The sequence below is a fragment of the Salmo salar genome, chromosome 03 (assembly GCF_965601325.2).
Source record: "Salmo salar chromosome 03, fSalSal1, whole genome shotgun sequence".
Lineage (NCBI taxonomy): Eukaryota > Metazoa > Chordata > Actinopteri > Salmoniformes > Salmonidae > Salmo > Salmo salar.
Window position 1 is genome coordinate 32932864 of NC_138293.1, and position 273673 is coordinate 33206536.

General features: G+C 42.1%; 3 protein-coding genes across 3 annotated transcripts; all 3 read right to left on the reverse strand.

Moving 5' to 3' along the window:
• Nucleotides 1–32814: 32814 nt before the first annotated feature.
• Nucleotides 32815–36670, reverse strand: LOC106599774 (RING finger protein 11). Its single transcript, XM_014191087.3, has 3 exons — nt 36058–36670; nt 34724–34893; nt 32815–34497 (listed from the first exon to the last, which is right to left on the reverse strand). Exons 1-3 carry the CDS (start codon nt 36169–36171, stop codon nt 34326–34328), a joined length of 456 nt encoding a protein of 151 aa, XP_014046562.1. The 5' UTR covers nt 36172–36670; the 3' UTR covers nt 32815–34325.
• Nucleotides 36671–39330: 2660 nt separating this feature from the next.
• Nucleotides 39331–128003, reverse strand: LOC106599779 (voltage-dependent R-type calcium channel subunit alpha-1E). The gene is made up of 44 exons (XM_082973088.1): nt 127887–128003; nt 126794–126933; nt 88336–88439; nt 88026–88184; nt 76267–76457; nt 75879–75982; nt 75637–75752; nt 74560–74613; nt 72579–72691; nt 72184–72296; nt 71573–71704; nt 71123–71192; nt 69271–69388; nt 68900–68967; nt 68661–68728; nt 67879–67958; nt 66076–67084; nt 65589–65932; nt 65280–65427; nt 61311–61440; nt 61157–61216; nt 60822–60928; nt 60351–60362; nt 59899–59995; nt 59559–59719; nt 59190–59327; nt 58592–58793; nt 56631–56795; nt 55988–56098; nt 55761–55841; nt 55358–55477; nt 51275–51340; nt 50591–50682; nt 50229–50403; nt 49726–49853; nt 49405–49501; nt 48903–49020; nt 48534–48641; nt 48340–48440; nt 48089–48198; nt 47015–47114; nt 42483–42618; nt 41992–42161; nt 39331–41675 (listed from the first exon to the last, which is right to left on the reverse strand). Exons 1-44 carry the CDS (start codon nt 128001–128003, stop codon nt 41127–41129), a joined length of 6582 nt encoding a protein of 2193 aa, XP_082829214.1. The 3' UTR covers nt 39331–41126.
• Nucleotides 128004–156865: 28862 nt separating this feature from the next.
• klhl14 (kelch-like family member 14) lies at nt 156866–213994 on the reverse strand. The gene is made up of 9 exons (XM_014191101.3): nt 213419–213994; nt 211627–212530; nt 203164–203285; nt 170757–170846; nt 170517–170595; nt 163324–163514; nt 162834–162992; nt 159225–159382; nt 156866–158251 (listed from the first exon to the last, which is right to left on the reverse strand). The coding sequence occupies exons 2-9, from the start codon at nt 212505–212507 to the stop codon at nt 158111–158113; spliced, it is 1821 nt and encodes a 606-aa protein (XP_014046576.1). The 5' UTR covers nt 212508–212530; nt 213419–213994; the 3' UTR covers nt 156866–158110.
• Between the last annotated feature and the right edge of the window lie 59679 nt (nt 213995–273673).

A 273673-nucleotide genomic window follows, 5' to 3' on the forward strand; every position in this document is an offset into this window, starting at 1 on the left:
AGCAACCTCGACCTCTTCTATTACGGTTTTGCAACTACTTATAAAATTACCGTTTAAAAAGAATCATGGGCAGAGAATATATTTTACATATGATCATTTTTGTTTATCAACAATCCCACCTAGGTCTGTGGTTATTTCTGTAAAAAAATAGTACAAACTAGAGTGAAGAATTCTGGGAATATGCAAATCAAGAAGCAAAGATCAGTCATTAAAGGGATAGTTCGGGATTTTGGGTAGAGTAGTCTAATAATAACTGAAATTTGAATAATAAAAGTATTTTTTATTTAGTTGAAAGAGTAAACGTGAGAGAAAGGGGTACAGTAGTTTGAGAACAAAACAGTGGGCAGAGAGTAGTCTGAATTGGGTTCTGGAGGTATACTCCAACTCACACATTGCACTCATATGCCAGCCATGAGTGATTCCAAACCAGTGGGTTCACATCCACCAGTAGTGCTGGAGAGCTACACTGGCTGGTTTCTCCTGTGAAGACAGCTCACAACAGCCAATATTCTCTGTGCACTCATTCACCCAGAGAGGGTGATGCCCTGCTAGGGCAGTCATTGGCTCCTGTCTCAGACCTTCCCCAAGGTGATTGGTTAAGTGACTAGCACCCTGCATGTGACCTCTACGATGAGCTTCCACCCACAGGAACAGCATTAGAGTAGATCTTGTAATATAGTGACACAGCAACCTCGACCTCTTCTATTACGGTTTTGCAACTACTTATAAAATTACCGTTTAAAAAGAATCATGGGCAGAGAATATATTTTACATATGATCATTTTTGTTTATCAACAATCCCACCTAGGTCTGTGGTTATTTCTGTAAAAAAATAGTACAAACTAGAGTGAAGAATTCTGGGAATATGCAAATCAAGAAGCAAAGATCAGACATTAAAGTGATAGTTCGGGATTTGGGTAGAGTAGTCTAATAGTAATTTAATTTTGAATAATAAAAGTAGTTGTTTATTTATTTGAAAGAGTAAACGTAGTTTGAGAACAAAACTGTGGGCAGAGTTCTGGAGGTATACTCCAACATTTCACTCAAATGCCGGCCATGAGTGATTCCAAACCAGTGTGATCACATCCACCAGAAGTGCTGGAGAGATACACTGGCTGGTTTCTCCTGTGAAGACAGCTCACAATAGCCAATATTCTCTGTGCACTCATTCACCCAGAGAGGGTAATGCCCTGCTAGGGCAGTCATTGACTCCTGTCTCAAACCTTCCCCAAGGTGATTGGTTATGAGACTAGCACTCTGCATGTGACCTCTATGATGAGCTTCCATCCACAGGAACAGCATTAGAGTACATCTTGTTATATAGTGCCACAGCAACCTCGACCTCTTCTATTACGGTTTTGCAACTACTTATAAAATTACCGTTTAAAAAGAATCATGGGCAGAGAATATATTTTACATATGATCATTTTTGTTTATCAACAATCCCACCTAGGTACAGTTGTATGTGGTTGTTTCTGTAACAAAATAGTACAAACTAGAGTGAAGAATTCTGGGAATATGCAAATCAAGAAGCAAAGATCAGACATTAAAGTGATAGTTCGGGATTTGGGTAGAGTAGTCTAATAGTAATTTAATTTTGAATAATAAAAGTAGTTGTTTATTTATTTGAAAGAGTAAACGTAGTTTGAGAACAAAACTGTGGGCAGAGTTCTGGAGGTATACTCCAACATTTCACTCATATGCCGGCCATGAGTGATTCCAAACCAGTGGGATCACATCCACCAGAAGTGCTGGAGAGATACACTGGCTGGTTTCTCCTGTGAAGACAGCTCACAATAGCCAATATTCTCTGTGCACTCATTCACCCAGAGAGGGTAATGCCCTGCTAGGGCAGTCATTGACTCCTGTCTCAAACCTTCCCCAAGGTGATTGGTTATGAGACTAGCACTCTGCATGTGACCTCTATGATGAGCTTCCATCCACAGGAACAGCATTAGAGTACATCTTGTTATATAGTGCCACAGCAACCTCGACCTCTTCTATTACGGTTTTGCAACTACTTATAAAATTACCGTTTAAAAAGAATCATGGGCAGAGAATATATTTTACATATGATCATTTTTGTTTATCAACAATCCCACCTAGGTCTGTGGTTGTTTCTGTAACAAAATAGTACAAACTAGAGTGAAGAATTCTGGGAATATGCAAATCAAGAAGCAAAGATCAGTCATTAGTTCGGGATTTTGGGTAGAGTAGTGTAAAAATAACTGAAATTTGAATAATAAAAGTATTTTTTATTTAGTTGAAAGAGTAAACGTGAGAGAAAGGGTTTGAGAACAAAACTGTGGGCAAGAGAGTAGTCTGAATTGGGTTCTGGAGGTATACTCCAACTCACACATTGCACTCATATGCCAGCCATGAGTGATTCCAAACCAGTGGGTTCACATCCACCAGAAGTGCTGGAGAGCTACACTGGCTGGTTTCTCCTGTGAATACAGCTCACAACAGCCAATATTCTCTGTGCACTCACTCACCCAGAGAGGGTGATGCCCTGCTAGGGCAGTCATTGCATCCTGTCTCAGACCTTCCCCAAGGTGATTGGTTAAGTGACTAGCACTCTGCATGTGACCTCTACGATGAGCTTCCACCCAGAGGAACAGCATTGGAGTAGATCTTGTTATATAGTGCAACCTCGACCTCTTCTATTACGGTTTTGCAACTACTTATAAAATTACCGTTTAAAAAGAATCATGGGCAGAGAATATATTTTACATATGATCATTTTTGTTTATCAACAATCCCACCTAGGTCTGTGGTTATTTCTGTAAAAAAATAGTACAAACTAGAGTGAAGAATTCTGGGAATATGCAAATCAAGAAGCAAAGATCAGTCATTAAAGGGATAGTTCGGGATTTTGGGTAGAGTAGTCTAATAATAACTGAAATTTGAATAATAAAAGTATTTTTTATTTAGTTGAAAGAGTAAACGTGAGAGAAAGGGTTTGAGAACAAAACAGTGGGCAGAGAGTAGTCTGAATTGGGTTCTGGAGGTATACTCCAACTCACACATTGCACTCAATATGCCAGCCATGAGTGATTCCAAACCAGTGGGTTCACATCCACCAGTAGTGCTGGAGAGCTACACTGGCTGGTTTCTCCTGTGAAGACAGCTCACAACAGCCAATATTCTCTGTGCACTCATTCACCCAGAGAGGGTGATGCCCTGCTAGGGCAGTCATTGGCTCCTGTCTCAGACCTTCCCCAAGGTGATTGGTTAAGTGACTAGCACCCTGCATGTGACCTCTACGATGAGCTTCCACCCACAGGAACAGCATTAGAGTAGATCTTGTAATATAGTGACACAGCAACCTCGACCTCTTCTATTACGGTTTTGCAACTACTTATAAAATTACCGTTTAAAAAGAATCATGGGCAGAGAATATATTTTACATATGATCATTTTTGTTTATCAACAATCCCACCTAGGTCTGTGGTTATTTCTGTAAAAAAATAGTACAAACTAGAGTGAAGAATTCTGGGAATATGCAAATCAAGAAGCAAAGATCAGACATTAAAGTGATAGTTCGGGATTTGGGTAGAGTAGTCTAATAGTAATTTAATTTTGAATAATAAAAGTAGTTGTTTATTTATTTGAAAGAGTAAACGTAGTTTGAGAACAAAACTGTGGGCAGAGTTCTGGAGGTATACTCCAACATTTCACTCATATGCCGGCCATGAGTGATTCCAAACCAGTGGGATCACATCCACCAGAAGTGCTGGAGAGATACACTGGCTGGTTTCTCCTGTGAAGACAGCTCACAATAGCCAATATTCTCTGTGCACTCATTCACCCAGAGAGGGTAATGCCCTGCTAGGGCAGTCATTGACTCCTGTCTCAAACCTTCCCCAAGGTGATTGGTTATGAGACTAGCACTCTGCATGTGACCTCTATGATGAGCTTCCATCCACAGGAACAGCAATAGAGTACATCTTGTTATATAGTGCCACAGCAACCTCGACCTCTTCTATTACGGTTTTGCAACTACTTATAAAATTACCGTTTAAAAAGAATCATGGGCAGAGAATATATTTTACATATGATCATTTTTGTTTATCAACAATCCCACCTAGGTCTGTGGTTATTTCTGTAAAAAAATAGTACAAACTAGAGTGAAGAATTCTGGGAATATGCAAATCAAGAAGCAAAGATCAGTCATTAAAGGGATAGTTCGGGATTTTGGGTAGAGTAGTCTAATAATAACTGAAATTTGAATAATAAAAGTATTTTTTATTTAGTTGAAAGAGTAAACGTGAGAGAAAGGGGTACAGTAGTTTGAGAACAAAACAGTGGGCAGAGAGTAGTCTGAATTGGGTTCTGGAGGTATACTCCAACTCACACATTGCACTCAATATGCCAGCCATGAGTGATTCCAAACCAGTGGGTTCACATCCACCAGTAGTGCTGGAGAGCTACACTGGCTGGTTTCTCCTGTGAAGACAGCTCACAACAGCCAATATTCTCTGTGCACTCATTCACCCAGAGAGGGTGATGCCCTGCTAGGGCAGTCATTGGCTCCTGTCTCAGACCTTCCCCAAGGTGATTGGTTAAGTGACTAGCACCCTGCATGTGACCTCTACGATGAGCTTCCACCCACAGGAACAGCATTAGAGTAGATCTTGTAATATAGTGACACAGCAACCTCGACCTCTTCTATTACGGTTTTGCAACTACTTATAAAATTACCGTTTAAAAAGAATCATGGGCAGAGAATATATTTTACATATGATCATTTTTGTTTATCAACAATCCCACCTAGGTCTGTGGTTATTTCTGTAAAAAAAATAGTACAAACTAGAGTGAAGAATTCTGGGAATATGCAAATCAAGAAGCAAAGATCAGACATTAAAGTGATAGTTCGGGATTTGGGTAGAGTAGTCTAATAGTAATTTGATTTTGAATAATAAAAGTAGTTGTTTATTTATTTGAAAGAGTAAACGTAGTTTGAGAACAAAACTGTGGGCAGAGTTCTGGAGGTATACTCCAACATTTCACTCATATGCCAGCCATGAGTGATTCCAAACCAGTGTGATCACATCCACCAGAAGTGCTGGAGAGATACACTGGCTGGTTTCTCCTGTGAAGACAGCTCACAATAGCCAATATTCTCTGTGCACTCATTCACCCAGAGAGGGTAATGCCCTGCTAGGGCAGTCATTGACTCCTGTCTCAAACCTTCCCCAAGGTGATTGGTTATGAGACTAGCACTCTGCATGTGACCTCTATGATGAGCTTCCATCCACAGGAACAGCATTAGAGTACATCTTGTTATATAGTGCCACAGCAACCTCGACCTCTTCTATTACGGTTTTGCAACTACTTATAAAATTACCGTTTAAAAAGAATCATGGGCAGAGAATATATTTTACATATGATCATTTTTGTTTATCAACAATCCCACCTAGGTCTGTGGTTATTTCTGTAAAAAAATAGTACAAACTAGAGTGAAGAATTCTGGGAATATGCAAATCAAGAAGCAAAGATCAGTCATTAAAGGGATAGTTCGGGATTTTGGGTAGAGTAGTCTAATAATAACTGAAATTTGAATAATAAAAGTATTTTTTATTTAGTTGAAAGAGTAAACGTGAGAGAAAGGGGTACAGTAGTTTGAGAACAAAACAGTGGGCAGAGAGTAGTCTGAATTGGGTTCTGGAGGTATACTCCAACTCACACATTGCACTCAATATGCCAGCCATGAGTGATTCCAAACCAGTGGGTTCACATCCACCAGTAGTGCTGGAGAGCTACACTGGCTGGTTTCTCCTGTGAAGACAGCTCACAACAGCCAATATTCTCTGTGCACTCATTCACCCAGAGAGGGTGATGCCCTGCTAGGGCAGTCATTGGCTCCTGTCTCAGACCTTCCCCAAGGTGATTGGTTAAGTGACTAGCACCCTGCATGTGACCTCTACGATGAGCTTCCACCCACAGGAACAGCATTAGAGTAGATCTTGTAATATAGTGACACAGCAACCTCGACCTCTTCTATTACGGTTTTGCAACTACTTATAAAATTACCGTTTAAAAAGAATCATGGGCAGAGAATATATTTTACATATGATCATTTTTGTTTATCAACAATCCCACCTAGGTCTGTGGTTATTTCTGTAAAAAAAATAGTACAAACTAGAGTGAAGAATTCTGGGAATATGCAAATCAAGAAGCAAAGATCAGACATTAAAGTGATAGTTCGGGATTTGGGTAGAGTAGTCTAATAGTAATTTAATTTTGAATAATAAAAGTAGTTGTTTATTTATTTGAAAGAGTAAACGTAGTTTGAGAACAAAACTGTGGGCAGAGTTCTGGAGGTATACTCCAACATTGCACTCATATGCCGGCCATGAGTGATTCCAAACCAGTGGGATCACATCCACCAGAAGTGCTGGAGAGATACACTGGCTGGTTTCTCCTGTGAAGACAGCTCACAATAGCCAATATTCTCTGTGCACTCATTCACCCAGAGAGGGTAATGCCCTGCTAGGGCAGTCATTGACTCCTGTCTCAAACCTTCCCCAAGGTGATTGGTTATGAGACTAGCACTCTGCATGTGACCTCTATGATGAGCTTCCATCCACAGGAACAGCATTAGAGTACATCTTGTTATATAGTGCCACAGCAACCTCGACCTTTTCTATTACGGTTTTGCAACTACTTATAAAATTACCGTTTAAAAATAATCATGGGCAGAGAATATATTTTACATATGATCATTTTTGTTTATCAACAATCCCACCTAGGTCTGTGGTTGTTTCTGTAACAAAATAGTAAAAACTAGAGTGAAGAATTCTGGGAATATGCAAATCAAGAAGCAAAGATCAGTCATTAGTTCGGGATTTTGGGTAGAGTAGTGTAAAAATAACTGAAATTTGAATAATAAAAGTATTTTTTATTTAGTTGAAAGAGTAAACGTGAGCGAAAGGGTTTGAGAACAAAACTGTGGGCAAGAGAGTAGTCTGAATTGGGTTCTGGAGGTATACTCCAACTCACACATTGCACTCATATGCCAGCCATGAGTGATTCCAAACCAGTGGGTTCACATCCACCAGAAGTGCTGGAGAGCTACACTGGCTGGTTTCTCCTGTGAATACAGCTCACAACAGCCAATATTCTCTGTGCACTCACTCACCCAGAGAGGGTGATGCCCTGCTATGGCAGTCATTGCATCCTGTCTCAGACCTTCCCCAAGGTGATTGGTTAAGTGACTAGCACTCTGCATGTGACCTCTACGATGAGCTTCCACCCAGAGGAACAGCATTGGAGTAGATCTTGTTATATAGTGCCACAGCAACCTCGACCTCTTCTATTACGGTTTTGCAACTACTTATAAAATTACCGTTTAAAAAGAATCATGGGCAGAGAATATATTTTACATATGATCATTTTTGTTTATCAACAATCCCACCTAGGTCTGTGGTTATTTCTGTAAAAAAATAGTACAAACTAGAGTGAAGAATTCTGGGAATATGCAAATCAAGAAGCAAAGATCAGTCATTAAAGGGATAGTTCGGGATTTTGGGTAGAGTAGTCTAATAATAACTGAAATTTGAATAATAAAAGTATTTTTTATTTAGTTGAAAGAGTAAACGTGAGAGAAAGGGGTACAGTAGTTTGAGAACAAAACAGTGGGCAGAGAGTAGTCTGAATTGGGTTCTGGAGGTATACTCCAACTCACACATTGCACTCATATGCCAACCATGAGTGATTCCAAACCAGTGGGTTCACATCCACCGGTAGTGCTGGAGAGCTACACTGGCTGGTTTCTCCTGTGAAGACAGCTCACAACAGCCAATATTCTCTGTGCACTCATTCACCCAGAGAGGGTGATGCCCTGCTAGGGCAGTCATTGGCTCCTGTCTCAGACCTTCCCCAAGGTGATTGGTTAAGTGACTAGCACCCTGCATGTGACCTCTACGATGAGCTTCCACCCACAGGAACAGCATTAGAGTAGATCTTGTAATATAGTGACACAGCAACCTCGACCTCTTCTATTACGGTTTTGCAACTACTTATAAAATTACCGTTTAAAAAGAATCATGGGCAGAGAATATATTTTACATATGATCATTTTTGTTTATCAACAATCCCACCTAGGTCTGTGGTTATTTCTGTAAAAAAATAGTACAAACTAGAGTGAAGAATTCTGGGAATATGCAAATCAAGAAGCAAAGATCAGACATTAAAGTGATAGTTCGGGATTTGGGTAGAGTAGTCTAATAGTAATTTAATTTTGAATAATAAAAGTAGTTGTTTATTTATTTGAAAGAGTAAACGTAGTTTGAGAACAAAACTGTGGGCAGAGTTCTGGAGGTATACTCCAACATTTCACTCAAATGCCGGCCATGAGTGATTCCAAACCAGTGTGATCACATCCACCAGAAGTGCTGGAGAGATACACTGGCTGGTTTCTCCTGTGAAGACAGCTCACAATAGCCAATATTCTCTGTGCACTCATTCACCCAGAGAGGGTAATGCCCTGCTAGGGCAGTCATTGACTCCTGTCTCAAACCTTCCCCAAGGTGATTGGTTATGAGACTAGCACTCTGCATGTGACCTCTATGATGAGCTTCCATCCACAGGAACAGCATTAGAGTACATCTTGTTATATAGTGCCACAGCAACCTCGACCTCTTCTATTACGGTTTTGCAACTACTTATAAAATTACCGTTTAAAAAGAATCATGGGCAGAGAATATATTTTACATATGATCATTTTTGTTTATCAACAATCCCACCTAGGTACAGTTGTATGTGGTTGTTTCTGTAACAAAATCATACAAACTAGAGTGAAGAATTCTGGGAATATGCAAATCAAGAAGCAAATCAAATCAAATCAAATCAAATTTATTTTTATATAGCCCTTCGTACATCAGCTGATATTCTCAAAGTGCTGTACAGAAATCCAGCCTAAAACCCCAAACAGCAAGCAAAGCATGTGAAAGAAGCACGGTGGCTAGGAAAAACTCCCTAGGAAAAACTCCCTAGAAAGGCCAAAAACCTAGGAAGAAACCTAGAGAGGAACCAGGCTATGAGGGGTGGCCAGTCCTCTTCTGGCTGTGCAGGGTGGATATTATAACAGAACATGGTCAAAATGTTAAAATGTTAAAATGTTCATAAATGACCAGCATGGTCAAATAATAATAATCATAGTAGTTGTCGAGGGTGCAACAAGCACGTCCGGTGAACAGGTCAGGGTTCCATAGCCGCAGGCAGAACAGTTGAAACTGGAGCAGCAGCACGGCCAGGTGGACTGGGGACAGCAAGGAGTCATCATACCAGGTAGTCCTGAGGCATGGTCCTAGGGCTCAGGTCCTCCGAGAGAAAGACAGAAAGAGAGAAAGAGAGAATTAGAGAGAGCATATTTAAATACACACAGGACACCGGATAAGACAAGAGAAATACTCCAGATGTAACAGACTGACCCTAGCCCCCCGACACATAAACTACTGCAGCATAAATACTGGAGGCTGAGACAGGAGGGATCAGAAGACACTGTGGCCCCATCCGATGATACCCCCGGACAGGGCCAAACAGGCAGGATATAACCCCACCCACTTTGCCAAAGCACAGCCCCCACACCACTAGAGGGATGTCTCCAAACACCAACTTACCGTCCTAAGACAAGGCCGAGTATAGCACACAACGATCTCCGCCATGGCACAACCCAAGGGGGGGCGCCAACCCAGACAGGAAGACCACGTCAGTGACTCAACCCACTCAAGTGACGCACCCCTCCCATGGACGGCATGGAAGAACACCAGTAGGCCAGTGACTCAGCCTCTGTAAAAGGGTTAGAGGCAGAGAATCCCAGTGGAAAGAGGGGAACCGGCAAGGCAGAGACAGCAAGGGCGGTTCGTTGCTCCAGCCTTTCCGTTCACCTTCACACTCCTGGGCCAGACTATACTTAATCATAGGACCTACTGAAGAGATAAGTCTTCAGTAAAGACTTAAAGGTTGAGACTGAGTCTGCGTCTCTCACATTGGTAGGCAGACCATTCCATAAAAATGGAGCTCTATAGGAGAAAGCCCTACCTCCAGCCGTTTGCTTAGAAATTCTAGGGACAATTAGGAGGCCTGCGTCTTGTGACCGTAGCGTACGTGTAGGTATGTACGGCAGGACCAAATCGGAAAGATAGGTAGGAGCAAGCCCATGTAATGCTTTGTAGGTTAGCAGTAAAACCTTGAAATCAGCCCTTGCCTTAACAGGAAGCCAGTGTAGGGAGGCTAACACTGGAGTAATATGATCAAATTTTTTGGTTCTAGTCAGGATTCTAGCAGCCGTATTTAGCACTAACTGAAGTTTATTTAGTGCTTTATCCGGGTAGCCGGAAAGTAGAGCATTGCAGTAGTCCAGCCTAGAAGTAACAAAAGCATGGATTAATTTTTCTGCGTCATTTTTGGACAGAAAATTTCTGATTTTTGCAATGTTACGTAGATGGAAAAAAGCTGTCCTTGAAACAGTCTTGATATGTTCTTCAAAAGAGAGATCAGGGTCCAGAGTAACGCCGAGGTCCTTCACAGTTTTATTTGAGACGACTGTACAACCATCCAGATTAATTGTCAGATTCAACAGAAGATCTCTTTGTTTCTTGGGACCTAGAACAAGCATCTCTGTTTTGTCCGAGTTTAAAAGTAGAAAGTTTGCAGCCATCCACTTCTTTATGTCTGAAACACAGGCTTCTAGCGAGGGCAATTTTGGGGCTTCACCATGTTTCATTGAAATGTACAGCTGTGTGTCGTCTGCATAGCAGTGAAATTTAACATTATGTTTTCGAATGACATCCCCAAGAGGTAAAATATATAGTGAAAACAATAGTGGTCCTAAAACGGAACCTTGAGGAACACCGAAATTTACAATTGATTTGTCAGAGGACAAACCATTCACAGAGACAAACTGATATCTTTCCGACAGATAAGATCTAAACCAGGCCAGAACTTGTCCATGTAGACCAATTTGGGTTTCCAATCTCTCCAAAAGAATGTGGTGATCGATGGTATCAAAAGCGGCACTAAGATCTAGGAGCACGAGGACAGATGCAGAGCCTCGGTCTGACGTCATTAAAAGGTCATTTACCACCTTCACAAGTGCAGTCTCAGTGCTATGATGGGGTCTAAAACCAGACTGAAGCGTTTCGTATACATTGTTTGTCTTCAGGAAGGCAGTCAGTTGCTGTGCAACAGCTTTTTCTAAAATTTTGGAGAGGAATGGAAGATTCGATATAGGCCGATAGTTTTTTATAATTTCTGGATCAAGATTCGGTTTTTTCAAGAGAGGCTTTATTACTGCCACTTTTAGTGAGCTTGGTACACATCCGGTGGATAGAGAGCCGTTTATTATGTTCAACATAGGAGGGCCAAGCACAGGAAGCAGCTCTTTCAGTAGTTTAGTTGGAATAGGGTCCAGTATGCAGCTTGAGGGTTTGGAGGCCATGATTATTTTCATCATTGCGTCAAGAGATATAGTACTAAAACACTTTAGTATCTCCCTTGATCCTAGGTCCTGGCAGAGTTGTGCAGACTCAGGACAATGGAGCTTTGGAGGAATACCCAGATTTAAAGAGGAGTCTGTAATTTGCTTTCTAATGATCATGATCTTTTCCTCAAAGAAGTTCATAAATTTATTACTGCTGAAGTGAAAGCCATCCTCCATTTGCGAAGGCTGCTTTTTAGTTAGCTTTGCGACAGTATCAAAAAGAAATTTCGGATTGTTCTTATTTTCCTCAATTAAGTTGGAAAAATAGGATGATCGAGCAGCAGTAAGGGCTCTTCGATACTGCACGGTACTGTCTTTCCAAGCTAGTCGGAAGACTTCCAGTTTGGTGTGGCGCCATTTCCGTTCCAATTTTCTGGAAGCTTGCTTCAGAGCTCGTGTATTTTCTGTATACCAGGGAGCTAGTTTCTTATGACAGATGTTTTTAGTTTTTAGGGGTGCAACTGCATCTAGGGTATTGCGCAAGGTTAAATTGAGTTCCTCGGTTAGGTGGTTAACTGATTTTTGTCCTCTGACGTCCTTGGGTAGGCAGAGGCAGTCTGGAAGGGCATCAAGGAATCTTTGGGTTGTCTGAGAATTTATAGCACGACTTTTAATGCTCCTTGGTTGGGGTCTGAGCAGATTATTTGTTGCAATTGCAAACGTAATAAAATGGTGGTCCGATAGTCCAGGATTATGAGGAAAAACATTTAGATCCACAACATTTATTCCATGGGACAAAACTAGGTCCAGAGTATGACTGTGGCAGTGAGTAGGTCCAGAGACATGTTGGACAAAACCCACTGAGTCGATGATGGCTCCGAAAGCCTTTTGGAGTGGGTCTGTGGACTTTTCCATGTGAATGTTAAAGTCACCAAAAATTAGAATATTATCTGCTATGACTACAAGATCCGATAGGAATTCAGGGAACTCAGTGAGGAACACTGCATATGGCCCAGGAGGCCTATAAACAGTAGCTATAAAAAGTGAGTGAGTAGGCTGCATAGATTTCATGACTAGAAGCTCAAAAGACGAAAACGTCATTGTTGTTTTTTTTTTTGTAAATTGAAATTTGCTATCGTAAATGTTAGCAACACCTCCGCCTTTGCCGGATGCACGGGGGGTATGGTCACTAATGTAACCTGGGGGTGAGGCCTCATTTAACACAGTAAATTCATCAGGCTTAAGCCATGTTTCAGTCAGGCCAATCACATCAAGATTATTATCAGTGATTAGTTCATTGACTATAACTGCCTTGGAAGTGAGGGATCTAACATTAAGTAACCCAATTTTGAGATGTGAGGTATCACAATCTCTTTCAATAATGGCAGGAATGGAGGAGGTCTTTATACTAGTGAGATTGCTAAAGCGAACACCGCCATTTTTTATTTTGCCCAACCTAGATCGAGGCACAGACACGGTCTCAATGGGGAAAGCTGAGCTGACTACACTGACTGTGCTAGTGGCAGACTCCACTAAGCTGGCAGGCTGGCTAACAGCCTGCTGCCTGGCCTGCACCCTATTTCATTGTGGAGCTAGAGGAGTTAGAGCCCTGTCTATGTTCGTAGATAAGATGAGAGCACCCCTCCAGCTAGGATGGAGTCCGTCACTCCTCAACAGGCCAGGCTTGGTCCTGTTTGTGGGTGAGTCCCAGAAAGAGGGCCAATTATCTACAAATTCTATCTTTTGGGAGGGGCAGAAAACAGTTTTCAACCAGCGATTGAGTTGTGAGACTCTGCTGTAGAGCTCATCACTCCCCCTAACTGGGAGGGGGCCAGAGACAATTAATCGATGCCGACACATCTTTCTAGCTGATTTACACGCTGAAGCTATGTTGCGCTTGGTGACCTCTGACTGTTTCATCCTAACATCGTTGGTGCCGACGTGGATAACAATATCTCTATACTCTCTACACTCGCCAGTTTTAGCTTTAGCCAGCACCGTCTTTAGATTAGCCTTAACGTCGGTAGCCCTGCCCCCTGGTAAACAGTGTATGATCGCTGGATGATTAGTTTTAAGTCTAATACTGCGGGTAATGGAGTCGCCAATGACTAGGGTTTTCAATTTGTCAGAGCTAATGGTGGGAGCCGTCGGCGTCTCAGACCCCACAACGGGAGGAGTAGAGACCAGAGAAGTCTCGGCCTCCGACTCCGACTCGCTTAATGGGGAGAACCGGTTGAAAGTTTCTGTCGGCTGAATAAGCGACACCGGTTGAGCATTCCTACAGCGTTTCCCTCCAGAAGCCATGAGAAAGATGTCCGGCTGCGGGGACCGTGCGAGGGGGTTTATACTAACGTTACTATCTGTACTTACTGGTGGCACAGACGCTGTTTCATCCTTTCCTACACTGAAATTACCCTTGCCTAACGATCGCGTCTGAAGCTGGGCTTGCAGCACAGCTATCCTTGCCGTAAGGCGATCGTTCTCCTGTATATTATAAGTACAACGACTGCAATTAGAAGGCATCATGTTAATGTTACTTAGCTTCGGCTGTTTGAAGTCCTGACGAACCATGTCCAGATAAAACCTCCGGGGTGAAAAAGTTGAATGAAAAAAGTTGAGTGAGGGAAAAAGTAAAAATATACGGTAATGAAAAAGTAAAAAACCGTCAGGTATCAAAGTAAGATCGGCAACAAAAACGCACAGCAGCGTAAACAAGTCTGCAAGTTGTGACCGGAAACCGACAGACCGGAAACAAGCAAAGATCAGTCATCAAAGGGATAGTTCGGGATTTGGGTAGAGTAGTCTAATAGTAATTTAATTTTGAATAATAAAAGTAGTTGTTTATTTAGTTGAAAGAGTAAACGTAGTTTGAGAACAAAACTGTGGGCAGAGTGCTGGAGGTATACTCCAACATTTCACTCATATGCCAGCCATGAGTAATTCCAAACCAGTGGGGTCACATCCACCAGATGTGCTGGAGAGCTACACTGGGGTGTTTCTCCTGTGAAGACAGCTCACAACAGCCAATATTCTCTGTGCACTCATTCACCCAGAGAGGGTGATGCCCTGCTAGGGCAGTCATTGGCTCCTGTCTCAGACCTTCCCCAAGGTGATTGGTTAAGTGACTAGCACTCTGCATGTGACCTCTACGATGAGCTTCCACCCACAGGAACAGCATTAGAGTAGATCTTGTTATATAGTGCCACAGCGACCTCGACCTCTTCTATTACGGTTTTGCAACTACTTATAAAATTACTGTTTAAAAAGAATCATGGGCAGAGAATATATTTGACATATGATCATTTTTGTTTATCAACAATCCCACCTAGGTCTGTGGTTATTTCTGTAACAAAATAGTACAAACTAGAGTGAAGAATTCTGGGAATATGCAAATCAAGAAGCAAAGATCAGTCATTAAAGGGATAGTTCGGGATTTTGGGTAGAGTAGTCTAATAATAGCTGAAATTTGAATAATAAAAGTATTTTTTATTTAGTTGAAAGAGTAAATGTGAGAGAAAGGGGTACAGTAGTTTGAGAACAAAACAGTGGACAGAGAGTAGTCTGAATTGGGTTCTGGAGGTATACTCCAACGCACACATTGCACTCATATGCCAGCCATGAGTGATTCCAAACCAGTGGGTTCACATCCACCAGTAGTGCTGGAGAGCTACACTGGCTGGTTTCTCCTGTGAAGACAGCTCACAACAGCCAATATTCTCTGTGCACTCATTCACCCAGAGAGGGTGATGCCCTGCTAGGGCAGTCATTGGCTCCTGTCTCAGACCTTCCCCAAGGTGATTGGTTAAGTGACTAGCACCCTGCATGTGACCTCTACGATGAGCTTCCACCCACAGGAACAGCATTAGAGTAGATCTTGTTATATAGTGCCACAGCAACCTCGACCTCTTCTATTACGGTTTTGCAACTACTTATAAAATTACCGTTTAAAAAGAATCATGGGCAGAGAATATATTTGACATATGATCATTTTTGTTTATCAACAATCCCACCTAGGTCTGTGGTTGTTTCTGTAACAAAATAGTACAAACTAGAGTGAAGAATTCTGGGAATATGCAAATCAAGAAGCAAAGATCAGTCATTAGTTCGGGATTTTGGGTAGAGTAGTGTAAAAATAACTGAAATTTGAATAATAAAAGTATTTTTTATTTAGTTGAAAGAGTAAACGTGAGAGAAAGGGTTTGAGAACAAAACTGTGGGCAGAGTTGAATTGGGTTCTGGAGGTATACTCCAACTCACACATTGCACTCATATGCCAGCCATGAGTGATTCCAAACCAGTGGGTTCACATCCACCAGAAGTGCTGGAAAGCTACACTGGCTGGTTTCTCCTGTGAAGACAGCTCACAACAGCCAATATTCTCTGTGCACTCACTCACCCAGAGAGGGTGATGCCCTGCTAGGGCAGTCATTGGCTCCTGTCTCAGACCTTCCCCAAGGTGATTGGTTAAGTGACTAGCACTCTGCATGTGACCTCTACGATGAGCTTCCACCCACAGGAACAGCATTGGAGTAGATCTTGTTATATAGTGCCACAGCAACCTCGACCTCTTCTATTACGGTTTTGCAACTACTTATAAAATTACCGTTTAAAAAGAATCATGGGCAGAGAATATATTTTACATATGATCATTTTTGTTTATCAACAATCCCACCTAGGTACAGTTGTATGTGGTTGTTTCTGTAACAAAATCATACAAACTAGAGTGAAGAATTCTGGGAATATGCAAATCAAGAAGCAAAGATCAGTCATCAAAGGGATAGTTCGGGATTTGGGTAGAGTAGTCTAATAGTAATTTAATTTTGAATAATAAAAGTAGTTGTTTATTTAGTTGAAAGAGTAAACGTAGTTTGAGAACAAAACTGTGGGCAGAGTTCTGGAGGTATACTCCAACATTTCACTCATATGCCAGCCATGAGTGATTCCAAACCAGTGGGGTCACATCCACCAGATGTGCTGGAGAGCTACACTGGGGTGTTTCTCCTGTGAAGACAGCTCACAACAGCCAATATTCTCTGTGCACTCATTCACCCAGAGAGGGTGTTGCCCTGCTAGGGCAGTCATTGGCTCCTGTCTCAGACCTTTCCCAAGGTGATTGGTTAAGTGACTAGCACTCTGCATGTGACCTCTACGATGAGCTTCCACCCACAGGAACAGCATTAGAGTAGATCTTGTTATATAGTGCCACAGCGACCTCGACCTCTTCTATTACTGTTTTGCAACTACTTATAAAATTACCGTTTAAAAAGAATCATGGGCAGAGAATATATTTGACATATGATCATTTTTGTTTATCAACAATCCCACCTAGGTCTGTGGTTATTTCTGTAACAAAATAGTACAAACTAGAGTGAAGAATTCTGGGAATATGCAAATCAAGAAGCAAAGATCAGTCATTAAAGGGATAGTTCGGGATTTTGGGTAGAGTAGTCTAATAATAACTGAAATTTGAATAATAAAAGTATTTTTTTGTTAGTTGAAAGAGTAAACGTGAGAGAAAGGGGTACAGTAGTTTGAGAACAAAACTGTGGGCAGAGAGTAGTCTGAATTGGGTTCTGGAGGTATACTCCAACTCACACATTGCACTCATATGCCAGCCATGAGTGATTCCAAACCAGTGGGTTCACATCCACCAGTAGTGCTGGAGAACTACACTGGCTGGTTTCTCCTGTGAAGACAGCTCACAACAGCCAATATTCTCTGTGCACTCATTCACCCAGAGAGGGTGATGCCCTGCTAGGGCAGTCATTGGCTCCTGTCTCAGACCTTCCCCAAGGTGATTGGTTAAGTGACTAGCACCCTGCATGTGACCTCTACGATGAGCTTCCACCCACAGGAACAGCATTAGAGTAGATCTTGTTATATAGTGCCACAGCAACCTCGACCTCTTCTATTACGGTTTTGCAACTACTTATAAAATTACCGTTTAAAAAGAATCATGGGCAGAGAATATATTTTACATATGATCATTTTTGTTTATCAACAATCCCACCTAGGTCTGTGGTTGTTTCTGTAACAAAATAGTACAAACTAGAGTGAAGAATTCTGGGAATATGAAAATCAAGAAGCAAAGATCAGTCATTAGTTCGGGATTTTGGGTAGAGTAGTGTAAAAATAACTGAAATTTGAATAATAAAAGTATTTTTTATTTAGTTGAAAGAGTAAACGTGAGAGAAAGGGTTTGAGAACAAAACTGTGGGCAGAGAGTAGTCTGAATTGGGTTCTGGAGGTATACTCCAACTCACACATTGCACTCATATGCCAGCCATGAGTGATTCCAAACCAGTGGGTTCACATCCACCAGTAGTGCTGGAGAGCTACACTGGCTGGTTTCTCCTGTGAAGACAGCTCACAACAGCCAATATTCTCTGTGCACTCACTCACCCAGAGAGGGTGATGCCCTGCTAGGGCAGTCATTGGCTCCTGTCTCAGACCTTCCCCAAGGTGATTGGTTAAGTGACTAGCACTCTGCATGTGACCTCTACGATGAGCTTCCACCCACAGGAACAGCATTGGAGTAGATCTTGTTATATAGTGCCACAGCAACCTCGACCTCTTCTATTACGGTTTTGCAACTACTTATAAAATTACCGTTTAAAAAGAATCATGGGCAGAGAATATATTTTACATATGATCATTTTTGTTTATCAACAATCCCACCTAGGTACAGTTGTATGTGGTTGTTTCTGTAACAAAATCATACAAACTAGAGTGAAGAATTCTGGGAATATGCAAATCAAGAAGCAAAGATCAGTCATCAAAGGGATAGTTCGGGATTTGGGTAGAGTAGTCTAATAGTAATTTAATTTTGAATAATAAAAGTAGTTGTTTATTTAGTTGAAAGAGTAAACGTAGTTTGAGTACAAAACTGTGGGCAGAGTTCTGGAGGTATACTCCAACATTTCACTCATATGCCAGCCATGAGTGATTCCAAACCAGTGGGGTCACATCCACCAGATGTGCTGGAGAGCTACACTGGGGTGTTTCTCCTGTGAAGACAGCTCACAACAGCCAATATTCTCTGTGCACTCATTCACCCAGAGAGGGTGTTGCCCTGCTAGGGCAGTCATTGGCTCCTGTCTCAGACCTTTCCCAAGGTGATTGGTTAAGTGACTAGCACTCTGCATGTGACCTCTACGATGAGCTTCCACCCACAGGAACAGCATTAGAGTAGATCTTGTTATATAGTGCCACAGCGACCTCGACCTCTTCTATTACTGTTTTGCAACTACTTATAAAATTACCGTTTAAAAAGAATCATGGGCAGAGAATATATTTGACATATGATCATTTTTGTTTATCAACAATCCCACCTAGGTCTGTGGTTATTTCTGTAACAAAATAGTACAAACTAGAGTGAAGAATTCTGGGAATATGCAAATCAAGAAGCAAAGATCAGTCATTAAAGGGATAGTTCGGGATTTTGGGTAGAGTAGTCTAATAATAACTGAAATTTGAATAATAAAAGTATTTTTTTGTTAGTTGAAAGAGTAAACGTGAGAGAAAGGGGTACAGTAGTTTGAGAACAAAACAGTGGGCAGATAGTAGTCTGAATTGGGTTCTGGAGGTATACTCCAACTCACACATTGCACTCATATGCCAGCCATGAGTGATTCCAAACCAGTGGGTTCACATCCACCAGTAGTGCTAGAGAGCTACACTGGCTGGTTTCTCCTGTGAAGACAGCTCACAACAGCCAATATTCTCTGTGCACTCACTCACCCAGAGAGGGTGATGCCCTGCTAGGGCAGTCATTGGCTCCTGTCTCAGACCTTCCCCAAGGTGATTGGTTAAGTGACTAGCACTCTGCATGTGACCTCTATGATGAGCTTCCACCCACAGGAACAGCATTAGAGTAGATCTTGTTATATAGTGCCACAGCAACCTCGACCTCTTCTATTACGGTTTTGCAACTACTTATAAAATTACCGTTTAAAAAGAATCATGGGCAGAGAATATATTTGACATATGATCATTTTTGTTTATCAACAATCCCACCTAGGTCTGTGGTTATTTCTGTAACAAAATAGTACAAACTAGAGTGAAGATTTCTGGGAATATGCAAATCAAGAAGCAAAGATCAGTCATTAAAGGGATAGTTCGGGATTTTGGGTAGAGTAGTCTAATAATAACTGAAATTTGAATAATAAAAGTATTTTTTTGTTAGTTGAAAGAGTAAACGTGAGAGAAAGTTTGAGAACAAAACAGTGGGCAGAGAGTAGTCTGAATTGGGTTCTGGAGGTATACTCCAACTCACACATTGCCAGCCATGAGTGATTCCAAACCAGTGGGTTCACATCCACCAGTAGTGCTGGAGAGCTACACTGGCTGGTTTCTCCTGTGAAGACAGCTCACAACAGCCAATATTCTCTGTGCACTCATTCACCCAGAGAGGGTGATGTCCTGCTAGGGAAGTCATTGGCTCCTGTCTCAGACCTTCCCCAAGGTGATTGGCTAAGTGACTAGCAATCTGCATGTGACCTCTACGATGAGCTTCCACCCACAGGAACAGCATTGGAGTAGATCTTGTTATATAGTGCCACAGCAACCTCGACCTCTTCTATTACGGTTTTGCAACTACTTATAAAATTACCGTTTAAAAAGAATCATGGGCAGAGAATATATTTTACATATGATCATTTTTGTTTATCAACAATCCCACCTAGGTCTGTGGTTGTTTCTGTAACAAAATAGTACAAACTAGAGTGAAGAATTCTGGGAATATGCAAATCAAGAAGCAAAGATCAGTCATTAGTTCGGGATTTTGGGTAGAGTAGTGTAAAAATAACTGAAATTTGAATAATAAAAGTATTTTTTATTTAGTTGAAAGAGTAAACGTGAGAGAAAGGGTTTGAGAACAAAACAGTGGGCAGAGAGTAGTCTGAATTGGGTTCTGGAGGTATACTCCAACTCACACATTGCACTCATATGCCAGCCATGAGTGATTCCAAACCAGTGGGTTCACGTCCACCAGTAGTGCTGGAGAGCTACACTGGCTGGTTTCTCCTGTGAAGACAGCTCACAACAGCCAATATTCTCTGTGCACTCATTCACCCAGAGAGGGTGATGCCCTGCTAGGGCAGTCATTGGCTCCTGTCTCAGACCTTCCCCAAGGTGATTGGTTAAGTGACTAGCACCCTGCATGTGACCTCTACGATGAGCTTCCACCCACAGGAACAGCATTAGAGTAGATCTTCTTATATAGTGCCACAGCAACCTCGACCTCTTCTATTACGGTTTTGCAACTACTTATAAAATTACCGTTTAAAAAGAATCATGGGCAGAGAATATATTTTACATATGATCATTTTTGTTTATCAACAATCCCACCTAGGTCTGTGGTTGTTTCTGTAACAAAATAGTACAAACTAGAGTGAAGAATTCTGGGAATATGCAAATCAAGAAGCAAAGATCAGTCATTAAAGGGATAGTTCGGGATTTGGGTAGAGTAGTCTAATAGTAATTTAATTTTGAATAATAAAAGTAGTTGTTTATTTAGTTGAAAGAGTAAACGTAGTTTGAGAACAAAACTGTGGGCAGAGTTCTGGAGGTATACTCCAACATTTCACTCATATGCCAGCCATGAGTGATTCCAAACCAGTGGGGTCACATCCACCAGTAGTGCTGGAGAGCTACACTGGCTGGTTTCTCCTGTGAAGACAGCTCACAACAGCCAATATTCTCTGTGCACTCATTCACCCAGAGAGGGTAATGCACTGCTAGGGCAGTCATTGGCTCCTGTCTCAAACCTTCCCCAAGGTGATTGGTTAAGAGACTAGCACTCTGCATGTGACCTCTACGATGAGCTTCCATCCAAAAGAACAGCATTAGAGTACATCTTGTTATATAGTGCCACAGCAACCTCGACCTCTTCTATTACGGTTTTGCAACTACTTATAAAATTACCGTTTAAAAAGAATCATGGGCAGAGAATATATTTTACATATGATCATTTTTGTTTATCAACAATCCCACCTAGGTCTGTGGTTGTTTCTGTAACAAAATAGTACAAACTAGAGTGAAGAATTCTGGGAATATGCAAATCAAGAAGCAAAGATCAGTCATTTGTTCGGGATTTTGGGTAGAGTAGTGTAAAAATAACTGAAATTTGAATAATAAAAGTATTTTTTATTTAGTTGAAAGAGTAAACGTGAGAGAAAGTGTTTGAGAACAAAACAGTGGGCAAAGAGTAGTCTGAATTGGGTTCTGGAGGTATACTCCAACTCACACATTGCACTCATATGCCAGCCATGAGTGATTCCAAACCAGTGGGTTCACATCCACCAGTAGTGCTAGAGAGCTACACTGGCTGGTTTCTCCTGTGAAGACAGCTCACAACAGCCAATATTCTCTGTGCACTCACTCACCCAGAGAGGGTGATGCCCTGCTAGGGCAGTCATTGGCTCCTGTCTCAGACCTTCCCCAAGGTGATTGGTTAAGTGACTAGCACTCTGCATGTGACCTCTATGATGAGCTTCCACCCACAGGAACAGCATTAGAGTAGATCGTGTTATATAGTGCCACAGCAACCTCGACCTCTTCTATTACGGTTTTGCAACTACTTATAAAATTACCGTTTAAAAAGAATCATGGGCAGAGAATATATTTGACATATGATCATTTTTGTTTATCAACAATCCCACCTAGGTCTGTGGTTATTTCTGTAACAAAATAGTACAAACTAGAGTGAAGATTTCTGGGAATATGCAAATCAAGAAGCAAAGATCAGTCATTAAAGGGATAGTTCGGGATTTTGGGTAGAGTAGTCTAATAATAACTGAAATTTGAATAATAAAAGTATTTTTTTGTTAGTTGAAAGAGTAAACGTGAGAGAAAGTTTGAGAACAAAACAGTGGGCAGAGAGTAGTCTGAATTGGGTTCTGGAGGTATACTCCAACTCACACATTGCCAGCCATGAGTGATTCCAAACCAGTGGGTTCACATCCACCAGTAGTGCTGGAGAGCTACACTGGCTGGTTTCTCCTGTGAAGACAGCTCACAACAGCCAATATTCTCTGTGCACTCATTCACCCAGAGAGGGTGATGTCCTGCTAGGGAAGTCATTGGCTCCTGTCTCAGACCTTCCCCAAGGTGATTGGCTAAGTGACTAGCAATCTGCATGTGACCTCTACGATGAGCTTCCACCCACAGGAACAGCATTGGAGTAGATCTTGTTATATAGTGCCACAGCAACCTCGACCTCTTCTATTACGGTTTTGCAACTACTTATAAAATTACCGTTTAAAAAGAATCATGGGCAGAGAATATATTTTACATATGATCATTTTTGTTTATCAACAATCCCACCTAGGTCTGTGGTTGTTTCTGTAACAAAATAGTACAAACTAGAGTGAAGAATTCTGGGAATATGCAAATCAAGAAGCAAAGATCAGTCATTAGTTCGGGATTTTGGGTAGAGTAGTGTAAAAATAACTGAAATTTGAATAATAAAAGTATTTTTTATTTAGTTGAAAGAGTAAACGTGAGAGAAAGGGTTTGAGAACAAAACAGTGGGCAGAGAGTAGTCTGAATTGGGTTCTGGAGGTATACTCCAACTCACACATTGCACTCATATGCCAGCCATGAGTGATTCCAAACCAGTGGGTTCACGTCCACCAGTAGTGCTGGAGAGCTACACTGGCTGGTTTCTCCTGTGAAGACAGCTCACAACAGCCAATATTCTCTGTGCACTCATTCACCCAGAGAGGATGATGCCCTGCTAGGGCAGTCATTGGCTCCTGTCTCAGACCTTCCCCAAGGTGATTGGTTAAGTGACTAGCACCCTGCATGTGACCTCTACGATGAGCTTCCACCCACAGGAACAGCATTAGAGTAGATCTTCTTATATAGTGCCACAGCAACCTCGACCTCTTCTATTACGGTTTTGCAACTACTTATAAAATTACCGTTTAAAAAGAATCATGGGCAGAGAATATATTTTACATATGATCATTTTTGTTTATCAACAATCCCACCTAGGTCTGTGGTTGTTTCTGTAACAAAATAGTACAAACTAGAGTGAAGAATTCTGGGAATATGCAAATCAAGAAGCAAAGATCAGTCATTAAAGGGATAGTTCGGGATTTGGGTAGAGTAGTCTAATAGTAATTCAATTTTGAATAATAAAAGTAGTTGTTTATTTAGTTGAAAGAGTAAACGTAGTTTGAGAACAAAACTGTGGGCAGAGTTCTGGAGGTATACTCCAACATTTCACTCATATGCCAGCCATGAGTGATTCCAAACCAGTGGGGTCACATCCACCAGAAGTGCTGGAGAGCTACACTGGCTGGTTTCTCCTGTGAAGACAGCTCACAACAGCCAATATTCTCTGTGCACTCATTCACCCAGAGAGGGTAATGCACTGCTAGGGCAGTCATTGGCTCCTGTCTCAAACCTTCCCCAAGGTGATTGGTTAAGAGACTAGCACTCTGCATGTGACCTCTACGATGAGCTTCCATCCAAAAGAACAGCATTAGAGTACATCTTGTTATATAGTGCCACAGCAACCTCGACCTCTTCTATTACGGTTTTGCAACTACTTATAAAATTACCGTTTAAAAAGAATCATGGGCAGAGAATATATTTTACATATGATCATTTTTGTTTATCAACAATCCCACCTAGGTCTGTGGTTGTTTCTGTAACAAAATAGTACAAACTAGAGTGAAGAATTCTGGGAATATGCAAATCAAGAAGCAAAGATCAGTCATTTGTTCGGGATTTTGGGTAGAGTAGTGTAAAAATAACTGAAATTTGAATAATAAAAGTATTTTTTATTTAGTTGAAAGAGTAAACGTGAGAGAAAGGGTTTGAGAACAAAACAGTGGGCAAAGAGTAGTCTGAATTGGGTTCTGGAGGTATACTCCAACTCACACATTGCACTCATATGCCAGCCATGAGTGATTCCAAACCAGTGGGTTCACATCCACCAGTAGTGCTAGAGAGCTACACTGGCTGGTTTCTCCTGTGAAGACAGCTCACAACAGCCAATATTCTCTGTGCACTCACTCACCCAGAGAGGGTGATGCCCTGCTAGGGCAGTCATTGGCTCCTGTCTCAGACCTTCCCCAAGGTGATTGGTTAAGTGACTAGCACTCTGCATGTGACCTCTACGATGAGCTTCCATCCACAGGAACAGCATTAGAGTAGATCTTGTTATATAGTGCCACAGCAACCTCGACCTCTTCTATTACAGTTTTGCAACTACTTATAAAATTACCGTTTAAAAAGAATCATGGGCAGAGAATATATTTTACATATGATCATTTTTGTTTATCAACAATCCCACCTAGGTACAGTTGTATGTGGTTGTTTCTGTAACAAAATCATACAAACTAGAGTGAAGAATTCTGGGAATATGCAAATCAAGAAGCAAAGATCAGTCATCAAAGGGATAGTTCGGGATTTGGGTAGAGTAGTCTAATAGTAATTTAATTTTGAATAATAAAAGTAGTTGTTTATTTAGTTGAAAGAGTAAACGTAGTTTGAGAACAAAACTGTGGGCAGAGTTCTGGAGGTATACTCCAACATTTCACTCATATGCCAGCCATGAGTGATTCCAAACCAGTAGGGTAACATCCACCAGATGTGCTGGAGAGCTACACTGGCTGGTTTCTCCTGTGAAGACAGCTCAAAACAGCCAATGGAAATCCTGAAATGGAAGCTGAAATCCCCGAAAGGTGAAACAGCGCCACTGGTTACCCCAAGCATGTTATTGTTTTTTGTTCTGGTTTTGAAACGGAGGACATGAGCATCCAGCTTCGTGAAGAAAAACAAATCTTAGTACGTACTATGTTCTATTGCGCTTGCAATGATGTCCGAGGGGGGGAAAAAATGCATTTGTTTGAAGTCACGTCTTTGTTGTTGTAATATCGCAAACACCACGGATTCCAGCTTAAGAAAAAATACATTTTTCATTTCCATATTTGCGTCAATTTTTTTTTTTTTACATTCAAGTGCATATGTGCCTACCCTCTATTTCCCCTTCTTTTGGATAGCAACATATACTGATTATATGTTCCAGGAGGAGCAGGGAAAGTACCTGATCTGCAAGCCGTACACCACGGCAACAGCGGTGAAGTGCTGTTCTCTGGGCCCCGCCAAGCCTTTCAGTTCCCTCAAATCAACTATTAGAAGCACGGTGGTTGAGGCGATCCCTGACAGGGTGAGTCGTCTTGTTTGCCACAAATCTGTCTTCAAAATCTTCTAACTCTGAGCAGTGAATAGCAGGGGCCATAGCATGTTACCTGAGTGACCATGAGTTTCTGTCTATATGTGGTTGTACATCATCAAGCTGAATGTGAAGACCAAAACATGTATGTTAGACCTTGATGAGTCTCTGTCCACTTGCGGCTGTAGATTATCAAGTTGAACGTGAAGACCAAGGAGACCTAGGTGTGGCAAGAGCCGGACTGCTACCCCTCAGAGCCCGTTTATGCAAACCCCCAGTGGCGTGGATGAGGATGATGGTATGTACTGTACTGTACTGTTACTGTAGTATACGGTAACAGTTACAGGTATGGTGCAGGGAAAACACATACCCAGTATCTTGTTTGTGTTAGTGTTAGGAAGAGAGTTTAAGAGACTTTAGCTATTTATCCAGGGCATTTTCGATTTAGTAGAAAAATGTTCTCAGCAAAATTGATCAAAAGTGGGGTTACTGTAAAATTTGATGGGCACTGTATTTTCAAACCGGGACTCAGGGGTAGACGTAACATAGTAAATGTAAATCTGTCTACCTCCATTTAGTATGATATGTTGTGTATTAATTTGTGGATGTCCATCATCCATTTCGTGTAATATGGCATGAATTACAATTCGTATGATATGTTACGAATTGCAATGCGTACAATATGCTATGAATATACAATATGTATGATTTGTTACTGCTTTCAATTTGTCGTGGCTAACGTTAGCTAGGTGGCTAACGTTACCTAGGCTAGGGGTTTGGGGCTAAGGTTTAGGTTAAAGGGTTAAGTAACCTTCTGTCTTATGTAACCATACCAAACATAACATATCATACTCATTTGAGATTCCCCGATATAAAATGTAATATGTTACGTCTAGTCTATGAGTCCAGGCTGTTTTCTAACAACCAGTGTGGTTTTCCAATGACCCACAGGTGTCCTGTTGACCATTGTGGTGGCCCCGGGGCCCAGAGGCCAGGGTACATGCTGATCCTCAACGCCAAGGACATGTCGGAGATCGCCAGGGCAGAGGTGGAGTGCTCTATGCCTGTCACCTTCCACAGAATGTACAAGCCATAACCTGGCAACAATACTCAGGGAACAAAGACTAGTAGTCAACATTCCAAGCTATTAAAACTAACTATGCATCAACTGTCACTCAACAATAGAACAAACAAATAAACAATGACAAACTATAGGTTACAAATAACTTGCAAAAAAAGCCACATACCTGATCATCTTACATCATGATTTGAAGTCATTTAACTTTGTGAAACCTATGATTTAGTATGGTTGAGCGTTCATTTTGGTGAAAATGGAACCTGCAGGTATCAGAGTATCAATAGGCTTCTTACAATTATTTCTCAGGGAGCCCACAGACCGCGTACAAGATCAGCGGCACCACAATCACAACAATCTGAATACAATTATTGTGCCAGTGCTGGAAATCAATGACTTTGTTCACAGTGCCATGTCTTTTGGGTACTTCAAGGTTGCAATAATAAAAAATAGAATCAAAACACTGGCCTTTCTATTGTATGCCAGTTATTTTGGGAAAGTTGCATGGTGTAACTAATAATTTGACTATTTTATATTGTATAAAAACACCTCATCCCCTATAGATGCACATGTAGTGCAGGTACATATATGAAAGCGCTAGTCCCAAAAGGCAACAATAAAGTTCCTCTGCTCCATGTCAATGCTCCTTCATGAAAATAAGATTTGAATACATTCTGAGACCTTGCACCCAAAAACCATTCTAATGCTGATTGGAACTACTAGTGAAAGAGCAACAAAGACGAGCTGTTGCCATAGAAAATCTGATTAGGTGTATTGTAAAAGTGTCTGCTTAATGGCATATATTATTATGATTGTATTAAGTTTCAAGGAAAAGTACAAACATGTTAGCATGTTGCAACTAGAGTAATTCTTTTGACAGAGCCCATGTTTTGTTTAACGTTGCCTAATGTAATCTTGCCTACGTATCATGACATTAGCCCCGCTAGCCTAAGCTTTTCAGGTGATTGCATTCATACCCATCAGATCATCTCTGAAAAACATGTTATGTTAAAAGATCTTATGTGATTGGTCAAAAGACCAATTAGCGTAAAAATAATCTGAATTGGGCTGCCTGTGGCAAGAGACTTTCAAACACCATGGCCACGATAATACCAGCTAAAAAAAAAACAAAGGAGAAAGATATACTGCATTTACTGTGTTGATAGAACTAGCTTTAAAGAGGAAGGTGATTGGCTAAGTGACTAGCACTCTGCATGTGACCTCCACGATGAGCTTCCACCCACAGGAACAGCATTGGAGTAGATCTTGTTATATAGTGCCACAGCAACCTCGACCTCTTCTATTACGGTTTTGCAACTACTTATAAAATTACCGTTTAAAAAGAATCATGGGCAGAGAATATATTTTACATATGATCATTTTTGTTTATCAACAATCCCACCTAGGTCTGTGGTTATTTCTGTAACAAAATAGTACAAACTAGAGTGAAGAATTCTAGGAATATGCAAATCAAGAAGCAAAGATCAGTCATTAAAGGGATAGTTCGGGATTTTGGGTAGAGTAGTCTAATAATAACTGAAATTTGAATAATAAAAGTATTTTTTATTTAGTTGAAAGAGTAAACGTGAGAGAAAGGGGTACAGTAGTTTGAGAACAAAACAGTGGGCAGAGAGTAGTCTGAATTGGGTTCTGGAGGTATACTCCAACTCACACATTGCACTCATATGCCAGCCATGAGTGATTCCAAACCAGTGGGTTCACATCCACCAGTAGTGCTGGAGAGCTACACTGGCTGGTTTCTCCTGTGAAGACAGCTCACAACAGCCAATATTCTCTGTGCACTCATTCACCCAGAGAGGGTGATGCCCTGCTAGGGCAGTCATTGGCTCCTGTCTCAGACCTTCCCCAAGGTGATTGGTTAAGTGACTCATCAAGGTCAATATAGGGGCTGTTTGGCCTTCCAAAAACCAAGATTACATTTATTTTCAGATTCCTGAACAAAAAAAAGAAGCAAAAGATGTGAAAAACATTTACTTTTTCCACATTGTTACATTACAGCCTTATTCTAAAATGGATTAAATTGTTTTTCCCCCCTCATCAATCTACACACAATAGCCCATAATAACAAAAGCAAAAACTGTTTCTTACATTTTGGAAAATGTATAAAAAAATTTAAAAAACGCAGCACATTTACATAAGTATTCAGACCCTTTACTGAATACTTTTTTGAAGCACCTTTGGCAGCGATTACAGCCTCCAGTCTTCTTGGGTATGATGCTACAAGCTTGGAACCCCTGTATTTGGGTAGTTTCCCACATTCTTCTCTGCAGATCCTCTCAAGCTCTGTCAGGTTGGATGGGGAGCGTCGCTGCACAACTATTTTCAGGTCTCTCCAGAGATGTTAGATAGGGTTCATGTCCAGGCTCTGGCTGGGCCACTCAAGGACATTCAGAGACTTATACGAAGCCACTCCTGCGTTGTCTTGGCTGTGTCCTTATGGTCGCTCTCCTGTTGTAAGGTGAACCTTGGCCTCAGTCTGAGGTCCTGAGCGCAGGTTTTCATTAAGGATCTCTGCACTTTGCTCCGTTCATCTTTCGCTCGATCCTTACTAGTCTCCCAGTCCCTGTAGCTGAAAAACATATCGAGAGCATGATGTTGCCACCACCATGCTTCACCGTAGGTATGATGCCAAGTTCCTGCAGCAGTGATGCTTGTCATTCAGGCCAAATAGTTAAATCTTGGTTTCATCAGACCAGAGAATATTGTTTCTCACGGTCTGAGAGCCTTTAGGTGCTTTTTGGCAAACTCCAAGCGGGCTGTCATGTGCCTTTTACTGAGGGGTGGCTTCCATCTGGCCACTCTAACCTAAAGAACTGATTGGAGGAGTGCTGCAGAGATGGTTGTCCTTCAGGAAGGTTATCCCATCTCCACAGAGGAACTCTGGAGCTTTGGCAGAGTGACCATCGGCTTCTTGGTCACCTCCCTGACCAAGGCTCTTCTCCCCCGATTGATCAGTGGGCCGGGCGGCCAGCTCTAGGAAGAGTCTTGGTGGTTCCAAACTTCCTCTATTTAAGACTGATGGAGGCCACTGTGTTTTTGGTACCCTTCCCCACATCTGTTCCTTGACACAATCCTGTCTCGGAGCTCTACGGACAATTCCTTCGACCTCACAGCTTGGTTTTTGCTCTGACATGCACTGTCAACTGTGGGACCTTATATAGACAGGTGTGTGCCTTTCCTAATCATGTCCAATCAATTTCATTTACCACAGGTGGACTCCAATCAAGTTGTAGAAACATCACAAGGATGATCAATGGAAACAGGATGCACCTGAGCTCAACTTCGTGTCTCATAGCAAAGGATCTGAATACTGAATACTTATTTACAGTTGAAGTTTACATACACTTAGGTTGGAGTCAACCACTCCACAAATTTCTTGTTAACAAACTATAGTTTTGGCAAGTCGGTTAGGACGTCTACTTTGTGCATGACACAAGTAATTTTTCCAACAATTGTTTACAGACAGATTATTTCACTTATAATTCACTGTATAACAATTCCAGTGGGTCAGAACTTTACATAGCCGAAGTTGACTGCGCCTTTATATAGTTGGAAAATTCCAGAAAATGACGTCATGGCTTTAGAAGCTTCTGATAGGCTAATTGACATAATTTGAGTCAATTGGAGGTGTACCTGTGGATGTATTTCAAGGCCTACCTTCAAACTCAGTGCCTCTTTGATTGACATCATGGGAAAATCAAAAGAAATCAGCCAAGACCTCAGAAAAAAAAATTGTAGACCTTCACAAGTGTGGTTCATCCTCGGGAGCAATTTCCAAACACCTGAAGGTACCACGTTCATCTGTACAAACAATAGTATGCAAGTATAAACACCATGGGACCACGCAGCCGTCATACCGCTCAGGAAGGAGACGCGTTCTGTCTCCTAGAGATTAACGTACTTTGGTACGAAAAGTGCAAATCAATCCCAGAGCAACAGCAAAGGACCTTGTGAAGATGCTGGAGGAAACAGGTACAAAAGTATCTATATCCACAGTAAAACGAGTCCTGTATCGACATAACCTGAAAGGCCGCTCAGCAAGGAAGAAGTCACTGCTCCAAAACCGCCGTTAAAAAAGCCAGACTACGGTTTGCAACTGCACATGGGGACAAAGATCGTACTTTTTGGAGAAATGTCCTCTGGTCTGTGGAAACACAAATATAACTGTTTGGCCATAATGACCATTGTTATGTTTGGAGGAAAAAGGGGGATGCTTGCAAGCCGAAGAACACCATCTCAACTGTGAAGCACAGGGGTGGCAGCATCATGTTGTGGGGGTGCATTGCTGCAGGAGGGACTGGTGCACTTCACAAAATAGATAGCTCATGAGAAGGAAAATGATGTGGATATATTGAAGCAACATCTCAAGACATCTGTCAGGAAGTTAAAGCTTGGTCGCAAATGGGTCTTCCAAATGGACAATAATCCCAAGCATACTTCCAAAGTTGTGGCAAAATGGCTTAAGGACAACGAAGTCAAGGTATTGGAGTGGCCATCTCAAAGGCCTGACCTCAATCCTATAGAACATTTGTGGGCAGAACTAAAAAAGCGTGTGCGACAAGGAGGCCTACAAACCCGACTCAAGGAGGCCTACACAAGCTCTGTCAGGAGGAATGGGCCAAAATTCACCCAACTTATTGTGGGAAGCTTGTGGAAGGTACCCGAAACGTTTGACCCAAGTTAAACAATTTATAGGCAATGCTACTAAATACTAATTGAGTGTATGTAAACTTCTGACCCACTGGGAATGTGATGAAAGAAGTAAAATCTGATATAAATCATTCTCTCTCCTATTATTGACATTTCACGTTCTTAAAATAAAGTGGTGATCAAACTGATCTAAGACAGGGAATTTTTACTAGGATTAAATGTCAGGAATTGTGAAACTGAGTTTAAATGTATTTGGCTAAGGTGTATGTAAACTTCCAACTTCAACTGTAAATGAGGTATCATTTTTGTTTATATATATACATTTGCAAAATGTCTAACCCTATAATGACAAAGTGAAAACAGGTTATTGTGTGTAGATTGATGGGGGATTTGTTTTAATGTAATCCATTTTTAGAATAATGTGGAAAATGTGGAAAAAGTAAAGTGGTCTGAATACTTTCCAAATGCATTTTTACATTTACATGCACTGTAAATCTTCTCCTTCTTGCACACTATATCTTTGGGACAGAGTTTTGCAGATGCATAGTCAAACCAGTGTAAACTCTAATGGGCAAAACTTTTATCTCCTACAAACACAATGACAAACAATACATCTAAAGGTAGGACATATACAAACATCCAGTGGTGTAAAGTACTTAAGTAAAAATACTTTAAAGTACTACTTAAGTCGTTTTTGGGGGTATCTGTACTTTACTTTACAATTTATATTTTTTACTACTTTTACTTCTCTACATTCCTAAAGAAAATAATGTACTTTTTACTCCATACATTTTACATGACACCCAAAAGTACTCGTTACATTTTGAATGCTTAGCAAGACTGGAAAATGGTCCAATGCACGCACTTATCAAGAGAACATCACTGGTCATCCCTACTGCCTCTGATCTGGCAGACTCAATAAGCACAAGTGCTTTGTTTGTAAATTATGTCTGAGTGTGCCCTTGTCTATCCGTAAATAAAAAAAAAACAAGAAAATGGTGCCGTCTGGTTTGCTTAATATAAGGGATTTGAAATTATTTATACTTTACATTTGATACTTAAGTATATTTTAGCAATTACATTTACTTTTGGTACTTAAGTATATTTAAAACCAAATACTCTAACTTTTACTCAAGTAGTATTTTACTGGGCGACTTTTACTTGAGTCATTTTCTGTTAAGGTATCTTTATTTTTTACTCAAGTATGAATTTGGGTGCTTTTTCCACCACTGCAAACATAAATACAGAAAAGGGTATCATTATAATATAAACTAAACATTTAACAGAAATAATTCACCACAGCAGCAGTTACAAACATTATATATATATATATATATATATATATATATATATATATATATATATATATATATATATATATATATATATATATATATAAAAAAGCGACAAACAAAAAAAGGAAATCATAGTGTATGTAAAAACAGCCAGAACTTATTTTTGCGCAATGATGTATTTATTGACTGTGGGAGAAGACTGAAAATACAGATAAGTAAGCTAAGTACTTAAGGGAAGAAATTCCACTATTCTTAATGTCTCCCCTTCTCCCAGTCACTTTCACACAAAAACACACACTAGGATCAAGACAAGCAAAACAAAGCAGAGACTCACTCTACTGAATCACACAATTCATGAACATATATTCAGCTATTGAGCTTTTCTTTAATGTGATAAGTAACCAATGGTAGCATTGATACCATTATCAATATCATTCCTAACTTCTGTGCTGCAAAAAGAATAAATAATATTGAAAAGTGCAAGGTTATAGATATATATATATTAACATAATGCTTCCGTTAATGTCCTACAAGTAAAGTGCAAATCTCGGGATCAGATTTAATGTGTGTGCAAGCATTCCTAACTTCTAGACTGATCCTCCAGCACATGCACAAATGAGCCCTTTACATTGGCTGACAGCTATGTTAATCCTCTAAAAGTAAAACATATTAACCTTACACAGGGTGACTGACATACAGCTCATACACTTCTTTAGGCCATTCGGAATGGCAGTGGAGCTATTTCGAATGGTAAATCTGAATGACAAAACAAAAGCTAATGCATGTAGTACATAGTCTAATAAAGGATGGACTTTGGGTGATTTCTGCACTGTGTATGTGCATACTATAGTTACTTTGTTGTAAGCCTAAAGAATACTATGCTCTGTAACTTATTTTACTTTGCAACTGTAACACTAAAACAGGGTAAGCTTCAGTCCATAGAGAGATACCTATTATTATGCCACCATGGAGGATTTCCTGGGGCTTTTTTACCCTTACTAAGCCATATTCAGAGTGCAGGATTTGGAGCCTTTAGAAGACAGATGAGTCATGTCATCGTGTTGCCAGCTGTGGCTTTTAAAGGAATCTGATAGGATACCTCCTGGTGGCCAAATTCAGACTACAGAGAATTATCCAATCCCATTCCCAGCTACTAATCATGGTGAACAATTTGCTGGGATGGGATACCACCGAGACCTGCTCAAGTGGAAATGCAGTGAGCCATCACTACGGTAACAGCCCCTCCCCCTCCTTCCCACCATTACATCACCAACCCAGGCCTACTGTATTCAACAGCTGGCTCAGGAACCCAGTCCACCACAGACACACAAACATATTTTGCATGCTTGTCCTCCTATGTCCTCCATGACTCAGCCTGTTCAGTTCAGTGCCAGTTCCAGGTGATGGGTGGATGAGTCAAAGTCTTTTCCTTGTTAATCACTAGTGTTCGCATAGTCTCTCTCTCTATGTCATCACCGACCAAGACACCATGCTACTTTTTATCCCAAAGTTAAAAGCAGAGGGGAGGAGGGCAGCATGTGTATGTATTTGTTGGGGCTGGTGGAGGAAGGCGCTGTAAGAAGTCTGTGATGGTTGTAGAATGTGTGTGTGTGTGTGTGTGTGTGGCTAGGCGGAGCTCATCATAATGGGGTAGGGTTGTCTTAGGGGTCAGTTGGTCTCGTAGGTGGAAAGCAGGGCAGCATCCACAGGCTCCATGCAGGAGGGGCAGGTGAAGGACCTCATCAGCCAGTCATCTATACAGTCCATGTGGTAAATGTGCATACAGGGCAGGAACCGGATGGGGTCCCCGTACACAAAGTCCATCATACATATCACACACCTAGAAAATGGATTTTATACAATTATGAATTATAGTTTTGATTAGAGTCTGTCGTATATTTTTCCTGAGCACATTACCTGACCAGGAAAAACTATGGGCACTAGCTTTGTTAAACACACAGTTACATGTTATAGCTAGGGCCGAAGTTTTACCTAGTTAGGTCACATGATCAGTGATCTTTATCAATAATATCAGAGAATAAAAACAGTGGTATGCAGATGCTCACTCTCTGATTTTTTTCTCGGAGCCGTCCCGTCCTCCGTCATAGACGCCCCGGGGAAGATGCTGGATGAGGCCGATACGCTGGGCGATACGGACCTGCTCCTCCTCAGTCAGCTGGGTGGCCAGGCGGGCCTGGCTGGGGGTGGGGTGGTACACCGGCATGTGAGCCTGCTCCTAGAGAAAAGACGCACATACAGAGGAGAGTCTATACACATGCCAACTCAACTGGACTGATCGCACAACCCAGTGTTTTATCAATCACTGTATGGGTGAGGTGGGATGGGCCCCCCTCCTAGCTCGGTTTCACCCTGCCTATAAGAGTGGCTTGGCTTATATTGGTTTCAATTGATAAAGTTGATGCCAGAGGACACCTAGTTGTAATAGTAGAATGCACAAGGTGCAATGTAGAAATTGGTTAGTGCATCATCAGTTCCTCTTGTCATGTTAGTCATTACATTCCTTAGAGAGCTATTTCTAACTTGTCAGAATTTTTATGTCAGCTAAAGTTTTTTTATTTAGGCATCTTAAGGGCATAGATACTGTTGTACTGTTATCCATCCTGCCGTGGATAAAGCAGTTGACAAAAACTGCCCATTCTGGACATTCTGTCAAGCCTGTTAGGAACACTTTTATGAGATTGAAAAGCATTTGGGCAACAAAAGTGCTGCGTGTGTGGTTTTTCCTTTGTGTAACTGGGTTTGTTAAACTATTGTGATATGAAAACTCAGACCCATAATCAGTTGCAATACCTAGCTATGAAAATAATAATTTTATTGCACTACGGACTCCTGTGTGGTGCTGCAGTCTAAGGCACTGCATCCCAGTGCAAAAGGTGTCACTGGTCCCTGGTTCGAATCCAGGCTGTATCACATCCGGCCGTGAATGGGAGTCCCATAGGGCTGAGCACACTTTGCCCTTGTCCAGGTTTGGCCGGGGTAGGCCGCCATTGTAAATAAGAATTCGTTCTTAACTGACTTGCCTAGTTAAATAAAGGTAAAAAAAATATATATACAAATATTCAAACCCTATTAATTCCCCTGGTCTTTCATTCGGGCTAATCTGAAGTCAAATTCAAACTATACATTTGACAGCAACTATAACGTTACCGAGCTAGATGAATGAGTCATACATGGTCTGGAAGAGTACAAAAGAAAATACATCAGCTAAATAATCCGATTATTATAATTTTTTTTACAACATTCCCTAGATGATCAATGCATTTGACCCCTACCCTGGGTTTTGCATGATTCTGTCAATTATCATAGCCCAGTGACTAGCTAACGTTTGCTAGCTAAATAACTAATAAAACTATCTAGCTAAGTTAATATCAAGTCTGACCTGGTAAGGCGGAGGTGGCTCCAAATCCGCGTCTGCGTCCCCATAACTTCCTCTGTCAGACTCGTGAAGCAAAGATATATCGTCCGACGTCGGCGATTTGAGACAATTGCCCATGTCCTGTTCTCAGCCCCTCGTTGTTTAGCTAGCTATAGTAGCTAGCTTGTAAACTTACTATTGTTAGTTTACAACCACATGTATCCTCCACTCGTTACAGAAGTAACGGTATTACACATTAACTACTGTTTAACAACCCATTAAAATATAATATGTCTGTTCATACGAATACTATATCGAGCCCCAGCAGCTGTCCAAGCTATTTAACATCATCAGACCATCACAGTCAAAACAAAGAGCTAGATAATAACAGTAGCTAACGGCTAGCTAGCTAATGTTAGCGACATGTTATTCCAAAATGAATATCACTCATTCCTCGGTCTACAATTTGAAAGGTAAAACATTCACATAAAAAGCAACTACCATAACAACATCAAGCGATAGAAAATGAATATTTTGCACAAATATCGACCACTGACTTCGCGAAAAAATTAACAAATAACTGTCTGGCAAGCAATATTATCAGAGATCCTGGACATAATGACAAGATGCTTGTGACTCCGCCCTAACAATGGGATTCGCTGTCCATAGAGCGGAACAGAGTGACGTCAAGCTCCCGCCCATTCCTCTCTGGATTGGTGGATACATCTCATTATTTGAATATATTTTCAATATTCGATAGGGTGTTGACGTCAACCGCCTGTATTCAATGGAGAGTGAGATGCTTTTCTATCCTCATGAATACGCATAGACGCCTTGAATTTCAACAGGGACAATTCAATGCAATGTGTTTTTTCTCAGTTTACCAGAATGTCACGTGCATCACACTTATTATCAGTATGCTCATAACAACCTAAGCATTACTTAATTAACTTATATTAGATCAAATAAGCCTCAGGTATCAAAAAACACATCTTTTTTTTTTCTTGACTAAATTCCAACCTCTCTCAAAAACTCCTCACTTGCTTAATAATTAAAATCGCTCCGCCATTTCTTCAATGCAACATAATGTTGCTGCCACCGTCTCTTATGACCGAAAAGAGCTTCTGGACATCAGAACTGCAATTACTCACCTCAGATTAGACAAACAGTTTTTCTTCAATGAGTCGGTGCGGGAGGGAGATGCTACAGACACCCGACCAAGCCCAGATCCCCGGCATTCACTGGAGAAGGAAACTGAGATTTTGTGGAAAAAGATCAGGGTGCCTTTTGAGGATCAGGCGACGAGTGGCTAATCTGCCTTTGCCTTCTGTCCTGCTAGCTAACGTTCAATCTCTGGAAAATAAATGGGATGAACTGAAAGCACGCATATCCTACCAACGGGACATCAAAAACTGTAATATCTTATGTTTCACCGGGTCGTGGCTGAACGACGACATTAATAACATACAGCTGGCGGGTTATACACTCTATCAGCAGGATAGAACAGCAGCCTCTGGTAAGACATGGGACGGGGGCCTATGCATATACACTACCGTTCAAAAGTTTGGGGTCACTTAAAATGTCACGTCCTGACCAGTAAAAGAGGTTGTTTGTTATTGTAGTTTGGTCAGGGCGTGGCAGGGGGTGTTTGTTTAGAGTGTTTCGGGGTTTGTTGGGCTATGTTCTTTGTTAGTCTATTTCTATGTTAGTTCTAGTATGTCTATTTCTATGTGGTGTTTATTGGGTTGACCTTCAATTGGAAGCAGCTGCTCCTCGTTGCTTCTAATTGAAGGTCCTATTTAAGAGGGGTGTTTTTTTCTATGGGATTTGTGGGTAGTTATTTCCTGTTTTGTGTTTGTGCACCTGACGGGACTGTTTAGTGTCGTTTGTTGCTTTTGTATACGTGTTTCTTTTGTTTTCCTTCTTTAATAAAATAAGAAGATGAGTTTACACGTTCCCGCTGCGTTTTGGTCCAATCCCTACGACACCCGTGACATAAAAATATCTTGTTTTTGAAAGAAAAGCAAATTTTTTGTCCATTAAAATAATATCAAATTGATCAGAAATACAGTGTAGACATTGTTAATGTTGTAAATGACTATTGTAGCTGGAAACGGCTGATTTTTAATGGAATATCTGCATAGGTGTACATAGACCAATTATCAGCAACCATCACTCCTGTCTTCCAACGTTGTGTTCGCTAATCCAAGTTTATCATTTTAAAAGGCTAATTGATCATTAGAAAACCCTTTTGCAATTATGTTAGCACAGCTGAAAACTGTTATGCGTATTAAAGAAGCAATAAAACTGGCTTCTTTTAGACTAGTTAAGTATCTGGAGCAACAGCATTTGTGGCTTTGATTACAGGCTCAAAATGGCCAGAAACAAAGAATGTTTTTCTGAAACTCATCAGTCTATTCTTGTTCTGAGAAATGAAGGCTATTCCATGCGAAAAATTGCCAAGAAACTGAAGATCTCATACAACGCTGTGTACTACTCCGTTCACAGAACAGTGCAAACTGGCTCTAACCAGAATAGAAAGAGGAGTGGGAGGCCCTGGTGCACAACTGAGCAAGAGGACAAGTACATTAGAGTGTCTAGTTTGAGAAACATGCCTCACAAGTACTCAACTGGCAGCTTCATTAAATAGTACTCGCAAAACACCAGTCTCAATGTCAACAGTGAAGAGGCCTTCTAGGCAGAGTTGCAAAGAAAAAGGCATATCTCAGACTGGCCAATAAAAATAAAAGATTACGATGGGCAAAATAACACAGACACTGGACAGAGGAACTCTACCTAGAAGGCAAGCATCACGGAGTCGCCTCTTCACCGTTGACGTTGAGACTGGTGTTTTGCGGGTTACACCAAGCAGTTTAGTCTCCTCAACTTTCTCAATTGCCACATTATTCATTACAAGATTTAGATGAGGTTTAGGGTTTAGCGAGTGATTTGTCCAAATTTAGCCACCTATTCTAAAACTGACTGCAGCTCTTTTTTAAGGGTTGCAATGATATCACTTGCTGTGGTAGCTGACATGTATAATGCTGAGTCATCAGCGTACATAGACACACAGGCTTTTCTCAAGGCTAATGGTAGGTCATTAGTAAAAATAGAAAACAATAAAGGACCAAGACAGCTGCCTTGATCTATACCACACTGGTTTACGTTAGAGAGGCTCCCATTAAAGAAAAACCTTATGTGTTATGTTAGATAGGTATCTCTGAATCCACAATACGGCAGATGATGTAAAGCCTCTTGGTCTAGTCTACCTCAGATATGGAGACAAGCAGCCACATATTGTATGTGCAATTGAGGACACTTTTATTGCAATTGAGGACACTTTTATTAATATATACAGCTATTATACACACATAAACCAAACAACTATTTTGCATTCCAGGACAATTCTCCATGTTTTTTGGTTAACTGAGTTTCACAGAATCATTACCCTTTTGCAGGCAAATAAAACAAATACAAATACCTTAAATTAACATTCCAGAGATATCCTATTCCATCCTTCAAGCGTGTTGGGAGCAGAAAGGGATATTGTCTCTTACAATCCTACAGAAAACATGATATAAATGTACTGTACATTATTAGTAAACCATTCTAAATAACGGGTGAAACCAGGTGTGGAAAACATCTTTCTACATCTGTCGTCTGTAATGGTTCATACAGTATTGACATAAAGAATTAATGAAGAAGATATACAGTTGCAGTGAGTTCTTTGACACATACTGATGATGTTGTAAGCTAATGTAGAAGAGGAGAATGTGGACGGCTACATTGATGAACAACAAAACACTCAAGTTCATGATTGCTTCTGTGCCAGTTATTGATTCTGGAAGATGACAAGGAATGAATCCGTCAAATGGTAGAATACTGTAACAACTGAAGAAAAACAGGTACAGTACATTGACAAGATGAAAGTTGGTCCAAGACAGGCAAATGGTCTGCTGGTTTTCCTAGTGACTTAATAAAGTTTCGTTGATGAATTGAAGCCATGTTCTGGGTGTAATTCTAGTCATTTGGTTCTCTAGAGTCCAGTTCATAGCAAAGCACTGTCTTTCAAATCACACTGGATATTTAGGCATTCCTTTCTGAAAAATAGTTTATCACATTTCATAACATTGTTGGTTGCTTTCAATTGTCCTGCAAGTCGGTAAAAATGTTAAATAAATCCTACAGATTCCCAACAGAAGAGTGTGCCATTCACTTCCTGTTTGTATAAAGTGGATAACTGTCCTATTGATCATTGTTTTATTCCTTTGACATTTTACAACAGGAATTACATAGTTTACGTATGAATAGATAATTACTAAAGAAGTGTGTTCCCTTTGTAGACAGTAAATGGATAGGAAATCTAATGGTGGAGGGTGCAAAAGGTAAAAAAAAACAACAATCTCTACTACATTTTAAAACACATTGGTTTGATCAATTATTGTTTGGATGTATTTTTTTACAGACATGATTACATTTTATTAACTTAATAATACGTCAACAGTTAACCTTCTCTATGGCCATGTATCCTACTCAGACAATCAAGTGGTATTGGTGGCATTACAATTTCATGACAAAAATCTCATGTATTTACAAAAACCATGGTTTTCAAAGATATTGTTTCTCCTTATTTTGCACATATTCACACACCCCACATACACTGTTAAGAGAAACACAAAATCAATGTCAGAGAAACACCTTCAGAAATGACAATACCTATTGACACATAACGTAATTCTATCCTTTCAATTTATTTAATCTCTTTTCTGTACATCCAAGGCTATTTGAGGTTTATTATTAGTCACTTTCTTTTGTTAGTCAGAATATAAATTAACCACAGTCAAATATTTGTGGGTAGATATTTATTGTACATTTTCTGTGTGACTTTAAAAGGGATCCCACTTGCAGGAAGTGAAAAAATGGATGTTCTTAATTTTTTTCTCCCCTCACATTTTATCAAACACACTGCAATCACACAGGTATGCAGTAGTAATGCAAGAGAGCGACAAATGTCCCTTTTTCTTTTATATTGTAGTACATCTTATACACTAGCACCTTCCTCACCTCTCATCCACCACCACTTCCTCCTCCTCCTAGCAGCGGTCGTCCTCCTCTGTGTCGCTGAGTGGCTCACAGCCCGCAACAGAGACGGTCTGAGCCAGGCGTTTCCGGAAGTGTCCATTGGGGATCTGCCAGCCGCTCCTGGAGCCCCGTCGGGCCGAGCTGAAGCTAGAGCTGGAGGTGGAGCTGACCGTGTTAGCGCGTCCCAGGCTAGTGGCCACCGCCGCCTCGAAGGTCAGTGTCTCCATGAACCCAGAGGGGTCCGGACTATGCTCGTCCTCCTGCAGGGTGAGATAGGGCTCCGACGGGTAGCGACGCAGAGGGGAGCCCTGCTGGTGGTGGTGGCGACGACCCCTGGGCCCGGTCTGCCCCTCTCCACCTGCCTCTCTGGAGGCCCCCCCCCGCCTCTGGGTCTCTGGGCTGCCCCTGTCGTCATCATCGTCCCCGGAGGGAGGGTGCGTGCGAGACACCAGAGGGGAGTAGGAGATGTGGGGATGGGAGCGAGTTGGGGTCTGGGACAGGGGGCGGCGACTAGGTGTACTAGATTCAGAGGTGGGGATGGGGCTGTCGGAGCTGTTACCCTGGACACAGGAGTCGAAACACATTTAATACAGACGTCTGATTGCCTTTTTTAAAAGTGTATATTGTGTATCCAATGTGGGTATGTGTTTGTGGTCTACTTCGTCTCAACCAGAGTTTACACCAGTGGTGTATGGCCCTTTAATGTTTGCCCTTGGTAAGGCATCCAGGGGGTGTGTGTGTGTGTGTGTGTGTGTGTGTGTGTGTGTGTGTGTGTGTGTGTGTGTGTGTGTGTGTGTGTGTGTGTGTGTGTGTGTGTGTGTGTGTGTGTGTGTGTGTGTGTGTGTGTGTGTGTGTGTGTGTGTGTGTGTGTCCTACCTGTTTGTCCAGGGGGTGTGTGCGCTCTCGGCTAGGGGAGCATGAGGGCTGCAGACTCCTCTCCTCAGAGTTACAGCGGGATGTGTCTGGGGAGAGGAGATGGCGGCGCTCTTTGGACCTCCCACGCTCCTTCTCTGTGTCCAACTGCCTCTTTCTTTCTGAACGGGAGACTGGAGGAGGACGAGGAAGACCATGGAAAGGAGCACAGAGAGGGAAAGCAAGATAAAAATATATTGATTTTTTTTTAACACTGTAGATCATTAAAAAGTATGTTGACAGGTAGATCATTGATGCACGTAGGATAAAAGAAAAGGAAAAGTGGCACTTGTATATAGGATAAAGACATAAGAAAGGAAAGGGAAAATGCGGGGAAGAGAACTTGACATATTAACACATGCAAACAATAACCACACAGTAACATCCCTCATCATGCCAGTGGGAGAGATAAGAGGAGAGGTCACGTGAGTGGAAATTGGAGAGTGGAGACTGACCGGCAGCCTTGTAGCTCTTGTGGCGTGGTCTGTACAGTCTATCAGGACTCTTCTTCTCCTCCTGCCACAGGCCATTAACCCTCTGGTCAGCCACAGTGGACGAGGACCGCTTAATGGAGCCACTGGCCATCTCCGTCTGCACGCACACGCACATGCACGCACACAGAGGGAGACACAACTAAATACCCACATGTACCATAAAAAAGGTTTTGTTATTTTCAAAGAAATCCATCCATCTGTCGATCCATGCAGCATTCTCTGTTTTTAATCCATATCCATGCTCACTATTCCAGGAAATTAACAGGTCAACTAGGATGCTTGAACCACTTCATTTTACTCTTCAACTCATTGTTTAGCGGAAGACAGAGACAAAACATACCAGTAACCCAGGATCAATCAAACACTATTCTGAAACGCTAGCATTCCTTTGAAACATCCATGTTGATTATCCCTCTCCAGAAACCCAGCAGCAAACAGAAGATACATAAACCCACTTTTCTCTCCAAACGGCACAACCAGTGTAGCCTGGTCCTCGTCCTCTGTCAAACAAACATGCATGTCACACTCTGGGGCCCCCTTGCTGCCCAGGGCCCTTCTGGCCCCTGGAGGAGTCAGTGTGGTCAGAGGGCAGTACCTGTGGCTCTACAGCCAGACGGGGCATAGAGGAGGCCCGTACACACAGCCCCTTGCCAAACGGGAGCTCCAGTGAGTCAGGAATCAACCCACTGAACTCCCCTGCACTCACCTATATGAGACCAGAGACAGAGAGAGGGGCGAGGGGAGAGATAGAGTACAGTACAGATCAGGCTGGTCAATTTAATACCGGTACTAACTGCCTTTTGGGGTTCCAGCCAAGGAGGGTTTCGGCCATTGTTACATCGTAATAATTTGCGAGTGCCTTTCTGCAATTGGGAGAGAACTTAAGCCATTCCATCATCACCAACCAATCAGAAGCCATTCCAGCCAAAGAGCCACAGATTAACAACCAATGACAACAAGGAGACTGACCCCAGAAGGATTGGGCAAAACAGGAGTAGGAGAAAGAGTCAGAGGGCGTAAGGAGACGGCGACATAAGCACATCGCTACGACAATAAATGAGAAGAGAGAGGACAGAACAACTATCGGGCTGTTGTTACACATACACTCATGCAAGTTCAGATCTGGATGCACCAAACATACTGAGCCAGACAAGTTCACCTGCTTTAAAGCCAGTCATGTTACTCCCCAGTGAAAATATACATAGAAGAAGGCAAACACTAACAGATTCCTATAGGGCAAAAAGTACACTGCAGACCAGTTCAACCAAACAGCATAGAAACAGTACAGTGAGCACTGAGAATGACAACATCTCCTTTCAAACTTCCACTAACCAGTCTACAACTTGGCAAGGACAGAAACACCTTGAAACATCAATGCCCTGCTCTGCAATGCAGTACTAGTATCTTCATTCAACTATTACTTGGAACAGTTGTTTTTTTCTAAATGTTTTTCTTTGACCGGTATTTCCAGCATTATCCACTAGGTTTGCTGCAGGTAGAAAATCCTAGGAAATCTTCTTTAATTGACACAAGTTGTCTCCAATCAATCAATCAATGTCTCGTTTTGCGTGAGTGTTTTGTGTCGGGGATCGCCTAAGCCAGGGGAGGCGTAGCTCTTCGAATCTTAATTAACAGGGAATACTATTTGTAGATCAGATATTCTACACCTAACTTTGCTCAAGCTGATCCTCTCCAACAGAGTTAGAAGTGTAGCTAAAAATTGGTAAATTAGGTGCTGTTAAGGCGAGTCAATGAAACCAACCATGGAAGTGTGTTGTAACAAATTCGTGGGGTAGCCCCGACTAGGACTTGAACCCAGGTCCAGCAACTGTCAAGCCAACACCTTAACCAGAATTATGAATTTCTTGAAGTTTTTACAAGGAAAAGTACTTTTATTCATGGTTATTTCTATTGTTTTTAACAACATGTACTTTTTAACATATTTAAATGTAATTCAAATGCTGTGTTTTATGTTTTTATGCTGTTTTTATGTGCATAAAATTCCGTACAAAAATTTGCTGTTTTTAAAGGAAATACAACAATAAAACTTTTCCAAAAGAAAATAAAAAAATGAATTTCTTGCATTGAAATTATACCACAAATGTTAATTTTGTCTCAGGAACACGAGTGGAGAAATATTTCTTTCTTTCAGCATCTCTTGAGAAAACACAAATGTGCCTGTAATGTGTAATATTTGACACTTATGCAAGCAGACAGTATTTCAACCACATGGAATATGCACCCAAGACGAACTGAAGTCTTATCAGAAAGGTGTTTCGTCGTTTTCTCAGCTTTTCATTTCCTTAAAACCGATCAAACTGATGACATTTGGACATTTTGCACAGGACCAATCTTTCCACTGTTTGAGTTATTGTGTTTTCTCCCCAGTCCCTAAACAAAACAGACAACTTTACTGGTGTTAACTAGATCACCAATGCATTAATTCTACTGATGTAAGACATTCTGGTAGCACTACTTTACTTTGACAGAAGAGAAGCTGCATGTATCAAACGATAAACAAATGTCCTACCAAATGTCGGAAATTATAATATGGCCAGTGTCGGAAATTACAGTTGAAGTCGGAAGTTTACATACACTTAGATTGGAGTCATTAAAACTTGTTTTTCAACCACTCCACAAATTTCTTGTTAACAAACTATAGTTTTAGCAAGTAGGTTAGGACATCTACTTTGTGCATGCCACAGTAAAACGAGTCCTATATCGACATAACCTGCATCATGTTGTGGGGGTGCTTTGCTGAATGAGGGATTGGTGCACTTCACAAAATAGATGGCTTCATGAGGAAAGAAAAATACGTGGATATATTGAAGCAACATCTCATGACATCAGTCAGGAAGATAAAGCTTGGTCGCAAATGGGTCTTCCAAATGGACAATGACCCAAAGCATACTTTCAAAGTTGTGGCAAAATGGCTTATGGACAACAAAGTCAAGGTATTGGAGTGGCCATCACAAAGCCCTGACCTCAATCCAATAGAACATTTGTGGCGAGACCGTAAAAAGCGTGTGCGAGCAATGAGGCCTACAAACCTGACTTAGTTACACCAGCTCTGTCAGGAGGAATGGGCCAAAATTCACCCAACTTATTGTGGGAAGCTTGTGGAAGGCTACCCGAAACGTTTGACCCAAGTTAAACAATTTAAATGCAATGCTACCAAATACTAATTGAGTGTATGTAAACTTCTGATCCACTGAGAATGTGATGAAAGAAATAAAAGCTGAAATATATCATTCTCTCTCCTATTATTCTGACATTTCACATTCTTAAAATAAAGTGGTGATCCTAACTGACCTAAGACAGGGAATTTTTACTAGGATTAAATGTCAGGAATTGTGAAAAACTGAGTTTAAATGTTTTTGGCTAAGGTTTATGTAGGTTTATATAAACTTCCGACTTCAACTGTATAACAGAAACGTGTCTAAATTACAGGTGAACGTAGCAGTGAAAGTAGCAAGTAGTAAATGAATTATAATAAGAAAAATTATTATTGAATTATTATGGTGGCTCAAACTGCACAGGTAGACTACTTTTTGAAGTGATTTGTTTGTTTGACAATCAGATGAAAACATCTTCACACAATACGCATGATATGCGAAATTGAGCCTACACAGTAAATGGGATAAGATGTTTACACAGTATCCCGTTTTAGATCAGAATATCCCAGGCATCTTATCCGGGTTTCTCATAACCAGGATATAGGCTTTTTCCAGTGATTGTAAACGGGATAGGATGTTTATATGAGTCAACTCAAAAACATTGGTGTGCATGTAAATGTGGTCATTGACTCTCCCCTTAAACTGCCTGTTGAGCTGCATTTAAACAGGCAGCCCACTATTTGTAGAGCAGTGACTCTACACCTCACTCAAGTCCATCCTCTCCAATGAACTCGGAAGTTGTTGCTAAAGATGGCTCAATTAGGCTGCGTTTACACAGGCAGCCCAATTCTGATCTTTTTTCACTAATTGGTCTTTTGACCAATCAGATCACCTCTGAAAAAGATCTGATGTTGTTGGTAAAAAAAGATCAGCATTGTGCTGCCTGTATAAACATAGCCTAATTGACCAACTTTTTGCTACAACTGCCGAGTCCATTGGAGAGGATCGGCTTGAGCAAAGTGAGGTGTAGAATCACAAAAACCAACTAAAACAGCTGGCCCTAACCCTTACTACTAGATCTGTCATTGATTCATTGTTGTCTATGTGTGATATTGAGCTTTACCACAGGAGGTTAGGTTTTCTACGTGCAGTATTTCATATTTTGCCCATAGCTACTACATCATTGTGATTTTACTTTTTCCTTTCGGCTCCTAGCAAAGGGCCTTATAGAGCTATCATTGTACGCTTACTAAATTATATAAAGGCTCCTTTGTTGGTGTACTATGTGTTGGTGTCTGTGCTAGTTTAGTGTGATGTACAGTACTCATGTGATACGTTTCTATAGTACAGTACATACTCCTTGGTACTTCTCCTTACCCTGGAGTGTTGACTGCTGGTGTCCTGGTCAGAGGTCATGGGCTGCATGGAGAACAGGTCCTGGGAGAGAGGACTCAACGCCACCAGGCCTCCTCTGGTCCTACAGATGGAGGCAAGCCCAACAGGAAATACTGTCAAATACGTACTAAAGGCACACACACACACACACGCACACGCACACGCACACGCACACCCACACACACACACACACACACACCCACATGCAGTCTTGAACAACTAACCTTGTGGGGACACACAATTCAGTCCCACTCAAAATCCTAACCTTAACCTGAAAACCTAACCTTAACCCTAAAACTAACCCTAGCTCCTAACCCTGACCTTAATTCTAACATTAACCCTAAACCCCCTAGAAATAGCATTTGACCTTGTGGGGACTAACAAAATCCCCAGTTGGTCAAAAAGTTAAGAAGAAATGTGATTCTTGAAAATAAAGTTATTGGAAATATTCTTAATTCCAAGATAGCTAAACCCTTGTCTTAAACTCAGGCAGTGAGAGAAAAAGCTCAGGAAAGCAATTGAACATGTTTAATTCACTCACAAACTTCATCTGAAAGTTTCAGTATTGATTATTTTCAACCCAAAAACATGTTTTAGAACAGTAATCTCAGTGAGAAATAGGCTAACATGATTGCCATTGCTAGCTAGATAGCTACCTAAAACAGTTGCCTAGCAACAAACATCTTAAGAAGATATGTAAAAAGATATTTGAGGAAATAAAAAATATATTTAAGAAAATCAAAACGATATTTAAGAAAATCATACAATTTTAAGATATTGTTGAGGAATTGCACTTATGAACTTCTTTTTTTCTTAAGAAGCTTACGTTTTTGCGTAAGAAATGTTTTGTGAATCTGGATCCTGGTCCCCACAAGTATAGTTAAACACGTCCCACACACACACACACACACACACACACACACACACACACACACACACACACACACACACACACACACACACACACACACACACACACACACACACACACACACACACACACACACACACACACACACACACACACACACACACACTGAGCGTGGATTGACTCACAGGGCGGAGCCGGCACTGAGGGACATGCAGGGCAGGGGATGGGCATTGTACAGAATGTCTTCAGAGAGAGTCGAGGCATCCAGCCTCTTGAACGGCATCAGGTTGGCCTTCTGTAGAGGAGACCACACAAAGTAATGTATCACTACAGGCACTGGGTTGTGTCAACAGATCAGATGCCATGATAATCTTGCACAAAAGAGAAGTGAGGTTTATACAGTATATATGATGTTAATATAGTGTGTATATCTGACCTGTGCTTCCAGCTGTGCTCTCAGCTTCTTGGCTTTGTTCTGTTTGAAGTAGTCCATGATCATCATGGAGGCATATATCTTACCTACTGTCATGTCGGAATCTGTAAGACACAAACACAGTTAGATTGCTAGTCATTGAGTGACTGACTGCCTCCCAGCTCTACCTCTCCAAATCTCTCTAACGTGGGTCTGACCTTTGTTGATGGGCACCAGTACATCCAGGGTCTTCTGGGGGAGGTACGGCCATATCACACTGATCTCCTTCTGTAGCTCAGTGTCCAGAGCTACTCGGTCCTCCCCACCTGGAGCACAATAAAATAGATATTTATTCATCCATTATACACAGGCAGTGGAAATTGTTGATATTGCTACATTTCCTGATTCAACTACTCAACCAATCATCAAGCCATTTATAAGTTGAATCAGGTGTGTTACCAGTAATGGGCTGGACCAAAAGCCTGCATCCCTAGGATGTGTGGATCTCCAGGCTTAAGATGGAAGACCAAGTCTAAATTGGATAAATGCATGCAGATGCAGTGATGCATGGTGGTTTCAAACTCAACTCATTCCCTGACCTCGTGCGATCTTGATCTCCAGAGCGGTGCGGATCAGAGACATCAAGGTGGAGGTGAAGTGGACTGACATGTCCTCATCCACTGGCATGTTCATCAACACCAGCCTCTGTGGAGAGAGGGGGGAGAGGAGGGAGGGGGAGAGAGCGAGAGAGAGAGAAAGAGAAAGAGAGAGAGAGAGAGAGAGAGAGAAGGGAAGGAAGGAAGGAAGGAAGGAAGGAAGGAAGGAAGGAAGGAAGGAGGAAGGAAGGAAGGAAGGAGGAAGGAAGGAAGGAAGGAAGGAAGGAAGGAAGGAAGGAAGGAAGGAAGGAAGGAAGGAAGGAAGGAAGGAAGGAAGGAAGGAAGGAAGGAAGGAAGGAAGGAAGGAAGGAAGGAAGGAAGGAAGGAAGGAAGGAAGGACAGAGAGAGAGGGTCCCACTTGCTTTACAGTAAAACAACTGAAATATTTCTCTATCCTAAATTAAAAAGAAGAAAATAAGTGTTTCTCCCATACCTTGTAGGCCATACCTCTGGGGCATTTCTTCCCCAGACCAAGGGGTGGAGACATATGGGTCAACATCTCATACATGGCAGTGTAGTGTATACGCCCACTACGGAGGAAACAGAGAAGATGAGGAAGGAGAGAGACAAAGAGTTGAGGAAAAAAGGAAAAGGTAGAGGCATTCATTACAAGTTTGTGTAAGTTTGAAACAGAACAAGTTGGCAAATCTTGCACAGGAATTTAAGGCAGTTTAGGCCTATTTTGTCTTTAGTGAATCAATACACTGCCCTCTGCTGGGCAAAGTTGAGACATAGTGGGGTTCTTATCTCTCACCATGCTGCGCGGTCGTACTCTCCCCAGACACGGACAAACTCATCCAGGTGATGAGGTCCCAGGATGGAAGAGTCTCTGGTCAGGTACTCAAAGTTATCCATGATCACAGCCACAAACAGATTCAGCATCTACAGAGTCACACAAGAGGAGCGGACGTGTGAAGGACAGCATGTGTGTATATACAAATATACAGTATGTGCTATACTGATGTGCACATGTGCATGCATACAATAAAAATAACTGCTTTTAAGTATGAGAATGAAAAAGATGGACAGAGAGTGCTGACAGAGTGGAGAGAATGTGTATTTGTGTTGCACAATCAAAATGCACATTGTGTATCAGTAAGATGGACAGAAAGAGAGAGAGAGAGAGAGAGAGAGAGAGAGAGAGAGAGAGAGAGAGAGAGAGAGAGAGAGAGAGAGAGAGAGAGAGAGAGAGAGAGAGAAGAGCACTGACAAATAGTGGAGATAAGGAGAAAAACTGTATTTCAGGAGCGTCCTCACCAGGAAGGAGCTGAAGAAGATGAAGGAGACAAAGTAGCAGTAGGCGAAGTCAGTACCACAGCCTCCCTCGTGGTCAGGGGACATGGTCATGGGTGCCATGGAGGAGTCTGGCTCACACTCCTGCCCCCCCAGACACGATAACATGATCTCCTGCCATGACTCCCCGGTCGCACTCCTGTCAATCAATGAGTTAATCAATAAGTCAATTCATTAATCGCAGCAGCAAGCAAGCAATTATTTGATCAACCAATTAGTCTATTAAACATTAACCAATATATTAATTCATCATCAGTCAGCATAATCATCTACTTATAGTTTAGAATATCTCAGTTCAGCTTCCGAGTCCTTCTCAATGCGCCCACCTGAAGAGAAGCATCAGCGCACCGGAGAAGGTCTTGAAGTTGTTGTGCTGGTTTATGTGGTTTTCGTCGTTCAGTTTGATGTTTCCAAACACCTTGTATGGATCAGGTGAGAAAAAAACCATTATACAACATCCCTTTGAGCAGGGTTCTCCAACTGGTGTTCCCCCATGTTTTCTATGCAAAAAATAAATACATGCATTTTTTTGTTGTTGGTCATAAAAGACCGTAAAAACACTAACAAATCAGCTCCAAGTGATTTTAATTTTGGAAATCTGTTCCAAAGTATTCCCACGTATAATAGAGAGATATAAGGGATGGTATACAAATGTAAACATGGTTTGAAACAATCAGGGGTGCAACTTTTTAGAAGTGAGATGTACTGCTTGGAGGCGTCTGTATGGTCCTAAAGCACACCGTTGCCTCATTTTGTATCACATTCCAATGATAAAACTGGGGGGGGGACAAAAATGCAATTTCAGAATGTGTGGGGGATATGTCACCAGTGAACGTTGCGCACCTGGGAACAATTATGTTTTAGTCAAATATTATATCTGTTTGGGCTTCTTGGTAACTATTGGTGTGTGTTCCGGCTCCCTGATCATCCACTCCTGAATCTAGTGGATGATCCATGCCTTTGAGGCTGAAGTTACCATTGTAAAGCATATAAGCTTTTGGATGCATTACCTGCATCCCAATGATGGCATAGATGAAGAACAGCATGGCGATGAGCAGACACACATAAGGAAGGGCCTAGAGAGAAGAAGAGATACAAAGAGATAAATAATTATTTGGTTTTCCCAATAGCATACACTCTAGCAGCATACTGCAGGTCAGTGGTCACCAACCAGACTGGTCGATCTTCAAGGCATTCCTAGTCGATCACCAAACACTTCTGTAGAAAAGCCAACGATTAAGGCAGCGCTCCTTTTTTTTGTGTTGCGCTGTTGACGGCAGATGTACTTGATTTAGAAGCCCTGCACACTGGGTAGGCAAAGTGTTCCCTTTTGAACCATTCCATTTGTCTGAAAATATAAACTGCGGGAGATCTGTGGCTAAATCAAGTGCGCCTACTGTGCTGGCCAATCGGATAGCTCAAATCACAGTGCCTACCTACAGCTTCCACGACCCTGGCCACAGCAAAGTTTGATACTAGCCTATGTGAGATTTCATAACTTTTAAAACCATGACCAGAGAGAGACTGTCAAATACAGCAAAGAGCTGCTGTTTTTATGGGTGAGTTCATGTATACGTTTTATCCAGCACTTTCAACACCGTTTATTATTCAACACTATTACAAAACATAAAACGGGCTTCTCTCTGCTTACACTCGGGCTGCAGCTGCAATGAATGAGTAGCCAAGTGTATCGCTAACATTGCGTTTTTATTATTAGCAGCAGCTCATCGTGTCTATTTTAATATCGAGGAGTATTTCACTTTCTCTGGTCATAGGAACAACATGAATTTGCGCCTGAGGCAGATGCGGTGCAACTGAACTAAATGACTATCGCCCCGTAGCACTCACTTCTGTCGTCATGAAATGCTTTAAGAGACTAGCCAAGGATCATATCACCTCTACCTAACCTGTCACCCTAGACCCACTTCAATTTCCTTACCGCCCCAATAGATCCACAAACGATGCAATCGCCATCACTGCACACTGGCGTATCCCATCTGGACAAGAGGAATACCAATGTAAGACTGCTGTTCATTGACTATAGCTCAGCATTCAACACCATAGTACCTTCCAAGCTCATCATTAAGCTCGAGGCCCTGGGTCTGAACCCCGCCCTTTGCATCTGGGTCCTGGACTTCCTGACGGGCCGCCCCCAGGTGGTGAAGGTAGGAAACAACACCTCCACTTCATCGATCCTCAACACTGGGGCCCCACAAGGGTGCGTGCTCAGCCCCCTCCTGTACTTCCTGTTCACCCATGACTGCGTGGCCAAGCACGCCTCCAACTCAATCATCAAGTTTGCAAACGACACTACAGTAGTAGGCTTAATTACCAACAACAACGAGAAAGCCGACAGGGAGAAGGTGAGGGCTCTGGGAGTGTGGTGCCAGGAAAATAACCTCTCACTCAATGTCAACAAAACAAAGGAGATGATCATGGACTTCTGGACAGAGCAGAGGGAGCACCCCCATATCCACATTGACGGGACCGCAGTGGAGAAGATGGTAAGCTTCAAGTTCCTCTGTGCACACATTACTGACAAACTGAAAGGGTCCACCCACACAGACAGTGTGGTGAAGAAGGCGCAACAGCGCCTCTTCACCCTCAGGAGGCTGAAGAAATGTGGCTTGGCAACTAAAACCCTCACAAACTTTTACAGATGCACAATTGAGAGCATCCTGTCGGGCTGTATCACCGCCTGGTATGGCAACGGTACCACCCACAACTGCAGGGTTCTCCAGAGGGTGGTGCGGTCTGCCCAACGCATCAACGGGGGCAAACTACCTTCCCTCCAGGACACCTACAGCACCAGTCACAGGAAGGCCAAAAAGATCATCAAGGACAACAACCACCCGAGCCACTGCCTGTTCACCCTGCTATCATCCAGAAGGCGAGGTCAGTACAGGTGCATCAAAGCTGGGACCGAGAGACTGAAAAACAGCTCCTATTTCAAGGCCATCAAACTGTTAAATATCCATCACTAGCACATTAGAGGCTGCTACCTATATAAATAGACTTGAAATCACTGGCCACTTTAATAAATGGAACACTAGTTGTAGAAAAGTCCCATGGAGTTGGTGGAATAATCCTTTAATTCATGGCCATTTGCTCAGCTGGGCCAGGGGACTTTAATTAGATCAGGTGGAATGTCCGACAGATCCCAACTCATTAAAAGGAGGAAATCGCCATCGCCCGACCTGGCTGCTTTCTCTTCCTTAACGGCGTCTAATTCAGACATTCTGTGCGTCCATGAATCCATGTAAGTCCACCAAATCTGTTACCTTTCATCTGAACTATCTGTTGCGATCGGGAGAGCGGGCCATCAGTAATTATTTATAGTTATTACCGCGGAACGCGGCTTGGAGCGCACGCTTCAAACCTATTGCGTAATGTAAATAGACAATAATCACAGCCCTGCAGATCATCACAGCCCTGCAGATCATCACAGGCCAATTATGCCATCGATATCTGGTTAATATGTAATGAAATGACATGTACATATGAAGTCAAACTTGAAAGGTGAAATATGAAACGTCATTATTGTTTGCTGAACTGATCAATTCTGATATCAAACTGATGGAGATTATAGATTGAATAACCGATCACTGATTTAATTATTTGTATTATTATTCTCCTGATTATGATGAATAGTTATGAGCCTAAATGATGGTGATTCCTATTGACTTCTTATTGAACTGAATTGCTGAATTACGTAATTATGTTAATAATGAGAATGATTGTTATGACTTGACATTTGTGATTATGAATTTGATTGGATACATGTCTTTCTGTTTCCTTTGTTATGCAGCACAGACTACCCAATAAATATACCACTTTATGGTTAAAGGAATTCCTGCCTCAGTCTCATCCACTCCGTGACCACCTGTTCACCTTCACTGTCAGTCATCCTACCTGTCCAGCTTCCCACACAGATCCCAATAATCTTTCACTAGTCATTTTAATAATGTTTACATAGCTTACATTACTCATCTCATATGTATATACAGTATTATATACTATTCTACTGTATCTTAGTCTACGCCGCTCTGACATTCCTCGTTCATATATTTATATATTCTTAATTCCATTTCTTTACTTAGATTTGTGTGTATTGGTATATGTTGTGAAATTGTTAGATATTACTTGTTAGATATTACTGCACTGTCGGAGCTAGAAACACAAGCATTTCGCTACACCCACAATAACATCTGCTAAACACGTGTATGTGACCAATAAAATTTGATTTGAACTCGAGTTTCGCCATCAGGTGGAAGACTGGCCCTCTCTCTGGTCAGTCTCACCAGAGGACAGGAAGAAGAGAGCAGACACGGTGAGAGGCGGACCCTCTGCTGCTCTCTCCCTCCCTCCGCTGAGACTAATGCCATGTTAAAATAAACTGGGAACTTGGAAATCTCCGACTTCCGATTTCAGTGCGTTCAAGACAACTGTGAACTCGGTGAAAAAAATCAGACTGGGGAAAATCATTTTGAACGGTCATCCAACTTGGAAACTCTGGCATCTTTTTAGAGCACCGACTTTCAGACCAGAAGTTCACTGAAGTCATGATTTGACCTTGTTTTTTCCGAGTTCCCAGTTGTCTTGAAAGCACCATGACCATCAGATGCAGGTACCATCAGTCCAGTAAAATACATTTTTTAATTATTAGCAATTTTTTTTTATTTATGCTCAGCTGTGCCCCGCAAGTGCTACACCAACTGATCTATTCTGTTATGCAAGCTTGAGTTTTCAAATATAATATGGTCTGAGGAACAATATTGGCAGGCCAGGAATATCGCCAATATGCTGTGATAATGTATTAGACCTACTGCATAAACCTCATTCATATGGAACTGTTTTTATTAGTTTAATGTTACATTTATTAAGTCAAGTAAAATAAAAATTGTTAGCGGTAGATCTCGGCTTGCTTTTTCACTGCGAAAGTCATCTTAACTCAGAAAAGGTTGGTGGTCCATCGTAGTGTACTGGGACCAGGGACATACAAAATAAAGACTGAAAACCATTTATATTAACAAAGTTGGATATTTATTAAGTGGACATGAGAGATGGTAAAAGTAGGAGAGAACATGGCTGACCTTAAAGGATTGTACGAAGGTCCAGAGCAGGATTCGTATTGTGTAGCCCTGCCTCAACAGCTTGATCAGCCTGGCAGCCCGGAACAGCTTCAGGAAACTCATATTGAACGTGTTTATTGACTGAGATAGACAGACCATAGGAAATATAGAGAGGTGGAGACGGCAAGGAATATACAGAAAGGAGAAGGGTCCGGGGAGAGAGAAGGTGTTAGAGAAATTGTAAAGATATAGGCAGATAGGGACATATAGAGATAGATTTGATTGAAAGGCACTCAAGTGAACGGAGTGAGTTTACAACTTTAATAGCCTAGTTTTTACTGAGAGAAAAAGCTTTACAGTACTACCACCTTATGAATCAGAATTGTTATAAAGTAAAGGTTAAGGAGCTAGAGTGAAATATCACCTGTAAGTCCACAATGATCTCAGTGATGCTGCCGAGCACGGTGATGAAATCAAAAATGTTCCAAGTGTCTCGAAAATAGTTCTGTCAGGGGACAAATGAACACCATTGTAAAATGGCAAGGCTACTTTCTTGAATGGAAAGGATTATATCTGTACATGCTACCATGTCATTGGATGAGTTAACTACATTTTGCCAACAGTTCACTAATGTCCTACTGTCTTGCTCACCACAAAACCAAAGGCCATGATCTTGAGGATACACTCCAGGGAGAAGAGAACGGTGAAGGCTGTGTTCAGGTGCTTCAATACTGTATCATATGCTGCTGGAGCGGAGTTGTACTGCAGATAACAGGACACAGTCAGGGTAATACCAGGATGTATCAAACAGTGAGCAGGTTGGCATTTATTGAGATGTCTCATGAACTGGAGGCAGCTCTACAGAGTGGTTACTAGCCAAGTCATAAAATCAGAGTTTAAACATAACCCTAACCTTAACCACACTGCTAACCCTAATACCTAACTCTAACCTTAAATTAAGACCAGAAAGCTAATTTTTGTTTTAACCTATCTTTACGATATAGCCAATTTTGACTTTGCAGATGGCCCATCTAGTGGAAACCTCTCAGTTCTGCCTCCAGGATACAACTCATGACAATAAATGTCAACCTCTGCAGAGCGATGGCAAAGAAGAGGGTAAAATATTTAATACAAAGAGTCTGAGATGTGTAATATTAAACTGTTATCAGACAAACAGGGGCACACTGGGCTCTCTCCTATGGATTTGAGACTTTGAGAGTGAAACTAGATTCTAACAAAGGCCTGCACATATGTCATGTTTATAAGCTCTGTTAAAAAGATATAGGTTCCATACCTTCATCATGAGCACCACAGTGTTGAGGGCAATCATGACCAGCACTGTGTACTCAAACGACGGTGACACCACGAAGTGCCACAGCCGGTACTGGAAGGTCTGTCTGTTCTGAGGCATGTAGCAGGTCAGGGGCTTGGCACTGATGGTAAAGTCAATGCATGCCCTCTGATGGGGAGATAACAAAAAGAAGAGGAAAAAAAATCAGGAATTCATCTGTTACGAGTATTGTGATCAATAAAAAGTGTATATCTGATCAAGATACCAAGATGGTTATTGTAGGTGAATCAATTTCATGAACTCCTGTAATTGTACAGAGCATTCGGAAAGTATTCAGACCCCTTGGCTTATTCCACATTTTGTTACTTTACAGCCTTATTCTAAAATGCATTACATTGTTTTTTCCCCCCTCATCAATCTACACACAATACCCCATAATAACAAAGCAAAAACAGGTTTTTCGAAATGTTTGCAAATTTACAAAAATAAAAAAACTGAAATATCACATTTACATAAGTATTCAGACCCTTTACTCAGTACTTTTTTTAAGCACCTTTGGCAGTGATTACAGCCTTGAGTTTTCTTGGGTATGTTGCTTTAAGCTTGGAACGCCTGTATTTGGGGAGTTTTTCCCATTCTTTTCTGCAGATCCTCTCAAGCTCTGTCAGGTTGGATGGGGAGCGTCGCTGCACAGCTATTTTCAGGTCTCTCCAGAGATGTTTGATCAGGTTTGGGCTCTGGCTGGGCCACTCAAGGACATTCAGAGACATGTCCCGAAGCCACTCCTTGCGTTGTCTTGGCTGTGTGCTTAGGGTCAATGTCCTGTTGAAAGGTGAACCTTCGCCGAGTCTAAGGTTGTGAGTGCTCTGGAGTAGGTTTTCATCAAGGATCTCTCTGTACTTTGCTCTGTTCCTCTTTTCCTCGATCCTGACTAGTCTCCCAGTCCCTGCCGCTGAAAAACATCCCCACAGCATGATGCTGCCACCACCATGCTTCACCGTAGGGATGGTACCAGGTTTCCTCCAGAACTGACGCTTGGCATTCAGGCCAAAGAGTTAAATCTTAGTTTCATCAGACCAGAGAATCTTGTTTCTCATGGTCTGAGAGTCCTTTAGGTGCCTTTTGGCAACTCTAAGCGGGCTGTCATCTGCCTTTTACTGAGGAGTGGCCACTCTACCATAAAGGCCTGATTGGTGGAGTGCTGTAAAGATGGTTGTCCTTCTGGAAGTTTCTCCCATCTCCACAGAGGAACTCTGGAGCTCTGTCAGAGGGACCATTGGGTTCTTGGCCACCTCCCTGACTAAGGCCCTTCTCCCCCAATCGCTCAGTTTGGCTGGGCGGCGAGCCCTAGGAAGAGTCATTTAAAAATGATGGAGGCCATTGTGTTCTTGGGGACCTTCAATGCTGCAGAAATGTTTTGGTGCCCGTCCCCAGATGTGCTTCGTCAAAATCCTGTCTCGTAGCTCTATGGACAATTCCTTGGTTTTTGCTTTGACATGCACTGTCAACTGTGGGAACTTATATAGACAGGTGTGTGCCTTTCCAAATCATGTCCAAACAACTGAATTTACCACAGGTTGACTCCAATCAAGTTGTTGAAACATCTTAAGGATGATCAATGGAAACATTATGCTCAAATAGCTCAATTTCGAGTCTCGTAGCAAAGAGTCTGAATACTTATGTAAATAAGGTATATGTTTTTTATTTTTAATACATTTGCAAAAAATAATAAAAACCTGATTTTGCTTTGTCATTATGGGGTATTGTGTGTAGACTGATGAGGATTTTGTTTTATTTAATCAATTTTAGAATAAGACTAACATAACAAAATGTGAAAAAAGTCAAGGTGTCTGAATACTTTCCGAATGCAATGTATTTGTGTTGTAAGAATTTGTGTATGAGTGAAGTATGTTTAAGCTACAGTAGACTGGGAGTGCATTTGTATGGGGTTTTCTGTCCTGTACCTCATTTTTCTCCAAGTTGCACTCCTCCATCATCTTATCCCCCTGCTCCTGGAAGGTGATGATGATGAGAGCAACGAAAATGTTGACAAAGAAGAAAGGGAAGACCACGAAGTAGACGACGTAGAAGATGGACATCTCCATCCTGTTGCCCCGACTTGGACCCCTGTCCTCCTCTGTCACATCCACAGAATGCTGCAGGACCCTGGAGGGAAGGAGAGAGAAAGATAGAGAAAGAGAGAATAGTAACACTCTAATGTCTAAACAGTCTCTCTGAATCCTCTATCAAATGGCATTCATTTGGTGTTAGAGCATACACTCTTAGAAAAAAAGGTGCTATCTAGAACCTAAAAGGGCTCTTCGGCTGTCCCCATGGGAGAACCGCTTGATGAGCCCTTTTTGGTTCCAGGTTGAACCCTGTTGGGTTCCATGAAGAACCCTTTCCACAGAGGGTTTTACATAGAAACAAAAAGTGTTCTACCTGGAACCAAAAAGGGCTCTACCTGGAATCAAAAAGGGTTCTCCTATGGGAGACAACCGAAGAACCCTTTTGGAACACTTTTTTTCTAAGAATGTAGGGCTGGGAACATCAGGGACTCACTGCGGCCAGCCCTCTCCAGTGGAAACAGTGAAGAGGGTGAGCAGAGCCCAGCAGACATTGTCATAGTGGAACTCATGTCTCTTCCACTCCCTCTTCTTCACTTCCTTCTTGTCTCGAGTGTAGTCTATGTAATAACCTCTGTAGGAAACAGAATGGTCGTTAGGGGACAGAGCCAGAGGAAGTTAGGATTCCTCTGATCACTCACAAAATGGGTGGTGTGTGGATGATCACGACTTAATGGTATTTATTTATTGATTCGATTATGAAGAGATAAATTAGTAAGGTCAATGTGTATAGCTTTGTTTGTTCCAGTGTGTGTATTGTAAGAGGGGGCAGCAGGCAGTGTGTATATCTGTGTGTTTGACTCACTGGCACTCCTTCTCTGTGTCCATGGAGCTGTCTGTGCAATAGAAGAACTTTCCCTTGAAGAGCTGCACGGCGATGACAGCGAAGATGAACATGAAGAGCTTGTAGACGATGAGGATGTTGAAGACGTTCTTCAGGGATGTCACCACACAGTCAAACACTGCCTGTATAGGAGAAGGAAAGATAATAGCATAATGACATGGTAGCACAAATCGAAGGTAAAAACCCACATTCACTGGAAATTCCTTGAAAGGTTTCATTCATTTTAATGTAGAAGCCAAGGTCAACTAAACATTGACATGTTGGCAGATGAACATAAATTAACATATACACAGTGCATTACCTTGAGTTTGGGGAGTCTCTTGATGGTCTTCAGAGGTCGTAGGACTCTCAGGACCCTGAGGGACTTGATGGTCTTGATGTCTCTGCCTTTGTTGTTCCTGTTGATGTAGACATGTGTTTTAGTGTACTGTGGGGAGAGGGAAGACACACACGCATGCACGCAAACATGCACGAGCGAGTGCACGTACGCACGCACGCACGCACACACACACACATTAACAAAAAAGATCTCAATCTATCTTTTGATGACAAGCAATACTATAGAGAAAATTATCAGAGTAATATGAATTCACTTGTATTCAGTACTTTAAAGTTTTGTAGCTGAGTGGGAAGTATCAGACAAAAGACACGGCGAATCGTGTACAAGAAGTATGGGAAGTGCATGAGAATTCTATGAGAAGTGTATGACAAATTGTACATGACAAGTATGAGAGTGAGAAGTGTTTGCTTTACCCAATCACATTCCTGGAAGCCCCAACAGTGATAAATTCCACAGGAACAACAGAGAAATAGAAGCATAAATAGAGATACACAATGAGGATCACAGTTACAGCTATATCCACAACAGAGAAATCAACACACAGTCATATCTATATATAAGGCAGGGGAGAAGCACAAGTTCATTCATCTCGCAACCCAGAACGGATATTTGGTGCGTTAGCAAGCTACTTGATTACGTTACTAGTCTGTTAGCCTACAAGACACTGAAAGTTATTTAACACGTTCACCTGTCAGAGGGGAAAGAGTTAAACAAAGACATAAGAAATGCAATATTTATATCCCCGCATGAGGCATCAACCAGAAGATGCTTGTCAGACACTTAGTTTTATATATTTGGAGATATGCTACAGCACAGTGTATAATATATGTGAGTCAGTGAGTCAGTGTGATTACTAATCCAGCACCAGAAGTATTGTGACTCACGTCAGAGCGAAGGCGAACAGAGCTCCCACCACCACGATGAAGTCCAGAATGTTCCACAGGTCACGGAAGTAGGAGCCGTCGTGCAGAAGCAGGCCCAGGTCAATCATCTGGAGGACACAAACACACACCCACATACAAAGGACAACACAGATACACACACACACACACACACACACACACACACACACACACACACACACACACACACACACACACACACACACACACACACATAAGACAACATAAGTTACTACACTGAAAACAATGTTACAAGTGTATTTCTGTGCATAGTTTTAGGAGGTTCATAATTGATCATTTCTCTTTGAGTATCTCACCTTTATGATCATTTCAAAAGTGAAGACACCAGTAAAGACGTAATCAAAGTAACGGAGAACCTAGAAAAGCAAAAACACATCCAACAATTACGTGAGAGGAAATACACAGCTTCACGTCACTGATACAAACATTCCAGATTCATATTGAACTTACCCTGTTTCTGTCAGAGTTGGTGCACACAGGGTCTTCAGCAGCCAGAGCGATGCTGCTAGCCACGATCACCAGCAAGATGGTCATCTCAAAGTAGCGCATGGTCACCACATAGTGACAGATCCTTCTGATCCTACAGATCAAAAAAGAGGAGCGGAGTTGACAGTATCGCATACACTTATGGTCGCTCATACAGGCTCAGAAAAGAGGGTGCAGAATTGTACGTAAAGGGGTACAAACGCTTGCCACTGTAGTGGTACCTTCTACGGTAATTGTACCCTTGTAGTTTGTACCTTAAAAGAGGCAATTGTGTACCTTAGGGGACAAGATAGAAAAAGGTACAAATGTGCCTTTTTAGGCTACCACCACAGTGACAAAGCCGTTTGTTCCTTTTAAGTGGCAAAAATGTACATCTTCTCTATACCAAGACCCTCACATGTACACACCTCTCTACAATCCTACTTCTGACACCGATGTAGCGAATTCAGCCCTGACCAGGACTTGAACCGGAGTCCAGCCAACACCTTAACCATTATACCAAGAGATCCGTACCTCTTGACATTGTCTCTCAGTGTTGGGTCAAGGCCAGGGACCACACCCAAATAAGGTATTTTTATTCCATGAATCATATCACAATCAACTTTAACCAGTTGATTGTGGACACAAATTAGGTTATATCTAATTAAGTATGCACATATATTCTAATAATGTTTTCTGGCCACTGATGAAGTCAGCTTAAATATTTTGGCTTCATTTTGTTAAGACACTTCATGACTGGACTTTGAGATAGCAGATTGGTTAAGGGCTTGTAAATCTACACCTGTTATATTAGGCACATGTGACAAATACGATTTGATTTGAATTGAGATTGTGGATTAATACTTTTTATATACTAAAGAAAGGTACATATAATGAATGTGTCAAATTTTGGGGAAGAAAATGTAATCTAAAATAAACATTTGACAACATATCAACAATTCCCTATGTATAAATCTGGAGAATACGTGTAAAGATAACCACACAACATTTGGTGAATGCAGATGCTTCTGAGGCTGAGAAAAATTTGTTGGCGTATGGGAAGAGTCCACTTTCGAGTAATGGTAGTTACAGACAAGCACACTGAATTTAGACTAACAAACGACAAACTCCTATTTAGACCCAATCACCATCTTTTCAAAGTAAGTTACTACATTTAGACTAGTTTGTAACATTCTCTATGAAATGGGCTTTTAAATTATGTGTGATTCAACGTCGTAAGCTTTGAAATGATGGATGTACAGTTGAAGTCGGAAGTTTACATACAACTTAGCCAAATACATTTAAATACAGTTCCTGACATTTAATCCAAAAAACAATTCCCTGTCTTAAGTCAGATAGGATCACCACTTTATTTTAAGAATGTTAAATGTCAGAATAATAGAATAATAGTAGAGAGAATTATTTATTTCAGCTTTTATTTCCTCATCACATTCCCAGTGGGTCAGAAGTTTACATACACTCAATTAGTATTTGGTAGCATTGCCTTTAAATTGTTTAACTTGGGTATAACGTTTCAGGTAGCCTTCCACAAGCTTCCCACAATAAGTTGGATTTCATATAATGGACAAACACAAAACAGTCCAAATTGGTGAAGTGAAATGATTATTTTTTTTTATAAAGTTCTGCGTGCATTATGTATTCACCCCCTATGCTATGAAGCCCCTAAATAAGATCTGGTGCAACCAATTACCTTCAGAAATCACATCATTAGTTCAATAAGGTCCACCTGTGTGCAATCTAAGTGTCACATGATCTGTCACATGATCTCAGTATATATACACATGTTCTGAAAGGCCCCAGAGTCTACAACATCACTAAGCAAGGGACACCACCAAGCAAGCGGCACTATGAAGACCAAGGAGCTCTCCAAACAGGACTGGGACAAAGTTGTGGAGACCTACAGATCAGGGTTAGGTTATAAAAAAATATCAGAAACTTTAAACATCTCACGGAGCACTATTACATCCATTATTAAAAAATGTAAAGAATATGGCACCACAACAAACCTGCCAAGAGAGGGTCGCCCACCAAAACTGATGGACCAGGCAAGGAGGGCATTAATAAGAGAGGCAACAAAGAGACCAAAGATAACCCTGAAGGAGCTGCAAAGCTCCACAGTGGAGATTAGAGTATATGTACATAGGACCACTTTAAGCCGTACACTCCACAGAGCTGGGCTTTATGGAAGAGTGGCCAGAAGAAAAACATTGCTTAAAGAAAAAAATAAACAAACACGTTTGGTGTTCGCCAAAAGGCATGTGGGAGACTCCCCAAATATATGGAAGAAGGTACTCTGGTCAGTTGAGACTAAAATTTAGCTTTTTGGCCATCAAGGAAAACGCTATGTCTGGATCAAACCCAACACCTCCCATCACCCCGAGAGCACCATCCCTACAGTGAAGCATGGTGGTGGCAGCATCATACTGTGGGGATGTTTTTCATCAGCAGGGACTGGGAAACTGCTCAGAATTGAAGGAATAATGGATGACCGTAATACAGGGAAATTCTTTTGGTTGAAACCTGTTTCAGTCTTCCAGAGATTTGAGACTGGGACGGAGGTTCACCTTCCAGCAGGACAATGACTCTAAGCATACTGCAAAAGCAACACTCAAGTGGTTCAAGGGGAAACATTTAAATGTCTTGGAATGGCCTTTTCAAAGCTCAGACCTCAATCCAATTGAGAATCTGTGGAATGACGTAAAGATTGCTGTTCACCAGCAGAACCCATCCAACTTGAAGGAGCTGGAACAGTTTTGCCTTGAAGAATGGGCAAAAATCCCAGTGGCTAGATCTGCCAAGCTAATAGAGATATACCCCAAGAGACTTGCAGCTGTAATTGCTGCAAAAGGTGGCTCTACAAAGTATTGACTTTGGTGGGGGTGAATAATTATGCACGTTCAAGTTTTCTTTTTTTTGTCTTATTTCTTGTTTGTTTTACAATAACAAATATTTTGCATCTTTGAAGTGGTAGGCATGTTGTGTAAATCAAATGATACAAACCCCCCCCCAAAAAAATCAATTTTAATTCCAGGTTTTAAGGCAACAAAATAGGAAAAATGCCAAGAGGGGTGAATAATTTCTCAAGCCACTATACGTGACAGGCGGTCCTCATGAGAGCCAGTTTCATCATAGCGCTTGATAGTTTTCGCGACTGCACTTGAAGAAACTTTCAAAATTCTTGAAATGTTCCATATTGACTGACCTTCATGACTTAAAGTCATGATGGATTGTCGTTTTTCTTTGCGTATTTGAGCTGTTCTTGCATAATATGGACTTGGTCTTTTACCAAATAGGGCTATCTTCTGTATACCCCCCCTACCTTGTCACAACACAACTGATTGGCTCAAACGCATAAAGAAGGAAAGAAATTTCACAAATTAACTTTTAAGAAGGCACACATGTACATTTAAATGCATTCCAGGTGTCTAACTCATGAAGCTGGTTGTGAGAATGCCAAGAGTGTGAAAAGTTGTCATCAAGGCAAAGGGTTGCTATTTGAAAAATCTCAAATATAAAATAGATTTTGATTTGTTTAACACCTTTTTGGTTACTACATGATTCAATATGTGTTATTTCATAGCGTTGATGTCTTCACTATTATTCTACAATGTAGAAAATAGTAAAAAATAAAGAAAAACCCCTGAATGAGTAGGTGTTCTAAAACTTTTGATCAGTAGTGTACCTCTGAAGATACATTATGTGCATTCTAATATTTTTGTACCGCAGGGAACAATATGGTACCCTAACCATACCTTTTTCTCTGAGAATGAGAGTGCTGTACAGCTACAGTGCATGAGAGAGAAACACGATAGCCTACGTATACTAAAAGGGATCAAAGAAACATGTTTCTGAGTCCTTTTATAAAACTGAACTGAATTGATTAGTACCGCACTAGAATGCATGCCAAAACATGGCCAGGAAGGAGAGTCTTACGGATTGGAGGCCTTGAAGAGGAACATGCTGTCAGGAGGTACAGGTTTGGGCGGGCTGGCCTCCTCCTGCGCCTCCTTCTCCTCCTTTTCCTTCTCCTTCTCCTTCCTTTCAGGCTGGTACACATCCATCTCTTTGCTGCTGTGTAAAGCTACATGTAAATTGAAGATAAAACAAGTCCATCGTTATCGTTACCATCCTTGTTCCAGCAGGAAACGGTACAGAACAGTCAATGGCAATTACATTGCTTTCAATGAACTAGAATGTATCAAGCTACGAATGTCGGTCAAGAGCGACTATATGGAAGCATACCTGTCATAGGGATGATCTCCAGCAGTGGCTGTTCTCCAGACATCTCTATGATCACACTAGTCTGGCTGTCTAGGACTTGGCCTGGCTCCTCACCCTCCTCACGGTTCAGGGAGGCTGGGTTGTTTTCTGAATCATTGACCCCGGATGCTGCCTGGAGCTCTGGGGGGTCTGTGAACTGTTCTGGGGCTGGCTCCAATGGAGGGTCCTGAGACAGGGGCTCACACTGCCCGGTTTCCCCCACCTCGCCCTCCTCCATCTGGGGTGGAGGGTCCAACAGGGGTGGGGGTAGGGACTCAGGGAAGTCATCACATAGGGGAGGCTCAGGGATGTCTGCAATACACACTCTGAAGAGGAGGTGTATGGAAGAGAATGTGTGGATGTGTTTAGACACTTAGCCAATCCTAATGTGGGCCTGAAGTCTTATCTCACGAATCACAATGCCTTAACCCTTAGTGTAAAAGAATGGAACCTAGCACCACTGTCTTACCTCAGATGCTCTTCTTCACTCTCTAAGTTGACAATGCTGGCTCCTTTTTCCTGGCCCGACACTCCTCCCTCCACCTCGGCGACCTCTCCTTTGTCCGTCTTCTCCTCTTTTTCTTCTTTCTCCTCCCTCTCTTCTAGTATCTTCCTCTCTCTGCTGCCTGATTCTGTGACCTCCTCATGTGGGGACTCTCTGCTCTTGGCCTCAGCCCGGGCCTCACGATGACGGTGCCTCCTATGCCGAGCCACCCCTCCCTCCTCCGCCCCCCCAAGGCCAGGCCTGAACTTCCGGGCCACCCTGTGCCTCCTGTCCCCACCGGCGGGTCGATGGTGCACTGCTCTCTCCTCAACCAATGTAAACAGAGGCCTAGGCTCAGAGTCTGGAGGTTCCGGCAGCCGGATGGCGATGGACATCGGGGGTTCAGGCATGGGCATGATCCCGGACATGGGCGACTCGGGCAGGTGACCGGGACTGGGGTCTGGGGAACGGGTGGGTGCGCGGTAGGCGGTGGTAGGGTTGTCAGTGGTGTCCTCGGTGGGGCTGCCTCCGAACAGCACCTCCTGGCTCTCCATCTGGCGCCGCTTGCGTAACTGGTTGGCCCTCTGCTCCCACACGGATCTTCCGCCTCTTCCTCCTCCTCCTCCCCCCCTCCTCCGTCTGTCACGGCGGTTGGAGAAGGCGTTGGCCCCATTGGGGGGCTGGTCAGCTCCGCCCGGGGCGCCGCTCTCCTCCTCCTCTTCGGGGACGGCCATACGGCCCCTGTGAATGGCTTTCTTCCTGCGGAGATAGGGCCTCCTCCTCCTCCTACAGAGCACAACACAAAGCCTGTCACTAGAGGGCAGCATCACGCCTATGTCATATGTACACTTACATATCAATGAAAGGATACATTTCAACAATAAATACAGTATAAACATATTACATATTATATAACATTGTATGTATTCATGTATGTATGTATGTAAGTCAATAATGAAGTACGAAAATTGCATGACATATATTAACATTTTGACTCAGATATATTGCATATTGTATGGCTAAAGATTAATTGAATTCACATATTGAATTATCATCTAAATAAAACAAACATCCATAAATTCAATTGAAATTCAAATGATGAAAGTACCTGGGAAGAAAGCACACAAACTCAAAAAGCCACAAAAACAAAAAGGAATAGTGCAGGATTAAAATAGGGAAATACTGTTATATCTAGCAATTAACTTCTTCTAAGATAAAGGAAATGGAATTAGGTGTCACGGGGTACAGACAAACAACTTTACTTACGGGTATTCAAACTCTTTTGTAGTCCATGTAATCAATGAGTGATTGGTTGAAAACAAGACATTAGTGATTTTGGAACAAAGACAGAACAGAACCTTGTGACACAGTCCAAAACCAGGTCAAGGGTCAAGGCCAATGGTCAACAGACGTCACCTTAATGCCAGTCTAGTATATTTGGTTATATCTTATTTTATTTTTCTTATAATTATATTTTTATATTTGGCAAGGGGATTTGGCTTTGACGGCTTGATAAATGGATCCAAATCCTGTTCACTTAGAAAAATCATTATTTCCTAAGTAGTGACAGTGGATGTTTATAAATCTTATCAGATAACAGTGGTTATCCAAGTTACAAATTGTTTCACCTTGACCGTACAGGGGCAGTGGTAGAATTTAGACTTCTATATTTTGTCATATCTATTTTGGTCAGTGCAACATAACAGGCATAGAGTAACAAGACAACAAGATGGAAGCAGCATTAGATAACATTACACCATAGTACAGTATATGTATCAAAAGCAGCACCATCTTGACAGCTCTGAAACACATAGGACTGACACTCAAATATGTAGTAACAGACAAATGACAGAGTCAGCGTAACGTGCCTGGAGAAGATCAGAGGACAGTACAATCCATGCATCCTTTTTCCCCCTACCTGTACCTGTTACAGAGGGAGCAGAATGGTTGGTGGTGCTTATACACTAAGCACATACTATGCTTATAATTGCCCTGTCATTTGGTTTAATTTACCTGTTGACTGACATGCACAAATAAACAAATTTGAAATAAATAAAAACATGCGTGTATGACTGGCCTGTTATCTTTCTTAATTTGCCTGTTGAATGACATGCTCAAATAAACCCCAAAAAGTGTCATTAAAATCATGCATTATCCTTTAGCAAGTCCCCAGAACAACATCATATTTATGAGCGAAGATGCTTGTCATGACTAGGATGTGCGCCTCATCCCTAATTTCACTAATGAATTTCCATTACACATGCTATGTAACAGGCAGGTACACATACATTTTCCACACTCAGAACATGCCTCTCTAACCCTGAAGACTCATCATGCAGCTGCACTTAAGGAAAATAAACATTCTTCCTGGTAACGCCTACATCAGATTCTCAAAGAGAATAGCGGATCCTTATTTTTCTGTGGGTGTTATGGCTGTGTAATCAATAGATATTGAGAAAACATCATGATCACCCCTCAGATTCAATCTCCTCCTAATCATTATCAAGGCTAGGCCAAAGTAGGTGACTGACCAACTGCCATTGTGATAAAGGTATAAACAGAACACTTACTCAGACATCGGGCCATCTCTGCCTCTGGCGTATCTTGCATTGAAAAACTCCTCTTCCTCCTCTTCGTCCTAACAAAGGTAAAATAAAAACAATATGTAAATAATTTACATCCCACAATTAGTTTATGATATAGGGCAGATATGGCCTTAGGTCATGACCCTTACACATTTCTTCGAAAGCACTTATTTTTATTTAAAGATACCCCATTCCATAAAAACTCTTAAAACAGTACTACACACCTTGGTGAGTTCCTGTGCGTTGGCAAGGTTATCCACAGCGATGGCCAAGAAGACATTGAGTAGTGTATCTGTTCACAGTATGGTCAAGAGTCCTAACAGGGGTGGATGAAACTGCAATACATGAATTAGGTTACTGTCGGACAGTTCCACAAAACATCTGAAATACATTGAAAACAAGTGGAATCGCTTTAAACGGTTATCCCCTGGGTTGTACTCAGTCCATCTTTTCCCCCAATAAATCAACCCATGACCCTACAACTACTTTAGGTCTATGCTACAACTTTCAAAGAAAAAGAAAGATACATGTAAACCTATCGACAATGTCAGCAGAATCTGTCACTTGTGGTTAGCAGGATGATGAGCAAGGATACAGTTCCCAAACAGGGTGAGCACTATGAAGTATATGGAGGACCACATGCCGTACTGCACTCCTCCTTGGGAGCGGATGCCATTGTACATCACCTCATTCCAGTCCTCACCAGTCAGAATCTAGATTGAAAAGTACAAGATCTATAATGATCAGCCTCTTGAAATCTGAATGAAAGTAATATGCAAACAGAAAGCATAAAGTGCATTCGGAAAGTATTCAGACCACTTTACTTTTTCCACATTTTGTTAAGTTACAGACTTATTCTAAAATGGGTTAAATTGTTTTTCTTTCTCATCAATCTACACACAATCAATACCTTATAATGACAAAGCAAAAACCTGAAATATCACATTTACATAAGTTTACTCAGTACCTTGTTGAAGCACCTTTGGCAGTGATTACAGCCTCGAGCATTCTTGGGTATGACACTACAAGCTTGGCACACCTGTTTTGGTTTTTGATTCTTCTCAGCAGATCCTCTCAAGCTCTGTCAGGTTGGATGGGGAGCGTCACTGCACAGCATATTTTCAGGTCTCTTCAGAGATGCTCGATCAGTTCAGGTCCGGGCTATGGCTGGGCCACTCAAGGACATTCAGAGACTTGTCCCGAAGTCACTCTTGCGTTGTCTTGGCTGTGTGCTTAGGGTCGCTGTCCTGTTGGAAGGTGAACCTTCGCCCCAGTCTGAGGTCCTGAGCTCTAGAGCAGGTTTTCATCAACAATCTTTCTGTACTTTGCTCCGGTCATCATTCCTTCAATCCTGACTAGTCTCCCAGTCCCAGCCAATGAAAAACATCCCCACAGCATGATGCTGCCACCACCATGCTTCACCGTCAGGATGGTGCCAGGTTTCCTCCGGACTTGACGCTTGGCAATCAGGCCAAATAGTTCAATCTTGGTTTCATCAGACCAGAGAATCTTGTTTCTCATGGTCTGAGAGTCCTTTAGGTGCCATCTGGCAACTCTAAGAGGGCTGTCATGTGCCTTTTACTGATGAGTGGCTTCCGTCTGGCTACTCTACCATAAACGCCTGATTGGTGGAACGCTGCAGAGATGGTTGTCCTTCTGGAAGGTTCTCCTGTCTCCACGGAGAAACTCTGGAGCTCTGTCAGAGTGGCTATCGAGTTCTTGGCCACCTCCCTTACCATGGCCCTTCTCCCCCGATTGCTAAGTTTGGCCGGGCGACCAGCTCTAGGAAGAGTCTTGGTGGTTACAACCTCTTCCATTTAAGAATGACGGAGGCCATTGTGTTCTTCGGGACCTTCAATGTTGCAGAAATGTTTTGGTGCCCGTCCCCAGATCTGTGCCTCGACACAATCCGGTCTCGGAGCTCTATGGACAATATCTTCAACCTCATGGCTTGGTTTTTGCTCTGACATGCACTGTCAACTGTATATAGACAGGTGTATGACTTTCCAAATCATGTCCAATTCATTGAGTTTACCACAGGTGGACTCCAATCAAGTTGTAGAAAGGGAAGGAGTCTGAATACTTTCCGAATGCACTGTATCTTATAAAATGCTAACACACAAATGCATTATGGGCCATAATTGAATCACATCGTTAACAGTGTTCTTTCTCCCTGCAGAGTTAAAAATGTCAGAACTAGTATTATTTGATTTGTCTCGGAAACACAGTTTATGGTTTTGATCAAACATTCTTCCATATTTCACAGCTCTGACATGTATGTGCATATGTGTATGTATGGGATGCTAGTAGATGGAGGGGGAGGTGAGCAGTGAGCAGAGTTGTTCCATTTTGGCCCTTGGAGGTTGTGGGAGATATTCCCGGGTAGGTTATGTGTGTCACAATGGAGAAGCCAGTGAGAGGAACGGTCTGGAGTGTACGAGCCAAACCTGGAACACTGTCATGATGGCAGCTGGAAACGTGTCAAAGTTGGCAGGAGTGTAATCTTCAAAGATGAACCTAAAGGGAGAGAAAGAATGGATGGGCAGATATGACCGGGGAAGAAGAGGAGGAAGAAGTGGGAAGAGGAGGTGGTGGAAATTGCTATTTTCAACTAGACGTGTAATTTCAGGTCTATCATTCCATTTCCGACGCAGCAAAACAAAACATGGCAAGCTTCAAGCTGCATCTGAAGTTATATTTGTAAATATATGGAGACGTGATGATGGCCAATACACATCATTAGTCAATGAACAGATCAACTGAAAATACAGTCATGGGACCTGGGACCTGTGCATACCAAAACATATTGACATCCTAATATTGGTGAAGCACTGAATCACTATCCTGAGATCAGTGACACCCTATCTAAGTGTTCCCAAACCTCTGGTTGTGCTCACCTGCCCCCAAAGAGCTGCATGCCCAGCAGGGCAAAGACGACGATGAAGAGGAAAATGAGGAAGAGCAGACTGATGATGGACTTCATGGAACTCATAAGAGACACAACCAGGTTCCTAAGAGATGCCCAGTACCTGGTCAAGAAAAAAGGAAAAAAGGTTCACATACAAACTAGACAGACCTCGACATCTTCCGTTTGCCATTTTAATGTATTTTGGAGAGTAATACATTGCACTTACAGCAGTATAACCAATGCTGACCCTACATTTACATTTGAGCAATTTAGCAGAAGCTCTTATCCAGAGCGACTTACAAAAGTGCATTCATCTTAAGATAGCTAGGTGAGACAACCACATATCACAGTCGTAGCAAGTGCATTTTCCCTCAACAAAGTAGTTATCAGACAGATCAGTGCTAGTAGGAAAAGACAGCAGTAACACTAATGCTGACCCTACCGTAACCTTTAACCTAGAATGGTAATACATTGTACTTACAGCAGTAAAAATATTGCTGACCCTACCCTAACCCTAACCCTAGAATGGTAATACATTATACTTACAGCAGCAACACTAATGTTGACCCTAACCCTCATTCTGGTTGATGTCCCACTCACTTGGTGATCTTAAAGATCCTCAGGAGTCTCAGTGCCCTCAGGACGCTGATGCCAAAGGACATGCCAGGCCGGAAAAAGCCCCACACCACCTCAAAGATGCTGCCAACTATCACCTGCACGGGAGAGACACCACGCAACATTCAAACACCATAAGAGAAGTTACGACAAACCTTTATCATTAAGAACACACATTAGTCAGCAATATAGGACAGTATCACATAAGAATAGCACTTAATTGTCCATATTGTTAGACATGAAATGTCTTGTTGTTTTTCCTAATTCCCTAATATAACACACCTTGATTCACCTGTACAACCATAAGAACATCTTATGTTGACCCACTTCTAATTCTTGGTTCACCATAAGCTAACGTGGAGTAAAATGAATGAACTCACTCCGCAGTCGAAGCAGTTGAAGGAGGAGTGGAAATAGAGCCGGAAACCCAGGCCGTACATCTTTAAGAACATCTCTGCCAAAAAGAGCCCCAGGAAAACAAACTCCGCATAGTCTGAAGAAAAAATAAATCATTATGAATCAAAGACTGGGCAAATGTTCACAGTTTTTTCTGTTCAAACCAAGCTATTTAGCTTTTTTTTCATTTTATAAACTCTGTACAACAGAAGAACCACATCTCCATAGTCTAGAAGTATATTTGAAAGCCGGCCAGATTGCATTGATAGTTTGCTACTGTAACTGTAAATACACTAAATAGCCTATACTTAGGACCTGGAGTTTCTTCTGAATGTGCAATCGTTGTTGTAAAAAGGGCTAATAAAGACACATTTTCATTCATTGATTGGTTGATTGATAGTCCAGCCCAGACGTACACAAGAAGGTGGAGAGCCATTCGGGCTGGTTGTGATGTACGATGGCCACACAGATGGTGTTGAGAGCCACCAGGCTGAGGACGGTCCAGTAGAAGGTGTCGGTCTTCACCATGCGCCGCAGGGAGATACGCAGCATACGCTCCTTACGACGTATATACGCTAACGGGCCACGCCGCACTGTACGGATCCGCATACGAGGTGCTCCTGGGGCAGGAAGAATGAGAAGAGAGGATGAGTAAATAGAAAGAAAGAGAGCGAGAGGAAGGATATGGAGAAAGAAAAAGGGCAGGGTTGGAGAGGAGAGAGAAAGGGTGTTGAAAATAGTAAATATGTCAAATAGAGGTCAAATACAGTAGATATTGGGGAAAGAGAGCAGATATGAAGGTGGGGAGAATGACAAAAAGACCCCTAAATATGAGGATCTGAGCTGTGTGTTCCTCTCTCACCTATAGTGGAGATCTCTGCATCCCCAGGACCTCCTCTATGCTTAGCATTTTTACTGGTGGCCCGCTTCAGCACTGAATACACACACAACAGAAAATTAGGACAAACAATAGCATAGATAGAACAACAGATGCTTATAAGCATAACGGCACAACATATTTCACTTGCCAGCCATTTCGTCCAAAAGGAACTACAAGCTAGTTATAGAGATAATGATATATTAATGGATGGAAATGGTAATGTTGACATACTAACTTTCAGGGCAAACTGACTGAAATACTCTGAACATGAGAGGAAGGAGGAAGAGACAATTAAATGTGGCTTTATTGATGGCAACTTTTTGCTAGGTTGATAAGGTATGGTGTAAATGAAAGTGTCATATGAACCATTCGTTTTCCAAAAAGGAGTGAGACTCACAAAAACATGATAAAAACAAGACTGTTGACAGAGGATATATCACTACAGGCGTGCGCCAAGCCATTTTCACCTTGCTGTTACCAAGACACCCGCGATGTTCACACAGTAATCAAAGCAAATTAACTTCTTGAGGGTTTTACGGTATATTTTCCTCTGAAAGAGGTTTAGCCTTTTCACTGCAATTTTCAATTGTCTGCAGCAGCTCTAAGCTAATGGAGGTCAAAGAGAAACAACATGTCTGCCTTTGTTTACAACTGGAGTTAAAGTGTAGTGTAGTGGATGGAGAGAGGCAGGTTGTGTAACAATTTTGGAACATGGTATAGAACATTCAAAAACATTGTACTGTACTGTAAGTGTAGCGGAGTTAAGAAGGTACCGGAAACTCATTCCACAGCAGCTTGAAATGTCGCGGATTGAGCTTTCCAATTAGATATTTTCCCGGCAGCCAAAACCATTGGAACGTTGTCAAGGAGAGGAATCACGTGTTTTGCAAAGCAGAGGATCACTGGTTCAAGCCCAGTAAGGGGCATTTGGACAGTAGAGGAAGCAAAGCTCTTAGCAGCACACTGACCCCTGTTGTTACATAAGGATTTACTGACGTGAACGTGGGAGGAAAGGACTTCAGCACAATTGAATTCACCATTGTGGTGGTGACTCCTCTCAATGAATTGTGTTTTCTGGTTCTTACCATCTAAAGCAGATCTCCCTGAATTCTTGTTCTCCTCCGCCAGCATCACCTCCTCTGAAACATTGGGATGAACATGTCATTGTCATCCACACAAAGTGAATTCCAGGTCAATCATAAAGTGCTCCTGAAACATAAACAGGGCTCTCTCTCTCTCTTTCCCTTAGCACTCTCAGAAGATCGTGAGCAAATCATGGGGCTAACCTGTTTAAAGGTAATATTGAGATGATTTTATTAGCATTACAAAGGTGAGTATTTGGGCTGAATGCATAGTGTTGCATAGTGTTGATGCTCTGAGAGGGGGAAGAACTCATCATCAGGTAAGAGCTCATCCAGGTAGCAGGCCCTGATGACGCCCTGCACAGAGGGAACACTTACTGATTTCTATGACTAATGCATACATTCAAACACAGACGGATGGACGTGTGGATGTGCACACACACACGGACATTCACACGCACACACACACACACACATACAGATGAGCATACACACACACAGATGAGTGAACACCCACCCACACGGATGGACGTGTGGATGTGCACACACACACACACACACACACACACACACACACACACACACACCCACACACACACACACACACACACACCACACACACACACACACACACACACACAGAGGGAACACTTACTGATTTCTATGACTAATGCATACATTCAAACACAGACAGATAGACGCGTGGATGTGCACACATACACAGACATTCACACGCACACACACACACACACAGATGAGCGTACACACACGGATGAGTGAACACACACCCACACGCATGCGCACACGCTCACACACACAGATATGCACAGACTCGCACTCACACATTTACACTTGCGTCAAGGAGTCCGCATCACCTTCCTCTCAAACTCTACTTGCGTGGGAGAAAGATACTGTAGATTGCCATTATAGCACTGCAGCTTCACAAAGTCACCCTCCATCAACATATTCACCAGGTAGCTCCATCACGGCAGATCCACTTGGATCTTATAATACATACATTTTTGCGTCTTATGTAGTTATCGCTCGGGTGGTAGCGGTTGTAAGATAACAGTACAGTACCTGCTCGGTCTATCCAGGCTCTGTATCCGTTGAGTTCTCTCTCCACCTGCTGTTGACGTCTCAGCTTCATGAAGGCTCTCCTGTTCTCCACCCGCTCCCTCTCTTTGGCAAACTCCCTACACACGCAGGACATGAGGCAATCCATTGTTTCCTCTTCCAAAACCCTCATAAAATCACACACAAACGTCCACATGTGCACGCACACACACATACACACATACACACAGCTTTTATTTACTCACCCAGAGAGGACTCCCAACACCAGGTTGAGTACGAAGAATGAGCCAATAATGATGAGAGGAATAAAGTACATCCAATTCCACATAGAGCCCAAGGCATCGTTGGTCTAAAGGAGGTACAATAGACAGGTATAGGGTACATAAATACAGGTACAGACTTAACGCTTCACTACTGAAGAGTTACTATGTAAGAACAAGGGGCTATGCATTCTCTGGAAATCAAGCACAATGCGGAAGCTGTGCCACAATGCCGTGCGCCGGGAACGCATCACACACGCACATTGTGGGTTATTTCCACAGGACAACATAGCCCCTCATTGATTATCCCTTACTTCAATGTCTCTACCTTAAAAATAGTTCCTAAAAAATACTTTGAGTAATCTGTTCTCACATTGTAGAGTACAGCTGTCCATCCCTCCATGGTGATGCACTGGAAGACAGTGAGCACAGCGAACAGGATGTTGTCAAACTGGGTGATGCCGTTGTTGGGGCCAATCCATGACCCGATGCAGTCATACTTTTCCGGACACTTCCTCACTCCACACGCAAACTCCACCTCGGTCGTATCCATCGTCTCATTTTCTAACACAGGACAAGGCAGGGGTTGTGGAGGTTAACGTGTAGGTAGCTTGTTACTTTCTACACAAAAATAACAGTGTCGCAGCTTTTTCATTGTTTGATTACATTAGCGCTGCATCTGACCTTTTCAATGTGACAAAGTTGCCTTAAAGGGGCAATCTGCAGTTGGTACATCCAATTTAGACCTTTTAAATGAATGATATGTACCCATTGATTTTTGAAGAATGTAACTTATAAAAAACCCATTAGCTTAGTTCAACTGTCGTTGCCCATCTGAACCCAAAATATAAGCTTGTTTTATAGGTCCCGTGTGGCTCAGTTGGTAGAGCATGCCGCTTGCAACGCCAGGGTAGGGGGTTTGATTTCCACGGGGGACCAGTTGGAAAATGTATGCACTCACTACTGTAAGTGTGTCTGCTAAATGTAAAAAATGATACTCCATTGTTTGTAAGCAAAGTAATTGAGAACAAACACTGTATATCCTCAAAACATTGTTAAAACTAACATTTTGATATCATGGATGGTCAGTCCTGGCATCCATAACTCTGTCTATGAATTTGAGAGTGGTTACATTTCTCCAGCCCCATCCCTCAGCTGTTTACCAAAACAGTGGCAGGGTAAACGCTTTGTTTTTGTTTGAAATGCAGATTGCTCTTTAAGAGGGCAATAAGGTTTAGGAGTAGCGTATGTCTAAGAGCGTTAACCTTAATTACAACAGGAGAGCTGTGATCCTTCCTCCTTCAAGGACCGCTTAGATTAAAAACTTGCACTTGAAACCTGACTGAATCTGTTTCAGCTAACCACCTCAGGGACCGGTCACCAACATCCCAGGGGTCAGTGCTGCTTCGTGAATTGAGGGTTGAGAAATACACATTCTGGAGAGATCATATCTGACTGTGTTAAACCATATTTTATAAAAATGGCTTGTGTGATTACAGAGTAATTAATGTTGACTAATTAAATGGGTAGCTAGGGAGCCCAGTTGGGCGTATTAAGGGATGGATTCCAATTTACAGAATGGTTACCTGGAGGAAAATGGGGGAGTGTCATGTTCAATTTCAGTCATGGGGAGGGTTTGGGGTCATGTAATTTGTAATTGATGACATTTTTATATTTCTCAGTGTTTTAGAATTAGTTGCTTATTAGGCTATATATCGATGTGTGCCCGATGCCGTCCCTCATCTCTGATTCTCTGCTGGGTGTGCAATATCAAGTGTGCCTATATGCTATTTAGTGTGGTCTCAATCAAGTGATCCATAGCCTATAGGCTACGAAGTGCACGCTTGGAGAAGCACAGAGCAAAGTTATATTTCTAAGATAGCTAATGGGATGGTGTAAATTAAACTAGGCTTTATTACACACGGAAATGGATATTCCAACCCTGAGCCCCAGCCTGCTCTGCTTTTTTTTGTGTGCTGCATAACTAATGGCTGCGCTGTGTAGGCCTACGGTGGTAGTTCAGGAGGTGAGTCAAAGGTTTCTACCAAAAATAGGTTTTGATTGGGCCTACTCCAAAAAATGTACTTTCTTGCGCGCGAACTAGCATATAACCTATGTTCTGTTCAGTTTGAGAAGAGAGAGCGAAGATGAGGAGGAGGACCGGAGGTCAACATTGATAGCTTGCTACTACTGTAATTGATTTGATTAAAAACAATATGTTTCTTGCCCCTGATGTTTTTATTAAACTTATTGACCTCACAATAAGCCAGATTCGAGTAACTTAATGTACATTGTGGTGCCGCGGCACAATCAATCGAAAATGGACAGCTCATGGTGCTGAAAGCAGTCAAATTCTAGTAGGCATAATTTATTTCAACCGTCACAATTTTAATTCGACTTTAATAACAACAAGAGGGTTTTGTGTTGGAGCCTATTTCTTCCTATTTAAGAAAAAAGAGGTAGGCCTACCTGTTTGACAGACAAAATTAGGCTGTAGGCTGCTATAGCCATAGATTTGTTGGTTATTCTTCCACCCACAATGCACTCTTTAATTATTTAGAGTCTAAGACGTTGGAGGAGGAGGGAGGGGTGCTAAGCTGACATATGGAATTGTTTTAAGGTGGTTATACCATGGATCATTTAGCTATTTGATTTTGAATTGTTGGACCCCTTAAGTTATAAACAACAACAAAAAAACTTTTTCTTTGGGCCTTTACTACTAAAGCCCATAGAAACACATTGAATAACACATTCAATGCCAAAACAATCAAAAAACTAATCGTAAGAAACAAGGTTTTGAAGTGTCTGTCCTAAATCTAGGAGATATTAAAAAAAAAAACTCAGGATATATATATATATATATATATATATATTTTTTTTACACATATTTAACTACCTTCATACTTCCATTCACTTTTTTAAACCGGTACCGGTTACCTTCAGACGAGTCCTGTGACACTTTTGGGGGTTGTAGATGAAAACGGAGAACACCATCATGTTCCCATTAGTTTGTAGCCCAAACAGTTCGGACGTTACCAAACAGAAGTTGGCACATCGACGGTACACACTTCAGACAAGTCAAAACGGAAAACACCATCGTGTTCGTGACAGTCTCCCCTTTAGAGGTTGGTCATAATAATTTATAGGTCAAACCGTTCCGAAGCTACAGACGTTTACGTGAGTTGCCAAAGTAAAAACAAACTGATATCTCTGGTTTAAATAAACGGATTTTGATAGGGATTTTTTGGTTATTTAATTTAGATTGACGCACTGGTGCGGCAATTGACTCTAGGGAGTTAAATAGCCGAGTCAGTGAAGGGTTGTTAAGTTAAAACCAAAACTCGAATTGTGGTGGTATGAGAGGGTATGCCATAGGCCTACCTTTTATTAAAGAAAATGGCAACAAAAAAAAAAGCACAGGCCTACCGCTTGTTAGTTTAAGATTTTCAAATCAAATCAAATTTATTTGTCACATACACATGGTTAGCAGATGTTAATGCGAGTGTAGCGAAATGCTTGTGCTTCTAGTTCCGACCGTGCAGTAATATCTAACAAGTAATATAACCTAACAATTCCACAACAACTACCTTATACACACAAGTGTAAAGGAATGAATATGAATATGTACATTTAAATATATAAATGAGTGATGGCCGAACGGCATAGGCAAGATGCAGTAGATGGTATAGAGTACAGTATATACATATGAGATGAGCAATGCAGGGTATGAAAACATTATATGAAGTGACATTGTTTAAAGTGGCTAGTGATACCTTACATCAAGATGGCAAGATGCAGTAGATGGTATAGTGTACAGTATATACATATGAGATGAGCAATGTAGGGTATGAGAACATTATATAAATGGCATTGTTTATTAAAGTGGCTAGTGGTACATTTAATTACATCAGATGGCAAGATGCAGTAGATGGTATAGCGTACAGTATATACATAAGAGATGAGTAATGTAGGGTAAGTAAAAATTATATAATATAAAGTGATAAATACATACATTTTTCCATTAATAAAGTGGGTGGAGTTGAGTCAGTATGTTGGCAGCAGCCACTCAATGTTAGTGATGGCTGTTTAACAGTCTGATGGCCTTGAGATAGAAGCTGTTTTTCAGTCTCTCGGTCCCAGCTTTGATACACCTGTACTGACCTCGCCTTCTGGATGATAGCGGGGTGAACAGGCAGTGGCTCGGGTGGTTGTTGTCCTTGATGATCTTTTTGGCCTTCCTGTGACATCGGGTGGTGTAGGTTTCCTGGAGGGCAGGTAGTTTGCACCCGGTGATGCGTTGTGCAGACCTCACTACCCTCTGGAGAGCCTTACGGTTATGGGCGGAGCAGCTGCCGTACCAGGCAGTGAAACAGCCCGACAGGATGCTCTCGATTGTGCATCTGTAAAGGTTTGTGAGTGTTTTTGGTGACAAGCCAAATTTCTTCAGCCTCCTGAGGTTGAAGAGGCGCTGCTGCTGTGCCTTCTTCACCACGCTGTCTGTGTGGATGGACCATTTCAGTTTGTCCGTGATGTGTATGCCGAGGAACTTAAAACTCTCCACCCTCTCCACTACTGTCCCGTCAATGTAGATAGGGGGCTGCTCTCTCTGCTGTTTCCTGAAGTCCACGATCATCTCCTTTGTTTTGTTGACATTGAGTGTGAGGTTATTTTCCTGACACTCCGAGGGCCCTCACCTCCTCCCTGTAGGCCGTGTCATTGTTGTTGGTAATCAAGCCTACCACTGTAGTGTCGTCTGCAAACTTGATGATTGAGTTGGAGGCGTGCATGGCCACGCAGTCATGGGTGAACAGGGAGTACAGTAGAGGGCTGAGAACGCACCCTTGTGGGGCCCCAGTGTTGAGGATCAGCGGGGTGGAGATGTTGTTACCTACCCTCACCACCTGGGGGCGCCCCGTCAGGAAGTCCAGGAACCAGTTGCACAAGGCGGGGTCAAGACCCAGGGTCTCGAGCTTAATGATGAGTTTGGAGGGTACTATGGTGTTAAATGCTGAGCTGTAATCGATGAACAGCATTCTTACATAGGTATTCCTCTTGTCCAGATGGGTTAGGGCAAAGTGCAGTGTGATGGCGATTGCGTCATCTGTGGACCTATTGTGGCGGTAAGCAAATTGGAGTGGGTCTAGGGTGTCAGGTAGGGTGGAGGTGATATGGTCCTTAAAGCACTTCATACTAGTCTCTCAAAGCACTTCATGATGACGGAAGTGAGTGCTACAGGGCGGTAGTCATTTAGCTCAGTTACCTTAGCTTTCTTGGGAACAGGAACAATGGTGGCCCTCTTGAAGCATGTGGGGACAGCAGACTGGGATAAGGATTGATTGAATGTGTCTGTAAACACACCAGCCAGCTGGTCTGCGCATGCTCTGAGGACGCGGCCAGGGATGCCGTCTGGGCCTGCAGCCTTGCGAGGATTAACACGTTTAAATGTTTTACTCACGTTGGCTACAGTGAAGGAAAGCCCGCAGGTTTTGGTAGCGGGCCGTGTCAGTGGCACTGTATTGTCCTCAAAGCGAGCAAAAAAGTTGTTCAGTCTGTCTGGGAGCAAGACATCGTGATCCGCAACGGGGCTGGTTTTTCTTTTGTAGTCCGTGATTGACTGTAGACACTGCCACATAACTCTCGTGTTTGAGCCGTTGAATTGCGACTCCACTTTGTCTCTGTACTGAAGCTTAGCTTGTTTGATTGCCTTGCGGAGGGAATAACTACACTCTTTGTATTCGGTCATGTTTCCGGTCACCTTGCCCTGATTAAAAGCAGTGGTTCGCGCTTTCAGTTTTGCGCGAATGCTGCCATCAATCCACGGTTTCTGGTTGGGGAATGTTTTAATAGACGCTGTGGGTACTTGTTACTTGTTAATGAACTCGCACACCGAATCAGTGTATTCGTCAATGTTATTATTCGCCTCAATGCGGAACATATCCCAGTCCATGTGATCGAAGCAATCTTGAAGCGTGGAATCCGATTGGTCGGACCAGCGTTGAACAGACCTGAGGGCGGGAGCTTCCTGTTTTAGTTTCTGTCTATAGGCTGGAAGCAACAAAATGGAGTCGTGGTCAGCTTTTCTGAAGGGAGGGTGGGGGAGGGCCTTATATGTGTTGCGGAAGTTAGAATAACAATGATCTAGGGTTTTGCTAGCCCTGGTAGCACAATCGATATGCTGATAAAATTTGGGGAGCATTGTTTTCAGATTAGCCTTGTTAAAATCCCCGGCTACAATAAATGCAGCCTCAGGATATGTGGTTTCCAGTTTACATAGAGTCCAATGAAGTTCTTTCAGGGCCGTCGATGTGTCTGCTTGGGGGGGATGTACACGACTGTGATTATGATCGAAGAGAATTCTCTTGGTAGATAATGCGGTCGGCATTTGATAGTGAGGAATTCTAAGTCAGGTGAACAAAAGGACTTGAGTTCCTGTATATTGTTATGATCGCACCACGTCTCGTTAATCATAAGGCATACACCCCCGCCCTTCTTCTTGCCAGAGAGATGCTTGTTTCTGTCGGCGCGATGCGTGAAGAAACCAGGTGGCTGTACCGCCTCAGATAGCCCATCTCGAGTGAGCCATGTTTCCGTGAAACAGAGAATGTTACAATCTCTGATGCCTCTCTGGAAGGCTACCCTTGCTCGGATTTCGTCTACCTTGCTGTCAAGAGACTGGACATTGGCGAGTGGTATGCTCGGGAGCCGTGCGCGATGTGCCCGTCTACGGAGCCTGACCAGAAGACCGCTCCGTCTGCCCCTTCTACGGCGTCGTTGTTTTGGGTCGCCGGCTGGGATCTGATCCATTGTCCTGGGGGGTAGGCCAAACAGAGGATCCGCTTCGGGAAAGTCGTATTTCTGGTCGTAATGTTGATGAGTTGACATTGCTCTTATATCCAATAGTTCCTCCTGACTGTATGTAATAAAACCTAAGATTACCTGGGGTAACAATGTAAGAAATAACACATAAAAAAAATAAAATACTGCATAGTTTCCTAGGAACACGAAGCGAGGTGGCCATCTCTGTCGGCGCCGGAAATAGGTATTTTGAAGAAAATGAAACGGATCTGATTACATAAAATGATCTATAAGAGCGCTTTGATCGGCGATGCTTTATGCTAGAAACAAGCAGCAAAATACCCGGAAAAGATGCATATGGGGATATCCCTTTTTCGTTTTTTGACATTCACGGGCTGACTTTGCTTGGGAAATAATCTAATTATGTCACTATCAATTGATTAAGCTATTCACTTTCTGTACAATAGAAGATGTTAAACTCAGACAGCTTTTAAGGAAACACTTGTGACCTTCTCTCGTTGGTTAAGCCATGGAAGAAAAGTAGCCAGCTGTTAAAGCTGTAATTTTTCTGCATCGGTAGGCTTACTCTGTCTGGGGTGGAAAGGTAGGCCTAACTTTTGAAAGCACCATGCACAGAATCCTAATGATGTCTCAGATTGAATTATTTGAAAACAAGGACAGTTTGGTTGCAAACAAGACACACTGATTTGGCATTGGAGAAATATGATAAGATGAACACATAGGTCTATCTCTCTGTCCATTCTTAGCCTGTCATTTCAATTACTTGTGTGGTATTAAAATACGATTCCGCTAATATGTAAAATTAAGTACAATTGTGTGACATTTTTTATAAAAGGCCATTTTTTTCTCGGACCTGCAAATACAACAACAGATTCATGTAAGGTTTTTACTATAAAGGAGATCTTTCCACCCCTACTCTTGTCCATGGTGGTCTGCGAACCCACAACCTTCTGGCCCGCAGCCCTGTGAGCTATCAAAATTCCTGCATTGCCATATCATGCTTACAGGATGAATAACAGTTTCTAAAACTGCATATCTAAGGCTCTGGTCTATATAAGAAGTCAGGGTAAACGATAGACATGTTCTCTGCTATCCACTTTTTCATTATTATTTGCGGTATAGGGGAGGGTCACCTGTTTATTCTTTAAGTGTTCAGGGAGGGTTTATGTGAAATATATTTTGCTGAAGGGAGGGCCATCCATTTTCATTTCAGAGGTCAGATTTTCTCCATGTAACCCTTATTATAAATAACGTTAACTCCCAAACATGAATAATATGTTTGCCCGAATGCCATCACCTTACAAATCTGTGCACATTAAAAGCCTATAAGTACAGTACACTAGTTAGAACAAGCAGTTTGAAACATTACTGTGTAAATAAAAACAAAACAAAAATATTTTTTTGTAGAGTAGAGTCAGATGCAGTGGTGTATCTGTACTTTACTTTACTATTTATAGTTTTGACAACTTTTACTTTTACTCCACTACATTCCTAAAGAAAATAATTTACTTTTTACTCCATACATTTTCTCTGACACCAAAAAGTACTTGTTCCATTTTGAATGCTTAACAGGACAGGAAAATTATCCAATTCATGCACTTATCAAGAGAACATCCCTTGTCATCCTTTTTGAAAAGATGGTGTCGAAGAACATGGCTGCCGTTTTACATTCTCCCAACCAATTGTGCAATTTTCTTATTTTTTTTGCGTTTTGTGCAACTTATTTTTTTACTTATTGTGTACATAATGTTGCTGCTACCGTCCATTATGACCAAAAATAACTTTTTCCTTTAACGAGTCCGACGAGAAGGATAACCTGCTTTCACTGGAACAGACCCAGATCCACACCTTTTGCGTGAAGAAAAGACGCCGAAAAAGAGGACGCAAATTGGGGCTCCATCTGAGAAGCCGGAGGCGAGCGAGTAAACTCCCAATACCATCCATTCTCCTTGCTAACGTGCAATCGTTAGAAAATAAAATGTATGACCTACTATTAAGATTATCCTACCAACGGGACATTAAAAACTGTAACATCTTATGTTTCCCCCGAGACGTGGCTGAACGAAGAAACGGACAATATAGAGCTGGCTGGCTACCTCTGGTAAGACGAGGGGTGGGGGGGTGTGTCTTTTTGTCAATAACAGCTGGCGCGGGATGTCTAATATTAAAGAAGTCTCGAGGTATTGCTTGCCTGAGGTAGAGTACCTTATGATAAGCTGTCAACCACACTATCTACCAAGAGAGTTCTCATCTGTATTATTCGTAGCCATCTATTTACCACCACAAAGCGAAGCTGGCACTAAGACCGCTCTCAACCAACTCTATAAGGCCGTAAGCAAATAAGAAAATGCTCATCCAAAAGCGGCGCTCCAGGCAAACTGGCAAACTTAAACTTAAATCAGTTTCACCAAATTTTTACCAGCATGCCACATGCGCAACCAGGTAAAATAAAATCCTAGACCACCTTTACTCCACACACAGAGATGCATACTAAGCTCTCCCCCACCTTCCATTTGGCAAATCTGACCACAATTCTATCCTCCTGATTCCTGCTTACAAGCAAACACTAAAGCAGGAAGTACCAGTGACTCGCTCAATACGGAAGTGGTCAGATGATGCGGATGCTACACTACAGGACTGTTTTGCTAGCACAGACTGGAATATGTTCCGGGATTCATCCAATGGCATTGAGGAATCTGCATCGAGCTAAAGGCTAGAGCTGCCGCTTTCAAGGAGCGGGAGACTAATCCGGACGCTTATAAGACATCTCGCTATGCCCTCAGACGAACCATCAAACAAGCAAAGCGTCAATACAGGATTAAGATTGAATCCTACTACACTGGCTCTGACGCTCGTCGGATGTGAAAACTATTACGGACTACAAAAGGAAACCCAGGCACGAGCTGCCCAGTGACGTGAGCCTACCAGACGAGCTAAATGCCTTTTATGCTCGCTTCGAGGCAAGCAACACTGAAGCATGCACGAGAGCACCAGCTGTTCTGGATGACTGTGTGATAACGCTCTCGGTAGCTGATGTGAACAAAACCTTTATTAAACAGGTCTACATTCACAAAACCGCTGGGCCAGACGGATTACCAGGACGTGTACTCATAGCATGCGCGGACCAACTGTCAAGTGTCTTCACTGGCATTTTCAACCTCTCCCTGACCGAGTCTGTAATACCTACATGTTTCAAGCAAACCATCATAGTCCCTGTGCCCAAGGAAGCGTAGGTAACCTGCCTAAATGATTACCGCCCTGTGGCACTCACATCGGTTGTCATGAAGTGCTTTGAAATGCTGGTCATGATTCATATCAACAGCATCCTCCCGGACACCCTAGACCCACTCCAATTCGCAAACAGCACCAACAGATCCACAGATGACGCAATCTCAATCGCACTCCACATGTGAGAATGCTGTTCATCAACTACAGCTCAGCGTTCAACACCATAGTGCCCTCGAAGCTCATCCCTAAGCTAAGGACTCTGGGACTCAACACATCCCTCTGAACTGGATCCTGGACTTCCGGACAGGTCGCCCCCAGGTGGTAAGGGTAGGTAACAACACATCTGCCACGCTGATCCTTAACACTCGGGCCCCTCAGGGGTGTGTACTTAGTCCTCTCCTGTATTCCCTGTTCACCCACGACTGCGTGGCCAAACACGACCCCAACACCATCATTAAATTTGCTGACGACACAACAGTGGTAGGCCTGATCATCGACAATGATGAGACGGCCTATAGGGAGGAGGTCAGAGAACTGGCAGTGTGGTGCGAGGACAACAACCTCTCCCTCAATGTGAGCAAGACAAAGGAGCTGATCGTGGACTACAGGAAAAGTTCCCCTTAAAATCGATGGGGCTGTAGTGGAGCGGCATCACCAATGAACTATCATGGTCCAAACATACCAAGACAGTCGTGAAGAGGGCACGACAAAGCCTTTTCCCCCTCAGGAGACTGAAAAGATTTGGCATGGGCCCCCAGATCCTCAAAAGGTTCTACAGCTGCACCATCGAGAGCATCCTGACCGGTTGCATCACCGCTTGGTATGGCAACTGCTTGGCATCTGACCGTAAGGCGCTACAGAGGTAGTGCAAACGGCCCAGTACATCACTGGGGTCAAGCTTCCTGCCATCCAGGACCTATATAATAGGCGGTGTCAAAGGAAGGCCCATAAAATTGTCAGAGACTCCAGTCACCCAAGTTATAGATTGTTCTCTCTGCTACCGCACGGCAAGTGATACCGGAGCGCCACGTCTAGGACCAAAAGGCTCCTCAACAGCTTCTACCCCCAAGCCATTAGACTGCTGAACAATTCATAAAATTCACCACCGGACAATTTACATTGATACCCCCCCTCTTGTACATTGCTGCTACTCTCTGTTTGTTTGTTACCTAGCCATAGTCACTTTGCCCCCACCTACATGTACAGATTACCTCAACTAGCCTGTACCCCTGCACACTGACTCGGTACTGGTGCCCCCTGTATATAGCCTCATTATTGTTATTCTTATTGTGTTACTTTTTATTATTACTTTTTATTTTAGCCTACTTGGTAAATATTTTCTTCTTCTTGAACTGCACTGTTGGTTAAGGGCTTGTAAGTAAGCATTTCACGGTAAAGTCTACACTTGTTGTATTCGGCGCATGTGGCAAATAAAGTTTGATTTGATTTACTGCCTCTGAACTGGCAGACTCACTAAACACTTTGTTTGAAAATTATTGTCGAAGTGTTGGCGTGTGCCCCTGGCTATCCCTAAATATACAGTATATATATTTTTTATTGTGCAGTCTGGTTTGCTTAATATAAGGATTGTGAAATGATTTAAACCATTACTTTTGATACTTAAGTATATTTAAAACCAAATAATTTTACACTTTTACTCAAGTAGTATTTTACTGGGTGACTTTCACTTTTACTTGAGTCATTTTCTAATAACGTATATTTACTTTTACTCAACTATGACAATTGGGTACTTTTTCCACCACTGGTTAGATGGGACAGTCCGGTCCTCATGAAGCTGTCAGGTAAAGAGTAGCAGTATAAAGATGTTCTTAATAATGATGCAGGAGGGAGAGCGTGAGAGACAGAAAGAGAGAGAGATTGTCAAATACAGGATAATAGAGATGAGGACCCTGTGAAAATAGATGAGGACCCTGTGAAAATGCAACACGGAGGGGAAGGGAACCTCTTTAATGGATAGAGGTACAGTAGAAGTGGGCAAAGAGGTTTTGGGTAGAGAGCGAGTATGAGGGAGTGTGGGGTAGTGTATAAAACACAGAGAGTGTGAGGGAGACTGGAGTATGTAACTACCTAGGATGTCAGCAGTAGGTAGACAGGTGTGGTGGAGCTTCCCGCTGTAGAACTCCAGACCGATGATGGCGAACATAAGAATGGCGAAGAACAAGAGCAGACCGATCTGGAGCAGGGGCACCATGGCCTTCATGATGGACTTCAGCACGATCTGCAAGCCTGATGATAAAATGTTATAACACACACACACACGTGTGAAGAGTTAATGTCTGATTGCCTCTGAGAGTTAGACATTATAGTAAGGTACATATTGAAGTATTATGACACTGTAAATTATATTGATATGCTGGTAGATATTGACGGTACTCACTGGGGATCCCAGAGACCAATTTAAGGGGCCTCAGGACTCTCACCGCCCTCAGGGTCCGCAGATCCACTGGTATGTTCATGTGGGCCCCTGCTGTTGCCAGTATTCTGCAGATAGAAATACATGATCAGATTCAGAATAAAAAATTGAATGAATATTTTCCAGTGGGATCAACGGTTAATAAGCAGTGTGGTTTATGAATAAGCGGTTTTGGGGCGGAAGTGGTGTACATTGAATTATAATTTATACTGAGTATACCAAACATTAGCAACACCTTCCTAGTATTGAGTTGCACCCCCTTTTGCCCTCAGAACAGCCTCACTTCGTTGGGGAATGGACTCAACAAGGTTTCGAAAGCGTTCCACAGGGATGCTGGCCCATGTTGACTCCAATGCTTCCCACAGTCGTGGCAGTTGGCTGGATGTCCTTTGGGTGGTGGACCATTCTTGATACAAACAATAAATTGTTGCGCGTGAAAAACCCAGCAATGTTGCAGTTCTTGACACAAACCGGCTTTGCACACCTGGATTGTACAATATTTGCACATTCTTTTTTTTTTATTCTTCAAGCTCTGTCAAGTTGCTAGACAGCCATTTTCGAGTCTTGCCATAGATTTTCAAGCTGATTTAAGTCAAAACTGTAACTAGGCCACTCAGGAACATTCAATGTCTTCTTGGTAAGCAACTCCAGTGTATAGTTGGCCTTGTGTTTTAGGTTATTGTCCTGCTGAAAGGTGAATTTGTCTCCCAGTGTCTGTTGGAAAGCTAATTGAAACAGGTATTTCTCTAAGATTTTGCCTGTGCTTGGCTCTATTCTGTTTCTTTTCATCCTAAAAACTCCTCAGTCTTTGCTGATGACAAGCATACCTATAACATGATGCAGCCACCACCATGCTTGAAAATATGAAGAGTGGTACTCAGTGATGTGTTGTGTTGGATTTGCCCCAAGCATAACGCTTTCTATTCAGGGCGCACATATTTTGCAGTTTTACTTTAGTGCCTTATTGCAAACAGGATGCATGTTTTGAAAAATGTTATTCTGTACAAGCTTCCTTCTTTTCACTCTGTCATTTAGGTTAGTATTGTGGAGTAACTACAGTGTTGTTGATCCATCCTCAGTTTTGTCCTATCATAGCCAATAAACTCTGTAACTGTTTTAAAGTCACCATTGGCCTCATGGTGAAATCCCTGAGCGGTTTCCTTCCTCTCCAGCAACAGAGTTAGGAAGGACACCTGTATCTTTGTAGTAACTGGGTGTATCCGAAGTGTAATTAATAACTTCACCATGCTCAAAAGGATATTCAATGCCTGCTATTTTTATTTTTACCGATCTACCAATAGGTGCCCTTCTTTGCAAGGCATTGGAAAAGTTCCCTGGTCTTTGTGGTTGAATCTGTGTTTGAAATTCACTGCTCAACCAAGGGGTCCTTCCAGATAAGTCCATGCAACTTATGTGACTTGTTAAGCACATGTTAACTGCTGAATTTATTTAGGCTTGCCATAACAAAGGGATTGAATACTTATTGACTCAAGACATTTCAGCTTTTCATTTTCAGCTTTTCATTTTTTATTAATTTGTAAAGATTACTTTGTCTTGACCAAAAGAGTATAACATGTTGCCGCCGTAGCACTTGATTGATTCCAGCAAGCATTTGGCCGCCTTTGATAAAAAAATTATAAAATAATTAGCCAATCAGCATTGAGTTCAGCTCAACTGTGGGTTGTCCTGGTGCAGCAAAGCACCGCCCAAGGGAGGCCTGTTTGCATTAGGCTTCAGACCAATCAAATCACTTCCTTTGCAAAACGTCATTGTCAGAAAAACGTGTCTGTTTCTGGTCTGCTTGTGTTGATGTCCTGCAGTAGCTAGCTTGCTAAATCATCCCTTTCCTAAGCCATGGACGGAGATGGGGATTTGAACTTCTGGTTTTGACTTAATTCTCTGTACAGGCCAATGATTATGACAGCGATTCTGATCTAACCATAAATAAATATGTTGTGCCACTGGCCTGAGACAATTTATGTTTAATATGTAGCCTAGATGTAGCCTAGTAGGTTTGCATTAACTAGCTAGTTAACTTAGATGGTTCATTGTTGCCCATGTGAGGAATTCAGGCTAGCAAGTATTTTAGCTAGGTAGCCTATCACAACAAAAACTAAAAGTGTGTGTCATGACGTTGCCCTCTTTGGACACAGCGAGCACCATCCCCCTACCTCTGCACCATCCCCCTCTCTCTCTCCTACACTCAAGCTGCTGTGGTCAGAGAGGTCGTAAATTCCTGGAGGAGAATCTTCCTCATGGCCAGACAGTATAGAGAGAGTGAGTTTCATAGAGAGAACAAAGGAATTTCTTCCACCTCACAGAACTGGAGAACCGAACGACATTCATGTTCTGGAGAATGTATAAAAGATCAGTGAAGTAACGAGCTACGAACTGGTCCGTTTGGTACAATTTTGTGAAACTCATGAGAGACAATACAGCCACATTTCCATAACCCCATTTATACAAGAGTCTCAGTTATGAGGCTTACATCTAATTGTTGTATAAAATGAATGAGTAAAGATGAAACTATTTGTGAAATGATGTAATGTGATTTTAGACTGTTTAATGAAGGAAATTCCAATTCCCTTTGGAGTTTAACTAAATCAGAGGACCGCCCTTTGAGCACAGGCAGGACCCGGAGTCATGGGACAATAAAACCCCCACCTGGGTTTTCTCACTTCAGACCAGCTTACCTCGATTACCACGAGAGGGCTAAGGTTTGAGTAGAGACCAGCTTACCTCGATAACCATGAGAGGGCTAAGGTTTGAGTAGAGACCAGTACCTCATCACAGAAGGCTAAGGTTTGAGTAGAGACCATGCAATTCTCTTGCTGAATTCTTAACCATACCATGTGGTTAAACTCTTAGACTATTGATACCGACAGAATAAGAACAAATCTTTAATACTAATTACTAGTCTGCAGCTAGGAATTATGTACCCGTGAACGCGAAGACATCTACTCTATAACAACATTAATGAATGTTACTCTGAACTATCCATTCTAACCACGGCAGAGAGAGAGAGAGGGCGGACAAACTCTCCAACAGAAACAAACTTTTCAACAGAGATCCCGACGACACACTGAGCTATATATATATGATATATATATATATATATATTGATTACAATTATTCCCACACAATTACACACACACAAATCAGCACCATGGGCAGCCATATGATATTTAGCAACATTGATTGGACTAAATCATTTTTGGTATCTTTAAGTTTGTTTTCAGTGTATTAAACTAAGCATGTATAACCTTGTTGAGCTGATGATGTTTCAATGTTTAAGTTGAAATGGTGCTGGAATAGCGGAGGCAGTCCTCCTGTTGTCTTAGTGCTGACTTGCGGTAACTCTGTGGTTCTAAATCAGTAGTTGTTTAGTAAACTGTAGATATTAACTTGCTTGACCATGCTGCAGGTGATATAACTGTTGGTATGCACTACTTGCTTTGTGGACTTCACCGGACATATGTTAATTTCCGGTTTTGGGATGAAACAAATGTATGTCACGCCCTGATCTGTTTCCCCTGTCCTTGTGCTTGTCTCCACCCCCCTCGAGGTGTCGTCCATCTTCCCTATTATACCCGGTGTGTACTTATACCTGTGTCCCTGACCCTGAGTCCGCCTGCCACCCTGTACCTCTGCCTTAAACTGGATTTTCGACCCCTGCCTACCTTGACCTGTCTTGTCTGCCCCGGTTTGCTACAATAAACAGTGTTACTTCGACAGTCTGCATCTGGGTCTTACCTTGATCCCTGATAGTATGTGTAGTTGAATTTATTCCGACACTGTGTGACTGTTGTCTTTTTGTTGTCACGGCCTTATTGTATGTCATGGTGGTGTATGAACTAATGGGTTATAGAGCAAACAACGCAATTATCACAACATAGGTTGTAATATGGCTTTTTTACTGATTTGGCTTGGCTTCCCCAGTGATGTTATCCACGCACCGCTACTGGTCAGGAATGCAGCGTACAGTACAAGATATACAGTGTATACAGTACATAGAGACTGTGAATTTGCCTTTCTTTGCCTCCTGTTGGTTGCTGTAAATGGTGTTTCAATGTTTGTGTGTGTGGGTGGAGGGCTGTCAATACGTGCGTCGGTTGTTGAGAGATTTGGTTTGTACTCTCTCCCTCCAGAGAGAGCCACACTGAATGATGTCTGTGTTCTTACCTACTGATAATGACTCTCTGAATGTAATGTGGTCAGATGATAATAAATAATAATCAGTGGTGTAGTCAATGATTTATACACTGAGTATACCAAACATTAGGAACACCTTCCTAGTATTGAGTTGCACCCCCTTTTGCCCTCAGAACAGCCTCAATTCATCAGGGCATGGACTCTACAAGGTGTTGAAAGCGTTCCACAGGGATGCTGGGCCATGTTTACTCCAATGCTTCCCACAGTTGTGTTAAGTTGGCTGGATGTCCTTTGGGCGGTGGACCATTCTTGTTACACACTGGAAACTGTTGAGCATGAAAAACCCAGCAGCGTTGCAGTTCTTGACACAAACCGGTGCACCTGGCACCTACTACTATATCCCTTAAAAAATGTGGTCTTGCACATTTACCCTCTGAATGGCACACATAGACAATCCATGTCTCAATTATCTCAAGGCTTAAAAATCCGTCTTTAACCTGGCTCCTCCAATTCATCTACACTGATTGAAATGGATATAACAAGTGACATCAATAAAGGATCATAGCTTTCACCCGCTCTTTCTATGTCATGGAAAGAGCGGGTGTTTTGTTGTACATACTTTTTTCTTTTTTTACAAATGTTCGAATTTCTTTCCACTTTTACAGTACAGAGTATTTTGTGTAGATCATTGACAAAAAATGACTATTAAATTCCTTTTAATCCCACTTTGTAACACAACAAAATGTGAAAAAAGTCAAGGGGTGGGAATACTTTCTGAAGGCGCTGTAGATTAATAGATTCACTCACTCACACACGTCAGTGCTGTGGATTGTGGGCGAGGGTGTGTGTGTGTGTGTGTGTGTGTGTGTGTGTGTGTGTGTGTGTGTGTGTGTGTGTGTGTGTGTGTGTGTGTGTGTGTGTGTGTGTGTGTGTGTGTGTGTGTGTGTGTGTGGAGGGGTGCAGAAAGCACATGGCAGAAACTCAAGTGTGGGCCCACGCAATATTCACTGAAAGCGGAGAGAGACAGGGACAGAGAGAGGGAAAGAGGGAGAGGGATTGATGAAAAGAAAGATCGAGAGATTGAAGGAGAGAAAGAGGGTAAGAGAGAGAGCGTGGACAGAACGAGAGAGAGGGGGGTTGTCCTGAGACTGGGGAGATAGCGAGAGAGCGAGAGAGAGAGATAGCGAGAGAGAGATAGAGAGAGAGAGAGAGAACACATGGAAACCATATGTTTTCTGTATTTGATACCAGTCCACCAATTCCGCTTCAGCCATTACCACGAGCCCGTCCTCCCCAATTAAGGTGCCACCAACCTCCTGTGGTGGAGAGGTGTAGGAGTCTACAGCCAGAAAACACATTTAACAAAAGCTGCAGCACTGCTGCTTTTTCAAGGCTGATCTGCTGGGGGGGAGACTGGTTTTGAGACTGGTTAGGTTTGCTCTCAGAACCACACGACCAATAGCCTCGTCCCAGATCTGTTTGTGCTTTTGCCAACACCACTGCTGTCACTGTCAAGCCAAACATGACAATGAGTGACAGTTGATATGATAGCACAAACAGACTGGCACTCAGGTTACACAAACCAACTGTCACATAAACACAGTCTAAATCAAGCAGTTCCTGCATTGGAGAAATACACTAGCTAATAGTGATTAGTATTTTCAGTAGTTGTTAATGTTAAGGGATTGATAGGAGTAGCATAGGCAGATTTCTGGAATTGATTTATGTTGTTTAAGTGTTTGTTTGTCGTCGTTCATTCACGCTACAGTGAGAAGTTGCTTCACTATCACGTTCATCCTCATAGTGTAACTTAATTGTACTGAAACTGACTTTTAAGTGATTGAATTCATTACGTGAACAGAATGCGGCCTGCCGGCCTCTCCCACACACCTCCACCTACACGGAGAACCAGCACTGAACACTGGGAGGGAAAAATAGAGAAAAAGAGAGAGAGAATAACTCTAATCTGAACATCACGTTGCTGCCATTATAAGACAACTCTGCTTACAGCTAACGACAACAACACAAACAGAGGAGTCCTGTATGTAGAAGAGAGTGGGGTAAATTACACCAAAGGGGTAAGTTGAACCAGCCTTGTTTCTAGGAAACCATACACAAAATGAATAATTTCACCAAATATTTCATGGAGTCTGTGAAGGAAGAAACTACATGGAAAAAGTGGTAAGCAAGTTAGATCCAAAAAACAGATTTTCACCAAGTCAAATTAATTTATTGTGTTAGAGGTTTCATGATGCTTCTATCTAAACCAACATCAATCATTTTATGATTGTTCTATACATTAGTTGGGGTCTATAAGCTTCAACATGAGGTCTTAAACCTACTGTAATATGAAAGTGCATCCTTGTACCTGTGTGGGCTAATATAGTCAAAATGTTTGCCTATGGGTAAATTGAGCCAATGGCCATGGGGTATGTTGAGCCGATGGCAATTAGAGCAAATTGAAATGTTTTCTTCCCAGACATAATGCAAGGCCTTATCGCTGGGATACAAGGTAACAACAGGGTCTGGCCTATGTTAAAACTGTTTAAAAAAGTACAAAGTGGTTTTTAGATGTTAAGCCTCTGTTAAAAGATGCTTAAAATTATTAAAAGATTGTGTTGATTGTGTTCGTGTTTGTTTGATTGTGTTGTCTTGTGTTTGGGAAAAAAACATGGTTATGGTAGTGATAATATTTCATTCAGTACAGAAATTTGTAGGCGGCTTAACTTACCCTGTCTCGCGGCTCAACTTACCCCATATCCGGGCAAAGTTGTGCCAAGAGACTACAATTTTTAGACAAGCTAGCTTTTCAACACTGTAAAGTTTACATGATTCTGATTATTTCCAGGGATACACAACATCGTGAAATATATGTAGATATATTTTCCTTGACGGAGTGCCCACTGACAAAGAAATGATCAGTCTATAATTTTAATGGTAGGTTTACTTGAACAGTGAGAGACAGAATAACAACAAAAAAATCCAGAAAAACGCATGTCAAAAATGTTATAAAATTATTTGCATTTTAATGAGGGAAATAAGTATTTGACCCCTCTGCAAAACATGACTTAGTACTTGGTGGCAAAACCCTTGTTGGCAATCACAGAGGTCAGACGTTTCTTGTAGTTGGCCACCAGGTTTGCACACATCTCAGGAGGGATTTTGTCCCACTCCTCTTTGCAGATCTTCTCCAAGTCATTAAGGTTTCGAGGCTGACGTTTGGCAACTCAAACCTTCAGCTCCCTCCACAGATTTTCTATGGGATTAAGGTCTGGAGACTGGCTAGGCCACTCCAGGACCTTAATGTGCTTCTTCTTGAGCCACTCCTTTGTTGCCTTGGCCATGTGTTTTGGGTCATTGTCATGCTGGAATACCCATCTACGACCCATTTTCAATGCCCTGGTTGAGGGAAGGAGGTTCTCACCCAAGATTTGACGGTACATGGCCCCGTCCATCGTCCCTTTGATGCGGTGAAGTTGTCCTGTCCCCTTAGCAGAAAAACACCCCCAAAGCATAATGTTTCCACCTCCATGTTTGATGGTGGGGGTGGTGTTCTTGGGGTCATAGGCAGTATTCCTCCTCCTCCAAACACGGTGAGTTGAGTTGATGCCAAAGAGCTCCATTTTGGTCTCATCTGACCACAACACTTTCACCCAGTTGTCCTCTGAATCATTCAGATGTTCATTGGCAAACTTTAGACGGGCATGTATATGTGCTTTCTTGAGCAGGGAGACCTTGCGGGCGCTGAAGGATTTCAGTCCTTCACGGCGTAGTGTGTTACCAATTGTTTTCTTGGTGACTATGGTCCCAGCTGCCTTGAGATCATTGACAATATCCTCCTGTGTAGTTCTGGGCTGATTCCTCACCATTCTCATGATCATTGCAACTCCACGAGGTGAGATCTTGCATGGAGCCCCAGGCCGAGGGAGATTGACAGTTCTTTTGTGTTTCTTCCATTTGCGAATAATCACACCAACTGTTGTCACCTTCTCACCAAGCTGCTTAGCGATGGTCTTGTATCCCATTCCAGACTTGTGTAGGTCTACAATCTTGTCCCTGACATCCTTGGAGAGCTCTTTGATCTTGGCCATGGTGGAGAGTTTGGAATCTGATTGATTGATTGCTTCTGTGGACAGGTGTCTTTTATACAGGTAACAAACTGAGATTAGGAGTACTCCCTTTAAGAGTGTGCTCCTAATCTCAGCTCGTTACCTGTATAAAAGACACCTGGGAGCCAGAAATCTTTCTGATTGAGAGGGGGTCAAATACTTATTTCCCTCATTAAAATGCAAATCAATTTATAACATTTTTGACGTGTTTTTCTGGATTTTTTTGTTGTTATTCAAATAAACCTACCATTAAAATTATAGAGTGATCATTTCTTTGTCAGTGGGCAAACGTACAAAATCAGCAGGGGATCAAATACTTTTTTCCCTCTCTGTAAGTGCATTATCTTCCATTTAACTTCATAAACAAAATGTTTTATAAAACGTTTAGCGTGCTTCCATTGGGATTAGTAAAGCATGCGGCATTAAACCATTATTAGTCACAGAATAAATAGCTGGGTCTGTGTTTTCCCAACCACTACCCACATGGGACTAGAAACCATTGTTTATACAGTTCAATTAGCACAGCAAGATTGGAAATGTGCCCCCCCATCCCCCTATATTATAAGTGCTGTATAATATTGCCAATGCTGTGTACAGACTGAAAATGGAGAGAAAGGGAATCAAGAGGTGGACTGAATATATGTTGAGGAGCTGGGAGTGTCCACTGTAGCTGTGTGTGAGGTGTGAGGCGATGCCGAGTACAGGTAATCCACACACACACACACACACACATACACACACACACACACACAGAGACATCATGGAGTAGCTGTCTCTGTGCCAGATGGCTAATAAATCATTCAGAACACCCTCCCAGATCTATTATGAATCAGAGCTAAGTGTCACACACACACACACTCTAACAGGAACAGCAGAGGGACAGCATGAGGAGAGGCAGGTGATGGCTGGGGGATGAGGGGAGTATGGAGGATGAGCTGGTCTGGCACATACGGTAGAGAGAGGGGTGAGGGGGCAAGGGGGCAAGGGATGAGAGGCGAGGAGTGGGGAGGGTGAGTTGGTCTGTGGTCTGAATGTGTCATTCAGGCTGACACATACATTGTAGAGGGGTCAGTAGTACAGTACAATGAAATGCAGTTTGGCATAGAGGGTATCCAGCAAACCAGGAGCATTCCCAGAACATTAGCTAAGATTCCCATTAAGTTCAAGTTAGGGTTGTATGTAACATTAGGATGATAACAACCAAAACATTCAAAAACGAAAAATGTTTTTGTTTTATGTGTAATATTAAATATCCTTGGTATGTTCACCTAGCATTCACTAAAATGTTCCCAGAAAGTCAAAATTGGTTCTGTAAACATTAGTTAAGTTGTGCTGGACACAATGTTCCCACCCGACTGTTCCCACAGTGGGGTGGAACATTGTGTCCAGCACGACTGGACAGTTTTTGTGTTATGAGAACATTTGCCACAACTTAACTAATGTTTACAGAACCAACATTGTGAGGACATCACAAAAGATGAACTGACCTGCTGTACGGATGATTATACAATGTTTATTTTAGGGTGCAAAAAACATTCACCTGATGTTACAAGAACATTCCCAGAACACATTTTTTATGTTATTTAAAAGCTCCCAGAACATTTAATTAGGTTGTGGGAACAGATCAACACACCCCAATTTAAAACTGCCTGAAAAATCTACTTTTTTCATTCTGACAAACGCCCCTCATAAGTTTACTGCCAATGGAATCTTTGCTAATGAGCTCAGTGACCATTGTCCCATTGCCTGCATTAGAGATTCAAAGCTACCTAAACCATGTCCACGCATTATTACAAAGATACATTTTAGAACGTTCAATGAACAACATTTCCTGTGTGACCTGGGATTGTATGATTGGGAGGATGTGTCCTCTATCTCTGATTCGTATCAGGCACTTAAATGTTTTACCTCTCTGTTTAACTCTGTTGTAGATTAACATGCCTCAAATAAGAGATTAAAGATTTCATGAAAGAAACTTGCTTGGAGTAAGGCTAAATTGACTGATTCTTCCCGTGACTGGCAGTCCATCAGACGTTTGAGAACATATGTCTTAATCTGTTTCGAAAAGCAAAGTCAGCATACTTCTTCAATTGTGTACGGAGAGTGGTGGAAATCCAGCTAAATTCTGGAAAGTGGTCAAATCTTTGAGAATAAACTCCATCCCCCCATTGCCCCAGCAGGCTGTAACAGCCTCTGGTCCCATAACAGACACAAATTAAATGTGTGGTGCTTTTACTAACCATTTAGCCCCAGCTGGCCATCTATTTGTAAAAATTCTGGACACCTTCTCGTCGAACATCTCATTCCAAAATCATGGCCATTAATATGGAGTTGGTCCCCCCCTTTGCTGCTATAACAGCCTCCACACTTCTAGGAAGGCTTTCCACTAAATGTTGGAACATTTCTGTGGGGACTTGCTTCCATTCAGCCACAAGAGCATTAGTGAGGTCGGACAGTGTTGTTGGGCTATTAGGCCTGGCTCGCAGTCTGCGTTTCAATTCATCCCAAAGGTGTTCGATAAGGTTGAGGTTAGGGCTCTGTGCACAGGGCATTGTCCCACTGAAACAGTAAAGGGCCTTCCACAAACTGTTGCCACAAAGTTGGAAGCACAGAATCATCTAGAATGTAATTCTATGCTGTTGAGTTAAGAGTTCCCTTCACTGGAACTAAGGGGCCTAGCCCGAACCATGAAAAACTTCCACAGACCATTATTCCTCCTCCACCAAATGTTACAGTTGGCACTATGCATCGGGGCAGGTAGCATTCTCCTGGCATCTGCCAAACCCAGATTTGTCGGTCGGACTGCCAGATGGTGAAGCGTGATTTATCACTCCAGAGAACACGTTTCCACTGCTCAATGGCGGCGATCTTTACACCACTTCAGCCGACGCTTGGCATTGCGCATGGTGATCTTAGGCTTGTGTGCGGCTGCTCAGCCATGGAAACCCATTTCATCAAGCTCCCGACGAACAGTTCTGTGCTGACGTTGCTTCCAGGGGAAGTTTGGAACTCGGTAGTGAGAGTTGCAACCGAGGACAGATGATTTTTATGCGCCACGTTCTTCAGCACTCCGCGGTCCTGCTCTGTGAGCTTGTGTGGCCTACCACTTTCCATTTCTTAAGAGTTTCAACACGTGATGAAGAAGAAAAAAAAATGAAATACATTGTTACAAGTACACAGCATATGAAGAGGATAGGAACATTGTAATAACTCAGAAACTGTGTTCTGTGTCCTGATTGACCATATTACCCTATCTACAGTGCATTCAGAAAGTATTCAGACCCCTTGACTTTTTACACATTTTGTTAAGTTACAGACTTATTCTGAAATTGATTAAATAATTGTTTTCTCTCAACAATCTACACACAATACCCCATAATGACAAAGGGAAATCAGGTTAAAAAAAACTACAAAAAACATCTGAAATTACTTATTTACATAAGTATTCAGACCCTTTGCTATGAGACTCCAAATTGCGCTCATGTGCATCCTGTTTCAATTCAAATCAAAGTTCATTTGTCACGTGCGCCGAATACAACAGGTCTAGACCTTACAGTGAAATGCTTACTTACAGGCTCTAACCAATAGTGCAAAAAAGGTGTTAGGTGAACAATAGGTAAGTAAAGAAATAAAACAACAGTAAAAAGACAGGCAATATACAGTAGCGAGGCTATAAAAATAGCGAGGCTACATACAGACACCGGTTAGTCAGGCTGATTGAGGTAGTATGTACATGTAGATACGGTTAAAGTGACAATGCATATATGATGAACAGAGAGTAGCAGTAGCGTAAAAGAGGGGTTGGCGGGTGGTGGGTGGCGGGACACAATGCAGATAGCCCGGTTAGCCAATGTGCGGGAGCACTGGTTGGTCGGCCCAATTGAGGTAATATGTACATGAATGTATAGTTAAAGTGACTATGCATATATGATAAACAGAGAGTAGCAGCAGTGTAAAAAGAGGGGTTGGGGGGGGCACACAATGCAAATAGTCCGGGTAGCCATCTGATTACCTGTTCAGGAGTCTTATGGCTTGGGGGTAAAAACTGTTGAGAAGCCTTTTTGTCCCAGACTTGGCACTCCGGTACCGCTTGCTATGCGATAGTAGAGAGAACAGTCTATAACTAGGGTCTTTGACAATTTTTATGGCCTTCTTCTGACACTGCCTGGTGTAGAGGTCCTGGATGGCAGGCAGCTAAGCACCAGTGATGTACTGGGCCGTACGCATTACCCTCTGTAGTGCCTTGCGGTCAGAGGCCGAGCAATTGCCGTACCAGGCAGTGATGCAACGGGGTCAGGATGCTCTCGATGTTGCAGCTGTAGAACCTTGTGAGGATCTCAGGACCCATGCCAAATCTTTTTTAGTTTCCTGAGGGGGAACAGGCTTTGTCGTGCCCTCTTCATGACTGTCTTGGTGTGTTTGGACCATTCTAGTTTGTTGTTGATGTGGACACCATGGAACTTGAAGCTCTCAACCTGATCCACTACAGCCCCGTCGATGAGAATAGGGGCGTGCTCGGTCCTCCTTTTCCTGTAGTCCACAATCATCTCCTTAGTCTTGGTTACGTTGAGGGATAGGTTGTTATTCTGGCACCACCCGGCCAGGTCTCTGACCTCCTCCCTATAGGCTGTCTCGTCGTTGTCGGTGATCAGGCCTTCCACTGTTGTGTCGTCTGCAAACGTAATGATGGTGTTGGAGTCGTGCCTGGCCATGTAGTCGTGGGTGAACAGGGAGTACAGGAGGGGAATGAGCACGCACCCCTGGGGAGCTCCAGTGTTGAGGATTAGTGTGACAGATGTGTTGCTACCTACCCTCACCACCTGGGGGCGGCCCGTCAGGAAGTCCAGAATCCAGTTGCAGAGGGAGGTGTTTAGTCCCAAGGTCCTTAGCTTAGTGATGAGCTTTGAGGGTACTATGGTGTTGAACGCTGAGCTGTAGTCAATGAATAGCATTCTCACATGTTCCTTTTGTCCAGGTGGGAAAGGGTAGTGTGGAGTGCAATAGAGATTGCATCCTGTGTGGATCTGTTTGGGCGGTATGCAAATTGGAGTGGGTCTAGAGTTTCTGGGTTAATGGTGTTGATGTGAGCCATAACCAACCTTTCAAAGCACTTCATGGCTATGGATGTGAGTGCTACGGGTCTGTAGTCATTTAGGCAGGTTGCCTTTGTGTTCTTGGGCACAGGGACTATGGTGGTTTGCTTGAAACATGTTGGTATTACAGACTCGGACAAGGACATGTTGAAAATGTCAGTGAAGACACCTGCCAGTGAAGACACCTGACAGGTCGTCAGCACACGTTCTGGTAATCCGTCTGGCCCCGCAGCCTTGTGTATGTTGACCTGTTTAAAGGTCTTACACACGTTGGCTATGGAGAGCGTGATCACACAGTCGTCCGGAACAGCTGATGCTCTCATGCATGCCCCAGTGTTGCTTGCCTCGAAGCGAGCATAGAAGTGATTTAGCTCATCTGGAAGGCTCGTTTCACTGGGCAGCTCGCGGCTGTGCTTCCATTTGTAGTTTGTAATCGTTTCCAAGCCCTGCCACATAAGACGAGCGTCTGAGCTGGTGTAGTATGATTCAATCTTAGCCCTGTATTGATGCTTTGCCTGTTCGATGGTTCGTCGCAGGGCATAGCAGGATTTCTTGTAAGCTTCTGGGTTAGAGTCCCGCACCTTGAAATTGGCAGCTCTACCCTTTAGCTCAGTGCGAATGGTGCCTGTAATCCATGGCTTCTGGTTGGGGTATGTACGTACAGTCACTGTGGGGACGACGTCCTCGATGCACTTATTAATAAAGCCAGTGACTGATGTGGTGTACCCCTCAATGCCATCGGAAGAATTTCGGAACATGTTCCAGTCTGTGATAGCAAAACAGTCCTGTAGTTTAGCATCTGCTTCATCTGACCACTTTTTTATAGACCGAGTCACTGGTGCTTCCTGCTTTAATCTTTGCTTGTAAGCAGGAATCAGGAGGATAGAGTTGTGGTCGGATTTACCAAATGGAGGGCGAGGGAGAGCTTGGTACGCATCTCTGTGTGTGGAGTACAGGTGATCTAGAATTGTTTCCCCTCTGGTTGCACATTTAACATGTTGATGGAAATTTGGTAGAACTGATTTAAGTTTCCCTCCATTAAAGTCTTCGGCCACTAGGAGCGCCGCCTCTGGGTGAGTGTTTTCCTGTTTGCTTATTTCCTTATACAGCTGACTGACTGCGGTTTTAGTGCCAGCATCTGTCTGTTGTGGTAAATAAACAGCCACGAAAAGTATAGCTGAAAACTCTTTAGGCAAGTAGTGTGGCCTGAAATTTATCACAATATACTCTCCGTCAGGCGAGCAAAATCTAGAGACTTCCTTAGATTTCGTGCACCAGTTGTTGTTTACAAATATGCACAGACCGCAAATATGCAGAAACATTATGTACAAAATAAGTTACAAATAACGCGAAAAAACCCCACATAAAAGCACAATTGGTTGGGCGCCCGTAAAACTGCTGCCATTTCTTCCGGCGCCATTGATCATCCTTGAGATGTTTCTACAACTTGATTGGAGTCCACCTGTGCTAAATTCAATTAACCACCAAGACTCTTCCTAGAACTGTCTGCCTGGCCAAACTAAGCAATCGGGGGAGAAGAGCCTTGGTCAGGGAGGTGACCAAGAACCTGATGGTCACACTGACAGAGCTCTAGAGTACCTCTATGGAGATGGTATAGCCTTCCAGAAGGACAACCATCTCTGCAGCACTCCACCAATCAGGCATTTATGATAGATTGGCCAGACCGAAGCCATTCCTCAGTTAAAGGCATGACAGCCCTTTTGGACTTTGCCAGATGGCACCTAAAGGACTCATATCATGAGAAACAAGATTCTCTGGTCTGATGAAACCAAGATTGAACTCTTTGGCCTGAATGTCAAGCTCTACGTCTGGAGGAAACCTGGCACAATCCCTATGGTGAAACATGGTGGTGGCAGCATCATGCTGTGGGGATGTTTTTCATCGGCAGGGACTAGGAGACAAGTCAGGATCGAGGGAAAGATGAACGGAGCAAAGTACAGAGAGATCCTTGAATGAAACCTACTCCAGAGCACTCAGGATCTCAGACTGGGGCGAAGGTTCACCTTCCAACAGGACAATGACCCTAAGCACACAGCCAAGACTATGCATGAGTGGTTTTGGGACAGGTCTCTGAATGTTCTTGAGTGGCCCAGCCAGAGCCCGGACTTGAACCTGATCGAACATCTCTGAAGAGACCTGAAAATAGCTGTCTAGTGATGCTCCCCATCCAATCTGACAGAGTTTAAGAGGAACTGCAGAGAAGAATGGGGGAAACTCCCCAAATACAGGTGTGCCAAGAAGACTCGAGGCTGTAATCACTGCCAAAGGTGCTTCAACAAAGTACTGTGTAAAGGTTCTGAATACTTATGTAAATGTGATATTTCAGTTTTTTATTTTTAACCTTTTCACATGTGAGTTCCAAATATCTCGAACAATCGCCCCAGCGTGAGTTGTTTTATGGCCGTGATGTCAGAATGCACTCACTGTTCCAAAATGTGACTATTACACAACAGGACAGTTAACACGCGCTACCTGCTAATTCTCTATAGGCTATGTTTCAACTTGTCAATTTCCAAGTATTTTCTAACAATAGTTTGAATTGAGGTGTGTTCGACCTCATTAATTCAGATGGAAGTCGCCCATTTCAGTGTAGATTACAATTTATGTTTGAGGCTTTACTGAGCCAGACAAACTTTCCTCTTCACAATTCTTTTCGCACCTCAAGTATGCAGACCTTTGCACAGTCTTGCATGAACCAGCTGGCCCTCGCATTGTTGTTTTCCTTACAAATAATAACTTTGGACGTGTGCGTTCCTATCTAATTAAGTGCCTTTTTTTCTGCATGTTCTCATTTCAACTGAATCATACAGTATGGAGCATAATGTATTTAGTTTTATTAACATGTTTTCAAGTACGGGTGACAAATAATGCATTCCGATTATTGCGTAGATTGTAATGGACACCTATGATGTGTAAAATACTTTTTTGTATTTTGTTGTACTGATTATAATTAGCTAATTCTAAGCTATTTGCCAGCTATGTGTGTGGCGTCATGTTTGTTGACATTTTACAATGCATTCTGGGTGTCACGTAAACGTCTGTCAGACCAAAGATGTTAATTATCCTTCAAGTAAACTTCCGGAAGTGAATGAAGGGAAGTGAAAGATCGTAGACGACACACCCCTTCAACATGCATACTGCAAACAGACCAAACTCATCTTGTCTCCTCTTATCTTTGGTTCACGCGAGAGAAAAAAAACAGCGGTGCGCACAAACTACCCATTGTCTGATTACTTTTGATTTCTAGAAAGTGTTTTGCTCAGTTATTTCGATCAATGTTGAGCTCACCCCCGATGTGATTAATTATACATATAAATTGTTATTAGCTAATTCACTTTGTGGTTTCTGTCACCCGAGAGTTCTCTAAATTGGACTGCTTGTTTTACGTCAATCTTTCCTCAGTTAGCGCTAGGACCGATGTAACCTACATTTTCCGGTTTGGATGATTGTGTTATGCTGTCGTTATTTCTGTGAATGTCTGAACATTGCATCCAAAAATAAACTGGTAACATTCAGGACATAACTATGTAAGGACTGTGTTTGTGCAACATGTTTCTGTGAAGAAAAAAAAACAGTGTGGCCAGCTCAAGCGCTGACTATTGCATCAATCGAAACTGGATGTTCTAAATAAGCGCTCTAATCACACCGGTTTGAGCGTATGCTACAGGGACCACTGTAGAATGACCACACCCGTTTATTGCTACGTGTGAAAAGGTTAATACACTTGCAAAAATGTCTAAAAACCTGTTTTTGCTTTGTCATAATGAGGTATTGTGTGTAGATTGATGATTTAAAAAATTTTAAATCAATTTTAGAATAAGGCTGTAACATAAAATGTGGAAAAGGTCAAGGGGTCTGAATACTTTCTGAATGCAGGCTGTTTTTTATACATGCAGTTACACTGCAGTTTTTACAACTGCAGTGTATGATATACCATTTGCATACAAAAAAGGATGTGATGAGTCTTGGAATATTGAACACTGTAAATGTGAACTGGTGTCACGGTCTTCGTAATAGATGGACCAAGGCGCAGCGGGTACGTGAATGCTCATTTTATTTATCCAAAACAAACACGAAAAACTGACGACAAAACAGTCTTGTATGCAACACACAGCAATACAAGAAACAATCTCCCACAAACCCCAAAACAAACACACTCCTAAATATAGGACCTTCAATCAGAGGCAACGATAGACAGCTGCCTCCAATTGAAGGCCCCAATCCCCATTACCTAAACATAGAAATACAATACCCTAGCACAGACATAGAACTAACAACATAGAACTAATCAAAAAACCCCGGACTAATAAATCAAATACCCCTCTACATGAACACATACTCAAACACACCCTGACCCACATAAAACAAATACCCCCTGCCACGTCCTGACCAAACTATAAGAACACATAACCCCTTTACTGGTCAGGATGTGACAACTGGAGAGACAATGCACAACATCCCAAGAAAGCTGAGCAGACAAAACGCAAACGATGGGGACATTTGACTAACTTACTGTAATTCTCCTGTTTTATATGGTGTCCTGTGTGAATTTAAGTATGCTCCCTCTAATTCTCTCTCTCTCTCCTCCCAGAGGACCTGAGCCCTGGGACCATGCCTCAGGACTACCTGGCCTGATGACTCCTTGATGTCCCCAGTCCACCTGGTCGTGCTGCTGCTCCAGTTTCAACTGTTCTGCCTGCGGCTATGGAACCCTGACCTGTTCACTGCACATGCTACCTTGTCCCGGACCTGCTGTTTTCAACTCTCTCTCTCTCTCCACCGAACCTGCTGTCTCGAACTCTGAATGCTTGGCTATGAAAAGCCAACTGACATTTATTCCTGAGGTGCTGACCTGTTGCACCCTCTACAACCACTGTGATTATTATTATTTGACCCTGCTGGTCATCTATGAACGTTTGAACATCTTGGCCATGTACTGTTATAATCTCCACCCGGCACAGCCAGAAGAGGACTGGCCACCCCTCAGAGCCTGGTTCCTCTCTAGGTTTCTTCCTAGGTTCCTGCCTTTCTAGGGAGTTTTTCCTATCCACCGTGCTTCTACATCTGCATTGCTTGCTGTTTGGGGTTTTAGGCTGGGTTTCTGTGTAGCACTTCATGACATCGGCTGATTTAAAAAGGGCTTTATGAATAAGTTTGATTGATTGATTGATTGATTGATTGATTGATTGATTGATTGATTGATTGATTGATTGATTGATTGATTGATTGATTGATTGAATAGAGACCCATCCATTTAGCTAGATTTGTCTGGGAGGTGGTTTGATTTGATTTGATTTGATATATAGTGTGTTTACCAGAGACAATGTGAAGAACACCATGCTAGGATATAGGCCAAGGACTAGATAAAGTATTTTTACCTGGAGATTTTATTGTTGGCTACTACTTTCACCACTTGTTTACTACACTACCTTAATCACTCAGTTTAGCCTTTAGTTTGGGCTCACGTGAATACTTAAAGTGATGGGTGGGGTTAAGGCTTAAGGGGGTGTGAACGATGCTGAGTGGGCATACTCAAGAAAGAGCCCTCGAGCAAGTGTGAAAATCTTTCAAGGGGATTTTCTGGTACTTGTTTACCAGGTGGAATCATTTATCACATTTCAAATAAGGTTAACTTTCCCATGTTTCCCCCACCTGCAGTTGTATGATATACCATTATGAAGCTCTGAGTCTGTACTTTGTCACGTCCTGACCAGTAGAGGGTGTAGTTGGGTCAGGACGTGGCAGAAGGGAGTGTGTTTTTTATTGTTTCATTGATTTTGGCCGTGTGACTTCCAATCAAGCACAGCTGTAGAGGGTTGTGGTTGATTGGGAGTCACACATAAGTTGCCTACGTTTCCTTTGTGTTTCGTGGGTAATTGTGCTTGTCAATGTGGTTGCACCTGACAGGACTGTGTTGGCTGTCAGTTTTTGTTGTTTTTGTAAATGCATAGTGTTCGTGACATTAAATATGACGAACCCTAACTCCGCCGCATTTTGGTCCACTTCTTCCATAGACAGCCGTTACAGAATTACCCACCAAACCCGGACCAAGCGGCGGAAGAGGAAGGAGCAGCAGGAGTATAGCGTTATGGACCAATGGACTTGGGAACAGATCCTGGACGGAGAGGGACCATGGACTCAGGCTGGGGAATATCGCCTCCCGCAGTGGGAGATTGAAGCGGAGAGGCGCTATTACGAGGAGAGAGAGCGCAACGAGCGCGAGAGGCAGCCCCAATAATTTTTTGGGGGGGGGCACACGGGACAGTCGGTGGAGCTGAGGTCGGAACCAGAGCCAGTCGGGATGACATTGGAGGTGAGCGAGGGATATGAGACAGAGACTGTGACGGGATTAATGGGGAAATTAGGAGAGAGAGAGATGAGAGAGCTGCTAGTATGGTGCATTAAGTACGGCATTCGCCCTAATGAGCGTGTCGTGGGAATGATGTCACCTGAGGCAGCTCTCCATACTCGTCCTGAGGTGCGTGCTGGTTGTCTGGTAAAGACTGTGCCTGCGCCCAGAAACAGGCCTCCTGTATGTCTTCCCAGCCCTGCACGTCCTGTGCCTACGCCCAGAACCAAGCCTCCTGCATGTCTTCCTATCCTGGTCAAGTCCGTGTCTCCTCCACAGACCAGTCCTCCAGTGGGTCTCCCTATCTTGGTCAAGCCCGTGCCTCCTCCACGGACCAGTCCTCCAGTGGGTCTCCCTATCCTGGTCAAGCCCGTGTCTCCTCCGCAGACCAGTCCTCCAGTGGGTCTCTCCACCCTGGTCTCTCCTGTGCCACCTCCTCAAACCAGGCCTCCAGCGGGTCTTCCCAGACTGGTGAGTCCAGGGCCTGCGCCCAGAGCCAGGGATCCGTTATGTCTCCCCAGCCTGGTGAATCCTGAGCCGGAACTGCCACAGTCACCAGAGCTGCCCGCCAGTCAACAGTCGCCAGAGCTGCCCGCCAGTCAACAGTCGCCAGAGCTGCCCGCCAGTCAACAGTCGCCAGAGCTGCCCGCCAGTCAACAGTCGCCAGAGCTGCCCGCCAGTCAACAGTCGCCAGAGCTGCCCGCCAGTCAACAGTCGCCAGAGCTGCCCGCCAGTCAACAGTCGCCAGAGCTGCCCGCCAGTCAACAGTCGCCAGAGCTGCCCGCCATTCAACAGTCGCCAGAGCTGCCCGCCATTCAACAGTCGCCAGAGCTGCCCTGAACTGCCCGAGTGGCCAGACTGCCCGGAACTGCCCGAGTGGCCAGACTGCCCGGAGCTGCCCGAGTGGCCAGACTGCCCGGAGCTGCCCGAGTGGCCCGCCTGCCAGGATCTGCCAGGGTGCCCTGCCTGTCCTCTGGCCCAGCCCGAGTGGCCCTCCTGCCCTCCGGCCCAGCCCGAGGGGCCCTCCTGCCCTCCGGCCCAGCCCGAGGGGCCCTCCTGCCCTCCGGCCCAGCCCGAGGGGCCCTCCTGCCCTCCGGCCCAGCCCAAGGGGCCCTCCTGCCCTCCGGCCCAGCCCGAGTGGCCCTCCAGTCCTCCGGCCCAGCCCGAGTGGTCTGTCTGCCAGGGTCAGCCCGAGTGGCCCGTCTGCCCGGCGCAGCTATCGGCGCCACCAAAGTGGGCGACGCCGAAGGTGGAGCGAGGTCCACGTCCTGCACCTGTGCCACCTCCAGGATAGGTGGGTTGGGGAGGGAGGGTGTAGCACAGTGCCGTCGGTGACGGCAGCCACCCTCCCTCCCTCCCTTATTGTTTAGGTGTTCCTTTTTGTTGGGGATTTTCTTGTGTGTTCTTTTTTTAGGTGCATCCAGGGGTCTGCACCTTGAGGGGGGGGGGGGGTACTGTCACGTCCTGACCAGTAGAGGGTGTAGTTGGGTCAGGACGTGGCAGAAGGGAGTGTGTTTTTTATTGTTTCATTGATTTTGGCCGTGTGACTTCCAATCAAGCACAGCTGTAGAGGGTTGTGGTTGATTGGGAGTCACACATAAGTTGCCTACGTTTCCTTTGTGTTTCGTGGGTAATTGTGCTTGTCAATGTGGTTGCACCTGACAGGACTGTGTTGGCTGTCAGTTTTTGTTGTTTTTGTAAATGCATAGTGTTCGTGACATTAAATATGACGAACCCTAACTCCGCCGCATTTTGGTCCACTTCTTCCATAAACAGCCGTTACATACTTTTATATAATGTACAAAAAAGCCAATCTTGGAAAGGGTACATATGACTCAATTGGGACATGTAATCACATATAAAATTAACATTATTATTTATCAGTGGTGGAAAAAGTACTCAATTGTCATACTTGAGTAAAAGTAAAGATACCTTAATAGAAAATGACTCAAGTAAAAGTGAAAGTCGCCCAGTACAATCCTACTGGAGTAAAAGTCTAAGTATTTGGTTTTAAATATACTTAAGTATCAAAGGTAAATTTAATTTATAAAATATACTTAACCCTTCTGTAGTCTTAACATTCTGTATAATACCCTTGTCCCAAGGGTAAAAAATGACCCGCCTTCACTAAACCCCTAAAATAAAGCAACTTAATTGAATTTTAAACCCCAAATCTATTTTGCATGACGAAACAACCTCTCATCACAAACTTTGTGAATATCTGGGTTTTCCCACTACACAATGCAGAAAGACTGCATTTAATTAGCGGACACCACTCATTTTTATTACAACACACTTGTCATAATTGTTTTCTTTACTACAGTCGAGGTTTATTATTATTATTACTAAAGGAACTGCATAGGTGTAAACATACATTTTTTTTTTTAGCAAGAGATAGCACTTGTATAGCCTAAGAAAGTAGCAGAAATGAGCAGAAAGTAGTTTTGAATGCATTTTATTGAAGGGAAACAGTAACAGTCTTGAACTTTTTTGGCAACATAGTGATATACTCTTACATACTGTACAATGTGGAATTAAACTACATAATACTAGTCTTCTCCCATTTTTTAACCATTGCCCCCACCCACAAAGTGTATAAACAACAACAATAAATAAGAATAAAATAAGATCAGAGATACAAAACAAAAACGTAAAGAACGTAAATCAATCAACTCTAATTAGCACATGTAGGACAGTATGCAAGTGTGTGTGCATGGACTTTGAAGATGTATTTCTCACATGTGTAGCACATAGTATTTGTTTTACAGTCCTTCTTTGGGGGCAGAATTGGCATCTCCTCTTGCCTTCCCCAGCTGCAGCCTCAGGTGGATCAGGACAAGATTCAGCCCCCTGAAAAATCTTTCACAAGCACTGCAGAGGATGCTGTGCGGGGGAGGTGCTCCCTTCTTTGAATGTGTGGGGTTACAAGTGCCTTTCCCAACTGGTCCAGGAACACCCTCCTCTTGTTCTGCTTATCAGGCATCCAGGTAGGGTTGATCTTGTTCCATATCACGAAGGCATTGTATGAGGACACATCAATGATGTTATGGAAAATGACCAGGGGCCAGCAGGCAGTCATCCTCCTGCAGCTGTAAGTTCCAATCACCTTGTCCAGGTTGTCCATGCCTCCTTTGTTGTGGTTGTAGTCCAGGATGACGGCTGGCTTCCTGTCCTCACAATCACTGATCTCAGCCGTTTTGTGCAGTGTGCTCAGGAGTACCATATTCTTGTTCCTCTTTGGGAGGTAAGAAACTAGAGTGGTGGTGGGGGTGAAGACAAACTTTGTTGAGAAGGCCTCTCTCCCCCTTGTTGTGAGGAGTGCAGGGCGGAGCTCAGGCTTGTTCTTTCTAACTGTGCCAACCATGGCGATCTTCCTCTTCAGTAGCTGCTGGCTGAGTTCAATCAGTAGCATACATAATCTGAATTTCTCATTGTGTGTGTGTGTGTGTGTGTGTGTGTGTGTGTGTGTGGTTTTTGTGGTGTGTAAATGATTTTATAACTGCCGGGTAAAAAATGACCTTAAGACAATCTTTGTACCCTGGTGGTGTACAGCTTTCATGGAAATATGAACAAAGGCGATATTTAACTTTTTCTAATGTTGGGGTCAATCTAGGAAAAGTCATCAAATTTTAAGCTGATTTTTTTTTTTAATTTAGGGAGTTTTCTCTGCTGTTAAACATAGTGGCGGGTCATTTTCGACCTTAAGACAACACAAGGGTTAAGTATCAAAAGTAGAATTAAAAGTATACATCGTTTCACAGTCCTTATATTAAGCAAACCAGACGGCACCATTTTCTTGTTTTTTAAATTTACGGATAGCCAGGGGCACGGTCCAACAATCAGACATAATTTACAAATTAACCATGTGTTTAGTGAGTCTGCCAGATCAGAGGCAGTAGGGATGACCAGGGATGTTCTCTTGATAAGTATGCGAATTAGACCATTTTCCTGTCCTGCTAAGCATTCAAAATGTAACGAGTACTTTTGGGTGTCAGACAAAATGTATGGAGTAAGGAATGTAGTGAAGTAAAAGTAAAAGTTGTGAAAAATATAAATAGTAAAGTAAAGTACAGATACCCCAAAAAACGACTTAAGTAGTACTTTAAAGCAGCCCTTCTTAAAGTATGGGTCGCGACACTTAATGGTGGGTCGCGACGTGTCAAAGTAAATGTATAATTATTTCATGAATTACTGGAATTGATTTGGACAAGTGCACGTTTACTTCACGGTTTACCGGATCTTTTTTTCTGCAGTTTTCTTGAAGAACAGTCCGCGACACACGCTGCGGCGCTGTCGTTCAGCGGCAGATGAATTGCTGTCAGCCACTGACTTGTCATTCCCACTCGCCATCACTCACCGCTGTCATAAGATGGACTCATGCTAGACACAAGTTCTAACTGAGCTCAATTGTCATGAAACGCAAATACAGCGATAAGTTGCGCCCACAATGTGTTTTCTGCGGGGAAGTGCTTAGTAGTGCTTCGACAGTGGAAAAGTAAGTCAGCTAGCAAGTCATTGTTGTCATTTTATAACAGGTGAGGACAGCAGTAATAAGGGAGTACTGACTAACTCTCATAGTAGTAGATGTGAGTTTGTCTTTAAAACAATCCCCTGGCCTTGTAAACAGCTAATAGCTAACATTAGCCAAAGCAAGCTAGCTACTGTAACAGTACAGATGAAGATGAAAAATGATCAGGCTTACTGTACATTTTACTGTTGAAATTATTGTTAAACTAGTCTAGGTTGGAACTGTTGCTGTTAAAATACAAGTAATAACTGTTATTCTTAACTGGAATAAACTGAAGCAAGATGCTTTTTGAGTCAGTTCTGGGTTGCTCATCTACAGCAGGAAGCGGTCTCCTGCCTGACTGAGAAAGCAGTAGATTTTCTGATCCAGTTTGGCACCACATACCTATGCGAGCCAGGGTTCTCAACTCTGACATACTTAAAAAACAAGTACAGAAACAGTTTCAAGCTGAGCATGACCTCAGTGTTGCACTGTTAAAAACTGAGCCCAGAATAGACATGCTTGTTGACAACCTCAACCAGCCACACACCTCTCATTAGGACTGTGTGTGTGTGTGTGTGTGTGTGTTTGTTTGTGTGTTTGTTTGTTTGTTTTCTGTTCTACATCTGTGTGATGTGATCAATCAGTTTATTCCAGTTCAGAATAAAAAATATGTATTGTATATTAACAGCAACAGTTCCAACCTAGACTTTCTTTCAACAATAATTTCTACAGTAAGATATACAGTAGGCCTGATCATTTTCCATCTGTACTGTTACTTACAGTAGGGTTGCACAATCAAAAAGCATGTGTGTGTGTTCTGTTATTCATCTGTGTGATGTGATCAATCAGTTTATTCCAGTTCAGAATGAAAATAATTTATTGTATTTTAACAGCAACAGTTCCAACCTAGACAGTTATGTAAGAGTGTTTTTAATGGGGGGAAATAAAAATAAATAGATATTTATATGGATATTTAATTTCATTGTTATTTGTTTTTGTCTATATTGCATTTATTTTAGGTATAAGGGCAATAAAATGTACCAATATTTATGTATAGTTGTATATTTTCCTAAACTTGGGTCCCAGGAAAACACATAATTTCTCATTTGGGTCCCAGGCTGAAAAAGTTTAAGAACCCCTGCTTTAAAATATTTTGACTTAAGTGCTTTACACCACTGTTATTTATATATTGTAACAAGTGGTAACTATCCCAACACTGGGATATGACCAACTATATCTATCTGAAAGCCACAGCCTACTAAGCCACGCCTCAAGTCTTCTGATCTGACCCGCTGGGTCATATCTCAACAACCTAGCATCAATAACCCTGCATCAACAACCCAACCTTGCTCTTTTTAAAGAAAACAACCCAACTAAGTGACCCAATGCCTGCAACCCAGAAATTGGGTCATCGAAACAACCCAGCATTTTACTGAGTATAGAGAAATTGAGTAGTGATAAGAGGGTTGCAATTTAAAATCCTTGGAGCTGGAAACCCCACCTCTGTATAGGTGCATATAATGTAGCTATCCAGTTGTCCAACTAATTCAGAATGCAGCAGCATGTCTGCTAACGAAGACCAGAAGGAGAGCACACGTAACATCTATTTTAAAGTCCCTGTATTGGTTTCCTGTTAGTTTCAGAATTGATTTAAAAATTGCTTTATTGCTTTTTAAAGCACTTTGTGGCCTTGCACTCGAATACATGTCTGATATGCTTTTAAGATATGTGCCTGGTCAGTTCCTCAGATCCTCTGGCAAAGGTCAGAATAAAAGTGTTTGGTGAGGTTGCCTTAAGCCACTATAGTCCTGGCCTCTGGAACAGCCTGATGGAGCATCTTAGGGCCTCAGAAACTGTAGAAATGTTTAAGAAAGATCTTAAGACCCACCTTTTTAGTCAATCTTTTACTTAGGGGGCTTTTATTTCATGTCCACTGCTATTTTATTGTTGTTTTACTATTTAAATGTCTCACCTTTTATTATTCTCTTTTGTTAAGCACTTTGAAATGCAATCCCATGTAAGATACGTGCTCTATAAATAATGTTTGATTTGTTACAGTACTAAAGCATAATTGGAATACCAACATATGCAATTAAATTCACCTGGGATATGCTAATCAAAAATGACATACCAAACTTGTTGCCAGGGGAGCTACTGTAATTGACCCTATTCAATATCCCAGCAAATCAAATCGTTTTTTGGTGTACGATGGACTAGTGCTGGATTTTTCTACACACTCTCCCCATCAAAATTAAGAATTCTTAATTGAGATCTGAGTCCCTGTAGATTAGGTTCCAGCGATTTGATTATTTTCAGATGAAATGAAAGCTGCCAGCTGCTGGCCCACTGGCCTTGTTTCAATTCCCATCCGGCTGCCGCCGTGACACGTGTGCTGTTTCTTTTAAGTCTGACTTACTTCCTAGCTGGTTAGGGGAGGGAATGGGTGGAGAGGAGGGGAGAGGGGGAATATGCTTCCAAACAGAAAGTGTGTCAGATAAGTGCAGTAGAAAGCAGGTCATCAGTATTACAGGTTCCAGATGTGTCCGTGTGTGAATCCATGCTGGGCAAAAGGATGTGGAAAACATTATAAGTGACAGATTTTGTTCAAATGAATTGAATTGTAATAGGAGAAGGAGAGTTTGATTTTCAAACCACCCAGCTGCAGTGACCTTTTAGAATATTTTCTGGGTCACGAGATCAGTCCAACTTCCTCACCTGATTAATTCTTCAATATTGCTAACACACCTGATTTAATATTTTTCTAGTGAAATATTCTGTCAAATATTTATTTGATTGATTGACTAATCAGTTGATTACTACTACCCAAGAATATACAGTACGTAGCATGCAATATACTGACTATGAGTAGCAGGAAATGGCATGACACATCTTCCATTTGAAATAGTGACACTTGTCAGGGGATGAAGCATTGGAATTAAATAGCTTTGATTCACCCAGGTCCTGACCTGACCTCCATAGGCATATTGCATTTACAACTCTCTCTGTCACGCACACACACACACACACACACACACACACACACACACACACACACACACACACACACACACACACACACATACTTTTCTGACCAGCCAGCAGGCGAGCTACTGTACAGTAATGGGCCGGCTCTGTGGTACAGATCGATCATCAACCTTTTTCTTTCCAACAAGAACAGAATGGATGTTCTGTCCTCGAATCATTATCGCCTCAGAAAAAAAAGGATTTACTCTGTAAACACCACGCCTCTATGTACTCAATAACCGTGCCAGACAGTGACCATACTGTGTCTGTCCTCGTAACACTTGAATACAGAGACTGTACGGACATGGAGTGGTCTGTCTGCCCTGCCGTGACCCCGCCCACTGATGACTCTGATAAAAGGGGGGGGGATTTCAACCCGAGTTAAGCATGACTAGATGGAACGTAAAATTCCCTTTTTATGCACTTTTCTCTCTACGCATATTATGACCTTGAACTTAAGCATGAGAATAGCATGCTAGTCACCCACTATTCGTTTGGGGTAGAGATCATAGAAATGAAGGTGTGGGGGAGGTGTGTCTACATATATGCTGTATTCTGACCTCTGACCTCTACTTTCTTTTCAACGATAGAAATAACACCATTCTCCATGCACTGTAATTTACAAATTGATAGGAGCTATTGATAAAAGCTAGGTAAATGAGTAAGCTGTTTGGATAAATGGATTGTAAATATAAATGACAATTGTTTTCGATCTATTTTACCTAGATCGCTGCAAACAAATGTGAAACCAGTCATATGTTAGAAAACTTAAGCATATCAACATATCACATTTTCCACAGTGAAGTTTATGAAATGCTGGCCTTATAACTTGCAGGAATCAAATTTGACACTCAAGCTATAGGCTTCTGTAGCCATAAGCAAGTGACAGTATAGCGCCAAACCTACCGAGTTGATTTGTGATTTCTAGAATGTTTTAATTATATGCCCTTTTCACTGTATTTTTTATAATTTGCATCGTGTTAAATATTAGACACTGTCGGTAGCCACCATCACTTACACCCACATTCATTCATACGGTTCACGCGACTGGACCGTTGTCATTACAGTTCTATGATTAGTGAGGATTACTTGGGTAGATTTATAGGACTACTGTTCAACCCCTACACTTTTCTCACCTTCCAATATTTCATGGATTGAACAATTGAATATGGCATTTTTTTATTATTCAGAAATAGTTACCTAACCCTAAATAATATGCAAGATCAGAGTATTTTTAAAACTTCTTCAGGATCGGTGGGTCCCCTGCGGGACAGTTGAGCTAACATAGGCTAATACGATTATCATGAGGTTGTAAGTAACAAGAACATTTCCCAGGACATAGACATATCTGATATTGGCACAAAGCTTAAATTCTTGTAATCTAACTGCACTGTTCAATTTATAGTAGCTATTACAGTGAAAGAATACCATGCTATTGTTTGAGGAGAGTGCACAGTTTTGAACATGAAAAGCGATTAATAAACAAATTAGGCACATTTGGGCAGTCTTGATACAACATTTTGAACAGAAATGCAAGGGTTCATTGTATCAGTCTAAAACGTTGCACATACACTGCTGCCATCTAGTGGCCAAAATCTAAATTGCACCTGGACTGGAATGATACGTTATGGTTATTCTCTTGCATTTCAAAGATAATGGTACAATTTTTTTTTTTAAACAGTTGGTTTTTTCTTTGTATTATCTTCTACCAGATCTAATGTGTTATATTCTCCTACATTCCTTTCACATTTCCACAAGCTTCAAAGTGTTTCCTTTCCTTGCTTCAGGGCCTGAGCTACAGGCAGTTAGATATGGGTATGTCATTTTAGATCGAAAATTGAAAAAAAAGGGTCTGATACTTAAGAGGTTTTTAAATCTAGCAATTGGTATTGAAAAGGAGGTGAATATGTGTGTATACATGGCTTTCTTCCATTGATCCCTAATATTCTGAACAGTTCTCTCATATATTCTAGTCCAGTGGTCACCAACCGGTCAGTTGCATTTCTGTAAAACAAAACAACAATAAAGCCTTGCGTTACATTTTTTTTAATTCGTTTTTCACTTTTGGTGGTACTGTAGTGGCACTTGATTCAGCAGCCCTCACACCGGGAAGGCAAAGTCTTCCCATTTTCAACCATTTCATGTGTATGAAGGTAGAACTTTGCCTCCCCGGCAGGTCTAGACAGCAAGTTAAGTGCCCCCATAGGCCGACCGCTGCCCAAATAGATAACTCAGGTCACCTTGTCTGCACAGTTTCCTCGAGCCATAGACTAAAAAGAAGCCTCAAACGCACAGCAAAGTTTATACTGTGAGATTTCGAAACTTTTAAAACCATGACTAGAAATAGACGCAACGAATACAGCAAAGAGCTGCTGTTTTTATGAGTAAATTATTCAAGTTGTTATTCAGCACTGTCAACACTATGTTCAACAGTTTTATAAGCCATAAAATGTGCGTTCTCCCTACGTCCACTCATGCTACAACCAGCATTGCAGCTGCAATGAATGAGTATTGCAAAGTGTTTCAGTAAGCTTGTGTTGTTATTATTAGCAGCTTGTGTATTTTTTATATTGAGGAATATTTCACTTTCTCTGGTAATAAGAGTAACAACATGAATTGGTGCATGAGGCAGAAATAATGCAGTGCAACTTGAGTTTCGCCATCAGCTGGAAGACTGTCCCCTTTTCTCAGTGAAGGGAGGGAGAGCAGAGGGACGGTGAGTCAAGTGAGCGGCAGCCTCACAGCTGCTCCCTCCCTCCCCTCAGACTGACCATGAGATGCAGGCCATCAGGCCACAAAAAAATATTATGCTCACTCAGCTGTGCCTCACAAGTAATACAACAAATGATCTATTACTAGTGTGATCATATACTGTATCTACATTTTTTCAATAGAATTTCAAAATTGTCTGAGAAGAACAACATTGGTAGGGCAATTCAAGCATAGCCAATATGCAGTGATAATGTTTTGGGCTTATAGCCCACGGCACAAACCTATTGCTAAAAATAATTGCTACAGAACTGTTAATTGGTTAATGTTGCATAGGCTTACGTTTTTTAAATAATGTTTTGAAAAAACTCAGAAAGTAATCTTGACTCAGAAATGTTTGGTGACCACTCTTCTTGTGAGTCTGTCGAGAAAATTCTAATTAAAGTTGCACCAATTTTAAAGGTAGGGCTTTAGATAAATGTACTGAAAACCCAATGAATGAAAACTCCATGAGAAATTCTGTTAGCCAGGAAGTGGGAGGGTTATCAGCGGTTGTATTACATTTATTCAGCACGCGCAAGGTGTCCGTTACGCACCTGCATAAGGTAAGTCTGAATATCAACTGCTGAGAAGTGCGTCGGAAAGGCATACATTTTCTAAGCCTGAATCGGTGCCCAAAATGAATAAGATATATTTTGAATCTAAGTAGAGCCTCTGTTTTGGATTCTTCCAGCGATGGGCATCTATTCTTCCAACACTAAATGGTGAAAGAACAGCTGTTGAGATTGACCTGTTGGTTGCCATGTTCTCACAATGTTAGATATTAATGTTCTAAACACATTTCATGAGAACGTTGCAAGAACATTCCTGTGTCCAGTTTTCTGAGGGTTATGCGAATATTCCATCAAAGTCACATCAAACATACACAGAACATGGTTGACATGTTCTCAGAATGTAAAAAGATATTCATGTTCTAGACACATTTCATGGGGACGTTGCAAGAATGGTTCCAAAGAAACGTTCTCAGAACAACAACAAAAATTCATTACACATTACGCCTTGTTACTGTTGCCAAGCCCATTAAGGCCCTGATTGGTGAACCACTGATTCAGTCAAAGCTCTTTTTGTCTGTTGACACGGTCAGTGATACACACACATACAGTAGGGCTGTTATGGTGACCGTATTACCGCCACGGCAGTCATATTCCACGTGACTGTTTAGTTACAGTAATTAGGCTTCTCCAAGCTCTGATCCTGCTGATGGTCATTAGTAGCCTACCAAACGTGTTAACTGCCTGGTACTCAGCACTCTATTGTCCCTCTAATCATTCTGACATCAATGCAAATGTCATCATAAAATCTAATCAAACACTTCATGAGAGCCTATGAGCTCATGTTGCGCAACATTTCTATAGGCTTGTCACGTCCTGGCCAGTATAAGGTTAATTGTTTTTGTAGTTTGGTCAGGACGTGGCAGAGGGTATTTGTTTTATGTGGTTCGGGGTGGTGTGTTTGTGTAAAGGGTGTTTGATTTAGTATTTCCGGGTTTTTGGTTGATGGTCTATGTGTTTGTATTCTATGGTTAGTCTGGTGTGTGTGTTTCTATGTTTGGTTAATTGGGGTTGGGACTCTCAGTTGAAGGCAGGTGTTGTCTATCTGCCTTTGATTGAGAGTCCCATATATTAGGGTGTGTTTGTGTGTGTGATTTGTGGGTGATTGTTCTGTGTTGAGCCTATGCTTTGCAGACTGTCAGTTTATCGTTCGTGTTGTTGTTTTTGTATTCGTGTTGATTTAATTAAATGTTCAAAATGAACAACTGCACACCTGCTGCGTATTGGTCTACCTTTTCCGATGACGATTTCGCATTATCGTCAGAAGACGAAGATACTTGTGACAGAATCACCCACCACTCAAGGACCAAGCAGCAGAAGAAGGAGCAGAGGGAATTCGAGTTGGACTGGCGGGAGAAGTGGACCTGGGAGGAAGTTCTGGACGGGGCTGGACCTTGGCACCAGGCTGAGGATTATCGCCGCCCGCAGTGGGAAATTGAGGCAGCCAAGGCAGAGAGGCGGAGGTACGAGGCCAAGTACGCGCTGAGGGAGAAGCACGAGAGGCACCCCCAAGAATTTTTTTGGGGCGGGCACACGGGTAGTTTGGCTAGGCGTAAGAAGAGCCGGAAGCCAGCTACCCATGGTTATATGGAGGAGCGTATGGGGTGGAGAGCGCTATGTTTCGCTGAGGAGCGCACTATTTCACCCATACGCACGCACAGTCCGGTGCGCGTTATTCCAGCCCCTCGCAGGTGCCGTGCTAGAGCGGGCATCCAGCCTGGTAGGAGGATGCCTGCGCAGCGCATCTGGTCGCCGGTACGCCTCCGAGGACCAGGCTACCCAACTCCCGCTCTACGCACGGCTACCATCAGGCCCCTGCACAGCCCAGTCTGCCCTGTACGAGCACCCCGCTCGTACAGGGCTACTAGTTCCATCCAGCCAAGACGGGTTGTGCAGGAGGTAAGATCGAGACCGACTGTGCGCCTCCATAGCCCTGGGTTTCCAGCTCCTGTCTCTCGTGCGGACCCGGAAGTGCGTCAACCCAGTCCGACTCGTCCTGTTCCCGCTCCCCGCACTAGCCTGGAGGTGCGTGTACATAATCTGGTAAGCCCAGTACCAGCACCACGCACCAGGCTACAAGTGCGTCAACCCAGCCACGCCAGTCAACAGTCACCAGAGCTGCCCGCCAGTCAACAGTCGTCACCAGAGCTGCCCGCCAGTCAACAGTCGTCACCAGAGCTGCCCGCCAGTCAACAGTCGTCACCAGAGCTGCCCGCCAGTCAACAGTCGTCACCAGAGCTGCCCGCCAGTCAACAGTCGTCACCAGAGCTGCCCGCCAGTCAACAGTCGTCACCAGAGCTGCCCGCCAGTCAACAGTCGTCACCAGAGTTGCCAGACTGTCCCGAGTTGCCAGACTGCCCAGACTGTCCCGAGTTGCCAGACTGCCCATACTGTCCCGAGTTGCCAGACTGCCCAGACTGTCCCGAGTTGCCAGACTGCCCCGAGTTGCCAGACTGTCCCGAGCTGCCAGACTGCCCAGACTGTCCCGAGCTGCCAGAAAGCCCCGACAGCCTGGAACGGCCTGAGCCGGAGCCACCTCCAGAAATAGGTGGGTTGGGGAGGGGGGGTGTAGCACAGTGCAGTGCCGTCGTTGACGGAAGCCACCCTCCCTTCCCTCCCTTTAGAAAAGGGGATTTTTTTTTGGTGTTGCTTGGGGTTATTTTTTGTTAAGGTGCTTCTGGGGTAGCACCTTTAAGGGGGGGGTACTGTCACGTCCTGGCCAGTATAAGGTTAATTGTTTTTGTAGTTTGGTCAGGACGTGGCAGAGGGTATTTGTTTTATGTGGTTCGGGGTGGTGTGTTTGTGTAAAGGGTGTTTGATTTAGTATTTCCGGGTTTTTGGTTGATGGTCTATGTGTTTGTATTCTATGGTTAGTCTGGTGTGTGTGTTTCTATGTTTGGTTAATTGGGGTTGGGACTCTCAGTTGAAGGCAGGTGTTGTCTATCTGCCTTTGATTGAGAGTCCCATATATTAGGGTGTGTTTGTGTGTGTGATTTGTGGGTGATTGTTCTGTGTTGAGCCTATGCTTTGCAGACTGTCAGTTTATCGTTCGTTTTGTTGTTTGTTGTTTTTGTATTCGTGTTGATTTAATTAAATGTTCAAAATGAACAACTGCACACCTGCTGCTTATTGGTCTACCTTTTCCGATGACGATTTCGCATTATCGTCAGAAGACGAAGATACTTGTGACAAGGCTATGCAATTGCGTTATAAAACAGAGTGATGGCCTCTATTAAAACGAGGAGGATTCCATCAGCTTTCTATAGGCTAGGCCTACTATATTTATTTCTCAACTTTCCTAATATAAAACACATTGCTTCTCTTTACAACAGGAGTATGGCATAACTGGCTGGCATGAAAATGAACCACGGGAAAAGCGTCCTCCATTTGCTATTTAAGTGCATAGATGACATGTATTTTTTTTCCCCTGCCGCTGTTTTTCGAGACAGGTGCATGATAATGGACCATTCTAAATCAAAACAAATTTCACACATATATTATTTAGTATATGTAAACACAATATTAAATCAAAAATAGTCTGATGGGTGGCAAAATTAGCCTCTCACTTGTGAATGATATGTTCTACTTGTGAGGCTATATTAAATACATTTATTAGATGTTTTAAAATGTAGATGTTCCAAAGGTCTGCATCAGTGGATGGTAACCTAGGCGTGGAAGCCAGGAGATTCTAAATGTGTTTATGTTATTTAAAAGTCAATTACTGTGAGACCGGCAGTTATTTGCTTGACAATTACTGGTTAACTAAATTTAATGAACACTACAGCCCTACTCACACACACTGCTTTTAATATACAGTGTTTTTAACTTACAGATTTTACACACAATATTGCATTGTGCATGTTCATTTATACAGTAATTATTATTCAACATTTCTTCACCTGGGATTTGAACTCACTACCTCCTGGTTCATGGCATTTGTATTGTATTTATTATGGATGCCAAAGCAGCAGCTATTTTTCCTGGGGTCCAGCAAAATTAAGGCAGTTTTAAGAAAATATTACAATAGATTTACAACAGATTTCACAACATATTAAGTGTGTGCCCTCAGGCCCCTACTCTACTACCACATATCTACAACACATAATCCATGTGTACGTGTGTGTATAGTGCGTATGTTATCATGTGCCTGTGCCTATGTTGGTGTTGCTTCACAGTCCCTGCTGTTCCATAAGGTGTATTTTTATCTGTTTGTTTAAATCTAATTTTACTGCTTGCATGAGTTACTTGATGTGGAATAGAGTTCCATGTAGTCATGGCTCTATGTAGTACTGTGCGCCTCCCATTGTCTGTTCTGGACTTGGGGACTGTGAAGAGACCTCTGGTGGCATGTCTTGTGGGGTATGCATGGGTGTCCGAGCTGTGTGCCAGTAGTTTAGTGAGACAGCTCGGTGCATTCAACATTCCAATACCTCTCATAAATACAAGTAGTGATGAAGTCAATCTCTCCTCCACTTGGGGCCAGGAGAGATTGACATGCATATTATTAACATTAGCTCTCTGTGTACATCCAACGGCCAGCCGTGCTGCCCTGTTCTGAGCCAATTGCAATTTTCCTAAGTCCCTATTGGTGGCACCTGACCACACGACTGAACAGAAGTCCAGGTGCGACAAAACTAGGGCCTGTAGGACCTGCCTTGTTGATAGTGCTCTTAAAAATGCAGAGCTACACTTTATTATGGACAGACCTCTCCCCATCCTAGCTACTGTTTTATCAATATGTTTTGACCATAATGGTTTACAATCTAGGGTTACTCCAAGCAGTTTAGTCTCCTCAACTTGCTCAATTACCACATTATTCATTACAAGATTTAGTTGAGGTTTAGGGTTTGTAAATTATCTTCCTGCTACTCCACCATGTCCATGTCAGTTATCAGTTAAATGGACTATTCTCTCATCATTGATTTTTACTTACTTGAACAATTTAAGGGATTTCTGTATAGATGTCTAATGTTGGTTGGGGCATATTAACCTTAAACTATACTAGCCCAATAAGCACATGCCCTAGAGATCTCTCTTATTGGGACAGTGGTTAGGGTGTTCATCATTGTGCTGATGGCCTGGGTTCCAGACCTGCTAGGGGAATCATCCTACTCTCACGTTCTTAGCAATAGATGATAATGTCATTATTTGCTGTTCTAGATTGTATTTATCAGACTTGTTTATATGGACATAATGTGTATATAGTTGTCCTCTTTCACACATTTGTGGAACTTTGGCTGCCTCTTTCACACATTTCTTGAATTTTGGCCGAAGTTCCAGAAATGTGTGAAATCCAAAAGAAGGTAAAGAAAAAAGATTTTTAAGCCTTGAGACAATTGAGACATGGATTGTGTATGTGTGCCATTCAGAGGGTGAATGAGCAAGACAAAATATTTAAGTGCTTTTGAATGGGGTATAGTAGTAGGTGCCAGGCGCACTGGTTTCAGTGTGTCAAGAACTGCAACTCTGTTGGGTTTTTCATGCTCAACAGTTTCCCGTGTGTGTAAAGAATGGTCCACCACCCAAAAGACATCCAGCCAACTTGACACAAATTTGGGAAAACAGTCAAAACGGACAAGTCAAAACGGACCAGCATCCCTGTGGAACGCTTTCGACACCTTGTAGAGTTCATGTCCCAACAAATTGAGGCTGTTTTGAGGGCAAAAGAGGGTGCAACTCAATATTAGGAAGGTATTCCTAATGTTTTATACACTCACTGTATGTTAAAAACAATGTTTGTGTTAAAAACACTGTCTGTTTTCTAACCATTTTCTGTGTATGTTTGATGGAATATTCTCCTAACCCACAGAAAACTGGACACATTAATGTTTTTGACACGTTCTCATGAAACGTATCTAGAACATTATTATCTTATGTTATGAGAACATAGCAACCATGTTCTGTGTTTGTTGGTGGGATGTTGATGGAATATTCTCCTAACCCACAGAAAATTGGATGCATTAAACCTCTTAAGGATCCGCCCCTTTTTTTCAATTTTAACTGCCTGTAGCTCAGGACCTGAAGCAAGGATATGCATATTATTGATACCATTTGAAAGGAAACACTTTGAAGTTTGGGGAAATGTGAAATGAATGTTGGAGAATATAACACATTAGATCTGGTAAAAGATACAAAGAAAAAAACACGCATTGTTTTGTCTTTTTTTGTACCATCATTTTTTAAAATGCAAGATAAAGGCCATAATGTATTATTCCAGCCCAGGTGTGATTTAGATTTTGGCCACTAGATGGCAGCAGTGTATGTGCAAAGTTTTAGACTGATCCAATGAACCATTGCATTTCTGTTCAAACTTTTGTCTCAAGACTGCCCAAATGTGCCTAATTGGTTTATTAATAACTTTCAAAGTTCATAACTGTAAACTCTCCTCAAACAATAGCATGGTATTAGTTCAATGTAATAGCTACTGTAAATTGGACAGTGTAGTTAGATTAACAAGAATTTAATCTTTCTGACAATATCAGATATGTCTATGTCCTGGGAAATTGTCTTGTTTCTTACAACCTCATGCTAATCATATTAGCCTACGTTAGCTCAACCATCCCGACCTACCGATCCTGTAGAGGTTAATGTTCTTGCAAGGCTCTCATTTAACGTTTCTAGAACAGTCATATCTTAAGTTCTGAGAACACGGTAACCACGTTCTTGATAAATTATATTTGATATTAAGGGAACGCTCTCTTGGAAACATTCCTTGCAAATCACAGGAACATTCCTATGAAAACATTAGTTAATGACCTAATGAAACTCTTAAGGGAACGTTCTCTTAAGTTGTGGGAACGTTTGTTGTTAGCTGGGCTTTTATGTAAGTACATTCAGTAAGAGAAAGTGGAGAGAGAAAGAGATAGATGTGGGCGTTGGGGTGAGCTTTGATGTCAATATGCCAACAGCTATATTCCCTGAATACTGTATGCTGTATGCTGCTTCTCCCTCCATACAACAGAACTGAACGAATATGGATGCCAATAATATTGACTTAAAGCATTATGAATAAGTAAACATAAAGCATAAATTAACCCATTCCTGGGGGAACAAAAGAACGGTCTCTGTGTCTCTCTCGCTCTGTCTGCCTCTCTTTCTCTCTCTCTATCCCGCCTCTCTCTCCTTTTCTTGCATAAAATCTTCTTCAGGAATACATTTACAGGTCCTGGGGGCAAAACAGGTTTTCGACACGACAGCCAATCCACTTATCCACCCACCTATCTGCTGGCCACACTGTGCAAGGGGAGTACACACTTCCCCTAGTTATGCATAAACACACATGTTAGTTGTTACACATTTTCATTTCGTAATGATGAACAGCTATCTAACCAACACAAGTCATGACATGAGCAGGTATCCATAGCTACACTGTATCAAGGCAATTGAATAAGATTTCTTCACCAATTGATGACTTACGGTATGTTTCAGACTACGTTTTATATGTCCAAGGTTTGGAAATATGGATCCATCCTCATATACAGTACATCTAAGTACAAACACTGACTGAAGCCCAACGCACACAATGTATAGTCATTACTGTAATAGTCACTGCCTAACTGCCATAGACTAGATCCATATGGACATGTTTGCAATACAGTCCACAACAAACCACTGGACACCCACACAGCCATAGCTTTGGAGGTCACAGAAAAGAGAGGAAAGCGGCCCATGCTGCCACTCACCCATTGAACTCAAAGAAAATGTTCTAATTTAGGCCTTAAACCCAAAACCTTGGCACAAAATAAACAAGTCATATTCGTGCAGGAGCTTCTTTTCTTTGAACTATTAGTCCAAATTTCACACACATACGTAAAGCAATCCATATTTCACTAGTTGTAACTCACCCGCTGACCACGACGATGAAGTCCATGATATTCCATCCATTCCTCAGGTAGGAGCCTTTATGGAACACAAAGCCCAGTGCCACCAGCTTGATTCCAAACTCAAAGCAGAAGATCCCGATGAAGTAAGGCTCAGTACACTCCTGTAGAGGAAGAGACAACATGGATAGATTAGGATATCTGTCTGAAATTTCAAAATGGAAATTAAAAACTTTAGAAGCCTTTTTTAAACACACTACCACTTTCATTTCCTCAGGAAAATTCTCAGCGACAAAATCTGTATATAGTGACATATGGACCATGGTCAAAAATGTGTGCACTATTATACACTGAGTGTACAAAACATTATGAACACCTGCTCTTTCCATGACATAGACTGACCAGGTGAAAGCTATGATCTCTTATTGATGTCACTTGTTAAATCCACTTCAACCAGTGTAGATGAAAGGGAGGTGACAGGTTAAAGAAGGCTTTTCAAGCCTTGAGACAATTGAGACATGGATTGTGTATGTGTGCCATTCAAAGGGTGAATGTGCAAAATAAAATATTTAAGTGCCTTTGAACAGGGTATGGTAGTAGGTGCCAGGTGCACCGGTTTGTGTCAACAACTGCACACCGCTGGGTTTTTCATGCTCAACAGTTTCCCGTGTGTATCAAGTATGGTCCACCACCCAAAGGACATCCAGCCAACTTGACACAACAGTGGAAAGGATTGGAGTCAACATGGGCCAGCATCCCTGTGGAACGCTTTCGACACCTTGTAGAGTCCACTAATTGAGGCTGTTCTGAGGGCGAGGGGGTTTGCTGGCCACTTTAGACTGTACAAAACAGTAAAAGAAAGGTAGGTAAACTTACAGTCTTTTAGCCAATAGGCCTACAAAATAAAAATTGTAGTAGTTCTCAGTCACATGAATTGCAATGTAATACAATGACTCTCTTGTAAATAACATCTGTAGATAATTCTTAATGAAATTAACTCTGTCTCATTTAACTCTGTAACCCATTTACTGTACGTTAAAACACTATAGTGAATAGGGGGTCATTTGAGATGCAGCCTAAAAGTCTAATAAAAACCAATCAGGGCCTGTAGTCTCACCAGTCTTTTGGCCATGGGAGTCTTGTCCTCCCCAGGAAGATGTTGCTCCAGGGCCAGAACGATGCAGTTGGCCGTGATGGTTGCCAGGATCACCCACTCAAACGGTGTAAGGGCCATAAGGTTAAGGAAAGGGCTTTTTTACACATCATATACAGTACACAACAATCATTTGACAAACAGGTCATAGTGATAATGCTAATTATATTGGTGTTGTGGGGAGGGGGCTTATCATTACAATGGAATCTGTTATACTTCTACGGCTGTGGATGTTGGTAGTTCCAGTAAAATGAAAACTGGATGGATGGATTATCAGATGATGGACAATGGAATGGTTGATATAGAGAATGGTATTGAAACAAAGCAGTCAGAGATAATACAGTATCCATGGCAACATGACAATAACAGTTATTTGAGTGTGCTCAAAAGTCACTTTGGACTGACAGCCTCTTCCCACAGGACAACTCTTTGAGGGACCTGTTGGATGTGAAATGTGATACCCACAGACTTGCTGCTGCATAGCTGTGTGTATGTGCCTGTGTGTGTGTGTGTGTGTGCATGTGTGTGTGTGTGGGTGTGTGTGTGTGTGTGTATGAGAGACTGTGGTTGTCTTGGCTATCGTAAGCGGCGCCACATGGAACACTCGCTCCATCATTATTAATTTCTAGCCTTGAGTGAAAATGGTGTCACTGAGGTAGGATGTGGCGGGGGCCTCTGGGAGCTACTGTGAATGAGTCCACATCATGTCAGCACGACACAAACTATTTAAAAATAGCCAATCCAGAGAACAAAATAATACTCTGCAGATTCATGACTCCCATTAGTCACTCACAGTCACTTGAATTAATATTCACCACAAACTACCAGACCTGGGCTCACAAAGTATTGTTTTCTTTCAAATATTTTAAGCGTTTGATTGAACCTGCCTGGAAGTGCCATGTGTACACCATGTGCACTTTGGCGACGATTATATTAGGTCCATTGCCTCACAAAAGCTCAATCAAGTGCAGAAAATAAAATACTATCTGGTCCTGAACACTCACAGTCTCGAGCCGTATACCTTCAACCCTTTGCGTTCAACTTGCCTTGACCACTCAGGTCCCACAGCCACACAACAACTAGGATGGTGGTTAGATAACAGCAAGCAGGAGAGTGACACAATGTATGTGTATGACGATACTCAAAAGAGCAGTGTATTGCATTATGGAATCAATGCAATATCTGTATGGCTAGAATATAAAACGTATTAGTACAGATGTAGGATCTTAATTTCAGCCAGTTTCATACAGCAAAAGTATCTGCAATGACCGACAAGGACAGATATTCATGTCGCAAAACACAAAAGTGAAAAGAATAATGCATTTGTCCTGACTCCTACTCTTGTTTATAGTCCATCATGCACCAAGGCAGCAGAGATATGCCTACAACCTAGGCCTGTTCATTTCAGTGAGCACAACCAGCTCACATTGCCACAGCATTTTATTGCACAATAGGTACAACTATGGGTTTGAGGGAGATGGATAAAGGTACAGAAGGTAGACCACCTATTTAAAGTAGTCATGAAAAATGGAAAATGATAGATTGACACACAGACAGTAACATTGGACTTATAGACAAATGTGCTGTGCCTCATCAAATAAAAGATTGCAGGGGGCCTAGTAACAGTCCAATCAAATCTAAAGAACTACAGTGATGACTGAGGACAGCCAATACATAACATAACCTTCAACTAAATTCACTAAATTCCAATAGTGAAACGTGTAGAATAGCGCACTAGATAAGTATGGTGCTTTCCATGGTACTGAACTGCACTATAGTCAATGTAGCGCTAACTTTTAGACAACGGAAAACTACTCTTAGGTGCTGTGATATTCAGGAGGTAAGCTTTATAGTGAGTATTTAAAGTATAAGGAAGGATATGGCCATTCTATGATCCTCTTGGCAGTTTTCCGAATGAAATTGTCCTCGGCGAATATAAAGAGTGACCTGTTGACGGTGAGGCAGTTCTGCCGGTGAGGTATAGGGTTGTAAAGAGCCATGGTGCGCGCCCTCGCTGCTTTGGTTTGTTTCAGCGTCCCTGACCCTGTCCCTGACCCTGTACCTGAAGCCGTGTCCCCGCCGTCCTCCCCGCGCTCCGGGTCCCCGGAGTCTCGAGAATCCATCGCCATATGAACCTCTTCTCCGAACCGAGCCATTCTATGGAAGAAAAAACGCTGATCAGCCTTGCTAAATGTTGTTTTCTTGTATATCAAAGCATGAAAAATCTAATGGATTGAAATAGTAAAAGATCCACTTTCAATCCATTGACAGCCTGAGACGACCTTTTGGAGCACCAAGATTATCCCTCAAAAAGTTACATGTAATGTCATTCCATGCTGAAGTAAACTACAAAAGGTAAAATTCGTGAGGCGTCTTAATACAAATTCCACAATGTATAACGATTCAGTTACACGGATTGTAAAATATCTCAATCTATAGCCTATCAATCATCCCATCTGTCCAGGCGAGTGAAAAGTGATTGTCAGCCTCGCTCCAGCAAGTTTCAACATAAGAAAATCATTGGATGCACCGACTTTCTAAAAACTATTAACTTGAGTTACGTACACTATAGAATGCATGTTTAGCCTAAACCCAGTTGATCTTCGTTAGACAATGGAATACTCGTCTCCAACAACTTTAAGCATCTCCTCTCGTCCAGCCAAATTCGATATTGGTAACTTTCCGAAACGATTGGTGTACTAACACATTTTTGCATTCCTTTATCCACTTATCAATCAGAAATGTAATTGTTTCTGGAGAGAGAAACATTTGATGCGATAATACTGGTTTGATAGGCGCACGCTTATCTTTCAATATGATCACCTGCCTCTAAAAGCGCTGCCAGCGCAAGCTCCCGCACGCTTGCGCAACGCAACCCCCTCCCACGTCTTTCAGTATGGCAATTTTCAACACCCATCTCAATGAGAATTATCATAAGATAGAAAAATCATATTTCCGTTTCCATGGCAATACATCTTTCAGCGTTCAATGATATACGCTGACATTTTCTCAAAATTGTCACTTTCCAAAGATACACATGAACTATGCATTATATAAATCCATTATCCAGACCATTTGCAGGTCCTTGTAAGTTCTAAATGTATAGCATGAAGCATAATTCATAAGGGGGTGGGTAGAGGGGTGGGCTGAAATCGCCGTTGAAATTTAAGGAACACATTAGGAATCCTATCTGTGAGCATTATGCTATAGTAAAATACAGGTAGATACACATACTGTAGGCCTCTCTCTGAAATGCATTTCAAAACGTTTTCTGCGTAACATGAGGTGTGTCCTTGGTACCACTAGGTGACAGTCATTGCATCGGTGAACACACCATCAACAAGAACTGTAGGGGTTTCTATAGAACCACTAGTCTCCCACTGGGCACCAACTGGTTAAATCAACGTTGTTAATGCATTGTGATGTGGAATCTACATGGACAATACACTGGATTTGAAAAAGTAGTCAACTGTTGTTTCGAGTGTAACATTTCTACCATAGGATTATGTCATCATGGTAACCAATTATCAACATAGACAAACCTTAAAACAACGTAATATCTTCTAAGTAATATCCACTATAAGAAAAAAAAACTATAGGCCGGGAAGCACCTTCTACTTAACAGAGCAAATTAAATGTAACCATCAATCGTACTGTATATCATAAATTACGCGTTTTAAGCCTATTCAGCATTTGGAAAGTCATCAACAGCTATTGTTAAAATTCAGCCCAGGATTCAACAAAAAACGTTGGTTGATTTCAAATGGAATCTACAAGTTCATAATACATATGTTGGATTCATCTCTCCATCTCAACCAAAAATCTAAGTTAAAGAATATAACAGGGGCGACCAGTCATTCAGGGAAGGAGAGGTGGCGACCCGTCATTTATTTTTTTAACATATTTTTTTCACCTTTATTCAACCAGATAGGTCAGTTGAGAACAAGTTCTCATTTACAACTGCAACCTGGCCAAGATAAAGCAAAGCAGTGTGACAAAATCAACAACACAGAGTTACATATGGAATAAACAAACGTACAGCCAATAGCACAATAGAAAAGTCTATATACAGTGTGTGCAAATGAGGTAAGATGAGGGAGGTAAGGCAATAAATAGGCCATAGTGGCGAAATAATTACAATTTAGCAATTAAACACTGGAGTGATGGATGTGCAGAAGATGAATGTGCAAGTAGAGATACTGGGGTGCAAAGGAGAAGAAGAAAAAAATAACAATATGGGGATGAGGTAGTTGGATGGGCTATTTACAGATGGGCTATGTACAGGTGCAATGATCTGTAATCTTCTCTGACAGCTGATGCTTAAAGTTAGTGAGGGAGATATGAGTCTCCAGCTTCAGTGATTTTTGCAATTCGTTCCATTAACTGGCAGCAGAGAACTGGAAGGAAAGGCGGCCAAAGTAGGAATTGGCTTTGGGGGTGACCAGTGAAATGTACCTGCTGGAGTGCATGCTACGGGTGGGTGCTGCTATGGTGACCAGTGAGCTGAGATAAGGTTGGGATTTACCTAGCAAAGACTTATAGATTACCTGGAGCCAGTGGGTTTGGCGACGAATATGAAGCGAGGGCCAGCCAACAAGAGCATACAGGTCGCAATGGTGGGTAGTATATGGGGCTTTGGTGACAAAACTGATGGCACTGTGATAGACTGCATCCAGTTTGCTGAGTAGAGTGTTGGAGGCTATTTTGTAAATTACATCGCCGAAGTCAAGGATCGGTAGGATAGTCAGTTTTACGAGGGTATGTTTGGCAGCATGAGTGAAGCATGCTTTGTTGCGAAATAGGACGCCAATTCTAGATTTAATTTTGGATTGGAGATGCTTAATGTGAGTCTGGAAGGAGAGTTTACAGTCTAACCAGACACCTAGGTATGTGTAGTTGTCCACATATTCTGAGAATGCTATTCATTGACTACAGCTCAGATTTCAACACCATAGTACCCTCAAAGCTCATCACTAAGCTAAGGATCCTGGGACTAAACACCTCCCTCTGCAACTGGATCCTGGACTTCCTGACGGGCCGCCCCCAGGTGGTGAGGGTAGGTAGCAACACATCTGCCATGCTGATCCTCAACACTGGAGCTCCTCAAGGGTGCATGCTCAGTCCCCTCCTGTACTCCCTGTTCACCCATGACTGCATGACCAGGCATGACTCCAACAAGATCAACAGTGGTAGGCCTGATCACCGACAACGACGAGACAGCCTATAGAGAGGAGGTCAGAGACCTGGCCGGGTGGTGCCAGAATAACAACCTATCCCTCAACGTAACCAAGACTAAGGAGATGATTGTAGACTACAGTTAAAGGAGGACCGAGCACGCCCCCATTCTCATTGACGGGGCTGTATTGGAGCAGGTTGAGAAAAATCTCTTGTATGCTGCTGCATAAATTATGTAATATGCCAGGGAGATATGTATACTGTAGCTAAGAAATTAATACTAAGTGTATGTTGTGTAGTAAGCTGTTAGTAGCCCATGTGCCTCACCCTAATAATTTGGTCCCTTTCCCCCTCATAACTTAGCCTACTGTTCTGACTTGGTGGTGCACATGTAGCCTACAGCCTGTTTTAGAGAAATGTCATCATCAAATATTTTAAGAGCTTTTATTGTCTGCTTATAATCCCCTTTATTTATCTTACGGTTCTGACTTGGTGTACAGGGAGAATACTGTAAGAACGGCCCATGTTCTGAATTCTGTCGTTGTACATTTCAAAAGTGCTGAATAATAGTTATATTGACTACATCCGTCCTAGCTTGCTCATTAATGTCTTAATCGAAATTACGGATTGCCATTTATACACTCGTCATCCCCTTATGCCATAGTTTGTACACCTCAATTGTTAGAAGAAACCACATTTGTTTAAGCAAGTCAGCCATATCAGATATGTTTTTTTAAAAGGCAGGGAATTAGGCTGAATGAACTGTTTTGCTGCCAGAAAAGGCTCCGATGATAGCCAGGGGTAGCAGTAGTAAGGTGTTGGGACTGCTGTTGGGACATCTTTATGTATGCCCTAACAGTTTGTGGGCACCGTTTGTCACCGTTACAGTGAAATTAATGTATTGTTTAGTGTTGTACTGTGCATTGGCTTTGCTAAAAAAAAAAAATGTTTGCCCCTGTAACACGTGTCGTAATGATTGGACCAAGGTGCAGAGGGAACGTGTATACTCATCTTCTTTAATTGGTTAAAAGAAGGAAAAACCAAACACGTATACAAACACAACGAATGACACTAACATTCCTGTCAGGTGCTCAGACACTAAACAAGGCGACAACTACCCACAAATCCCATGACAAAAACACCCCTCTTAAATAAGACCTTCAATTAGAAGCAATGAAGTGCAGCTTCTTCCAATTGAAGATCAACCCCATCAACTAAACATAGAAATAGAAAGACTAAACTAGAACATAGAAATATACTAACATAGAACATTAACCAAAACCCCGGAACACTCTAAACAAACACCCCTCTACATAAACACATAGCCCAACAAACCCCGAACCACATAAAACAAACACCCCCTGCCACGTCCTGACCAAACTACAATAACAAATAACCCCTTTACTGGCCAGAATGTGACAGCCCCACCAAGATTTACATGCTAATAGGATTAAATCAAATCAAACTGTATTTAAAGTGCATTTAAAGTTTGATTTGATCCTTTTCTTTAACTTACATTTTTGGTTGAAATGGAGACGTGAATATAACATGTAAATTATTAATTTGTAGACAAACTGGAATTAAAGCCAGAGTCAGTGGCATAGATGGAGCTATCCAAGCAGAAGAAACATCTCAAATCAAATCCAACTTTATTTGTCACATGTGCCGAATACAAGAAGTGTAGACCTTACCTTGAAATGCTTACATACAAGCCCTTGCAGTTCAAGAAGAGTTAAGAAAATATTTACCAAATAAACTAAAGTAAAAAATAATAAAAAGTAACACAACAAAATAACAATAACGAGACTATATACAGGGGGTAGCGGTATCGAGTCAGTGTGCAGGAGTACAGGTTAGTTGAGGTAATTTGTACATGTAGGTAGGGGTGAAGTGACTATGCATAGATAATAAACAGCCAGTAGCAGCGGTGTACAAAACAAGGAGGTCAATGTAAATAGTCCGGTGGCCATTTGATTAATTGTTCAGCAGTCTTATGACTTGGGGGTAGAAGCTGTTAAGGAGCCTTTTGGTCCTGGACTTGGCGCTCCGGTACCACTTGCCCGTGCGGTAGCAGAGAAAACAATCGATGACTTGGGTGACTGGAGTCTCTGACAATTTTATGGGCTTTCCTCTGACACTGCCTATTATATAGGTCCTGGATGGCAGGAAGCTTGGCCCCAGTGATGTATTGGACCATACACACTACCCTCTGAAGCGCCTTACGATCAGATGCCGAGCAGTTTCCATACCAGGTGATGATGCAACCGGTCAGGGTGCTTACGATGGTGCAGCTGTAGAACATCTTGAGGATTTGGGGACCCATGCCAAATCCTTTCAGTCTCCTGAGGGGGAAAATGTTATGTCATGCCCTCTTCACCACTGTCTTGGTGTGTTTGGACCATGATAGTTTGTTGGTAATGTGGACACCAAGGAACGTGAAACTCTCGACCCGCTCCACTACAGCCCCGTCGATGTTAATGGGTGCCTGTTCGGCCCGCCTTTTCCTGTAGTCCACGATCAGCTCCTTTGTCTTCCTCACAATGAGGGAGAGATGGTTGTCCTGGCACCACACTGCCAGTTCTCTGACCTCCTCCCTATAGGCTGTCTCATCGTTGTTGGTGATCAGGCCTACCACTGTTGTGTCATCAGAAAACTTAATGATGGTGTTGGAGTTGTGTTTGGCCACGCAGTCGTGGGTGAACAACGAGTACAGGAGGGGACTAAGTACACACCCCTGAGGGGCCCCAGTATTGAGGATCAGTGTGGCAGACATGTTGTTGCCTACCCTTACCACCTGGGGGCAGCCCATCAGGAAGTCCAGGATCCAGTTGCAGAGAGAGGTGTTTAGTCCCAGGGTCCTTAGCATAGTGATGAGTTCATCTCCTTTAAACGTTGATATTTGTTTGCGTTGACAGCCAAACACAATTCAGTAACACTTTTGCAATATGGTAAATAGCCTATTAACTTATGATATGTTGGATTCAAATCTGCATCTCAACCAAAAAAATACAAGTTAAAGAAATAAAATAATAGGATTAAGCCAGTGGCTCAGATTTAACTATCCAAGCAGTAGATAGTTGATATTTGGTTGTGTTGTCAATATATTAGGTAGGAATTTCATTGATCAAATATTACCCAATATTACCCAATTTTCCACGTTGAAATTACATGGTGTGTCCAGTGAGCTGGGTACCAGTCTTTTGAGCTAACATTGCACTCCTTGTAGCCTACTCCATGTCAAATGCTAAAGAAATCTCCAGAAGATATTGGCACCCCTATTTTCAATACTTTGTGCACCCTCCCCTTGCGAGGATAAAAGCCTTTTTCTATAATGTTTCATGAGATTGAAGAACACATTGTGAGGGATCTTAGACCATTCCTCCATACAGCATCTTACCTGATCCTTGATATCCTTCGGTCTGCGCTTATCAACTGTGCTCTTCAATTTAAACAACAGGTTTTCAATGGGGTTTAGATCCGGAGACTGAGATGGACATTGGAAAATGTAGATTTTGTGGTGAATTAACCATTTCTTTGTACATTTGTATGTGTGATTGGGGTCATTGTCTTGCTGGAAGATCCACTTGTGGTCTGGTTTCAGACTCCTAGCAGAGGCAACCATGTTTTTGGCTATAATGTCCTGGTACTTGGTAGAGTTCATGATGATGTACACCTTAACAGGGGCCCCAGGACCAGTGGAAGCAAAACAGCCCCATAACATAAACGATCCACCACCATATTTTACAGTAGGTATGAGGTTATTTTCTGCATATGCATCCTTCTTTCGTGGCCAAACTCACCACTAGTGTGTGCGTGGCCCAGGAGCTTTATTTTCGTCTCATCTGACCATAGCACCAGGTTCCAATCCAAATGCCAACGCATTTGCATTTGTTGGTTGCTCTCAAGAAAGTTTTTTTTTTATGGCAACGCTTCCAAATAGCCTATTGGCATGCAGGTGGCGTGCAATTGTAGATTTGGAGACCCGAAGATGCGACCAAGTTCCGTAATTCTCCAACGGTGGCCCTTGGACTTTTCTTTGGCTTTTATTTGTGCGTCTAACTTTGTGTGGACTGATATGGATTATTATTTTTTTAATCCATTTTAGAGTAAGGCTGTAAGGTAACAAAATTTGAAAAGGGGGAAGGGGTCTGAATACTTTCAGAATGCACTGTATGTACAAAAAGTGCTGTAATTTTCTAAGCGGTTCACCTGATACGGATTAAAATACCCTAAAGTTCACTACATCAAGCTTGTGACTCTACAAATTTGTTGGATGGCATTTTCTGTTTGTTTTGGTTGTGTTTCAGATTATTTTGTGCCCAAAAGAAATTAATGGTAAATAATGTATTGTGTCATTTTGGAGTCTGCCATGAATAAGGATAATCCTGAATGAATCGTGAATAATGATGAGTGAGAAAGTTACAATCGCACAAATATCATTACCCCACCCCAAAATGCTAACCTTCACTGGTATTGTAATGGTGAGAGGTTAGCATGTCTTGGGGGTGATTTCTAAACGGTTCACCCACTATGGATGAAAATACCCTCAAATGAATGCTGACAGTCTGCACTTTAACCGCATATTCATTGTATCATTTCTAATCGAAAGTGCTGGAGTACAGAGCCAAAACAACCAAAAATGTGTCACTGTCCCAATACTTTTGGAGCTCAATGTAATTTCCCCCTTTTTTGTATTATTTCATACAGTTATTTTTTTTGCTGTATGAAATAATCCTTTATCAAGGGTGCCAATACTTCTGGAGGTGACTGTATTAGCTTTAGGCTACACACTGAGAGCATTGAGATATTTGTATTAATGAAGACAAACTTGTAGGCTACTATTAAAAACATTTAACCAATCCAGGTCATTGTGCTAATATCGGAATATCATGTCTGAAATAAAAATAGATCATGAAATAGATCCTGAAGGGCTGCCCCCTTTTTGAGGGAGAGGAGAAGAACGCAGGGGCTTTAACACTAGTTCAGAGTGTGATGGAGACCTAATTTGGCAACCAGGCTCTCTCATTCCATCTGCGGCTGTCCTTCCCTTCCCAATGGGGACCGAGGGAGATGTGGAGATGGGTCTTAAAAATGACTACCACGTCATCCAAACACTCCCTCCCCCCATCCCTATGGGTATACTGTATGTGATGTATACTGTATGTGCAGATAAGGAGAGAGAGATAAAGAGAAAAAGAAAGAGAGGGGGAGCGAGAAAGAAGGAGGGAGAAATAAAAAATAAAAAAAATAATACATATTTAAATCCAGCTATCTGTTTTACATAAACCTCCATTACATAAAGCACAAAAAAAGACCCTCAGAGGTAGGCCTAAAATATTTGTCAATTTCTATAAACATTCCTTTTTCCTCTATCTTAACAGTTGTTTCCATAGCGACACAGCTCTCTTGAATTTCTGCTCTGTTCTTTTCATTTTGCCAACAAAAGCCATGTTGCACAATAGAGCAACCTCTTCCTACAGAAATCGTTTTTCCCCCAGGGCAACTCCGCTTCAAGCACATCATGTCAAGGTTTCAGTCCCCCTAGATAAACGGAGAGGCCAACACCACCTTCAAACAATATTTCTCTCCGGTAAAACAAGTGAACTGAACGTGTATGAACACCGCTCGGCTTACTATGTTGAATGTAACAACCGATCGTGATCCAATATCTAATCATCAAAGTTGCACAGAGAAACATGTTTGAGTTTGTTTCCAGATTGAATCCACTTCATGCATAATAATCATGCATTCATCATTATGTCAGCTCATCATCATCATGCCTTCAGATGTCACTTCATAATTCATGGCATCAGAAGGTTTAGCATGGTTGTTCCTATGACAGCATCAGGAACAATCGAGTAACCTTCTGCCTGTTCTGGTGGGGGTAGTTGGATGTAGTGGGTGGAGGCCACATCTACACTACACCTCCACTAAGATCACCTCAGTAGGGGGGTCATGGCAGAAATGGTGTGCTGTTATTATGTGTTTCAGTAGGAAGTTCTGTATTGGATATACAAAGAGGAGAAGAGCATTTCCGTTGCCATCTCTTGTTTTTCTAGACATTGCAGGAAAACAAATTATGTAGTTATCTCTTCACAACATTTAGGAGGAGGAAGTTATAATAAGCACAGCCCTTTTTAAAGATATTCCTAGATGCACCACGTTAAAACGTTAATGGGTGTACTTATCGCCAGAACTCTGAAGAGCATTTATGTAACTGTCGACAGAGACTTTCACCAAAAAACACTGACTGGAGTGGCTTTATCGTTTTTATTTTTCTCCGTTACCTAGCAACAGACATGCTATATTCCTGAGTCATGTTGGTTTGGACATACCAATAACTGAAGCTTATATAAATAGACATATTCATCGTAACTAACTGTACACCACACCCCCAAGATCCTTAGAAATACTTTATTGAAACCAGTCATCCACTACTTGTGTAGCCTAATCGTCTCTACTGCTCTACTGCTCATGTTTAGCAAATACCCAAACTATTTTGTGTACAGCTAGGAAGAACAAGACGTTCTCTTTCAATTGTCATCTCCACTATCTATCTGACTTTCCACGGTCTGCTTTGTTTTATTCTGTGGCATCCTCTAATGGTCAGGTATGCACACTACACTCAGATAAACCGTGATGTCTGGCCTTTCTGCTGGACATTCTATTGGGGGGGGGAATAAAGGGGGGGGGGAGAGGGGGAATAACGGGGGGGGGAATAAATGTGTGAGTTCCCAAATTGAATCTCATTTTAACATGCTGAAACTGTTGTTAAGGGTGAATTCCCAGTGATTCCCAAACCTGATAGACACCGTAGTGCGAGACTGAGAGAGTAACCGTTGCATTCAATGTTGCACATTGGAACACTGGGTTGCAACCCAAAATAAACAACTCTCCCAATTATGTTTGGCTGTATATGATGAATGAGTGAGGGGGCGGTGGGGGGGGGATGTGAAGCAAGAGAGTGTGTGCTTGTGTAATAGGGATACAAAAGAGTAATTACGTACGTGCGTATGACAGAGTGAGAGAGAGCACAGAGAAGACAGAATGAGAGTGAATTCATCAGAGAGAAATAGACAGAGAAATAGGGAGAGAGAGAAAGCATGAGAGAGACAGAGACAAAGAGAGAGTGACACAAGAACCCAGGATATACCAGTATGTGCTGTATGTACGGTATGATGAAGAGTGTGTGTTGGGGCTGGTGGGGGGCGAGAGGGGGGTATAGAAATGAGGGGGGTCGACAGTGATGGAGTGGCACAGTCAAGTGAGTTCCTAAGGAGTTCCTTCCTGATGCTAAGGAGTTAATCAGAGCTCCAGGCTTCAGAGCTCAATGTTCCACAAGCAAGCTACGCATACAGTAGCTTGGCTTCAACATCATTTCGCTCTGCCCCATGGCAAAAATATAATAATAAATAGTAAGAATAATTATAATAATATATTTTGGGGGGGTTTGGGAGGCAAAACTGCGCTACGCCACTGACCTCAATGTAGGCTGATTATACTCTGCATTCATAGAAATGATTGTATACATTTTATTCCTGTATACATTCTGTACATTTCTTTCCCTGTGCTTCTTTTCATCTTGACACATGCCAGAGATGTTAAGAGAAAACCACTCCCCCTCTATCTTGTGTACTTACTCCCACTCTTTCCTGCGGGCCTGTGGTGTGCTCTGCATCTTGTGCGACTCGTGGGCTCTGATCACATCCTTCTGATCCACGATGCCCCCGCGTCTCCTCTGCATACTACAGGGGCTCACAGACCCCGAGCCTGTGTCCGACCCGGCCTTTTCCACCCTGTAAGGGACGTCGAAGCTGGCCGCCCGCGGGGGTAGAGCCAGGGTCTCCAGGCCGGAGCGGGGAACCTGCAGGGAGCAGGAGCGGGACCCCTGGGCTAGGCCCCCCTGACGGGTGGTGCCCGGGCTCGGCCTCGGGGTTCGACGCCATGCCTCGGGCTCAGGGAGAGAGAGGGAGGAGCGGGTGCCGTGCATCCCCCTACTGGTGGTGCAGACTTTGGGACCGGAAGCCAAACCCACTGGGGCGCAGTGGTCTGGCATCAGAGAGAGATATTTATCTGAGCTGGTGAGCATCTCTGGATAGAGGAGCTGCTGGGATCAACATTATGCTAGAGAGAGAGAGAGAGAGAGAGAGAGAGAGAGAGAGAGAGAGAGAGAGAGAGAGAGAGAGAGAGAGAGAGAGAGAGAGAGAGAGAGAGAGAGAGAGAGAGAGAGAGAGAGAGAGAGAGAGAGAGAGAGTATATTAACAATGTTCTGGTAATAGTTTTCTGTGCAGAGTCTTAGAATACATTTTTTCTGTAACTCAATCTGATAACCAGAAGCTAATAAAAAGCTAGAAAATTCAGACCAGACAGATTTGTTTTCTCCTATCTCCCAGACAGTGAGTCCACCTGCCTCGAGGTTCCCTATTTTAACCTTTAACATCTTGTCCGATGTAGGAGCACCCAATGGTCACCATTATTTGACAGTTGGTCCGTTCCTTTTAGTGATGATGGCGATGTTGTCAAATAAAAGGGGTTAAAAGTCTGATCCTTGCGGAGGCGTAAGTCTGTATTGATATTTCACTGAAGAGTAATTGGGTGTATCTTGCCATTTCACACAGCTGGATGAAAAGTACAGTGACCGCCCTGGATGCAGTCCTATTTTCTTTCAGCGTTAATAGCTGTTTGTGTGAAGCTAACTACTAATACACAACTAATATTGACTAACAAACCAAGCACGTAGAGATGATAATAGGGTAAGGAGAATTATAGATGGGAAAACCGAGCTTTCACTTTATACTTTTGTTTCTAGGGAACACAATACAAACTCCAAAATGAGGGTGCTGAAAACAGAATACCGTAATTACCATGCACCAATAGGAGAACATTCATTTCAATGGAGTAAAAGAATGACCTGATCCTCTCTATCCTCACCTTTCCTGAATGCAATCTGATTACGTGAACAAAATCTACCCAATCATACACTATATTAAAATGACCTGAATAAGAGCACATCATTGGATGATTATGTAAATGCCAGGGGTTCATCACACCATTATCAACATCCTTGCTCCAATGGATCTCACAGGATTACCCTGGCTGATCTTAATTTGATTACCCTGTTGCAGTATAACTTTCCCGCAGTGCAGGAAATGTAAAACTTGTAGTGTATTTGAGGTTTAAAAAGACTTCTGAAGTCTGTCATTTCCACTTTGAAATTTCAGACTTGATTATACCTTATGAAAAATGTACAAACCGCTACAAAATTGTCCATTAATTATAATCCATATAAAAATGTGTATTTCCTGTTACTGCAGGATTATTTTCTTGCTGTAGTAAACTGGCTCAGATTAAGATCCTACACCTGTATCAGGCACCTCAATCGGCTATTTAAGTATGTTGGCATTGGCAAGAGAACAGAACAGCGGATAGCTGTGACACTGTCTGAGACAGAGGAGAGACAAGGCCGTTTCCACTGAGCAGGATCTGAAAGGAGCTTTATGGAGTGTGGGAGAGCTGAGGCACATGGAGAGGAGGGAGAGTGAGTCACTTATCAGCAGCTAGGCTCATTAGACTTGTACAGCCACAGGAGACATGACTGCAGAGCTGCCTCTGCCCTCACCTAGGCTACAGGAGAGGGACAGCCAGTGACAGCCAGCATACTGTGAAAGGGTGAGAGTATTCTATTGTGCTTTGTGTGCTGGACCTTGGCCTCATATTATCATTAAAGCAACATTGAAGCTGTGGGAAATAGGTTAGACACACCTGAACCAACATGATGGGAATCATATCAGTCTGGACTTCAGTTAATGCATAAGGTATATTTGAGGGGATTATTAGTAGAACTATTTATTCTGCCATATGAAAGATGTCATAGTAGCTAAATAAATGAATGACAGAAAAACGTGTTCAGACTGCGTCAAGCCATGAGCGTCTTCCCTCACAAACATAAAGCCATGGGGTAGCTAGAATATAATATAATAGACCAGATAATCAGGATGTCCACATGCCTTTTCAATCTTCATTATAAATTTAACCACTCCATTGAGATTCTCTGTCATTTTTAATTTGGAAACATTTCCTTGGCTGTTATCTTGCACAACACTTAATTAGTGCGCCCACGTACCGGAATTGTTTGAAACAAGAGTTGGCAAGTTATACCGCCTTTTGCCTAACTGGTGTGTGTCAAACATGGGTCGGCTGAGAATCAATGCAATAATAAAAACCTGGCTACCAACAGGTATATTTGGAATTATAGGATGTTTTTATGGACATTTCAAATTAACAAAAACAACCAATTAAGAACACTACAATATAATCAGAGAACATAATAAACGACTAGAAACAACTTAAAATGGTTCCGCAGGGAATATAGTAATGGAAGGTCGGGGAAAACATCAATTAACTGATCTGTAAAAACATAATTTACCTTGAAGTGACGTCCCTTTCTCCATTCTACATGTCATGCGACTCACAGCAGGGCACCTGCTATCAAAATGACACAAAATTCGTCTTATTCTCTTCTTATTCCTCAAGTTGTCGTTGACTATGGTTAGAAAAGATTTTGTGTGGAATCCTTGAGTGATGATGATTAGTGCTGTGCGGCTAAATCCAGGAGAGTGGGAGCCAAGGAGTCTAGCTGAGATCAACGTAGGCTACACAGGCTGCATTGGGAAGGAAGGGAAAGGGGCTATGCATGGAAATAATCCCAACAATCATATACTCTCTGCAGGGATATGAGTCAGTCAGTGTTAGATCAAGTACAGCATGTTATATTATATAGTCATGAGTATATTGCTAACATCTGTTTAATTGATCGTCTTAATGTTTACTGTGAATAATGTAACCTACTCAAGCCTATTTGAAAAGCCTAATAACAATAATAATTTATTCAATTTCTGTAGCGCTTTTCATGACAAAAATTATCTCAAAGCACTTGAAAAAGGCAGAAAAAGACAATCAAGAATCAAATAAAACAGCTACAGTATATGGTAAGAGTCGGTCTGTACCACGATTTGAGTGTTTCCAGCCTCCAGCTGATGGAGCAGACAGTCAATAGGGGATCACATGGCTTGAGCAGAGGGAGGTCAACAGTCCCACCTAATGTCACACCTGGTTTTATTTATTTGGGAAAACATTTTTGGAATTCCTTTTTTTTTCAGTTGAAGCACCATGCAAGGGCTTGGACATCCTTCTGCTTAATGGATCAATAAAGAACAAGGGTCAAAACTACTGTATGCCTAAGGAAGTGAATAAGAACATTATTTACATAATACACATCAATGCAATATTGTTGAAAGGGTCATAGGCTATTTGATACTATGGTGCTAAAGTAGAACTACAGTGTACCACACATTTTCCACTAGATGGTGGCCTAGTCTTACAAGTATTACATTTACATTTGAGTCATTTAGCAAACGCTCTTATCCATTGCAACTTAGAACCAATCACTCAATGACAGTCAGCCATAGACTCCTCAACTTGTTAAATATTCAGCTTTGTCAACTTTTATTTTGAAATAAAATTGTCAAGCGTCGCAAGGAACGGAATTCTGAATATTAGATTTTTGAGTGATAGTCATACAGAAAGTGAAATGTGACGTTTAATTAAAGCCAGACTCAGTAAGTCCCAAAATTATGTGGACACCTGCTCGTCGAACATCTCATTCCAAAATCATGGACATTAATAAGGAATTGGTCTCCCCTTTGCTGCTATGATAGCCTCCACTCTTCTGGGAAGGCTTTCCACTTGATGTTGGAACATTGCTACAGGGACTTGCTTCTATTCAGCCACAAGAGCATTAGTGAAGTCGAGTAGTGATGTTCGGCGGTTAGGCCTGGCTCGCAGTCGGCCTTCCAATTCATCCCAAAGGTGTTTGATGGGGTTGAGGTCAGGGCTCTGTGCAGGCCAGTCAAGTTCTTCCACACCAATCTCAACAAACCATTCCTGTATGGACCTCGCTTTGTGCACGGGGGCATTGTCATGCTGAAACAGGATAGGACTTACCCAAACTGTTGCCACAAAGTTGGAAGGACAGAATCGTCTAAAATGTTATTTTATGCTGTAGCGTTATGATGTTCCTTCACTGGAACTAAGGGGCCTAGCCCGAACCATGAAAAACAGCCCCAGACCATTATTCCTCATCCACCAAACTTTACAGTTGGCACTATGCATTCGAGCAGGTAGCGTTTTCCTGGCCTCCGCCAAACCAAGATTCGCCCACCAGACTGCCAGATAGTGAAGCGTGATTCGTCACTCCAGAAAATGCGTTTCCACTGCTACACGTTTCAGCACTCGGTTGTCCTGTTCTGTGAGCTTGTGTAGCCTACCACTTCGTGTCTGAGCCTTTGTTGCTCCTAGACATTCCCGATTCACAATAACAGCACTTACAGTTGACCTGGGCAGATCTAGCAGGTCAGAAATTTGACGAACTGACTTGTTGGAAAGGTGCCATCCTATGACGGTGCCACATTGAAAGTCGCTAAGCTCTTCTGTAAGGCCATTCTACTGCCAATGTGTGTCTATGGAGATTGCATGGCTGTGTGCTCGATTTTATACACCAATCAGCAACGGGTATGGCTGAAATAGACAAATCTACTAATTTGAAGGGGTGTCTACATACTTTTGTATATATAGTGTATCTCGAAATGTATAGATGAAAGATTAATTTGCCATTTGGATCACCTCAAAGTAATACAAATAAAGGTTTTACGAATTATAAGTACATTAGCTTTGTTTACAAATTGCAGGTCAGATTTCTCCAGGTAGTTATGACATGTTGCATGCATAGGCCTATTGATAATTTTTCTCACGCACGTTCTATCTGTCCTTCTGATCCATCCTGGACTACAGCAACACTTACATCAACAATACATACAATACAGAGTTGAGTGATACATAATAAATGTGTAATTGATCTGACAAATTCATGACGTAAAGGTTAATAATATTGACTCCTGGCTGTCAGTCCGTCTATGCATCTGCCTGTCTGTGCGACAGCTGACGATATGCAGGAGCACAGATTTGAAAACACTGGTGGTGGTTCTGCTGCTACAAAATTGCTTTGATGTTGAGCTTCTGAATGAAAACTGGAATTGTGGGCGATTTTCATTCAGCAAGGGATTGAGAATATTTTCCTAGTGCAACACTTGCTAGTTGTATCATATTTTAGACTTCTCAGCACGACCAGTGTTGCCAGTAGCATGCTGGACACTATGGCTAATAATTACTAAAGCGAGCTCTATCTACTGGTAATTGAAGAAACTAACTTGCTAATTTAGCTGGCTAGCAAACAGATAGATCCACACACACATTGCTCGCAAATGTGCATAGCCTACCAGCGGGTGATTAGCCTACACAGTGGCGACGCATCATGTTTTGAGCCCGACCTGTATTTTTTTCCTGTTTTGCATGTTATTTTGGCATTAATAAGTGTCACATATCAATTTGCAAACAATGTAAAAACAAATGAATTGAGTACAAACATGGTCTCTTTCTTGCTTCCTTGAGTAAGGCAGCTCCAAAATGCAGGTGTTTCAGCCTAGCTCAGTGCTTTCTGTGGTGGTGGGGCAGCCAGCGGAAAATACAGACCGTAGTGGTAGGTAATGTTCTCCAGTTGCACCGTGATTGGCTCAGTGCTCTGTCACTCATGGGGACACTACGTCACAGCAGAATCTACAGGGAGAGCTAGGCAGTTCAAGCCGCCTTGGGTGCTGCCATAGAAGTGCCCCATCCAAGAAGGCTTAAGGTCATTGGCCACAGATAAAATGATGTCAAATCACGTTATATCTACGATAGCTTTGATTAGACTGATTATGTCAACATCATACTTTCAAAATCTTAGCTAACAAGCTAGACAAACAGTCATCAGCATGAATTACATTGACAATCTACTGGCAAATCCTTTTCAATCCTTGTCATATGAAGAGAAATTATAGATAAAACGTATCGGTGCTCATCGGCCATTGGACATAAACATTACACAACAACTTGGAAATTGCAAATTCAACAATGAGTGGTTTGAAAGGAATCAGTGGCTAACTGCAAGTGTTGCAAAGCAATCACTATTTTGCTTCCCCTGCCTGCTATTCATGGATACGGTGTGTGGTCCATGTCTGGGTTTAAGGATTTAAAACATCTGTCTGAAAGGGTCTCTTTTCCAAGCTTAAAAATATAAACATTCCTAACCAACATTCCAAAACTATAATTTGTTAACAAGACATTTGATCCGGAGAGGCGGGCCACTCTGGCAGATCCGGACAGGCGGGCCACTCTGGCAGCTCCGAACAGGCGGGCCACTCTGGCAGCTCCGAACAGGCGGGCCACTCTGGCAGCTCCGAACAGGCGGGCCACTCTGGCAGCTCCGAACAGGCGGGCCACTCTGGAGGCCTAGTCCTGGGAGGTGGCACCGGACGGACCAGGATGGGGAGACCCACTGGTGGCCTGGTCCTAGGAGGAGGCACAGGACTGACCAGGATGGGGAGATCCACTGGAGGCCTGGTCCGAGGAGGAGGCACAGGCTTAACCAGGATGGGGAGACCCACTGGAGGCCTGGTCCGTGGAGCAGGCACAGGACAGACCAGGATGGGGAGACCCACTGGAGGCCTGGTCCGAGGAGGAGGCACAGGCTTAACCAAGATGGGGAAACCCACTGGAGGCCTGGTCCTAGGAGGAGGCACAGGACTGACCAGGATGGGGAGACCCACTGGAGACCTGGTCCGAGGAGGAGGCACAGGCTTAACCAGGATGGGGAGACCCACTGGCGGACTGGTCCGAGGAGGAGGCACGAGCTTGACCAGGATGGGAAGACATGCAGGAGGCCTGGTTCTGGGCGTAGGCACAGGACGTGCAGGGCTGGGAAGACATGCAGGAGGCCTGTTTCTGGGCGTAGGCACAGACGGCCAGCACGCACCTCAGGACGTGTATGGAGAACTGACTCAGGTGACATCAATTCACTGACACGCTCCATAGGGCGAATGCCGTGCCTTATGCACCAAACCAGCAGGTCTCTCATCTCTCTCTCCTCCAATTCCTCGTTTGGTCGCCATTCCTTCAAGTTCTCTGCTGCCAATGACTGGAACGAACTTCAATAATCACTGAAGTTGGAGACTCATGTCTCCCTCACTAGCTTTTACGCACCAGCTGTCAGAGCAGCTCACAGATCACTGCACCTGTACATAGCCCATCTGTAAACAGCCCATCTATCTACCTCATCCCCTTACTGTATTTATTTTATTTATCTTGCTCCTTTGCACCCCAGTATCTCTATTTGCACATTCATCTTTTGCACATCTACCATTCCAGTGTTTAATTGCTATATTGTAATTACTTACATTTACATTACATTTAAGTCATTTAGCAGACGCTCTTATCCAGAGCGACTTACAAATTGGTGCATTCACCTTATGATATCCAGTGGAACAACCACTTTACAATAGTGCATCTAAATCTTTTAAGGGGGGGGGGGGGGGTTAGAAGGATTACTTTATCCTATCCTAGGTATTCCTTAAAGAGGTGGGGTTTCAGGTGTCTCCGGAAGGTGGTGATTGACTCCGCTGTCCTGGCGTCGTGAGGGAGCTTGTTCCACCATTGGGGTGCCAGAGCAGCGAACAGTTTTGACTGGGCTGAGCGGGAACTGTGCTTCCTCAGAGGTAGGGGGGCCAGCAGGCCAGAGGTGGATGAACGCAGTGCCCTTGTTTGGGTGTAGGGCCTGATCAGAGCCTGAAGGTATGGAGGTGCCGTTCCCTTCACAGCTCCGTAGGCAATCACCATGGTCTTGTAGCGGATGCGAGCTTCAACTGGAAGCCAGTGGAGAGAGCGGAGGAGCGGGGTGACGTGAGAGAACTTGGGAAGGTTGAACACCAGACGGGCTGCGGCGTTCTGGATGAGTTGTAGGGGTTTAATGGCACAGGCAGGGAGCCCAGCCAACAGCGAGTTGCAGTAATCCAGACGGGAGATGACAAGTGCCTGGATTAGGACCTGCGCCGCTTCCTGTGTGAGGCAGGGTCGTACTTCACCACCATGGCCTATTTATTGACTTATCTTACCTCCTTTGCACTCACTGTATATAGACTTTTTGTTTTCTTTTTTTCTACTGTATTATTGACTGTATGTTTTGTTTATTCCATGTGTAACTCTGTGTTGTTATATGTGTCAAATTGCTATGCTTTATCTTGGCCAGGTCGCAGTTGCAAATGAGAACTTGTTCTCAAGTAGCCTATCTGGTTAAATAAAGGTGAAATAAAAAAATAAAAAAATTCTTGGCCCTTACTAACATGAAAACTAAATATAAGCACAGACTGTGTGTGGAAAATGATTTAAGACTGAGACTCTCCAATACAACCCAACATTGCAGAGTTATGTGCATCCTTTCAAGCACACCCTTCTCATTAACCTGTGGTGAGTAATTCACAATTTTCAATGCACAAATAAGGTTTTATATGTAAAATGGTTAAATAAAGAGCAAAATTATTGATTATTATTATATTATAGTATTATTTGTGCCCTGGTCCTATAAGAGCTCTTTGTCACTTCCCACGAGCAGGGCTGTGACAACAACTCATACTCATTCTTATGTTTAAATGTATCGTATAGTGTGTGTGTGCGTGTGCGTGTGTGTATGTGTGTGTGGCAGGCTTACAATGATGGCAAAAACAACATTTGAGAGTGTGCTGACCTTGGTGCTAGAGGGGATACGCAACTGGAGATTGAATCTTTGAACAGGTACGGGACATAAAAAGTTTGGTAACCACTGCTCTAGTAGGTTGACGTTCTCTGTAGGGTTCCTTCCCACTTTACACAGACAAGATTCCTACTCTGTGCTATTCTGAGTGTTTGCTTGAAGACTGCTTCTTCCTGTGTTGCAGTGTCATTGGCTGACGACAAGGAGCAGGACACACACTCCACCACTGAGGCCATGATAGTCAGCCTTGAGGAGCAGCTGCAGGAAAACTGAGTTGGACCACACTGCGAACAAATCTCAGCTATCGCTTGTTCTGTGTAAAACTGTAGTTAGCTTAGAAGTTCTCTCATGGGTTTCACATTCACTCTCAGGCGAGTACAGATGCTGTTAGTGAGGTGGAGAGAAGGAGGAGAAGATGTCGTCGGATGAGGTAACAGTAACTTTTATTATTTACTTGGAATATACATGTAGTACCTAGTTATTGGCCATAGGTAATGTCCTGTTACTGTGGGTAACTGAATGTGTCTGTCACTGTCACGCTTGTGTGGAGAAACGGACCAAGGCGCAGCGTGAGTATCGTTCCACATCTTTATTATTATGTGAAACTTAGCCAAACCAACAAACAAACTAGAAACAAACCGTGACGACAGAGGTGCAACATGCACTAACTCAAAATAATCTCCCACAAACACAGGTGGGAAAAACAACTACTTAAATATGATCCCCAATTAGAGACAACGATGACCAGCTGCCTCTAATTGGGAATCATACAAAAACCCCAACGTAGAAAAAAGAAACTAGAACACAACATAGAAAAAATTAACTAGATAAACCCCCCAGTCACGCCCTGACCTACTCTACCATAGAAAATAAGAGCACTCAATGGTCTGGATATGACAGTCACCAAGCCGAGACTGACTATGTGGAGGACTTTCAGTCCTCTGGGGAGAGTGAGAGTAAGGAGAGCAACTCCAGGTTCAGCCCCAGCTCCAGCAGTGGCCAAAGCAGCAGCACCAACAACATTGGCAAGCACTTACCATCTACTCCTGAGCAGAGCAAAATCCAGGTGAGTTATCCCTTCACATTGGCTGATGTTTTTGGATGCTTTTGTATTGTATATGTCTTGAAACGTTCCTCTTTGAAGTGTCCAGTACAGTCTCCTACTATAACTACTCCCTGTTCCACACTCTGTCCAGACACAGGGCAGCCGCACCACAGTCGCCGAAGTCAGTCCAGCCAAAGAGTTGAAAAAGACCAAACCTCGAGATGAGCTCGATGAGCTTCTGGACTCGCTCGGGGATGAGTGGTTTGATGATGATTTCGGCCTCAGTGGGGCAAAGATGAAGCTGCCCAGTAAGCTGCAGCAGCCACTGGCAAAGGCAGGTGGAAACCAGCAGCTTCAGGCTGAAGCAGGTGGCAAAAGAGCCTGCCAAAGAAGGCTAAGATCCCTATGGCGGTGGCCCACACAGTGCCTGAGGTGACCAGGCTGGTGCATCTTGCCACTGGGCACATTTGGACCCACTGCAAGCTGGCAAGGCCACGCACCCTGGCTGACAAAGGACAAACCAGACATCCCTCTGGGGATATATGCAGAGGGTTGTGATCTGGATACCCACAGCAAGCGGAGCTACAGGATGGTAAGCCTTGTTGTAAATGCATAGATTCCCACTTATCACACGTCGATTCACGCAATCAGCTATTTCACCCAATAAGTGTGAATTAGCTAACATGATATGGAACACTAGGGAATGGAAATCTCCTGACCTGACATTCTTTTTACAGGTGGTTGCTCATTGTTTGTGTGGTTTGGAGTGACCCTCTTCCCAGAAGGAAAAGTTAAGAGGCTGCCATGGAAGAAGCCTGAGGACAGACACCACACCTACAAGTGCACCCTCAGCTTTGATAATATGGCAGAGGTTCAGGTGAAACATAAGCAGGATTTGTGGTGTCAAGTCTTACCGTGTTTGGGTGTGTTTCTGTATGGGTGTGTTTCTGTGTGGGTGTGTTTCTGTGTGGGTGTGCGTCTGTGCGTGCGTGCATGTTTATTAACACTGCATGTGAGGTTTTAAAGGCCTATGGCTACAAGAAGGTAGAGGTGGATCTAAACAATAAGTTTGGCCAGACCTTCGCAACAAGCCTCAAGCTAGAGGAAGCTGGACAGCGTGGACCACATTCTGGTAAGCTTTTTACAAGTGTGTTATCATTGTCCAAAATTGACACACACTGCTGGACCTAATGTAGCCTGTTGGCTCTTTCTGCATCAGGAGATGCAAGAGGAGTTGGCCATAAAAATGATGATGGCCGACAGCTTATTTGAATACCTGCTGGAGGACACTATTGGTGTCCTCAACTCTATCAAATAAATACTGTATATCTGCTACTTGTGTTTTATTGTATATTCTGACTCTGAAGGTTATCAGTGGTCTTTCAGAATTCACCCCTGTAATCTCAGAGGTTCAGATGAGGCATAAGCAGGATTTGTCTTGCTGTGTGTGTGTGTGTGTGTGTGTGTGCGCGTGTGCGTGTGTGTGTGTGTGTGTGTGTGTGTGTGTGTGTGTGTGTGTGTGTGTGTCAGTCAAGACTGCTTCTGTCTGCCATATGGTGTGGGCTAGCATGTACTAGCCCACACCAATTGCACATCAGCCCAACAGGCTAGCACACACCCAGCCCAACACAGGCTAACCCATACCAAACCCAGTACGCGCTATCCCACACCCAAGTAAGCTATTTCATGTAGAGACAGGGGCTCATTAGGATATTTGGGTGCGTGGTTTGCCACAGTTCTTTTTGTGCAACCTTTACTGAGTGTCGTTCCAGTTTAAGTGTTCTGTTGTGTGATGCATTGAAAAAAAATCTTGTACACTGCCAATAATTAAGTCTTAAATAAGACTTAACCAGATCAACGAGAGGAAAGTCAACCAGCAGAGCAACCCAACAACTTCCTGCATATACTGAACAAAAATAAAAACGCAACATGCAACAATTTAAAAGATTTTACTGAGTTACAGTTCATATAAGGAAATCAGTCAATTGAAATAAATCGATTAGGTCCCAATCTATGGATTTCGCATGACTGGAAATACAGATATGCATCTGTTGGTCACAGATACCTCAAAAAAATGTAGGGGCGTGGATCAGAAAACCAATCAGTATCTGGTGTGACCGCCAGTTGATCAGGCTGTTGATTGTGGCCTGTGGAATGTTGTCCCACTCCTCTTCAATGGCTGTGCAAAGTTTCTGGATATTGGCGGGAACTGGAACATGCTGTCATACACATTGAACCAGAGCATCCCAAACATGCTCAATGGGTGACATGTCTGGTGAGTATGCAGGCCATGGAAGAACTGGGACATTTTAAGCTTCCAGCATTATCATGCTGAAACATGAGGTAATGGCGGATGAATTTCATGACAGTCGCCTGGCCTCAGGATGGCGTCACGGTATCTCTGCGCATTCAAATTGCCATCGATAAAATGCAATTGTGTTCGTTGCCCGTAGCTTATGTCTGCCCATACCATAACCCCACTGCCACCATAGAGCACTCTGTTCATGATGTTGAAATCAGCATACCGCCCGCCTACACGACGCCATACATGTGGTCTGTGATTTTGAGGCTGGTTGGACGTACTGCCAAATTCTCTAAAATGACGTTGAAGGTGGCTTATGGTAGAGAAATAAACATTACATTTTCTGCCAATTGCATGCTCCCTCAACTTGATACATACCGACAACGACGAGACAGACTATAGGGAGGAGGTCTGAAACCTGGCCGTGTGGTGCCAGGACAACAACCTCTCCCTCAACGTGATCAAGACAAAGGAGATGATTGTGGACTACAGGAAAAGGAGGACCGAGCACGTCCCCATTCTCATCAAGGGGGCTGCAGTGGAGAGGTTGAGAGCTTCAAGTTCCTTGAGGTCCACATCACCAACAAACTAACATGGTCCAAGCACACCAAGACAGTCGTGAAGAGGGCATGGCAAATCCTATTCCCCCTCAGGAGACTGAAAAGATTTGGCATGGGTCCTTAGATCCTCAAAAGCTGCACCATCGAGAGCATCCTGACTGGTTGCATCATTGCCTGATATGGCAACTGCTCGGCCTCCGACCGCAAGGCACTACAGAGGGTAGTGCGAACGGCCCAGTACATCACTGGGGCCAAGCTTCCTGCCATCCAGGACCTCTATACCAGGCCGTGTCAGAGGAAGGCCCTAAATATTGTCAAAGACTCCAGCCACCCTAGTCATAGACTGTTCTCTCTGCTACCTCACAGAAAGCGGTACCGGAGCGCCAAGTCTAGGTCCAAGAGGCTTCTAAATAGCTTCTACCCCCAAGCCATAAAACTCCTGAACACCTAATCAAATGGCTATCCAGACTATTTGCATTGACCCCCCGACTATTTGCATTGCGCCCCCCCCCCCCCTCCCTCCCTTTTACACCGCTGCTACTCTCTGTTGTTATCATCTATGCATAGTCACTTTAATAACTCTACATACATGTACATATTATCTCAACTAACCGGTGTCCCCGCACATTGACTCTGTACCGGTACCCCCCTGTATATAGTCTCGCTATTGTTGTTGTACTGCTGGTCATTGTTGCTTAGTTTAGAAGAAATGAAGGTTGTCTGCAGTTTTCCACCTTTTTACAGTGGTTATTTAAATCCACAGGCTTTCACTCTGCATCATCCAAACTCAATTCACCGCTGTAATGCAGATGTATCTATATCAACTCTCAAGAAGATGCAGTACTACTTAATAGCAGGGTTGGGGAGCAACGGATTACATGTAATCCGATACATGTATAGGATTACAAAAAACGCTAACTCTAATCTGTTACGTTACCAGCAGAAATATTGTAATCAGATTACAGATACTGTTGAAAAACTACATGATTACTTCAAGGATTACTTTTAAATTAAGGATATTTGCGGAAAAAAATCTTGGACACTTCTCTGTTTTCTCAATGACATTCAAATCACCATTGAAAAAAGGTGCAAGTTTAAGTTTGTTCCACCTGAGCGAGTCTGACCACAAGAGAGACCCCTATGATGACACACCAAATGTTTTTTGATGGATCGCGGGAAAAGAGCAAGAATAGGCTTTTGAAGGCTACAGTCCAAGCAATGTCTTCCAATAGTGCAACTTCTGTCGGCATCCAAAGATTATCCAACTTGAATAAACACTTGGAGGTAAGGATGAAAGCAGTGGGGTAGTCTACGGCGATACGGATATCACTTATTATTGATATCTACATAGCGCATTGATGTGAATCACACCTCTGCTCTCTCATTTAGCTATTTGTGCCTTACAGATCGTTGTGGATGGCTGTTCCCAAATCTAAATGTGTTTTTGAACACAATGGTTGAATTCAATAAGTTTAAGCTCATTGTTTTTTAAACCAGTGGGCAGCCAGTGAAAATTGAGCTCCTGCAACAGCTTCATAGTGCGGATCCAAGCCTATGGAATAAAAGCGGGGCTTTTATTGCTCAATCTAATTCATGTTGATAAAAAAATAACTAATTGAGTGTATGTAAACTTCTGACCCACTGGGAATGTGATGAAAGAAACAAAAGCTGAAATAAATCATTCTCTCTACTATTATTCTGACATTTCACATTCTTAAAATGACGTGGTGATTTTAACTGACCTAAGACAGGGATTTTTTTACAAGGATTAAATGTCAGGAATTGTGAAAAACTGAGTTTAAATGTATTTGGCTGAAGTGTATGTAAACTTCCGACTTCAACTGTATACACTACCGTTCAAAAGTTTGGGGTCACTTAGAAATGTCCTTGTTTTTGAAAGAAAAGCACATTTTTTGTCCATTAAAATAACATCAACTTGATCAGAAATACAGTGTAGACACTGTTAATGTTGTAAATTACTATTGAAGCTGGAAACGGCAGACTTTTAATGGAATATCTACATAGGCGTACAGAGGCCCATTATCAGCAACCATCACTCCAGTGTTCTAATGGCACGTTGTGTTAGCTAATCCAAGTTCATGATTTTAAAAGGCTAATTGACCATTAGAAAATCCTTTTGCAATTATGTTAGCACAGCTGAAAACTGTTGTTCTGTTTAAAGAAGCAATGAAACTGGCCTTCTTTCCACTAGTTGAGTATCTGGAGCATCAGCATTTGTGGGTTTGATTACAGGCTCAACATGTCCAGAAACAAAGACCTTTCTTCTGAAACTCGTCAGTCTATTCTTGTTCTGAGAAATGAAGGCTATTCCATGCGAGAAATTGCCAAGAAACTGAAGATCTCGTACAAGGCCGTGTACTACTCCCTTCACGGAACAGCGCAAACTGGCTCTAACCAGAATAGAAAGAGGAGTGGGAGGCCCCGGTGCACAACTTAGCAAGAGAACAAGTACATTAGACTGTCTAATTTGAGAAACAGACGCCTCACAAGTCCTCAACTGGCAGCTTCATTAAATAGTACCCGCAAAACACCAGTCTCAACATCAACAGTGAAGAGGCGACTCCGGGATTTCGGCCTTCTAGGCAGAGTTCCTCTGTCCAGTGTCTGTGCTCTTTTGCCCATCTTAATCTTTTATTTTTATTGGCCAGTCTGAGATATGGCTTTTTCTTTGCAACTCTGCCTAGAAGGCCAGCATCCCGGAGTCGTAGTAGAAAGGAATGGGTTAGAAGAATCCTACATAACCAGCCCATAGGGTAAAATGTAACATCCATATATACCAGCTATGTAAGCTTTAACATTGATTTATCCTGCAATATATGTCATTCAAATGGTAACATACATTTTTGTCTTCTTCTATTGTCTCTTAAAGGGAAAGTAATCTAAAAGTAACAGAATGTAATCAGATTATGTTACTGAATTTGGGTAATCCGAAAGTTACGTTACGGATTACAATTTTGGACAGGTTACCAGTAACCGTAACGGATTACATTAAGAAAGTAACCTACCCAACCCTGCTTGATAGTTATTACATTCAAGAAATGTCTGAATGGCTACTTTGTTTGAATGGATCTGTGAATGTCCTTGTATACTGGAAGTTCAATGTAAAGTGAGTGTCTGTTGACTGGAAATATTTGCAGTACCTGAAACAAGCTGCAGAGACAGTTGTAATTGTCAAGTTTCCTTTTTATTTTCATATTCTAAAATGCAAAGGACATAACAGGATTTGAGAATAAATCCCAGGTTGAGTGCACAAAAATGTTCCACTGCAAGCTATTATTTACAAGAAAAAAGTAACATACCGTATCTATATGTAAACCAATTGGTACCAATATTCAGTGTGGACCTTGCACACTTACTTTGACAAAATAGTAGAACGCAGACATGACAGTTGAATTCACTTTTCATCATGTTTCTGAACATAGTATACTAAAGGTAACAACAATTCAACAAACTTTTAGTTTTGTGAACCATTCTTACACACAACTGTTTTTAAGGTTCACTATTAGTGCATTGAGGACCACTGTGTGCTTAATCATAATCGTAAATGGGATGTACCCTTTTTGAGGAATTTATTGTGTGTGCTCTCTGGAAATAGGCTCTGTTAAACATTAACAGGTAACATTGAACATAAAACATAAAACCTACCTTATCACTCAGTTAAAATTGCTACCCGTGTATACCAATGGCTAGCAATGAATAATAATCATCTGATTGTACCATCCTTAAATAACCATTTTTTTAGTGCCGTTTTTACAAAGGTCAGAATCGATGTTGAATGTAAAAATTGTTCTCCCTTGCAGCTTAAAGAATGATTAATTTGCTGCAGATGAACTGTTAGTTAGTCTCTGGTTTACAATATATTGTACACAGAATCATGATTTTGGTTGGGAAAAAAAGAGCATATTAACCAGAACTCAGTTTCAGTGTGATTTGGTCGACAGACAGGTTGTTTCCAGTGTCAATTCTTTTTAAACAACACTGCATTCTGTTTTGGATTTATGTCTCCTACTAATAACAAGATACAAATTGATTTTTTAAAGCTATAACAATTCAGTTAAACACTATGCGTGCTATATCAAGATAAGCCAAAAACACTTACTATCGATTAAAGAAAAAATCTGATATGAAATGTGACTATTGTCTGGAAGAAGTTCAACACAGATGGGGATTTAAATACATGAAATACATGATTACTTACTTTTTCAAACCTTCAGTAGGCAATAATAACGAAAGTGCTCTTTTGTCAAACCTGTAAAAAAATAATTTATACACATCCCATCGGCTGATTGGAGTACTTCATCACAAAATTTGTTTACAAATGTTCGTTTATCGATGGTCCTTTTCTCCATCCTCCATCCTCTTCCTCACCTATTTTCCTCCTCATCCTGCTCTGTACCTAGTGATGTGTTATTTGTTGAAGGGCAGACAGGCAGGCAGTGTGACAGTGGAGCAGGATGGGCCTGCTAAGGGCTCGGCCACCTCTCCCTCTAGCTCTGTCCAGGTCCCCTTCTCTGGGCTGTAGCATATGGTGGAAGACTTGTAGGCTCCCTGCAATATAATAATAATAATAATAATAATAATAATAACAGCGATGACCGAAATAGAGTTGCCGATTTTCTTAAATCAACCATAAATCCCCTCGTGACAGAGGGACTGGAAGCTTGTTGTGTACAACAGTGAGTGGCAATTGAACGCAACCTTCACGAAACAATTATGACATTTATATAACATTTCTAGCCTGTCTATCTATGGGTAACGGGGTTGACGTGTTATGCCAGACATGCTCAGTTTTCCACCACAAAAACTAAAATAGTTTCACCATATTAAAACGAGAGTTCAGTTCACATAACAGGGTTTGACCTTAAAACGAGGGACAGACGTAAATGAATCACTAATCACATTAAATTAATAATAATCTTCAAAAAATGACTTTGTCAAAGCAACAAAATAACTAAGGCTTTACAATGATGGTGAAACTTGGAGAAATGTTTGGATTGTGGGTTGAAAATGATACAGGGTTGATGGAGGGACATGTCAAAATGTATTTTTTTCTGATTTATTGAATTATCCATGTGGTCTATATTAAAGGGAACTTAATTTAAAGGGATACTTTGGGATTTTGGCAATGACGCCCTTTATATACTTCCCCAGAGCCAGATTTGTGGATACCATTTTTATGTCTCTGTGTCCAGTATGAAGGAAGTTAAAGGTAGTTTCTTGAGCCAATGCTAACTAGCATTCGCGGAATGAATGACTGGAAGTCTATAGCTATCTACTAGCATGCTAGCAGATAACCATGGACTTCCAGTCATTGTGCTAACGTTAGGGAAGTAGATAAATGTCCTCATTGGCAACATTACGAAGTATCCCTTTAACATAACAGGTTTTTAAAATTCAATATTGGTGCACAATTTCTACTTAAAATATCAAAGGGACGCAAAAGGCACTCTTTTTGTGAAACGACCTACCTAGGTTTGCCGTGAATGAATGATATCAAGTTGATAGTGAGATGCGTCTTTACCATGCTCCAGCTGTATCCGCCCACTAGGAAGATGCTGTCGTCCAGTATGCAACAGCCGGGGCCACTGCGGCCCTCCAGGATGGGCGTCTGGAGGATGTTCCACTGGTCCGCTTTGGGGTCATAACACTCCACCAGCATCACATCCAGGTGAGAGAACCCTGAGCACAAAATAACAGTTAATGATACATGCAATTGTAAATGGGATTTTACAGGTGAATAAAAAAGAAGAGCATTCGCATATAAAGTCAATCAAAATCTATTTGGTCCCACGGGGGACCAGTACGGAGAATTTTTTTTTATGAAATGTATGCATTCACTACTGTAAGTCCCTCTGGATAAGAGCGTCTGCTAAATGACTAAAATGTAAATGTAAATGTAAATCTATTTGGTTTAATACAAGTTGCAACCTCAGCACAGAAATGTCTAACGGGCCTTCTCTGAGAAGGCACTTATTAATCACACAGGCAAAGGGTGACTACTTTGAAGAATCTCAAATATAAAATATATTTTGATTTGTTTCACACTTTTATCGTACTACATGATTCCATATGTGTCATTTCATAGTTTTGATGACTTCACTATTTTTCTACAATGTAGAAAATAGTAAAAATAAAGAAAAACCCTTGAATGAGTAGGTGTCCAAACTTTTGACTGGTACTGTAATATATACAGTGAGGGAAAAAAGTATTTGATCCCCTGCTGATTTTGTACGTTTGCCCACTGACAAAGAAATGATCAGTCTATAATTTTAATGGTAGGTTTATTTGAACAGTGAGAGACAGAATAAAAAAAATAAAAAACGCAAAAATAAAAAACGCAAAAATGTTATAAATTGATTTGCATTTTAATGAGGGGAATAAGTATTTGACCCCCTCTCAATCAGAAAGATTTCTGGCTCCCGGGCGTCTTTTACACAGGTAACGAGCTGAGATTAGGAGCACACTCTTAAAGGGAGTGCTCCTAATCTCAGTTTGTTACCTGTGTAAAAGACACCTGTCCACAGAAGCAATCAATCAATCAGATTCCAAACTCTCCACCATGGCCAAGACCAAAGAGCTCTCCAAGGATGTCAGGGACAAGATTGTAGACCTACACAAGGCTGGAATGGGCTACAAGACCATCGCCAAGCAGCTTGGTGAGAAGGTGACAACAGTTGGTGCGATTATTCGCAAATGGAAGAAACACAAAAGAACTGTCAATCTCCCTCGGCCTGGGGCTCCATGCAAGATCTCACCTCGTGGAGTTGCAATGATCATGAGAACGGTGAGGAATCAGCTCAGAACTACACGGGAGGATCTTATCAATGATGTCAAGGCAGCTGGGACCATAGTCACCAAGAAATCAATTGGTAACACATTACGCCGTGAAGGACTGAAATCCTGCAGCACCCGCAAGGTCCCCCTGCTCAAGAAAGCACATATACATGCCCGTCTGAAGTTTGCCAATGAACATCTGAATGATTCAGAGGACAACTGGGTGAAAGTGTTGTGGTCAGATGAGACCAAAATGAAGCTCTTTGGCATCAACTCACCGTGTTTGGAGGAGGAGGAATGCTGCCTATGACCCCAAGAACACCATCCCAACCGTCAAACATGGAGGTGAAAACATTATGCTTTAGGGATGTTTTTCTGCTAAGGGGACAGGACAACTTCACCGCATCAAAGGGACGATGGACGGGCCATGTACCGTCAAATCTTGGGTGAGAACCTCCTTCCCTCAGCCAGGGCATTGAAAATGGGTCGTGGATGGGTATTCCAGCATGACAATGACCCAAAACACACGGCCAAGGCAACAAAGGAGTGGCTCAAGAAGAAGCACATTAAGGTCCTGGAGTGGCCTAGCCAGTCTCCAGACCTTAATCCCATAGAAAATCTGTGGAGGGAGCTGAAGGTTCGAGTTGCCAAACGTCAGCCTCGAAACCTTAATGTCTTGGATAAGATCTGCAAAGAGGAGTGGGACAAAATCCCTCCTGAGATGTGTGCAAACCTGGTGGCCAACTACAAGAAACGTCTGACCTCTGTGATTGCCAACAAGGGTTTGTCACTAAGTACTAAGTCATGTTTTGCAGAGGGGTCAAATACTTATTTCCCTCATTAAAATGCAAAAAATTTTATAACATTTTTGACATGCGTTTTTCTGGATTTTTTTGTTGTTATTCTGTCTCTCACTGTTCAAATAAACCTACCATTAAAATTATAGACTGATCATTTCTTTGTCAGTGGGCAAATGTACAAAATCAGCAGGGGATGAAATACTTTTTTCCCCCTCACTGTACATAAGGAAAATTCCACCTAAAAACGATCTCTTGGTATTTCTTTCATTGGTCCATTGTTGACATAGTCCCAAAATGCTTTGCTTGTCAGCAATGAAGTTTTCAAGACATGAAACTTTCAAAATACAGAAATGATACATATGATGCAAAACAAAGTATCATATGATGTAAAATGCATCAAACAGGTATGATGAATGTTTTTTGAAAGTTACATATCTTGAAAAGTTGATCGCTGACAGGCAAAACATTTTGGGACTAGTTTTTGGGTGGAATTTTCCTTCAAAATACAAAAACACAGTCATGGGAAGCACAAATTAAACATCACACATCACCCAGAAAAACAGTTACATTCCTCCACAAGTCCCCAATCAATACTCTGAACTGCCCGAACGGCACCAGAACATGAAAACTATTTAGAATTTATACCAGCAATACGGCACATTAAAATTAAAACCAGATATAGCTAACTCGGTGGAGACCCGAGGAACCTCAAATGTTAACTAATCCTGTGAACGGGTTAGGCAACTCAGGTGTCTATACTTCAACATCAAAGTTGGAATGGAATGGACTCCTGCTGTTTTTACCAAACAAATGTCAGTGTATATAGTTCTGACCGCCCCTCTCTATGCGCATTTAAGAAAAGAATGAAGAAGAGAGGGAAGGAGATGGAAACTCACATTGGTGAGATATTCTGCAGCTAAAGGTAATGTGTCAGCCTATTAATTATTAAAATAGAAATTCACTATAATTTTAGGCTAACTCTGTAAGCCGCTCTGCACAATCAATGAACATCGCCTAGGCCTACACATTCTCTCCCAGACTCATGGATAGAAAGTTTGGAGCGTAACATAAGGTAACAAGTCCATCCAGTATGCATTATAATACAGTCCACATTCAAAGGCGATTACTAGAATTTGTTTAATTTTGGAGTATAGGCTAAACCAATTATGTACCAAAGTTATCTTAAATAAATAAAACATGTAAATGCTTTTCTTGCGTGCATATGTGGTAGGCTATATATTATTTAACATCGATTTTATTTGCATTGATGTCAGAGTGGTTAGAGGGACAATAGAGTGCTGAGTACCAGGCCATCAGCGACCTGATGATCGTTAGCGAGTTGAGTACTAATAACGCAGGTCCAGAGTGCATAAGAGGAGATTACCGTGACTCAACGGTCACGTAAAATTTTAATACAGTCATGACTCATGACTGCCGATGTGGTAATATGCTCACCGCAACAACCCTAAGAACAACTATTCAAAAAATCCATCTTGTATTCCACATAGTCTATTCTGCACAGTGCAGTACAGTAGCTGAGACATGCCGGTCCTTACCTTTCAGATGGTTGCCCCCGATAGCGTAGAGGCGGTCGTTCATCCCAGCCAGGGCATGAATAGCTCTCTTTGTGTTCATATCCTGTTTCCTGGCCCACACATCCATGATGGGGTCATAGCAATACAGCCAGGATACGTACTCTCCATTGTGGACTCCTCCTATAGTGGTATGGCAGATACACACATAAAGACCTATTAGCTGTGAATGGCAGGATCAGGATCCATAGACACATCACTCTGCTTTTGGAAAGACTGTATGCATTGATAGGTGATATTTAGCAGTCCTGCACTCATCACAATACTACAGATCAGTAGATTTTGTACTTTCATTTTTACTGTGTCTAAGTGAATAATTTTTCAGCTTTTAATTTCCAACATGAAATAATTTCCCATGAATAAGATGATCAGTGGGTCTCCCTTGAAAAATAGGAATTTTGACAATGGGACAACCTTGTAAAATAAAGGTTATATAAAATGAGTGAGGTCTGACCTGAGATGTATATTTTCCCATTGTGCACTGCTCCGGCGTGTGCTGCCAGAGGCTGGGGCAGGGAGGACACGTAGTTCCACTCGTTAGTCTCTAGCTTGTAGGACTCCACACTGGAGAGGTAGCCTGACTCGTTCCTCCCGCCAATCACATACAGGTGCTTATCCAGGCAGCAGGCGAAGAAACTGGCTCTCCTGAGCAGGAGGTGTCAACCAGACAACATAATTAAAACAAGCAGGACAGTGTGTGTGTGTGTGTGTGTGTGTGTGTGTGTGTGTGTGTGTGTGTGTGTCAGTGGTATGCACAGTTTTGCGGGGCCCACCCACAAGGTTCGAGCAAGGGTCACATCTTGTTTGTTGTTGCCATGGGGCAGAGAGAAAAATGTGCAGTTTTATAGCTAATCTCATGCTATTTTACACATTTTGCCATGAGGCTGAGAGAAAATGTTGCTGTTATAGAGCAAATTTCCTGCTATTCTACACATTTTGTCATAAGGGTGAGAGAACATTTTGCAGTTTTAAAGCACATTTCCTGTAATTAAAAACAAATATATATAGCTCTTGGGAACCCCGGGGGCTGTGGGGCTGTGTGCTATGCCAGTGGTGTGTGTGTCAGTGTTAATTTTGGCAGCTATTTTAGATTGAGTTTTGGTCTTAAAATATATTCGGTTTAAGGCACCGCAACGCAGTGCTAGAGGCGTCACTACAGACCCGGGTTCGATCTGCAGCCTTCCATGACTGGGAGACCCATGAAGCGGCGCATAATTGGCCCAGTGACGTCCGGGTTAGGGGAGGGTTTAGCCGACCCGGGAAGTCCTTGTCCCATCGCGCTCTAGCGACTCCTAGTGGTGGGCCGGACGCATGTACGCTGACTTTGGACGCCAGCTGTAAAGTGTTTCCTCCGACACATTGGTGAGGCTGGCTTCCGGGTTTAGCGAGCAATGTGTCAAGAAGCGGTGCGGCTTGGCGGGGTCGTGTTTCGGAGGACGCATGGCTCTCGACCTTCGCCTCTCCTGAATCCGTATGGGAATTGCAGCAATGGGATGACTGTAACTACCAATTGGATATCACGACATTGTGGAGAAAAAGGGGAAAAAAGTAACAACAAATATATATATATATTACTCTTAGTCACATTTTAGTCTTTTCATCCTTCGTTTATTTTAATTATTATCAGTCGCCGAAAACGCTGGAAAATTTTAGTCTGGTTTAGTCAGATATTTTAGGCGGGGCATTTCTTTCCATTAAATAATTAATATTTAGCTCTTACTTGCACCATGTGCACACTCAGATGGCCTTGTCCAAATAGAGGTAACCAATGCCAGCCATAATTTACCATAGACTATAGGATATAAAGCCTAAAGGTTAAACAATTTAGGTTCCGATTTTTTTCAGCATCATAACCATCGAAGGGGTTAAATAACAGTGATGTCCTTGAAAAGTGGAGAATATGAGCTTTGCAACAATGCCAGAAGTATTACTGCAGTCCTAATATTCATCAAAACTCGTTATTGCCAACACAGATGAATAACAGCACACATGGCAAAACAGAGCTTCTGATTAGAAAAAGCAAAGATGAACAAAGACATTATTGTTTCTAATTTAGGTTAGTTTGTTACAAGTGTCCTGGCTGTGCATCAGTTAAAAACAGAGACAGAGACAAGTGATTGAAGTGACCGGGAGCTGTGAGTGTGGGGGAGCCAGATCAATGCAATCAGCCCACACAACAGAAAGACTTTAGCAGCAAATGAGAGGATTGCGTTATATACTTTGCACAGAGATGCATGCTTATGATTGGACAAAACAGATGAAAAGGTGTTTAATGTCAAATGGAATGACCATTAGTCTCACATGGAATTCTCATCTCGTTACCTTTTCGTAAACTAAAATGAAAAGTCATTGGTAATAGTTCTCTTTTTTCAGGGCATCTCATCATTGTCATTCGTTTTCGTCAGGAAAAATAGTTTGTTGAAAAGTATTTTTCATCATAGTTATTGTTGACGACATTAACACTGATGTGTGTGTGTGAGTGTGTGTTTGTGTACGGCTGTTACGGTGACCGTATTAACACCACAACGGCAGTCACGAGTCGCGACGGCAGTCAAATTCCACGTGACCATTTAGTCATGGTAATTACTGTTACTAGTTCTGATGCTGCTGATGGTCATTAGTAGCCTACCAAACTTGCTACCTCCCCACTATTGTCCCTCTAATCAGTGACATCAATGCAAATGTAATGGAAAATCTGAGCAAAAACTTTGTTAGAGCCTATAAGCTTATGTTGATCAACTTTTCTATATCAAATCAAAATCAAATCAAAGTTTGTCACGTGTGCCAAATACAACAGGTGTAGACCTTACAGTGAAATGCTTACTTACAGGCTCTAACCAATAGTGCAAAAAAGGTATTTGGTGAACAATCGGTAGGTAAAGAAATAAAACAACAGTAAATCGACAGGCTATATACAGTAGCGAGGTTATATACAGACACCGGTTAGTAAGGCTGATTGAGGTAGTATGTGCATGTAGATATGGTTAAAGTGACTATGCATATATGATGAACAGAGAGTAGCAGTATAGTAAAAGAGGGGTTGGCGGGTGGTGGGTGGGACACAATGCAGATAGCCCGGTTAGCCAATGTGCGGGAGCACTGGTTGGTCGGCCCAACAGAGGTAGTATGTACATGAATGTATAGTTAAAGTGACTATGCATATATGATAAACAGAGAGTAGCAGCAGCGTAAAAAGAGGGGTTGGGGGGGGGCACACAATGCAAATAGTCCGGGTAGCCACCTGTTCAGGAGTCTTATGGCTTGGGGGTAAAAACTGTTGAGAAGCCTTTTTGTCCTAGACTTGGCACTCCGGTACCGCTTGCCATGCGGTAGCAGAGAGAACAGTCTATGACTGGGGTGGCTGGGGTCTTTGACAATTTTTAGGGCCTTCCTCTGACACCGCCTGGTGTAGAGGTCCTGGATGGCAGGCAGCTTAGCCCCAGTGATGTACTGGGCTGTACGCACTACCCTCTGTAGTACCTTGCGGTCAGAGGCTGAGCAACTGATGCAACCAGGCAGTGATGCAACCAGTCAAGATGCTCTCAATGTTGCAGCTGTTGAACCTTTTGAGGATCTCAGGACCCATGCCAAATATTTTTTGTTTCCTGAGGGGGAATAGGCTTTGTCGTGCCCTCTTCACGACTGTCTTGGTGTGTTTGGACCATTCTAGTTTGTTGTTGATGTGGATACCAAGAAACTTGAAGCTCTCAACCTGCTCCACTACAGCCCCGTCGATGAGAATGGGGGCGTGCTCGGTCCTCCTTTTCCTGTAGTCCACAATCATCTCCTTAGTCTTGGTTACGTTAAGGGATAGGTTGTTATTCTGGCACCACCCGGCCAGGTCTCTGACGTCCTCCCTATAGACTGTCTCGTCGTTGTCGGTGATCAGGCCTACCACTGTTGTGTCGTCTGCAAACTTAATGATGGTGTTGGAGTCGTGCCTGGCCATACAGTCGTGGGTGAACAGGGAGTACAGGAGGAGATTAAGTAATCCTTCTAACCCCCCCCCCCCCCCACCTACCCCCCCCCCCCCCCCAAAAAAAAATATAGATGTACTATTGTAAAGTGGTTGTTCCACTGGATATCATAAGGTGAATGCACCAATTTGTAAGTCGCTCTGGATAAGAGCGTCTGCTAAATGACGTAAATGTAAATGTAAATTAGATTGAGCACGCACCCCTAGGGAGCTCCAGTGTTGAGGATCTGCGTGGCAGATGTGTTGCTACCTACCCTCACCACCTGGGGGCGGCCCGTCAGGAAGTCCAGGATCCAGTTGCAGAGGGAGGTGTTTAGTCCCAGGATCCTTAGCTTAGTGATGAGCTTTGAGGGTACTATGGTGTTGAACACTGAGCTGTAGTCAATGAATAGCATTCTCAAATAAGTGTTCCTTTTGTCCAGGTGGGAAAGAGTAGTGTGGAGTGCAATAGAGATTGCATCATCTGTGGATCTGTTTGGGCGGTATGCAAATTGGAGTGGGTCTAGGGTTTCTGGGATAATGGTGTTGATGTGAGCCATTACCAACCTTTCAAAGCACTTCATAGCTATGGACGTGAGTGCTACGGGTCTGTAGTCATTTAGGCAGGTTGCCTTTGTGTTCTTGGGCACAGGGAGTATGGTGGTCTGCTTGAAACATGTTGGTAATACAGACTCAATCAGGGACATGTTGAAAATATCAGTTAAGACACCTGCCAGTTGGTCAGCACATGCCCGGAGCACACGTCCTGGTAATGCGTCTGGCCCGCAGCCTTGTGTATGTTGACCTGTTTAAAGGTCTTGCTCACGTCGGCTACGGAGAGCGTGATCACACAGTCTTCCGGAACAGCTGATGCTCTCATGCATGATTAAGTGTTGCTTGCTTCGAAGTGAGCATAGAAGTGATTTAGCTCGTCTGGTAGGCTCGTGTCACTGGGCAGCTTGTGGCTGTGCTTCCCTTTGTAGTCTGTAATAGTTTGCAAGCCCTGCCACATAAGATGAGTGTCGGAGCCGGTGTAGTAGGATTCAATCTTAGCCCTGTATTGACGCTTTGCCTGTTTGATGGTTCGTCGCAGGGCATAGCAGGGTTTCTTGTAAGCTTCCGGGTTAGAGTCCCGCACCTTGAAAGCGGCAGCTCTACCCTTTAGCTCAGTACGAATGTTGCCTGTAGTCCATGGCTTCTGGTTGGGGTATGTACGTACAGTCACTGTGGGGACGACGTCCTCGATGCCCTTATTGATAAAGCCAATGCCATCGGAAGAATCCCGGAACATGTTCCAGTCTGTGATAGCAAAACCGTCCTGTAGTTTAGCATCTGCTTCATCTGACCACTTTTTTTATAGACCGAGTCACTGGTGCTTCCTGCTTGAATTTTTGCTTGTAAGCAGGAATCAGGAGGATAGAGTTGTGGTCGGATTTACCAAATGGAGGACGAGGGAGAACTTTGTATGCATCTCTGTGTGTGGAGTACAGGTGATCTAGAATTTTCTTCCTTCTGGTTGCACATTTACCATGTTGATGGAAATTTGGTAGAACTGATTTAAGTTTCCCTGCATTAAAGTCTCTGGCCACTAGGAGTGCCACCTCTGGGTGAGTGGTTTCCTGTTTGCTTATTTCCTTATACAGCTGACTGATTGTGGTCTTAGTGCCAGCATCTGTCTGTGGTGGTAAATAAACAGCCACGAAAAGTATAGCTAAAAACTCTCTAGGCAAGTAGTATGGCCTCCAATTTATCACAATATACTCTACTTCAGGCGAGCAAAATCTAGAGACTTCCTTAGATTTCGTGCACCAGCTGCTGTTTACAAATATGCACAGACCACCCCCCCCCCTCGTCTTACTGGAGTGTGCTGTTCTATCTTGCCAGTGCAGCATATATCCCGCTAGCTGAATATCCCGCTAGCTGAATATCCATGTCGTCATTCAGCCACAATTCCGTAAAACTTAGGATATTACAGTTTCTGATGTCCCGTTGGTAGGATATTCGTGATCGTACCTCGTCTAGTTTATTGTCCAATGATTGCACGTTGGCGAGTAGTATTGACGGTAACGGCAGCTTTCCCAATCGCCTTTTCCGGGTCCTGACCAGGCATTCGGCTCTTTGTCCTCTGTACTTGCATCGCTTCCTCTTGCAAATAACGGGGATGTTGGCCCTGTCGGGTGTTTGGAGAATGTCTTGTGCGTCTTGCTTGTTGAAGAAAAAAGCTTTGTCTAATCCGAGAAGAGTGATCGCTGTCCTGATATCCAGAAGCTCCTTTTTGCCAAAAGATACGGTTGCAGAAACATTATGTACAAAATAAGTTACAAATAACGCGAAAAAATAATAGCACAATTGGTTGGGCGCCAGTAAAACTGCTGCCATTTCTTCCGCCGCCATTTTGGCTATGCAATCGTGCAAGAAAACAGAGTGATGGCCTCTACTAAAAAGTGGAGTATTCCATCAGCTTTCTATAGGCTAGGCCTGCTATATTTATTTATCAACTTTCCTAATATTAAGCACATTGCTTCTCTTTATAACAGGAGTATAGCCTACCTGGCTGGCATGAAAATGAACCACTGGAAAAACGTCCTACATTCGCTATTTAAGTGCATAGATGACATGTATTTTTTTCCGCTGCTCCTGTTTCGAGACAGGTGCATGATAATGGTCCATTCTAAATCAAAACTAATTTCACACATATATTGTTTAGTACATGTAAAGCCAAGATTAAATCAAGAGTTGTCTGATGGGTGACAATATTAGCCTATCACTTATGAATGATATATTATCACTTGTGAATGATGCACAGTTTATGGCAAACAGCGCATGCTTTTTTAGCGACTTTTTCAAATCCTCGTCGCACACCTCATGTAGCATAACCCATAGGCCTATATGTTTTGATAAGGTTTGTATCACAACTAAAGTGGCCAAATAACTTATTAAAATGAAGCACATTACAACGGGTGTAGAGAGCCTAACTGGCATACATACTCAGCACGTGAGTTCCAAGTTTGGGGAAGACCATTTTCACCATAAAAATGCTCCTTTATAATATCATGCCACATGGCTAGGTTTTTAGAGGATTGTGGGTAATGTATGCAATGTATGCATGTTTAAAAAAATAAAAGTGTACTTCTATATTAGTATTAAGCAGCTTGCCATGAGGTATAATGGATCATGATGAACGGTCAATGATGAGACGACCCATTCCCACAAATCCAACTTCTAATGGTAGAGGCAAATACAGTATCCTGCAATGCTTGCTGTAAAACTTCTGCTGGTGGATTGAGCACTGTGCTCATCAATGCCTGCCAAAATGCGTTAAACGTGCAAATAATCCGATACATGTAAATCAATTTTAAATATGAAAATACTCCAGAACAAGTGATCTAATTCTGCACTAAACAGAACTCGAAACACCAAAATCGTGTATTCAACCTTTCGCAGTAATGCTCCCAGTCCCTGGCAAGGTGTTGCACAACACTTGATTAAAGTGGTGTTACAACACACCATGTAATGTTTCAAAACATCCCAGGATGAAGTCTTTCTATACTCCAGAAAAGTTAAGATTTCTTCTCCTTAAAAGTGTAATGTCACATTCAGACACCATAATCATTCAGTGTTAATAATCAGTGCAATAATTCACACATCTATTGTATTGCATTACTTTGTCAATCTTGTTGGCATTGACTTACCTTTCCTGCATAGGAGGAAGTTGTATCCAACTGTTGAATCGTGGATCATAACGGCTGACATGATTGGTGCTGTGCTTTCCTGCAAAATACATGTCATAATCAAGATCCATAAATGGTTAATATGGCCACACTTATCTAATCAAACAACGTTGATTGGAAATAAAGTGCGAATTGTGAATATAAATACTAAACATTTATATAATTATTTTCTATTACTACTGGTATTAGTAGTGATGTTACCATTGGGGTTCCACTGGTCCTCTCCACCCAGCAGTAGTATGAAGTTTTCCACCTCCACCACACAGTGATGGGCACTGTTGTAAGGCATTACTGGAAGACACAACACAACATAGTGGAGGATGTCAGAAACGGGTTATGAAAGGACACAGAATGGTGTAGGACATACAGTTGAAGTCGGAAGTTTACATATACCTTAGCCAAATACATTTAAACTCAGTTTTTCACAATTCCTGACATTTAATCCAAGTAGAAATTCCCTGTCTTAGGTCAGTTAGGATCACCACTTTATTTTAAGAATGTGAAATGTCAGACAAATAGTAGAGGGTGATTTATTTCAGCTTTTATTTCTTTCATCACATTCCCAGTGGGTCAGAAGTTTACATACACTCAATTAGTATTTAGTAGCATTGCCTTTAAATTGTTTAACTTGGGTCAAACGTTTAGGGTAGCCTTCCTCAAGCTTCCCACAATAAGTTGGGTGAATTTTGGCCCATTCCTCCTGACAGAGCTGATGTAACTGAGTCAGGTTTGTAGGCCTCCTTGCTCACACATGCTTTTTCAGTTCTGCCACACATTTTCTATAGGATTGAAGTCAGGGCTTTGTGATGGCCACTCCAATACCTTGACTTTGTTGTCCTTAAGCCATTTTGCCACAACTTTGGAAGTATGCTTGGAGTCATTGTCCATTTAGAAGACCCATTTGCGACCAAACTTTAACTTCCTGACTGATGTCTTGAGATGTTGCTTCAATATTACCACATAATTTTCCCTCCTTATGATGCCATCTATTTTGTGAAGCGCACGAGTCCCTCCTGCAGCAAAGCACCCCCACAACGTGATGCTGTGCTTCACGGTTGGGATGGTGTTCTTCGGCTTGCAAGCTTCCCCTTTTTCCTCCAAACATAATGATGGACATTATGGCCAAACAGTTCTATTTTTGTTTCATCAGACCAGAGGACATTTCTCCAAAAAGTACAATCTTTGTCCCAATGTGCAGTTGCAAACCGTAGTCTGGCTTTTTTTATGGCGGTTCTGGAGCAGTGGCTTCTTCCTTGCTGAGCTGCATTTCAGGTTATGTCGATATAGGACTTGTTTTACTCTAGACATAGATACTTTTGTACCTGTTTCCTCCAGCATCTTCACAAGGTCCTTTGCTGTTGTTTTGGGATTGATTTGCACTTTTCGTACCAAAGTACGTTAATCTCCAGGAGACAGAACGTGTCTCCTTCCTGAGTGGTATGACAGCTGCGTGGTCCCATGGTGTTTATACTTGCATACTATTGTTTGTACAGATGAACGTGGTACCTTCAGGCGTTTGAAAATTGCTCCCAAGGATGAACCAGACTTGTGGAGGTCTACAATTTATTTCTGATGTCTTGGCTGATTTCTTTTGATTTTCCCATGATGTCAAGCAAAGAGGCACTGAGTTTGAAGGTAGGCCTTGAAATACTCATAATACTCATAAATACTCAATACTCATATTCAGACATTGGTGGGTTGGGGTTCTTTATGAAAAGTCAACTGACATAGAATCTTGAAGCGTTGAAGTGGTGCTGGTCTCTGCTGGTCATATATGAACGTCTTGAAACGCCACATGTACTCTTAAATCTCTGTCTGGTACAGCCAGAAGAGGACTGTCCAACCCCTTGTTCCTCTCTAGGTTTCTTCATCTCTAGGTTTCTTCTCTGTAGGTGTCTTCCTAGATTCTTGCTAGCTTCTCTCGGACTGTTTCTCATTTGAATTTTTATCACCTTTTGCATGGACTATTAAAGTAACTGTCCAGTGAAAATCTTGTTTTTAAAAGATAATATTATTTGAACTTAAACCCAAATAAAGTTGTTGACTAATCCTATACTTGTATTTGAGGCCAAAGCATAAATTTGAAAAAAATACCTTAAAAAACCCACCTCAAACTTGTATCACAACAGACCATTTAAAAAATGCTTGCTATTTCCTTATACAGGATGATGTCTTCCTCCAGTGGACAATGAGCTGGCCAATCAGCGGTCTATTCGTGTGAATATTTTTAATGCCCACACCATTCCAACACAGAAAAGCTGCTTTTTAAAATACTTAATTACAATTTTTGGGAAGGAAAACGATTTCACTCATATTACAATTAACTAAAGTCAGCTGTACAACTGAAATGTGTGTTCTGCATTTAACCCAACCCCTCTGAGTCAAAGAGGTGCAGGGGGCTGCCTTAACCAACATCCATGTCTTCAGCACCCAGGGAACAGTGGGTTAACTGCCTTGCTCAGGATTAGAACAACAGATATTTATCTTGTCAGCTCAGGGATTCGATCCAGCAGCTTCTCAGTTACTGCCCAGTGCTCTAGCCACTAGGCTACCTGCCACCCTGTCGTAAGTCATAGAAATATAGACACTCTGCAGATCCTTTTAGCGTTTCTTTGGGGATTCCTGATTTTTACTGCTGTAGGCTGCTGTTTGAGCTTAGCACAATGAGTTTTAAGCTACAAAATCTGACTATTCCACATTGAACCAGCCTCCTCTGTCAAACACAAGTTTGCTCTATTTAACACATAATCCCTCAATAACAAAAACCTATTAATCAATGTCATCACAGAAAATGCAATTTATGTCTGAATGAAACCTTTGTACTAAACCTAAAGAATTTCTGTCTCTCAACATTTCTGCCCCTCCTGGCTACGCCTACACAGGGAAACATCGCTCGACAGGCCCTGCAGGGGGTATTGCTGTTCTCCACCGATCAGACCTACAAATGTCTTTAACGCAGGTACAGAATCTGACCTTACTGAATGCCTTGTGCTCAAACTGTCTGGCCCAAAACCACTTCTCCTCATTCTGATATAAAGGCCTGCCAAATCCTCTCCTGTCTTAGTCTCTGAATTATCTAAGGTATTAACATCTTCCTGCTCCACATGCCCTGCCACAGTGCTGCTTGGGGACTTAAAGGTGTTTATTTATTTTTTTTACAATTTTTTACATTGTAGAATAATAGTGAAGACGACATCAAAACTCTGAAATAACACTTATGGAATCATGTAGCAACCAACAAATTGTTAAACAAACTCATCCCAAACCATCTCAATTGGGTTGAGGTTGGGTGATTGTGGAGGCCAGGTCATCTGATGCAGTGCTCCATCACTCTCCTTCTTGGTCAAATAGCCCTTACACAGCCTGGAGGTGTGTTTTGGATCATTGTTCTGTTGAAAAACAAATGATAGTCCCACTAAGTGCAAACCAGATGGTATGGCGTATCGCTGCAGAATGCAGTGGTAGCCATGCTGCTTAAGTGTGCCTTGATTTCTAAATAAATCCCTGACAGTGTAACCAGCAAAAGCACCCCCACACAATCACACCTCCTCCTCCATGCTTCACGGTGGGAACCACACATGCGGAGATCATCCGTTTACATACTCTGCGTCTCACAAAGACATGGTGGTTAGAACCAAAAATCTCAAATTTGGACCTATCAGACCAAAGGACAGATTTCCACTGGTCTAATGTCCATTGCTTGTATTTTTTGGCCCAAGCAAGTCTCTTCTTCTTATTGGTGTCCTTTAGTAGTGGTTGCTTTCCAGCAATTCGACCATGAAGGCCTGATTCACGCAGTCTCCTCTGAACAGTTGATGTTGAGATGTGTCTGTTACTTGAACTCTGTGAAGCATTTATTTGGGCTGCAATCTGAGGTGCAGTTAATTGCCAATTTCCGAGGCTGGTAACTCTAATGAACTTATCCTCTGCAGCAGAGGTAACTCTGGGTCTTCCTTTCCTGTGGTGGTCCTCATGAGAGCCAGTTTCATCATGGCGCTTGATGGTTTTTGTGCCTGCACTTGAAGAAACATTCAAAGTTCTTGAAATTTTCCAGATTGACTGACCTGTCATGTCTTTAAAGTAATGATGGACTGTCATTTCTCTTCTTATTTGAGCTGTTCTTGCAATAATATGGACTTGGTCTTTTACCAAATAGGGCTATCTTCTGTATACCAAACCTACCTTGTCACAACACAACTGATTGGCTCAAACGCATTAAGAAAGAAATTCTACAAATGAACTTTTAACATGGCACACCTGTTAATGGAAATTAATTCCAGGTGACTACCTCATGAAGCTGGTTGAGAGAATGCCAAGAGTGTGCAAAGTTGTCATCAAGCCAAGGGTGGCTACTTTGAAGAATTTCAAATATAAAATATTTTTTTGGTGTGTCCAAACTTTTGACTGGTACTGTATATCCACATTATGAGGTTGGAATAATACTGTGAAATTATGAAAATTATGATGCTCTTTTATTGTAAGTGCTGTTTGAATTTTCAGCCTGTTTTGGTGGGAAGTAGTTTTGGCCTGCCTGGTGACATCACAAGGTGGTAAATTAGACCAATTAGAAAGACAGTTCCAAACCTCTCCGCCAATAACAGCTAGTTTTCAGTTATCCCCTCCCCACTCAAGCCACCCTCAGACAGTCCTAGCAAAATTCTTTCTTGAGAAATTGCTCTTTGCTAAGAAGTTTATTTTTGACCATTTTAATTTAACTATCACAGTAAGGTACTTAAATGTTACCCAGAAATGATTTGAGATAAAAACATCTGCTTTGGACCTTTAAAGTGGAACTGGCAGCATTTTAACTACTTTGTAGACACGAAACAGACAATCATAATATCAGTCAAAAATATCAAATTCCTAGTTCATGCTTCTAAACCAACTTTATAAGAGGTTTTAAAAATAGGTTCTATTTGACTCAAAATTCCATGATGTACAGTAAGGCATTGTTGGCAGAATAGATGGATGCAGTTCAATGAATGATTAATATACTGCTCAAAAAAATAAAGGGAACACTTAAACAACACATCCTAGATCTGAATGAAAGAAATAATCTTATTAAATACTTTTTTCTTTACATAGTTGAATGTGCTGACAACAAAATCACACAAAAATAATCAATGGAAATCCAATTTATCAACCCATGGAGGTCTGGATTTGGAGTCACACTCAAAATTAAAGTGGAAAACCACACTACAGGCTGATCCAACTTTGATGTAATGTCCTTAAAACAAGTCAAAATGAGGCTCAGTAGTGTGTGTGGCCTCCACGTGCATGTATGACCTCCCTACAACGCCTGGGCATGCTCCTGATGAGGTGGCGGATGGTCTCCTGAGGGATCTCCTCCCAGACCTGGACTAAAGCATCCGCCAACTCCTGGACAGTCTGTGGTGCAACGTGGCGTTGGTGGATGGAGCGAGACATGATGTCTCAGATGTGCTCAATTGGATTCAGGTCTGGGGAACGGGCGGGCCAGTCCATAGCATCAATGCCTTCCTCTTGCAGGAACTGCTGACACACTCCAGCCACATGAGGTCTAGCATTGTCTTGCATTAGGAGGAACCCAGGGCCAACCGCACCAGCATATGGTCTCACAAGGGGTCTGAGGATCTCATCTCGGTACCTAATGGCAGTCAGGCTACCTCTGGCGAGCACATGGAGGGCTCTGCGGCCCCCCAAAGAAATGCCACCCCACACCATGACTGACCCACCGCCAAACCGGTCATGCTGGAGGATGTTGCAGGCAGCAGAACGTTCTCCACGGCGGCTCCAGACTCTGTCACGTCTGTCACGTGCTCAGTGTGAACCTGCTTTCATCTCTGAAGAGCACAGGGCGCCAGTGGCAAATTTGCCAATCTTGGTGTTGTCTGGCAAATGCCAAATGTCCTGCATGGTGTTGGGCTGTAAGCACAACCCCCACCTGTGGACGTCGGGCCCTCATACCACCCTCATGGAGTCTGTTTCTGACTGTTTGAGCAGACACATGCACATTTGTGGCCAGCTGGAGGTCATTTTGCAGGGCTCTGGCAGTGCTTCTCCTGCTCCTCCTTGCACAAAGGCGGAGGTAGCGGTCCTGCTGCTGGGTTGTTGCCCTCCTACGGCCTCCTCCACGTCTCCTGATGTACTGGCCTGTCTCCTGGTAGCGCCTCCATGCTCTGGACACTACGCTGACAGACACAGCAAACCTTCTTGCCACAGCTCGCATTGATGTGCCATCCTGGATGAGCTGCACTACCTGAGCCACTTGTGTGGGTTGTAGACTCCGTCTCATGCTACCACTAGAGTGAAAGCACCGCCAGCATTCAAAAGTGCCGTCCTTGGCCAGCTCTCCTGCTATCTCTCTCAGAATGACCTTCTTGATCCTAATCAGTCAGGTTTCAAGACTGGGCATTCAACTGAGACTGCTCTTCTCTGTGTCACGGAGGCTCTCCGCACTGCTAAAGCTAACTCTCTCTCCTCTGCTCTCATCCTTCTAGACCTATCTGCTGCCTTTGATACTGTGAACCATCAGATCCTCCTCTCCACCCTCTCCGAGTTGGGCATCTCCGGCGCGGCCCACGCTTGGATTGCGTCCTACCTGACAGGTCGCTCCTACCAGGTGGCGTGGCGAGAATCTGTCTCCGCACCATGCGCTCTCACCACTGGTGTCCCCCAGGGCTCTGTTCTAGGCCCTCTCCTATTCTCGCTATACACCAAGTCACTTGGCTCTGTCATATCCTCACATGGTCTCTCCTATCATTGCTATGCAGATGACACACAATTAATCTTCTCCTTTCCCCCTTCTGATAACCAGGCGGCGAATCGCATCTCTGCATGTCTGTCAGACATATCAGTGTGGATGACGGATCACCACCTCAAGCTGAACCTCGGCAAGACGGAGCTGCTCTTCCTCCCGGGGAAGGACTGCCCGTTCCATGATCTCGCCATCACGGTTGACAACTCCCTTGTGTCCTCCTCCCAGAGTGCTAAGAACCTTGGCATGATCCTGGACAACACCCTGTCGTTCTCCACTAACATCAAGGCGGTGACCCGATCCTGTAGGTTCACGCTCTACAACATTCGCAGAGTACGACCCTGCCTCACACAGGAAGCGGCGCAGGTCCTAATCCAGGCACTTGTCATCTCCCGTCTGGATTACTGCAACTCGCTGTTGGCTGGGCTCCCTGCCTGTGCCATTAAACCCCTACAACTCATCCAGAACGCCGCAGCCCGTCTGGTGTTCAACCTTCCCAAGTTCTCTCACGTCACCCCGCTCCTCCGCTCTCTCCACTGGCTTCCAGTTGAAGCTCGCATCCGCTACAAGACCATGGTGATTGCCTACGGAGCTGTGAAGGGAACGGCACCTCCATACCTTCAGGCTCTGATCAGGCCCTACACCCAAACAAGGGCACTGCGTTCATCCACCTCTGGCCTGCTGGCCCCCCTACCTCTGAGGAAGCACAGTTCCCGCTCAGCCCAGTCAAAACTGTTCGCTGCTCTGGCACCCCAATGGTGGAACAAGCTCCCTCACGACGCCAGGACAGCGGAGTCAATCACCACCTTCCGGAGACACCTGAAACCCCACCTCTTTAAGGAATACCTAGGATAGGATAAAGTAATCCTTCTAACCCCCCCCCCCCCCCTTAAAAGATTTAGATGCACTATTGTAAAGTGGTTGTTCCACTGGATATCATAAGGTGAATGCACCAATTTGTAAGTCGCTCTGGATAAGAGCGTCTGCTAAATGACTTAAATGTAAATGTAAATGTAAAAAGTGACCAAAACATCAGCCAGGAAGCATAGGAACTGAGAAGTGGTCTGTGGTCCCTACCTGCAGAACCACTCCTTTATTGGTGGTGTCTTGCTAATTGCCTATAATTTGCACCTGTTGTCTATTCCATTTGCAAATGTAGTTGTCAATCAGTGTTGCTTCCTAAGTGGACAGTTTGATTTCACAGAAGTGTGATTGACTTGGAGTTACATTGTGTTGTTTAAGTGTTCCCTTTATTTTTTTGAGCAGTGTATATAGAGAGAATTAATTTGAAAAGTATATTCCATATCTGCACAAAATTGAAAGCTCTCTCTGTCACAACTCCTGCTCGCAGACATACACACATGGGCTCTGGTATTTGCAACCATTTTCTTTTTTTCATTTACTTAACTCCACACTTTTACAAACACAAAAACACACACCCCACTTTCCATCACAATACACCTGCACATACCCACATACTGTGCCTTCTATGTCCTCGGTTTGCTGTGTTTTTATCCCTACGATGATGATTCTAACCTAATTTCCAGCTTTCCCATTTAAGTCTATTCACAAGACTGGGTACAGAACTTTGTGCCGTTCTGCAATTTTCTTCAGGAACTTTTAATTCATGCCTATTTTTGTTCCAGCGAGTCTTTTGCCCAGGCTTTTAACCATTATTTCATCTTTAAAGAATGCACCTTTGGCCACGATTGGGCGCTCGTATCGCTGTCCTCTCTGTCCGAAACAGGGTACTGTACACATTCGAGTTTTTGTCGACAGTGTCGCCTGGGATCTGTTGCGCTTTAAGAAATAATTATCTCACCACACTTTCACGATCTTCACCCTCATTTTCTTTAATACCAATAAGTGTAACTGACAGTTAATCTGTAAGTCTATGTCGTTGTTTTTTGTTTGAATTGTTTACGTGTTCTACGTGGCTAATAACTGTTGTAACGGGGATCATTATCGTAGCAACACATCTTTGGGGGTGAAGGCTTTCCCGCGCGATGTTAGCTAAGTTTTCATGTTACCGGGTGTAGTTCGTAAAGGTTGATATGTGTATGTTAGGATGAAGCGTGAATTCATGCCAGGAATAATAAGTGTGAAGTTTGATTTCCTCCCTTCTGTAATAAGCAGCCAATGAGGTATTTTTTCCTTTATTCGTGTGTTCAATCTGATACTGTTATAGCTCCGGCTAAACTGTTTATGTATGTAAGCACTTCAGAGTTATACCAAGCTAATAAGTCACTTATAAGACAAGAAGGTATAAGAGTGTGCTTAAACTGTATTTTCATTTACTTTATAGTTCTCAGGGAAGGTGATAATTCTGACTAAACTACAGAATAAAGCCGCCAGTAAAAATCAAGGAACGGTTGTGCTCGTGGTTACTGGAGGGAGTTACAATAAATACAAGATTTTCTCGCATGGATCTAGTTTGTATTCCAAGTTAGGCTTCTCTCAGAAACATGGTCTCCTTTTTAAGTTCTTTAACGTCCGTTTTTATAGCATTGACTGTACCATTCAGCTTGTTTGTTTCTCCATTGTCGCAGCTTTGTCCTTTATTTCTTTACTGACAAGTTCAAGTACACTCAATTAATCATTTAGTGATTTTAGCAGGTCGGTTTCCACTCTTACCGTACTAGGTGATGAAAAGTATAAATCATCGGTGTCTGTCCATTTGGTTTTCAATATTTTCCCTGGTTCCTCTCCGACATGTTTTTGCCTTAACTTCTAGATCAGTGTAGTGTGCTACTATTTAGTCAGTTTTAAAGATATTGAATATTTGCAATTTCTCATGGCGCATTCTGCAACGCCATCTTTAGTCCATCTTCAGTCCGCTATCTCAGGGCAGACATTTGACGAACTGACTTGTTGGAAAGGTGGCATCGTTTGATAGTGCCACGTTGGCGAGGCCCGAGCTAACCAAGCTAGTTGGTGATGTTAACGTTTCCGTTGATGGCTCATGAGTGGAAGAACTGTCTATGGTCCTGGCACTGTGACAGCCAGTGCTTGTCTCTTCTTTGGCAGAGAATCAGACGTCCTACTCACATCATTGGTAGCTAAAATGGCACTCCAGCACTTTCTGTTCTCCTTGTTAGGAGCTGCCAATAACTCTTGAGTGAGCTCTCACACGATGACCACTCACAGGCATTATTTCCCTTGCCTAAAATCCCGCATCGGATAACTTTTGCATTCTGAAGTTGCTACCTAAGCTGGCTGGTCGTTAATTTCTCATGTTTTGACCCAGTCGTTAATTCGAATCATTCTATTCATTTGACGTTGCTATGCTAAACAAATCATTGGCATGTAGCTAGCTAGCAGAGATTCAATGATGATGAGAGACAAGATCTTCAATAAATAATGATTGAATAAATATCCAATAAGCCTACATAGACCGCACTGCACTGGTTAATGAATGAATGGAATTGTAATTGTTTACGGTTTCCATGGTGAATTATAAGTTTCAAGTTCATTATTGGGCTAGCTAGCCTACTGGCATGGGAGAAATCGCGTTTGTAAAATGATACATTGTTGCACAGGTCGTAGAGGCATGAAGGTAGGTTTATACAACCCCCAGCTGTTGCAAACCAAATAGTACTAAGGAAAAAATAATGTGTAGGTGCTTTTTTCCCGAGGGAGATTACATTTATGAATTTCCTGCATGGGCTGTGGGAGAGTTGAATTATGACATTACCCAAACCAGAAACCATGGATAAATGGCAGCGTTCACACAAAACATAAAGCGCGAATCACCGCATTTAACCTCGCAACCGCAGGACTCTCCAGAGGGTGGTGCGGGCAGCCCAACGCACCATCGGGGGCACACTGCCTGCCCTACTGGACATCTACAGCACCAGGTGTCACAGGAAACCCAAGAAGATCATCAAGAACCTCAGCCATCCGAGCCACAGCCTGTTCACCCCTCTACCATGAAATGAAGAAGGCAGAGACAGTACAAGTGCATCAAAGCTGGGCCGAGAGACTGATAAACAGCTTCTATTCCCAGGCCATCAGACTGATAAACAGCCACCACTAGATGGCCTCTGCTCAATACCCTGCCCTCTGCCAAGTACCCTACTCTGCCCCTCAGTCACTATCACTAGCCAGATAGCACCGGGCACTGTACCCTGCACCTTATGGACTTCTGCCCTATGTACATAGTCCACTTTAATAATGTTTACATACAATTTATATATCTACTGCTGTACAAAATGTTGGATTATTTTAAAATGTTGGATTATTGTGTGCTTGTTGACATTTACTGCATTGATTGATAGGAACATAAGCATTTCGCTGCACCCGCCATAACACCTGCTAAACGGTGTATGCGATCAATAACATTTGATTTAACTAAAAGAACCACTCGTTCAAATCTTTAAACATCAACTGAATGTTAAATATTAAGGCATTTAAGGAAATCTGACACCTACACGCTCCTTCCATTGTGATGCACTGGAGTCAGGGACTATAATCCCCTTTCCTCATTCAAGATAAAGCTGTGTTAGTTCCCCTATCTGTCTGAGGCTCAATGGAAGACCTCCGCATGTCAGCCACACACACACACACACACACACACACACACACACACACACACATTACACACACAGAGAAGATAAAGCTGTGTTAGTCAGTCCCTATCTGTCTGAGCTAGACTCCCCTCAATGAATGCAAGACTTTCGCATGTCAGCTAGCCACAGCTATTGGAGATTGCAGCTGAGGAGTGAAGAAAATAAATTAGATTCAAGGCTGTCTAATTTTACAGCAACTGCGATCCATCAGACTAGCGGGAGGTGACAGTGGAAATGACGGATGGAGACAGACAGGTGGCCTTACCATTTCACTGATTTACGCTCAAAAGCACGGCACGGGCCCCTAGATTTATTGAGTGAACATGATCCTGTTCATTATGACTGTCACCTAAGACCATTTCTCTCCATCTCAACAGGGGTCACTTTAGCAGGGGAAGATAGGAAGGAGAACATGAGAGGGATTGGAGGACAACCTTAACATATAGACAGTGTACAGGCAGGGAGGTTGGGGGGAGTTTTTTGGCCCTGTGAGCTGCCGAGTGTTGTCAAATATAAAACAACAATCAATGAAATGTATTTTTTAAAGCCCTTTTTACATCAGCAGTTGTCACAAAGCGCTTTACAGATACCCAGCCTAAACCCCCAAATGAACAAGCAATGCGAAGGCAAAAGCAGAAGCACAATGGCTAGGAAAAACTCCCTAGAAGTCAGGAACCTAGTAATAATAACAATAATACATTTTATTTGCGCCTTTCAAGATATACAAGGACACTTACAGAGCAAATATAAACATGGCAATACTAAAAGCAAAGGACCTGATTCCGACCCGAGCTAAGTGTGCATAAATGGAACATAATTAGATTTTTATGCACTTTTCTCTGTACGCGTATTCTGACCTTGAACTTAAACATGAGAATAGCATGCTAATCACCCGCTATTCGTTTGGTGTGGAGATCAAAGAAATGAAGGTGCGGCGGAGGTATTCTGATCTTGACTCAATTCCCACATAATTCAACCGCATTTACGCGCGATGAAACAATGAATAAGGTCGAGCAACCTGTCGGTTCCAAGTGGAACAACATCTACTTTCTTTTTTTTCTGATAGAAATAACACCATCCTCCACGCGTTGTGGTTTACAAATTGATACGAGCTAGGTAAATGAGTAAGCCGTTTTGGATGAGGGGATTGTAAATATAAATGACAATTGTTTTAGATCTATTTTACCTTATGATCGCCGGAGACAAATGTGAAACCTGTCATATGGCAGCAAACTGAAGCATATCAACATATCACCTTTCCCACAGTGAAGTTTATGACTTTGGATGAAATTTGGAGACCCAATTTATAGGCTTCTGTAGCCATGCACAAATGACAGTATAGTATCAAACCTTTATCGGTAGCCACCGTCAGTAATACCCACAGCAAAGATGAAGGCACGAGCCCCATGGAGCGTAGTTTGGTGAGTGGGGTGACCAGTAGGCCAGAGTCAGAGGATCGAATGCTGCGGTTGGGGGTGTAGCATGTTGGACAGATAAGAGGGAGCCAAGCCTTGCAGGGATTTGTCGGTGAGGAGAAGGATTTTAAAGTTGATCTGGAATTTGATTGGAAACCATTGGTGGAGTGTGGGTGTGATGTGCTCCCAGGGTTTGGTGCGGGTGAGGAGTCTCGCAGCTGAGTTTTGGATATACTGAAGTTTGTTGAGGGAGCTGGCAGGGAGTCCATACAGAGGAGCATTGCAATAGTCCAGGCGAGAGGTAATGAAGGGATGTATAAGCGTTTCAGCAGCTGAGTCTGTCAGGGAGGGGCGAAGTCTGGCATTGTTCTTGAGATGGAAGAAGGTAGATTTAGTGAAGGTTTTAATATGGGCATCGTAGAGTGTTGAATCGAGGATGACCCCCAGATAGGGCAGGCGTTGATGTTGAGGTCAAACTCCTCCACCTTCTTTAAGAGAGATTTGGGGGCCACCAATATGGCCTGTCTTATTGCCATTGAGCTTCAGAAAGTTTGACCTCATCCATGATTTTATTTTAGGCAATTGATGAGTGATGATGGGGAGGTCAGAGGTGAGTTTGGAGTGAACATAGATTTCTGTGTCATCAGCATAGCAGTGGACTTGGAGACTGTGTTGACGGATGATTTGGCCGAGGGGTATGATGTAGATAATGAAAAGGAGAGGCCCTAAGACTGAGCCTTGGGGGACCCCCTGGTGGACAGGAGCGTGGGCGGATTTGAAGTACCCCAGGGTCACAAACTGCTTCCTGTCGGGCAGGTAGGACCTTAAACAAGCCAGGAATGATCGAGTGATTCCCAGTCTTCTCCATTCTTTCAAGGAGGATGGAATGGCAAACAGTGTCAAAGGCAGCTGATACAGTAGGTCCAGAGGGATGAGGAGGTTGAGATTGCCTAAATCAGCCGCTAGAAGTTGATCATTGACCACTTTGACGAGAGTCGTTTCTATGGGTAGACTTGGCCTTGTGGAGAGCATCTTTGTAGTTTGAGACATGTTCCTTATATGCCTCAGCATGTACTGTGAGCCCTGTTTTCTTACACAGCGGCCGGCAGCCTTCATAGTATGTAGTTCTGGTGAATACTAGGGTGAAGACGCAGGATTTGACAGGGGCCAGTAGATCCATCCATATTTGAGAAGAGCACTTTGTTGTTGTTGGAAACCAGGTCACCAACAGGGGTCAGGAGAGGTTCAGGGTGGGGGGGTGGGTGTTGACAGGTTTGATGTTTCTGAGGGTGATGATGCATTTGTTAAGGGTCTTGGGGAGGGGGATGGAAAGGTTAAATAGGACGGCTATGTGGTCAGAAATGGTGCGTTCCAGGCCATACAGATCGTCGGGAGCGATGCCAGTGGAGCACACCAGGTCGAGGGTGATGCCTTGGAATGAGTTGGAAAATTCACATGCTGTGTGAAATTGAAACAGTCCAACAGGGAAAGGAAATCCACCGCAAACTCACAAGTGCTGTAGTCCACATGGATGTTTAAAGTGGAACTTACAGCGTTTTAGCAACATGAAACCTTATACAAATCTGTTCATATACACCCCCAGGAAGAATATGACACAATGTTTTACATTTTCTGACAAGCGAGCACTTAGATATGGTCATTTTCACCTTTTCATCAATTCATAGAATGTTTGGGAATGACGAATATTTAGGCATTTGTGAAAATTCTATAGCAATACAGGGTGGGAAAGCCACTACAGTAAATAACACCAACAAAAAAACATTTATCTTGTCCAGAACCGGAGTCTATGCAGACCGGTGTGCCAATCAGAGCTACAGTAGGCCTATATGCAAACAAGACATTTGCTACACGGGCCTGCCATCATTCACTTTGAACTGGACTGTGAGTTTACAGTCAGTAGCAACAGCACAACTTTAGATCATTAGAACGCTGGGCTTTACAGAAGAGTGGCCAGAAAAAAGCCATTGCATAAAGAAAAAAATAAACAAACATGTTTGGTGTTCGCCAAAAGGCATGTGGGAGACTCCCCAAACATATGGAAGAAGGTACTCTGGTCACATGAGACTAAAATTGAGTTTTTTGGCCATCAAGGAAAATGCTATGTCTGGTTCAAACCCAACAGCTCTCATCATCCCGAGAACAACATCCCCACAGTGAAGCATGGTGGTGGCAGCATCATGCTGTGGGGATGTTTTTCATCAGCAGGGACTGGGAAACTGCTCAGAATTGAAGGAATCATAGATGGCGATGGATGGCGCTAAATACAGGGAAATTCTTGAGGGAAACCTGTTTCAATCTTCCAGACGTTTGAGCCTGGGACGGAGGTTCACCTACCAGCAGGACAATGACCCTAAGCATACTGATAAAGCAGCGCTTGAGTGGTTTAAGGGGACATTTCTTGGAATGGCCTAGTCAAAGCCCAGACCTCAATCCAATTGAGAATCTGTGGTATGACTTAAAGATTGCTATACACCAGCGGAACGAACCCATCCAACTTGAAGGAGCTGGAGCAGTTTTGCCTTGAAGAATGGGCAAAAATCCCAGTGGCTAGATGTGGCAAGCTTATAGAGACATCCCCCAAGAGACTTGCAGCTGTAATTGCTGCAAAAGGTGGCTCTACAAAGTATTAACTTTGGGGGGGGTGAATAGTTATGCACGCTCAAGTTTTCAGTTTTTTTGTCTTATTTCTTGTTTGTTTCACAATAAAAAATATTTTGCATCTTCAAAGTAGTAGGCATGTTGTGTAAATCAAATGATACAAACCCCCCAAAAATGTATTTTAATTCCAGGTTGTAAGGCAAACAAAATAGGAAAAATGCCAAGGGGGGTGAATACTTTCGCAAGCCACTGTATGTTGTGTAATTGTTAGATATTATTGCACTGTCGGAGCTAGAAGCACAAGCATTTCGCTACACCCGCAATAACATCTGCTAAACACGTGTATGTGAACAACAACATTTGATTTGATTTGAACTGTTGAACATCTGAGCTTGTGGTTGTTTGTGGGGGGAAGGGTGGAGTGTGTGTGTGTGTGTGTGTGTGTGTGTGTGTGTGTGTGTGTGTGTGTGTGTGTGTGTGTGTGTGTGTGTGTGTGTGTGTGTGTGTGTGTCCATCCCACATCTGTTTCTATAGGGTAATAATGTTAGGGACAATATAGGATGAATCACAATAATTGTTTGCCAAAATAATAATTGCTTGCCAAAAATGTAATTTTTGTAATGCCAATCCTGATGATAGGTAACAATCCTTTGTATGAATGCATACATTATTACACATATTACTTGTTAATTGTGGAAATAAATTAAGATAGGCTAGATTTTTAAATATACAGCGCATTCGTAAAGTATTCAGACCCCTTGACTTTTCCACTTTTTGTTTCGTTAAAATTCCCTCATCAATCTACACACAATACCCCAAATTATAAAGCAAAAACTGTTTTAACCTGTTAGGGCTAGGGGGCAGTATTTGCACGGCTGGATAAAAAAATGTACCCGATTTAATCTGGTTACTAATCCTACCCAGTAACTAGAATATGCATATACTTATTATATATGGATAGAAAACACCCTAAAGTTTCTAAAACTGTTTGAATTGAATTGAATTGAACTGTCTGTGAGTATAACAGAACTCATTTGGCAGGCAAAACCCTGAGACAGATTCTGACAGGAAGTGGATACCTGATGTGTTGTATTACCTTTAAACCTATGCCATTGAAAAACACAGGGGCTGAGGAATATTTTGGCACTTCCTATTGCTTCCACTAGATGTCACCAGCCTTTACAAAGTGTTTTGAGTCTTCTGGAGGGAGATCTGACCGAACAAGAGCCATGGAACGATGATGGCCCATTAGACACCTGGCGCGCGAGTTCATGTTGGGTACCCTCGTTCCAATACGTTATAAAAGAGAATGCATTCGTCCACCTTGAATATTATTCATGTTCTGGTTAAAAAAGGCCCTAATGATTTATGCTATACAACGTTTGACATGTTTGAACGAACGTAAATATATTTTTTCCCCTCGTTCATGAAGTGAAGTCTGGCGGGCTTAGACCATGTGCTAACAAGACGGAGATTTTTGGACATAAATGATGAGCTTTTTTGAACAAAAATACATTCGTTATGGAGCTGTGATACCTGGAAGTGACATCTGATGAAGAGAATCAAAGGTAATGGATTATTTACATAGTATTTTCGATTTTAGATCTCCCCAACATGGCGGCTAGTCTGTATCGCAACGCGTATTTTTCTGGGCGCAGTGCTCAGATTATTGCAAAGTGTGATTTCCCAGTAAGGTTATTTTTAAATCTGGCAAGTTGATTGCGTTCAAGAGATGTAAATCTATAATTCTTTAAATGACAATATAATATTTTACCAATGTTTTCTAATATTAATTATTTAATTTGTGGTGCTGACTTGAATGCCGGTTATTGGAGGGAAACGATTTCCTGAACATCAACGCCACAGTAAAACGCTGTTTTTGGATATAAATATGAACTTGATAGAACTAAAAATGCATGCATTGTCTAACACAATGTCCTAGGAGTGTCATCTGTTGGAGATTGTAAAAGGTTAGTGCATAATTTTAGCTGATTTTATGGTTTTGGTGACGCCTGTCTTTGAATTGGCACAACATTACACACAACTCTTGTAAATGTACTGTCCTAACATACTCTAAATTTATGCTTTCGCCGTAAAACCTTTTTGAAATCGTAAAACGTGGTTAGATTAAGGAGATGTTTATCTTTCAAAGGGTGTAAAATAGTTGTATGTTTGAAAAATTTGAATTTTGACATTTATTTCGATTCAAATTTGCCGCTCTTGAAATGCACCTGCTGTTGATGGAGTGCACCACGGGTGGGACGCTTGCGTCCCACGTAGCCCATAGAGGTTAAAAGATATTTTAGCAAATTTATTAAAAATAAAAATTGAAATGTCTCATTTACATAAGTATTCAGAACCCTTACTCAGTACTTTGTTGAAGCACCTATGGCAGCGATTACAGCCTTGAGTCTTCTTGGGTACACCTGTATTTGAGGAGTTTTCCCCATTCTTCTCTGCCGATCCTCTCAAGCTCTGTCAGGTTGAATGGGGAGTGTCGCTGCACAGCTATTTTCAGGTCTCTCCAGAGATGTTCGATGGGGTTCAAGTCCGGGCTCTGCTGGGCCACTCAAGGACATCCAGAGACTTGTCCTGAAGCCACTGTTGGATTGTCTTGGCTGTATGCACAATAGATATGGTAGGAGATAATCCAAAGAAAAACCAACCAGAATTCTTTGGGGGAGAGACCATCCTCCTCTTACAATGGCAAGTATAAGGTCAGGCTGAAAATTAGCTCCCTGGATGCAATTCCTATGGCTTCCACAGGGTGCCAGCAGTCTATGTTCAAGGTTTCAGGCTGGTAACTTCAAAAACGAATAATAAATATCACTTTTAGTACAGGGACACAGTCTTGGAAATTCGTGTTTGCACGCGCTATGAAGACAGGACACACCTGTTAAAATCGGTTTCCTATTTAACATACTTCTTTCCGTAAGAAATATTATAGTTTGATTACATTTTAGGGTATCTGAGGAGTAAATAGAAACGTATTTTGACTTGTTGAAACAAAGTTTAGGGTTAGATTTTCGGATTACTTTCTCTGCACGTTGAACGAGTGGATTACTCAAATTGATTGTGCCAACTAAACAGAGTTTTTGGATACAAAGAAGGATTTTATCTAACAAAACGACACTACATGTTATAGCTGGGACCCTTTGGATGACAAATCAGAGGAAGAGTTTCAAAAAGTAAGTGAATATTTAATCGCTATTTGTGAATTTATGAAACTTGTGCCGGTGGAAAAATATTTTGATTTGGGGCGCCATCCACAAACAACCGCATTGCATGCTTTCGCTGTAATAGCTACTGTAAATCAGACAGTGCAGTTAGATTAACAAGAATTTAAGCTTTCAACCGATATAAGACACTTATGTACCTAAATGTTTAATATCCATCGTTTTTATGATTATTTATTTGAATTGCGCGCCCTCCAGTTTTACCGGAAGTTGTCCCGTAGCGGGACGCCTAGGCTTAAGAATTAAGAATGATGGAGGCCACTGTGTTCTTGGGGACCTTCAATGCTGCAGAAATGTTTTGGTACCTTTCCCCAGATCTGTGCCTGGACACAATCTTGTCTTGGAGCTCTACAGACATTTACTTCAATTTCGAGGCTTGGTTTTTGCTCTGACATGCACTGTCAACTGTGGTACCTTATATAGACAGGTGTGTGCCTTTCCAAATCATGTCCAATTAATTGAATTTACCACAGGTGGACTCGAATCAAGTTGTAGAAACATCTCAATGATGATCTATGGAAACAGGATGCTCCTGAGCTCAATTTCGAGACTCATAGCAAAGGGTCTGAATACTTATGTAAATAAGGTATTTCTGTTTTTTTTATACATTTGCAAATATTTCTAAAAACCTGGTTTTGCTTTGTCATTATGGGGTATTGTGTGTAGATGTAACGGCTGTCTATGGAAGAAGTGGACCAAAATGCGGCGGAGTTAGGGTTCGTCATATTTAATGTCACGAACACTATGCATTTACAAAAACAACAAAAACTGACAGCCAACACAGTCCTGTCAGGTGCAACCACATTGACAAGCACAATTACCCACGAAACACAAAGGAAACGTAGGCAACTTATGTGTGACTCCCAATCAACCACAACCCTCTACAGCTGTGCTTGATTGGAAGTCACACGGCCAAAATCAATGAAACAATAAAAAACACACTCCCTTCTGCCACGTCCTGACCCAACTACACCCTCTACTGGTCAGGACGTGACAGTAGATTGATGAGGAACAGAATATAGTTCTCCCATGGGCAAAGATATTCAAAAGGGTTGATGATATTAATTAGTAGATGGATTCTTTTAAAATTACGGTCCAAATAATGATGATCAACGCTTCTTTAAAAATATATATAATAATTAATCAAGCTTACAAGCAATACAAAACTCTGTTATTATGGTGGGAGATTATAATATGGTTTTAAATACCTCAATGGACCGTAAAGGAAATCACACTACAAACTATTACCCTCATGCATTTAAGGAAATCACAAATATCATGGATTTATTAGAGCAAGTGGATTCATGGAGGTATACCAGAGGACCATTATTAGCATATTTTAACCATAAAAATTATAGATTATCAGATTCTCAACAAGAAGATCTGATTTTCATTGTTACTGAAACAGGACCCAAGATCCAGTCCATTAAAATTGGAGGCCCCTTACACTTCACTGTTGTGATGCAGAAATTCTAGAAAAATGGATAGCACAAGTATTAAAAAGATATTGTCGGATATTATTCATCCTAATCAGACATGTTTTTACATGGACGATGCATTGGAGATAATGTAAGACAAGTACTGGAAACGATAGAACACTATGAAAAATCTGGGACACCAGGCCTGGTATTCATAACTGGCTTTTGATAAAGTACGACTGGAATTTATATATAAATGCCTGGAATATTTCAATTTTGGAGAATCCCTTATTCAATGGGTTAAAGTTATGTATCGTTACCCTAGGTGTAAAATAGTAAATAATGGTTACTTCTCAGAAAGTATTAAACTGTCAAGAGGAGTAATACAAGGTTGTCCACTATCGGCATATCTATTTATTATGGCCATAGCTATTAAAATCAGATACAACAATAAAGTCAAGGGGCTGGAAATCCAGGGCTTAAAAACAACGGTCTCATTGTACGCTGATGATTCACGTTTTCTTTGAAATCCACAGTTTGGATCCCTCCACAGCCTCATAGAGGATCTATACAATTTTTCTATCATCTCTGGATTACAACCAAATGATGATAAGTGTACTATATTATGTATTGGATCACTAAAAAATACAACTTTTACATTACCGGGTAGTTTACCAATAAAATGGTCTGATGGTGAAGTGAACATACTCGGTATTCATATCCCAAAGAAAGAAATTATCTCACTACAATTTGTTTTATAGAAAGTTAACAAAAAGAGATAAGATCTTGTGATCATGGAAAGGAAAATACCTGTCTATTTGTGGAAAAATCTTTAGTCATATCCCAATTTACCTTTTTACTTATGGCCTACACTAGCGACTTGTTTTTTAAATGAGCAAAACATATTCAATTTTATTTGGAAGGGCAAGCCAGACAAAATTCAAGCAGGCCTCTTTATATGATGAATATGAATTCGGAGGGCAGCACTTACTAAATATTAAGCATTAGACATCTCACAAAAGGCTTCAATCATACAAAAGCAATCCTTAAATCCAAACTGGTTCTCTTGAACATTAGTAAGAATGTCTCACCCCATGTTCAATAATGTTTTTTTCCCATTATTCAGATTACAACCTCTCACTTTAGGTTATTTTAAAATGAAATAATCTCAAAAATATCGCTATTTTAAAAACAAGTCATTGAAGGTTGCAATTTCAGTTTAATCCACCAGAAAATACTGAACAAATATCACAACAAACATTATGGTTAAATTCAAATATACTAATTGATAAAAAATATATATTATAAATATGACTGGTGGAGTTATGTCACACATGCAGCTAGCAAATATATATGGAAATCAAATCAAATCAAATGTTATTTGTCACATACACATGTTTAGCAGATGTTAATGTGAGCGTAGCGAAATGCTTGTGCATCTAGTTCCGACAGTGCAGTAAAATCTAACAAATAATCTAACAATTCCCCAACAACTACTTAATACACACAAATCTAAAGGGGTGAATGAAAATATGTACATGTAAGTATATGGATGAGCAATAGGCAAGGTGCAATAGATGGTATAAAATACAGTATAGCCATGTGATATGAGTAATGTAAGATATGTAAACATTATTAAACTGGCATTATTTAGAGTGGCATTGTATAAAGTGACTAGAGATCCATTTGTTAAAGTGGACAGTGATTGGGTCTCAATGTAGGCAGCAGCCTCTCTGAGTTAGTGATTGCTGTTTAATAGTCTGATGGCCTTGAGATAGAAGCTGTTTTTCAGTCTCTCAGTCCCAGCTTTGATGCACCTGTAGTGACCTCGCCTTCTGGATGGTAGCGGTGTGAACAGGCAGTGGCTCAGGTGGTTGATGTCCTTTTTTGGCCTTCCTGTGACATCGGGTGCTGTAGGTGTCATGGAGGGCAGGTAGTTTGCCCCCGGTGATGCGTTGTGCAGACCACACCACCCTCTGGAGAGCCTTGCGGTTGAGGGCGGTGCAGTTGCCGTACCAGGCTGACAGGATGCTCTCGATTGTGCATCTGTAAATGTTTGTCAGGGTTTTAGGTGACAAGCCAAATTTCTTCAGCCTCCTGAGGTTGAAGAGGCGCTATTGCGCCTTCTTCACCACACTGTCTGTGTGGGTGTACTGACCTCGCCTTCTGGATGGTAGCGGTGTTAATAGGCAAATATGCTCGGGTGGTTGATGTCCTTGATGATCTTTTTGGCCTTCCTGTGACATCGGGTGTTGTAGGTGTCATGGAGGGCGGTGCAGTTGCAGTACCAGGCTGTGATACAGCCCGACAGTATGCACTCGATTGTGCATCTGTAAAAGTTTGTCAGGGTTTTGAGTGACAAGCCAAATTTCTTCAGCCTCTTGAGGTTGAAGAGGTGCTGTTTGCCCCTTCTTCACCACACTGTCTGTGTGGGTGGACCATTTCAGTTTCTCTACTGCTATCCCTTCGATGTGGATAGGGGGGTGCTTCGTCTGCTGTTTCCTGAAGTCCACGATCATCTCCTTTGTTTTGTTGACGTTGAGTGAGAGGTTGTTTTCCTGACACCACACTCCAAGTGCCCTCACCTCCTCCCTGTAGGCTGTCTCGCTGTTGCTGGTAATCATGTCCACTACTGTTGTGTCGTCTGCAAACTTGATGAATGAGTTGGAGGCGTGCATAGCCACGCAGTCGTGGGTGAACAGGGAGTACAGGAGAGGCTGAGCACGCACCCTTGTGGGGCCCCAGTGTTCAGTGTCAGCGAAGTGGAGATGTTATTTCCTACCATCACCACCTGGGGGTGGCCCGTCAGAAAGTCCAGGATCCAGTCGCACAGGGCGGGGTTGAGACCCAGAGCCTCCAGCTTGATAATGAGCATGGAGGGTACTATGGTGTTGAATGCTGAGCTGTAGTCAATGAACAGCATTCTTACATAGGTATTACTTTTGTCCAGATGGGATAGGGCAGTGTGCAGTGTGATGGCAATTGCGTCGTCTGTGGGCCTGTTGGGGTGATATGCAAACTGAAGTGTGTCTAGGGTGGCCAGTAAGGTGGAGGTGATATGATCCTTGACAAGTCTGTCAAATCACTTCATGATGACAGAAGTGAGTGCTACGGGGCGGTAGTCATTTAGTTCAGTTATCTTTACCTTCTTGGGTACAGAAACAATGATAGCCATCTTTAAGGATGTGGGGACAACAGACTAGGATAGAGAGCAATTGAATATGTCTGTAAACATACCAGCCAGCTGGTCTGCGCATTCTCTGAAGACGCGGCTAGGGATGCCGTCTGGGCCAGCAGCCTTGCGAGGGTTAACGCGTTTAAATGCTTTACTCACGTGAGCCACAGAGAAGGAGAGGGGGAGGCGCAGTCCTTGTTAGCGGGCCGTGACAGTGGCACTGTATTATCCTCAAAGCGGGCAAAGAAGGTGTTTAGTTTGTCTGGAAGCGTGACATCGGTGTCCGTGACGTGGTTGGTTTTCTTTTTGTAGTCCATGATTTCCTATAGACCATGCAAAATACATCTCGTGTCTGAGCCATTGAATTGCGACTCCACCTTGTCCCTGTCCTGGCATTTGTTAGATTGCCTTGCGGAGGGAATAACTACACTGTTTATATTCAGTCATATTCCCAGACCTCTTTCCATGGTTAAATGCGGTGGAACGCGCTTTAAGTTTCGTGCGAATGCCGCCATCCATCCACGGTTTCTGGTTAGGGTAGGAAATGTCTGCTCTACTCAAAATTACAGCCAACTAATTGCAGCATTACGGCAAAAATGGAAGAGAGCAAGTGGAAGGGGGAGAAAGTAAGGAACTTTTCTGCATTAAAGATCAAAATTGTTTTAAGAAAATTGTGATAAATAGAAAAGTATACCAGTTTCTTTTAAGGATTGACAACTGTGCCATATAGATTGCAAAATAGTTGGGAAGAGATTTTCTTTGTACCGATTCCATGACACATGATTTATGATCTGATACACAAAACGCTTGATTCAAAACTTAGAATTTTTCCATTTATATGATTATACAAAATCCTTGCAACCAATAGAATGTTATACAGTAAGGGAAAAAAGTATTTGATCCCCTGCTGATTTTGTACGTTTGCCCACTGACAAAGAAATGATCAGTCTATAATTTTAATGATAGGTTTATTTGAACAGTGAGAGACAGAATAACAACAAAAAAATCCTGAAAAACGCATGTCAAAAATGTTATAAAATGTTTTGCATTTTAATGAGGGAAATAAGTATTTGACCCCTCTGCAAAACATGACTTAGTACTTGGTGGCAAAACCCTTGTTGGCAATCACAGAGGTCAGACGTTTCTTGTAGTTGGCCACCAGGTTTGCACACATCTCAGGAGGGATTTTGTCCCACTCCTCTTTGCCGATCTTCTCCAAGTCATTAAGGTTTCGAGGCTGACGTTTGGCAACTCGAACCTTCAGCTCCCTCCACAGATTTTCTATGGGATTAAGGTCTGGAGACTGGCTAGGCCACTCCAGGACCTTAATGTGCTTCTTCTTGAGCTACTCCTTTGTTGCCTTGGCCGTGTGTTTTGGGTCATTGTCATGCTGGAATACCCATCCACGACCCATTTTCAATGCCCTGGCTGAGGGAAGGAGGTTTTCACCCAAGATTTGATGGTACATGGCCCCGTCCATCGTCCCTTTGATGCGGTGAAGTTGTCCTGTCCCCTTAGCAGAAAAACACCCCCAAAGCATAATGTTTCCACCTCCATGTTTGACGGTGGGGATGGTGTTCTTGGGGTCATAGGCAGCATTCCTCCTCCTCCAAACACGGCGAGTTGAGTTGATGCCAAAGAGCTCCATTTTGGTCTCATCTGACCACAACACTTTCACCCAGTTGTCCTCTGAATCATTCAGATGTTCATTGGCAAACTTCAGACGGGCATGTATATGTGCTATCTTGAGCAGGGGGACCTTGCGGGCGCTGCACGATTTCAGTCCTTCACAGCGTAGTGTGTTACCAATTGTTTTCTTGGTGACTATGGTCCCAGCTGCCTTGAGATCATTGACAAGATCCTCCCGTGTAGTTCTGGGCTGATTCCTCACCGTTCTCATGTCATTGCAACTCCACGAGGTGAGATCTTGCATGGAGCCCCAGGCCGAGGGAGATTGACAGTTCTTTTGTGTTTCTTCCATTTGCAAATAATCGCACCAACTGTTGTCACCTTCTCACCAAGCTGCTTGGCGATGGTCTTGTAGCCCACTCCAGCCTTGTGTAGGTCTACACTCTTGTCCTTGACATCCTTGGAGAGATCTTTGGTCTTGGCCATGATGGAGAGTTTGGAATCTGATTGATTGATTGCTTCTGTGGACAGGTGTCTTTTATACAGGTAACAAACTGAGATTAGGAGCACTCCCTTTAAGAGTGTGCTCCTAATCTCAGCTCGTTACCTGTATAAAAGACACCTGGGAGCCAGAATTCTTTCTGATTGAGAGGGGGTCAAATACTTATTTCCCTCATTAAAATGCAAATCAATTTATAACATTTTTGACATGTGCTTTTCTGGATTTTTTTGTTGTTGTTCTGTCTCTCACTGTTCAAATAAACCTACCATTAAAATTATAGACTGATCATTTCTTTGTCAGTGGGCAAACGTACAAAATCAGCAGGGGATCAAATACTTTTTTCCCTCACTGTATATATGGGGGATAAACCATCACAGCTCTGCAGATTTTGCTGTGAAGAGACAGAACCATTAGATTATTTGTTTTGGTACTGTCCATACAGTATGTGACTAGATTTTGGTCACAGGTTCAGGAATGGCTAAAGAATTACAACATTTACCTGGCGCTAACTCTGCAAATGGCACTAATGGGTGATGTAAAAAGTCATAGTCAATCGATCAATAATATAATAATACTCTTAACCAAAAAAAAATAATTTACAATCTTTAAAAACTATGAGAATAGAAAGGTTCAGAACTTGTGAAACATCTCAGCACAGTTGGAAAATACATGGAAAACAGAAATCAAAACTGGATAGTGTTCAGAGATAGATAGGAGGGCTTCAGTTGAAGGGTGGGACAAAAAACAAGATAACTAATGTAAAAAATACTGTGGCCGTAAAATGTACATAGTATGTATAAGCTGGAAGTAGAAGCCTAAATGTTGTTGCCCATTAGTTTACTCCAATTAGGGGAGAAAAATATATAATGAAGTAAAATATATATTTTTAAAACAGTGCATTCGGAAAGTATTCAGACCCCGTCACTTTTCCACATTTTGTTACGTTACAGCCTTATTCTAAAATGGATTACATTATTTTTTCCCCTCATCAATCTACACACAATACCCCATAATGTCAAAACAAAAACAGGTTTTTAGAAATTGTTGCTAATTTATTAAAAAATAAAAAACAGATACCTTATTTACATAGGTAACCAGGCACTTTGCCTCCATTAAGGGGTAAAGGTAGTAACACGACTCAAAACAGTGGTTTTACTATCCATAACACACATTCAAGTTGGCTAATTCATTTGATCAGGGATCATGATGTTGAAAGATGTTGATATCAAAAATGTTTGTCAATTAATTGTCCCCTAACTTACCACTGGAGCCTAAACAGTAAGACCACTATGGGGCAGAAACCCAGCCCCTTAGAATTGGCCTTGTCTTAGCTTTACAGTAAGCTCTCAGGCTCACTAGAGGGAGTTAGATACCTCGCATTGAAACACGCTTGGTCGGCGTCGACTGAATAACTCAACGGCAACTGGACCAACCAACGTTGCGTTACTACTGCCATCTAACGTCATTAGTGTTGCATCCCACGGCATTGCATTCTTCTGTTCAGTACTGTGCTTGGATAAAGATTTATTTTTGAAGCCATGAGGTGTTAATGCAATATTGACTCAGGTGCTGTAGAATCAGCCTGTGGACAGACAGTCACTACTTTAAATGAGCCACTGTCTTTGTCTTACTTTCCTCCCCTGCTTCTTCACGGTGCTATAGGTACACTAGATGGCAAGCAAGTGTTCCTCTAGTTTCTAGAACAGACGAGCTGCGGTGATCTGACGCGACGAGAGGGATCAGATTCTCCTTAAACTGTGTTGATAAATGTCTTCATCAAACGTTGTCCCACTCAGGCTTTGCCTTATTGAAAAGTTATGATTGAACGTTAATAATCCTCTATTTCACATCCAGTGTGTAGCAGCTGAGGATTATTATTATTATTCTCCATCAGGTGGCAATCGATGTGTTACGTTAAGGGGATGATTTTGCAGTTTTGTCCTTCCACTCAGACACGGACCATTTGAGTATTAACTTTTAGTTTTGAATAATGGTAATCCCCATTGACCTTTTAGTTGTTTTACACTGTTACACATATCGATGAGTTTTAATGAGAAAAAAAATGTCAACAGTGAAATATCAATGGGGGCTGTAAGTCATTGTGTATGTATACCTGTCTTTCCAAATCATGTACATGTATGAAAAAACCTGAGGCAAATGTTAAAATGTAACACTTAATAGAGCAGACGATTAACTTGTTGAGTATTGACAGATAGTAAACAGGTGGGTAATATTTGGGAACACTACTACAATTCTATCTAGCTACAGATGGTATGTGTTAAAATAGTATCACGGTACATGATACTCGCACCACCAGACCAGGACCAGAAATAACTATGGGCACAAAGTGAGTGTTGTTTGTGTGTTGTCTGGGGTGGGATTGAGAGCAGTTGTGACAAATGGACTAGAAAGTTGTATTGTATTGTGAGAGAGTATACAGGGTCTTTGACAGCATAGGCCAGTGGTTAATACCTATGAGACATTAGTGAGAGATGCTCCCCCGCCAGACAAGAGGACAACAACTCAACTGAGAGACAGAAGATGATGATGATGATGCTGCAAAGGACAGATAAGTTTTCCCATTAGCACCCGTTTGATCTTTGGAACGTGGCAAGAATATAATGGTGTGTCTCAAAGGGTCAACATAATCAGGTGAGACTGAGCATAGGACACTAAACTCCCGAGTGGCGCAGGGGTCTAAGGCACTGCATTGCAGTGCTAGAGGCTTTACTACAGACCCGGGTTTGATCCTAAACGGCTGCGATGGGAGTCCCATAGAACAGTGCAAAATTGGCCCAGTGTCGTCTGGGTTAGGGGAGGGGTTGGCCGGGGGGGCTTTACAAGTAGACCATCATTGTAAATAAGAATTTGTTCTAAACTGACTTGTCTATTAAAATAAAGGTTGAATTAAAAGCTATACAGTGTATTTGTAAAGTATTCAGACCCTTTGATTTACAGCCTTGTCCTAAAATTGATTAAATTAAAAAGTTTACTCATCAATCTGCACAATACCCTGTAATTACAAAGTGAAAACAGGTTTTTAGACATTTTTGCAAATGTATTAAAAATAAAAAACAGAAACACATTATTTACATAAGTATTCAGACCCTTTGCTATGAGACTCGAAATTGAGCTCAGGTGCATCCTGTTTCCATTGATCATCCTTGAGATGTTTCTACAACTTGATTGGAGACCACCTGTGGTAAATTCAATTGATTGGACATGATTTGGATAGGCACACACCTGTCTATATAAGGTCCCACAGTTGACAATGCATGTCAGAGCAAAAACCAAGCCATGAGGTCGAAGGAATTGTCAGTAGAGCTCCGTGACATGATTGTGTCGAGACACAGATCTGGGGAAAGGTACCAAAACATTTCTACATCGAAGGTCCCCAAGAACACAGTGGCCTCCACCATTCTTAAATGGAAGAATTTTGGAACCACAAAGACTCTTCCTAGAGCTGGCCGCCTGGCCAAACTGAGCAATCGGGGGAGAAGGGCCTTGGTCAGGGAGGTGACCAAGAACCCGATGCTTACACTGACAGAGCTCCAGAGATTCTCTGTGGAGATGGGAGAACCTTCCAGAAGGACAACCATCTTTGCAGTACTCCACCAATCAGGCCTTTATGGTAGAGTGGCCAGAAGGAAGCCACTCCTCAGTAAAAGGCGCAAGACAGCCCGCTTGGAGTTTGCCAAAAGGCACCTAAAGGACTCAGACCATGACAAACAAGATTCTCTGGTCTGATGAAACCAAGATTGAACTCTTTGAACTGAATGCCAAGCGTCACATCTGGAGGAAACCTGGCACCATCACTACGGTTAAGCATGGTGGTGCAGCATTATGCTGTGGGGATGTTTTTCAGCGGCAGGGACTGGGAGACTATTCAGGATTGAGGGAAAGATGAACTGAGCTAAGTACAGAGAGCTCCTTGATGAAAACCTGCTCCAGAGCGCTCAGGATCTCAGACTAGGGTGAAAGTTAACCTTCCAACAGGACAAAGACCATAAGCACAAGGCAAGACAACGCAGGAGTGGCTTCGGGACAAGTCTCTGAATGTCCTTGAATGGCCCAGCCAGAGCCCGGACTTGAACCCGATCGAACATCAGAAAACAGACCTGAAAACAGCTGCGCAGCGACGCTCTACATCCAACCTGACAGAGCTTGAGAGGATCTGCAGAGAAGGATGGGAGAAACTCGCCAAATACAGGTGTGCCAAGCTTGTAGCGTCATATCCAAGAAGACTGGAGGCTGTAATCGCTGCCAAAGGTGCTTTAACAAAGCACTGAGTAAAAGGTCTGAATTCTCATGTAAATGTTATATTTCTTCTTTTTTTTTATATAATTTGCAAACATTTCTAAAAACCTGTTTTTGCTTTTTCATTATGGGATATTGTGTGGATTGATGAGGGGGAAAAACTATTTTAATACATTTTAGAATAAGGCTGTAACGTAACAAAATGTGGAAAAAGTCAAGGGGTCTGAATACTTTCCGAATGCACTGTATCTTGAGGCAAGTACTGTAATAGAAAGCTTGTTCTTTGTATTTGCAGAAGCCATTATATCATTTGTTTGTGTTCTGTGCGCATTATATACTCTGGTAAAGTTCTACCATCAACTATATACAGTTGAAGTCGGAAGTTTACATACACTTAGGTTGGAGTCATTAAAACTCGTTTTTCAAAAACTCCACAAATGTCTTGTTTACAAACTATAGTTTTGGCAAGTCGGTTAGGACATTTTCCCAACAATTGTTTACAGACAGATTATTTCACTGTATCACAATTCCAGTGGGTCAGAAGTTTACATACACTAAGTTGACTGTGCCTTTACACAGCTTGGACAATTCAAGAAAATGATGTCATGGCTTTAGTAGCTTCTGATAGGCTAATTGACATCATTTGAGTCAATTGGAGGTGTACCTGTGGATATATTTGAAGGCCTACCTTCACACTCAGTGCCTCTTTGCTTGACATTATGGGAAAATCTAAAGAAATCAGCCAAGACCTCAGAAAAAAATTGTAGACATCCACAAGTCTGGTTCATCTTTGGGAGCAATTTCCAAATGCCTGAATGTACCACGTTCATCTGCACAAACAATAGTACACAAGTATAAACACCATGGGACCATGCAGCCGTCATACCGCTCAGGAAGGAGATGCGTTCTGTCTCCTAGAGATGAACATACTTTGGTGCGAAAAGCGCAAATCAATCCCAGAACAACAGCAAATGACTTTGTGAAGATGCTGGAGGAAACAGGTACAAAGGTATCTATATCCACAGTAAAACGAGTCCTATATCGACATAACCTGAAATGCCGCTCAGCAAGGAAGAAGTCACTGCTCCAAAACTGCCATAAAAAAAGCCAGACTACAGTTTGCAACTGCACATGGGGACAAAGATCGTACTTTTTGGAGAAATGTCCTCTGGTCTGATGAAACAAAAATAGAACTGTTTGGCCATAATGACCATCGTTATATTTGGAGGAAAAAGGGGGGGGGGTTGCAAGCCGAAGAACACCCTCCGAACAGTGAAGCACGGGGGTGGTAGCATCATGTTGTGGTGGTGCTTTGCTGCAGGATGGACTGGTGTACTTCACAAAATAGATAGCATCATGAGGAAGGACAATTATGTGGATATATTGAAGCAACATCTCAAGACATCAGTCAGGAAGTTGAAGCTTGGTCGCAAATGGGTCTTCCAAATGGACAATGACCCCAAGCATACTTCCAAAGTTGTGGCAAAATGGCTTAAGGACAACAAAGTCAAGGTATTGGAGTGGCCATCACAAAGCCCTGACATCAATCCTATAGAAAATTTGTGGGCAGAACTGAAAAAGCGTGTGCGAGCAAGGAGGCCTACAAACCTGACTCAGTTACACCAGCTCTGTCAGGAGGAATGGGACAAACTTCACCCAACTTATTCTGGGAAGCTTGTGGAAGGCTACCCGAAATGTTTGACCCAAGTTAAACAATTTAAAGGCAATGCTACCAAACACTAATTGAGTATATGTAAACTTCTGACCCACTGGGAATGTGATGAAAGAAATAAAAGCTGAGATAAATCATTCTCTCTAAAATTATTCTGACATTTCACATTCTTAAAATAAAGTGGTGATCCTAACTGACCAAAGACAGGGAATTTTTACGAGGATTAAATGTCAGGAATTGTGAAAACTGAGTTTAAATGTAGTTGGCTAAGGTGTATGTAAACTTCCGACTTCAACTGCACCATAAAATCAATATAATTATGAATTTTAGAATTATTCAATTCATTGTCAACATTTGCGGGAAAAATTATATTTTAACATATTATTGGGCAAAGAAATACCCACACAATTATATTTTGGCTTTGCAAGGTTTTTCAAGACATCCATGCATGTCCAATTACCAAATGGTTTTATCACCTTGGAGGGATGTTTTCTCCTTCCCTCGCTCTGCTATCTATCTGGCATATTCAATATTTTATAATAATATATTATAACTTAATATTATTGTATTTTAAAGCAGCTGGACAGTAACATGTAATTATATAATGTTACATCTACACCTCACAAGATTATTAGATTATTATAAATCTGGCCATGCATCTTTGCCAAGAGATTTCAGAAAAAACAAGGGACACCAGGCAGAAAGCTCCACGCCACAGGGCTGTGACTGTAAAGCCACGCTCAGTTTAAAAAACGTACATTAAAAGTGATAGTGATACATCATTACCTCTAGGATTTAAGGAACTCCTTTTGTTCTTCCCTTAATTTTACCTGGAAATGAACCTGTGCTCAAGACAAAACATAAGGAATGTTCAACTTGAAATAAACCACTTCTTAAAATCCTGTCATTGATTTGTGGTTGAAATCTGGTTAAATTATTATGTCGATTACTTTTTGTGAATTAAACCCAAAAATCAATTGAAGGGATATTTCACAATTGTTCAACTTAAGGTTCATTATCTCTAGCCCCACCACAACATATGTGAAAACGGTGTATTTTTATGTTTTGTAGTCAAAAATATGCACACCAGATGATCAACGATGTCATTAGAAATTTTTTTGACATCATCTGGTGTGCATTATGTGATTCTAACCAACTATAAGTAGGCAAATGTTTGTAAACACTTATCCTCCTCTATCTTTTTGACTACAAAACATAGAAACGCTCCATTTTCACATATGTTGATGTTGGGGTGTTGCTGGAGATGATGAATATGAAGTAGAAAGATATGTACGTTGACACGTTGGTACGTTGATTCCTCTTTATTAAATAAGCTTATAACAGAAAGAGCATATCGGTAAAAGATAGGGTTTCTACTCACTAGTGAGGATCTTCCATGTCTTCTTCTCGTCATCATAGTACTGGACCAGATTACTAGGGAGTCGATCGGGTCCAGGGGGCAAGCCACCCACCAACAACAGCATCCTCTTATTGGAACGAATCCTGGAGTAAAGTGGGTGAGGAGGTGTTGAGGGTTTCGGGGTGTGGAGGGGGTTGGGATTTGGAGCGATTCGGGTGGAGGCGTTGGGGTATGGAGTGGGTTGGCGGGGGACAAAAGCCGGGAAACATAAATTACATAACAGATATAGATGAAATAAAACAACCACTTGCACACATAACCATAGAGAGAACCGTTTTTGTTGAGTAGAAAGCCAAATGTAACTAATCCCAACAACTTCATTGTGTTGGTAGTAACTGAATTGTAGCCCATTGTTGTGACTTGACTTTAACATTAATCTGAAGACTGTTATTTATCTAATTAACTAACTATGTTTAATTGTTACCCAATTCAATTAATCATGTAACTAACTCATTATGATCTGGGGCACCACGAGAGTGGTTCTTTAAAGAGTTAGCATCTCCTGAATTAAACTCTAAAAGGTCTTTATCTATCACATCTATAAACAGTCAACTTATTAATCATAACCTCTTATCATATCACCATTCTGAACAGTCGTAACCTCCTTGCATCTGCAAAATCCTGAGCCTTAATTATGATTCAGTACTAAACAAATTGGTTGAATTATTTATTTACTAGCTACTTAAATGGTAATACAGATAAACATACACACTCTGCACTGGTTATTGCTGAAAACAGGTCCCTAGCGGAATGACAACAACATGGCTGCTTGTTAACCTCTCTAGGGTAGGGGGCAGTATTTGCACGGCCGGATAAAAAACGTTCCCGATTTAATCTGGTTATTACTACTGCCCAGAAACTAGAATATGCATATAATTGTTTGATTTGGATAGAAAACACCCTAAAGTTTCTAAAACTGTTTGAATGGTGTCTTTGAGTATAACAGAACTCATATGGCAGGCAAAAACCTGAGAAGATTCCTTACAGGAAGTGCCCTCTCTGACCATTTCTTGGCCTTCTACACTCTCTTTATTGAAAACTGAGGATCTCTGCTGTAACGTGACACTTCCTACGGCTCCCATAGGCTCTCAGAAGGCGGCAGAACGGTGAATGATGCCTTTGCAGGCCCAGGCTGAAAAACAGTAGCGCATTTGGATAGTGGTCGATCAGAGAACAATGAGACTGGGGGCGCGTGCACAAGCCAACACCATGTTTTTATTTTTTTGTCTTTGAACGAAAACAGGGTTTCCCGGTCGGAATATTATCGCTTTTTACGAGAAAAATCGCATAAAAAATGATTTTAAACAGCGATTGACATGCTTCGAAGTACGGTAATGGAATATTTAGAATTTTTTTGTCACGAAACGCGTCGGGCGCGTAACCCTTCGTCACCCTTCGGATAGTGTCTTGAACGCACAAACAAAACAGAGGATATTTGAACATAACTATGGATTATTTTGAACCAAACCAACATTTGTTATTGAAGTAGAAGTCCTGGGAGTGCATTCTGACAAAGAACAGCAAAGGTAATCCAATTTTTCTTATAGTAAATCGGAGTTTGGTGAGGGCCAAACTTGGTGGGTGTCAAAATAGCTAGCCCGTGATGGCGAACTATCTACTCAGAATATTGCAAAATGTGCTTTTGCCGAAAAGCTATTTTAAAATCGGACATAGCGATTGCATAAAGGAGTTCTGTATCTATAATTCTTAAAATAATTGTTATGTTTTTTGTGAACGTTTATCGTGAGTAATTTAGTAAATTCACCGGAAGTTTGCGGTGGGTATGCTAGTTCTGAACATCACATGCTAATGTAAAAAGCTGGTTTTTGATATAAATATGAACTTGATTGAACAAAACATGCATGTATTGTATAACATAATGTCCTAGGAGTGTCATCTGATGAAGATCATCAAAGGTTAGTGCTGCATTTAGCTGTGGTTTGGGTTTATGTGACATTATATGCTAGCTTGAAAAATGGGCGTCTGATTATTTCTGGCTGGGTACTCTGCTGACATAATCTAATGTTTTGCTTTCGTTGTAAAGCCTTTTTGAAATCGGACAGTGTGGTTAGATTAACGAGAGTCTTGTCTTTAAAATGGTGTAAAATAGTCATATGTTTGAGAAATTGAAGTAATAGCATTTCTAAGGTATTTGAATATCGCGCCACGGGATTCCACTGGCTGTTGAGTAGGTGGGACGATTTCGTCCCACATACCCTAGAGAGGTTAAAGAAGAGATAGAGAGAGAGACAGAGACACTTAACCTCTCTAGGGTCGGCGGGACGAAATCGTCCCACCTACATAACAGCCAGTGGAATCCTGTGGCGCGTTATTCAAATACCTTAGAAATGCTATTACTTCAATTTCTCAAACATATGACTATTTTACACCATTTTAAAGACAAGACTCTCGTTAATCTAACCACACTGTCCGATTTCAAAAAGGCTTTACAACGAAAGCAAAACATTAGATTATGTCAGCAGAGTACCCAGCCAGAAATAATCAGACACCCATTTTTCAAGCTAGCATATAATGTCACAAAAACCCAGAAGACAGCTAAATGCAGCACTAACCTTTGATGATCTTCATCAGATGACACACCTAGGACATTATGTTATACAATACATGCATGTTTTGTTCAATCAAGTTCATATTTATATCAAAAACCAGCTTTTTACATTAGCATGTGACGTTCAGAACTAGCATACCCCCCGCAAACTTCCGGTGAATTTACTAAATTACTCACGATAAACGTTCACAAAACAATTATTTTAAGAATTATAGATACAGAACTCCTCTATGCACTCGATATGTCCGATTTTAAAATAGCTTTTCGGTGAAAGCACATTTTGCAATATTCTCAGTAGATAGCCCGGCATCACAGGGCTAGCTATTTAGACACCCAGCAAGTTTAGCACTCACCAAAGTCAGATTTACTATAAGAAAAATGTTATTACCTTTGGTGTTCTTCGTCAGAATGCACTTCCAGGACTTCTACTTCAATAACAAATGTTGGTTTGGTTCAAAATTATCCATAGTTATATCCAAATAGCGCCGTTTTGTTTGTGCGTTCAAGACACTATACTAAGGGTAAATAAGGGTTACGAGCATGGCGCATTTCGTGACAAAAAAATTCTAAATATTCCATTACCGTACTTCGAAGCATGTCAACCGCTGTTTAAAATCCATTTTTATGCAATTTTTCTCGTAAAAAAAATCGATAATATTCCAACCGGGAATCTGCATTTAGGTAAACAGACGAAAGAAAATAAAGCACGGGGTCAACTCGTGCACGCGCCTAAGCCCATAGTACTCTGATCGGCCACTTGCCAAAAGCGATAATGTGTTTCAGCCAGAGGCTGCCTCGATATCGTTCAGCTTTTTCCCGGGCTCTGAGAGCCTATGGGAGCCGTAGGAAGTGTCACGTTAGAGCAAAGATCCTCAGTCTTCAATAAAAAGAGCCCAGATGAACAACAACTTGTCAGACAGGCCACTTCCCATATAGAATCCTCTCAGGTTTTTGCCTGCCATATGAGTTCTGTTATACTCACAGACACCATTCAAACAGTTTTAGAAACTTTAGGGTGTTTTCTATCCAAAGCCAATAATTATATGCATATTCTAGTTACTGGGCAGGAGTAGTAACCAGATTAAATCGGGTACGTTTTTTATCCGGCCGTGTCAATACTGCCCCCTAGCCCTAACAAGTTAACATTACAACATACAGAAACTACTACCACCTAAAGTAACCATATACTTTGCACACGAACCGCCGCCCGCTTTGAGAAAAAAAATCATGAATGTATTTACGTGAAATGCCTGGGTTCGCCGGGGGTCTCTCAGTGAACCGGGCATCCTTGGAAAGGGGGTAGGGCATTTTCTCGGCACGCTTGTAAGGCTCTGATAGTCCGAAATGGGTTCCAACAAGTCTATTACTGTTGTCCTTCTTCGTAGTTATCCAGTATCCGGTGACTTGTCGTTTAGTCCTGAACAGAACTACAGAGTTGATGTTCTTCCATTTTCTCTTGAAGATGCTTCTTTGAAGAAAGGCTAGCCAGCCGTATCGATCGTTCCCCAGTGTGGGGATGAGAGTAGCGTAATACGATGTTTTGAGCTTAAATTCACTTTCGAAGATGCTTTACTTAGGACAGCTAATCATACCAGTGATTGTCCGGGAGGTGAGTTTATCGTCTCCACCTCGTGTTGAGATTCAAAGTTCAAACCATTTTAAACATGTAGCTGAAGCTTCACGCTTTTCTCGTCCCGTGTTAACTTCTTAACCCATCCTTTATACCTTTTGCTCGAAAGGGGCGGTTCCAGCAGGCTGGCACGCTCCCTGACCTCACTCCGGGGCGGTGATTACTCACTGTGCAAAGTAGTGTGGAACCTTCATATATGTAGGGTGTATACTTTCCAAGTTACAGTATTTCCTTCATAACATTTTTAATGACATCACAAAATAACAAACAAAATTACATTAGTGTTCTATAGTTCGCCTCTGACCATTCCCCACGTTCTACGTGAGAAATATTGTTCCACTATTCACTTTTGAATTTGTTAGAGTTTCAGCAGGAAAAAGGGTCTGTTGAGACAAAGCACATTCCTTTGGTGAATCTTGAGAGCACAGGCCTGGATCTTCTCCCTTCATTTACAACAGGACGTGAGTGTCAAACCCCACTAGTTATTTTCTCCCCCCTCTGTGGGTGAGAGGGGGTCTGATTGAAGTTATTCATTGCAAACCTGATCTATTTGGATTCTCTGGACAGTCATGACACCATGTACAGCGCATGTGGAAAGTAGTCAGACCCCTTTCCTTTTTCCACATTTTGTTACGTTACAGCCTTGTTCTAAAAAGTATGAAATTAAATGTTTTCCTCACTAATCTACACACAATACCCCGTAATTACAAAGCGAAAACAGGTTTTTAGACATTTTAGCGAATGTATTCAAATAAAAAACAGAAATACCTTATTTACATAAGTATTCAGACCCTTTGCTATGAGACTCGAAATTGAGCTCAGGTGCATCCTGTTTCCATTGATCATCCTTGAGATGTTTCAACAACTTACTTGGAGTCCACCTGTGGTAAATTCAATTGATTGGACATGATTTGGATAGGCACACACCTGTCTATATAAGGTCTCACAGTTGACAGTGCATGTCAGAGCAAAAACCAAGCCGAGACAGGATTGTGTCGAGGCACAGATCTGGGGAAGAGAACCAAAAACATTTCTGCAGGATTGAAGGTCCCCAAGAACACAGTGGCCTTCATCATTCTTAAATGGAATACGTTTGGAACCACCAAGACTCTTCTTAGAGCTGGCCGCCTGGCCAAACTGAGCAATCGGGGGAGAAGGGCCTTGGTCAGGGAGGTGACCATGAACCCAATGGTCACTTTGATAGAGCTCCAGAGTTCCTCAGTGGAGATGGGAGAATTGAACTCTTTGGTCTGAATGCCAAGCGTCACGTCTGGAGGAAACCTGGCACCATCCCTACGATGAAGCATGGTGGTGGCAGCATCATGCTGTGGGGATGTTCTTCAGCGACAAGGACTAGGGGACTAGTCAGGATCGAGGGAAAGATGAACGGATCAAAATACAGAGAGATCCTTCAAGAAAACCTGTTCACCTTCCAACAGGACAACGACCCTAAGCACACAGCCAAGAAATCACAGGAGCGGCTTCGGGACAAGTCTCTGAATGTCCTTGAGTGGCCCAACCAGAGCCCAAACTTCAAACCGATCGAACATCTCTGGAGAGACCTGAAAACAGCTGTGCAGCAAAGCTTCCCATCCAACCTGAAAATCTTGAGAGGATCTGCAGAGAAGAATGGGAGAAACTCCCTAAATACAGGTGTGCCAAGCTTGTAGCGTCATACCCAAGAAGACTAAAGGCTGTAATCGCTGCCAAAGCTGCTTCAACAAAGTGCTGAGTAAAGGGTCTGAATACTTATGTAAATGTTTTTTATTTTTAATACATTTGCAAAAATTCAGTTTTTGCTTTGTCATTATGGGGTATTGTGTGTAGATTGACAAGGAGAGAAAATTATTTAATAAAATGTTTGAATAAAACTGTAAAGTAACAAAATGTGGAAAAAGTCAAGGGATCTGAATACTTTCCGAATGCACTGTTACTGTATTCTATATGGAAGATTTAGATAACAAAATAATGTTTCCCATCATGGTGGAAAATCCATATTGGCCAACGCTAAATGAGCTATATACAGTAGATCACAGCTGTAACATCTTAACAATCATGTGAATGTACATGATAATACTTCCTATGTATTTGGTAACAACATGTTAATAATATTGTAACCTGTAAATACAGAAAATCAGCCTTGTAATATCACAGCTGTTTTTCACAGCTGTTTTTTCTCTGAATTTATGATAAAGCTTTCAATGGCTTGTTTTTCATTCGGTTTTGGTCTAAAGAGGGTTTACAGCCTAAAGATATCTGTTCAATTAGGTGTGAACTCATCAGAACTTTTCTACAGGGTGCCAGGGTGCCATACAGTGAGGCAAATAATATTATGACTGGACGATACACAGTAGATCAACTACTACATAAAATGTTGCTATTCCATTGGCAAAGACTCTCCATGTGATAGTTCTGAGCCAATTGTGCAGCATATTCTTGAGCTGTGGGGTTGGTTTGTGAAACACAATTTCAGGGCCACATACTTTACTGTACATTGAGTCCAGTCATCTAATTATGTGCAATGCAATTAAACAACTAACCACAAAGTAACAGTCGTTTAAACAACATTGACCATTAATTCCAGGCATTTGCATCGTTCTCGTTTTACGATTGACTAAATGACTGTCCTCTCATGCACCCACTTGGATACTGGCCGACTCGTGTTTTGGGGCTTATTCTCATCTGAAAATGGCCACTAAACATAGATAAGGCTAATTAATTGAGGGGAGAGAAACAGTGGATTGTGATATCAATATGAGCAGTCTAGACCCTAGATCTGTGCTGTATCTGGACCCATCTATGGGTATCTCACTGAGACTATGTGGTACCCTTCCTGGCCCTCTTCATTCCACATAACTTTTTACTGGATTTATTTATTGGAATGCTTTCTGAACGCACTGTAACTGTTTTCTATATGGAAGATTTAGATAACAAAATAATGTTCCCTATCATGGAGAAAAGTCCATATTGGCCAACGCTAAATGAGCTATATACAGTAGATCATAGCTGTAACATCTTAACAATCATGTGAATGTACATGATAACACTTCCTATTAATATTGTTACCTCTAAATACAGAAAATCGCCTTTGTAATATCACAGCTGTTTCTTCTCTGAATTTATGATAAAACTGTTTATTGGTTTTCCACTTATGTGCTCTATAAAGATATTGTGAGAAAGAAATAGTGAAATTACCCATGCCATAAATTACCCTGGTAAATAAATAGTACCCCCAACTGCAAGATAATTGTTGATTTCTATTTTCTACAATACTGTGAGAATATTTTTCCAATCATATAGTTTACTGTTTCTGAATGAAGCAGATAACGTTAGACAAATATAAAAGTCAAAATTGCTCCATAATACTTGAGACTTATAATAACTAAATTGTGTTCTATAAACAACAGCATCATAAAGCACTGCCAATCAATCATCTTCCTGTCAACATCCTGTCCATTAATTATCTCTGAAAATGCTCATCATGACAAACAGACCATGACAAGCATACCTGGCCATGCAGTACTGTATGTCCCATGGTTGTGTACTGTAGGTGAGGCAGACCAAGCAACTTTCCTAAGTATGGATCACTCAGACCTATAACTCTATAACCCATGAGTTGTTTTCCTGTCCTTGCTAATAAAGAAATATACCTACTGGTTGTGTATAAATAGGTTATAAGTTATAGGTGATATCTACCCAGGTTATGTCAACACAAATGTTCATGGGCTCTTATGTCATATTTTTACATGTGTGCCTACGTTAAGTTATGAGTGACCTATATATTTTTGGAATATATAGGAAATAAGAATAATTTCTTATTTCAGACGAAATGCCTGAATGTACTGTACAACTATTGACTAAATGTATGTTCCTCCATATTTTCAGCACTTAAAACCTTCACAGAGAAAAAAACTATTTTACCAAGAGTTAACTAAGTCATATAGTGTAGCGTTGGAATTGAGATGGTATGCAAAATAAGGTAGACCATTCTAAAGCATCCTCACTAACCCTAACCTTATGCAAGTATGCAGTATGTAGTACCTTTACTAACCTTTGCTAACGACTTCTTATACACCACTCCTAACCCTTATTTGTGTGTGTGTGTGTGTGTGTGTGTGTGTGTGTGTGTGTGTGTGTGTGTGTGTGTGTGTGTGTGTGTGTGTGTGTGTGTGTGTGTGTGTGTGTATGTGTGTGTGTGTGCGCGTGCGCGTGCATCTGTCCTCACCTGCTGGCTGTAGTCTGCCTGCAGTGCTGTCTGAAGGGCATCAGGTGGTAGTTCATGGCGTCCATCAGCAGCTTCTGGCATACCGGGTCACTCCTCATGAAGTCAACCGACTGCACCCTCTCCACCAGCTCTGGGGCCGGGATCAGGGCGAAGCGCAGCCTCTTCATCAGGTCCGGGGCGTAGTGCATGCGAGTCTCCCGGTCATGCTCCAGCCAGAGGACCGACATCTGGAAGAGGGCCAGCTCCGACTCCACCGGGGGCGGCAGAGCATCCAGCATGGCGCACATCTCCTCAAAGTTCAGCAGCAGCACATCTTCCACCAGGTATTTGTTGGCCAGCTTCTTGGTCTCGTCCAAGCCGTGCAGCGCCGCGATCTTGCAGATCTGCTTGTAGTTCTGCACAGAGATCTGGTCGTTGAGGAACTGCACGCTAAGCTTGGTGATCTGAGGGACGTTGAGGATCTTGCTGACCGAGAGCACCTCTTCCACAGTGTCCAGGGAGAGCGTGACATTGGCAGTGTACAGGTACTCCAGCACTAGCCGTAGTCCGATGGAGGAGCAGCCCTGAAGGACCAAGTTGTTGATGGACCGGGGGCTGGCCATCAGCTTGTCATCGGGGGAGGAAGACGGGGTGCCACTGCTCCCCTGGTCTTTGTTGTTGTTGGTCCCCTCGTTGTTGAGCATATGACTGCTGGAGAAGAGAGACCTGAAATACTGTGAGCAGGACGCCAGCACGGCTTTGTGGCAGTGGAACTGCTGTCCCTGGGCAGTGAGAGTCACATCACAGAAAAGCTGTTTCCTCCATAGCAGGTTGAGCCCGTGCAGCAGGGTGTCACTGTGTGTAGGGTCAAAGGTGGAGGTTCTATCACCGGATCTGGACATGACTTCCTGACTGTTAACGCCACCTAGGCAACAAATACACCACGCAAGCCGTTTAGCCTACCTCTAGCCCATTTATTTGTGAATAACATAACATGAGATCATCATTACAGTCAGGATGGAATTGTCTCAATACCTTCACGTTATACCGAGCATAATGGTTAAATGGTGGATATACACACGACTGAACTTGTAAACCGTCATGCTGCTCCCTCCGATATTATTCTACAGTGAACAATATCGTTCAGTCCGGTATCATTTGAACTTTGGCTCAGGTCGGATGAGAAAACAAAAACGTATAGTCCCAATAATGTGCTATTCCCTTGCTATTGTCAGTCGTTCAAGACAATATCATTTTAAATGGACGCTGCTGTTTGAAGCGCACTGTCAAAAGAAAATATTATAGGAGATGCTGCATCGCCTTATTATCTTCGATAACGCAATTTAAGTTGTTGGATAAGAGGAAAAGGCAACCCCTACGGTGCCGTGCACGGATACTATGCAGCATTCAGCTAACACTTATCGTTCTCCTCTTATCTTGCTGCACTCCCACAATGAGGAAATTTACACATCCACAAATGCACGCACGGAGTGATACAAAAGCAATTAGTTTGTCCCTCACACAGCCGACATCATCACTGTGCGTGTGCGTTTTCCCTTATACCTGAGTTACGACTATTCAGACGTGAGTATCAGAAATTATTCATTCAATGCAGCTATCCAACAAATATAAATGAAACACGCACATGAGTATGTTGCTCTATAACGCTAAACATGCATTTACTGTATGAAATATGTTTGTAAACTTGATATAAGCGTCCTGTACTACCTTGTTTCATAGTCGCCACATTTTCTAAAGCGCCTGTCACAACTAAATGATGTGAGCAGCTTGCTTGAGAACAAGCCAAACTTACCTGACTTACGATCTTGACAAAAAAATAAAGTAAAGCTTTAGGTTCCCAATATTCTCACTTGGCTTTCCTTTGTTCTCCTTTTTCTTTAGCTGTATTCCTTTCCTTTAAAAGTCTATGGTCGGTGCCTCAAAATAATGATTGATTTAAACTCATAAAGTCACTATTTCAGGTTATTTGTTGACGTTGATAATTTGTTCTTCTGAATTAACAAGAAGTGTGTGAGTGTGTGAGAGGGAGCTGTGCTTTCTGCAAGAGAAGAAGAAGAAGAAATATACGTGTGACAAATTATGCTACCAAGAAACAACACATCATTATCCTTGGGCCTGGGGCTCAGTGAGTCGTAACGAGAGTAATAGGAAATCCACGGTTGGGGAGAGAAACGGTCGTGCATGGCCGGTGGAGAGAGACCATGCAGGGGTATGGATGCTGAAGAGACTCGCAAAATTATGGCTCAAGGCTATTGTAAAAACTGTCGAGCGTAAATGACTGCGATTTCAAACATCTATGGAAGAAAGAAAAGAGAAAGGGGGAGAAAAACCGAGTCTTTCCCTCGCTGTTATAGAGAGAACCGTCAAGTTTTAGTGCGCATTGCTAATTAGTCAATTTCTCTCTGCCTTCACAGCCCGACGACTTTGCTGCTGAGCTGAAACTGCTAATTTCTGGGACCAGCCTTTTTTTGGCTGTGAACTGGATGGATGAATGGCTTGTCTCGCACAAATGACAAAAAGGCTGCCTTAATCTCCATCACCAAAATAACCCCTCATCTCATTCTGCTCCTGCTAGTCCTTCAAAAGATGCTCTATACAAACTTTAGTGCTTTATATGCATCACATTTGAACGTAGAGTATCATATTACATGTATAATAGTTGTCAGAATTGAATTATGAAACATATTTTTCTATGTTTGACAAATCATAAAAGGCCATCATTCCAATAACCAGCTACATTGTATCAACTTAAATTGCTATGCATAGAAATATCCATTATATTATTATTTCATTATCTAAAAGCAGAAGTTAACTATCAGATACTTGTAGCTTGATAGACTAATTATTAGTCCTGGATATAGTCCTGCATGGATATAGTCCTACTGTAGGCCTACACAATAGAAAGGAATGTGTGTATTATGAGCCGGACCCACGTGATCCATCCTGTGTGGATAGGTTTGATGTAGGTAGATACTCTTTCTATATATCCCGCCTACACATCACTACAAATGAGCCCATACAAAATAGGCCTCAACCTATTTTGACAGCATTTGGAAGTCATTTCACCTTATAGTTGGTGTACAGATGCACTGTCAACTTTAATAAAGACACACCACATATTTGTCTGATATTTGGTATTTTATAACTCATATTCAGGTGAGTCAATGAGTCAGCCGTCTTCAAGGCCTCAATAAAGGAGCTCTTGAACATATCCACTGTTATGAGCATGTTACATATAAATATGTTAAAAACCATACATAATTCTGTTTTGAAAGTATTGTTGTAACACTACACGCATCTTGGGAGGTAACATCTTATGTCCAGAACTGTCTGGTTAAACGTTTTGGTGTTTCCACTATGTAGTACCGTATCTTATCACTTACAATTCAATTGTCATTCTTAATTGACTATATGCTGCATTAAAATGGATGCCTCATCACAATTGTCATATTGAGGGGGCTATATGTAATAAAGCAAGTCCATCAAACATGTATTTCACACACAAAGTAAACGGTGAAAACAAAGCATTCAAGCAAATCAATTTCAAATCTGTTAAAGCACTTATTAGGTTGGACTGAACTGTCAATTAAATGAAGAGCTCAATTGGAGCAAAAACCTGCACATCCAGTTGTCCCCTGGGACGAGAACTGACAGATACCTCCTCACAAGTTCGAAAATGACAGATAGGGATAAACGGGCTTGTTCACGTACTATGAAATAGAGTAACACCACAGGCAACCATCAGATAATAGCAGGCCACGCAAACGGTGGGTTATAACGTTGTTCCAATATAATCCTTCTTGATGCCTTTTGATGGTCGAGTGTTTGACAACAGGACAGTACCACTTCTCAACCCAGTGTGGTGTATAGATCATGTTGTTAACACAGCCATTTGATCTGGTAAAATAGAAGCAGACCATCTGAGCATCCTGCGTACTCATCTGGTGCTTTGGCTATACATGTTTCAAGCAATGTCCATCACTAGTTATTGTTCAATGAATTTGTGTTTTATCATGTTAAAACACAATGGTTTTGGTTATACTTCCATCCTTCCAAAAGACTCAACATACAGTATAATCACATTCTATAACCCATTTTGTGGTATGTCTGGGACTGTAATGTTTGCCAAAGAAAATACAACAGTCAATTAGGACGGCATTACACAAGTCTCAGGCGAGCCATTCTAGTGCTATGAAATGACAATTTCCAACTCTTTCAGCTATTTGTAGCAACTCAGTCTCCTGAGGCCACTGGTCTTCAAATTGCAGGGCATTTATATGGTGGTAGGTTGTTACAGTGAGGATAGGGGGAGGGAGGAAGTGTGTGTGTGTGAGGGGGGGGGGGGGGGGGGGGGGGTCAGTCATCAGACAAGAGAAGAGTTTCTGGACTAATTAAACCCGTTGAGACAGAGAATCACAGTACAGTGATTTACAACTCTCTCTATACCAGTTAACCCAACTCATATTTATCTGTCACATTCACATTACATACACTGTACCGTATGTATTCCTTGAAGAGGAAATTACAATATATTTTATGGAACGTAATTGAAAAACAAGAATGAACACTATATCTACTCTGTTATCAAACAAAAGTAAAATGCTTTTACAACCACCTCAAGACATAATTCAAATATCAACTTACTTCTGTTGACCGAAGTTGACTTGTTGATGTACTGCTTATGTATGTAATATAGGAATGTGTTTTGAGTTTAGTGTGAGGTCTAAGGCTGGGGCTAACCCTAGTAGTGGTTTCCAGTCCTGGTAATTGAGAACCACAGGGTATGCAGGCTTTTGTTCCAGCTCAGCTCACCTGATTGAAATAATCAACTAATTATTAGGACCTTGATTTGCAGAATCAATCCTGTTTGTGGTAGGCTGAAATAAAACCTGACATCTTGTAGCTGTCAAAGACTAGGGTTGATGCCCACTGCTCTTCTACATGGAGGATATGCAGAGAAAGAAAACATATTTAGTGTGAAATATGTCGGAATAGTTAAGAAATGTGAATACGATACGCTTTATGCATTTTGACAAAATGTGAACTAAGCTATTTACTTTTATGAAAGATATCACTAAATATATCGATGCTCTTACAATGTCAATAATTGAAATAACATTGTGGTGATAGGCATATCAACAACAATACTGAGAAATACTGAAATAATACAAAACTGCTAAGATGATTACAGCCCAGAATGAACAGATAAAATATTAAATGCTCTAATCTAATCAATCCAATGAAACAAAACATGGAGAATCTATCTGGAAGTTATAGCATAACAAAGTCTACCAGGCATAATTCATTTTGCTGGCTGCTGCAACAGCAGCAGCAGCAGAGGGTATGCTAAGATAGAAAGTATTATTTTCCTAAATGGAAGGTGTCAGATGGTCACGGAAATGTGATCGGCTGTTCAAGATCACTGCTTCCCATCTGCAATTTGTGACGTGTGAAAGATTCAGCCCAAATGTGCTCACAAACCGGAAATCCTCAGCACTTTCTCTTATCATGGAAAAGCAAGATAACCAGCTGTTTACAGATCACAGAACATATCATATTAATATCATGGAGAGGGTGATATCATCTTGTTTGTAAAAATATTTTGTTAACTAAGTGTGATGGTATGGCAACCTTGGATCAGAGGGAAAGTTGTAATTTAGAGATTTTCGATGTAAGTGTTCTAGGTTAAAGACTTAATATTCCTTTCTCCAAAAATCTTTGGAAAATGAATAAAATATGAAGATATTGCGATGCGAAGCACATTTCTAAAATCTCATTATGTGGCAAAATGTATGTATACCAATTTTTTTGTGTTTGATCACCAACGCTATCCATTTTAACGTGCATAAATTATACACATCAAATAGTAATTCCATACAGAATGTCTGTTGTACATAACATGTGTACAATTAATGTTTTATGATCAGTTACTATTGATTTAACAGCTTTCATTGACAATACGATAGTATCTGCAGTCTTTCCCAAGTGTAACCTCAAATTACCTCTGCATCTGATGTCTACTGTAAACTCAAACACTTTCCTCTATTTAATCACTGCAGGCTTTCATTGTATTTGATAACGAGTTTCACTACAGTTGGAGGGATATTATTAGTGTGCGTAAAGGACATTAAAGATAAAGTGGGGGACAAATACAGTTCATGGTAAGGAGGGCCAAACACATCCCCATTCACATCGACGGGGCTGTAGTGGAGCGTGTCGAGAGTTTCAAGTTCCTTGGTGTCCACATCACCGACAAACTATCGTCGTCCAAACACACCAAGACAGTTGTGAAGAGGGCACTACAACGCCTTTTCCCCACAGGAGACTGAAAAGATTTGGCATAGGTCGCCAGATCCTCAAAAAGTTCTACAGCTGCACCACCGAGAGCATCCTGACGGGTTGCATCATCGCCTGGTATGGCATCTGCTCGGCATCCGGCGCTACAGAGGGTACTGCGTACAGCCCAGTATGTCACTGGGGCCAAGCTTCCTGATGTCCAGGACTTATATACTAGGCAGTATCAGAAGAAGGCCCCAGAAATTGTCAAAGACTCTAGTCAACCAAGTCATAGACTGTTCTCTCTGTTACCACACGGCAATCGGTACCAGAGCGCCAAGTCTAGGTCCAAAAGGCTCCTTAACAGCTTCTACCCCCAAGCCATAAGACTGCTGAACAATTAATAAAATGCCCACCCGGACTATTTACATTGACCACCCCCCTCTCCCTTTGTTTTTACACTGCTGCTACTCACTGTTTATTATCTATGCATAGTCACTTTACTCCTTACCCCTATGTACAAATGACCTCGACTAACCTGTACCCCCGCACATTGACTTGGTACCGGTTACCCCCTGTATATAGCATCATTATTGTTATTTTATTGTGTTAATATTTATACATTTTTTTACTTTAGTTTATTTAGTAAATATGTTCTTAACTCTATTTCTTAAACTGCATTGTTGGTTAAGGGCTTGTAAGTAAGCATTTCACAGTAAGGTGTACACCTGTTGTATTCGGCGCATGTGACAAATACAATTTGATTTGATTTGATTCACTGCTCCAGAACCTTATGCATTGTTAACTGTCTCCGACGCCAGTTTTACCAGTTTAATCATCTCCACTCTGCACAGTCTAGTCACAAAAAGAGCAGTTGGAATTTGCTGGAGACAAACTATTCCAGTTATAAAAAAGTCAGTTACTGGCCTGCTCCGTTATTGAAAATGATCCATAACCATGGGAAGGAGGTCCATCATTTACACAGTGAAAGGTGCTGTTGTCTGTACAGCACCAGCTGCTAATACGTCACGGTAAGGAGTAGTAAAGCTGTGATGTGTATAAAATGATCAACTCCTCTAATATGTGGACAACTACAGTACAGGTTTCATGTCAGCGCAAAGTTAGTGTTAGTACTCATCTAAAGTCTACCGTGTATTAATTCTACTGCTGTCGTTGGTAACTCTGGGACCATGGAGAGGGCCTGCTGCTGCTTTTTGAAACCCCCAGATCCTCACACATGGCGGAGTGTAGGCACCACAGACACGGCTCACAGAGTCAGCCAGCAGCCGGGAGGTGAGCAGAGAGAAGAACAGGCGGTGTCCCCTCCAGAGTGAGCACAGGAGCGTACGTGTGTGTGTGTGTGTGAGAGAGAGAGAGAGAGCGAGGCATTCTCAAATGACAAAAGGAAAGTGGATGAGCGATAGAGGAGGGAAAGACGGAGGGGACCGGGAAGTGACACGGAGGGAGGAAAGACTCAACTAGGGAGAGGCTACTGGGACAGGAAGAGGTGTGGTGGAGACTGGAGAGGACACCAAGGTGTGGAGGACAAAAGGGGCCAACCAAAGCCACGGTGGTGTAGACTAGAGTGGTGTGTGAGGGCTGGAGGCTTGGGGGAGTAAGGGGGTGCCAATGTGCAGTCTCCCCCGCGTGATGCATCTACCTTCAGGGTGGCAGCAGACGTGGAGTGGGGTGCGGTGGAGCGAGCACGGGCTCGGTGGCGCGGTCACCTAGGGACGCTGGAGCTGCTGTTGCACGACTGATAGTTATTCCTTGGGAGAATTGTAAGATGAGCCCCATTGTATTAGCAAACCCCTCACTACTCCACCCCAAATTGTATCAATGCTGTTGAGCCATGAAAGTCTTTTTTTTAAGTGATGCAAAGAAAATGTGGTATTTGCAAAACAAATGCTGTATTTCCAGTTTTGGTATGTTTTTTTTAACCAAATTATAGAATCAATCATTTAAATGGAACGTTCAGTCCAGTCCCTATAGTATTCATGTAAATTAAAACCAGTGATGGAAAAGTACTCAATTGTCATACTTGAGTAAAAGTAAAGATACCTTAATAGAAAATGACTCAAGTAAAAGTGAAAGTCACCCAGTAAAATACTGGTATTTGGTTTTAAATATACTTAAGGATCAAAAGTAAATGGAATTGCTAAAATGTACTTAAGTATCAAAAATAAAAGTATAAACCATTTCAAATTCCTTATATTAAGCAAACCAGACATCACAATTTTATTTTTACATTTTTATTGACGGATAGCCAGGGGCACACTCAGACATTATTTACAATCACAGCATTTGTGTTTAGTGAGTCAACCAGATCAGAGGCAGTAGGGATGACTAGGGATGTTCTCTTGATAAGTGTGTGAGTTTGACCATTTTCCTGTCAAAATGTAACGAGCACTTTTGGGTGTCAGGGAAAATGTAAGGAGTAAAAAGTACATTCTTTTCTTTAGGAATGTATAGTGAAGTAAAAGTAAAAGTTGGAAAAAAGAAATAGTAAAGTAATGTACAGATACCCAAAAAAAGACTTAAGTAGCACTTTAAAGTATTTTTACTTAAGTACTTTACGACACTGATTAAAACCATAGTAGTATGAAAGGCGATGTATAGCATCATTTGCTATCATAAAGCAGAGTTTGGCTGTGATGCAGGACAGAACTGATACATAATATATAACAGACATAGTAAATGATCTTGGCACCGAGGACCCTACACATGATGTCATATTGATTTGAAAAATTCTCTAACATTATGCCATTTCATTTTTTTACTCCCACAGTTGTATCTTTTAGAATATTCTTTGTGGCTCATATTGTCAGCACTCCCAATTATTCACTCCACTGACAAGTGAAACAAATGGGGACCAACCAGTGCATTCTGTATTATCTACACCCCTTGGATTCCCCAACAATGATTAATACAATGGCAAGCTGCTATGACCAACCCCGGGGACATAAACTAAACATAAGCTCTCCCATTTAGAAGAGCTCTTGATAGAGAGGAAAATACTACTTCCTGCTAAATGAGAGGTTATAGCTAATGATGTAGTCACCACACAGTCCGTGAGGTCATCGTAGCTGATGATGTAGTCACCACACACTCCGTGGGGTCATTGTAGCTGATGATGTAGTCACCACAGTCCACAGCATGGACGGACAGACGTGCTCAGTCTGGTTTCCGACCTTAGAATGGATATAGGTCCCATCACAAGACCTTATTAATATCACCAGGTTATTACCAGGTTATTACTCACACCATTACATTGATAACGCTGTAGCTCTGGTGGATGGCAGGAACAATATGAATACAGCCTGACCGTAAATATACAGTACAGTACATACAGTGCCCTTTCATAGCACAGACTGTCCTCTGTACATCATGGACATGCATCGATGTCCAGCAACTCAGGCAAGGTCACCACTGACCAGCACAGAGGCATTGGTACTGTACATACAGGTGCATAGGTAGCACAATCCCACAAAAAGAGCACAGCATACACAGACACAACACGAACACACACAACATAAATATATCACAGGCTCAAGATACAAGCACACAATCACAATACCAACACACAAGACAAAGTTTGAGGGGTTTCGGTAAGAGTCGCCATTACACTTCATGCAGATCAAGTTTTTCCTTTATAAAAGGAATACTTGTAATGTGTTGAATTCTTCGATCAACCAAAAAATGCAGTGACTCTCTTACACTGACTCTATGCACACTCACTGGACTTTACCCACACACTCACACATACTTACTCCATAAATGTTCCCTGATACCCAAAAGTACTTGTTACATTTTAAATGCTGAGCAGGACAGGAAAATAGTCCAATTCACACACTTATCAAGAGAACATCTCTGGTCATCCTACTGCCTTTGATCTGGTGTACTCACTAAACACAAATGCCTCATTTGTAAATTATGTTGTTGGAGTGTGCCCCTGGCTAGCCGTAAATAAAAATAACAAGAAAGTTGTGCTGTCTGGTTTTCTTAATATAAGGAATGTGTAATGATTTATACTTTTACTTTTGATACTTAAGTATATTTTAGCAATTACATTTACTTTTGATACTTAAGTATATTTAAAAACTTTTACTCAGGTAGTATTTTATTGGGTGACTTTTACTTGAGTCATTTTCTATCAAGTCATCTTTACTTTTACTGAAGTATGACAATTGGGTACTTTTTCTATCAGTGTCCATCACACACACACACACACACACACACACACACACACACACACACACACACACACACACACACACACACACACACACACACACACACACACACACACACACACACCACATCAACGTCACACACAGACGCACACTTTCACACTCTCCACATATGCTGCTGCTACTGTGTTTATTATATATCCTGATTGCCTATTCACTTTTACCCCTACCTACAGTACCAGTCAAAAGTTTGGACACACCTACACCTTTAAGGTTTTTCTTTATTTTTACTATTTTCTACACTGTAGAATAATAGTGAAGACATCTAAACTATGAAATAGCACATATGGAAACATGTAGTAACCAAAAAAGTGTTAAAGAAATAAAAATATATTTAATATTTTAGATTCTTCAATGTAGCCAGCCTTTGCCTTGATGACAGCTTTGCATACTCTTGGCATTCTCTCAACCAGCTTCATGAGGAATGCTTTTCCAACAGTCTTGAAGGAGTTACCACTTGTGCTGAGCACTTGTTGGCTGCTTTTCCTTCCCTCTGCTGTCCAACTCATCTAAAAACAATCTCAATTGGGTTGAGGTCGGGTGATTGTGAAGGCCAGGTCATCTGATGCAGCACTCCATCACTCTCCTTCTTGATCAAATAGCCCTTACACAGCCTGGAGGTGTGTTTTGGGTTATTGCCCTGTTGAAAAATAAATTATAGTCCCACTAAGCGCAAACCAGATGGGATGGCGTATCGCTGCAGAATGCTGTGGTAGCCATGCTGGTTAAGTGTGCCTTGAATTCTAAATAAATCAGACAGTTTCACCAGCAAAGCACCCCCACACCATCACACCTCCTCCTCCATGCTTCACGGTGGGAACCATACATACGGAGATCATCCGTTCACCTACTCTGCGTCTCACAAAGACACAGCGGTTGGAACCATAAATCTCAGATTTGGACCTATCAGACCAAAGGACAGATTTCCACCGGTCTAATGTCCATTGCTCATATTTCTTGGCCCAAGCAAGTCTCTTCTTCTTATTGATGTCCTTTAGTAGTGGTTTCTTTGCAGCAATTCTACCATGAAGGCCTGATTCACGCAGTCTCCTATGAACAGTTGATGTTGGGATGTGTCTGTTACTTGAACTCTGTGAAGCCTTTATTTGGGCTGCAATCTGAGGTGCAGTTAACTCTAATGAACTTATCCTCTGCACCAGAGGTAACTTTGGGTCTTCCTTTCCTGTGGCGTCCCCATGAGAGCCAGTTTCATCATAGCGCTTGATGGTTTTTGTGCCTGCACTTGAAGAAACGTTCAAAGTTCTTGAAATTTTCCAGATTGACTGACCTGTCATGTCTTGAAGTAATGATGGACTGTCATTTCTCCTTGCTTATTTGAGCTGTTCTTGCCATAATATGGACTTGGTCTTTTACAAAATAGGGCTATCTTCGGTACCTTGTCACAACACAACTGATTGGCTCAAACGCATTAAGGAAAACAGTTTTTAACAAGGCCCACCTGTTAATTGAAATGCATTCCAGGTGACTACCTCATGAAGCTGGTTGAGAGAATGCCAAGAGTGTGTAAAGCTGTCATCAAGGTACTAGCTACTTTGAAGAATCTCAAATATAAAATATATTTTAATTTCTTTAACACTTTGTTTTACTACATGATTCCATATGTGTTATTTCATAGTTTTGATCTCTTCACTATTATTCTACAATGTAGAAAATAGTAAAAATAAAGAAAAACCCTTGAATGAGTAGGTGTGTCCAAACTTTTTACTGGTACTGTACATGTACATATTACCTCAACTACGTCGTACCCCTGCACTTTGACTCTGTACTGGTACTCCTTGGATATAGCCTCATTATTGTTATTTATTGTGTTATTATTTTCTACTTTAATTTGCAAATGTTTTTACTTTTTACCTCTGCATTTTTGAGAAAGGGCTCGAAAGTAAGCATTTCATGGTAAAGTCTACACCTGTTGTATTCGGCGCATATGACAAATACAATTTGATTTGATGATTTGACAGTATTGGCATGCAGTTTTACCATGAGATATGAAAGGTTTTGAAATGATTGTGGATCACTTTTTCCCTCCCTTCTAACATCCATTAAAATAATGTCACACCATGTTTAAATCCTCACAGCAGGATTTGACATCAACAGAAAGAGGAGTGGATGCCTTTTTCTTTAACAGCTGTAATTTGTTGTTTTCCAATCACCATGTTGATTTCTGCTCATTATACTTTGGTTTCACACCGGTAAGTGAGCAAAGTTTGGATTGATTGACTCTAATTAACAACAACAAAATTGAGAGCCATGGATTTATTATCATGCTAGCTAGCCACAAATGTCACAGACTTTCACAAATGATTATCCTGTTAAGATAAATGTATTGGACATCAAGGGAGTGTGGAAACACAGGGAACATGTAGTATTATTTGCATGATACATTTTGTTTGGCATGTTTTTTACGTGTTGTTGGTCACACGTTGCAAAAGTAGCCTGGAAACCTTATGTACAGATTTCTAATTTCTTCTCAAAAGTCTGACTGAGAATTAACAACATTAATATATTGGTAGGCATGCGAGATTGGTATTGTTATCAATGAATGGAAAGTTATGTACTATCCAAACTTCAGTTATCTACTCTAAAAAACAACAAATGACAACTTAGAAATGGTCTTCCACTGAGATGGTGGAAAGACAGAAAATAGAGGCGTGTTAGTTACTTTAGATGTTTTATTGTCACATACAGCGGTTAGGTGCAGTTTTAAAGGGTCAGCCACAGTAGTACGGCACCCCTGGAGCTAATTAGGGTTATCTAGTGGCCCTTTTGGGTACTTCAGATTATCACAGGTGTCTGTAATCGTCTCTGGCCCTCTGTGTGGCCTTGAACAAGATGATTTTAAAATAAAGAATAGAATGACAAAGCTGTAAAATATCATTGGTTTAATATGAGGGTTTCAGCATGAAATATCCGTTATTTATATATTTTTATTTTATTTGACTATGTCAATATGTATTTCTTGTCGATATTTTGCCGTCAAACTGGTTGAAGTAGTGAAAAAAGTCAATAGTTGGAAGAGTTGCAGAGTTAATTGAAAATAGTGGCATTGTTGATTAGCTGCTTTCTTTCATTAATTAGGCTATTTTCTATCTACTAGAAACTCATGGACAATATGAATACAGATATAATAAATGAATAAAGTATAAATTACCAAAGTTACGATAGATTGCCATAGATTTTCTGTTAATTACCAAAATTACTGAAGAACTTTGGTAAATTACCGGTAGTTTCGCAACCCTACTTGTATATCTCCTAAAAGCTTGAGAACTCTGCTTGGCTGCGCTGTCTACACAATTCAAAGTCTGAAAATGTTAATCTACGAACCTACAGTAGCAATTGGTCCTCTCTTTGTTAAGCACAGACCTTATTCCTGTTGTGTCTACTAAAACTTGGCAGCATCTCCCTCATTGATATGTTAGACACAGCTGCATCTCCACTCTATTATTTCGTTGCCTCCATGAGCTCTCTACTGCTCTCAACTCTAGCCATTTTGAAACTAGACTGGTCTCATGGACTAGACATAACATAGTAAAGTCATTCCAGGACACTCAAATTAGTATGATATGTTACGTTTGGTATGGTTAGATAAGACAGAAGGTCACTTACAGTAAGTTAAGGCAAAACTGTACAAATTGCATTTCATAACATATCATACGAATTGTAATTCGTAACATATCATACGAAAATGGATGATGTACATCGACAAAATTGATACATACCATACTAAATGTAACATATTATTCTAGTTAGAGTGGCCCGGATTTACATTTACTATGTTACATCTACCCCTAAGTCCAGGTTGTTGAATAATATAACCACTTTTTCTTCCTGTAAAACGTAGTAAATAGACTAATGGCACGCACCGAAACAACTCTTTTTAAGTGTTGGTCTCATGAACAACCAGAGAGGAAGGCTTTACGGGACAAGGAGCAAACTGACCCCCATTTTCCATGATCCCAAACAGACAGACAGTATTAGACTACCTGTAAATCAGTTCCTCCCACCATATCTTTACAACCCGTCTGTTTGAAATAGTGAAAGCCCCTTCACTGACTGTGACATGTCACAAATTATTACAACAATAAAAATGCCACAGGTACCATAAAATGCCACGTGTGCTGTGTTATGTTTGCAAGACATGCTCTTAATTTTGTTTACTCATCATAGACTTTACATAATAATACCAGTGTGTATATAACATGTAATAAATGTAAAGTATTGTACAGTAGGCCTACATGTGTATATCTCAGTTGTCAAGCATTTTGTCCATCAATATCTCCACACACTACAGTAGTGCACACACATGCACACACAAGTATACATCAGTACACCCACTAAAATGTAGCAACATTCAGGTGTGTGTACCCTGAGTCTAGCCTCCAGACAAATGTGATGACAGCCGGCGCTGGTTCAGTGTCATTTATTTGGGGGATTGATTAGATGCGAGGAGAGGAGATGAATGTGTTGGGGCGGTGCCTTCATTTGATATATTGCCATATAATATTTAAGAGATAGCAGACAGTCAGTGCATTTTTCAAAACACTTCCATGGCCTCAAGGTGTTTTTAGAAAGTGAACCCGGTTCCCAGCTTAGTAAGACGCTGATCTGAAACACGGTCTTAGCACCATTAACCTATGTGAGCGTCTTAGACATGTCTGTTGAGGAATCGGATCATACAATACAACAATCTATAGCAAGGTTCCTCAACTGTCGGCCGCGTGCCGAATTTGTCCCGTGGGTGATTTTCTTTTAGCAAAAAAAATCTCTCTATTTTTTTTTGGGGGGGGGCACATAAAACACCAAAAATACCAGCAAATCCGCTCCAAGTGATTTACATTTTCGAAATCTGTTCCAAAGTATTCCCATGCATAAAAAATAGATATAAGTGATCGTATACAAATGTAAGCAAGGTTTGAAATATCATTGTGCTCTTTTATACATTTTTTATTTTTTGGGGCAATTTCAGCAGAAATGTTGCAGATCGGAAAGTTCAAGTCCTTAGTGAGACACTATGGCAGAATGGAGGGATGTATTGCGAGAGGAAATGGAAGAATGATGATTTATTGGGGAAGATGGGTTGATCTGTGGCTATCTGAAGGGTGGAATTGATGTGTGTTGGAATAATTATATACACAAATGCACAGTGTAAGTGTTGGAGGTCCTCCAATCATGTTGTGGTTGGGGATGGGATTATTGTATGTATTGCTTTTCGTTATTTATGTTTTGTGTTTTGGCTTCATGCTGTGAACGGTGTGTGTGCTGGTCCTGGTAGTCATGGGTGAGCTCGCTTCCATGCCTGCCCGGGCGTCGGGCAGGGCTTGGTTTTTCCCGGCTGTGGAAAATCCCTTTGGGCCATGAGCGGAGCCTTGCCGGCGTCTCAGAAGGGTGGGGCGAGCGCACCCTCTGACCAGTATACCCGCTGTGGGAGCGGCCATTTGTATTGTCTGTATTTATTGTATTGTTTTTAATTACTAAAAACATATTTTAGTCAAATACAGTATTATATCTGTTTGGGCTTCTTGCGGTCAATTTGCAGTCTACAAATTATTTGTCATTATGTTTCCGGCCCCCTGACTATCCGGTCAAGAAAGAAAAAACGTCCCATGGCTGAATCTAGATGATGATCCCTGATCTATAGTAAATTGAATTGTTACCCTTTACATGTGATGAAAATAACACAACTTAGTAGTATTGCACCTAGAGTGCCTCATTCCCCAAACAGAAACATCTTTAAAGGTCCAACGCATCCGTTTTAAACTCAATATTAAATCATTTCTGAGTAACAATTCAAAATAAAATAATATTTGTCACATGCGCTGAATACAACAAGTGTAGACCTTACCGTGAAATGCTTACTTACAAGCCTTTAACCAACAATGCAGTTAGGAAAAAAAGAGTTAAGAAAATATTAACAAAATAAACCAAAGTAAAAAAAATAAAAGAGCAACAATAAAATAACAATAACAAGGCTATATAAAGGGGGTACCGGTACCGAGTCAATGTGCGGGGGTACAGGTTAGTCGAGGTAATATGTACATGTAGGTAATATGTACATGTAGGTAATATGTACATGTAGGTAATATGTACATGAGGATCTGAGGACCCATGCCAAATCTTTTCAGTTTCCTGAGGGGGAATAGGTGTTATCGTGCCCTCTTCACGATTGTCTTTGTGTGTATGGACCATGATAGTTTGTTTGTGATGTGGACACCAAGGAACTTGAAGCTCTCAACGTGCTCCACTACAGCCCCATCGATGATGCCCTCTTTTTCCTGTAGTTCACAATCATCTCCTTTCTCTTGATCACGTTGAGAGAAAGGTTGATGTCCTGGCACCAAACTGCCAGGTCTCTGACCTCCTCCCTATAGGCTGTTTCATCGTTGTTGGTGATCAGCCTATCACCGTTGTGTTGTCTGCAAACTTAATGATGGTGCTGGAGTCATGGGTGAACAGGGAGTACAGGATGGGGAGCACGCACCCCTGAGGGGCCCCCATGTTGACGATCAGTGTGGCAGATGTGTTGTTGCCTACCCTTACCAACTGGGGGTGGACCGTCAGGAAGTCCAGGATCCAGTTGCAGAGGGAAATGTTTAGTCCCAGGGTCCTTAGCTTAGTGACAAGCTTTGAGGACACTATGGTGTTGAACACTGAGCCGTAGTCAATGAATAGCATTCTCACATAGGTGTTCCTTTTGTCACGATGAGAAAGGGCAGTGTGGAGTGCAATAGAGGTTGCATCATCTGTGGATCTGTTGGGGCGGTATGCAAATTGGAGTGGGTCTAGGGTTTTAGGGATGATGGTGTTGATGTGAATCATCACCAGCCTTTCAAATCACTTCATGGCTACAGACGTGAGTGCTACGGGTCAGTAGTCATTTAGGCAGGTTACCTTGGTGTTCTTGGGCACAGGGACTATGGTGGTCTGCCTGAAACATGTAGGTATTACAGACTTGGTCAGGGACAGGTTGAAAATGTCAGTGAAGATACATGCCAGTTGGTCAGCGCATGCTCGGAGTACACGTCCTGGTAATCCGTCTGGCTCTGCTGCCTTGTGAATTGACCTGTTTGAAGGTCTTACTCACATCGGCTACGGAGAGCGTGATCACACAGTCGTCTGGAACAACTGTTGCTCTCATCCATGCTTCAGTGTTCCTTGTCTCGAAGCACGCATAGAAGTCATTTAGCTCATCTGGTAGGCTTGTGTCACTGGGCAGCTCGCGGCTGTGCTTCCCTTTGTAGTCCGTAATCGTTTGTAAGCCCTGCCACATCCGGTGAGCGTCGGAGCCAGTGTAGTAGGATTCAATCTTTGTCCTGTATTGACACTTTGCCTGTTTGATGTTTCGTCGGTGACCATAGCGGGAGTTCTTAGAAGTGTCTGGGTTAGAATCCTGCTCCTTGAAAGTGGCAGCTCTACCCTTTAGCTCAGTGCGGATGTTGCCTGTAAACCATGGCTTCTGGTTTGGGTATGTACGTACAGTCACTGTGGGACGACGTCATCGATGCACTTATTGATAAAGCCGGTGACTGATGTGGTATACTCCTCAATGCCATCGGATTAATCCCGGAACATATTCTAGTTTGTGCTAGCAAAACAGTCCTGTAGCTTAGCATCTGCGTCATCTGACCACTTCCGTATTAAGCGAGTCACTGGTACTTCCTGCTTTCGTTTTTGTTTGTAAGCATTAATCAGGAGGATAGAATTATGGTCAGATTTGCCAAATGGAGGGCGAGGGAGAGCTTTGTACCCATCTCTGTGTGTGGAGTAAAGGTGGTCTAGTTTTTTGAAATTAGGTAAAATGGATTTAAGTTTCCCTGCATTAAAGTCCCCGGCCACTAGGAGCGCTGCCTCTGAATGAGCATTTTTGTTTGCTTATGGCCTTATACAGCTCATTGAGTGCGGTCTTAGTGCCAGCAGGAGTTTGTGGTGGTAAATAGACAGCTACGAAAAATATAGATGAAAACTCTCGGTAAATATTGTGGTCTTCAGCTTATCATGAGATACTCTACCTCAGGCGAGCAAAACCTTGAGACTTCCTTAATATTAGATTTCGCACACCAGCTGTTATTGACAAATAGACACAGACCGCCACCCCTTGTCTTAAAGGTGGCAACTGTTCTATCTTGCTGATGCACGGAAAACCCAGACAGCTGTATATTATCCATGTCGTCGTTCAGCCACGACTCAGGGAAACATAAGATATTGCAGTTTTTAATGTCCCGTTGGTAGGATGGTCTTGAACGGAGCTAATCCAGTTTATTCTCCAATGGTTGCACTTTGGCCAATAGGACGGATGGTAGAGGCGGGTTACACACTTGCCGACTAAGTCTTACAAGGCACCCAAACCTGTGTCCCCTGTATCGACATCTCTTCTTCATGCGATGAAGGGGATTTGGGCCTGGTCCGGTGTCGGCAGTAAATCCTTCGCATCCGACTCGTTAAAGAAAAAATCTTTGTCCAGTTCGAGGTGAGTAATCACTGTTCTGATATCCAGAAGCTCTTTTCGGTCATAAGAGACCGAGACCATAAGTGAGGTGGCAGAAACAACATGTACAAAATAAGTTACAAACAACGTGAAGAAACACACAAAATAGCATAATTGGTTAGGAGCCCATAAAACTGCAGTCATTTCCTCCAGCGCCATTCTCATTACTTTGATTGTTTTCAATTAAAATTGTCAAAAGAAACAAAAGAGCAAAGAGCAATTTCTTAAGCAAGAATCTTGCCAGAGGTTTCTGGGAGTGGTCTGATTGGGGAGAGGAAACTGAAAACTAGCTGTTATTGGCAGAGAGGTTTGGAACTCCATTTCTTATTGGTCTATTAACTAATTTACCTTCTGGTGATGTCACCAGGCAGGTCAAAACGCCATCCCACCAAAACAGGCTGAAATTTCAGGCAGTCTTTTCAAACACCAAAAGGGCATTGTCAACATTTTAAAAATTTCACAGTATTATTCCAACCTCAGTGTGGAAATATATAAAACACAGGAAAATCACATTTTGACTGCACTGGGCCTTTAACTTTAACTCTATCTGTCTTTACATTTAAAAAGACCAAATGATCAAATTGAACACACACTTTAAGATGCTATTCTATGACATAGCATGACCGTGGACATGCTAAGGAGGAAATGGAGCTTGTCTTGCTAAAGTCAATGGTGATGTCAATGTCTCCCTCACTCTCTCAGCTTGTTGTTTCATACTGCCCCCCTCTGTCCTGGTTGGCTGGCAGGGAGGGGAGAGAGGCCTCGGTGCCATCAACAAACAAACAACGTCTCTATCAACCACACAGCGAACCAGAAGACAGCAGACCTGAATGGACCAACAGCATCTATCACCTGGCTGAGTGACCTAATAGGAAATCACACTGTCACTAGTTCTTGAGTTGAGTTCAAGAACATCTTGGTGAGAAAATATCATACATAAAATCAATGGCCATCTCCATAGCCGAATAGCTCATTTCAGCCATAGTTTGAAATTGTGTCATCACAATAATCTAATATAAACAATGTTGTCGTACAATATTTGTATGACAAATGTTTATCAAACAGAAACATTTAATTTTAATAAATGTTAATGTGCCACATCATTAGTAGGCCTATGCTTGATGAAATAATACATTTTCTCCTCCAAATAAATACTATGTGAGATTCAGCCTAAATTGAAAGCAGCGTTACCTGGGGGTTCTTCAGTTAGAAAGCCAGTAGGATACTGCACCCGCTACACAACATTATTTTATAATGTGCACACTATTTACCCCTAGATTGCTCCAGGCTAATGTCTCAATAATTTTGACTCCTTTCTCAGGTCCTTCACACAAAGGACTTAACTAATGATCCATGGACAAAATGAAGCATTTAAATGTATTCATTAATCATTCATATCCAGCTCATTGAAAATGCTAAACTTCCACAAAATTAAGATTGAACATTGAAAAGTGATTGAGGGAGACAGCTTTCTAGGAGAGCACAGTGAGAGAGAAAAGAGAGAGGGAGAAAAAAAATTAAACAACAAAAACAGGGCTTAATGTCTACCGAGAGGAAGTTGTTTTGCTTCGGCATTGGTCAGGGTGGTCGAGGTGATGTACTAAGTGCTAGTTAAGGTCACGGAGGGTTTTAGTAGTCGTAATTAGATCTCGAAATCTGGAGAAGCGTAGAGTTTCTGTCAACACTGCCTGTAATTATTCTCTTTTCCAATTAATGGTGACATAGATTAATTATCTGATGAGGCAAAGCCAATTGCAATCATTCACCCAGCTAAAATTAGATCAGTCCTGACAGCAGCATGAAAGTCACCTGTTTCATTGTTATGGATCTGCTGCTGGTAAGAGAGAGAGAGGGGGCATAGTGAGTTAGTGAAGCGTACAGGGGTAAGTAAGTTGTCTGGGACCAGGTGAATGTCCAATTACGCTGTTATCTGAACTGTAGGCATCTTCTTCTTGTTCAATCCAATGGCATCCGGACCCGCTTGTTTGTTCTCTGCTGCTGTCTCTATTGTCGCAGCATGATCACTGTTGCTGTAGTTGAGTCATCTGCCACTGACTACAGGAAAGCAGAGATGCGCTGGATTGCTTCTGACAACTCCTCCTGTTTGAATGAGGGAGCAAACAGAGTCAATGAATACCAGCTAATTAAGAAAACAGAGTGACGACAGTCGATGGATGACGTTGAGTCGAGGAGGCTAGAGAGGAGAGAAGCAGCCGTTTGGCGACAGACACAGACATACAGATAACTCTAGTGTTGGTTTGATACACTTTCGGTTCTCGGTCTATCTGTTTCACTACTTGCTGTTCGCTCATCAGGCTGTCTAGAGATATTGAGAGTAGGTTACACCCAGCGTCTTGAAGGAGAGAGCAATAATGAGAACAAGAGAGAGAGGATCCTGGTTGAATCGTGGTAAAGGTTCAGTGCGCCTCTGTTTTAAAAACCTCAGAATCCAGTTTGTCTATTAAACTGCCTGGCACTGTCAACCAGCTTGGGAATCTGAACCGGCCTAGCCATGCAGACATTCTCTGACTAACAATTATATCAGAAACAGGATTTTTGGATTACTGTCTCTGGAGACCGGGGCTAGTGCTCGTCTGCTGCTATCATTACTGGCCATTCAACAAGCACTCTGCACTGTGAGCCTTGCCGCTGTTAACCATTGTCAATTATGCCATCCCTGGTGAAAACTGTCAGAACACAAAAATTCAACTGCCAGTTCTGGCAGCAGTGTTACAGGATGACAGCGCCTCCACCACCCCACCACCACACACAAAACGCACTCACATGCCCACCATCCCACACTCCCCGGGTTCCCCAACCCACCGCCCACTGCCTCCTTGTCTGTGAGGCCATGCAGTATGCAGTTTTCAATAATGGTTCTTAAGGCCGGTCTGCGATTAAAATATAAGTACAAAAAATATATATATATATATATATATTTTTTGTGAAAAATAATAATTTTAGGAATATCGCTAGCTGCAACAGAATATCATCGTGGATACCATTATTATGTCTCTGGGCCCAGTATGAAGGAAGTTAGAGGTAGTTTCATGAGCCAATGCCAACTAGCATTAGCGCAATTACTGGAAGTCTAGAGGAAAAGTTTGCATGCTAGCTGTTCGTGTTCATTCAACTCTTGGGAAGTAGGTAAATGGCTTCATTGCCAAAATCTCTAACTATCCCTTTAATATGGAGGACATTACAGTCATTGGAGTCTTTTTTTTTCTGGGTTCGAAAATTGTTAGGCGGGCCATCTAAGTGGTAATTTCTGGGATTGAAATATAGTTTAGAATCAAAATAAAATCAAAGTTTATTGGTTGCATACACAGATTTGCAGATGTTATCACAGGTGCAGCGAAATGCTTGTGTTTTTATCTCCAACAGTGCAGTAATAAAACATAGCAATACTAAACAATACTTACATAATCCAAAAAGTGCAAATAAAAATTAAGGACTATCAGAACAAGCAATGTATATATATATATATATACTGCTCAAAAAAATAAAGGGAACAATAAAATAACACATCCTAGATCTGAATGAATGAAATAATTTTATTAAATACTTTTTTCTTTACATAGTTGAATGTGCTGACAACAAAAATCACACAAAAATAATCAATGGAAATCCAATTTATCAACCCATGGAGGTCTGGATTTGGAGTCACACTCAAAATTAAAGTGGAAAACCACACTACAGGCTGATCCAACTTTGATGTAATGTCCTTAAAACAAGTCAAAATGAGGCTCAGTAGTGTGTGTGGCCTCCACGTGCCTGTATGACCTCCCTACAACGCCTGGGCATGCTCCTGATGAGGTGGCGGATGGTCTCCTGAGGGATCTCCTCCCAGACCTGGACTAAAGCATCCGCCAACTCCTGGACAGTCTGTGGTGCAATGTGGCGTTGGTGGATGGAGCGAGACATGATGTCCCAGATGTGCTCAATTGGATTCAGGTCTGGGGAACAGGCGGGCCAGTCCATAGCATCAATGCCTTCCTCTTGCAGGAACTGCTGACACACTCCAGCCACATGAGGTCTAGCATTGTTTTGCATTAGGAGGAACCCAGGGCCAACCGCACCAGCATATGGTCTCACAAGGGGTCTGAGGATCTCATCTCGGTACCTAATGGCAGTCAGGCTACCTCTGGCGAGCACATGGAGGGCTGTGCGGCCCCCCAAAGAAATGCCACCCCACACCATGACTGACCCACCGCCAAACCGGTCATGCTGGAGGATGTTGCAGGCAGCAGAACGTTCTCCACGGCGTCTCCAGACTCTGTCACGTCTGTCACGTGTGTTCAGTGTGAACCTGCTTCATCTGTGAAGAGCACAGGGCGCCAGTGGCGAATTTGCCAATCTTGGTGTTCTCTGGCAAATGCCAAACGTCCTGCACGGTGTTAGGCTGTAAGCACAACCCCCACCTGTGGACGTCGGGCCCTCATACCACCCTCATGGAGTCTGATTCTGACCGTTTGAGCAGACACATGCACATTTGTGGCCTGCTGGAGGTCATTTTGCAGGGCTCTGGCAGTGCTCCTCCTGCTCCTCCTTGCACAAAGGCGGAGGTAGCGGTCCTGCTGCTGGGTTGTTGGCCACCTCCACGTCTCCTAATGTACTGGCCTGTCTCCTGGTAGCGCCTCCATGCTCTGGACACTACGCTGACAGACACAGCAAACCTTCTTGCCACAGCTCGCATTGATGTGCCATCCTGGATGAGCTGCACTACCTGAGCCACTTGTGTGGGTTGTAGACTCCGTCTCATGCTACCACTAGAGTGAAAGCACCGCCAGCATTCAAAAGTGACCAAAACATCAGCCAGGAAGCATAAGAACTGAGAAGTGGTCTGTGGTCACCACCTGCCGAACCACTCCTTTATTGGGGGTGTCTTGCTAATTGCCTATAATTTCCACCTGATGTCTATTCCATTTGCACAACAGCATGTGAAATTTATTGTCAATCAGTGTTGCTTCCTAAGTGGACAGTTTGATTTCACAGAAGTGTGATTGACTTGGAGTTACATTGTGTTGTTTAAGTGTTCCCTTTATTTTTTTGAGCAGTGTATATATATATATATGTGTGTGTGTGTGTGTGTGTGTGTGTGTGTGTGTGTGTGTGTGTGTGTGTGTGTGTGTGTGTACAATACATGTCAAAAGTTTCGACACACCTACATTTGAAGTCGGAAGTTTACATACACTTAGGTTGGAGTCATTAAATCTCGTTTTTCAACCACTTCGCAAATTTCTTGATAACAAACTATAGTTTTGGCAAGTCGGTTAGGACATCTACTTTGTGCATGACACAATAATTTTTCCAACAATTGTTTACAGACAGATTATTTCACTTATAATTCACTGTGTCACAATTCCAGTGGGTCAGAAGTTTACATACACTAAGTTGACTGTGCCTTTAAACAGCTTGGAAAATTCCTGAAAATGATGTTATGGCTTTGGAAACTTCTGATAGGCTAATTGACATAATTTGAGTCAATTGGAGGTGTACCTGTGGATGCATTTCAAGGCCTACCTTCCAACTCAATGCCTTTTTGCATGACATCATAGGAAAATCCAAAAGAACTTAGCCAAGACCTTCCAAACGCATAAAGGTACCACGTTCATCTGTACAAACAATAGTACGCAAGTATAAACATCATGGGACCAATCAGCTGTCATACCGCTCAGGAAGGAGACGCATTCTGTCTCCTAGAGATGAACGTATTTTGGTGCGAAAAGTGCAAATCAATCCCAGAACAACAGCAAAGGACCTTGTGAAGATGCTGGAGAAAACAGGTACAAAAGTATCTATATCCACAGTGAAACGAGTCCTATATCGACATAACCTGAAAGGCCCCTCAGCAAGGAAGAAGCCACTGCGCCAAAACCGCAATAAAAAAAGCCAGACTACAGTTTGCAACTGCATATGGGGACAAAGATCGTACTTTTTGGAAAAAATGTCCTCTGGTCTGATGAAACAAAAATAGAACTGTTTGGCCATAATGACCATCATTATGTTTGGAGGAAAAAGGGGGGGGCTTGCAAGCTGAAGAACACCATCCCAACCGTGAAGCACATGGGTGGCAGTATCATGTTGTGGGGGTGCTTTGCTGCAGGAGGGACTGGTGCACTTCACAAAATAGATGGCATCATGAGGGAGGAAAATATGTGGATATATTGAAGTAACATCTCAAGACATCAGTCAGGAAGTTAAAGCTTGGTTGCAAATGGGTCTTCCAAATGGACAATGACCCCAAGCATACTTCCAAAGTTGTGGCAAAATGGCTTAAGGACAACAAAGTCAAGGTATTGGAGTGGCCATCACAAAGCCCTGACCTCAATCCGATAGAACATTTGTGGGCAGAACTGAAAAAGCGTGTGCGAGCAAGGAGGCCTACAAACCTGACTCAGTTACACCAGCTCTGTCAGGAGGAATGGGACAAAATTCACCCAACTTATTGTGGGAAGCTTGTAGAAGGCTACCCGAAACGTTTGACCCAAGGTAAACAATTTAAAAGCAATGCTACCAAATACCAATTGAGTGTATGTAAACTTCTGACCCACTGGGAATGTGATGGAAGAAATAAAAGCTGAAATAAATCTTTCTCTACTATTATTCTGACATTTCACATTCTTAAAATAAAGTCATGATCTTAACTGACCTAAGACAGGGATTCTTTTTTTGTTTAAATGTATTAAAGGTAAGGTGTATGTAAACTTCAGACTTCAACTGTACCTACTTATTCAGGGGTTTTTCTTTATTTTTACGATTTTTGTCACAGTTGTCGTAGGATGAAGGAGCGGACCAAAGCGCAGCGTGTGGATCGTTCCACATTTTCTTTATTAAACTGTGAAACTATGCAATACATACAAATAAACTAAAGAACAAAAACAACAAACCGTGACGAAGAGGTGAAAACATACACTAACTCAAAAACAATCTCCCACAAAAACAACTACTTAAGTATGATCTCCAATTAGAGACAACGATGACCAGCTGCCTCTAATTGGAGATCATCCCAAAAAAACAACAACATAGAAATACAAAAACTAGAACATAACAACATACAAAATCTAAACTAGAAAAAAACCCTGTCACGCCCTGACCTACTCTACCATAGAACATATCAGCTTTCTATGGTCAGGACGTGACAATTTTCTACATTGTAGAATAATAGTGAAAGACATCAAAACTATGAAATTACACAAATGGAATAATGTAGTAACCAAAAAAAGTGTTAAACAAATCAAAATATATTTTATATTATACATTCTTCATGATAGTCACCCTTTGCCTTGTGACAGCTTTGCATACACTTGGCACTCTCTCAACCAGCATCACCTGGAAAACTTTTCCAACAGTCTTGAAGGAGTTCCCACATATGCTGAGCACTTGTTGGCTTCTTTTCCTTCACTCATCCCAAAACATCTCAATTGGGTTGAGGTCTGGTGATTGTGGAGGCCAGGTCATCAGCACTCCATCACTCTCCTTCTTGGTCAAATAGCCCTTACACACACTGGAGGTGTGTTTTGGGACATTGTCCTATTGAAAAACAAATGATAGTCCCACTAAGCGCAAAACAGATGGGATGGTGTAACGCTGCAGAATGCTGTGGTAGCCATGCTGGTTGTGTGCCTTGATTTCTATATAAATCACAGACAGTGTCACCAGCCAAGCACCCCCACAGCATCACACCTCCTTCTCCATGCTTCATGGTGGGAACCACACATGCGGACATCATCCCTTCACCTACTCTGCATCTCACAAAGACACGGCGGATGGAACCAAAAATCTCAAATTTGGACTCATCAGACCAAAGGACAGATTTACACCAGTTTAATGTCCATTGCTTGTGTTTCTTGGCCCAAGCAAGTCTCTTCTTCTTATTGGTGTCCTTTAGTAGTGGTTCCTTTGCAGCAATTCGACCATGAAGGCCTGATTCACGCAGTCTCCTCTGAACAGTTGATGTTGAGATGTGTCTGTTACTTGAACTCTGTGAAGCATTTATTTGGGCTGCAATCTGAAGTGCAGTTAGCGCTAATGAACTTATCCTCTGCAGCAGAGGTAACTCAGGGTCTTTCTTTCCTGTGGTGGTCCTCATGAGACCCAGTTTCATCATAGTGCTTGATGGTTTTTGCGCCTGCAACTTTCCGGATTGACTGACCTTCATGTCTTGAAGTAATGATGGACTGTCGTTTCTCTTTACTTATTTGAACTGTTCTTGCCATAATATGGACTTGGTCTTTTACCCTACCTTGTCACAACACAACTGATTGGCTCAAACGCATTAAGAAGGAAAGAAATTCCACAAATGAACTTTTAACAAGGCACACCTGTTAATTTAAATGCATTCCAGGTGACTACTGCATGAAGCTGGTTGAGAGAACGCCAAGCGTGTGCAAAGCTGTAATCAAAGCAAAGGGTGGCTACTTTGAAGAATATATCAAATATAAAATATATTTGTATTTATTTTTGTTTACTACATGAGTCCATATCTGTTACTTTAGTTGAAAACTGTTGTTCTCATTAAAGAAGCAATAAAACGGGCCTTCTTTAGACTAGTTGAATATCTGGAGCATCAACATTTGTGGGTTTGATTACAGGCTCAAAATGGCCAGAAACAAAGAACTTTCTTCTGAAACTAGTCAGTCTTTTCTTGTTCTGAGAAATTAAGGCTATTCCATGCGAGAAATTGCCAAGAAACTAAAGATCTTGTACAACGCTATGTACTACTCCCTTCGCAGAACAGCGCAAACTGGCTTTAACCAGAATAGAAAGAGGAGTGGAAGGCCCCGGTGCACAACTGAGCAAGAAGACAAGTACATTAGAGTGTCTAGTTGTGCTAACATAATTGCAAAAGGGTTTTCTAATGATCAATTAGCCTTTTAAAATGATCAACTTGGATTAGCTAACACAACGTGGAATTGGAACACAGGAGTGATGGTTGCTGATAATGGGCCTTTGTATGCCTGTGTAGATATTTCATTGAAAATCAGCCGTTTCCAGCTACAATAGTAATTTACAACATTAACAATGTCTACACTGTCGTGTCTTTGGCATCATTAAAACGGAAGACATGTTTATCAAATAACTCTCTGTAATTATTATTACGCGATTAAACTGATTAATCGTGTAACTGTAATTAACTAGGAGGTCGGGGCACCAAGGAAAATATTCATATTACAAAGTTATAATTTTCCTAATATAACTTTCAGATATCATAATATCTGATCTCTGAGTCTTCTGATTTAATGACGTATTCTTTACCTCGTCAGTCCCATTCCAAACGTCGTAAATTGTTGGTTATCTGCACGGACCCAGTCTTCACTATGATTCATCCATACATCAATTGTCTTAAAATAATTTATTTACTAACTAAATAATTCACAGAAATGCATAACACAGATATGGTTACAAGGAAATGATAGGAGAATGTGCCCTAGTGGGCTAAACCGGCATGGCGGCTTGTTAGACAAAAGGGGAGTGTGGGTCAGCTGAGAATGCACTACAGAGTTGATAAATATTAACAATTGAAATGCTAAGCCTTTGCACATGAACGCTCACTCATTCGGGACAATTGCAATCAATATATATATTTACGCTCAGTGTGTCGTCGGGATCTTTGTTGAAAAGTTATGTTCTGTTGGAGAGTTTTGTCCTCGCGTTCTCTCTCTCGGTTAGAATGGATATTTCAAAGTGACATTCATTAACCTCTTGGCGTTCCCCTAGGATAGGGGGCGCTAAAGCGATTTTTGAAAAAAATTCGTGCCCATTTTAAACGGCCTCCTACTCAAACTCAGAAGCTAGGATATGCATTTAATTAATACATGTGGATAGAAAACACCCTAAAGTTTCTAAAACTGTTTGAATGGTGTCTGTGAGTATAACAGAACTCATATGGGAGTCAAAACCCCGAGACAGATGGAAACAGGAAGTGGAATTCTGAATTGCGAACTAAACTTCATCACGTTGCCTATTAATCACCCTGTGAGCTATGGTTCATTGAGCACTTCCTATTGCTTCCACTAGATGTCCCCAGTCTTTACAAAGTGGTTTGAGTCTCCTACTGTTAAAACTGAATGAATGAGACGCAGTGGAACGTGGTCACACGGAGAGGGCCATCACCATTATGACGCCGGCGCCCCTGGTTACCCTCCCCTTTCAAAATGTTTTGAAACACAATGCAATCGTCCTCCTTGAATCTTATTGGCTCTCTTGTTGAAAAACGCCCTGAAGATTTATGTTATACAACGTTTGACATGTTTGAACGAACCTAAATGAGAAAAAAAATGCATTTTCTCGAAATGGCTGTCCCGTGGCCGACGAAGCATTTGGATCAGCTTTCAGACGCGCTAACATGAACAAGCTCTTGGAACATAAAGGAGTAATTTTTTCGAACGAAAATACATTTGTTGTGGACCTGGGATTCCTGGAAGTGCTTTCTGATGAAGACAACCAAAGGTAAGGGATTATTGACAATAGTATACAAGACTAGATGTGATATGCGATTGTTCCAAGATGGCGCTGACCTGTAACGTTAGCCTATTTTTCAGAGTATCGCATCCCCTTTCATCGCAAAGTATGATTACCCAGTAAAGTTCATTTTAAATCTGGCATTACAGGTGCTTTCAAGAGATATTCATCTATAAATCTTAGAATGACAATATTACATTTTAAAAATGTTTTCGAATAGTAATTTTGTAAATTGTAGCTCTGTTTCATCGGATGCATTTGAGGGAAAATAGTTAGTCAACGTTACGCACCGATGTAAAATTCTGTTTTTATATCTAAATATGAACTTTATCGAGCAAAAGAATGCATGTATTGTGTAACATGATGTCCTAGGTGTGTCATCTGATGAAGATTGTCAAAGGTTAGTGCTGCATTTAGCTTTTTGGTTATTTGTGATGCATGTGGTTGGTCGGAAAATGGCTATGTGGCTACTTTTACGATATACTTCTCTAACATAATCTAATGTTTTGCTTTTGCTGTAAAGCCTTTTTGAAATCGGACAACGTGGTTCGATTCAGGAGAGGTGTATCTATAAAACGATATAATTTGAAAAAAAAAAAAAATGTAATTATTAAATTTTGTTATGATAATGGCGATATGATTTTTCGCTGGATGTCCGTCCAGGCCGCACAGGGGTTAATGTCATTATAGGACGGATGTTTCATCGGTCTTCGCATTCAATGATACCGAATCCCTAGCTGCAGACTAGTAATTCATATCAAAGACTTGTTATTATTCTGTCGGTATCAATAGTCTAAGGGTTTAACCACGTGGTATGGTTAAAGTTCAGAACGAGGAATGCATGGTCAAACCTTGGCCCTCTCTTCTCGAGGTAAGCTGGTCTGGTGATAGAAAATCTGGGTGGGGTTTAAATTCGGAACATAGAAAAGGCTGTCTCATGACGCCAGGTCTTGTCTGTGTCCCTGGGGGCGTGCCAAGAACTTAGTTAAGACTCCAAAGGGAATTTGAGTTTCCTTCATTAAACAGTCCAAAATCACATTTACACAATTTCACAAACAGTTCCAGCCTTATTCATTCATTTTATACAACCATTAGATATAAGTCTCACAACTGAGGCTATTATATAAACAGAGCCATGGTAATGTGGCCGTATTGTCTCTCATGAGTTTCACAAAATTGTACCAAATGGACCAGTTCGTAGCTGGATTCTTCACCGATCTTCTATACCTTCTCCAGAACATAAATGTCGTTCGGTTCCCCAGTCCTGTGAGGTGGAAGAATTCCTTTGTCTCTCTATGAAAACACTCTGTGTCTTTATACTGTGGCAATGAGGCGGGACATTGTCTTAGGAATTTCCGACCGCTCAAACAGGGCCTGAGTAGGGGGAGGTAGGGGGATGGTACATAGAAAACCCAAAGAGGGCAACGTCATGACAACACTGTATTTCTGATCAATGTGATGTTATTTTAATGGACAAAAAAAAAGTTTTTTTTCAAAAACAAGGACATTTCTAAGTGACCCCAAACTTTTGAATGGTAGTGTATAGTTAATCCATTTTAGAATACGGCTGTAACGTAACAAAATGTGGAAAAAGTCAAGGGGTGTGAATACTTTCCGAAGGCACTGTATATTTTTAAATAATACCATCTTTGAGAACTAACAATCAAATAAACGCTTGACAGTCAGGGAGAATCGAGAGAAAAAAACGGCATACAGGGCCCATTGACATGCCCATTGACTTTGTTCTAAAGTTTGTGCAGAGGAACACAGCATTAGCGATAGCACAATGCATAGAATTGCAGGAAATTGCCAAACTGTGTAGAATTGCCAGAAATTTGCTTCAAAACGGCTAAATGTTCTCTCAGTTCAATTGAATCATTTGTAGAACAGCAATATTTCTCTACCGCCAAGATACCTTTATGTTTCTATGTTAGTTTACACTCCTCTTCCAATTGACTGTGGGGAGGTCAGAATAATGAAACTGTCTACCAAATCTATTAATTTACTTGCCATTATTATTCACCTGATGATAAGACAAGACATTATTTATTTATTGTTAACTAACATACGATGTAGGTCCCTGGGTCGCTGATTTGCGTGGGCGGGGGTCCCTGGGAAAGAAAAGTTTGAAAACTCCTGTGGAAGGGTGTTTGGGTATAAAGCATGTGTTTCTCTGAGGGGATTTGGTTTTAAAGTGCACACTTCACAGAGGGTCTTTGTGTTACAAGTATGCATTGCTTACAGTCTTTATTTTTAAGTGTACACTACTCATGCACAACTCGGCATGTCTCTTTGTTAAAGTGTGGACTATTCTAAGGGGACTCTGTTAAATTGTGCATTACTCTTAGTAAGGACCCTGAGTCTAAGCTGTGCGTAGTGCGTAGTAAAGTCTGCTCTAGTCTGGAGGAGCCCGGTTGGGGGTTTAAAGTGAGTAGCTGCTCTGCTCTGAGGGACCCTGTGCTGGGCTGTGACGGGTGACGGTGCGCTGCGCTTCAATACACCAGCTCTTTTGTCCTTCACACTCTGCAGCTCCCTGATAGCTCCTCCCTACTCCCCCTCCTCCTTTTCCTCATCCTCCATGCTCCACTCCTCCCTGCTCTGCTCTCCCCCTGCTCTGCTCTGTGTTCAGCCACCTTGGGCCTCCCCTCTGCTCCTCAGGGCTAGGCCTGGGAGACATGACTGCACCCTTCCTCTCTGAATGACTGACTGGCAGTAATGTCTGGCTGGACAAGACCCATCAAAAAGCATGTTGGCAATAAAAATGGGGAAGGAATGGATGGAGAGGAAAATCATCACTAAACATGTTATTGCTCACTGTGTAGCGAAGAATAGAGACAGAGGGTCTGAAATGATGTTGAATGAGATCAGTTCTATCTGGGAATAAGTCGGATCGAATCAAATCAGTTGAATTATATTTGAATCGCAATACTTGTATTGTCTAGGTCTGTGGGACGGACCTAGATAATAGTAGTGCTAGATTGGGAACAGCCGATCGACATGGTTGGTTGTCACACCGGGAGAGCAAGGGGAAGGAAACAATGCTAACTGTAAACACCTCTGTATAAAATATATAATGGCTATGAGAAAATGTGAATGGTTCCATGGTTGAATGGCACCTGCCTGCTACAGTATGACGGTCGGTGAGGGTGCTACAGGACAGGACAGTTGATAAAGATTCATCACTCTCCTTCTGTCCGCTTTGACCTCCTCTCACGTCCCACCACATATTATCCACCCATTATCCAGTAATTGAAGATCTCCACTTCTCCATGCAACCCTGCAGATTCAGAATACGTGCCTACTCCTTTTCCAGAGAAACATGAGAAAGGTAGCTTGGGGTATTTCAACCAACGAACACAGGAGGTGTTGTAGTTGTACCATAGATAGGTATCCAGCAGTAACACCCAACACAGCCAAAGCCTGAATGAGAAATGAGGTAAACTCATAACGTAGCCTATACAAAATAAAACAGAAGGTAGCTAGCTACGCAGCCAAATGTAATGTAGTGAATAAATAGGTGACCTAACGGTGTTAATGTATAGATATAGTTATCTGGAGAGGAGACAGAGCTAGCCTCAGACACCAGGTCACCGCATGCCATTGGCGCTCTCGCCGACACATCATCAATCACGTCACTGTGCTGGCGTTGTGACGACTGGATGTATGGCGGCGGCGTCTTTAACTCTAGCGTGATGACACTACAGAGAGCCATGGTGACTGGTGAATGTTTTACTGTGGGTTAGTGGACTGGTTAGTTCCTTGCAAATGAAGGCATAACGCTCAGCTCGCCGTGTTTTTAATGTGGGATGCCACACATGCTCAGCATTATATGAAGTTATTATACTGTTATAAATTATTATACTCCCATTCAATTAAAACATCTACTCAACCCATGGATCTTCCCAACCCTTTAAATATACTGTAGGACTAGGTAGGCAGATTGAAGAGTTGAAGAAAAACCCATTAAACTGAATGGTTATAATGTTGTCTGGGTGTGGATCCACACGGGAAAGTCCTATGAAACACATACATACCTGGATGGTTATTATTTTCTGGTTGTTCTCGTTAGAGAGGTTCTGGAAGCGGGCCAGTTCATCCAGGCTGTAGAGGCTGCGTTGTCTGAAGTATTTCACCACAGCTCTGTGCATCCTCTTCTGCAACAAAGAAAGCTAGGAGGGTGGGGGAGACAGGGAGAAAGAAGGAAAGAAGGAAGGGAAAGGAAAGGAGAGAAAAAGGAATTGGTAAGGCAGGAGAGGAAATTAATGGCAGTGTTCAAGAAGAATGATGGAGGGGAATAGAGAACGCAGTCAATAGCCCATTCTGCAGTACACGGGCCTGACAGGAATTTCACAGTCTCTTGGTTTTTCTGCTCACTCGTGTGCAGTCATCAGTATCCATTCACATCTGGCTGCCAGGATGGGGGGTTAATTTTCTCTAAATGCTTCAGCAGTTTTGTTCTAGCCGAGGCAAACTCTGTGACTGCAAAGCTGATGAGTAAAATATTTCTACTTCACCCAGTTTAACTTTATACCAATCCCCTCAAGACATATTTTACACATACACACAGTCATGAACCCCCCACCGAAACTAGAAATTATTCCTAGTCTATTGGAAAGACATGCTGCTCGCTTTATTATTTGAACACAGTTTCAAGCAAAGGGGTTTCTTTCAATTCTGATAGATGCCATTGCTTTTTCTTCCTCCCTCCATTTCTCTTCTCTTCCTACAAAGCTTATCATTGCTTGGCAATGTGTTCCCCAGTGCATAGAAAAACTAAAGCAAATTAGCTCAGCCATCAACTGCTGAAGGAAAGACAATAACAGGAATGCTCTTTATGGCGTACCCTGTTAAAAACCTGTGCAGAGAACTCCATCCACATAAACAAAACAATACTTAAATGCAGTGATAAGAGGACACTTACATGAACCATAAAGTAACTGATCCTATTGGAGGAGAAATAACACAAACCATTTTTAGGTTAACACTTGAGGAAAGTGTTTGGTTGGAGCATTGAAGCATTTAACTATTTGCAGGTGATTCAAAAATAAACCAAACGCTAACATGAACTTACTATTTATGTCAACTACTTACAAATGCCTACATTCAGAATGTGTAAGGTATCTTAACAATGTGCGAGGTATCTGTGTGAGTACAATGTCTTATTACCATGGTGCTACATATGTTTGTATTATAACAGGCCAAAGCCTGTAAAGCATGGTTTGATGAGTCAGATAGACAGTAGAGAGCCTTAGCAGGAGCTTCCATTGGCTCCCTCTGCTGAATATCTAACATTTTACAGGCTCTTCAAACAACTGAGAACTTGTAACATGTTTGGAGGGAGTCATGTCATTCCTGTACACAGTATTGCTATGGGCTGTCAAACAATGTCTGCATTGATATGATCCCACCAGTGTGCTGTGTCCTTGGCAACTAGTCTTTCTTCTCTGTTAGCCAGCTAGCTACTATGACATTGTGTATTGAGAATGGCAACTGATAGAAATGAGATTGGCAGAGGGATATGAAAATCAGCAAATCAATCAAAAACCAACAATTCACTACATTACCTTAAATCTGTTTTGTATTTTTAATGAGAAAATTTGAGATTTTGGTTACGTAGGTAAAAACATGAATAAGTCTAGATGAGATTTTAAAAAACAACACTGAGAAACATTGTCTATTCTGTAATGATAGTCAATTTAAGTCAATTATAGGCATATTATCAAGCTTAATTTGGGTAGAGAACGTGATTGCTGGGACGGTGGTGCTATTCTAAACCTGTCTAGAGTTGAAACAAACAGAAATGGTTGAGGGAGGCTGAATCCAGAGTAAAAGAAAATCAGGCTTTGATCATGAGCGTGGAGAATCCTGTCCACAGGATTTTATTTCTGCATGCATTTCTCACTTGATAACATTCATGCAGTCAGATGAGGAATTGCTCAAGTAAAGGTATTAGTCATTTTGGGAAACAAATCATGTCTATTGCTTATTGCCAGTGCAGTGCCGGGCAGTGAATGTTTTATTTCCTGGTTAGGCTATAGAATATGGTTGTCATCTGCAATTCCTCTCAAGATCAAAGTTAAATTGCGTCCCGGACCATAAAGACCAAAACGATTCTGTAGTCTCACAACTATTCAATACCTTTGGGAGTATAAGTTGTTCTGTAGTTTCTCATTTAAGTCCTTTGGGAGTATTAGCATTGCAAGTGCATTCTCTTTTTCTATTCTTTACCTGTGCTTGCTATGGTTCTCTCTCCCATTGACCACCTAGTGAACAGAAGCTAATGTGTAACATAAACATAATGAAACATGTCACCTTGGAACACCTTGAAAGACAATTCATGCAAACGCATAAAGACTAAGGTGCATCAAAATAGCACCCTATTCCCTTTATAGTGCACTACTTTTGACTAAAGCTCTATGGGCCCTGGTGAAAAAGTAGTGCACTATAAAGGGAATAGGGTGCGATTTCGGATGCATCCTTATTCAGAGACCCATTCAAGACTGCATAGTGAACTTAGTCTTTATGCGTTTGCATGAATTCCATCCACCCATCGCCTCTCTCAACTCCCCCTTGGCAGAAATACTACTATATCACATCCATAATCCTCCTACACTAAAGTTATCGCATTAAAATCAGATTACTGCAGTAACCTCCTCATTGGTTGCCCAACTAAAACCATCCGAAAATAACTGACCATGCAAAGAAACATTCCAATCAACTGGCAAACTGAATATAATATGCAATCAACGGCCAGTTTATTAGGTATACCACCCCAATCACAAAAATTGATCGCTCCTACAGACAGTGAGTCATTTGACTTGCTATATAAAGCAGGCAGACAGGCATCGAGGCATTCAGTTACTGTTCGATTGAACATTAGAATGGGCAAAACAAGTGACCTAAGCGACTTTGAGCATGGTATGATCGTCGGTGCCAGGCACGCCGGATCCAGTCTCTCTTAAACAGCCATCCTCCTGGGCTTTTCACGTATGACATTGTCTAGGGCTGCGAAAACAGCTTGTTGATGAGAGAGGTCGAAGGAGAATGGCAAGAATCGTGCAAGCTAACAAACAGACAAATGAAGGCGCAGTACATCTGTGGTGTGCAATACAGCATCTTGGAATGCACAACTCGTCGATCCTTGTCACGGATGGGCTATTGCAGCAGATGACCACACCAGGTTCCACTCTTATCAGCTAAAAACAAGAGAAAGCTGCTCCAGTGGACATTGAGGAGTGGACAAACATTGCCTGGTACGACGAATCCCGGTTCCTGTTGCATCATGGACCCATCCTGCTTGGTGTCAAAGGTACAGGCTGGTGGCGGTGGTGTACCGCCATCCAGTTTGCAGTAACTGTGGGATGCTATCGCGTCAGCATGGATAAAACATCCCTGTGGACCGTTTCCGACTTGTAGAATCCATGACCCGAAGAATTCAGGCTGTTCTGGAGGCAAAAGGGGGGTCCGACACGGTACTAGATGAGTGTACCTAATAAACTGGCCAAGTGAGTGTAATTTCATATGATATCATATCATGATTTAAATGTATGATTCAATGGTCATAAAAAAATGCCTCTGCTTGGTTCCTTTCGTCAAACACACACACAGCCTCACGCTTGGCAATCATGAAGGCATTCTTAAGTTCTCTGTACTCATGGGCCAACTCAACCTTCTCTTTAAGGGCTACCTTTAGGCCAGCCTACAACACACACAGAGAAACACAAGTTCAGTTATACTTTTCTTAAACCAGGTTTCACATGTCTTGATAACAAGGTTTCCTGTCACATCAAGCAGTTGACAGGGCTTATGTGAATGGTCACAGAGAGTATTGAGGAGACATGGCAGGTTGCAGTTTTCTAAGTGAGTACAGTATGACTGAGGAGGTCCATCATGGTGGTTTGTTCCGTCAAGCCCTAGTGGAGGAGAGCTGCTACAGTTCTACCAAAGAACAACACATGCTGAAGCAGCAATTATACTGTACTTAATACTGTACACGTTGGATGTCAGATACTATATGAGTGATCAAAGATATGTATCACTGTCTCAGGCTGGTCCTACAGAAAGGAGAGATAAGCATTCTTATGATCCCATAGGCCTGGAAGTGAAGTCATAGATGTATGTATTTAGGAAATACTGTATACTCAGCATTATGACGAGCTTAAAATTGATTTCCAATAACATATTTTGTCATAGGTTGTTTAGGAGGTGGAACGTGTACATGTCTGTGAGACTGTATCTGTATGTGCTTGTAAGGGTATACTGGAGTACGTGTGAGTCTTACAAACTAGGGCACACAGGGACAAACACAGACAATTAAACTGGACACTATTCGGGGGAATCAAGCAAATAAATAACAATCTCTATCTTTCCTCTCCTCTCCGCTCCTCCCCCCGTGTATCCTGGTGCCTATCTCGACTGCACTGTACTATACTGTACCTGCAGAACGAAGGAACATAATGAAGTGTGTCTCTGCAGTAAAACACAACAGCAGCAGCACTTTAACCCAGCAGAAAGAGAGGGAGAGAGACGGGCCGTAAACATGACAAATGCCTGCTATTGATTTCAGGTTTAATTACAGCAGGCAAGGCATGCAGCACTACTGACAAAGCCCATCTGATGGGTGCTGTTGTCTGAAGTGTAAATTGAACAAATTACACTTCATTGCCCATAAGAAACTGATGGCGTCTGCGGTTTGTTTGCATTGTTTACTTTATCCACAGTGACTACGTCGAACGTCAGCTAACCGCTTGATTAAATTAACGAAGGAAGACACTGTGTTGATGGTGGAAACGCTTCGGAAATGTTTGGGTTTGGGGACTGGGGATGGCAGCCAGCTTACCTGCAGGACAACAAGACAAGCTGATTCCATTTCATTTCATTTAAACTGACTCAGTGTTACTCTTTATTAATGTGTCTACAGTATATACAGGCGACAGAGGTGAATTATGTTTGTTGATGCTGGGGAAACCCGATGAGCATGCCATCAAAAACACACACACACACACACACACACACACACACACACACACACACACACACACACACACACACACACACCACACACACACACACACACACACACACACACACACACACACACACACACACACACACACACACACACACACACCTCCTCTGAGCTGATATCCATGCTAATTGGCTGTACCTGACAGTTAACATCCCAACAGTCAACATCCATAGTGACCTCCAGGGCCTTCCAATGATATGAGGTCAGCATCTTTTTCCTGTGTAATTTCATATCTCAAATGTGTCCAGCCATTACAGTGTGTGCGCCGTTCTCTGAGTCACGCACGGCGGTTCCCAAATGCTTAGTGTGCTTATTATGTTATGCTAATGTGGATATTATGTGAGTGCTTTATATTGAACCTAATGATCAAAGTAACCCATTTCCTTATAACGTAACACTCTCTCTAACTCTTGATCTTTTCATTTGGTGAGAGGTGCTATAGGCCTATTGTTGTTTCCATTTTATTTTTTCAAGTGAAAAAGGCTAAAGCTCTTTTTGCATGACTGCCTTTTATCAGGCTAATGGGACTTGTATCTATAAGGAAGACTTCCTAATTCTTAAATTGTCTCACGCCAACAACTTCTTTAAAGTTGCTGCGCTCGCGGATGCATGGCGGCCTAAGCTCCATTGCCTTTTCTTGTTTTGAACTAATGCATTCTTGATCACCGTTTAATGAAACTCTATACCACATGGCGATTTCACATTAGATAAGCCATGTGAGACTTCCATCAGCCACGAGGCCCTGGCTGGGCTGATCATCCTATCCTGCATGCTGTAGATGAAATCCTTACAATATATAAGGCTTTAAAACAAAGCATTTAAATATCCAATAATGTACAAGACAGAAAATCTAGTATTTTTTTCCCACTCATATTCTTTTTGAGGTGAATACCAAAAAAAAATTAGAATGATGAAAAGGTGTTTTATCACTGTGCTGTTGTCACGCCCTGACCTGAGAGAGAGGGTTTGTTTCTCTATGTGGTTAGGTCAGGGTGTGGGGTGGGCATTCTATGTTTTATTTTCTATGTTTTGGCCGGGTATGGTTTCCAATCAGACACAGGTGTCTATCGTTGTCTCTGATTGGAAGCCATACTTAGGCAGCCTTTTTCCACCTGTGTTTGTTGGATCTTAATTTTATACTGCTCTTATTTAGCCTGCAAGACGTGGCGGTCGTTTGTATTTGTTTATTATTTTGTTTAAGTGTTCCGGTTTAAAATAAAGATGAACACTCACCACGCTGCACCTTGGTCTAATCCTTTGGACGATCGTTACAGCTGTCAATGGTGTGAGGTTGAAAACAATAGCCTTGTGTTGTAATGAATATGATGTTTTAACATACAGGTAACTAAATACGACAAATGTCTAACCAAGAAAGATTCACCAATACAGGAGAGACCTAAAACCTTTCATCAGTTATTTGTGACTCATTAAAAAAAAAAAATTAGATTGGCCTTGACTTGTAATTTTAATTGCTTAGGATGCTGTTGTTGTCTTCTCACAACGGATTGTGGTGAGTAATTCTACTGACGCTAATCCACAAATAACTACACAATAAGCTGAAGGCCCTTTCAGACATTCTCTTGTGTTTGTTACCAATATACAGTACCACTCTGAAAACAAATGCCAATGGGCATGTTTGAAAATGGAACATTGTTTGTTTCAAGCACTCAGCCTACCTGACGTTAAAACAAATGGCAAGTCAACATTTCAGGTGAATCTAAATTGTACATGGTCTCAAGAGATAAAATCCACAATTTCAGCTAAATGTTCTGTATTAGGAATAACAGTGATACTAAAGTCAAATACAGTGAGTACAACATAAACCAAACCACCTTGTATTCAACCAAATGACCCAGTGTTTTGTTACCTTGGTTTTTTCTGCTGTCTGGTTGCGAACAGAGTAGTATGAGTTTCCACTGTTGGCTCCATCCGTTGTTGACAGTTGGTGATATCACGTTCCAAGGTGTTCATGATCAACATAGCTGTTTGGTTTTGGAACTCCACGGCATCAAAGACGAACCTGGTAAATGTGAAATACAGGTGAACGGCAATCAATTGATTTGGAATAATGCCAAGCTGATTCCTGTGGTGATATCAATGATGGAAAAGCCAAGACTTCAAAGTTAATAGTGACGCTTCACGCTCTGAGCACAGCATGAATCAAACTAATACATTCAAGCTTTCCAGGGTCTCTGGTGCAACAGGCTTACAATGATAATAAATTCCAAATACTCTAGATAGGGTAGAAGGCCTATTATATTATATTGGCAGAACAGAGGGTGGTTGTGAAGAGAGGAGAGATTCTTACTGTAGTTCTTCAATGACATCTGGCATAGCGGCTGTGGTTTTCTCCATGTCAGACCCTGTTCTGTACTCTTTGGACTTAGCACAGAGGTCTGCGATGATTCTACTCAAGGCATGGTTAAACCCTTCGGTAACAGCTTGATGTAATTCCTATCAATGATAAATGAGATTGAAATGAATGAACCATGAGCCACAAAGAAAATTGGCAGCCTGATTTCAACATCAATAACTTTCAACAAGTCCCACCTTCTGATTCAAAATACATGACCTTCAATCTTGAAAACATGCCTGTCTATTAGATGTAATACATGATGTTATGGAATGTGTTGTGCTAATATCCATTACATTTCTCACTATTTTGAAAATTAAACACAGTGACTGTGCGTAAACCCTTGCTTTATTGTACATTAACTGTGTTTAGATGGGCAAGTTTTAGGTTCCATTCCTTTTACAGACAAACTGAAGTGTTGTTGTGTTCTGTTAGAATATCACTGAGTTGCTCCCTTAAACTTCACATTTTCTGAAACAGAGAAATTAATAAGCAATTGAATTTGAAATACTCAATATCTCTCACTAAAATAGAAATACAGTAAACTGAACATAAAACGTTAGATTACCTTCAGATTTATCATTGTAAATCTTTCTCAGTTTTTCCGTTTCAATTTCCAGTTGTTTTGTAGCTGATAACGCCTCCTCAAATTCCTTATGAAGTTCCCATCTGGCGTTTTCTGTGTTGGTTTGCTCCTGGTGTAATTCTGCTTCAATAGTTGTTATTTTATCCTGAAATACAGTTTAAAACTGAAGAAACTGTTCTACACAACGAATCATATCAGTCTCTTGTCACACTGTTTTTCTAACACACCTGAAAGTAAAAAGATACTCGACAGAACCAACCGTGAAACTCAAAACTGTAAAGAAAACAGAGAAGAGATTTACCTTCAGAATGGCCAGGGCTTTCAACTCGCTCGTCTTTCTTCAGATTCTCAGTCTCTTTCTGAGGAGATACTGATGTGTTGCATCAGTAACACTAGTAAAGAAGCCCATTCTATCATTGTACATGGATCTAGTAGTGCATATCTGAACGTCTATCTTCAAGTGATCCTTTCACAAACCCAACTTGGTAGTGAGTCTCCATGCATGGATGAATCTCTAAATGTGCTTATTTCACTGACAACTAGTGCAGATTATGTGATCGACAATATCTAATGGTCATAGCGCATAGTCTAAACATTAGACGTGTCAATAAGGATATGCCACCTCTATATCTAGGATGAATTTACTACAGGTTAGAGAGCATGGATCTCTAGCTAAGTGCATGGCTCTTTTCACACATACTCTCATCCTCTGCTCCACCATGAAGGTCTTCTGCTCCAGCTCCTCCAAGTTGACCTTGGCGTGCAACATAGCCATCTGGGACAGCTCCTCCTTAGCCTCTGTCTCTGGTCCTCGTTCACACTGAACTTCTGCTGCATGTGCTTCCTGCTCCTCTGAAGCTGCTTCGCTGATGGACACATACAGAGACACACACTCGTACGCAGGTACACATACATACATGTATGTACGCACACACACACACATGTCAGAGGGACCCACCATCAGAGTAACACTGACCAAGTACTTGATACTGCAATGTATAATGGTGTTACGGATTCCTTTCCTTAGTGATTAGTATTAGATAAATATAAATATTGTGATATGAACGAAGTGATATACCTCTCATAGATATTTTTGCTGTAGTCCTCAATCTCCAGTTCATACTCTTTGTTTTCCTCATGAAGATTCAAGGTATCCTGATGTTTCTTTTACGGAACACCTCCTCGGTGTGAGAGACTGCCACTTCACCTGCAAGTCTCTGGAATATGCCCGGACACAACATTAGGAGGATATCGTATGCAATAAATTAAATATTGTGAAAAATATGATATGTCAACATAACTATGACATAACTTACAGTTGCATGGACTTCTTTCTGCAGCTCTGAAATCCCTTCCTTTAATTGTGAAAATGTTCTACCTTCTACCTCGATTCATATTTTCAACTCTACAATCTGTGACCAAAAAATAAATATACATTGTATTTGCAAAGAGTAAGGAACTTATGTGCATGGCCTTTACTGGTTCTAACAGCAGACCTACAGTATCAGCTTGCTGACAGTTCTTAGCAAACTATTGGAAAAAATGGTGTTTGACCAAATACAATGCTAATTCTCTGTAAACAAATTAACAACAGACTTTCAGCATGCTTATAAAGAAGGGCACTCAACATGTCCTGTACTGACACAAATGACTGATGATTGGTTGAAAGAAATTGATAATAAGAGGATTGTGGGAGTTGCACTGTTAGATTTCAGTGCAGCCATTGATATTATTGCCCATAATCTGTTCTTGAGAAAACTCGTGTTATGGCTTTTCAACCTCTGCCATATCATGGATTCAGTGCTATCCATCTAATATAACTCAGAGGGTTTTGTTTAATAGAAGCTTTTTCTTTTCGAGAAGCTTTTCTAGGGCTCCCGAGTGGCGCAGCGGTCTAAGGGACTGCATCTCAGTGCTAGAGGCATCACTACAGACACCTTGGTTCAAATCCAGGCTGTATCACAACTGGCTGTGATTGGGAGTCCCATAGGACGATGCACAATTGGCCCAGCCTCGTCTGGGTATGAATGGCGTAGGCTGCCACTGTAAATAAGAATTTGTTCTTAACTGACTTGCCTGGTTAATAAAAAAAATGTAATGTCAATCATGGAAAGTGTGGTGTCTCCTATCCAAAGGTAACTAGAGAAGGAAACACCAAACCTATTGGTGATAGTGACAGTTATTTTTCCGGTAGAGAGGAACATGAAAATATAACTGAGGAACAAGATGTTTCTGAGTCCGTTCCTGCTCCACGTAGAAGTCCTAAATCAGCTTGTAATAATGCAGTTTCACTCAGTCCCGAAGTGTTGCCTCAGGTTATAACCAGTCTGGGTACTGTGTTCTTCAGAGAAGCTGTAAGATAAATTAGAAACGTGTGCTAAGTCACTGAGGACGTTGACTTTGTAGCAGGGGAGAATGTAGCCAGGTGGTTAAAGCACATAGCTGTATTCCTTTATATCCACTAGATGGCATCAAATTTTATTTGTCACATCCGCCGAATACAACAGTGAACAGTGAAATGCTTACTTCCAAGCCCATAACCAACAATGCAGTTTTAAGAAAAATACCTAAAAAAAGAAATAAAAGTAACAAATAATTAAAGAGCAGGAGTAAAATAACAATAGCGAGGCTATATACAGAGGGTACCAGTACAGAGTCAATGTGCAGGGGAACCGGTTAGTCAAGGTAATTGAAGTAATATGTACATGTAGGTAGAGTTATTAAAGTGACTATGCATAGACAATAAACAGAGAGCAGCAGCAATGTAAAAGGGGGGGGGGACAATGCAAATAATCTGGGTAGCCATTTGATTAGATGTTCAGAAGTCTTATGGCTTTGGGGTAGAAGCTGTTTAGAAGCCTCTTGGACCTAGACTTGGCGCTCCGGTACCGCTTGCCATGCGGTAGCAGAGAGAACAGTCTATGACTTGGGTGGATGGAGTCTTTGACTATTTTTAGGGCCTTCCTTTGACACCGCCTGGTATAGAGGTCCTGGATGGCTTGGCCCCAGTGATGTACTGGCCCGTGCCAAATCTTTTCAGTCTCCTGAGTGGGAATAGGTTTTGTCGTGCCCTCTTCACGACTGTCTTGGTGTGCTTGGACCATATTTGTTTGTTGGTGATGTGGATATCAAGGAACTTGATGCTCTCCACCTGCTCTACTACAGCCCCGTCGATGAGAATGGGGGCGTGCTCGATCCTCCTTTTCCTGTAGTCCACAATCATCTCCTTTGTCTTGATCACATTGAGGGAGAGGTTGTTGTCCTGGCACCACACGGCCAGGTCTCTGACCTCCTCCCTATAGGCTGTCTCGTCGTTGTCGGTGATCAGGCCTACCACTGTTGTGTCATCGGCAAACTTAATGATGGTGTTGGAGTCATGCCTGGTCATGCAGTCATTAGTGAACAGGGAGTACAGGAGGGGACTGAGCATGCACCCCTGAGGGGCCCCCGTGTTGAGGATCAGCATGGCAGATTTGTTGTTACCTACCCTTACCACCTGGGGGCGGCCCATCAGGAAGTCCAGGATCCAGTTGCAGAGGAAGGTGGTTAGTCCCAGGGTCCTTAGCTTAGTGATGAGCTTGAGGGCACTATGGTGTTGAACGCTGAGCTGTAGTCAATGAATAGCATTCTCACATAGGTGTTCCTTTTGTCCAGGTGTGAAAGGGCAGTGTGGAGTGCAATAGAGATTGCATCATCTGTGGATCTGTTGGGGCGATATGCAAATTGGAGTGGGTCTAGGGTTTCTGGGATAATGGTGTTGATGTGAGCCATGACGAGCCTTTCAAAGGACTTCGTGGCTACAGACGTGAGTGCTACGGGTAGGTAGTCATTTAGGCAGGTTGCTTTAGTGTTCATGGGCACAGGGACTATGGTGGTCTGCTTGAAACATGTTACAGACTCAGACAGGGAGAGGTTGAATATGTCAGTGAAGACACTTGCCAGTTGGTCAGCGCATGCTCGGTGTACACATCCTGGTAATCAGTCTGGCCCTGCGGCCTTGTGAATGTTGACCTGTTTAAAGGTCTTACTCACATTAGCTACAGAGAGTGTGGTCACACAGTTGTTCGAAACAGCTGATGATCTCATGTATGTTTCAGTGTTACTTGCCTCAAAGCGAGCATAGAAGTAATTTAGCTCATCTGGTAGGCTCGTGTCACTGGGCAGCTCACGGCTGTGCTTCCCTTCGTACTCTGTAACAGCTTGCAAGCCCTGCCACATCCGACGAGCGTTGGAGCCAGTATAGTACGATTCGATCTTAGTTCTGTATTGACGCTTTTGTCACGTCCTGACCAGTTTAGGTATTATTTGTATTGTAGTTTGGTCAGGACGTGGCAGAGGGTATTTGTTTTGGTTGGTTCGGGGTGGTTGGTTGTGTTTAGGGTGTGTGATGTGTTGGGTATGTTCTAGGTTGTATTTTCTACGTTCTGTCTAGTTTAGTTTTTCTATGTTTAGGTTTGGGTGTGGACTCTCAATTGGAGGCAGGTGTTTCTATTTTCCTCTGATTGAGAGTCCTATATATAGGTATGTGTTTGGGGTTGTTAATTGTGGGTAGTTGTATTTCGCACTGCTAGTTGTCGTAGCCTGTGAAACTGTCGTCTGTCGTTCTCTTTGTTTATTGTTTTTTCCGTGTTCACATTTATTTAATAAATAATAATGATGAACATGCAACCCGCTGCGCCTTGGTCCTCTCTCTCCTACGACAGCCGTTACAGCTTTGCCTGGTTGATGGTTCGTCAGAGGGCATATCGGGAGTTCTTATAAGCTTCCGGGTTAGAGTCCCGCTCCTTGAAAGTGGCAGTGCTACCCTTTAGCTCAGTGTGGATGTTGCCTGTAATCCATGGCTTCTGGTTGGGGTACGTACGTACAGTCACTGTTGGGACGACATCATCGATGCATTTATTGATGAAGCCAGTGACTGATGTGGTGTACATACTCCTCAATGCCATGGGAAGAATCCTGGAACATATTCCTGTCTGTGCTAGCAAAACAGTCCTGTAGCTTAGCATCTGCTTCATCTGACTACTTTTTTATTGACCGAGTCACTGGTGCTTCCTGCTTTCATTTTTGCTTGTAACCAGGAATCAGGAGGATATAATTATGGTCAGATTTTCCAAATGGAGGGAGAGCTTTGTACACGCCTCTGTGTGTGGAGTAAAGGTGGTCTTGAGTTTTTTTCCCTCTGGTCGCACATTTAGTAGGCTAATAGAAATTAGGTAAAACGGAAGTTAAGTTTGCCTGCATTAAAGTCCCCGGCCACTAAGAGCGCTGCCTCTGGATGGCGTTTTCCTGTTTGCTTATGGCCATATACAGCTCATTGAGGGCAGTCTTAGTGCCATCATCGGTTTGTGGTGGTAAATATACAGCTATGAAGAATATAGATGAACACTCTCTCGGTGTCCGGAGTTTAGTATGAAGGAGCGGACCAAAGCGCAGCGTGTGTATCATTCCACATCTTTATTTAACTGTGAAACTATGCAAGACATACAATAAACAAAAACAACAAACCGTGACGAAGAGGTGCAACATACACTAACTCAAAATAATCTCCCACAAAACCTAGTGGTAAAAACAACAACTTAAATATGATCCCCAATTAGAGACAACGATAACCAGCTGCCTCTAATTGGGAATCATACAAAAAACCCAACATAGAAAAAAGAAACTAGAACCAACATAGAAATACATAAACTAGACAAAACCCCCAACATAGAAAAAAGAAACTAGAACCAACATAGAAATACATAAACTAGACAAAACCCCCAACATAGAAAAAAGAAACTAGAACCAACATAGAAATAAATAAACTAGACAAAACCCCCTGTCACGCCCTGACCTACTCTACCATAGAAAATAAAAGCTTTCTATGGTCAGGACGTGACACTTGGTAGATAGTGTGGTCTAAAGCTGATTATGAGATACTATACTATACCTCAGGCGAGCAAAACTTTGAGACTTCCTTAGATATCATGCACCAGCTGTTGTTTATAAATATACATAGACCGCTACCCCTTGTCTTACCAGAGGCTGCTGTTGTATCCTGCCGATACATAAATAATGTGTGCAAGCCATTATGGGATTGCGCCTGCGCAGTGTGTAAGAGTGAAAGCAAGCAATTACACTGAAGAGCTGTTGAAATCCATCGTGGGTCCAATCTTACTTTATTTTTTATCCTACTCTTGTACCGGAATATATCATATTTTGCATCATCTGCAGTGTATAAGAGTTTGTTTTGTAATATTTATGCCAGATGGTCATGTTAGCCTGTTAATACTTTCAGATTGACATGAGGATGTTAGCTTCTTGCTAGCTGAATACCAGTGCTCTCAGAACCACTTTGTGGAGTTGATAACATTATTTGAAGAGTGAGTAATTATCAGAATGACGTTCGATTTCATGTAAAGCTTCAGGGTGTTGTATTTTGTTTCATTTTTTAATTTTAATTTATATGGTGGCATACTTTTGTATACTGTATATAGTGTATATAATTTCCCCCAGTGCTGTATGGGTGAGATGAGGATCTACTGTTCCATGTGGGGTTTGGGTATCAAGTGGACAGTGTGTTTGTAAGTACTCATATTGTTTTATTACTAAATGTATTTTTGTTTTTCATGCAAGATGCCATTACCATTTATGCATTTCTCTTTGTACTTATTGTACTCAGATTGTTTTTATGCACTTTACCAACACATTTACTTCACTTGATTGTGATTTAGACTGAACTTTACTTTATGGTGAGCACCTTGCAGTGATTTCCATCCTACATTGTCCTATTTTAAATGTACGCTTTGACAGAATAAACGACCCCAAATGAGTTTGTGTCCTGTGCTAGGTTTACTTTCGCCGGCAACATTTATGCCACTGACTGACCTTTCTGGACGGCTGCTTCCACAGTGAAATAGTATTCATTTTTCTCCCAAAAGTTCACCTCCTCTTCTTCTCTGTTTGTAGAGCTTCCTCTGCATCCTGGCGATCAGCTTCTAGATGTTCAATCAGATACACCAACTTTACCAGGACATATGTGGTTTCCTTACACAGCGGAGACAAACAGTCCACCTTCTGTATGAATGAAGAAAGATGTTTGTACAGTATACGTATACCAGTAGGCTTATCTATTGAAAAATATTGGTCATTATCAGTTAAACTAAGCTAAACGAAAATACACTACAAGTGAACTCATTGTATAGAAAGCATCTGCAAACAACGGGCTGTACTGCATATGGACGATTCAGAATAATGTGCACGTTATAGATGCCATTACAATGGACATTTTTGTTACTAGAAATATTCCATTGTGTTCATGGACATCATGTGACACGAAGCTGTGTACTGTATCCCTCTCATTTGAGAAAAATAATTCACTTCTTTCGGTTCATGCACTTAGCCCAATGTCTTCAATGTATAACTCTGTAGACATAATTGAAGACTTGGATTCACTGGAATGAAATCTGAAAAAGATGGAACACATTTCTTCACATACCTGAAGAAATATGCGTATTAAAGGGATATTTCACGCAAATTACAAAATTACATATTGGTTTCCTTATCCTGTAAGCAGTATATGGACAGAGGGCTATCCATTTGTTGGCAGCATGTTTAAATCATCCATAAATGGGTTAGCTGACAACGTTACAAAAACGATGCACACACTTCAATGAGGCAGAAGTCTTTGTGATGTTGTGATTCTGGATGGCTAGGTAGCTAGCAACAATGACAAGAAACTGCCATATGGGGAATCATAGGTGGCTCGTTTCAGCTAGTTTTCTCTTGTTCTTCATACCATGTCTTGTTTTCAGGTGTTTTGACTGACGTCACGTCTATGCTAAAATGGCTAGAATTCACTAGCTCGCTAATCAACAACTGTAACCATGTATTTGAGAGACAACAATTGATCATTGTGCAAATGTATTTGTTTTCAATAAACATAGGAGATGAAATATAGTTTACATGTTGTCAACAATCTAAGCCAACCACATCTGTTTTGCCGCATAGTTGCGCACACGTAGGTTTTGTTGCTCAACAACTAACCCGTCTATAAGTGACTTGTTGAGCTTCACAATACATTTTAGATACTTTCGAATGATTTGAACATGATGTGCAAAAAAATGCTAATTTTATTTTATTTTATTTCACCTTTATTTAACCAGGTAGGCCAGTTGAGAACAAGTTCTCATTTACAACTGCGACCTGGCCAAGATAAAGCAAAGCAGTGAGACAAAAACAACAACAGAGAGTTACACAAAAACAAACATTCAGTTAATAACACGAAAGAAAATGAAAATAGAAAAATATATGTACAGTGTGTGCAAATGTAGGGAGGTAGGCAATAAATAGGCCCTAGAGGCAAAAATAATTACCATTTAGCATTAATACTGGAGTGATAGATGTGCAGATGATGATGTGCAAGTAAGTAGAGATACTGGGGTGCAAAAGAGCAAGAGGGTAAATAATAATATGGGAATGAGGTAGTTGGGTGTGCTATTTACAGATTGGCTGTGTACAGGTACAGTGATCGGTAAGCTTCTCTGACAGCTGATGCTTAAAGTTAGAGAGGAAGCTATAAGACTCCAGCTTCAGAGATTTTTGCAATTCGTTCCAGTCATTGACAGCAGAGAACTGGAAGGAAAAGCTGCCAAAGGAAGTGTTGGCTTTGGGGATGACCAGTGAAATATACCTGCTGGAGCGCATGCTACAGGTGGGTGTTGCTATGGTGACCAGTGAGCTGAGATAACCTAGCAAAGACTTAAAGATAACCTGGAGCCAGTGGGTTTGGCGACGGATATGTAGTGCCAGCCAATGAGAGCATACAGGTCGCAGTGGTGGGTAGTATATGGGTCTTTGGTGATAAAACGGATGGCACTGTGATAGACTACATCCAGTTTGCTGAGTAGTGTTGGGGGCTATTTTGGAAATGACATTGCCGAAGTCAAGGATCGGTAGGATAGTCAGTTTTATGAGGGTAGGTTTGGCGGCATGAGTGAAGGAGGCTTAATGTCACGACATCCGCCGAAGTCGGCTCCTCTCCTTGTTCGGGCGGCGTTCGGCAATCGACGTCACCGGCTTTCTAGCCATCGCCGCTCCATTTCTCATATGTCCATTTGTTTTGTCTTGTTCCATACACACCTGGTTTTCATTCCATAATCACACTGCATGTATTTAGTCCTCTGTTCCCCTCCATGTCTTTGTGTGTAATTGATTATTGTTATGTGGATATTGTCAGGCGCCATACTTTTGTTATATTCCGTGGTTTTGGCACATTTATGTTTTTATGTGCTGTCGTTTGTGGACCGGAATTAAAGTGCGCCTGTTTACTACACTCTGATCTCCTGCACCTGAATTCGCCTCCGTACACACCCCTAACACTTAAGGAGGCTTTGTTGCGAAATAGGAAGCCAATTCTAGATTTAATTTTGGATTGGAGATGCTTAATGTGAGTCTGGAAGGAGAGTTTACAGTCTAACCAGACACCTAGGTATTTGTAGTTGTCCACATATTCTAGGTCAGAACCGTCCAGAGTAGTGATGTTAGTCGGGCGGGAGGGTGCGGGCAGAAATCGGTTGAAGAGCATGCACTTAGTTTTACTAGCATTTCAAATGAGTTGGAGGCTACAGAAGGAGTGTTGTTTGGCGTTGAAGCTCGTTTGGAGATTTGTTAGCACAGTGTCCAAAGAAGGTCCAGATGTATACAGAATGGTGTCGTCTGCGAAAAGGTGGATCAGAGAATCACCAGCAGCAAGAGCAATCATTGATATTTACAGAGAAGAGTCGGCCCGAGAATTGAACCCTGTGGTACCCCCATAGAGACTGCCAGAGGTCTGGACAACAGGCCCTCCGATTTGACACACTAAACTCTATCTGCGAAGAGTCTGCCGATAAGAATACGGTGATTGACAGAGTCGAAAGCCTTGGCCAGGTCGATGAAGACGGCTGCACAGTACTGTCTTTTATCGATGGCTGTTATGATATCGTTTAGGACCTTGAGCGTGGCTGAGGTGCACCCATGACCAGCTCGGACACCAGATTGCATAGTGGAGATGTCACGGGTGTCGTAGGGTTTAGACCAAAACGTCTTCTTTTATTAATGGACAAAGAAGGAAAACCAAAACGTATACAAAAAAACCACGACGACAAAGAACAGGCCGGTAAGGCACAAAGCTATACACAGAAACAATCTCCCACAAAATCCCATGACAAAACACATACCTATTTAGGACCTTCAATCAGAGGCAACGATAGACAGCTGCCTCCATCTGAAGGCCCCAACACCAATTAACTAAACATAGAAAAACAAAAGACTAGACTGAACATAGAACTAAACTAACATAGAACAATAACCAAAACCCTGGACTAATAAATCAAATACCCCTCTACATAAACAACTACCCCGAACCATATAAACCAAATACCCCCTCTACATGAACACAACACAAACACACCCTGAACCACATAAAACAAATACCCCCTGCCACATCCTGACCAAACTACAATAACAAATAACCCCTATTACTGGTCAGGATGTGACAGGAGAAGGTATGGTGGGATTAGAAATGGTCAGTGATCTGTTTATTAACTTGGCTTTTGAAGATTTTAGAAAGGCAGGGCAGGATGGATATAGGTCTATAACAGTTTGGGTCTAGAGTGTCTTCCCCCTTTGAAGAGGGGGATGACCGCGGCAGCTTTCCAATCTCTGGGGATCTCAGACGATACAAAAGAGAGGTTGAGTAGGCTTGTAATAGGGGTTGCAACAATTTCGGCGGATCATTTTAGAAAGAGAGATTGTCTAGCCCAACTGATTTGTAGGGATCCAGATTTTGCAGTTCTTTCAGAACATCAGCTGTCTGGCTTTGGGTGAAGGAGAAGCAGAGGGGGTTTGGACAAGTTGCTGCAGGGGGTGCTGAGATGTTGGCCGGAGTAGGGGTAGCCAGGTGGAAAGCATGGCCAGCGGTTGAAAAATGCTTATTGAAATTATCGATTATCGTAGATTTATCGGTGGTGACAGTGTTTCCTATCCTCAGTGCAGTGGAGGTGGAGCTGGGAGGAGGTGCTCTTATTCTCCATGGACTTTACAGTGTCCCAAACCTTTTGGAATTAGTGCTACAGGAAGCAAATTTATGTTTGAAAAAGCTAGCCTTAGCTTTCCTAATATCAATCCCATGACTTGAATGGGATTTGTGCCACAAATGCTAAAATATGAGCATTTGGAAACATTACCAGGGAAGCTAAACCAAAGGACGGATTGGTGTCATATCTTGTACATAGACTGCTAACAGGGTAAGGAAACCAATATGGGTGAACTATCCCTTTAATTGCTGTAAATGTAAAGCTTTGAATGAAGACTAACATTGGATAAACAAGGCACTACTTACCTAAAAGTTTTGCTATTTTGCTGTTTTTCATGAGACATCTGATGCTGAACATTTCCTGACTGATAGAGGGGACAGGACAAATTACAGAAATGCATCCAACCTTACAGTATTTCTAGACAGATTGGATAATTTTTTAATATCAGTGATATTTGCCCCATATTTCTCTCTCTCTCTTGCATGATCACACTATGACATCAGCATCTTACCTGTTGACACCAGTTCTCCAGTTGCCTCTTCAGCTCCTGAATATGGCAAACAGCTTTGTTGGCACACAGTGAGGGGGTGTTAACCAGGGCACAACTGTGACGTCTGCTGGGGCACACTGCTTGAAGATCTGCCTGATCTTAAAAGATATCAGAAATTACCAGCCGTAAATCAAATTGAAGAGTTATGCCCCAAAGCATGTTTACTTTTGGTTGGCATGATGAAAAACCAAAAACACATAACTGATTTCCATAAATACTATACATTCAAATAACAGTGTGACAGTATAACATAAGGAATGAACATGAAAAGTCTGTCCCTTAAAATCAGACACAAAGGTACATATGGTATATCGGACATGTAATCCACTATGTATGAAAGAGACTTAGCATTATGAAAACCAGTGATTGACTTGGGCAGGAGCTCACCGGAACTGAGTATTGACACATCAAATGACTCGTGGGATGCACTGCAGAATATTAGCTCAGAAGTATTGTGGAGTTCCTGGACCTAAATATGAACAATACAGGCATCCAAAATTAGAACAGGCACCTATTTCAGTCCAAGTCAAGCACTTATTATGACAATAACATAATGAGCTTATGTCCTTCCAGTATCACCCATAACTGTTCATAACCAATCGCCGTATTGTAAGCATCAGTAAACAGGCCAGGGAAGCTTAATTTGAGCCTCATGTGGCAATATAGACTTGGTGGTGTAAGGGCGCCATCTGGCTGCAGTATAGTTCCTGGCCTAAATACAGAATATTGAAACAGATATCCTACCCAGTCAAACATGCACTTTAGGCCGGTGCTTTCAAGGTACAACATAATTGCAGGTGGAGTGCTCATAGGAAATGTTATTAAGCAAGTGAGTGACTCACCTTTTGTCATGGTCTGTAATTTGATACGGTACATTACACCGGTGGTGTTGTGCCAACCTGTCTCATTGTCTGGGTGCAAGTCAACGTGTGATGAGTATAACCATAGTAGAAAAATGCTACCACCTATCTCTGTTCTGTTTCAACTGCTTTTCAAGTGTTCAGGTATGTGTGCGTGGGGAGGGGTATTTCGTGCAAAATATAATTAAAACCTAGTAAACTAGGCCCCCCTTCCCTGGATGGAAATCTAAGTGGTTCAATTTAAGGCAGTAGCAGTATGCAAAAAAAAATAAAAAAAATTGTTAGTTAGATCGTTAGTGAAATTAAATCACTTATTTGGTACCTACTACATCTTGCCACTGTGTAAACTAATGGCAAAATGTCATTTTAGCTGGCTAGGTGTGTGTCATGTGGCATAAAGGAAGGTAAAAGCGTGATTAATTTAGCCTGGACTGGAGAGAGTTAAGTTGGCTATAAATTTACTTGTTCCCAGAATGGATATATCCTCGTTTTCTTTTTCTTTTCTTTTTTACATGTTAACGTCCTCAGACGCTACTGTAGCTACCACAGCTACTTTTACCGTCAACAATATATCCTGCGAAATGTTCAACAAAGTTTATTTTCTGACTAGCTAGCTAGCAGCTACATAAAATACAATAATGTCCCATAAGATTCTATTCCGCCTTGAATGGTTGCGTAAACTACCGTGTCACATTGTTGCTAAGCAACACGCAGGTTCTCAACGGGGCTGCATCCAAGAGCAGTAGCAGCGGAGGTTTGTTCACTCTACGAAATGCCAAATGTTGTAGCTGTTCTCGACTGCTCGAGGCCCTTCGCATGGTACATGCATAGCTCATCATCTGACATCTAAATTAGGGGACGTGATGCATTGTATTAATTCGAACTCGACGCTTTATCGACGTCCAAGTCATCGGGGGTCCTGGGAACAGATGTTTGGGGTTAATGCCTTGCTCAAGCGCGGAAATGCAGATTTTTCCACCAGCTACCTTTCGTTTACTGTTCCAACGCGCTTAACCGCCTGGCTACCTGGTTGAAGTTGAAGTTGCTGGAAGTTTTACAGTGAAATTGTTTGGTTGACTAGGAGTCAAAGGGATAACAGATACATATGATTATATTAGGGTAATGCTTGTAGAAATATGGGTCACGAAGCAAGTTTTGATAGCATATTAATTAAAGGACAGAGACTCATCCTGATTTTCACGTTTTGTGCTAAAACTGCAATTACACATTAATTCATGTAATGAAGATTATCTGTTATTGATCATTAATTGATTAAATACTAACACCTAAATGTCAGCTATATCAAGGGTTGGGGTTAATTCCACTAATTCAATTCTAGTTCAATTCCCTCTGTGAATTCCATGAAATTCAATTCAAATTCCAGGTCAGCCTTTGAATTCAGAGATAATTTAATCCCTCTCAATTCCAAGGTAACTACATTTCAATAATTCAATTCACAATTAAATATTATCCAAAACAATTCCACAACTTAAATTCCCTCAGGCTTTCAGGCTGATTATGTCACTGTTCAGACAGTCTTACTGTAATGGAAATATACATTATTTAAAACACGTCCTTCAGTAAATGTTTGATACTAAGTGCATTAATTCCATTAACTGGGAAATTTACAAATATTGACTTGAAATCCAATTCAATTCCAAAGATCAAATGTTTTTATAATTCCAGTTCCATCAGTGCAAATAGTCTAAATCCAATTCCAATTCCATAACTTGAAGATTGTTGGAATTCAAATTGAATTCAATGTAAATTCTCCACTTTATGAGTGAATTCAAGAATTGAATTGGAATTTCAAATTAAATTGGTATTGACCCAAACCCTGCTTATGTCCTTAAGGCAATCAACTCCACTTGAAAGTCCAATGTACGCTACAAGTAAAAGAGCAGATATAGGCCTACTATTGGTAGATTTATAACAAACATGTTCTAGGATAGGCCTGGGTCATAAATACCTCAACTGGATACTGGTATGGAAGCAACACAGGATTATCACAACATTTATAGATTTTATTACAACTTGAATTTGTACAGTTCTACAAAGGCCTGTAAACAAAACACAACAAATATTAAGTGTAATTACAGCAAACTTATTTTCAGTGCAACACAGCAAACAACACAATATTCAATCAATATGAAAGGTCTTAACAGACTAAAGTGTTACGATCATAAAACTGGCCACGCTCTCTTAATAGACAAAATCACAGTTTAAAACACAAGGACTCACTTCTGTCATCATGAAGTGCTTTGAGAGGTTAGTTATGGATCATATCACCTCCACCTTCTTCTGCCTTCAACACAATCCAGCCTTACATTCTGGCACAGAGACTCATTTAGGACTTCTCCTTAGATGGACTTGTGGTTGTTGGACATCCTGAGCCAGCGATCACAGCGGGTCAAAGTAGGTCCCCACGTGGCAGACATGCGCACCAACTCAGGCTCTCCTCAGGGATGTGTTTTGTCCCCACTCCTGTACATCTTGTACACTAATAGTTGTACTAGTTCCCATCCTGACAGACACCTCGTTAAGTTTGCTGATGACACTGCCTTGATCAGCCTGTTGCATGATAACGAGGAACACCATGGCCGGGTCCTAAATGACTTTGTAGAGTGTTGTGACGAATCACACTTGGTCTTCAATACCAACAATACCAAAGAGATGTGCATAGATTTCAGAAAGCGTACAACACCTACCTCTGCAACATCTATCAGAGGTCAGAACATAGAGATTGTAGGGGAATACAAATATCTGGGTGTCCCCTTGGACAAGTTTCAGTGGTGTAAATGTACAGATCTGATCTACAAAAAGAGTCAACAGAGACTGTACTTTCTCAAAAAGCTGGGATCTTTTAATGTTGACTGTACCATACTGACTCTGTTTTACAAATCTTTCATTGAGAGTATTTTAACTTTTTGTATTGTTTGTTGGTTTGGCAATACCACTGTCAGCCAGAGAAATATGCTGAGAAGGATTATCACCACAGCAAGCAAGGTACTTGGAGTCAAACAGACAGGCCTGGATGAGATCTTTAAGGTCAGGGCCCACCGCAAGGCAAAAACATTTTAGACCCAAGCCACCCCCTGTAACCGGACTTTGAACTACTCACCTCTGGGCGCAGGTATAGGGCACCCCTCTGCAGGAAAAACAGAACTAGACAATAATTTGTGCCAGGTGTGATATCCCTCCTAAATAGCTCAGGCTAATGTTCCTACCGACCAGCAGGCTAGTATCTTTTTATTGGTATGTAACTGTTATGAAAGTTGCATTGTCAGTTTGTTTTGTATTTAAAGCCACTTTAAATGTGTACATGACACTGCAACAAAATTTCCCCATGGGGACAATAAAGTCAGTAAGTACCTGACACCCTAGACCCAGTACAATTTGGGTAACACTTTACTTGACATCCAGCATCATAGCACTTTATGACACGGTCTTAACCATTACATAATATGTCATAACAGCTGACACAACTTGTCATAACCTGTCATTATATGATCATAACACTGTCATAACCCATATATTTACACCTGTTGTGATATATATTGTGTTATTTTATGGCTGGTTATGACACCTACATAAGAGTGTCAAAACCCACATTTATTTAAATGTTTTTTCTCTGCCAAGAAGTTTCCTTTTGTTTGAAAGTCTGTTTCGTAAGTCCTTTCTTGTTGTTGTAAGGAATTATTTACTGTCATCTTTTTTTCTATCATAATTTAAATAACATGTAGAAAAACCCTTTATGACACTGTCAAGAAGCATTATGACCATCCTGTGTCACTTTACTTGGACTAAGAAAATACACTTTATGACACTGTCAAGAATAATTTTGACCATCATAATCATATAAGCCAGATAGGGCTATCACGTACAAGCCCTTATGTCAGTCAACAGTCAAATAGAAGGTGTCTTGTCCTGCCCCTGAAATCTGCTGCTGTATTCATCCCAGTCATCAGCAACAAAGCATTGGGTAAGGTGTAAGTCTGACATCACTGTGTGCGCTATTACAATGATAATTTAGTATGGTCAATTTCAGATAATTATATATAACATAAACATACTGTTGACAAGCAGGCTATGGTGTAATGGAATGTTTTGCCATGTGTGGTAGGTTTTGACACTCTTATGTAGGTCTCATAACCAGCCATAAAATAACTACCGCAGTAGGTTTTGTGGGTTTTAACACTCTTATGTAGGTCTCATAACCAGCCATAAAATAACGCAATATATGTCACAACAGGTCTAAATATATGAGGGATGACAGAGTTATGACTATGTTATGACAGGTTATGACAAGTTATGTCAGCTGTTATGACATATTTTGATATCATAACGTGTTATGGTGGGTGTCAAATAAAGTGTTACCATAATTTGCATACCATCCCAACAGATCCATAGATTACGCAATCACCATTGCACTGCACACTGCCCTATCCCATTCTGGCCACCCCTCATAGCCTGGTTCCTCTCTAGGTTTCTTCCTAGGTTCTGGTCTTTCTAGGGAGTTTTTCCTAGCCACCTTGCTTCTACACCTGCATTGCTTGCTGTTTGGAGTTTTAGGCTGGGTTTCTGTACAACACTTTGAGATATCAGCTGATGTAAGAAGGGCTTTATAAATACATTTGATTTGATTTGATCTGGACAAGAGGATTACCAATGTAAGAATGCTGTTTATCGACTCAGCCTTCAACACCATAGTGTCCTCCAAGCTCATCACTAAGCTCGGGACCCTGGGTCTGAACCCTGCCCTGTGCAACTGGGTCCTGGACTTCCTGACGGGCAGACCCCAGGTGGTGAATGAAGGCAACAGCACTTCTGCCAAGCTAATCCTCAACATGGGGGCCCCACAAGGATGCATCCTCAGCTCCCTCCTGAACTAACTTTTCACCCATCTCCAACTCAATCATTAAGTTTGCTGACGACACATCAGTGGTAGGCCTGATTAGCAACAACGACGAGTCAGCCTACAGGGAGGAGTTGAGGGCCCTGGCGGAGTGGTGCCAGGAAAATAACCTCTCCCTCAACGTCATCAAAACAAAGGGGCTGATAGTGGACTTAAGGGGGTTAGGTCAGCCCAACGCATCACCGGGGGCATACTGCCTGCCCTCAGGACATCTACAGCACCCAGTGTCACTGGAAGGCCAAGAAGCTCATGAGCCACGGCCTGTTCACCCCGCTATCATCTAGAAGGCAGAGACAGTACAGGTGCAGGGGGGAGGGTGGCACATACATTTTTTTTGTCGACCGGGGGGGTTTCATTCTGATTTTTCAGGGGGTGCTGCAGCACCTTCAGTACAGCTATGGGCTCATCCTATATAACTACTGCTGTACACACCTTTCCTATTCATATACTGTTCATACTGTCTATATTTATATTCCGGACTCTGACATTGCTCGTTATGATATTTCTTCATTTTGGGATTTGTGTGTATTGTTGTAGATAGAAACATAAGCATTCCGCTGCACAGATAACATCTGCAAAGTATGTGTACGCGACCAATCAAATTTGATTTGATTTGAAGAATTACATCTGCTGGCTGTCTCCAAGTCCACTCCAAACACCCACCAACTAGGTTGTACTGAGAATACTTACAATTACTACTTTACAAGCAAACAGAAACTGGAAAAGGATTATTCCATGTGACTGAAGGGCTGCATTTACACAGGCAGCCTAATTATTATATTTATTTTTTTTGCCAATAGTTGGTCTTTTGATCAATCAGTGTAGATATTTTGAAAATAATTAGGCAAAAAAATCAGGGGTGTGTTCAGTTTGATTAATCGCTTGCTACGTTGCATGACGGTTTAACTGAAAGACACATTTTACAAAAACGTTCTTCAATGTTCTTGAACAGACTTTGAGGTACGTTTGCTCCATTTTGTGGGTGTGGTGGGGTGTGGCTTGAAGCAATGAGTGATGGTATTTAGAGGGCAGCAGAGCATTCCCAACCCACCACCCAACCCCTTTCTGTTCTGAACGCAGCCCATAATTGGGCTGCCAGTGAGGGAGTTTGATTAATCTCGCCCCAGCGCCCGTGTAGATGTGTTTTGCACTGGCTGAACGTTGATTGCATTCGATTTGGAACCGGACTGCCTCCTGGGGGTGAGTCAGGTGCCCCAACTGGGTGGGCAGTGCCCCTGTGACAACAATTTTGGACCCCCTTGTGGCCCCCCTAAATGTGGAGTATGAAATAATTTTTACATAACAAATTTTTGCTATCGTTCTTTTTTTACATCCGTTATTAGACAGTGGCAACGCGGAACACTAATTTAATCCACACGTTTTCTAGAGGGACGGCTTTAGGCGGAACACAACAGTATCGTAACACATGTAAAACGATATGACAACAATAACGTCTAATGTAACTGGCCCCTCTAACAATACAACTGGCCCCAGCTTGGCCCGCCCAGTTGAAATGGTCTAGAACCACCACTGCCATAGCATGACAAAGTAGCGTAAACTATATTTTTTATCTTTATTTAACTAGGCAAGTCAGTTAAGATCAAATTCTTATTCTTATTTACAATGACAGCCTACACCGGGCCAAACCCAGACGACGCTGGGCCAATTGTGCGTCGCCCTATGGGACTCCCAATCACAGCCAGTTGTGATTCAGCCTGGATTCAAACCAGGGTGTCTGTAGTCAGGTCTTCTGATCCCTCCTGTCTCAGCCTCCAGTATTTATGCTGCAGTAGTTTATGTGTCGGGGGGCTAGGGTCAGTCTGTTACATCTGGAGTATTTCTCTTGTCTTATCCGGTGTCCTGTGTGAATTTAAATATGCTCTCTCTAATTCTCTGTTTCTCTCTTTTTGTCTTTCTCTCGGAGGACCTGAGACCTAGGACCATGCCTCAGGACTACCTGGTATGATGACTCCTTGCTGTCCCCAGTCCACCTGGCCGTGCTGCTGCTCCAGTTTCAACTGTTCTGCCTGCGGCTATGGAACCCTGACCAGTTCACCGGACGTGCTTGTTGCACCCTCGACAACTACTATGTGATGTGATACAGCCAGAAGAGGACTGGCCACCCCTCATAGCCTGGTTCCTCTCTAGGTTTCTTCCTAGGTTTTTGGCCTTTCTAGGGAGTTTTTCCCTAGGGAGTTTTTCCTAGCCACCGTGCTTCTTTCACATGCATTGCTTGCTGTTTGGGGTTTTAGGCTGGGTTTCTGTACAGCACTTTGAGATATCAGCTGATGTACGAAGGGCTATATAAATAAATTTGATTTGATTTGCTTTAGTGACACATCTAGCACTGAGATGCAGGGCCTTAGACCGCTGTGCCACTAGGAGGCCCCAGCATTATTTTTGGTAGATTATATTAAATGTTATATGTTATTAGTAATTACAACAAGACAGTTAACCCACTGTTCCCCGTACTTGTAAATAAGAATTTGTTCTTAACTGACTTGCCTAGTTAAATAAAGGTTACGTTTAAAAATATAAATACAATTACATTATATAGACATAGGCCCACTGTAACCAAGTCCTCTAAGGAAAGTGTTATTTTGTTGTCCTCTGCATCCTCTGCATCCTCTGCATCCTCTCTATCTGTGTGAGGTAGCCTGTACAGCCTAGTGTGGGCTATGGATCTCGTCTATTGTCTGGGTTTAATGTGCCCAGCCTAGAACAATCCAGATGTTTCACCGGATGCATAAATCTGAAGCATCCGGTTGGCGTTTCCACTCTTTACCAAATATGGTGGTTAGAGGGAGCCCACTGGCCGGCAGTGGTAGAAAATAGAGCGCGATGGATTTTGGACGATCGGTTCGTACGTAAAGCATTCTCTATTCCGGCTGCAAATACATCGGTTTCCTCCTTAACTTGCTTTAATGGTTGTTTTTTTTATGTGCGTAATAAAACATCATTTCCCACCACCATTTTCAGATTTCTGGACAACTTCAGAATGTTTCATATCGCGTTCAGCCAACCAGGTTGCAGCAGTCGGTTGTTTACCCTTAGTTGACAAGGTGGCCAACATCATGAAGTAGTATTAGGCACTCTAGCGTGGTGGTGGGAAATTGTGTTTTCTTAAGACAGTACGCACATTTTTTTCGTTTTTTTCCCACAGCGGCACGCAATTAAAGCTAGTTAATGAGGAAACCGATGCCTTTGC

Bases quoted from the DNA above. Each gene is read 5' to 3' on its own strand.
- LOC106599779 (XM_082973088.1), bottom strand. From the start codon at position 128,003: ATGGCCCTTACACCGTTTGAGTGGGTGATCCTGGCAACCATCACGGCC. The intron at 71,705-72,183 runs GTGAGTGGGACA...TTTCTTGACCAG, and splicing joins AGGATCTTTAAGATCACCAA to GTACTGGGCATCTCTTAGGA. The intron at 48,199-48,339 runs GTCAGATATACA...TCTCCTCTACAG, and splicing joins GAGCACAGCTGGAAGCACAG to AAGGCCAACCTGATGCCGTT.
- klhl14 (XM_014191101.3), bottom strand. From the start codon at position 212,507: ATGTCCAGATCCGGTGATAGAACCTCCACCTTTGACCCTACACACAGT. The intron at 203,286-211,626 runs GTGAGGACAGAT...ACTTTACTCCAG, and splicing joins AGGCAGACTACAGCCAGCAG to GATTCGTTCCAATAAGAGGA. The intron at 159,383-162,833 runs GTAAGGACCGGC...TTTTGTGCTCAG, and splicing joins CGGGGGCAACCATCTGAAAG to GGTTCTCTCACCTGGATGTG.
- LOC106599774 (XM_014191087.3), bottom strand. From the start codon at position 36,171: ATGGGCAATTGTCTCAAATCGCCGACGTCGGACGATATATCTTTGCTT. The intron at 34,894-36,057 runs GTCAGACTTGAT...TCTTTTCTCTAG, and splicing joins AGCCACCTCCGCCTTACCAG to GAGCAGGCTCACATGCCGGT. The intron at 34,498-34,723 runs GTGAGCATCTGC...TCCATTTTCTAG, and splicing joins TCCGAGAAAAAAATCAGAGA to GTGTGTGATATGTATGATGG.